The sequence below is a fragment of the Ursus americanus genome, chromosome 5, assembly GCF_024610735.1.
Source record: "Ursus americanus isolate L20-20 chromosome 5, mUrsAme1.1.p, whole genome shotgun sequence".
NCBI lineage: Eukaryota > Metazoa > Chordata > Mammalia > Carnivora > Ursidae > Ursus > Ursus americanus.
In genome coordinates, this window is record NC_142131.1 from 41294991 (window position 1) to 41511699 (window position 216709).

General features: G+C 36.3%; 2 protein-coding genes, 1 non-coding gene and 3 pseudogenes across 7 annotated transcripts; 4 read left to right on the forward strand and 2 right to left on the reverse strand.

Annotated features, from left to right (window-relative positions):
- Window positions 1-1382: 1382 nt before the first annotated feature.
- On the reverse strand, window positions 1383-152853 carry NDUFAF2 (NADH:ubiquinone oxidoreductase complex assembly factor 2). The gene is made up of 4 exons (XM_045794298.2): window positions 152633-152853; window positions 65268-65357; window positions 47134-47174; window positions 1383-5283 (listed from the first exon to the last, which is right to left on the reverse strand). The coding sequence occupies exons 1-4, from the start codon at window positions 152757-152759 to the stop codon at window positions 5032-5034; spliced, it is 510 nt and encodes a 169-aa protein (XP_045650254.1). The 5' UTR covers window positions 152760-152853; the 3' UTR covers window positions 1383-5031.
- Window positions 13579-21432, forward strand: LOC123790604 (bublin coiled-coil protein pseudogene; annotated as a pseudogene).
- Window positions 58571-58737, forward strand: LOC123790632 (small nucleolar RNA SNORA23). The gene has a single exon (XR_006779157.1). It is a non-coding gene; the product is annotated as a small nucleolar RNA SNORA23 (small nucleolar RNA).
- LOC123790500 (PRELI domain-containing protein 1, mitochondrial pseudogene) lies at window positions 76521-77955 on the reverse strand (annotated as a pseudogene).
- Window positions 152854-152933: 80 nt separating the features above from the next.
- ERCC8 (ERCC excision repair 8, CSA ubiquitin ligase complex subunit) lies at window positions 152934-203203 on the forward strand. 5 transcript variants are annotated; one of them, XM_045794299.2, is made up of 12 exons: window positions 152934-153067; window positions 164055-164150; window positions 169013-169114; window positions 172720-172843; window positions 182843-182924; window positions 183964-184032; window positions 185236-185302; window positions 186955-187055; window positions 188306-188430; window positions 192342-192539; window positions 196900-196980; window positions 202733-203203. In XM_045794299.2, exons 1-12 carry the CDS (start codon window positions 152991-152993, stop codon window positions 202799-202801), a joined length of 1191 nt encoding a protein of 396 aa, XP_045650255.2. In that variant the 5' UTR covers window positions 152934-152990; the 3' UTR covers window positions 202802-203203. The 5 variants fall into 5 exon arrangements, with proteins under 5 accessions (XP_045650255.2, XP_045650257.2, XP_045650258.2 ...); XM_045794301.2 differs by lacking the exon at window positions 196900-196980; XM_045794302.2 differs by lacking the exon at window positions 192342-192539.
- On the forward strand, window positions 156602-160175 carry LOC123790169 (heterogeneous nuclear ribonucleoprotein A3 pseudogene; annotated as a pseudogene).
- Window positions 203204-216709: the final 13506 nt, after the last annotated feature.

Below are 216709 nucleotides of genomic sequence, written 5' to 3' on the forward strand. Positions count from 1 at the left end.
GGTTTTGAGTTTCATTTCTAGCTGAAAGCCTACTTAAAGAAATTAAGGGCAGTGTTTCTCAACTATGAAAACCTAAGGACTCCTCTGAGAATGCTTATGGACTGGTTTGAACACTACTTAGTACTTTCACTTTAGGTTGTCAGTTCCTACTTGGTCCCAGTGGAATGAACATACTGCAACTCTAGGCACTGAGATAATTCAGTGTTCCGTTCCGTTACTTAAGCGAGCTAGGAGATCTAGTGATCTTTTTATTGTCACTGAACTTTTAATAGTTGAAATTACCATTGAAATTAAAACATATCTTCTATAGATCTGTTGGCCCTCCTGGGTCTGCAGAGTGCAGTTTAAGAAAAATGAGGTTAAGGTAAATGTAAAATGTGTTTGGGTTTCTCCAATCAAACTGCTCATAAAAATAATTTATATACATAAGCCTTGCTTACGGCCACATTTTAGAGTCAAATATTGAAGCAAAAGATATATTCACCATAATTTTCAGTTATCTACTAAAGCTGTGTTCTCCTGTTACAATATAAAGATAGTTATTTAACTGAAATCTGTTTTTCTATAATTTCTTTTAAAGTCTGAACACATGCCAGTTTTGTATTTGACATAATGCCATTTGTTCTTTCTTCAGCTTTAGCTTTTTCCAGCACTTATGGAGCCTTTTTATATATGTGAGATCAGTAGGCTTTATAATGTGTATGTCTATATGTATGTGGGGGAAGAGGGGGGATGTAAATTAGAGTATTGTGTGGGTTGGGATTCTTCAAAAAAATCAATCTTTTCTCACTGCAACAAATAGTACTATTGATGAAAGAATCCCATTTACACTAGCTATAATACTTTTTAAAAATTGCCTTTTATGTTGTTTCTGAAGTTTTGAGAACTAATATAATCAGTTACCTTTTTATGGCTCGTTTTGGGAAAAACACAGGTTGCCTATAACAGACATTTTATCCAAAAAGAAAAAAAAAGTTTGTGTGTCAGAATTTGATTCATACTATGCATGTGGTAAACTTTAGCCTGGTATTACTGTATGAGATACACTTTTTAGTATAGCATTTTTTTACTTTTATTTCTTGAAATTATAGTAAGCAAACGAAGTAAGCTTACCATGCTGTGAGCTGGAAAACCAATGTTGAGATAGATTATAATTAGCAGCTCCTGACCCATTCCTTCTCTCTTTTATACAGAATGTAAAGGAAGGGGGCAGAGGGCACTACACCTCATCTGGTGTTAGGTTAGAGGAAGTCTCATTCCTATTCATGATTGTTTTTATGTTTGCAATTGGTTATAGCATCACTCTGATTTACTTCATATCTGAAGTATATACATACATATATGTGTGTATATTTCTCAAACATATTAAAATAGATTCCATGTTCAAATACCACAGGTTTGGAAAATATAAAATAGAACTTAAGACTGATTCCTATGTGGATTTCTTGGAGTCTTTTAACTTAATTTGACTATTATAGACTCTTCTCGCTTCTGTTTTTTTCCCCAAGGAACACACACACAGTTTGAGAAAGCCTGTTCTATATAAATTCAGGTTACATTTTATTTTATTTTTGTTTTTGTGTTTTATTTTTTGTTTGGTGAGATCAGGTTACATTTTAAATAGAATGGTTAATGAGATAGCATTAAAAAATATAATGGTATTGATTCAAGGCTGATTAATAAGTGACAGCCAGAAATCAGTTAGTACAAGTAGAAATGGAAAAGAATATCAGATAATGGGAAAATTTTTTTCCTCCATTTTTGTTGATTTTCAACTTCACATATCCAAGGCATAGCTAATAGGCTAGATTTGTATGATTAAACCCAACAGCCAACACATTTTCTGTGCTTGAGCAGTCAGAAATCTGCTACATGCATTTATAGCACAGGCATGGGAGGGAAATCAATAACAATTTACCTCTGAGAAAGTACATAAGATATATACGACACTTTACTCTGAAATGAACATTCTTCCTTTTGGAATAAAAAAATTTTGCATAGGTCTGAAGTCTGTCTTGAAGAAATAAAGACATTTTCATTTATTTATTTAAGACATTGTCACTAAAACAAACAAACCTGTAAATGTCCACAATATAACTATTTAAAATATGATATATGGTGGACAAAATAATATTTAATACTTTAATTGTGCTTTGCTGTCTGTCTGGGCATAAAAGCCAAATATAAAAAGGATTGCTTAGAAAGGTAATTTGAATTAGGCCAAAGTTATAGTTCAATTTTTATGTAGGACATTTAACTTTGTTTTGATACCACCTAACAGTGCCACCAGTCATCCAAAAAACGTCAGTCTTGAGGAAAGGAGTGCAATGGATTACTATAAATGTCATTTCTACTTGAAATCACTTTAAAACTGCATGCTCTGGGGGTGTCTGGCTAGTTCAGTCAGTAGAGTGTGCGACTCTTGATCTTGGGGTTGTAAGTCTGAGCCCCACATTGGATGTAGAGATTATTTAAAAATGAAATCTTTTTTTTTTTTTTAAAGTGCATGCTCTACTAATAATGGTGGGCCAGTATCATAATCTTACTTCAGGTATTTTCCCACAAGGACTTTTGGTTAAGATTTTCTTCTGCTGCTTACGTAAAAAAGGTATTTTAATTTATTTTACTTTATTTTTTTATGCCTCATCTATTTAGTATTTTTTTTAAGGTTTTTATTTAAATTCCAGTTAGTTAACATACAGGGTAACATTAGTTTCAGGTGTACACTTTAGTGATTGAGCACTTCCATACATCACCCAGTGCTCATCACAAGTGCCCTTCTTAGGGGCGCCTGGGTGGCACAGCGGTTAAGCGCCTGCCTTCGGCTCAGGGCGTGATCCTGGCGTTCTGGGATCAAGTCCCACATCAGGCTCCTCCGTTATGAGCCTGCTTCTTCCTCTCCCACTCCCCCTGCTTGTGTTCCCTCTCTCGCTGGCTGTCTCTATCTCTGTCAAATAAATAAATAAAATCTTTAAAAAAAAAAAAAGTGCCCTTCTTAATCCCCATCACCTATTTCACCCATCCTCCCACCCACTTCCCCTCTGGTAATCAGCAGTTTGTTCTTTATAGTTAATAAAACAGGTATTTTAAAAAGAAAACATAAAAAAAATGAATGTAAATTCTGTCATATGTTAAGATATTTACAGACTGTAAGGCAAACATTTATAAAAAGATATGTATAGAATACATCTAATAAGCTAATAGGAATTTGGAAGTAGAAATATTCTATCATGTTAGAACATTTGCAGTTTTTCTTATAACCCAGGACTCAAGAACATCTTAATTTACAGTCATTTGTACCTCTTTATACTGCCTGGTGGCTAGTTCCTTTTTCGCCTTTACGGCAAAATGTAATATTACTTTATAATGATAGCATAGTTAACCTCATATTAACAGGTTGCTGGAATGGTAGTATTTTCACCAAGGGGCTTTTCTGTCATTCAATAAGTATGTTATGGTAATTACATCTGATTATTTGTTTTAATATTACATTTTATAAAGTTGTATTTCTCTGTAATTTATTTCTTAAGCAATTAAAATTTTTACCTTCTATCAAGTAAAATTGTTAACCTATGTGTTTTTAGGAATTCACTGTTATAACACATAACTAAGGATTTCCTATAGAGCATTAAAATTTGAATCACTTATTCAGTAACTATTGAGCACCTATATTAATGCCATACACTGTGAGAAGTCTATATTAGCAACAAAAACTTAGTTGTGCACTTCAGGAAAACTATGACCCTTCAAAAATACTTTTGTATAATAATGAGTGTTTTAACATCACCCGTCTATATTTTTCTTCAATATACAAGCCACTGGAATCCCCACTGTCAATGCAATCACTGAGAACTCTCTTTAATTTTTCATTTTCTCAAAGTAATTTTTTTTCATTCTTTTTTGGGGGGGTGGGAGAGGGGACAGAGAGACAGGGAGAGAGAGAATCCCAAGCAGGCTCTGCTTTCCCAACCCTGACTGAGATCATGATCTGAGCCAAAATCAGGAGTTGGACGCTTAACTGACTGAGCCACCCAGGTGCCCCTCCCAAAATAATTTTTAATCTTATGGAACTCCAGTTATTATACCATTTCTGTGTTTACTGTCCTTTCAGACTTTGGTGATGGATTGTCTATGTCTACTGGTCCTAATTCCTCTCATCAAATTCCAGGTCTTCATGGTTTTTTTTCATTTATCAACTACATTTTCTTGGCCTCCACATGTTTTATCCAAGTTCATGTTTTTGATTAATCCTTTAGACTCTTACAGACTGCCTCTCCAGAAATAGTAGTCTTCTCATTTTTTCTTTTTTTATTGAGTACTTTAGGAGAGCTCACTAATTACCCTTACCTTCTATCATGATACACACTGGGGTTCCTAAATGATCATAAGGATCCAAATGTACTAAGCATTTACAGCTACGGGGTACTTCACAAAGGAGCAATCCTAAGAGGGAAAGCCTAAGCAAAGTTATAAACAGAATGATGACTAAAGCAAATGAAGGAGTTAAACCTAAAAGAAGTTGGATTTTGGGGTGCCTGGCTGGCTCAGTTGGTAGAGCATGCAACTCTTGATCTTGGGGTTGTAAATTTGAGCCCCACGTTGGGTGTAGAGATTACTTAATTTTTTTTAATTTAAGATTTTATTTACTTATTTGAGAGAGAGTGAGCGAGCAAAAGAGAAGGAGCAGAAGGAGGGGCAGAGGGAAAGGGAGAAGCTGACTCCCCGCCTAGCAGAGGCCCGACATGGGGCTCAATTCTGGGACTCTGAAATCATGACCTGAGCCAAAGGCAGATGCTTAACCAACTAAGCCACCCAGGCACCCCTAGATTACTTAAAAATCTTAAAAAAAAAAAAAAAAAAAAAAAAAGGTTTCTATAGTTCATAGCCTCAAATTTCTTATCATACTAAAAAGGAATTCTTAAGCTTAATGGAACAGAGAACTTACTGTACAGTCAGAAAATAACAAAGTAATTTTTTACTTCTTTTATTGTTAAAAAAGTTACGTACAAATGAAATACTACCACAGTGCATTCATTGGTTGGGGTTCTTGCCGCCTTGTGGCATCCAGGATCCTGGCTGAAAGGTTTTACCAGTGCTGGTGGGAGCCACGGTGGGTTCTTCCTTTCCAAAGTATGGAGCAGAGGCATGCCCTTTGACCTGAGTTTGAACTGGTGAAGCCAAGAGTTCTTCATTGCTCCCTTTGCTGAGGAGTTTTTCTTTTTCATAAAGATCTTGATTTTTAATTTTAATTTCTTCTCTATTTTTTTCATTCTTTAGTATTTCCTGCATGTATATATAAATGGAAGAAATTATTAAATTTCTAGTTAGAAGAAAACCCAAACTATACATTTCATGAAAGTAAAATAGCTAATAAATACATACACCTGATACTTGCTATGCATTTAAATAATATATAGAATGCACAGGCCAAGTTTTTAAATTTTTTATTAATATCTTATTTATTTATTTATTTTTTAAGATTTTATTTATTTGACAGAAAGAGAGACAGCCAGCAAGAGAGGGAACACAAGCAGGGGGAGTGCGAGAGGAAGAAGCAGGCTCTCAGGGGAGGAGCCCAATGTGGGGCTCTATCCCAGAACGCTGGGATCACGCCCTGAGCCCAAGGCAGACCTTAACGACTGAGCCACCCGGGTGCCTCTTTATTTATTTGACAGAGAGAGGGAGAGAGCACAAGTAGCGGGAGTGGCAGAGGGAGAGGGAGAAGCAAGGTTTCCCACTGAGCAGGGAACTGGAGGTGGGGCTTGATCCCAGGCCCCTGGGATCATGACCTGAGCCGAAGGCAGATGTTTAACCGACCAAGCCACCCAGGCTCCCCTCAGATAGCTTTTTTAAACCTGTCCTGTGGGATGCCTGGGTGGTTCAATCAGTTAAGCATGTGCCTTCAGCTTAGGTCATGATCTCTGGGTCCTGGGACTGAACCCCGCATTGGGCTCTCTGCTCAGGGGAGAGCCTGCTTCTCCTTCTCCCTCTGCCCCTCTTCCCTGCTTATGCTCACTCTCTCAAATAAATAAAATCTTTAAAAAAAAAAGCTATCTGATAATATACCATTGTTATTTGAATTAAATAGCTCTGCTGTCGTATACTGTAATAAGACGTGAAGGACCACAAAATAAAAATATTTACAATTACCCAAGAAGTAAAACAAACTACTTGACATCAAATACTACACAAGAGCATAAGTCACTCTATAAAAGATTTCCTAAGATTCGCAGCTATTTTCTGGTTCAAAGCTAATCATCAGTGATTGTACTGGAGATGAAGTGAAGGGGAGATGGCCTCAGAAAGCTGCTCCTACCAGTCTAATGTTCTGTGAGAATTAAAGCATGGATGCTGCTACCACCCCCTATAGCGCCAGATCCCATCTGTGCCCCTTTCTCCTCTGGAGTGGTGGGTGTGGCGGTGAGGAGGACAGGGATGGAATCAGTTCAGCATGCCCTAGCACCAGTGGCAGAGAGGCACTCTGCTGTTGGAAATGCTTCTTAAATCAGTACAAGCTATTTGTGCAGTATAGTTCTGTCCCTCAAAATTGCTATTCTACCCCTAAGGATCTATAGCCCAAATTACTGTATTTCGTTGAATACAATGGAAACATCGAATTTAAGATTTAAGAAGCATCACTGTAGGGGCACCTGAGTGGCTTAGTCGGCTAAGTGTCTGCCTTCAGCTCAGGTCATGATCTCAGGGTCCTGGGATTAAGCCTGCATTGCATTGGCCTTCCTGCCCTGCAGGGAGCCTGCTTCTCCCTCTCCCGCTCCCCCTGCTTGTGTGCACGCTCTCTCTCTTTCTCTCCCACTCTCTCTCTGTCAAATATTTTTTAAAAATGAAGCATCACTGTTAAATGTACTACTAAAAAAGGGCAAACTCCACATATCCTCATTTCAGAGATGTTAAGATTTGAAAAGATGTGCATCTTAAAAACATGAAATATAGTCATTATATCTTTTATCTTTATTGATTCTTTCTTACTCTTGTCTTAACAATTACTTTTGAATGGGTAGTATTTCTAAATGTTCTTTTTGCTTACCTGTATTTTTAAATTTTTCCTTAACATACATATCATTTATAATATGAAAAAAATTGAATGTTAATGTAACTAGTATCTGACAACACTGACAAAAAGTTCTTCCAAGTTACGTGTTTTAATTTAAACATTTTAAAAATGATTCTTAAAAGCAACATCTGGGTATCTAAATGTATGATGCCACCTTTCTGTTTCTAAAGTGAATTTCAAGTCATAATAGTCCTTTAAGAAGGTAAGCACTGATAATTAAAATCACATTTGAAATAATGGTTTCTACTTAAAAAAGTTTTTTTGGGGGGTATAGTATCATAGAATTAGTTTTAGGCACAAAGGGCCCATCTAATGAAACTTCCTCAAAGCAAACATGTTTTGGAAAGAATATTTATAAATATTCATGTAATTTCTACAACACACCAATTCCCCATGAATAATTTAATAACAGTAACTGATTTTAGGGGCAGCTCTTAAGAGTGAGGAAGGTGATTGTGGTGAGGCTTTCATGCACCCTGTAGAATTCTCAGGTGAAGTGACCATGTATCACAAAGGAAATCTCTGTCAATATGATACTGGAAATAGTGGACTTCGGAAAAAATACTTTTTCATATCTCCATATTCTTCAATACCTTCTATGACCTGCTGTGTCTTCATGGAAGATCTTGAGCAGAATGAAAGCTATGGGACAGGGCTGAACTTCAGCTAGTAACCCACCACAGGTGGCAAACCGCTGCGGAGAGGTGGGTCTGCAGCCTGTTTGGTTTTGGTGTGAGAGGATCAGTCACCTCACATGGCCTGAAGCTGCCACGCCTGCTTTATTTACCTCTGCTCTACTGTTGCAGTCTTGCAGCTGGTGTAAACCTCTAGCTTCTGCATCAAAGACAACTGAGGGCAGAGAGCTGTTTCTTCTTTTGTTCTGTCTTCACGTAATTTCTCTTTAGTCACCATCACTCTGCCAAATCAGTTTCTTTCTTACAATAGCCATTTAGGCAAATAAAAAACCCAATGTGAATATGTTAATTATTTTAACATATGAAAATAGATTAAAAATTTCAGAGTTGAGAAACACGGAGATTATAATTTTTCCTAGAAAAGAATTTCCTTTTTGTCTTTTTTTTTAAAACTAATTGTCACCAGACCCCTCCTAACGGCCTCCAGGAAAATTAAACAGAACATAAATCATGTATGAAAGGAAATCTAGTTTTGTAAATATTTGGAATAGATAAAATGAAAGTAGTTAGGTGGGAAAAAATAGGAATCTGTGGACTTAAATCATTTTGTAACAAAGCCTATTTTACAGTAGGAATTACCATAAAATAAGAGTTTTTCCTTACATTTCCTTTGAACACCACCACCCTAAGTCTCAGTATGTTCATCAATAATAACTGTATGTTTGTGTCAACGCGTGGAGATAAACCAAGAGCAAGCAAGTGGGTCTTCATATAAATGTTTATGTTTAAAACAAATACCCTTTTAGATGCTGCTTTTTTTCCCTGACAATATTCCTCAACATAAAACAATGCATGACTTGGCATCGTACCACAGTTTACTTAATGAATACCACTACTGTTATTTCCAATATTACACATTTTCATTTAAAAAAAAAATAGCACTGTGATGACCATCTACATAGGTCTTTGACTAAAACAGACAATTTCCATGCCAAACTACCTCTTACTAGCTGCGACACCAGAAGGTCACCTAAGTGTTTTTCAGTCTCAGTTTCTTTATCTGAAAATGGGAATAAAGTGACTGTGTATGTATAAATATTTACACCCCAAATACTTATATGTGTACCATTCACATTGTTAGGTCTTCTGAAAGTTTGTGGTTCAGACCATGGGCTCTGAAGCAGGACAACCTGCATACAAATCCCAGTTTGGGCACGCCCTAGCTCCGTACCCTGTCAGTGTCGCTGCACTCTCTGTGTCTCAGTTTCCTCGTGTAAAATGGAGCTAACAATGCTGTCTTCTTCAATGTGCTGTTGTAATGACTGGGGAAGAACTGGCTGCCGGGCCGTGATAAGACAATAGAAGAGGGTACAGGTGAATCTTTAAATAGTGGACTTTAGATAGTGGATAAACAGGTGGATTATTTATTCCATTTCATTAAAAAATAAACATATCGAATTTATATCCATCCCTCTTTTTTACTTCAGAGTAGAAATAAACTTTCTTCAATATTTACACTGTTTAAGTAATTAAAATTTCAACTCACAATTTTGTGACAAACATTGAATCACTATTTGTTGTGAAAACGTAAATAACAGAATCCCCATATTAATGGCTATTCTTAGGAAGAATAAATAGACAAAGTTTGTGATTTTGTTGAACTGAAAAATCTTCAATGTTTAAATGTGCCACAGCCCTTGACAAAGGCAGCAATCATCACCACTTGATTGCGGACAGAGGTGTTAGTAAAACATAATCTACTGGCTTGAGAACAAGATGGAGTAACAGGTACCACATTAGCCTTTCTGCCAAAAACAGTGAGAAAGCTGGATAAAAAGTACTAAACTTTTCGGATATTAAACAACAGGTAGTGCAGTACCGTGATTCCTGAGAGAAGGGAAACAAATGAGATAAGCCCTGAATTGCTTCAGCTTTCTGCCTGGAGACATATTATGGGCTGCTGCATAGGGTGGGTGAATCCAAGCAGAAGTTGTGCTAAAGAGATAGAGACGTTGGTTACAGAGGCCGAGGAAGCCAGAATTTGTGGGGCAGAATACCAGAATACACAGAAAGAAAGTTCTAGAAATCTGCATAGGGGACCACTTGAGTGTTAAGCTGAGTATTAAGTTGTATGAGGGTACGGTGAGTTGCTACAGGGCCAGGAATAGCTGCTAAGCAGCTGTAAACTGAACTGCTGGAGCATGCATGAGAATATAAGACATTCAAGTTCTAATCAGCCAGAGATGCCTCACTGAACACAGTGTATTCAGTATAAAGACTTGAGAAAGATCACTCTTCAGGAGTAAGGATAAACTGGCATGAGAGTAGAGGTAACTCTAGACATGCATTGTCCAATGCAGTAGCCACTAGCCACACGTTTTAAATTAATTACAATAAATTAAAACTTCAGTTCCTCCACTGCACTAGACATATTTCAAGTGTTTAGTAGCTAAATGTGACTAGAAACTCCTCCTGGATACCACTGCTAGATCCACCCTAACAAAACTTAAAAATAAGCCTCCAAAATTTGGACTGATTAACATGTAATTTCATGTCCTCTGAACAAAACTCAACATTTTCAAAAGCAGGACATCAAAACCAAGACTGTAAGCAATATACTATTTCAATGTTCATCATCCAATCAAGAAGTGAAGAGGGAAAGTGTGATCCAAACCCAGTCAACAGAAACAGACCCAAACATGATAGAAATGATGAAATTATTTCATAATAATGTGATAAACACAAGGACTTTATCACAACTACTATAAATATGTTCAAAGACATAAAAGAAAAATGAACATAAAGAGAAAAATAGAATCTAAAAAGAACCAAATGGAACTTATAGAGGTGAAAAATACAATATATGAAGTGAAAAATATAATGGATTTGCCTAACAGCAATTAGACACTGCAGAAGAAAAGAACAATGAATCTGAAAACAAGGCAATGGAAACCACCCAAACTGATGTAAGAGAGAAAAAAAAAAAAGCTTAAAAGCTATTCTAGAGCCTCAGTAAGCTGTGGGACAATATCAAGCAGTCTAACATGTAAGTGGAGTCACAGAGAGGAGACAGGAAGGGGAGGAAATAATGGATAAAAATATTCCAAATAGACAAACATAAATTTACATATCTAAGAAACTAAAAAACGGGGGCGCCTGGGTGGCTCAGTTGGTTAAGCGACTACCTTCAGTTCAGGATCAAGTCCCATTAGCAGGCTCCTGGCTCAGCAAGGAGTCTGCTTCTCCCTTTGGCCCTCTCCCCTCTCAAGCTCTCTCTCACTCTCTCTCTCAAATAAATAAATAAAATCTTAAAAAAAGAAAGAAAGAAAGAAAGAAAGAAACTAAAAAAAAAAAAAACAAAAACAAAAGCAAAAAAAAAAAAAAAAATCCTCCAAGCAGGAGAAATACAAAACCAAAGTACATAAAATCAAATTGCTAAAGGCTAGTGATAAAGAGAACATCTTAAAATCAGCTACAGAAAAAAGATTTATTTACAGAAGAGACAAAAATGAATATTACTGAGTTCTCATCAGAAAGAATGCAAGGTATAAGACAATGGACTGGCTTTAATGTGCTGAAAGATAAGAAAAACAGCTAACTTAATATATAAAATATATTAAAATATATAAAATCCTATATGAAGTGAAAATATCCTTCAAAAATGAAGGCATAATAACATTTTCAGGCAAACAAAGCCTGAATTTATCACAAACCCCTACCATAAGAAACATTAAAGAAAGTACTTCAGGCTGAAGGAACAAGATGAAAACTTGAATCTACGTAACAGAATGAACAGCGACAGAAATGGCCAGAATGGAGGACCTCACTGCACAGAAAAATGCTAGATTTGTGGACACTCTGCTACATGCTTGATGCCCTGGAACTTTAAGTCACCCACTGGACATTCCTTGAGCACATCAGGAGTATCATCATACTGTCCTTGGAAACTGCTTTGGATTTTGAGGCTTATCATGATTGCACCCCCACCAAAAGGCCTTCTTAAGGCTTGAAAAGATATCAGTTATCTTTGATGAGAAGTATAGCCTGAAGGCAATGGGACTGTTGTGATCATATGTAGCCCTCAAATTAATAGCACTAGGCAGGAGGAAGAGGATGCCTCACTCCCTCTCTCCTCCCACCCAACAAAGAGCCTCAGCCCACCAAGCCTTCCATGTCCTACGCCATTGTCCTGGCTTTCCTGGCCTGGGATTTGAAGCAGTAATGTCAACAATGGCCCTTCTCCATCTGAGGCTGACCCCAGTGGAGCTGACAGTCAGAAAGTCATGCATGAGGTCAACCCCATTCTGAGAAGGTCACATCTAAGAGTCCCCAGGAGTGAAGTATTGAAGGATATCATTTTTAACTAAGTTCCAGGAAGAAGAGAAAGAAACCATACTCAAAACAGAGAAAGCATGAGCTATAGCAAAATCTGTTATTTCAGAACTTTCCCTAAATATACTGTTAATGAATGATTATTCTGTGACAATCTTCATTTCGACAGGCAGCAGGGTGTTCAGTTGGAGCAAATTAGTTTAGACTTTTTTATGGAGCCTTGATACTGGGAAAAGAGACAAATTTAGTTGTAAAAAGTACGATGTATTAAATGTTTGAATTTATGTATTTTTCCATGTCATATTATACATTACCATTGTTCGTGAGGGATTACACTGAAGACTTTTTTTTTTTTTAAAGGGAAAGCTCTGGATGTCTTTAAAAAGCTCACCCCTGTTTTTAGCACAGTCAAGTTAATGGTTATTTATTGTGTACAATTTATTAATTCAATGATGAGAACTCAGCCCCAAAAGGTATAGCTCAAGTCCCTTCCAGTGCCACTTCTTGCCTAAGCTCTGCCTAAGAGCCCTTTTGGTAGCTGTAGTACTGTACTCAGTGTTGCAAATTGCTAAGTGTGGTAATGAAAAAAGACTGAATTTTTTAAAAATAATAAGATACAGACTAAAAGCTTAAAAGTAGAATCTACTGATGCTGACTTACAGCTCATTCATAAACCTTAGCCATGATATAATCCCACTTCAATCATACAGTCCCCTATGCAAATTCCAGTACACATGAATTTTTCAAGATTGTGTAGAAATCAGCTCTAATATATAGTTATGCCTGTGGGAGGTGTTAGGTAACAGAACTGAATATTAGAACTATAAACAAGAGGTAAAACAAATGGCAGGATAGGACTAGACATCTCTGTAATGATGCCTTGGGAGAAATTATGGAAACTGAAGCAACACAAACTTGAACCTTGGAACTCTACTGTAGTATCTCAGAGAAGGGAGAGAGCTGACTGCAAGTGCTCACTGATGAAGAGAGCTGCAAGAAAGTTCAGATTACTCAAGTACTGGGGAGAGAAGGGCTGAGAAATATCTAAGTGAGTCAAAAAGGTTACCCAAGGTTTTTCAGGTATCCACATCATTCTGCATCCCTAGGGCCACACTTGGACCAGAGGTGTGGGAATGGACAATTCTGAGTCTATACTATTAAATGGAATTGAATATTTGGATACAGATCTAAACATCTTAAGAATATTATCTGTTTTTACTCATATATCTAGTAAACAAGGGAAGGCAAATACAAATTACAAATTAGCCATTATTAATAATTTAAGATACATAAAATGTCACTAGTATTTTTAAATTTCTTTGTATGTGCCATATGTATAAATAAAAGCAAATAATTATTTCATGATATAATTCAAGATCCTAATCCCCTAACCCTATTTCAACTCAGAATTCTTCAATCAAGGAGTGTTTCAGTAATACTCTCTCTATAAATATATACCATGCTGATGGTGTGATAAGCATGTCAAATATAAAATTCCATAACAACAGATTTCAAAATCATTTGATAATTTTCATATAGATGGATCTGGAAATGGAACAGAGCAAACGGTAAGTCCTTTATTAGGGAATTATAATGTTTGTTTTAAAAGTGCTATAAATCCAGCTAAGAAAAAAGGCAGGCACAATACACATATGCATATCATAACCCAATGCTTCTTTGATGTTCTGGCTCCATGCTTCTCTGGAGTTTAGTATTTATAAATGGTCTCCATTTGGTTTCAGCTACTTGTGAATTCCAAGTATACCATATATAACTACGTTCAAACTTAAGTACAAAACACGTCTCAAGATAAAATCTAAATACAGTTTAAAGTAAATTAAACAGTTCTTTATTGTTAGAAAGTTTATTACATTCAAGAGCAAGCAAAGACGTAGGAGTCAGACTTATGTGTAATGATAAAATTGGCCATGTCACTAGATTTTTTATTTCAAGTCTTCTGTGGGATTAAAACCATGGTCATTTCATAATGATCAAGTTCTACTACGTATGAAAAAAAAAGAAATTGAAATCTTAATTTGAAATTTGAAATTATAATTTGAAATTTAATTTGAATTATAAGTTAGCAATATATTTGTGGCAAAAGTGTCATGTAAATATAACTTTAATAACTACTGGATCTAGGTATATGTTTTTCAAAGTGCACATATGATAAAGATACAATGAAAGTTCTGGTCTTGGAAAGAGATGAACTTTCTAAAATATTTAAATTAATAAGTACATCTCCCCAATTCATATGTTTTTTCACCTCTTGCCACACATGTGCTATATATAATATAAATACATTAGACTTTGACAGCTCCACTAATTTCTTTCCATAATTTATACTATGAATAATTTTTATTTTAATGAATATTAAAAATTTTAAAGTATAAGCACCCTGCCTTTTGTCAATTTAAGAAAAAACATTTTGAAGAATACAAAAGATTTAGTAAATACATTTTAAGTGAAAATTTGGCAGTAAGTATGTTTCAGGTCCCCAAACCATACACATTTGGTTACTATACAGTGGTCTCATCCAGGAAGTAGCCTTTTAGAATATGCCACTTCCTCCCACCCCACAATCAACATAATTATAATGGGAATTTGGTGTACAACTATTTCAAAATATTCCAAGTCAAGTGTCATTTTTATAATATACCACGAAATAATTCAGGCCTAATAAATATGATAGCAATGCCTAAGCTTGAGAATATTGCCAAATTGTTGATCTAAACTACATTTTCTAGTTCTACAAGTTGAACTGCCAGGATGAAATAAAAATTTATTAGATCACCTTTTTTTCAATATATGAAAGAGAGGAAAAAAAAAAAAAAGCAGGGAGGTACATAGGTCACCAAAAGGTACTCTGTACCAGACCCAAGCAAATGCCTGCCAGATTAGTAATAAAAAATGAACTGAATCTTGGCTGGATGGGATCAGAAACCAAATGGGTAAATAAATGACAATGCTTAGGTTAGTATGACAGCACCAGGTTGCTAAGAAATCTATTAGAATGAGACAACAAGCAAGCAAGTTCTCCTGCAGCAGAAGCTGCTCTTGCTATGTGTTCTTGCCAATCACTAGTGTGCCTCTGCCAAATCAATGTCACATTTAATTTATTCACATTCAAATCTATTGCAAACAGACTTTGATCAATTACACTCATGAAAATGCAGACTGAGTTTTGTTGTTTTGACATGCTTTCTTGAACTTCTCTCCTGAATTTTTAAAAAACATTTCTAATTGCAAGAAGTTGATCTCAATGATTTTTGTTATTTAAGGGGACAATTGTTAAGATTTGTTTACATTCCTTGCTGGCTAGGAATTTCTGGCATTGAGTTTTCTGTCTTTGAACTTGAGCCAGATTAATTATTACATCTCAAAATGTTATGAAAAGGAACTAATCACAGAGCTCAAGTCATTAATAGTTTTGCAGGTGGTATTTCTTTTAATAAAATAAATGAACTTCCATCTATATGAAAAAAAGACCTTTGAGCTTAAAGATACAATTACTTAATTGAAAAAGAAATATAGCAGTTAAACATTAATAAAAAAAATTATTAGACTCACTTAACTTTACTCCTATTTAATTGCACTGCCCTGGTGGGAGACAAAGAAAACCTTGCTCCCCTGTGTGAGAAGTGGGGAAGCCCGTTATCCCTGGGAGAGAACGATATCAGGTCCCCATGGCTTGTCAGGCCTGGGTTTCTAGAGTGGGAAAGAAAGGGCAGAGGCTGGAGCCCTGGAGGAAAAAGGAGGCTCCATCTGTGAAGGACTGCTAACACTTACTGAACTGTTATATGCCAGCTGCTGTAGGGAGAATACAGTTCTTCTCTCCTAGATTGAGGGAGGGAAGGAAAGGAGCTGGGAGGAGAATCAAACATGTCATAGCCATGAATGCAGGTTACCTTCCCCAGGACCTAATGCAGGTACTCTCCTTCGATGCAAGGGACAATAAACCTGTAGCCCTGCAAGATATTCATTCATGCATTTTTCATTCTTTCTTTCATTGAATAATATATATGCATGCCTACAATTCAAGAGCCTGGGGATACAGAGAACAAAACCTGGCTTTGGGTCTTAAGGAGCTTCCTTGGGGGCCAAGATGAAAACAAACAAAGGAGGCTCACCTAGGAGTCAAGGTAGGGAAGAGCTGGGTAAACACCAATGGTCAGTTTTGTGGCTAATGCTTACGGGTTCTTTCTTACTTTCTCATTCGCTCATTCATTGGTTCATTTAGATATTGAGAGCTCACTATGTGCCAAGGACATGGAGTGAGAAGACACAATCTTTAGCCCAAACTCAAGGAACTCACAATCTAAGGAAGAGAGATGGGTTAAAAAAATTAATGAAATTACAATATGATAAATTCCACAATCATATTAAGCAAAGAACGTTTTGAGACTGAAAAAGAAAAGCTGGTGTTCCTATTATTATCCACAGACTGGGAAGGAGGGGGTGAGATACGACTTCCCAGAGGGGGTGAGGTCTGAGTCTTAACAACAGGAATGAACCAGAGAACTGAGAACAGAGGAGGCATGCTGGGAAGAGGTGAGTACATGCTCACAGGTTCGGAAGAATAAAGCAGCACCTCAAATTCTGAACAGTGGAAGCAGGTCATATGGCAGGGGTGAGAACATGCTGACTCTTTCAATGCGATATTAGGACATTTAGCTTTTATCCGAAAGCCATGGTGAAATATTTTGACTGTGAAGCAAGAGTAGGATTTCCAGATAAAAGAGGAGAATGCTCAGTTAATTTGAATTTCAAACAAAAAACAAATAATTATTTTGTATACATAGTTCTTATACATCGCATGGTATATACTTACCCTTATAATTATTCATTGTTGGTTTGAAATTTAAATTTAACTAGGTGCCCTGTATTTTTATTTGCAAAATCTGGCAAACACAGCAGGAGACTTATGTGTTTATACCACATTTTTTAAAAAAATGACTCTAGCAACTGTAAAAATTAGATCGGAGGGAGGCGAGACTGGAATAGAGAAATCAGATAGGATGCTACTGCAGAAATAGAAGTGAGACGTCATTAGGGCAGGAACCGAGACAGGTAGTGAGATGGAGGGGAAAAGACAAATTGTTATTATATTCAAAATGAGAAAAGTTTTGGGTCACCAAGGATGTGGAGATGAACCAGACCAGGACGATCCCCAAGTCTCTGATGATGACGGATGACAAGTAATGCCATTAACCATGGGAGGAAACAGGGAAGAAGAGGAATTCTCTTTTAGACACACTGAACTTGAGATGTCTGTAAATCAAACTGTTAGCTCCTTCTTCTCAGCCAAATCTCCAAATACTGAAGTGCTTCAGGATTCACTTCGAGGCCTGCCCCTTTTTCTATACTCTCTGCCTCAATAATCGTTTCCAATCTTATGAGTTTAAATACTGTCTACACATGCTGAAAACGCTCAGATTTATGCTTTTAGGCTTGCCTTCCAAGCTCCAGAATGATATCCTATCCAACTATCTAACTGATGTCTTCGCTTGGATGTCTACTGGACATTTTAAATTAAATACATCCAAGACCAGGGAAGCTCAGAGGACTAGCTCAGGGTCACACAATAAGCCTAGACTTGAGACAGAAGCGTCTGCTTCCACCACATTCTTTCCACTACTCATTACTGCCCTGCACAGTTCTCAGCAAGCCCCACACAGAGCTCCGCATACCACAGGCCTCAGTACAGTGCTGCCTGACTCCGGTGTGGCCTGCACTTCTGGCAGCTTTGCTTTGCTTTACTTCAATTGGGCCTCATCCTGTTCCCTTTCTTCATGTGCTAAGACACAGACAAGCTCCAAGGTGACGCCACACTGTGCACATGTATCTAGAGGGGCATCCAGCTAACTGGTTGGCAGCCATGAAAGTGAACTACCATACTTTCAAAGTAGCCTCCCTGACATACCAAATGCACACCAGTACGCAGGTTCTGGTGAGAGCGAGGGGCTACTGGGATGTCCTCATGCTGGGAAGGAGCCCACTTCAGCCAGCAGCAGCTGAAGGAGCCTCCCTTACACAGTTGTACACATTTAGTAAAACTATTCCCATACTCACCTTCCCTCCTACCTCCACTTAGCACTAAATCTTACCAGTTCTTCCTCCAAAGTGTATCTTGAGCCGTGTGGTTCTCTTCACCTCCCTTGCCAAAAGCATTTCTTGCCTAGATCACAGTCTCCTAATAGGTCCCTTTGGTCCTCTAGGATTCAGTGTCCAGAGCAACCACTGACCTTTCTTACCCCTTCCTGCTAACAACACTTCAATGGGTCCTTAGAACAAAACCTGAACTTGCCCATGGTAGATACGGATATGGAGATACTCTGATCAGTTCCCACTTCAAGGCAAGACTTGCTTCCCAGCTACAGAGAGTGTGCTGAGCAGACAGCCTCCATTGAGTGGCATGTTACGGCTTATTAACAGACATTTGGGCTGTTTCTAGCCTTCCCATATGCCATATTTACTAGTGCTATTACAAACAGCCCTGTAAATTATGATAAATTACTTATTTCACCAGACAATTTTGAGTATATCTCTAGAAGTTACATTGCTAAGGCAGAGGGCAAATGCACATATATTTTGCGGTCTCTAAGCAAATGGGTTTTCCACTGCCCTTTCTACTTCCCCTCTCCCTTCTTTTCCCCACACTCACTGCCTAAAATGATGCCTAGCATGTAATAGATGCTCACTATCTATCTATGGAATGAATACATTTGGTTCTGTATATGCACTTTATTCACTAATGAATAAACACATTAACTCTACAATTTGTAACTGTCTTATAAAGTCAAATCTAAACTTAAATAGCTGGTAATCAAGGATAAATCATATTCCATCATTAATAAAATACATTTTGATTTGAACTGACTTAAAGACCTTCTCTTGATAATGTTGAAAAAGCCTTAATAACTTCAAAAGTGAGAAAATATAGGTACACATTTATTTATACTCTCGGAAGCTTATACTGTTTTTTTAAAACCAAAGTGGGGGCACCAGCTCTCAGTGCGACTATTGTTGTGTTCCCTTGTTACATGGCCCTTGAGGTGCCCTGAGCCAGCAATGTCGCGCCCCAAGGGAACCTGGGCATGATGGTGGAGGTGGGTGCAGAAGGCGAGGATGACAGCTTTGGGGAGGCAGAATATGCTGCCATTAACTCCACGTTGGGCCAGATCAACTCCTGTCTGGATCACCTGAAGAAGAATGACCACCTCCATGACCACCTCCACGTCCGCCTCCAGGAGCTGCTTGAGTTCAACTGGCAGTCACGCTTTGAGTTCCAGTTCGACAAGGCCCCTAGAGATGCCAGTCCCTAGGCTCTTGGAGCCCCCAACTAGCCCCAACCCTGCCTCCCTGGGCTAGGCTCTGACCTGAGCACTCAGCACCTGGCTTAGATATCTTTTCAAGGGCTGGCCTACAGGTCCCGCTGGTGGGTCTGCCTGCATGGGCCACCCTTCTGGTACTCTCTCCTTCCCATGCCCGGGCCAACCCGCACCACTCTGCATCCTCTCCTGTAGTCAGGTGTGGGCCTTCAAACTACCCACCCTGCCTACCTGCCCAATTCCAGGGCACTCGCCACTCTGCCCAGGCCTTGAGCAGCCACATTAAACAGGCCAATGAATGAATGAATGAATGAATGAATGACTAAAACCAATGTGGTAAAGATGACTCAGTTTGTCCTTTTTTTTTTTTAAGATTGATTTATTTATTAGAGAGAGAGAGCAAGCGAGCATGGTGGGGAGAGGGACAAAGGGAGAGGGAGAGAGAGTCCTAAGCAAACTCCCTGCTGAGTGCAGAGCCTGGCGGAGGGCTCAATCTCACGACCCTGAGATCATGACCTGAGCAGAAACCAAGAGTCAGATGCTTAACCAACTGCACCATCCAGGTACCCCTCAGTTTGTCCTTTTGAAAATTAAGAAAAAATTATTTTTCTTTGTGTACCTTTCACTTGTCAACCAGTAAGTATTTGACTTAAAATATATCACTACCCAAATACAAAATTCCTAACTTTGGAAGGGATCAAGGTAAGAAAGCTTAATAATGGATCAGTTATCTTGGACCTAAAACACTTTTTCCCTGCCTAGGATATGATTTAACCACAGTGTAACCTATATGCAATAAAAATACACAGTAGAGTCATAATATATCATCCATAGCTTCTATGACTGACTAATACTTGAAAACAGGCTGCTGGCATTTCAGAGGGGCTGCTGGTGCTGCCTCCCCAAAGAGACAGAGGTACTATGGGAAGGTAGATGGGTGACCCTCAGTCACTTCAAATGGAACCCAGGACTTCACTCCTCCCAACTCCAAAGACAGTCCAAGCACTTCCCTTCTCATTAAGGGACGGGAAAAGGTAGAAGAAATAGGAACGCAGGCTTGGGAAAGTATGGCTAGTGGTAGGGGGTAGAAGGTGACCATGTGGCCAACTAGAATTGCAGCAGTCACATAAAGCATCACCACTACACCAGCAGTAGCAGTAACAACCACTTTACGCAATTGGAGTTAACACCAACAGACAGGACTACCTATACAATTATACTGGCAGGAAAGTGGAATTCCCAGAAGAGTAGTAGTTGATGAAACTAACCGAAATGACATTGAGGGAAGGAGGGACAATAAAATGGAGGAACCACAGTAACATCTTTTCTCCTAAGAGGAAATGAAAAGGCTAGAATATTAATTAGGGTTGTAGAGTGAGTTCTAAAGGTCAGGCAATCAGGTGAGCAAGCAAATGTAAGCTCAAGTGGGCATCTGCGGTCACCTAGGAGCCAGGCTTCCTTTAGGTGCCAGGAGAAAGAGAAGCACAGGGTGCTTCCCAGCAGTGATGGGGTCAGGAAGATGAAGAAACACGGTGGGTGAGAATCTCATGGGAGCTGGTAGGGGAGAGCAGCACAATGATCACTAAGAAATAAGAACAAAGAAAAAAGGAAATCAAGAGCAGAGAAGAAACTTGGCTTCTTAGGGCTCTCAGCAAGAGACGTAGGCTGGAGTCCTTTTACTTTTTCACATAGTCATTCGATACTATGGGGCACCTGCTCTGAGCCAGGCACTGTTCTAGATAAGGCCGGGAACAAAACTTAGTCCCTGCTCTCATGAGGCTTGAATTCGACCAGGAAGAGACAAATGATACACCAACAAATAACATTGCTACTGAATGTGAGCAAACAGATAACTGCCTGCTATTGCTATATCCTTCTCATTTAATCAGCCTGCCCTTTTGGGTTTACTAAGAAACTGGAGACTTGAACTAGTGTGGGAGTATTTGCAAAGGACTAAACAGAACTTTCTTAGCTCCTTTCAAATGTTATTATTTTTTTCTCAAAATGAAAATCGCTTTTCTTTTTTCTACAAAAGTAATACATCTGGAAACAAATACTGAAATTTAAACAGAAATCCATAAAGTTGAAAAATGTAAATCTCTCACAATTTCATATCCAGTGTTAAAAAGCCTGAAGTATATCATTATAGACTCCTCTTTAAACATACAAATGCATTTACAATATGAATATAATGTAGCTCTTTTACAAATGCATGTTTATAATTATGGATAAGGTACAATAAGGTATGTACTATGCATACTGCTCCATAAATTGCTTTCCACTTAATATTTTCCAGACATCTTTCTGTGTAATTATATAATGTAGATATCCTTCTTAATGGCTGCAAAGCAGCTCGTAGCTCCATTGCACAGAGGTAACCTAATTTCTTCACTCAATCCCCTACAGATGGATGTTTAGTGTGCTTCATATTTTAGAACACTACAAACATCCTTGTATAAAATTTTTATGCATTTGCCAATTATTCCTTAGGATATCTTCTCAGAACTAGAATCAAAAGGTTCCCATATATTTGGAAAACTGATCTCTAAAAGTCAACATCACCTTGCACCTGTACCTATGGTGAATGAGAATACCTGTTTTCCCACATGCCAATACAAAAAAAAAAAAAAATCCTTATTCGTCTTATATTTTAAAACTTGTCCCCCTAGTCTTTGGTTTCTCTTTTAACTTTGTCTAGGATTTTGTTTTTATAAAAAAGTAGAAATTTCTTATGCTGTCAAATTTGTCAATTTTTCTCTTATGGGATCTGGCTTAGGTGTCATGTCACAAACTCTTTGACTTATTTGTTCCTTCTTATCCTTCACTTGACAGCCTAAATATTACCTCCACAGAGTAGGTTCCCTAAATGTTCATCTAAAGAAAGCTGTCTTTGTTATTCTTTCTTAGAATCTTTGTTCATTCCCACAGAGCTATTTTCATAACTTGTAATGATCCATTTTTGGTATTTGTAACATGTCTGCCTTTCCCACTAGAGTATAAGCTCCATGAGGTCTACAATGTTCCCTGGGTCAGCTGCCTATTTTCCACCACCCCTCCAACATCTGCCATAGAATGGATACTTCTGGATTATTTTGTGAACCAAATTTTAGTTCCTTCCTTGGCCCTATTGCCAGTTTTCTCTTGAACAGTGTTCCTTCTAAAAGATTAAATGAATAGTAAAGGCTGTCAAACTAACCCTTCACTAAAAAGTAATTTGGAAAATCTCATTCACCCCTTTTCCAAAAGAAATGTGTCAAGATCAGGGATCACTGCACCCAGACTGGTCAGTAAATCTTGGGCTGGGCTTAAATGAACACTGCAGTACGGCTCAAGAACATGCACTATTGCTTTGATGACACCCAAGGGTGCACTCACATACTGTACCTTGAGAGTTTTGATGGTTTCAAAATCTATTATTATTAGTTTACTTTGAAAATGAAGACATGTCATATCACTAATTTAGGATAAAAGGGAGGAGTATTATGATGCCAGAGCACCCAAAAAGTTAGGAACTTGTAACTTAGTTTCTATGGATATCCTCTATGATAGCAATTAATTACTTATTTTTTAAAAAGTGGTACTTAGGCACAAGCTTCAGCAATAGTGACAGTCAATTCCTTGAATAGTATCAGTTAATAAGTATACATACTGAAGGTTTAGGATAGCATGTTTTGCCACCTGCTAGATAAAAGTGTTCACTTCAAAGGTATGAGGGTTGGCCCCTTTTCACTCTCACAATAAAAAGTTCTGTGATACTCAGATTAGATGAGCACCTTTTTTGATAATTCTTAAGAATGACTCTTTCCTTTTAGATGAATACGTCTTTTAATTGTGGCAGGAATTAGGAAAGTTTCTATCTGCGAATTTTTCTCATGAATACCTGTAAATAAGGATTTGAAAATCTAATATACAAATTTAAGTGGAACAAAAGCTGAGTTCTATTTTCATAGTATAGATAAAAACATTTACATTCTACTATAACATTTGACTGTAAATACTTTTGCTTTCTAAATTGAGAGGCAATGTGATGTTTTCTTAGGTGAATCCATGCAATGTACTAAACTTCAATGCATATATCACCGGACTTACTACATGCAAATATTTTTTCAACACACAAATGAATTTTGTTAACAGATACCACTCTAGTGTGATAATATGCCATGGCTTTTATAATTATTGCACTTAAATTACTATGTAATGTAAATTTCTTGGTAAAAATATCCATCTGGTGATGAAAATTTGGAATTCATTCAATAGAAAATCTTATTAGTGAGGTTATTTTCAACAAACACATATGAAATTAAATATTTTTATGATACACTATCTTGTAATTTGGTGACCATAGATAATGTAATTAGTCTAACTTTGTCAGGGGGGACAATTATTGAACTGTTATGCTTATCAGTCCTCACTAAAATAATACCTTATCCCTGTCTAGAAAAGACAGACTGTCAAAACAGATAATTCTAGAAAAGCTAGAAATAGTTTGAGAGAAGAAAGGACAAAAACCTTTATTTTCCTCTTTAATATTTCACCTTATATCTATTCAGAAACATTCAGAAAACATTTAACTTTATTACGGTGTATCAAGAACTTCATACATTAAAGATGAAAAGCAATCAATTATTTAATCTAATGTTTTTCATAATTTAAATACAAATAAAAGAAAAAAGCATGACTTTTTAATAAAAAAAGAAATTTATTTCAAATTATATTAGCCACATGTGGCTGAGAGGCTACTGTCTTAGACTAGAGACAGTCTACATTTGACAGGTCTGGACAATCTAAATCAAAGATAGGGAATATTACTAATTATTTAGAGAAAGTTTAAGTTCAAAGATTTATAAATTATAACAATAAAAATAAAAATTGAGAACCATCATAAAAGAGTAATATGTCCAGAACAGAAATTCTTTGATAATTTGATATTTGAATAAAAATCTTCAGAAACTGGAAACAGAAGTCATTCAAAGATGTAGATACAGAAGAATAAGTATATAAAAGGGTAATGCAAGAAAGTGAAAGTTAATTTATATAAACAGTCTTGCTAGATAAACACAGGAAAAATGTTAATTACCTGATAAATAGAACATGGCAACACTTAATAAATATTTGTTGAACTGAAATGACTTGTGTTGGTAACAAAAAACACGTGTTACCTTAAGGCTACAAATAAAACAGCCTCAAGATTTTAGGTGAATAACACATGAGAGATATTAAATTAAGGAAGTCAAGGCACAATCCCAATAGCCGAAGGTGGGTATTATGGTGGGCTCTTCCTCATTATGTCCTTTGGCACCACCTGTCAGATCACTAGAAACCACTGAGCTGGCATTTTTAATTTCCTTTTTAAAAATTAAATGTTTTCTGATTATAGAGAAATATTTCCTTTATGGAGCAAATTCATAAAATACATAAAAGCATAAAGAAGAAAATCAATTCATCACTCAAAGCATTTATATTTACATTTCCTTCAAGTCTTTTCTTCTTTCTTTTTCCACACACAGACTTCCTTACTTTAAAAAGTAACAGAGTCAGGACAATACGGTATGTTTTATAATTTTCTTTTTTATTTCTATTTTAAAGATTTTATTTATTTATTTGACAGAGAGAGAGAGAGCACAAGCAGGGGAGGGGCAGGCAGAGGGAGAGAGGAGCCCGATGTGGGGCTGGATCCCAGGACTCTAGGATCATGACCTCAGCCCAAGAAAGAGGCTTAAACAACTAAGCCACCCAGCCGCCCCTATAATTTTCTTTTTTAAATTAATTCTCATACAATGTGTTTATAAAAGCTAAGTGTATGAACATGACATTAAGCAAAAAACAGGCTAAGCCAACTGACTAATTAGATCACATTTACATTTTCATTACTAATTGTGATAACCTGTTTGAAGTAAGGTCTCCAAGGGTTAGCTAGGAGCATTTATCAGTAAAAGATAATGTACTTAAATTTTACAAATACATGCAAATTTGTAAGTCTTTTATTTCCCAATAAGAATCTTAACTCCAGGGGCGCCTGGGTGGCACAGAGGTTAAGCGTCTGCCTTCGGCTCAGGGCGTGATCCCGGCGTTATGGGATCGAGCCCCACATCAGGCTCCTCCACTGTGAGCCTGCTTCTTCCTCTCCCACTTCCCCTGCTTGTGTTCCCTCTCTCGCTGGCTGTCTCTCTCTCTGTCAAATAAATAAATAAAATCTTTAAAAAAAAAAAAAAGAATCTTAACTCCAGAAAAATTTTTCTCACATTGGTAGTTGTATTAAAGGCATAGAATCTTACTTAAGTTGAGAAATAATTATCTTGGAAAACAGAAGTACAAATAAAACACCAATTAATGTGTTAATTGTTGTTTCTTGTTTAAGGAAATTCCATATTGTAAAATATGCCAATAATTAGAAAAAAACAATAAAAGATGGATTCAAATTATCATGGCCCAAATAGTAGTACCTAAAAGATTAATCATATTTTTGTGAGTAGAATTTTTTCACTGGGTCATATTCATACTTTTCAGGCAAAGAATTTGAAGATCAAAATTCCTGAACATTCAAAACCCAGTGTATTTTTTTATTAACTTTCCTACTTAGATAAATTTATTTTAAAAGACATCTTTCTTTAAACATTTTTTTTGTTTGAGTGTAGCTGACACACAATGTTACATTAGTTTCAAGTAAAAATCCAGTGAATTTTAAAACAAAAAATATAACTAAAAGCTGTCAAAATATAAGCACTAATTATCATCTGTGATGATTGGTTTTATGTGTCAACTTGGCTAGGCCATAATACCCAGCTATTCAATTAAACACTAACCTAGGTGTTACTGTGAAGGCATTTTGAAAAAGCAGTCAACATCTATGATCCAATGATTCTAAGTAAAGGAGCTATCCTTCATAACCCTCAACTTTTCACCTGAAAGGCCTTAAAAGCAAAACTGAGAGTCCCGTGAGGAAGGAGAAATTCTGTCTCAGGACTGCAGGATCAGTCAAAAAAATCAAAAAATTTCAACCTGCCTGCCTGCCTTACAAATATTCAACTTGCCAGCTCCTATAATCATGTAAGCCAACTCTCTGAAATAAATCTCTTAATTACATCTACATCTATCCTCCTTCCTTCTTCCCTTTCCTTCCTCTCTGCCATCACTTCGACAAAGAAATGCCTCATGCCTTTTTCTGTGATGAATCTCTATCCTCCATATCTCCCTACTATTGCTGTAAAGTCAAATCCATTGTGTTATGCCACTCCAGTCCTGAAATCTGCGCATCTGACCATCTGGAAAGTACCACAGATTTGCACATGTAACAGAGTAAACTCATACATTTCTCTCCCTAGCCAGAGTGTATTCATTAGTCAATGAATCTAGGGATTAGGTTTTTTAAGGAGTAAAAGAAATTTGTTAAGAAGAAGTAAAAAAAAAAAAAACATAGAGGAAGTAAAAGAAAGTTGTTTAAAAAAATCAAACCATGGGGAAAAGGAGGAAAGATATGTGGTCACTGTAAGTGTTAATATAGTTCCTGAGATTTAACAATACCTCTTAGTCTCAACTTCCTAATAGGGCAAAAAGCTAAGCAAATTATGTAACTCTTTTTACTTAATAAAAGGAAACATATTTATTCTTTTAGAGAGGAAAAAGACTTTTTTTCTGGTAGACACTTCTATGAGGAATTTGTTTTCAAGAATTCTTAAATAAGGGGAGGGAGTTAAGATGGCAGAGGAGTAGGGGACCCCTTTTTCAGCCGGTCCCCTGAGTCAAGTTGGACAGTACCAGACCAGCCTGAACATCCACGGAATCAGCCTGAGACGCAGGAAGATACATCTGGATCTCTACAAATGAACATCTCCAGCGCTGAGTATTGAGGTACGAAGCAGGGAGCCGTGAAACCGCGAACAGATATTGGAAGATAAATGGAAGAGGGAGGGAGCCGCCACGTTCGGGCGCCGGGAAGCGGTAGCCACCTGCACGGGGGAGCAGGCGGACTCACGGACCAGCACCCGCAAGAGAGCAGACCGTGACCGACCGTGACGGTGAGCGGGGAGCGCGCGCCACCAGACTTTTCATGGAGCTCCAGTGCGCTCACTGGATCCAGACTGAGACCGGGAGCTCCAGGAGCACACGGGGGTGGCTGGCGGCTGGCGGTATTAGAAACACAAAGGACAGAGATGCGCTGGCCCTGGAAGTGAGGGCTGGGACGCCGGGTGTCAGGCGCACATCCCAGGACGCTGCAGGGTTGAGCAGCACCAACAGAAACAGAGTTAAAGTGGCCAGAACATCAGTGGAGAACGGTTTGCAATCCCTCTGTTCTGAGACAGAGGCTGAGATTCGGCCACAGCTGCTCTGACTCTCAGAAGAGGCACAGCAAACCACCAGGGAAAGACGCCAGAGAACAAAAGCCTGGAAACACCGGCTCACAGTGTGCCCATCCCCCCTCGCAGGGGACACGGAGACTCCACCCAAACAGGGTTGCCTGAGTATCAGCGCGGCAGGCCACTCCCCCAGAAGGCAGACTGAAAAATCAAGAAGCCCACATCCTTAAGATCCCTATAAAACAAGGGCGCACGGCCTGGGTCCCGGTCAACAATTTGGGCTCTGGACAACCCTGCACCCTCTCCTCATCAGAATGACGAGAAGGAGAAATCCCCCCCCAGCAAAGAAAAGACAATGAGTCTGTGGCCTCTGCCACAGAACTAAGGGATATGGATAAAACCAAATTATCAGAAATGGAATTCAGAGTAACAATGGTCAAGATGATGTGTAGACTTGAAAAAAGTATTAACAAAAATGTTAATGAGAATATAGAATCTCTAAGGGCAGAAATGAGAGTGAATCTGGCAGAAATTAAAAATTCTATGAGCCAAATGCAGTCAAAAATGGAGGCTCTGATGGCCAGGGTGAATGAGGCAGAAGAACATATCAGCGAATTGGAGGATGGGTTAGTAGAAGAGAAAGCTAAAATAGAATCTGGACTCAAAAAAATCCACGCTCAATAATGCAGGTTACGGGAGATGACTGACTCAATGAAACGTTCTAATCTCAGAATCATCGGCATCCCCAATGGGATGGAGAAAAACAGAGGTCTAGAAGAAATATTTGAACAAATTATAGCTGAAAACTTCCCTAATCTAGAAAGGGAAACAAACATTCATGTCTGAGAGGCAGAGAGGGCCCCTCCCAAGCTCAACCACGACAAACCTACGCCACGTCACGTCATAGTACAATTCACAAATATTAGATCCAAGGATACAGTATTGAAAGCGGCCAGGGCAAAGAAATTTCTCACGTACCAAGGCAAAGGTATCAGAATTACGTCAAACCTGTCTACACAGACCTGGAATGAGAGAAAGGGGTGGGGTGGGGCATTTTTAAAGCTCTTTCAGAGAAAAACATGCAGCCAAGGATCCTTTATCCAGCAAGGCTGTCATTCAGAATGGATGGAGAAATAAAGACCTTCCAGAATCGCCAGTCATTGACCAATTTCGTAACCACGAAACCAGCCCTACAGGAGATATTAAGGGGGGTTCTATAAAGGTAAAAAGGCCCCAAGAGTGATACAGAACAGAAAGTCACAATCGATAGAAACAAAGACTTTACTGGCAACACGGCATCATTAAAATCATATTTCTCAATATTCAGTCTCAATGTAAATGGCCTAAATGCTCCCATAAAATGACACGGGGTTGCAGATTGGATAAAAAGACATGACCCATCAATTTGCTGTCTACAAGAGACTCATTTTGAACCTAAAGATACATTTAGACTGAAAGTAAAGGGATGGAATACCATCTTTCACGCCAATGGACCTCAAAAGAAAGCTGGGGTAGCAATTCTCATATCAGACAGATTGGATTTTAAACTAAAGACTATAGTTAGAGACACAGAAGGGCACTATACTATTCTTAAAGGATGTATCCAACAAGTGGATATGACAATTATAAATATATATATGCCCCCAACAGGGGAGCAGCAAGATACACAAGCCAAGTCTTAACCAGAATAAAGAGACATATAGATAAAAATACGTTAATAATAGGGGACCTCAACACTCCACTATCAGAAATAGAACACAATGCAAAAAATTGACAAAGAAACAAGGGCTTTGAATGCCATACTTGACGAGTTGGACCTCATAGATATATATAGAACACTACACCCCAGAACCAAAGAATACTCATTCTATTCTAATGCCCATGGAACATTCTCAAGAATAGACCATGTTCTGGGACACAAAACAGGTCTCAACTGATACCAAAAGACTGAAATTATTCCCTGCATATTCTCAGACCACAATGCTCTGAAATTGGACTCAACCGCAAGGAAAAATTTGGAAGAAACTCAAACACTTGGAGACTAAGAACGATCCTGCTCAGGAATGATTCGATAAACCAGGAAATCAAAAATCAATTTAAACAATTTATGGAGACCAATGAGAATGAAAACACAACGGTCCAAAACCTATGGGATACTGCAAAGGCAGTCCTAAGGGGGAAATACATAGCCATCCAAGACTCACTTAAAAGAACAGAAAAATCTAAAATGCAGTTTTTATATTCTCACCTCAAGAAGCTAGAACAGCAACAGAGGGACAGGCCTAATCCACGCACGAGGAAGCAGTTGACCAAGATTAGAGCAGAAATCAATGAATTAGGAACCAGGAGTAGAGTAGAGCATAACGACAGGACTAGAAGCTGGTTCTTTGAGAGAATTAATAAAATTGACAGACCGCTGGCAAGACTTATCCAAAAGAATAGAGAAAGGACCCAAATTAATAAAATTATGAATGAAAAAGGAGAGGTCACAACCAACGCCAATGAAATTGGAAGGATTATTAGAAACTTTTATCAACAGCTTTATGCCAATAAATTAAGCAATCTGGAAGAGATGGAGGACTTCCTGGAAACCCATAAACTACCAAGACTGAAACAGGAAGAAATTGATTTTTTAAACAGGCCAATTAATTATGAAGAGATTGAGTCAGTGATAAACAACCTTCCAAAAAACAAAACTCCAGGCCCGGACAGTTTTCCTGGGGAATTCTACCAAACATTCAAAGAAGAAATAATACCTATTCTCCTAAAGCTATTTCAAAAAATAGAAACAGAAGGAAAGCTACCAAGCTCATTCTCTGAGGCCAATATTACCTTGATCCCCAAACCAGGCAAAGACCCCATCAAAAAGGAGAATTACAGACCGATTTCCCTAATGAATATGGACGCCAAAATCCTCAACAAGATCCTGGCTAATAGAATCCAACAGTACATTAAAAGGATTATCCTTCATGACCAAGTGGGATTCATCCCTGGGATGCAAGGGTGGTTCAACATTTGCAAATCTATCAGTGTCTTAGATTTTATCCAGAAAGAAAAATTCAAAAATCGTATGATTCTCTCAATAGATGCAGAAAAAGCATTAGACAAAATACAGCATCCTTTCCTGATTAAAACCCTTCAGAATGTAGGGATAGAGGGTACATTCCTCAATCTCATAAAAGCCATCTATGAAAAGCCTACAGCAAATATCATTCTCAATGGGGAAAAGCTGGAAGCCTTTCCCTTAAGATCAGGAACACGACAAGGATGCCCACTCTCGCCATTACTATTCAACATTGTACTAGAAGTCCTTGCAACAGCAATCAGACAACAAAAAGGGATAAAAGGTATCCAAATCGGCAAAGAAGAAGTCAAACTGTCTCTCTTCACAGATGACATGATACTCTATGTGGAAAACCCAAAAGAATCCACTCCCAAACTATTAGAAGTTATAGAGCAATTCAGTAATGTGGCGGGATACAAAATCAATGCTCAGAAATCAGTTGCATTTCTATACACAAATAACGAGACCGAAGAAAGAGAAATTAGGGAATCCATCCCATTTACAATAGCACCAAAAACCATACGTTACCTTGGAATTAACTTAACCAGAGACGTAAAGGACCTATACTCTAGAAACTATAAATCACTCTTGAAAGACATTGAGGAAGGCACAAAAAGATGGAAAAATATTCCATGCTCATGGATCGGAAGAATTAACATAGTTAAAATGTCCATGCTCCCCAGAGCAATCTACACTTTCAATGCTATCCTGATCAAAATACCGATGACATTTTTCAAAGAGCTGGAACAAATAGTCCTTAAATTTGTATGGAACCAGAAAGGGCCCCGAATCGCCAAGGAACTGTTGAAAAGGAAAAACAAAGCTGGGGGCATCACAATGCCGGATTTCGAGCTGTACTACAAAGCTGTGACCACAAAGACAGCATGGTACTGGCACAAAAACAGACACATAGACCAATGGAACAGAATAGAGAACCCAGAAATGGACCCTCGGCTCTTTGGGCAACTAATCTTTGATAAAACAGGAAAAAAAACATCTGGTGGAAAAAAGACAGTCTCTTCAATAAATGGTGCTGGGAAAATTGGACAGCTACATGCAAAAGAATGAAACTTGACCACTCTCTCACACCATACACAAAGATAAACTCCAAATGGATGAAAGACCTCGATGTGAGACAGGAATCCATCAAAATCCTAGAGGAGAACATAGGCAGCAACCTCTACGACATTGGCCAAAGCAACCTTTTTCATGACACATCTCCAAAGGCAAGAGAAACAAAAGATAAAATGAACTTGTGGGACTTCATCAAGATAAAAAGCTTCTGCACAACCAAGGAAACAGTCAAAAAAACTAAGAGGCAGCCCACGGAATGGGAGAATATATGTGCAAATGACACTACAGATAAAAGACTGGTATCCACGATCTACAAAGAATTTCTCAAACTCAATACGTGAGAAACAAATAAACAAATCATAAAATGGGCAGAAGATATGAACAGACACTTTTCCAATGAAGACATACAAATGGCTAACAGACACATGAAAAAATGTTCAAAATCATTAGCCATCAGGGAAATTCAAATCAAAACCATACTAAGATACCACCTTACGCCAGTTAGAATGGCAAAAAATGACAAGGCAAGAAACAACAATTGCTAGAGAGGATGTGGAGAAAGGGGATCCCTCCTACGTTGTTGGTGGGAATGCAAGTTGGTACAGCCACTCTGGAAAACAGTGTGGAGGTCCCTTAAAAACTTAAAAATGGAGCTACCCTATGACCCAGCCATTGCACTACTGGGTATTTACCCCAAAGATACAGATGTAGTGAAGAGAAGGGCCATATGCACCCCAATGTTCATAGCAGCAATGTCCACAATAGCTAAATCGTGGAAGGAACCGAGATGCCCTTCAACAGATGACTGGATTAAAAAGTTGTGGTCCATATATACAATGGAATATTACTCAGCTATCAGAAAGAACGAGTTCTCAACATTTGCTGCAACATGGACGGCACTGGAGGAGATAACGCTAAGTGAAATAAGTGAAGCAGAGAAAGACAATTATGATATGATTTCTCTCATCTATGGAACTTAAGAACTAGGAAGATAGGTAGGGGAAGAAAGGGATAAAGAAAGGGGGGGTAATCAGAAGGGGGAATGAAGCATGAGAGACTATGGACCCTGAGAAACAAACTGAGGGCTTCAGAGGGGAGGGGGGTGGGGGAATGGGATAGACTGGTGATGGGTAGTAAGGAGGGCACGTATTGCATGGTGCACTGGGTGTTATACGCAACTAATGAACCATCGAACTTTACATCAGAAACCAGGGATGTACTGTATGGTGACTAACATAATATAATAAAAAAAATTTAAAAAAAAAGAATTCTTAAATAAGAGATATAGAGAAAAATAACCCACACCTTCAGTAATTGCTTTCAAACAGATAGAGAAGTGATTATCTTCCAGCCTTTTCACTTGGTAATCAAAGGCCCAGAACATAAAAGCTAGAACTTAATGAGGGAGGAGCTATATGTCTGATGATCTCACTTGATACATAGGCGGCCAGTATATCCCTTAGATCTTCATTGTTCAATGGTGGTCACTGGCCACATGTGGCTTTGACAGCCTGAAATGTGGCTAGTCTGAATTAAGATATATTCTAAGACAGGGCCCCTGGGTGGCTCAGTCTGTCGAGCACCTGACTCTTGATTTTGGCTCAGGTCATGATCTCAGGGTCCTGGGATTGAGCCCCATGTTGGAGGGGGGGGGGTGCCCGCTCAGCAGGGAGTCTGCTTGTCTCTCTCTGTATGCCACCCCCTCTCGTGCACTCGCTTGCTCGCTCTCTCAAATAAACAAATCTTTAAAATAAGATATGCTGTAAGTGTAAAATAAACACTGGATTTCAAAGATTAGTATTAAAAATATAAAATATCTCATTAACTATATGCATTACATGCTGAAATGATAATATTTTGATATACTGAGTTACATAAAATACACTATTAAAATTAATTTCACTTATTTCTTTTTACCCTTTCTATTGGGTCTCCTAGAAAAGTTAAAATTAAATATGTAGCTAACACATTTCTATTGCACAGTGTGGCCTTAGGTAGTTCTTCCCCAATTTTTCACAACAAGAAACAAGTCGTCAATGGAGGACTAAGAGCATCAATATTGCGGGAACATCTCCATACTGCTCTGGCTCACCAGCTGGGTAGTTCTCTCCCAGAGGATCTTCTTTAGACATAATTTCTTTTGGCCACACTTTTGGAAGGATCAAGATAATCTAAGGCGTACTTCTGCAGAGTGTCAGTTAGTTAGCAGTGTTCCATGTGGAGAGGAGATGCCTGCTTCTAGTCCCTGATGGGCGGCAGTAAAACAGTCATTCTATTATCAAGCTAGAAAAGTACAATCAGGATTCTTACTAGGAAACCAAATCACTGGACTCCTGGATGAGTTAAGCTTCAATTATGCTTAAAGGCCAAGTCAAGCTGTTCTTCAAAAATTAATCTCAGGGCCTCTCAAGTATCCAGGCAAGTACTGAATGACATCCCAGAATTTTATCCCACTAAGATGATTCTGGTCACAAAATTTTCAGGTACATCTGACAGACCTACACACACTCTTTCTCTTTAATATTTCTAAGGAACATATCATTTTGTGCCAACAGGACCAGAGTGCACTCAAGTTACAAAGTCAGTTGGCCTGATGAATTTAATTACTAGGTACTGACCATTTCAATTTTGAGCTCAATTTTGTCCACTACGGACAACAATTTTGGTTTTGATAAATCCAATGCTGAACAAGTGATCCTCAGGAAGAGGAGTGAGATACCGGAGAGAGTGAAATAGGGAAGGAAAGCTGAACCAGAGGTATGTTTTAGATCTGGTCAGTGCTCTGGACACTGGGACCCAGTTCCTGCTGGAACATTTTAAGTGTCATGTTGAATGTGTCTGAACTGTCTCAATGTGCTTGACCTGTCTGCCCAAGGGGCAGAAAGGGAGCATTTATCCATTAGCTCCTGTCCCCCTGGTTCAAGGGTTAGTTACCTGGTGTGGTAATCCTCTCACATTCCCAGATTGATTCCCCACAGGTATCCCATGCTACAGTGTCAAAGTAGAAAGCTAAAGCTACTCAGCAGAGCTATAGTACGGTGATACATATGATAGATGGTAATGCAGCTAGGCTGGAGTAAAGCAAGGCAAGAGGATGTGGGGGAGGGCTCAAGAGGCATGTGATACTAGGTTCTTTTATGCCTGTCCCCTATTGCATTGAGATTAAGAATTTAAATCGCCTTGAACTACAGAGAAAGAGTATTTCTCCAAAAACTCAAGAATATTAAACCGCTCTGAATATTATGGTGGAAAAAATGCATATTATGGTGGAAAAAATGCAGGCTGCTCTCAGGCCATACAAATGGGGAGAAGGAAACAAAGCAGGAAATTATACAATAATTTCTATAAAGCAAACATTCAAAATACCACATTATTCTCAAACACAGATTAATCTTTTAAAAAAGGTAGTTTAAATGAGTGTAGAGCTTAGAAATATTTCTACATAATTTCACATCAAATTAGGATTCTTATGGACTTCAAATAATAACAAGTAGAAAAAATAAAATAACAGTAGCTATCACTTATTTAATGCCTATCTTGAGCTAGGCATGGGCTAAGCATTTTACATATACCAGTTCACTAGGTTAAAAAACTACTCTGAAGATTAGTAATTTTCAACTTTTTGTACTATGACCTTTAGTAAGTATATTAGGGCTCTCAAAAGAAACAGAACCAAAAAGATATGGATGAATGTGTATATATATATATACTTGCATATATATTGTATGTGTATGAATATATGTATATATACGGGGGGATTTGATTAATTTTAAGGAATTGACTCACATAACTGTGGAGGTTAGGAAGTCCAAATCTTCACGGTAGCCTGGCAGTCTGGAGACCCAGGGAAGAGGTGATGTTGCCTGAGTCCAAAAGGAATCTACAGGCAGAATCCACTCTTCCTCAGAGAATGTCAGTCTTTTTTCTCTTACGTTCTTCAATTAATTGGATGAGGCCCAGCCACATTATGGAGAGTAAGCTGCTTTACTCAAAATCCATTGATTTGAATGTTCATAACAGCTAAAAAAAATTCCTTCACAGCAAAATCTAGACTAGTGGTTGACCAAATATCTGGGTGCTGTGGCCTAGTCAACTTGACACATAAAAATTAATCATCAACAGTAAGAAATACATTTTACCTTACACCTTACAACTGACACACAAACATATGCATATGTGTATGTAAAACAAGAATTTCAGAAAACAATACTCACTGTTAGTAAGGTTTTATATGCTGGTATTTCCTATTCCATATTTTTTCTACTTAATTAAAAAGAAAAAATACTTAGAATCCACTAAGTTGATTTCACAGCCCTCTAATGTACCGCATAAATTGAAAAACCCTGCCCTAGATGACACATTCATTTGCTTGTTTTAGAATACTGGTAAAAAAAAAAAAATGCATCCCAGTGGCAACAGAATGTGATATTTGAGAAGGAAATTAAGTATATTTGAATACATAAAACACAATGAACATATGTATATCAGAAAAATTATATAATATGTCTAATTTCTTATTACCATAGCAACGACATACAAATAGCAAATTAGTGTAGTATTTTATCACTGTCATAATAAATATTTGAGAATAAAATCTGGCATACCTAACTGTGACAGTCAACTGGGGCTTGGTATCCTAGAGGGTACATCACCGATACAACCTTCCTAAGCACCAATATTACCCCCATTTAAAGAAACCAAGTTAATCTGATAAAAGTGATCTGTAGCAATTTTGTTTTGACACTTATTTATTCATAAAGATTTTATTTATTTATTTGAGAGAGAGAGACAGAGAGCGCATAAGCAGGGGGAACATCAGGCAGAGAGAGAGGGAGAAGCAGGCTCCCCGCTGAGCAAGGAGCCCAATGTGGGGCTCGATCCCAAGACCCTGGGATCACGACCTGAGCAAAAGGCAGATGCCTAACCAACTGAGCCACCCAGGTGCCCCCCCCTTTTTTAAATTTAGACTGTGAAAAAAATCATTACTTCTCCAGCATGAAAGAATAAGAGGAAAATCACAAGAAACCGTTTTGGTAAGATAACTGGGAAAGAGTGTGGATTTAAAAACAAAACAAAACAAAACAAAACAAAAACCCTGACCTCATTCTAACTCCCTTAACCTTTTTCATTCTGGATGTAAGCCCAGTTTTAAAACCTAAATGGGACTTGTTTTAGTGACTTATGATATGACTCAGGTTAACTATTCAGAACTAATTCTGTATACTTTTTAATCTGCACCTAGAAAGTTCTGATGACCCTCAGAAGAAACTGAGCATAATCATATCTGAAAATAATAAATAATAGCACTTTATTTATATACATCTTAAAAAAACTTTTATGTTCCGCTTCTTAAAAGTTAGATAAAAGATCAAAATAGAAGAAAAAAAATGTGCTAGGGATAAACTAAGCTCAAACTCAGACCTCAGCTTTGTACAGAGACATATAAGAAGCAATCCTTTTAGAATGAGAAAGGTGGGATGCTTGAAATTTGAGATACTTTTTAGGAAGACCTACCTAAAATTAATATTTTGAAAACCAGAAAGATTTACAACACAAACTAATAAAAATTTCTTGTACAATTAGTAAATACCTACAGTTAGAGGGACACAGTAGCTTATGGTTGAGTATAGACTCCAAGGAGCTCAAAATGCTCTAGTGATTCACTTTCATATCCTCCCACATTTTTCTAGAGAAGTGTGGCAAATTTTATCTCATCTCAGCTTTTACAAAGTTAGAGGTCAATATCAAAAAAGGTACGTAGAAAAGACGTCTCTAAGTGTTATGCTATTGTGTTTCAAGTACTTGTTTTACTCTTTCATTATAATAGTTAAGTGAAAACATCAGAATACAAAATAATAAAAGTATACAAATTACAATAATGTAATTACAATAATGTACCAACGTATGAATAACTTGTTAACGTTGAGTTGTGCAACCAGCCATAGGAACTGGGGTAATTTACTATTTCTGTTTTTAAAATTGTTAAAGTGATGTTTTAATCAAAGGGGGGGAAAAAAAACAAGTAAAACCATAACTCCGGCCATGCCAGAATCACCGAAGCACCCAATAATTATACTGGCAGGGATAAACTGCAGAGCTTCTGGTGCTCCTGAATGGGGAGAAGACTGCTGCTTTGCCTGGTCAAATACAGGAACAAATGCATTAGGCATGAGGGAGGTCAAATGACTGGTGTAAATCCATTCAGCAGGAACTTTTCATTGTGGATGGTGGTAAACCCATCCAGACACATCTTCAGGGAGGAAGAAATGCTAGTAGGTGGCTAAAGAATGGGATGTTGATCAAGCTCAAGGATATATCCTTTCTAGTCTTGGAAACCAAATCCCGGAATGACTGCAAAACCGAAGACATAATGCTCCTGTGTAAACTTGTAATAAGATAAAATTTCTGAAGGTAATATGTTTTTTCCTTGCAACCTTAAAGATTAATCAGACTAATTCACTTTTGCAGAAGAAATAAAATACTAAAAACAGAATCTAAACATAATTTAACAGAGTTTTGATATCTAGGACAGGTTGGTATATACAAAAGAGGTCTACAAGGAAATTGTGGTAGCTAATAAGCACATACCAGGTGCTTAATAAGTAATTGAATGAATAATAGAAATTCATAAGCATTAAGGTTTTAATAAGGAATTCCAAAAACTAAGCCACATTGCTTGTTTTCTTTTTAAAGGTTTTATTTATTTATTTGTTTGTTTGTTTGAGAGAGAGAGTGAGAGAGATAACATGGGAAGAGGGGGGAAGGGCAGAAGGAGAGGGAGAAGCAGACTCCCCACTGAGCAGAGAGCGGGATGACTCCATCCCAGGACCCTGGAATCATGATCTGAGCTGAAGGCAGAAGCTTATGATCTGAGACGCAGGCAGAAGTTTTAACCGACTGAGCCACCTAGGCACGCCAACACACTGATTCCTTCTTACGCATATTGCTATGATAACTCCTTAAGTGTTTTTAGTATTTTTAGAATTTCAAGTATTTCAGTTTTCAGTTTATTCTAAATATCTTATTTTTGTATCAGGGACCCAGCATGTTCTCTTAAAATACAGGATTACAAGGTTTCATTGTATTCTTTTTTAATGAAATATTTCAAGTGTATAAATATAATGATATTATATACACCCATATGTCCACCAACCAGCTAAAGAAACAAAACACTACAGCTATAACCAACTTAAGAAATAAAACACCACCGATAAAACACCACAGATATGATCATGATCCAGCTTAAGAAATAAAATACTACAGATATGATCAATAAAACACTCTGTGACCCCTTCCCCAACATTCTCCTTCCCCAGAGGTAGTAACTACCCTCAATTGCTTGTCTATCATTTTCATGCATGTTTTTAAAACTTTTACTACACCTTTATATATCCATAAACAACGGTAGCAGTGATTTCCTACATTTTTTGGCACACGTACCTCTTAAGACTTTTGAAAACTATGTACCCATCTTGCACATTTAAGTTGACACTTAAATAATGGCAAAGGATGTATTTTCCGGTTTATTGCACATTGAATACGTCCTTTAAGTACGTTTTTTGTCAAAACCTTGGAGCAGTTTAACTTATTCAATCTGTGGAAAATATAACCATATAACTTAATTGGCAAAGACCATCCTCATTGTCAAACCCAATCAGCCAAATGTGACATACTCTCTGTCTGAAAAAGTCTAACTTAATTTTTAAATTCAAATAAATGTATTATTATGTGTCCCCATGACAACTTTCTCACTTGTGGATTTTAATTTTAAGAGATAAATGGATAGCTAGCTAGGTAGACAGGGAAACTATAAGGCATGGATCCTTGCCATGAGTTTGTCACCTGGCTAAAATAATGTGTGCCCCCTTCAGTAATTTTACTGAAGCTTTCTCTGCTTTAGTCTCAAGAGACTCTCCCTCAGGAGAAATTCACTCTCCAATAGTCTCTGTTTGGTGCCCTGGAGATTTTTAAACCCCAAGGCAATGCACCAGAGAAAGATTTAGGATGGACAAGGGGTAAGCTTTCCTTTCAAAAGTGGGAGACAGATGATTATGAAAGCCATCAGAAAGGAGAACTGGCAGACCAGAAAGAGATCTCAGGCAGATCATTTTTAGGAAGGACGACATATGGAAAGAGAGAATATGGAAATTAATGTCTTTAAAGCTATCCATACCTGCATATCCCACTGAAAGTCTTTGTGTTTTCAGCGGTAGAGGCATCCCAATTTGAAAGCCACTCCTCAACAGCAGGGGTTGGCAAACCACTATCTACCCACCACCTTTTTTGTGAATAAAGTTACACTGCACACAGCCACACTCGCCTATTCACGTACTGCCCACTGCAACTGCATTCACACTACCACGGCAGAGTTCAATATGAGCGACAACACTGTGTCTCACAAGGCCTGAAACATTCACTTGCTGGTACTCTGGAGAACAACTCTGCTACCTCTCATCTACAGCGCTGTGTATGTGTTTTTTAAGAATCTTCTCTCTAAATCAAAATTACATATTCACATAACTTGTGAGGCCAAATTGTTCTACAAATCTTATTATGAAAAATAGTTCTCTCTCCCCCAAAACAACTACTTTATATGTTTTCACTTGATGTCTATGGTTATGGCACAGGCCAAACAAGGGAGTCACAAAAACGCTTGACAGCTATAAAGGAGACTGCTCCTGATCCCGCCACAATATCCAAATAACATTCGTGTGGTGCCTGGGTGGCTCAGAGGGTTAAGCATCTGCCTTTGGCTCTGGTCATGAGCCCACGGTCCTAGGATTGAGCCCTGCATTGGGCTCCCTGCTCAGCAGGGAGTCTGCTTCTCCCTCTCCCTCTGCCTGCAGCTCCCCCTGCTTGTGCTCTCTCTCTCTGTCAAATAAATAAATAAAACCTTAAAAAAAAAATAACATTAGTATGTTAGTATTTCTTTATTTTTAAATTTAAGCACTGTGTATTAACTTACTATTGAAAATGAGGACTTACCTCATCCTTCTTGAGACTTAATACTCTCAATATAGTTGTATGTCAATATTCACTATTTATATGATTAGGAATAGACACTATAACTAAGTTATCTAGTATACCAGGATTATTTTTCTTTTTTCCTACCTAAGCTTTGTTTTCCTTGGAAATAATAAGTAAATTCTGTGTATTTTCCAGGTACTTATGTATAATTCAACCTCACTTGTTAAGTTCAGTAAGTATATGTTCATTCAACCACCCTTATTTTCAGATTGGTACCTCTTCCCTCAAATTTGTCTGGATATTGCTTTTCCTTTTACATATATAAACTCCCAGTTCTCAGTTGGGTAGAGAAGTTGCTGGGTTTTCAAACTTTCACAAAGAGAATTGAACAGCATCCTTCTCTTTTCTTCAGGAGACTTAACCCTGAGATTGTACTATTATTTAATATACGGTTCATATTCAAACTTTACTAATTACCCCAATACTGTCCTTTATAGCTAAGTACCCCACCCGCCCCAATCCAGGGTCACATATTACATTTAGTTGTTACGTTGATCAGTCTGTCTTTGTTGTTCATAACACTGACATGACCTGAAATGTGTTCCAATTTAGGTTTTCCGGTTCTTTCCTCATGATTAGATAGATTGTGCATTTTAAGAAATATGACATGAATATTGTCTGATTCTCAGTGCATTATACGACGGGGTACACACGATGTCAAGTTGCTCTACTTGATACAAGTTTTGACCACTTGGTTAAGGTGGTATCCACTGGATTTATCTACTATAAACGTACGTTTCTCCCCGCTTTGTAATTAATACGTATTCTGTAGGGAGATACCTTGAGATCATGTAAATATCCTGTTTCCCAACAAAATCTGCCCCAATGGTTTTGGTACACACTAATGATTATTCCCTGAAGAAGCTATTACAATGATCACTGAAAAATGGTGATTTTTCCAACTCTACTATTTCGCCTACAATTTATTGGTTAGCATCTAATTGCTTCTTAAACAGATTTTCAACCGAGTTATGTTTTTAGCACCAGCCTCAACTCCACTTTTAGAATTTCCTGGCACTGCCAATTACTGAGCATTCAATGGGGTCTGTGATGTAAACCAGGTTGCTTCTGGGCTTTCTTCTCTGCCAGATTAGAAGACATTCTCAATTTTGCTAAATCTGTTACCACCTGTTCATCTGCTTTCCAGCTTCCAAAACAATGTTGCTGTTTTTGCCTCTTTAATTACTTTAACCTTGTAGGTTTATGATTTTTAAAATAAATCCCTTTGCTGTCGTTTTCATTAGGCTTGAAAAGGTAAGTAAATTCATAGTTTAACTTGCTAACTTTGCTTTAAGGTCCGTTAATCTTTCCTTGCTTTCAAACTCTATAGAAATGGTATCATATTGTATGAAATCTTCTGTAACTTGCTCTTTTGGCTTGACATCATGTTTCTGAGATTTATCCCCACTGATACACACAGCTCTAGTTCATTCATCTTTAATGAATGATGCCGTAACCCAGCAAACCGGCATGCTGCAATCTTCTCACCCATTTCCACTGTATAACCAGAAGTGATAGTGTGAGGTTTGAGGTAGGGGACTGTTTTTCCACAAGAACATACACCCCATCTTTGTAATTTAAGGTAGCAGGAAAGTGAGGTTCCATATGCAAAAATATCCATTTTAAGACATTTCAATTCTGTAACTTACAAAATGAACATAATAATACTGGGCACTGAGAACTCAATCCGTAGTTGTCAGTTACTTGGAGACAATGGTGAAATGGACCTCAAGAACTCAGAAATAAGATTCCTCGCTGAAAGTGAAACTGTAAGGCCAGAACAGAGATGTGAAAAGAATAAGTGAAAGAACAGCTGCAGGGCCAGCAACATTTGATCATAATATAACTACTGTATGAGCCAAAGAAACAGTATGTCAGTCAGAATGGGGAAGCAAGGAAAAAAAGACAATTATAGAGACAAACGCTGGTAATTCGTACAGTGTGTCCCTGGCAGCCTCAACCAACATGTGCAATTTTTTCTACTTCAAATCATAAGGTTATTCCTAGGATTCAGACAGATGTTGGGAACTGTGGCCAATTCTATTTAAATATTTCCATTCCTATGGGTCAGATTATCCCTATTTGGGGATGGACACAACAGGCAGTTTTAGGCCTGATGCAATTAAACATTTATTTTACTTAACTCCCCTTATCCTAATACCATACTCACCAGAGTATGGTAACCTGTTTTTTTTCCCTCTGCCGACTGAATTTCTATTGTAAATTAATATACTGAAATTCTGGCAACTAATTCAAACTCACATGTCATTTAGTCATTGTGATATCTTTTAGAGCCAAATCACCTTGGACGTGGACAAAAGCGAGTTTGGAGCTTCCAGCTCAGGTCTTAGAACACGGTCAAGTAAACAAGTTACTGTGAAGTATTATCCTATGCCATCCCAACCTTCTGTTTACAGCATCACCATTTCCAACTCCATTTTCTACTGGTTTCTAGAATTTCCTCTTCCTTTTTCATGGAGCACATGTATTAAAAATGAAGTAGATGAGGTCTATCATTATAGCTTTATTCTACTGTCTGTAAACCTATTGCTGAGTCATGTATTTTTGTCAATACTTGGCAGTATATTTACTTTTTAAAATGAAAAACTTTTTGTTTCCTACTCTTTCGTCAGTATGAAAGGAGAAGCAATATTTAAAATATTTGCTATACGTGATTTCTAATGGAATATAGTCACCACTAGGAAAAGTTTACCTCATTAATTTTATGACATGTTAATTCAACTTGTACCACACTGATGAACAGGTGCTGTACTATATTGGCAACCTGCAGTAAAATGTGGATTTCTAGGATAGCAGGACAGCCAGCGTTCACCTTCAAATTATGTTCAGTTTTACAGGGTCATTTTCTGGTTGGCTTTCGGAAATTCAAACTCTGTCCTGGAAACCATGTAATATACTGACATAGCACTGAGATTTCCAATTCTGTCAACAAAAGCCTATCTAATAATGAATCAGGCTCTGTGTTAGGTGCCTTGTGACATACAAACAAATGAGACATAATCCTTGTGCCATATAGCTCACAATACAGTCAGAAAGACAGATGAACAAAACAAAGAGTGATAATACTGAACTCAGAGGGCTGTACAGCTGTACAAGGCAGTATAGTTATATCCAGAAAGGAGTGCTTAACTCGATGAGACAAAAAGTTGAGAAAACAGCTGAGGAAAGCATGAAAGGATTTTAAAGGGAATTCAGCAGGAGCAGAAGCGTGCCAGCTAATGAGGGAGGGGAAAGACAGTAAACCTGAGAAACAGCAAGAAGTTCTTCGGAGAGGAAAGTGGGTACACCAAGTGTAAGGGGGAAAGTAAGAAAGCTGGGCTGGGCACGTATCAGGAGGCCTCGCATGGTCTGCCAAACAATGAGACCTTTCGGCTACAGTTTCCCAAGAAGTGTGCCTAAAAATTTATTCCTTCAAGCCTTCAAAGAGGCCAAGAAAAAAAATGTGGGGTCATAGGGTAGTTGTGTGTTTGATTTTATAACAAACAGCCAGTTTTTGGATGTGGTTGTATGACTTTCACAACAACCAGCACTGCATGAAAGGTATGGTTGCTCTAGTTATAGCTATTGTTAATCTTCTGAATTTTCACTCTTTTCATGGGTGTGCAGTGTAATACATCTCGTTGTGGTTTCCCTGACAACTAGACATGGGGAGTGTCTTTTCACATGCTTAGTGATCATTCTTGTATCTTATGAAGTGACTGTTCAAGATTTTTACTCAATTTTTATTAGCCTTGTTTTTTTTTTTTCTTTTAAATCATTGAGTTGAGGTGTTTATATAGTCTGGATACGAGTTCTTTGTCAAATGTATGGATTGTGATTATTTTCTCCTTGTTCATTGCTTTCCTAATGTTCTTTGGATAAGCTTAGTTTTTAATTTTGATTAAGTTTAATTCATCAATGTTTCTCCCTTCTGGATAGTGCTTTCTATGTCCTGCCTACCTCAAAGTTGTGAAGATATTCCACTATGTTTTCTTCTAGAAGAATTCTAAGTTTTAGCTTTTATGTTTAGTCTGTGCTCCACCTTACATTAATACTGGTACATGATATCGGGTAGGCATCAAGGTTTATTTTTTTCCCTCATGGATATTAAGTTAAGATCTAGCACCATTTGTTGAAAAGACTTTTCATTTCTAATTGTGCTCCTTTGGTGCTACTGTCAAAAGCCAATTGGCTGTATAATGTCTACTTCTGGATCCTCTATTCTTTTCCATTTACTTATTTATATATCCCTATGCCAGTACCACACTGTCTTGATTACTATAGTAATTACTGTAGAGTAAGTCTTAATGCCAGTAGAAGTCCTCTAATTTTTATCTCCCCTTTCATGATTGCTTTCAGCTACTTTAGGGCCTTTGCATTTTCAAATACATTTTAGAATTCATATACACCTTGATTTCTACAAGTCTGATGGGATTTTAATAGGATTTTTATTTGGTTGACTCTCTACATCAGTGGTTCATAAAATATGGACCAGTAGCATCAGCATTAGCAAGGAACTTGTTATAAATGAAAACATTCAGGCCTTACCCTAGACCTAGTGGATCAAAAACTCTAGGGCTTGGACCCTGCAATCTGTGTTTTAACAAGTCTTCCTGCTGGTGCTGATGCACGGTAAAGTGTAAGACTTTCTGCTGCAGATCAATTTGGAAGAATTAACATCTCAGCAATATTAAATATTCCTACCCACGAACAGATATTTCTCTCCATTAATTTAGGTCTTCTTCAATTTCTCTCACCAGCATTCTGTAGTTTTAAGTGTACATGCCTTGCATATATTTTGCTTAATTTATATCAGGGTATTTTATGTTCTGATGCTACTGTAAATGGCATTTTAAGCATTACTGGCTGGCCTTTAGCCATTGTGTAAAGGTGAAAGGGACAAAAGTCTCTTTGGGGTGGGAGTTCACTAAGAGACTTTGGAAAAAAGTAGAGAGCTTGAATGATTGGTAACATCTTGAAAACTAGTTTTAACAGGCATGTAAGATTAGGAGGTTGTTTCTAATGAACTGATATAGGCATTACGCAAAAGCAACTGTGAAGATCACAAAAAGAGGGACAACCATATCAATGTTTCCATGGAAGAAGGCTTTTAAAGTTGTAAGAATAGAAGAAACTTCTTTAGTCCTGAGAATAGGAGCTCTTATTATGGTCAAGAGAAGGGGACTTCAGAAAGCTCCTCGATGATTCCTACCACCACTGAGGATGCTTCTGAATCTTGGATCACAATGACTTTTCTTCCTTTTAATTCCAAGTTCACTGATATTAGAAAGAAGGATCTGACAAGAGTAGGGCAGGGCCAAAGTGGAAGCAACATACAAAGCTAGAAATGGGCTTAGAGATGCACTCATTCAGACCCTGGCCTGACAAACGTTGATGGGGTCAGTACAGGAGAAATGGAGCATAAGTATGCCAATTTATGGGCATCACGAATTCTGCCCTGCAGTACCCTATCTCTCAACAAGTGGGGCCTGAGTGTTGGAGCCCATTTCTGTCGTCATCAGGGTTGTAGTAGTGATGGAAGAGGGGAGAGAAAACAAGAGGGAAGTCCTACATAGAAGAAAAGGAATAGGCAGTACACTAATGAATTTGGAAATTTTCCTCTTACGAAATACATTTACTTCTTACAAAATAATTTTAGAACACTTTATGCTATTGTTTTAAAATAAAAATTATGAAATATGTTTTAAAAATATAAACACACCACAGCATTGCTATACTTTTTATTCTGCATACTACCAAAACTATGTTTTAAAGTTTAAAATAAAAATTCAATTATTAATTACTGAGTGTTATATGTTACATGCTAATTGTATATTTCAAAGTTTCTTCAGATACTTGACAGAGTTAAATGTATATAAAATTATAAAATTTTTTGTTTGCTATAAAGTTAAGGGCAAAATAAGCAGATCATGATTTGAACAGGACCATGACGTTCAGTGTTTCTCAGACTTTTCCACCAAGCACCCATACCAGAACATAGTTCCCAGGAACCAGCAAAATGTCTTGATGCAAACTGTTCTAAGTCTGAACTTTCTAAAATGTATTTTTGTTTTGTATTGCATTTTTCTTATTTCATTTAAAAATTCATATGAATTTCATGTTATACTCCACAACTTGTGCATTTATTTTATTATAAAGCTGTTTTAAATTGTTTTCTGTGGAGTAAAATTAACACTCTGGGAAGATGCATAATATCTATTCCAAGGCTTTATGTAAACTTCTAATTCAGAAACACAGCATTATAAAAACATGCTATTTGAATATTTTCATTCTGTATTCTTACCTCCATAGTAGGTGGAGTCTTTCTTGTTTTTCTAATCCAAGCTAGAAAGAAAAATGACACTTAAATGTAAGTTTTTGATCATTTGCACAAATACTGTATTCATTCATGCGTGAAACAAATATTTATTAGCACCTGTTACATGCTGTTTAAGGCACTGGGCATATAAGAAGGAACTAAACATGAATTTCCTCCTTTCCTGAAACACTTATACTAGTGAAGGGGAACAGAAAACAAACACACAAACATACGATGTCAGGTCGTGATGTTATAAAAAAAAAATACAATAGCATAGGGAGTTTGTTAAAGAGGGGACAGTCCATATCTAAAATCAGACCTCATAATCGTCTGAATTCAACTGAGTGCCTGATGCTTTATAGCAATAGAAAGGAAGTGGGGCAGGTGCCTCTAGGGAAGTGTATCACAATCACACGGAAGACATACAGTACATCATGTAGGAGAGTAGAATCAGATTTTCTGGGTTCAAATCCCAGTTCCATCACTTACTAGCTGTGTCACTTGGGGGAAGCTACTTAATTTTCTAAAAATCAGATTTCCTATCTGTAAAATATAAATTATAAAAGCATCTACATTGTAGCGTTGTCATGAAAGTTAAATGATATCTATAAATTCTTAGCTCAGAGTCTGGCATACAGTAAGCATTAAGTCTAAGTTAATACTGGGGTGCCTGGCAAGAGAAACAAAAGATAAAATGAATTTATGGGACTTCATCAAGATTAAAAGTTTCTGCACAGCCAAGGAAACAGTCAGAAAAACTAAGAGGCAGCCCACGGAATGGGAGAAGATATTTGCAAATGACACTACAGATAAAGGACTGGTATCCAAGATCTACAAAGAACTTCTCAAACTCAATACACGAGAAACAAATAAACAAATCATAAAATGGGCAGAAGATATGAACAGACACTTTTCCAATGAAGACATACAAATGGCTAACAGACACATGAAAAAATGTTCAAAATCATTAGCCATCAAGGAAATTCAAATCAAAACCACACTGAGATACCACCTTACGCCAGTTAGAATGGCAAAAATAGACAAGGCAAGAAACAACAATTGTTGGAGAGGATGTGGAGAAAGGGGATCCCTCCTACATTGTTGGTGGGAATGCAAGTTGGTACAGCCACTCTGGAAAACAGTGTGGAGGTCCCTTAAAAAGTTAAAAATTGAGCTACCCTATGATCCAGCCATTGCACTACTGGGTATTTACCCCAAAGATACAGACGTAGTGAAGAGAAGGGCCATATGCACCCCAATGTTCATAGCAGCAATGTCCACAATAGCTAAATCGTGGAAGGAACCGAGATGCCCTTCAACAGATGACTGGATTAAGAAGTTGTGGTCCATATATACAATGGAATATTACTCAGCTATCAGAAAGAACGAGTTCTCAACATTTGCTACAACATGGACGGCACTGGAGGAGATAATTCTAAGTGAAATAAGTCAAGCAGAGAAAGACAACTATCATATGATTTCTCTCATCTATAGAACATAAGAACTAGGATGATCAGTAGGGGAAGAAAGGGATAAAGAAAGGGGGGGTAATCAGAAGGGGGAATGAAACATGAGAGACTATGGACTCTGAGAAACAAACTGAGGACTTTAGAGGGGAGGGGGGTGGGGGAATGGGATAGACCAGTGATGGGTAGTAAGGAGGGCACGTATTGCATGGTGCACTGGGTGTTATACACAACTAATGAATCATCGAGGCTTACATCGGAAACCGGGGATGTACTGTATGGTGACTAACATAATATAATAAAAAAATCATTAAAATAAAAAAAAAATACTGGGGCGCCTGGGTGGCACAGCGGTTAAGCGTCTGACTTCGGCTCAGGGCGTGATCCCAGCGTTCTGGGATCGAGCCCCACATCAAGCTCCTCCGCTATGAGCCTGCTTCTTCCTCTCCCACTCCCCCTGCTTGTGTTCCCTCTCTCGCTGGCTCTCTCTATCTCTGTCGAATAAATAAATAAAATCTTAAAAAAAAATTCTAAGTTAATACTATCATTATCACTATTATTCCATTAACCTATATTTTTTTATAACAAACTCAAAAACACTAAGATCGATAATTTCTTCCTGGCCTATGGGGACGGATCGAAAACTGTGAGAAAATATACTTTAGGAATTTGGTCTTTAAAAAGTAGAAAACTGTTTGATCACTTTCATTTAGATTTAGTTTTCATTACAAAATTGTGAGGTATCCTTATTTAATAGAGAAATTATAGGGGCGCCTGGGTGGCACAGCGGTTAAGCGTCTGCCTTCGGCTCAGGGCGTGATCCCGGCGTTATGGGATTGAGCCCCACATCAGGCTCCTCCACTGTGAGCCTGCTTCTTCCTCTCCCACTCCCCCTGCTTGTGTTCCCTCTCTCGCTGGCTGTCTCTATCTCTGTCAAATAAATAAATAAAATCTTTAAAAAAAATAGAGAAATTATAACTTTCTCAAATTTATACATTAAGTAGTACTGGTGGCATGTGAGTCCAGATTTGACCCTGTCTCTAGCTCCAAAAGCTATCCATGTCCTACTAAGCAGCCTCTCAAATTTCAGTAAGCAACAAGCAAAGAACACAAAACTAGGAGGAATAGGTCATCACCTTAATTACATGTCAGAAAAATAAGAATTACTGGCCCCATTTTACAGATTGGGAAACTGAAGTTCAGAAAGATTAAGCAATCTGCCTAAACTCACATAATTGGTGGGTAACAGCCTGGGAATCAAGCCCTTGTTCAACTGGCTCTAAAACCTGAGCTCTGTCTGCTCACCAGCTCCCTTCTCCTTGGACCAGCTCCATCAGCCTGCCTTCTGTCATTCAAGTCATAGCACCAGGAACTGTCCTCATGACAAGCCCAGTACTGAATGGCTGTTGGGGTACAGACAGCAACATTCAACTGCAGGCCTTGCACTGATACCATAAATGTATTTTTAATATAGTCCCAGCATTTTAACCTTCTCTACTCCTACTTTTGAGTTTCTCCCCCTACTGTTCTTCTCTGCATTCTCTTTCTCCTTAGCTTCCACTCCTATGTGGTCCATTTCTAGCCACAACTTGTACAGATTTTATATTCCCTGATAGGCTTGTAAGGTTGTCAGGGGCAAGAAGCATCCATGGGATATTTATGTTTCTACCACCTAAATGCCTCCAAACAACAGGTACTTAATACAGCTGTTGAATGAATATGTCCACCATAAAATACTTCTATATGAATATTTGTTGTAATGGAACTTTTGCCTGTGTTAGAAAATCCAGCTTAGGAACAGTAAGACTCCTCTGTGCAATCAAGGAAATAAGTGCTTTATGGAATTTTCAACTGCCTCTTTATGGTCAAAATAAGTTACTTAACTTTATTTATGGATTTTTTTTTCCTAGGACAGACGCTTCTTTTAAAATAATTCAACATGACCCATATACCTCTAAAAGGTTTTAAGCAGTAAATCTTTAGTTTTAAATTAGATTGGAAAGTTAATTCAGAAAAATCAACTGCTAGGGCGTGGTCGGCAAACTATACAGCCTGCAAGCCAAATTCAACCCACGGCTTGTTTTTTACATTTTTAAATGGTTGAAAAAAAATATCAAATGAAGAACAATATTTCATGACACATGAAAATTATATACAATTCAAATTTCAGTGTCAGTAAATAAGGTTTTATTGGAACACAGCCACACTCATTTGTTTACGTATTATCTATAGCTGCTTTCATGCTACCTCAGCAGAGTTGAGTAGCTGTAACAAAAACAGTAGACCCCACAAAGCCCAACATATTTATCACCTGGCTCTTAAAAGAAAGTTTGCCAACCCCTGTACTAGGCCTACCATTAAGTAAAGCCTTGTAGCAATAACTATCTGTCTTGATTCAAAAACACTTTCATATTATCTAAAATAAAAATCATTATTAACTATTACACTTTTTACTAATGAATATCATGTATTTGAGAGTTTGTGAACACCTACTGTTGGCATGAGATCATGCTGAAGAAGTGTAATGGCACAATGCATGCTTACTATTACCATGAGAAAAACAACTTACAACAATAATCTGTCTTATGGATGAGTCTATAAAACATCATTTTCAGGTTTTGGGTAAGGTTAGAAAAATACTTCAATAGAATCTCAATAATTTTTAAAAATCCCAATGTAAATAAATAGATTGAATAACTCTGATATGTGTTTTCTAAAGTTTACTAGTTTTGTATAAGTTTATAAAATTCATGCACGGAAGAATGCCATATAACTCAGATAATGTATTAAGAACTGCCTAGAATAGTCACCCTTATGGGACACACTATTCTCTCAGGAAAGATACAGAACTTCCTTAGTTTGTTTAAATGGCTCGAGGAAAAAGATCTTTGTTTTATCTAGATAAATAAATGCAATTGCTGAGATAAATTTGTATAATGCTACAATAACCAGATACTTGAAATGTTCTTGAGATGATGGCTGATGCCCATTTACTGCTATGTATCCAATAAAGGCTACAGCTGGAAATATTCAATGTGATCACTCATTTATATAATCTTCCCTAACTTTCCAGTTACTGTATGCAACAAAGGAAATATCCTGCTGAAGGCTGGCAAAGGTTAGGAAGAGGAAGGAATAAAAATAAGCATTAATATCAAATCATTACATTTCTTTTTTTTATCCCATAACAATCTGGAACTGAACCTCTATCCAATTATAAATTATATAATGATTTTGCCATTGCTAATTATATCTGTATGGCGGATTCTGTATCAGTCTTCATTATAATGTAATCATTGTTTGAGTAGAATTTAGCAAGATAACTGGACAGTTTATGCCATAAGATCCTAGCATTCTTTCATCAATGTTCATTTGCATTCTCATCAGTATGCATGAGATTTTCATTGAACTTTAATACTCTTATTGGAACATAACACACTATAATAAGCATAAAAGTGAGCATGCAAATTAAAGCTCCCATTAATCACTAAAAGAGACTAGAAGAAGCAAGCAGGAAAATATTTCATGAAGCATACACTCTTCAAATTTCCATAAGCACTGGAAATGGCTAGCACACTTTCAGAAGAGGTACCAATTGGGGTTAAGTTAAATGAGACATTTATCGCTAGGGTCAGTAAGGTGACCATTCGGAACAAAAATTACAGAAAGCTTGTCAACAGACTGCATCCAAAAGATATTACATTAGAGATATGTGTTGTTTACTTCACTCAAGAAAATATGACCCTATAATAAAGCCTCATCTCCTAAAAAATGATCTTTGCCAGTTCTGGGTGTGTACACATTATAAAAAACTATAAAAATAAGAATCCATATTTTTTAACTGTGAAAATTCTTCAAATGATATATTATGAAATGAGTCACTTTCTGATTACTTACCCTTGGGCATATCTTAATGATATTGTTAGTTTAGTTGGCATATTTGAGTTAAATATTTTGTGATGCTCATGATGATTACTGTTCTTTTTTCTTAATCTACTTTATTGAGATATAATTTATAAACAATACAGTGAAACCATTATAAGTGTGCAATTCCATAAATTCTGAAAAATGTATACAACCTTCTAACCAGCACCACAATCAGTATAGAGAACACTTCCATCATTCCCATAGGTTGCCTAATGTCTGACCACATGCAAACACCCACCCTAATCCATCCACAGCCCCTAATTAGTGCTACACTTTCTGTCACTGTTGATTAGTTCTGCCTTACCTACAATTTCATATAAATGGAATTTTACAGTACGTACTCTTTTGCATCTAACTTACTTTACTCAACATAATGTTGTTAAAGTTCATCCATGTAACTGTGTCTGGAGAACAGACTCTTAAGGTAGGCTCCACAACCCCCATCTCTTGATGTCTACACCTTTGTGTGGGCTCTTCCCCTTGAGTGAAGGCAGGCCCTGTGACTTACTTCTAACTATGATAAAGGTGATGGGATGTCTATGAGTGCATAATTATGTTAGGTAGGATTACAGCATCCATTTTGCTGGAGCCTCTCCCTTGCTGGCTGTAAGGGGGAAAGTGGCCATGTTGGAGGATCCTATGTGGCAAGAAACTGCCAGTGACCTCTCAGAGCTTAGGGTGACCTCTGGCCAGCATGAAGTGAAAAACTAAAGCCTCACAGTCCTACAATTGCAAAGAAATGAATGCTGCAGATAACCACACATGTGGGAAAGTGGATCCTTCCACACTCACACTTCCAGATGAGAAAGCAGCCCTGGCCAACACCTTGATTGCAGCCTGTGAGACCCTAAGTAGAGAACCCACCTAGACTGTGCCTGGATTTGTGACCACAGGAACTGGGAGATGATAAATATGTAGTGTTTTAAACTAAGTGTGTGGTAATACAGATACGGAGCAATGAAAAACAAGTACAATGAGCATAGCAGCAGTTCATTCTTTTTATTGCTGCATAGTATTCCACTGTATAGAAAAATGACAGTGTGTTTATCCACTCACTTTTTGTTGGGTGTTTGGGCAGCTTTTAATTTTGGGCTTTTATGAATAAAGCTGCTATGAAAACTTTGGGTACGCGTGTTTGGGTAGACCTATGTTTTTATATCTCTGGGTTAATATCCAACAGAATTTCTGGATTATAGGGTATGTGTATGTTTAAATTTATAAAGAATTAATAAAATGTTTTCCAAAGTAGTTGTACCATACCATTTACACTTCAGCCTAACATTTATGAAAGTTTCAGGTACTTTACATCCTCATTAACACTTTATATCATCATTTTTTTAAATTCTAACCAGTCAGTGTTATGTAGTGGCATTTCACTATGGTTTTAATTTGCATCCCTTGGTAACTACTGACATTACATATCTTCTTTTCAAATTCTGATGTTTGTCCTATTATTAGATTGTAAGAGTTCTTTACTCTGTTCTTTACTCTGGATATAAGCTCTATGTCAGATATGTATTGTAAATTTCCTCCTCATCTTTCTTTTCATTTGCTAAATGTTATCTATTAAAAAGGGGAATTTAAAAAATTTTGGTAAAGTCCAATTTATCATATTTTTTCTTTTACATGTGGTGTCCTACCTAATTCTTTGACTCTCTCTTAATAGAAAGATTTTGTCCAATGTTTTCTTCTAGAAGTTTTAACTTTCACATTTAGGTCTGTGATCAATTTCAAGTTAAGTTTTTAGAGACGATGTGAGGTAAAGATCGAAGTTTGGTTTTTTCATACCGATATCCAACTACTTAACACTAGTTGTTAAAAAGAATTTCCTTTTCCTATTGAAAACTCAACTGACCATATAAGGGTAGGAATACTTCTGGAACTCTCAGCTTGATTCCATTAATTTTATATGTATCCTTATAGGGGTATTAAATTGTTTTGGAAAATGTAGCTTTTTAACGTTAAATCCTCCAACCTTGATCTTCTTTTTAAAAAGTGTTTTAGACAGTATGGAGGTTCCTCAAAAAGTTAAGAATAGAGCTACCCTACAATCCAGCAATTGCACTGCTAGGTATTTACCAAAAGGATACAGAAATACTGATTCAAAAGGACACATGCACCCCACTGTTTATAGCAGCATTATCAACAATAGCCTAATTATGGAAAGAGCCCAAATGTCCTTCGACTGATGAATGGATAGAGAAGATGTGGTGTATATATATATATATATATATATATATATATATATAGAGAGAGAGAGAGAGAGAGAGAGAGAGAGTGGAATATTACTCAGCCATAAAAAAATAATGAAGTTTTGACATTTGCCACAGTATGGATGGAGCTAGAGAGTATTACACTAAGTGAAATAAGTCAGTCAGAGAAAAACAAATACTATATGATTTCACTCATATGTGAAATTTAAGAAACAAACAAAGAAAAAAAAGAGAGAGATAAACCAAGAAACAAACTCTTAACTACAGAGAATAAATTGATGGCTCCTGGAGGGGAGGTGGGCAGGGGGATGGGTCAAATAGCTGATGGGGATTAAGGACTGCTCTTGCTGTGATGAGCACTAGATGTTGTATGTAAGTGGTGAATCATTAAATTCGACACATGAAACTAATATTATACTGTATGTTAACTAACTGGAATTTAAATAAAAACTTGAAAAGAAAAAAAGAAGTGTTTTAGGTCCTTAGATTCTTTACATTTTAATATAAAATTTAGGATAAGTGTATTAATTTTAAAAAGGAAAAGCCCGCTAGTATTTTGACTGGGGATACACTAAATCTATAGGCAAAATAACATCTTTTAAATATTGAATTCTGAACCATGAAAATTATCTATCTCTCCATATATTTAGGTTTCCTTTAATTTTTCTTAGGATTGTTTACATTTTTCAATGTACAGGTTGTAGAGACATATTTTTCTAAATTTATCCCTAAATACTTCATATTTTGAACAATTATGTCCTCTGTGAAGAGAGTTTTACTTTATCTCATCTGTATTCATTTTATTTCTTTTTCTTTCCTTATTCTACTTACTTGAATTTTCTAGAATATGATATAAAACTGGTGAGAGGATATCCTTTTGTTCCCTATTTTAGGGGGAAAGTGTTCTTTCACCATTGAATGAAGTTACATGTAAGTTTGTTTTTTTTCTTCCCCTCTTAATGCCCTTTATTAGGTCAAGGAATTCTCTATTCCAAGTGTGTAAATAGTTTTTAATTATGAACGTATGATGAATTTTGTCAAATATTTTTTCTGTACCAATTGGAATTAGCTTATGGTTTTTCTCCTTTGTTAAAAGTTGAATATAAATGCAAATGAAATTCACAATGAGATACCATCTCATACCTATTAGGATGGTTATTATCAAAAAGACAAAGGATAACGAGTGTTGGTGAGGACATGGAGAAAAGGGAATCCTTACATACTGTTGGTGGGAATGTAAATTGATACAGCCAGCATGGAAAACAGTATGGAGGAACCTCAAAAAATTAAAAAGTAGAACTACCATGTGATCTAGCAATCCCTCTTCTGGGTATATATTCAAAGGAAATGAAATCACCATCTTGAAGCGATATCTGTGCTCCCATGTTCTCTACAGTATTATTGACAATAGCCAAGATATGGAAACAATGTTAAGTGTCCACTCACAGATGAATTGTAAATATATAATGGAATATCATGCAATCTTAAGAAGAAGAAAATCCTGCTATTTGTGACAATATCAGATGAACCTAAAGATACGGTAAATGAAATACATAAGACGCAGAAAGAAAAATACCGCATGATATCATTTTTATGTGGAATGAAAAAAAGTTGAATTCATAGAAGCACAGAGTAGAATGGTGGTTACCAAGGGTGGGATGTGGGGGACATGGGGAGATGCTGATCTTTAAATGTTAAACCAACCTGTATTATTGCAATAAATTCTACATGGTCATGGTATATTGCCCTTTTTATATATTGCTGGATGCAGTTAGCTAATTAATATTTTGCTAATGATTTCTATGGTTATATGGGATATTGGTTTACAGTACTCTTCTCTTTATTATCTCTGAGAGGAGTTAATATCAGGGTAAACCTGGCTTCACACAGTAAGTACATAAGTATTCCCTCCTCTGACATTTTTGGTAATAGAAATGGCCCATCCAGGTGAATGAAATGAAAAAAAAATGTATTCTGCAATTTCTCACTGTAATATTCTATAACTATCAACTACGGTAAATTGTTTGATACACACAGTTGTTGGGACACCTGGGTAGCTCACCCAGTTAAGCGTCCAACTCTTGATTTCAGCTCAGGTCTTGATCTCACGGTTGTGAGCGCAAGCCCCGTGTTGGGCTCCATGCTGGGCATGGAACCTACTTAAAACAAAACAAAACAGAACAAAACAGAACAAAAAACAAGATATATATAGTTGTCTTCTTCTTCTTTTTTTTTTTTTAAGATTTTACTTATTTTATTTGACACAGTGAGAGAGAGAGATTGAACACAGACAGGGGGAATGGCAGGCAGAGGGAGAGGGAGAAGCAGGCTTCCTGCTGAGCTAAGAGTTCAAAACGAGGCTCAGTCCCAGGACCCTGGGATCATGACCTGAGCCGACGGCAGATGCTTAACCAACTGAAGCTATCCAGGTGCCCCTATATAGTTGTCTTCTATATCATTCTGACAATTTCTACCTTTTACATGGAGTTTTTAAACCATTTGTGTTTACCACAATTATTTACATAATTAGGTTAAAACCTACAAATATTTGTATAGCCATATTCTCAACATTATTCAATAGCCAACAGGTGGAAACAACCCAAATGTCCATTGATGGATGAATAGATAAACAAAATATGGTAAATACAGGAAAAGGCATATTATTTATCTGGAAAGAAGAATGGAATTCTGATATATGATATAGCCTGAATAAACCTTGAAGACATCATGTTAAGTGAAATAACCCAGATACAAAACAGTAAATGCTGTATGATTCCACTTATATGAGAGACCTAGAATACTCAAATTCACAGGTACAGAAAATAGAATAGTGGTTGTCAGGCACTGTGGTGGGGTGGGGGAGGGAATGGGAAGTTACTGTTTCATGGTAAGGAGTTTCAGTTTAGGAAGATGGAAAAAGTTCTGGGAGTGGTATTGGTATTGTACAACAGTCCAAATGTGCCTAATGCCATTGAGCTGGCACTTAAAAATGGAGCTTTTTATGTTATGTATCTTTTATTACAATAAAAAATGAGAGATAATAAAATCAATGTAATCAACTATATTAAAAGAATGAAGGACAATAACCATAAAAATCAACTAAATGCAGGGGAAAAAATGACAAAATCCAACATCATTCATGATACAAATTCCCAGCAATCTTGGAAAAAAAGAGAGCTCTCTTGATCTGATGGAGGTGACCGCATAAAAACCTGCAGCTAACATCAAATTTACTGGTGAGAAACTGAATGCTTTCCCAATATTGACAACAAGGTAAGACTGTTCACTTTCACTATTTCTAATCACCTATGTCATGGAGGTCCTTGCTAGACAGGAAAGCAAGAAAGAAAAAAAAAAAAACACCTACTGGAATAGAGGGAACAGAAGAACAAACATTGTTTATGTAGACAACCTCCCCAAATTTACAGTAAACTAAAGTTTATAAGTGAGCTTAGCAAAGTTGTATAAAGTACATGATACAAAAATCAACTGTATTTTTTTAAATACCTGAATTTTTTTTAAAAGATTTTATTTATTTATTTGACAGAGAGAGAGAGACAGCAAGAGAGGGAACACAAGCAGGGGGAGAGGGAGAGGGAGAAGCAGACTCCCCACTGAGCAGGCTGCCTGACGTGGGGCTCAATCCCAGGACCCTGAGATCATGACCTGAGCCGAAGGCAGATGCTTAATGACTGAGCCACCAAGATGCCCCAAAAATCAATTGTATTTTTACATATTACCAATGAATACTTTGAAATTGAAATAATAAACAATTAGCAGTAGCCCCTAAAAATTAACAAACATTTAGGAATAGCTGCTGTAATGTGTGCAGCTTTCATCTGTGTCTGATAGCAGTGTCTGTCTATGCTTTGCATTCAGATCTTGCTATCCCCATAAACATGCAGCCGAAGAGTAAGCTGGAATCATAAGGCAGTGTTATTTTATTTGAAGTAAGTTGATTACCTATGTGCTTTCATGAATAAATGCTAAGTTTTCTAGAACTAAAAAAGAAACAGGTTATTTTTTAAAAAGCTTTATTTATTTATTTAAGAGATGACTGGGGGTGGGGAGAGTAGGGGCAGAGGGAGAGTGAATCCTCAAGCAGACTCCCTGCTGAGAGAGGAGCCCCATGCCATCCCACAAACCTGAGATTATGACCTGAGCTGAAATCAAGAGCTGGACACTTAATGGACTGAGACACCCAGGTGACCCAACACTTAGGTTTTAATTTAATACAATATATGCCAGATCTGTAAGCTAAAAACTACAGATAAAAAAAATGAAGGATAGACCTAAGGAAAAGGAGAGAATATGTTGTGTTCATAGAAAACTCAATTCCATTTCAAACTGCTCTATAAATTCAATGCATTCCCAATGAAAATCCTGGAGGGATTTTTTGGTAGTAATTGATAAGGTGATACTAAAAATCATATATAATGACAAAGGACCCAAACTAATTAAAACAATTTTAAAAAAGAGATTGGAGGATTCAAATGACCTATTTCAAGACTTACTAAAAAGTGTGTGTGGCGTTGGGAAAAGGACAGACAGATCCATGGACAGAATAGAGAATACATAGCCCACACCTATATAGCCAAATGATGTTTGACAAAGGTGCAAAAACTGTGAGAAAAGGATGGTCATTTCAGAAATAGTGCTGAGAGAGTAGTCAAAACCATAAAGACAGAAAGTATAACGACGGTTGTCAGGGGCCAGGGAAGGGTAAGGAAGAATGGAGAATTATTGTTTAATGGTACAGAGTTTGTTTTACAAGATGAAAAGAGTTAAGGGAATAGATGGTAGCAATGGCTACACAATAAAGTCAATGTATTTAATACCACTGACCTGTGCACTTAAAAATGGTTAAGATGGTAAATTTTATGCTATGTGTATTTTAACACAATAAAAAATAGTACTGGAAAAAAACAGGATATCCAAATAAATGAAACTGACACCTACACCACACAAAAAATAGATTCAAAATGGATCACAGATATAAATCTAAAACCCCAAACTATTAAATTTCTAGGAGAAATCACAGAAGAAAAAATTCATGACAAAAATTCCTTACAATACCAAAATCGTGATACATAAAAGAAAAAAATGATAAATTGTACTTCATTAAAATTACAAATGTGTGCTCTCCAAGAGGCACTGTCAAAAGAATGGAAAACAAGCCACAGACTGGAACAAAAATATCTGCAAATCACATATATAGTAAAGGAATTGTATTGAACATAAATAAAGAACCCTCAAAAATAAACAAGTTAGAAAAAACCCAACCAAATAAAAAATTTCTGGGCAAAATGATAAGACACTATGGTAAAGAAGATATACAAATGGCAAATAAGGTCATGCAAAAATGATTAGCATTGCTAGGCACTAGAGAAACAAAAATTAAAACCACAATGAAGCACTATAACACACCTATCACAATGGATCAGATCAAGTGACAATGACAGCACCAAAGGCTAGTGAAGATGAGGAGCAACTATCACTCTCCATGCAGTGCTAATGGGAAAGCTAAATGGGATAGCCGTGTTAAGAAACAGTTTAGCAGTTTAAGTTGAATCTATTCTTGCCACCTGACCTAGAAATGCTACTTCAAGGTAGTTACCTGAAAGTAGTGAAAGTTTATGTTCAAATATTTATTTATACCTGAATAGAAATACGAATTTATATAGAGGCTCCAGTTATAAAGGCTATAAAGTGTAAACAACCTAAGTGTCTTGCAGCTGGTGAATGGACAAACTGATATATCAATATGATAAAATTCTACTCAGCAATAGAAAAGGAATAAACTGCTGATTCATGCAAACACACAAATGAATTTCAAATGCATTAAATGAATTGAAAGAAAGCTGCCTTCTGCTTCCAGGCAAGATGGAGCAACAGGGACAAATTACATGAAACAATAATTTTCAAGACAGTGGACATCAAGTGATGAAATATAGTGATCCCTTCAGAATGTTAAAAAAAAAAAAAAAGCCTCACTTATTGCTTTGAGAGTTTCTAGGCTGTGGCATGGGGAGGGGATCCTGCTAAAATCACCATACTACTTATGTTATGGAGATGGAGCTGGGAGTCTAGGGAGACCAAGGTGACTAATACTCACGGACAGACTATCAGACACAAACACAGCTACACAGAGAGAAAACTGTGGAGATTGGCAGGAGGCTGCTATCGGGTATTCAGCAAAGCACTAATGAGTTAATGCGAGTAAGAAACTCTTAAGACCAGGAAAAGAACCACCCAAAAGGATCAGAAGGAACAGTCCTCACGTTTTACACGGGGTCAACAGTAATGTTAATTTCCACCACCCAGAGTGGAAAACGTCATGACTGATGGGGCAGAGGAGAGTGATCAGCAATGACTTGCATCAGCAGTGCAGAATTATTAGTTCTAGATTAAACTCTGTTCCAGTCCCAACTAACGAACCTTAAAAGAAGTCCCTGGAAGGATCAAACTGTTTCCAAGTAACTTAACTGTGTCTCAGAACAAAGCTCAACAATATAGATAGGAATATAAAAATATCCAGTATCCAACTAGGCAAAAACTTTAAATGTCTGACATCCAATCAGAAATTGTGAAGCCAACAAAGAAGCAGGAAAATACTTTGCATATTGAGGAGAAAAAAATCAACTAACAAAACCAACTAAAAACAGACACAGATGGTAGAATTAGCAGATAAGAACATTAAAACAGTTATAACTGTACTCCATATGTTCAAAAAGCTAGAGGACAGATTGAACAGGTTAGGTAGAGACATGGAAGATATAAAATAGACCCATATCAAACTTGTTCAGATGAAAGCTACAATGTCTGAAATGAAGTATACCCTGGATGGACTGGTAGGAATTTGACAGTGTAAAAGAAAACATTAGTGAACTTGAAGATACAGCAAGAGGAACCATACAGAATGAAACCCAAAGAAAATAAACCACAAATGAACAGAGTGTTTGTGAACTATGAGACAACTTCAAATAGCCTAAAATTGTAAAGGGAGTCCCCAAAAGGAAGGACAGAAAGGGACACAGAGGAAAGTATTTGAAGAAATAATGGGCAGAATATTTCTAAAATTGACTGAAACTACAAATCCGTAGGTCTAAGAAGCTCATGAAACTTCAAGCACAGGAGACTATATGATGGTACATCATGATCAAATTTCTGAAAACCAGTTAAAAAAAGAATAACTTTAAAATAGCCACAAGAAAAAAATACGCATTAAATACAAAGGGACAAAGAAAAGCATGACACTAGATTTCTACACAGAAACCATGTAAAGTATCTTTAAACTACTAAAAGGAAAAGAAAAAAAACTATCAACCTCGAATATTATAGCCAGAGGAGTATCTTTATATTTCAGACAGGGGTGCCTGGGTGGCTTAGTCAGTTAGGTGTCTGACTCTTGATTTTGGCTCAGATCAGGATCTCAGGATTACGAGACTGCAGCCTGTTTGGGCTCTACCTGGGCGTGGAGCCTGCTTAAGATTCTCTCTCTCCCTCTCCTTCTGCTGCCCCACCAAATATAAACATAGATATATATATATCTGACATATCAAAGCTGAACGAGTTCAATGTCAGCAGACTCACATTTAAAGAAATGTTAAAGGAAGTCTTAGACACTAAAGGAAAATGATCACAGATGGAAATCTGGATCTACAAAAAGGAATGAAGAGCATTAGAAATGGTAACAATATGAATAAATATGTCATATTTTTCTTATTGATTAAATCTCTCTAAATCCTAGTTCACTATTTAAATAAAAATAACAATGCAATGTGTAGTGTATAACAAGTAGGACTAAAATATATTACAATAACAGAAATGTTAGAAGGAAGAAATGGCAGTACATCTTTGTAAGGTTCTTGTATCTATATGAAATGGAAACATCACATAAAGACTTTGATATGTTGAAGATGTAGTCTATAAAACCAAAAACAGCCACTCAGTGGAGACACAGCTTATAACTGACAATAGGAAATTAAACTGAATCATAAACAATCCTTAATACTAATGTATCAGTTTGCTAGGGCTACCATAACAAAGTAAAGTGCCGAACATTCAGTGGCTTAAATAACAGAAATTCATTTTTTCACAATTCTGGAAGGTAGAAGTCTAAGATCAAGGTGTTGGCAAGGTCCGTTTCTTCTAAGGTTTCTCACCTCAGATTGTAGATGGCTGTCTTCCCCCTGTGTCTTCCCATGTTCTTCCCTCTGTGTATGTCTGTGTCCTAATCTCCTCTTCTTATAAGAACACCAGTCATTGGATTAAGACCCATCCTAATAACCTTATTTTAACTTGATTACCTCTTTAAAGACTCTATCTCCAAATACAGTCTCCAAATACAGTCTGAGGTGCTCGGGTTAAGACTTCAACATAGATTTTGGGGGAACACAATTCAGCCATAAAAGCTAGGAATGAGAGAGGTGACATCACTTCAGATTCTAAGGATATTAAAAGGACAACAAGGAAATATTATGGTCAGTGTTATGAAAAAAAATTTGGAAACTTAGATGAAATGGACAGACTCTTTGAAAGAAACATGCTACTCAAAGATCACTTAAGAAGATATAGATAACCTGAGTATTCTAAATCTGATAAAGAAATTTTATTTGTAGTTGAAAACTCCAGGCCCAGATGGCTTCGGTAGTAAAGTTTACCAAATATTTTTAAAAAATAATTATAACTCTACATAAAGTTTTGCAAGATATTGAAGAAGGAATATATTCAAACTCATTTCATGAGATCAGCTTACACTGACATGAAACCCAAGCAAAGACATTACAAGAAAGTTACTAACCAATATACCTCAAAATAAAAATATTAAACAAAATTTTAAATAAACCAATCAACAATGTATAAAAAGAGTAATACATCAGGAACAAGGCAAGAACATCCATTTTCATCTCTTCTAATCAACAGTATACTGGAAGTTCTAGTCCGCGCAAACAGGTTAAGATTTAAAATAATTAAAGGTATCCAGGTTGGAAAGAAGAAAATGCCTTTATTCACAGACTACATGACCTAAGTAAAAAAAAATCTGATGAAGTTGACAAACAAGCCACTATAATTAACAACTGAGCTTAGCCAATTCATAGCATATAAGATCAATATACAAATACCTATTGCATATTTAAATTGTAGTAATAAACAATCGAAAATTAATACTGAAAAATTATCATATACAACTGCATCAAAAATATGAAATACCTATGAAGAATTCTTTTTTTTTTTTAAAGATTTTATTTATTTATTTTGACAGAGAGAGACAGCCAGTGAGAGAAGGAACACAAGCAGGGGGAGTGGGACTCAATCCCAGAACGCTGGGATCACGCCCTGAGCCGAAGGTAGATGCTTAACGACTGTGCCACCCAGGCGCCCCACTTATGAAGAATTCTGACAAAAGATGTGCCACATCTGTATGATGAATACTACAAACTTCCATAAGAGAACTTAAGAAGGCCTAAATTAAATGAAGAGAAATATAATGTCCAGGGGTCAGAAGATATTTATTGTTAAGATGTCAGTTCTTGCAAAGTGATATATATGTTCAACACAATCGCACCAAAAATCCCGGGAGATATTTTTGTAAAAATTAAGAAGATCATTCTAAAATCCATTTACAAATGCTGGATTTCATGTATTCAATATATATTTACTGAGCACTTAGTATGTGACAGGTGCTAGGCAAAGAACTGGTGAGGAAAAGGGAAATTTCTTACAAGGATATGGGATAGCAACTAGCATTCAAAGGCAGATAGGCATCTGAACTTCATTTAGAAAGAAATGGAACAGAGAACTGGAAACTTCCTGGAAGCCTAGGATATATTCTGTCTCACTATATCCTTCTTTTTGCAAACTGGTTTCCATTTTCTTCTTAGTAAATCAGCTTTTTCTGCAACAAAGTTTAGATAGTTGATTGAAGATAACTACCCACAATTACAAGTTGAGGTTCCAGCCGTGTTAAAAGACTGACTGCTACTGTTTTATCTCACTTTGAACTCTTACCTTAATTCCAAAGTCCTGATAGGGATCAGGTGTCCATCCTCTTCTTAACAGGGGTCAGTTACCAGGGTCATTTTAAGTTGAGCAAATATTCCAGATGGTAACAGCAAGTATTATCCACAATTTGTACAAAAGTAAACTAAGACCGAGAAGTATGAATTTACTTTCCCAAGTTCATGTGGGTAGTGAGTGCCAGAAACAATATTTAAACTCTGGAGGTGTACAACTGCACAGTTAGCACAGGACAGTGAGTGCCTCCTTCAATCCTGTATTGTAGGAGATTCGCTTTGCTCACCCTAGTACCAGCTCTGCTAATGTTTACAAGTTCCTTTCACTGTACACATGTTCCTGTACTAGAGTGTGACACCTTCACAACTTTCAAAGAAATGCAATGTTAAAAAATTTCATAGATTAAAATTACCAAAGTTTTTGTAAGAAGAATAAACATCTAATTTTGTATAAATAATTTGCCTTCCAGAAGATACTACTAAAAACACAAACTTACCTTCCCATTCTGTTGGGATATCTCCAACTTCATAGTCTACTTCTCTTTTATTAGCTGCTTCTACAATTCTTTTCTCTCGAATAGTTTGTCCTGTAACACAAAAGTGATTATTTTATTTTTAAATAAACTCATGACACAGCAGTTACCACAACTAATATTTTCTCTTTGGATATTGCACATCTCCTCATATGGTCAAAGACTTATCAGGAAAAAGAATAGTTTTGATTAGAATTATGTACGTTAGAAAAAACAAATTCTAAACTTACTACAAAAATTTTAAATTTCCTGTCATAATACGCAAAATTAATTTTGGTAGAAAAAAATCTAGATGCTGTGTTTTAAAAAAAAGCAACCAATTAAACTTAGAGCACCAAAGGCCAAAAAAATTAATAAAATAACCAAAAACCCCCCATTTTAATAATCAACAGTGTTCAAGTCCTTCAAATTCTGCAAGTATGAGTATTAGAAGTTCCAGTGGCTGCTGCTACTGCCCAAGGGAATTGCTATTCATGGCCCCTACTAAGTATGCAATGAATCACAAGAGCCTGCTGCCACCCTGTCCGCACATTACATTGGCAAACCAAGGTAACTAAATCATGGGTTGGATTCTGTGACCCATCTGAGTGACTACTTCTCACTGGATCTAAAGGAAGAGGGCAAAAGCTGGTGAGTTATGGGTACCATGCTTCAGGTGTGAGATCAACACTGGTTCAGGATGGTAGCAATGTAGAAACATGACAGCAAAGGTAGCAATAAAGAAAAAGGTGTAGACTGGCTGGGGATGGGATGAAAATGCAATAGGCTTACTTAATAATAAAAATTTGATTAGCATGTATTTTAAGTTCATATAAAAGACATGAAACTATTTGGTATTTTCTTCTGTTTCCGCAAAGTCTCAATTATATCTTTCAAAGCAGTTTTGTCAAAATGGTGGTTTCAAAACATGTTCCTTTGTCATTGAGCCTTTAGCCTGGGGAAACCAGGTAAGCTTGCTACTTCCCAAAAGTTAGCAAGTGTGCCTGCCTACTCGGGAATGGTAGCTGAAATAAGGATGACAGTGATGAGTAACTATGAGAGGAGGAGCAGGGTTTAACAATGATCACACCAGCCAGAGAGAGAAATTTAGGCCTTACAAAATACTACTCTTCCCACTCCTGGACCAACCTTCGCCATGCTAAATAGACTGAGTGACATAATTAAGCAAAATGACCTTGTTGCAAATCTCTCTCCCACACTACCTGAAATTCTACCAACTAAAAGTTCTTTCAACTGCCAACCAAGGAAATTCCTGGGGGTAACTATGCAATAGAAAGGAAGCCAAAAAAGGCAGCCTAAGAAGAATGAGTGACTGGTTTTATTTTCTTTGCCTTAGTAATAATAAGTGAAAGGTTGGGATTTCACAGGCAAGCCATCAACAGGTAATAACTCTGAAGTATGGGGTTAAGGAAATTCTGCATTTCATTATGGACTCACTGAATCAAGCTAATTTAATCCTAACACAGAGTTTCCCCAAGTTTTAAAAAGAGGAGTTACCTTTTGCTTACCTTATCCAATAAATTTACAGTAGGTTAAGGTATTAGTAAAGTCCCTAAGTTGTAGGGACGAGTCAGGGTAAATGGAGCCTATAACAATGACAACTGCATTATTCTCATAGTAGAGGCTCAAAATATGTATGCGGGTCTTTACTAAAATGCTACTTATATCCACATATATAAACTCATCATAATAACAAAAGTTACTATAAAGTTAGCATATACTAAACTATGTTTACATGAAAATTTTATAAATGTTTGCAAGAATCAAAATACCTATGCCTTCATATAGTTCTTTTCTAAATACCAAGATGTACTTCCTTTTAGCAATAACAAGTACAGAAATGAAAACTATAATCTAAAACACAAAATGCTAACAAATGGGTTCTGAAAGTAGGTGTGTGTTCTCTGAGCTTTTTAACGTACATAAAAAAATTGAGACATGGGAAGAGGATAGAAAGATCTATCAGTCCCAGTAGCACCACTGAAGGCATATATATTACAGTTGTATTTAAATGTCTGTGACACAAAAATTAACATCTTATTCCTACCATTAGGTCTATAAACTTAATTTAAGGTCCCCCAAGATTTTTAAAAATCAAAAATCGTATCTATTTGTGTGTAAATGAAAAGATAGAAAGAGAAATACATGAGTTAGTTTAACTAATTCCTTAACAATTCCTAAAAAAATCTTGTTTATAGATAGATGACATCAAACATGTATAAGAAGAGGATACATACAGAATAAGGCCATTAGTTTACTGAATAAATTTTTTATAATTAGGTGTAAGTTCCTCTCCCCAAATAAATTGTTTTAAAACTACTCCATTCTTTTTTAATAAGTTCTACTTGTATAATTTTTAAGAACTGGGAATGAAGTCTATTCCTCCCAATGACTAAGAAATTATGCACAAACTGTACACTTACTCATAGTAATATGCTTTCATACAATAGTTGTAAAGACAATCCTATTTATCACAGCAAAAAATTTCCATCCTTGCAAACAGAGCAAATTTAAGTACGTGAACAGGTGTCAAAAATTTAGTGTCTCATTTACATTTAAAAATTATTTTGATAACAAAAACATTACTCTAATCTACGTATAGGCTTAATAAGTCCTAATACAACAGTAAACAATTGACATTAGTATTCCCAATGAGTATTATTATGTAAAGTAATGCATAGTATTTTTACTTAATAGTAAAACAACATTAGATTTAATTAAAATAGTGAAAACAGAAAGTCTGAATTCAAGTAGATCATAATGGTCAATGGCATATAGATTTAAAAATGACAGAAGTAACCACATTATTTTACAAACTTAAAAAAATTTAATGCTACTGCTATGGATTTAAAGGTAATTGCCCTAGGATAGCAGATTTCCTATTCCTCTGTTTAGAAAAATATAAAACCTATTTAGTTAAAACAAAAGAAAAAAAGGGGAGGTCCCCAGGTATTAGGGAAATGACAGGCTTAGGTAAAAGACAGATTTCATCTGTTGCCCCTTCTGGAAGAGGGTATGGGAACCCTGGACACAGATAGGGCAAGAAGGATCTAGAGCAGAGGGTCCTAAATGTCAGACATTCAATTTTCATTCAATCCAGCTTTGTGTTTTTTTCACACTTTATAGTATTATATTCTTAATAATTTCTTTAATTTGGCTTGTCTTTCTCTTTCAATATTTACTTTTACTTTACCCTAAAAATACCATGAAATGCTTCACTTATATACAACAGTTGACCCCTGAACAAGGTGCGGGGGGTAGAGTCACCAACCCCTCCATGTAGTCGAAAACCCACCTAATGTTAACTCTACTGGAATTAAAATGAAATAAAAAATAATTAAAAAAAAAGAAAATCCACCTAATACTTTTGGCAAACTACTAATAGCTTACCGTAAAAACTTAACTATTAATAGTCTACTGTTGACTAGAAGGCTTATGGATAACATAAACAGTCGATTAACACACATCTTATATACTATATGTATTCTATATTGTATTCTTACAATAAGGTGAGCCAAAAAAGAGAAAATGTTATTAAGAAAATCATAAAGAAGAAAAAAGACACCTATAGTATTGTATTTATTTATTGAAAAAAAATTCATATATAAGTGGACTTGCAAAGTTCAAACCCATGCTGTTCAAGTATCAACAGTAGTTGTATTTTTTTGTTTAAACATATATAATTTAGATATATTTCTTACAATTTTGATGGGTGTCTTTGTATCACCTCAAGTCATCTTGCAGACCACACCTGGGAAACCACACTGCTCTACAGAGACAGGCCCAGCAACATACATGGTGATACAGGGCACAGAAGCCAACATAACCAATAAGAAATTCCTGTGGATGGGAAATGGCTGATAAGTACCAAGTCTTTCCTGGAGAAACATCATGTCTTTTCCTAGTTCTACTTGCAGCCAGAGAAATGGCTAACTCTAGGCCTACAGCAGAGTGGGTTCAAGATGAGTCTGAAACATCTTACTATGCCAGAAAGTAACAGAATTCTCAAAAAAATAAATAAAAGAGGGGCTTGTCACAGGACTTAAGAGCCAGCTTACAGGGGTTGATATTTGCTAAACCTGGGATAAATCTGAGCACCAAAATAAGGAATTACAGACCAGCTATTCTCAAATTGTTACAGGGAACTCTGTGGGGTGCCTATGACCCTTTTAAAGGGACTGTGAGGCCAACACTATTTTAATAATAATACTAAGAATGTTATCTGCCTTTTTCCCTTCCATTCTTTCATGAATGTGCAGTGGAGTTTTCCAGAGGCTACATGTGATATAGCAACAGACTGAATAAGGAAGCAGATATGAAAAATTCTAGCTGTCTTTTATTAAGCTAGACATCAGGAAGATTTGTAAAACATAAAGCAATGCTACCCTTTTCTCTAAATGTTTCTGTTTGGGAAAATATAGTTATTTCTGATCAAAAATGCATTCTTTATGTAAAAAACAAAAATATTTTCTTTATGTAATAATTTACTAATTTCATTTTTATCTTTTTAAAGATTTACTTATTTTTTAGAGACAGAGAGAGAGAGAGAGTGAGAGGAGGGGCAGGGGTAGGGAATCTTCAAGCAGATTCCCTGCTGTGAGTGGAGCCCGATAAGGAGCTCGATCTCACAACCCGTGAGATCATGACCTGAGCTGAAAGCACAAGTCAGACGTTCAACAACTGAGCCACCGAGGCGCCCTGTACTAGTTTCATTTTTAAAGAATTAATAAACACTTAAAATTTGGTTTTAGTTTCAATATGATAAAAATAAATACATATCTCATAAACAAAGCTCTTTCAATAATTGTGAAAAGTTTAAAGAGATCCTGAAACCAAAATGCTTGAGAACTAAATATGCCATTAGAAAAAAAAAAGGAATCCATAAAGCCAAACCACTAAAAGATAGAGATAAATAGATGGATAAATAAACTGGGGAGATAAAAGGGCTCTTGCTCACCACAGTACTGAACAGTAACTATGGAAGAAAGTGTCAGAGCTGAAATACCATCATTTTGTAATCATGATGTTAAAAGACCAGTTCTGGTAAGAATCAGTAATGGAAGGGGATTTTTTTTTGTTTTTATTTAGAAGTAATTTCCCTCTCCTCTGTATATAGGGTGTTCTTACACATTTGAAAGGTGAATAAGGCTTACATATTAACAAGACAGTTGGGTTAGGAATTACAAAATTTCTAACTTGGCACCTATAAATACTGCCTTCCTGTGGTCTTAGTGACCCTTTAGTAAGACCCTTGACAGGTACCAGTCACAGGCAGGTGACACCAATGGTCCTGAAGAAGGAGACAGCAGATTTAGGCATCTTCCTTCTCTAGGTCACTGCTCCTTTCCTAACCCAGGGAAGGTATTTGGGCAGCCTTTAATCTTTAAATTTTGGTGCTTCAGAACTCATAAGGTTATCTATCACACTAGAGGAGGGATTTTCTTCTATTATTACCAAATCAAAGGTGGAGGCCTACATTGGTTGTGACCCATAAGCACATATAATCCTTGGTGATATTTCCCACCAGCTGCTTACTTCCAGCCCAATTTTTCCCACTGGTGGGACAGCCTGAGGGGAGATGAATGCATTTGGAGGTGACACTGGGGTAGAAAAAGAGGTTGGGTTGACTGACGTGACACATCTCTGAGATAGCTCTCCCCCTATAAATAAGCAAGACTGACCCTGACAGGGGTCCCTGGCTTGGAGAAATGGTGGTAGGATGGCCAAAATTAAGATCCTTTCTGAGTGCAACCAGGTGATAATCCTAAATCAGCTTGTCTGGTGATATAGAAACAACTGAATTTTGCATACGAAAGGAGGCTTAGAAGTGTTGGTGCATAACATGAAAGTGAGGGCTATGGAAAGCCAAGAACCACACACTCCACCGGTTAGATTAGGGGACTTTTAACCTTGTTATGCTGAAGCACTATAAATTAAAAAAAAAAAAACATTAATTAAGAGTACTAAAATAAGAATTCTTATACTGAAAGCCATTTTCACATATGACTTAAAAGATAATCTGACTGAAGTTACTCAGATGTAACATCTATTAAGAGCCTGCTATGTACCAGGCAGTGTTTAGGTATCTTCCATATATTAGTTCTTGTCTTTAAAACATCTTTTACAGATGAGGAAAAAAAGGCATAGGATGATTAGCTTATCCAAATGTACATAGCTAATTAAAGTAGTAGAGCCAGCATTTGAACCTAAGCATTTTTACTGACTTCCACCCTCAAGCATTTGCCATTTAAGATTTTAAATATTAGCATTTACAAAGTTTGCATACAGTATCATTACCAGATATCCAATTAAAAACTAACATTTTATTCATAATCATAAGCTATTATTTTCCCATAGTGATCAATAAGGCATTTCTGCTTAAAAATGTGATGATTCTATAATCTGACATATTCTACATATATTTATGTGAGTATGGATGACTATGTCAGCAGGTCTCAGCAGGTAACACTTCTTTTAAAGCAATTAAAGAGGCCTTCCAGATAAGCTTTCAGAATTTGTAAGACGGCCAACTAGTTCAATGGATTACCTAAAATCTTATTAGCTTCTTCACACTTACAGGTTTCCCAAAAGGAATCTCTGCTTCTATCTTAGAAAATCCAAAAGTAACTCTTTAAATCTGACTTCATTCATTTTTTAAAAGCCATAAATACAATTTGCAAAACTGAAGTCTGAAAGTACATGTGAAGAATATCATAATTTAAAAAAAAAAGATGAACATACTGCAAATTTGTGCCTGTGGTTTCCACTTGGACAATAAACTCTTATTTATTGTTTATTTTTCAAATTCCACAGTAATCTTATATGCAAACAAAAACTTAAAGTTTTAAAAAATGTTATGTTATTTAGCCAACAAATACATATTGAATAGTCTATTATATTAATCCAAGAAGATTTATAGTAAAACATGACGTAGGTTTTCTGAATGCATTGCCAAATCAAGCACGGGGGTCCTAGAAATGTCTAGTATTTTATTGCATTTACTTCCTTTCTATTACTATAGAAGTCAAACATTTTTGTGTAAAAATCATTTATTTTCCAAATGGCAAGGAATTTTTGACCCTCAGAAAAAGGACAGCCGTAATTACACTTGCTTCCCCACCCCCAAAAGGAGGTAAACATTAAAATGAAGAATTCAAATGATAGATTCATGACTATTTAGTACATGTAATATAATGTGCTCACTCTGAAGAAATAAAAGAGAAGCAGCCATTTCAGGTTTTGATTGACGTGCAGGCACTTTAGTGAATAAAGTACTTTCTTCAAGTAACACATTCTACAATTCTTTATAAGGCTAAATTACCTCCAGTGTATAAAGTATATTTATAATTGAGAATAACACAAGAAAACTAACATTCAGTGATCCTGCTATAACTATGTCTGAATTCTGACATAGGAGTTAAAATGTCTTAAATATGCATACAAAGAGAAGGAATAAGAGGGGGCGCCAAAATTTTTTTTAGCTAAATTAAATAGGCTTTAAGATAAATCATAGAGCAATTCCAGGTTTTAAAAGGGCTATTTTCAAAAAAGATTTTATTTATTTATTTGATAGAGAGAGCAGGAGCAGGGAGGAGGGGCAGAAGGAGAGAGAGAAGAAGAATCCCCACTGAGCAGAGAGCCAGATGCGGGACTCAATCCCAGGATCCCAGAGATCATGATCTGAGCTGAAGGCAGAGGCTAAATCAACTGAGCCACCCAGGCGCCCCTTAAAAAGGCTATTTTACAGTGAGGAAATTTATGACTGAAAGATCTTCATTTTATTTTTAGTGACAATCACTATCTAAAGCAAGCAAATTTGAATCTGGTACATCCTTAATATAAAAAGGCATAATATCTTCCCCTATCAAAATTAGCACACACTCATAGTCTAATATAAACAAATTTAATCAAGTATTTGATTTTTGCCTTGAGAGTCTAACTTGAACAACTGGGGCTATCAATAGAGTGGTGAAGAGAGAAACTGAAGGAATAAACAAACAGTGGCAAATATTACTAGATTTAGAGAATTAGAAAATTATGCCACTTGTAAAGCTTGGGCCTGGCCCAAACTTTATTTTTCAGGTTTGAAATGTAGAAGATATGGCTGATTATTTTATTGATTTCTGGATCCAAAGAGTTTTATAGAAATTGAGTAATACTTGGTCATTTTACCAAAGATCATAAAAGAGTCGAGGACTGCTCTATTAGCTACCCTTACTAATTCGCAGAATAAATGACAGTTTTAAATATGAATAATTTAGTGAAAATAAATAGAGTACATTTTGTGGTACATTAGTCTTAATTTTAAAATATATGTATTTATTTATTAATCCACGAAATTACTAATACCCTTCATTAATCTATTTAATTTAGTTACCATCAGGCACTACTTATCATTAATGAATAGAAATCTATTTTGATATAGAAAGAAAGCACATAATCATCTAATGAACTGTGATATGCATCAGCTTAAAAGGAACTATTCCAGTATTTGTGAACTAGATCCTGAGTATAATACTGGGCTCAGCTGGTAAAAGGCTGAGGTGTCAATAATTTTCAAACTCGTCTTTAAAAATATCTTCAATAGAGGTTGAATTATGAAACTGCTCAAAGCAGAGCTTCTATAGTTGAGGCAGGGGTCCACAACACCACTCACCTTTTGCTCCCTCCCCTTCCCTGGAGGCAACTCCTCACACTCTGCAGAGCCAACAAGCCCCATGAATATCACGGATTCAGACCAAGTATCACACTTTTGAGACTGTGAAATGCATTCAAGCACATGTATTGGTTCCCTAAACAAAATCAAGATCTGGTGAATGACAGAAAGAGCATCATGTATTTTGCTTCTCCTTACCTTTCACAGAGTTCATTAAGCAATCGGTCACAAACTCCTGAGTAATCAGGGGGAAGACAATGCAGGATTTTCCCGGCAATTCCACAGTCCAAGGAAATCTAAGGCCTACTTCAGATGTGGAGCTATGATTTAAGGCTGGAGCATGACTTAAGGCCTGCTTCCAGTGTTTGGACAAGACGAGTTCAGTGAGAAATCATTCTTTCACTTGGGAGCAAGAAGTCTTTAGGAAGACATAAAAAAAAGTCTGTAGAGCAAAGAGGGAGAAACTGTTGGATTCACAAGTCCTCAAGGAGGCAGGCCTTCACTGGCGAGGCACTGGCAACACTTCCTTCAGCCCCTCAAATCTAGAGGTTCCAGTGAGGGGGAAGAATTTGGGGTAGTCCAAGGCCAACCCGAGCAATGAAAACACAGACAGGAAAGGAAAGAAATTCTAGTAAGAGCAATTTATTTATAGTATCCCATTATTTTATTCATTAGTAATAACTTTCTCTACAATAAAACTTTACCTTGGCTAATAACCAATAAAACTGGATAACATAAATTTTACCTATGTTCCCTACTCTAGTTCACTGACAGAAAGCAAGGCTAATAAATCATGACTTCACCAAAAGGAGGCCTGTAGAGGTATGAAAAGTAAAGTTTGGTCACATTTTGCTTGTGTAGGTTGCAATAAAGAGTGTTATCCTGCTATTTTTCCCTACTTATTTCTTATTTTCCATTGATGTTCAAAAAGGTTAAGGCCACAAATAGTGAAGATCTGCAAAATGGTTAATATTACTTTAAGATAGGTGTCTCTAAATACATTGTGCACAAACATAGACTACATCTACTTGGTAATGCATATCATGATACTTACCTACAAAAGAATCAAATAATCAGTCTTTAAATTTTTTTATTCTTCGTAATAAATAATAAAGCTTAACATTTTTCCTACTTCTCGCTCCTTCTTTATGATTCCAGGGTCCAGAGATCATCTATTTTAGTTTAATTTAGCAAAATAACATTATGTTAATGTAGTTTATTAATTTTATCTGACTCATTTAGGAGATGAACACAATCATATTTATTGAGCAACAATTATGTATATGGTACCTATTAGACACTGTTTATTTTCTTGTTTAATTCTCACAACAATCTTTATTTTTTTAGTTGAGTAAACTAAAGCTCAAAGAAAATATTATGGATGAGAAAAGGTGTGTTTTCAGTTCTATATCTAATTTTTACACAGAAATTAAAGAAAATGTATTAATACAGTCACCTCCTCTGCCACAAAACCTGATGTGTCAACATCATCCACATATAATCAAATTCATATTGCCTCCCTTCTTTTTTTCCTGCCTCCCTATCAATCCAGTTTAAAACCACTTTGCAGATACTTTCCAAATCCTCCCTTTGTTTTGAGAACTGAGAGCAACCTAACTATTGTATGACAACAGCACCACCTTTTGGCTGCAAGGGGATTGGGATAATCTAAAATAGCACCTGCTTCCTTGCCCTTTAGAAAGACTAACACATAATTTGAGTTCTCCTTATCTTCTGCCTTTTATTTACACCTATTGGAAAAAAATTTCAGCTAAGTCCACTTGAAAACAATTCTTTTCCTCGTAAGTACATCTTTTTTCTCCATCTCTCCTTTTAAAAACCTGTAAAGTTATTGCATCTCTCTTGATTCCATTGCTAACAAGTATGTGTTTTTGCTAATGTGCGGCAATTCAGATGAACTGTGGATTAAAAGGAATGTGAATTATTCTGGAAATTGAACTACCATTCATAACACAATTTCAATGGAAAAATGTGTTGAATTTAAACAAGCTGCTCACATGGAACTTTCGGAATTCAAGTAATTTGTAGGTTGGAAACTTGTTATAACACTAAAACATGTAAAAGCATTAAGTCTTTCAGTGTGGCGTCCAAGGCAAATAAAGGAATAAGATTGTAACACAAAGCAATACAGCATATATTCCACCCCCCTCAGAGTCGATAAACATCTTGTTCTGTGGAATTTGAATCTACACAGAGTGGAACACTCAAATATTTGTTGATAATAATGATGAAGTTCATTGCTATTTTGCAGTGGCTCATTTAAGTTACACCAGTGATACAGGAAGGAACAGCTTCCATTATTTTGTCTTTTATCTCTATGATGGAAACTACCAGGATAACATTTATAACTCTCATCACTTAATGAGCTCTAATCATGAACTTTTGTTTGAAGCAATGCTCTACTTGGATGTCCTTACACTTCTGTGACAGTCTTCCTGTAATATGTCCTAAGTATCTAATCCTTGAAGTCCTATCTTTATGGTAAGCCCTGCGAATTCCCATCTGAGGAAATTTTGTGCTGAAACAGGAGGAACATGTAAGATTGCTCAAGCAAATTGGTCATTATGAAGTCACTTTTGTTGCTGGTACCAATCAAGTAGCAACATGTTTTTGTCCCTTGGTCTGTGCCCTGCATCTCAGTTCTAGAAACTGTTCCTGAAATTCTAATTTGAGTCCAGGTTTTTTAGGCAGAAAAAGACTGCCACTGCCCATAAATACTGTAACCAAAAGTGTTCTCACTGGCCTAGACAGAGCCTATTCTTGATAGAAAGACAGACCCTATTCCCTTACACTGAGACCTGTCTGTGGCCTAATCCTGATGTCCAATGTCCAGGTGTATGACCTCCTCCTTACTGTTAGCTATATTCCAGCCTTGCAAATCACCTGCCCAGCACTATTTTATTGGCTCCCCAAGACTTTGGAAACCTATGGTGTTGGCTGCTGCATCAGTAATTATGACATCCATCTCTCCCTATCCCCCACTGCTTTTCCCTTCAAATCTCTCAAATCCTTTGATAGTGCTATCATTTTGCTCATTTCCTAATTCAAAAACCTCAGTTGCTTTTATAATATGAATATCCTTAACACTACGTTTTTATGGTTAGGTTGACAAATATTGTATTTTTTACCACTATGGAAATTTAGTCTGGAAGTTGACTTTTACTAATAAAGTACAAGGTGTAAAGCACAGAGGGATTTGAGCCAGGTGGAGAGGCGTCCTACCATACCAGGGCCTGGGCTAGCTACACAAACTGCTGCTGTCGCTACTGTTTGGTGGCTGCCTTGCTGGCAAGGTCCTTGGCCTTCTCTGTAGCTGCCAGTGCCTTCTCTTTTGTTGTCTCCCTGGCTGTCTCAACAAGGGTTTTGGAAGGGGCCTCCCCTTGCAGCTTGGTCAAGATGTACTCAAAGCCCTTCACAGTCTTGGTCAAATGCTTTGGAACAGGGTGAGGCCAAATTCCTGGACAGCTCTAGAGACACCAAACAAGCTAGAGAAGACCCGGGCTTCCCAAAGGATTTCGGTCTAGCCCCTCTTCTCAGAGTTCAGACAGTAAACACATTGTTTCTCCACCACCATCAGCTAGGCATGGTTGATGTTCCAGGTGAAGGTGGTCATGGTCTGGTTCTGTGGGTCCACAACAGAATCCTCTAGGATGTACACTACACTGACTGAGTCGTTGGGCCCTCGCAGGGCACCCTGTTGGTCTCGGTCAGAAGATCCCAGGACAAGGGCTTCTGGTCAGGGGTCAACTCCCTGTGCACCATGTCTTCCGTCAAGACATGGCTGCTGTAGGGATTTGGGCACCGCTGCCAGGAGGCAGCAAACACTTGGTCTCAAGAACTCCAGAGCACACTCTGTCCCGGGAAATACTTTACCACCAGCAAGGCAGCTCGGCATCCGCGCAGCAGCATGGGGGTGCGGAGGCCGGGCAGGGGCTTGGGGCAAGCCCACCAGGCCCACAGCTCACTCCCCTCCATGCAGCAAGCAAGCAGCTGCCACCGCCCTAAGGCATTATCTGCCACAATTGAAAATGTTTAGAACTATTTTTGAAAAACATCAATTGATTTTACTACTAGATCCCTCCCCAACAATGCCAACCTTTTAACAACAAAAATATACTAATTTTCCTCTGATTTGTTCCTTTTATTTTAATGTTTACACCACCACGCTCATCCAGGCTCCTCTTATTTCATGCTTATATTAACTGAAAATCCTTTCTAACCATACTGTACTCTGGTGTCTATTCTTTATTGTTCAGATAGGGAACCATTCACTATTTCACTCCTTTTGATCCTGTTCTGTCCATTGAGCTTGGTGGGGGGAGGCTATTACCCCTCTATCTAGAGGTAGGATTGTGAACTAAATTTGGCCATAGTATTACAAACCTTTAGCCACAAGAACTATTTCAGGGATGGGCACATGATACCAGCTGGGCCAATCAGCATTTCCTTAGATATTGTGCTGCAGGTCCAGGAAAGACTCTTAACCTCTATGATCATGACTTATAAAGACCAAACAGACCTGAAACTTCTGGGGCCATCTATCTAACATTGTGGAGAAAACCTATCTATGAATGAAGTTAATTTGGAGGAAGATAGAGTCATGTGATAGAGAAAACATAGTCTCATGATATTGAGCACTTGAATCTAGTTCAATTTCTGTTCAGTTATATTTTCTGAAATATTCTATAAGGGTAGGCTAAGCTGTGGTAGCAAATGGACGCTAAAAATAAAGTAGCTTAAATAAGAAGTATATCTCTTTCTTATGTAACTGTCCCAGGTGGATGTTCAGGTAGGCCAGCTCTGCCCACACAGTCATTTAAGGATTCAGAGTGACGGCTCTCCAGCCATCTTCAACACATGATTTCCAAGGTTTCCTTAAGCACTGCCATTTCATTCAGCCAGAAAGAAGAAAGAGCACTGAGAAACAAAGGGAGATCGTTACTGGTGAGGCCAGGAAGTGACTCACTTCACTTCCAGTGACAATGCACTAGAGAAAATGCGGTCATGTAGCCACACATAATTTTAAAGGAAACTGGTAAATGCAGTCTACCTGTGTGTCCAGGAAGAAGGAGGTAGTGGATTTTGGTGGAAAGCTAGTGGTCTTTACAAATATATTCCTGGATAAATCTAAATCAACAAAGACACTGAATACCAGGTCATATCATATCGGCCTCAGAAAGACGGATACTGAATTAAAAACCTGGTAAAATATTATTACCCATATTTTAGTGCTATCATAAAAAAAATCCTACAAAGAAACATAACAGATCTATCAAAAGATGTTGTGAAGGATACTTGTTCATTACATTGCATAAAGTCTAATAAAAACCATGGGAAAAGTCACATCAAATATCAGTACTAAGAATAATAGAAAAATAACAAATATCATTTTTCTCTTCTAGGACTAAGAAAGATTAGCAACGCTGACCCAGTGTTACCGAGGGGGCAAGAAAATTAACAGATTCTTATACTGTTGGGAATGTAAATTAGCCAGTATGAATTGTGTTACCAAGTGTTTCCTTTTCTGAACTACTGAAAAGTTAGAATGTGGCCAAAAATGATCTCTAGTGGGGTATTTACATGAGATTTTGTACCTTCTTTATTGGTTGATTCTTTTTAATAAGAAATGTGTATTTTTTTCAGAATAAAAGTAAAACGAGGTTATGTTTATTTTTAGAAGACAAAAAATGGTCATATTCTTTCAAAATAGTTGTTGAGATGACTCATCTCATAGCCATGGTGAAGCTCTGACCAGAGGGCTGTCCCTTTTTGAGTCAGTTGCTACGAAGATCAGAGACCCATTTGCAGTCCACTCTGAGAAAATGTGCAGGTAACTGAAGTTTACATTATAGCCTCATATCTGGCTCTACTTTTCCCTCACCCTGATTTTACTTTCTCCCTTCAGTGCAACTTTATATCTCTATCTTTGAGTTTTCAATCTCATATCTCTTCCAGAAGAAGGAAGAGAATGATTTTATGACACAGTTCTATTGTATCACAACTCAATCACTCTTCCTACACAAACCTTACAATTCCACAATGCGTGTATTTTTCCTAAAAAGGAAATCCAAATTCTTCACCTTAGTGTTGACTCATTTTCAAAAATACAAAATTTTAAAACACATTTAAAAAATACAATAAATATTTATTTATATAACCACATACATACACACATACACTAAGTTCCTAGGTCTAACATTGTTTTATACATGGGAGAAAGAGAAAGAAGGCTCAAGTTACTCACAGTCTGGTTCAAGGGTCCCAGTATTTTCTTTTCAGGATGACTCACATCAGAAAACCTAATGGCCTCAGGTTCCCAGAGGTGTACCAAGACGTATGCTATGTACTATTTGCAGCATGATAGCAACAACTATGTCTCTGATCTGAGACATAATGGTGGGCTCAGGGATCAGATGGTTAAGAATACAGATTCTCTATAATACAGAGAGATAAGTATAAGAGAGAAAATGCTATCTGCTATGATACCACACAGGAAAAAATAAGGAACCTAGAATTGTGGAGTATGTAGAAATGGGAAACTTTCTGTACGAGATATTCATTAAATAGGAGTTAGGCAGACAAAGGAGGAGGGAAACAGAGATTTCAGGGACTATTCCAGAAAATGGAAAACTACAAAGACAAATGGATTTTACAAAGGGAAGATGGTGAAAATATTTCTGGGTACTTGAATAGATGCTAATTTAAACAGGATGTCATCTTTTTGACACCACTGAAAAATCAGCTAATCCAAAGGACAGCATTTTTAGATATATGAAGCTGATTTCTTTGAAAAGCAAAATACTTCCTGTCTGACCATTTTAATAAAAATAATTCAGGGTTTTTTTTTTTTCTGCTTTAGTAAATTAAACACCCTTTGTGTACTCACTTTATCTTTGGATCTCATGCTAATTACAAATAAGTAACATAGTATACTGTACTTTACCATAAGTAGGTCCTACTGGGATTAGCTTTTTGACTTTTAAATGATCCCACCACAGCACAATAACTCAGTTATTTCTTATTGCCAGTCAGTGTTACTGCTTCTAACTACTGTCTATCAGCTTTTTTCTAACATTTTATGTAGAAAATTATAAGGGAAATTGGCAGAGGAAGCTTTGAGCTTCCTACATTGAGCTTGCTACATCCCTAACCTATTTTTGCACACTATACCAAGTCAGTAGCTCTGGTCTGAGGATAGCTGTATTATGTACAACACTCAAAGTGCATAAATTTTTTGATTTACTTTTTTCACACTACCTTGAAGAGATTTTGTTGGGTTTTGTTTCAGTCAATTCCCAGGCAAATTTTCCTGACTTCTTAAGCTGTCATAAGCCTTACTCAAGGGGCGCCTGGGTGGCATGGCGGTTAAGCGTCTGCCTTCGGCTCAGGGCGTGATCCCGGCGTTATGGGATCGAGTCCCACATCAGGCTCCTCCACTATGAGCCTGCTTCTTCCTCTCCCACTCCCCCTGCTTGTGTTCCCTCTCTCGCTGGCTGTCTCTATCTCTGTCAAATAAATAAATAAAATCTTTAAAAAAAAATAAAAAATAAAAAAAATAAGCCTTACTCAAGGCCTATCATTTGGGGCACAGTGAAGTAGAAAAAGGTCAACTGGTACAAGTTTTCAAATTTAGACTTTTGCTATAATCTCTGAATGACACTAGACATTTAATCATAATTCTCTCTTTACCAAACTTTAATTTAAAATGTACTACTCTACCTTACACCCAGTAGGATAGCTCCTATTAAAAAAAAAACCCAAAAAACCCAAACCAGCCAAGTTTGGCAAGATGTTTACACATTAGAACACTTGTAGCACTGTTGGTAGGAATGTAGAATGGTGCCGCTGCTATGGAAAACAATATTGTGGTCTTCAAAATAATTAAAAACAGAATTATTACATGATAAGGAATTACATTTTTTGGCATAAAACCAGAAAAACTGAAGGGTCTCAAAGAAACATTAGTACACCCATGTTCACATCAGCATTACTCACAACATTCAAAAGGTAAAAATGACCCGAATGTCCACTGACAGATAAATGGATAAACAAAAAGTGGCACATAGATACAACGGAATATTATTTAGACTTAAACAGGAAGGAAATTCTGACACACTTAACAACATGGAAGAACCTTGGGATGTAATGCTAAGTGAAATAAGTCAGTCAAAGAAAGACAAAAAGACAGATACTGTATGATTCCACTTACATGAGTTACCCACAGAAGTCAAATTCATAGATTTAGGAAATAAAATAGTGGCTGCCAGGGTCTGAGGGAGGATAGGGGAACCAAAAGTTGCTGAGTTTCAATTTTCCAAGATGAAAAGAGTTCTGGGGATTGAGGTGCACAGTAAGGTGAATGTACTTAATTCTACTTTCATGTATCTTTAAAAAAATGGTTAAGATGGTAAATTTATGTTATGTGTCATTTACTATATATATATATTTCCATATATACAAAATTTATAGATTTTGTAAACTTGGGAGATCCCACCATAAATTTTTTTTTACGATGTTATTTATTTATTTTACAGAGGGAGAGAGAGAGAGAGAGAGAGAGTGCTGTATGGGGGGAGGAGCAGAGGGCCAGAGAGCAGAGATGGAGGGAGAGGGACAAGCAGGCTCCGCACTGAGCATGGAGCCTGACATAGGGCTCCATCTTATGACTCTGAGATTGTGACCTGAGCCAAAATCAAGAGTCTGACACTTAACCAACTGAGCTACCCAAGTGCTCTCTCCTTAACACTCTTAAAATTATTCTTTCACCACTCATTCGAAGACATTATGCATTAGGTTAAAAAATGTCCTCATAAAATGTTGTGGAACTAGACAAGGGTGAGGAGTGCACAAAAATGTGAATGTACTGAATGCCAATATATAGTATACTTTAAATTGGTTGATTTTATGTTCTGTGATTTTTACCTCAATTAACAACAACAACAAAATCCTCATATACATTTGTCATTTAAAGATCCCCACAGCCAAGGTCTACAGCATGAAGAATTGTGGCTAGTCTCAGCCACTGACTGCATTAAAACCTCACACAAGTCTCACAACATAAGGAGGAATAAAATACTACAGCAATTCCTTAAATGGGGTGCTGCTAGAAAAGTACTTTATGGTCACAGTAAGGCAGGAGATAATGTAACAGATATACTTTACCACAACCAGCACCATAGACTGAAACGATACATAAAACGCAACAAGCCTCTGATTCAGGGCTCCTCTAACCTGGCAAACGATTCACTTACCAGTCCTGCAAGATCAAAGAGATTAAAGAGATAGTGGAATCAGACCTTGGAAAGCCCAAGAATGTCAAGACAAGGTACTTGGACTTTTTCCTTGGCACGAGAGGGAGTCACTGGCAAGTTTCATAAAGCAGGACACTAACAGGTTCAAGTAAATATTTTAAAAGAAACACTTTGGTGACCACTTTAAGGATGAACTGGAAGACAAGAATCTAATACCAGACTACACAATAATCCAGAGAGAAGTTTATAAGTTAGAATAGGCCAAACTTTGGGATCAAAGAGATACAGGGTTTAAGGAATGGTTCTAGGGGCTCTTTTAAAATTATTCCTTTTAATCTCCACTTTGAAGCCTAATATTATTTTTCACATTTTATAGAAGAAGAAACAGAGGCTTGTCCCAAAATAAGCTGGGGTCAAGGTCACACAATTAGTTGGCAGAGAAACTGGAATTTTAATTTCGGTCTATATGACATCAAAGCCTGTGCATGTACATTTTCTACTACCCTGTGGTATCAACCAATATATAACCAAAATAGTTAAACAGCTTTATGTAACAAAAATGTAAGTCTGGGTGAGGTCTAGGCTAGATGAGGGATGGGCACTTGTGATGAGTCCTGGGTGTTGTAGGTTAGTGATGAATTACTGACTACTACTCCAGAAACCAATTTTACACTGTATGTTAACTAACAAAATTTAAATTAAAAAAATATATAAGTTTGGGTATATTGAATACTTCTCATCAACAGCACAGTTAGCCCTCATGGAAGATAAAAATTCATGTTTTATTCCTTAAATAACTTTTTAGTACTTAATGAGATCCTAAATTACATGCACTAAAACCAATTTTTACCTGGAAGTAATTTTTTTGAAAAAATATGGTCTTATTAAAGGATACCCTTTACATCAAGTAAGGCTGAGCTTATAAAAAAATTACTATGTCCTCTTGTAATCTATTTATACCATTTTTAATAAAAGGTTACATGAATATACTGACTCAAATAGCATATAATTAGAGGCCGTAATTCACAGGGATATATTTGATCTTTTAAAGTTGCACATGAAAATACTTTCTGTATATATATATATATAACAAAGAATACAAAACTCTGATATAAATACAAAATACTTAATTTGGGAGATTAACGTACATTGGTTTTTAATATACCTTGGCTTCCACAGAGAGATGATAGGGACGGATGGATTTACCATGTATGTTGTATCAAAAACAACTTGCGACACAACCACAAAGCCTGACAAAACAGCCTCAATTGTGAGTGTTCTTCTGCTACCATTCACCTTTCAAATCACCCATTTTAATGTGCTGTGGTCAAACTTTGGTGTTCTTACAGTCTCAAAAATATTTTGCACTGCCTGACTGCTTCTAGCAAAAAGAGGAGAATAATCTCTAAATCACAAAGAAGAATGAGGAATGACACTTCACTTTATAATCTGATCAATAACAATAATAATAAAAACCAAAGGGAAAAATTCTTATTGAGGGGTTAGGATTAAGATCAACTTTGCTGAGACTGGGAAATACGGTGATCAGCCCAGGAATAAGGGTTTCAAGAGAGTTAGTTGCCTAGGAGATAGCTTTTGACAACTCTAACCTCTCAGTGCAAATTATTAAGCATTACCATTACCCCATCCTTAGGCAAACTTGCTTATTCAACAAAAACCTTAATTTTATAATTCTAATGTCTCATTCTTCACTTCACATAAAAACAAAAACTATCCATGCCTTTGAAACTATTCGAGGTAACCTATCTGATTAAAGAGCATCCACATTTTAAACTCACTCTCCTTTTCAAAAAGTTTAATCTGAGTAAGCACCAACCCCAGGATACAAAAATAATTTGACAACTGAGTTATTTGCCAAGAAATGATATGAATATTTATGTGTTTCTTTCTTGATTTAAAATGGATAAACAAGCAAACATATCTCCTCAGTGAAAGCCTTACCCAAACGTAATTTTAATACTCTCCAAACTGCAAAAAGAAGGAAGAGCCAAGGGAATGCATTTTTTTGGGGGGGAGATGAATTTTTAAACTTTGTTCCAGTATATATTCGCACTTAAAAAAATTAGACACTGGGTCTTATTCAGAGACACACTTAAATTTGTGATATGAAAGAGAAATGAATACATTTGTCAAAAATAAGAAGGCAATTCTAAAGGGGAAAAATATGATAAGAAACAAGACTCTTGATTTTTTTCATTTCATGTTTAATAAATTGCTCTGGGAGTAAACTTTCTTTGTTCTTTTACTCTATCTGCCATGAAGTAAGGACGATAAAATCATTGACACAGGGCTAGAAAGACTTCCCTTCCACCATAGTGACAGTATATACCCTGAGATGAGGGCCACTTAAGCTAATTCCAGGCATTCACAGCATCACCCAAACACCCCATTTTACCTCTTTTATTTTTCCCAGTTTTAAATATCTCAGGTGGTGGACTTTTCGCTGTCTATATGAAATATTTCTATAACTTTGTATTAATTTAGTAATTAGGAAAAAATTAAAAGGTAAAAAAAAAAAGAATAAAATGCTGACATCCAAAGTATAAACATTGGTAATAATTTCCCCAGATTTGCACTACTACAGTTGCAGAAATATTTATTTAAGTTAATACATCTGACTCCAAAAGATTACTTACAGGGAAGCCATATCCTATTCATAAATGGCTTTTGGTTGGGCCATTTTGAATTTATTACCAATATTCAGGCCCGAAAGAAAATTATTTCCACAGAATACACAGAATTGGGATAGGATACAGGAATAATGTTAAAAAATAAAAAAGGCCATATGTTTCAATAGAAAAGATACCTTCAAAAGGAAAATGTGAACTCTCAGACAAAAAAGTATCCAAATTGTTGGTGATCAGAATCACTATCCTAAAAAGTAAAAAAGCTCTACAACGATTCTTGTAAGGTTATCTTAGGGCCAATCTAACTTCTATCAATTCAATTTTTCTGAACACAATAATGGAAGTCAAATTAAACCTAAAGCATTCCATGAAAATATTTCAAGGAATGCCTTGGGAGGGACAAGGTTCCAGAGAAACCCCTTCCTTTTTCCATCAAACCCTGCAATTCAAACTAAAGAGCCTCGTTTTTAGTTTTTTGCCACTGCTACTATCACATGAGTTTTTTTTCTGTTTTTTTTTTTTTTTAGATTTATTTATTTTAGAGAGAGAGAGAAAGAGTGCAAACAGGGGGTGGGGCAGAGGGAGAGAGAATCCTGAAGCAGACTCCCAGGTGAGCACGGAGCTCTAAGACGCAGGGCTTTATTCCAGGACTCTGAAATCATGACCTGAGCCGAAATCAAGAGCTGGCCACTCAACTGACTGAGCCACCCAGGCCCCCCTCACATGAGATTTTGTGTGAAGAAATGACCTGGAGCTAAAAGATAGAAAATCCTTCATCTAAAATTGTGTTTGTAGGAAGACAGAGAAATAAAATATTAAACCTCATGAAGAAAGAAGCTACTACATTAAGGTGCCTGCCTTTTGAATACCAAGTGGTTAAAATCTAGAAAAGGACTCTAATCATAGCAAAGCATACATCATTGTAAAAGGTCAAATAACACATAAGCTTACCACATTAGACATATCTGCATCCAAGCTTCTGAAACGGGATGGTACGCCTGATGAGGCAAGGTCATCTCATCTAAAAGCCTATCCAACTCATTCTTCATAACAGGGAAATCTAGAAGTTTCATGGCTCAATTCATCTGCATTGGGGGTAGAAAGGCAGATTTAAGGTGAACTCAGCAAAGTAGAACTCAAGGACAGATGGTAGGAAGAGAGAGATTGCCAGAAGGTCTTGTGTTTCAGATAGGAAAGGGTTACGTAGGAGGTATATTTCATCAAGTCTCACAATAAAATAGATCCCGTTGTGGAAAGATAGCCTCATGGAACAGATGAACAAATCTTCTGGAATAAAACTGCAAGCCAGTTTTGCTGCCCTGTAGGGCAGGGATCTACTCAGAATACATCCTGCCCAGTGGCAGAGCAGCAAGTTTAAAAGATCGGTAGTTTTCAGTAGTTTGACAAAGTTATCCCAAATGCTAAAAAAACTGTAAAAATTGTAACCAGAAGTAGTCACACCAGTTTAGAGCACTCATTTTCATACCTGAACTTGGGTTTTTTAAAAAGCACACTGATACAATGAAAAACAACTGGAGAAAAGTAACCAGGATGATAGGAAATTTAGAAACTACACCTACTTCAGAATACTTGGAAGAACCTGAGAGTTAATTCACTGATTGGAAGACTCTGGAAGGAAATTAGAGTCATATCATTATTCAAAGAGACAGTACATAGAATCCTTTTATAAAATGAGTAATATATTTGTAATGTAACTAGTATAGACTTTTAGAAGGCTGTCACTTTGTCCTTCAACTTTTTTTTTTGGTAGCTTCAACAATGTCTACTATGGCAATTTACACATAGCAGTTGTTCTACATATTTTCTTGATTAATTCATATCAACCCCCAAATGTAACTGTTTTTAAAGTTGATTTCTACTTGCTGGGTTTTTCTTAAAGCAGAATTCACCAGCATATTTTTAAAAACAAAATATTCTTCCTATCTCTCCCTCTCTGTCTCTCTATCTGGCACATTCATATGGTACAAACACAAAGCATAAAATGGTATATAGTGAAAAATCTCCCTCCCATGCCTATGTCCTATCTGCTGAGTTCCCATCCCTGCCCACACATACGACTGGCAACCCTTCTTTATTAGTCTATCCTGTGCAGAAATTATTATGCACAAAGAAGTCCATACAAATGTATGTATGTATATTATACACATACACACAGACATTTAATCCCACCCTTGTTTTTCCACAAATAGCTTACTCTACAAACTGTTCCACAATTTTCCTTAGCTTTAGTAATACATATTAGATTTTTTCCTATTATTACATAAAGCAAATTCTCATTATTTTTTACACATCCACCTATTGTGTATATGTACCACCATTCCATAACTAGTCCTCTAATGATGAGCACTTGGAGTTAAAAGAAATTTAAATCACTATCATGTAATTATTTGTTTATAAAAGACTAACAAATTTCAAACAAATGGCTAAAATAGTTCTATCAAGGGTACTGGGCTCATTTGGGGTATCAAGAATAATAGTTAAGTCTAAAAGTGCCAATACAGGGGAACCTGGGTGGTTCAGTTGGTTAAGCCCAACTCTTGGTTTCGGGTCATGATCTCAGGGTCATGGGATCAAGCCCCCTGTCAGGCTCCATGCCCAGTGCACAGTCTGCTTGAGATTCTCTATCTTCCTCTCCCTCTGCCCTTTCCCCCCAGTGCTTGCTCTCTTTCTCTCTGTCCTACCCCACCCAGTGCTCATCCTTCCCCCCCACAGCACTCGCTTATTCTCTCTCTCTCTCCCTCAAATGAATAAATAAAATCTTTCCAAAAAAAGCCCAAATACATTTCCAAAAAAAGATTTCAGCACATTAGTGACAAATCTACTTGCTCATACCTGGATTTTTAATTGAGTTTATTATGGATAATTTTACCCATGTAATTTACTCGTCTGGTATGTCAGGAAAATTGTTAGGCTTCAAGAAGCATATATGGTTTGCCCATGGCTGCCACAGGGATTTTAATTTTGATTCATGGCATGTGTAAAAAAAATCACTGGAAAGCAGAGGGAAAATAATTACCAAGTAGCCTTTAAAATCGTCACTTCCTTCTAGCAAACATTGTGAACAAATGTCTGGAAGGAATTTCCTCTAATAACTAAAAGCAATGATTCTTTCCTCATTAGTAGAAGATAATCTGAATTTCTCCTCACAGATATATAAAGACTTAACCATTACAAATGATGTTTATTAATCTGGTTGGATAAACTAAAATGAGCTTATAATTCATAATTCATTAGTTTATGTAACTAAAAGAGTCATACATTTAAGTCTCCACCAAGTTTTAAATCTGGCATTATCTTATTCTGGGTCCAGTACATTTCCTGCAATGAGTTAAACTATTAATATTTCTTACCTACAGTCTATTTAGGATGAGAATTTCATATACAAAGACTGGGAATCTTTGTATACTAAAATTCGTGAAAAAAATTGGGAAAGGTGAAAACGGTCTACAAGGACCTCAAATAGCCATTAGTGCTTTTATTGGCAATATTTCAACTTGTGGGTAAGAAATATCCAAAGAGACAATTTAAATCTACTTCTAATTAAAGAGAGATAAAAATACTAGTAAAAGGAGAATATATTTAAACAGAGACATAAGAATACCATTTAATGATTATTTTTCATATTTCTGAAACTTAGGCTATAATCTTATTCTTTTAAGATTTAAAAAAATGTAAATTTTTAAATATCCATTTAGGTGTTATTTTTTAATATCAGGTTTTTTTTTATTTAAAATTTTATTTATTTATTTGAGAGAGAGAGAATGAGAGAGGAAGAGAGCACAAGAAGTGGGAGGATCAGAGGGTCAGACTCCACACTGAGCAAGGAGCCCGATGCAGGATTTGATCCTGGGACTCCGGATCATGACCTGAGCCAAAGGCAGTCACTTAACAAACTGAGCCACCCAGGAACCCAGAATATCCGTTCTTCATAAAACACCATGTTACTTTAAATTACATTTTTTTAGTCCTCTTACAAAAGTGTTAATCTTTATAAACGATCTATGCTTTAGACAGAATTTTGAAACTTAAACAATCATTTATTTTCAGCCATGCTCTATAATGTCAGAGCAAAATTGTGACAAACTGAATATTCTATGGAGAATTCAGATGGGAAGACTTTTAGAAATTTCATTTACTTTAAAACTCACTTCAGATCTTATCTTTAATACAAATGAGATATAAAAGTGGTAGTAATAGTCTATGTTAACTAACTGGAATTTAAATCAAAACATGAAAAAAATGGGGTGCCTGGATGGCTCAGTCATTAAGCTTCTGCCTTCGGCTCAGGGCGTGATCCCGGCATTCTGGGATCGAGCCCCACATCAGGCTCCTCTGCTAGGAGCCTGCTTCTTCCTCTCCCACTCCCCCTGCTTGTGTTCCCTCTCTCGCTGGCTGTCTCTGTCAAATAAATAAATAAGATCTTTAAAAAAAATGAAAAAAATAAAACCTTTGTTTTATATATTATACAACATTAATAAACACATGCATTTAGATCTTGAATCACTTTTGTACTCAATAATTTTTGCCTTCAGGTTTGTGTGAGTATACACATACACCCATAATAGTTTTGTATTAATCATTTTTATAAACGTTCATATAGAATATCATTGATAACTGCTTTTATTTTAGCATTGATGTACAATATTGATTTCTATGTCTTTTTTGAATGATACAGAACATCCAATGTTGAAAAAGTGATTTAAATTATTTAAATACAGTATTACTAACAGGCGCCTGGGTGGCTTGATCAATTTAGCAGCCGACTCTTGGTTTCAGCTCAGGTCATGGTCTCGGGGTCCTGAGATCGAGCCTTGTGTCAAGCTCTGTGCACAGTGGGGAGTCTTCTTGGGGATTCTCTTTTTCCCTCTCCCTCTCCCTCTGCCTTCCCGCTTCCCATCTCATGCATGCACTGTCTCACTAAAATAAATAAGTAAATCCTTAAAAATAAATTAATAGACACAGTATTACTAATTTAAAAAGTGGTAGTGATAGTTAACATACCTTGCTAACTATTAAAACCTAAGCCTGGTAATTATCTATAACCTTTCCATACAGAATATCCTTATTTATATTTTAGTCTTCCTCATATATGCAAATTTAATAAAAACTAACATGTTTGTTCATGAAGAATATGTCTGGGGACCTTAAAAAATAAGTGTGTTCAAGGTTATTTGATAATAAATATTTGGGTGATACTGAATTCTGTCTACTATGGATGAGTATGATGTGGTTCTGCCCTGAGGACTTCACAGTTTAGTGGATGAAACAAGTATGTCAAAATAAGCTGTAGTGTATAAGTTTATGGAAGAATGTTCAGGAATACTAACTCTCTTGGTTTCCTAGGGCTGCCAAAACAAAGTACCACAAACTGGGTAGCTTAAAACAACAGACATTTATTCTCGCACAGTTCTGGAGGCTAGAAGTCCAAAATCAAGGTGTAGGCAGGGGGCCATGCTCCCTTGGATGACTCCAGGGGACACCCTATCTTTGCCTGTTCTAGTGGTGCTGGCAATCCTTGGCATTCCTGGGCTTGTAACTGCATCACTCTGATCTCTACCTTCATCTTCTTGTGGCCTTCTTCCCTGTGTGTGACTCTGTGTGTCCTTTCCTTTTCTTATAAAGACACTAGTCACTGGATTTAGGGCCTATTCTAATCCAATAGGACCCTATCCTAACTAATCATATATGCAAAGATCCTACCTCCAAAAGGTTCTGAGAATTGGGGCAGACATGAACTTTTGGGAGATACTACTCAACTAACTACAACGACCATGTATGAAGAAAAAAAAGCAAAAAAAAAAAAAAAGTAAAACAAAACTTGTCAGACTGTATAAACTTCAATTGAAATGTTTTACAATTTGTGTTTCATCATTAAAGCCAGAGGAAGAGCTCAACTTGGCTACTTTCTAAATGTTCTTGAAGTATTCATTTAGGGGTTGTACAAATCCTCAGTTCAACAACGAATCTGAAATGATTTAATAGAAATCCTCAGAGTCCAAAAGAGTTATTGTGTTCTGATCTATATCAGAGGCTCTTTGAAATTTCACCCATGTACTATTAAAAATAACAAAATAAACTAAAGAGGACTGTTCCATCACTCCTGCTAGCAGTGGCATATCTCACCAGAATTAAGGGCAAGGTTAGTTTTCTCTCTGATGAGACATCAATGAGATGCTCTTTTCTTTTTATTAAATAGAGTTATTCATACTTGTGAAAAAGAACAGAAATACAGCTATAATCACTAAAACCAAAGACCTGTTATCCCATCACCTGAGGGCTTCTTAAAAGACACCAGAGGTCTCCCAAATCACAGTCTGACAATTAATGATCTGAGTTAATTGGCAAAACAGAGATTAAAAAGACATCTTTATTTACAGTGTTTACCAAACAGTATTTCTGTGGCATAAAAAGATAAAATGATTCACCAGCACTTGGTTTAAAATTTGGCCTTAATTCCTAATTTCTAGGAAGTAGATATATTTGTTTCAGTTTTAGGATTAAAAAAATATTTATGTCATAGCATTCACAGTTTCCAGTTCTTTTTGAGAAGAACTTTTATGTATTTGTTTTGTGTGCTTTATAAAATGTCTGATAGATGTTATACCTTCTTCAAAAACCTGATTCTTCAGAAAATGATTTCTATAATATGTTTGCTACAGATATGGTCTCTTCTCATCTCTTCTTCAACAGTAGCTTAAATAATGCAAGTACAAATGCCACTTCTTTAAATATCTGATGGGTCCTCAGCACCCTGGCATGTGGTAGCTTTGTCCCCAAGCCTTTTTTTTTTTTTCTGGCCTGTCAGCTGTGAGAAACAGTTTTCTACCAATTACTGTCACAATATGAATAAATTCAAAACTGAAAATATAAGCACTGAATATTTTCAGTACATTTATCCCCAAACTACATTAAAATAGGGATTTAGCATGTAAACAAGGAATTTAGTAAGTAATAAAGAAGCATCACACTGTACTTTGTCATCTATAAATAAAAACACAATATAGGAAGATAAAGAAAAAAGTATTCATGCATAGAAGAGAAATGGGCAAACGACAGCAAGCATATGAAATGAAAAGAAAAAAAAAAGTTACATCTGCAACGAGAGTACCAATTAAGATATATGAGTCCCCAAAACAATGCTACAGAGTTGTTGCTGAGTTTTTCCCTTTCAAAAGATTAATTTTGACTTAATAACAAATATTTTTAAAAGGTTTATATAGTAGTCCTCTCTTTGTCCAACACCAGTTTCCTTTAGGATGTGGCTCTAAATACACATTAGGCCAGCAGCTGGTTGCTAACATGACTTTGGTTTGAAGTATATTAAGAACATGTGATAAGAATGAGCAATGTTCTTTCTCTTTTTAAATTTAATTTAATTTAATTAATTTATTTATTTGAGAGACAGAGTGCAAGAGTGAGAGAGCACAACGGAGTGAGGGGCAGAGGGAGAAGCGGACTCCCCACTGAGCAGGGAGCCCAGTACGGGCTCAATCCCGGCACTCCAGGATCAGACCTGAGCTGAATTAAGGCTGACGCTTAACTGACTGAGCCACCCAGGCACCCCAGAAGGAGCAATGTTCTTAGGTAATTACTGTAAATACAACCTCGAGTACATAAGAGGTTCTTACCCGAAACTGGTTCTGTGCCAAAATTCTTCTTTTTGTCGGGAAAGGGAATGATACAAATTCTAAATTTACAGGTATGACCAATAAACACACAGTGTGAATTGCCTATGTATATAGAATCCCTGCGGTCTGTCATCAACCTCGTTTGGCCAGAACTCTGCTCTCTGAATCACGATCAGTTTTGACACCGTGCTGATGATACTTAATTATTTCTAGGACATATTCTTTTAAACTCATTTCCAGAATAGGCATTAAGTTGCCCTGTGTGTACTGTCACTCAAACTTTTCAAATGCCTTTTTTATACTTTATTCTTAATGGTCTGTGTACATTATTGAGTGCAGTTTAACAAACACACAGAATGGGAAGATCTGGGCCTAAAAGTCTTAGTTTCTGTCACTCATGACACCTGCCTTCCTTCCTCCCTCCTCTGCCTCACTTTCCCTTTCCCTCCCGCTTATCGCCCATATTCATTCAGTCACCGAGTCACTTCTTTCCAATGCCCCTCCCAAGTGTGCATTTCTTACAGCCCACTACCACCCCTCACTTCAGATCAGCAAGCACTATGTGCCTGTATTATCGCAGGAGCAGGACTTTCTATATCATCGACTTCATCCAACTTCATCTGCACTCCAATCCATCACTGCCAGGCCAATTTCCCTAAAATATCCTTTTATTCATGTCATAACTCTTTCAGAACTATTCAAAGGCTTCCCATTACCTATGAAAGCATTTCCCAAATCATGGTTCCTAGAATACTAGAGTTTCACAAGATTTTAACATGTTTCAGGGTTTTTTTTTAAAGGAAGAGGGCGGATTCTCTTGTCAAATGTAGCTTAACAGAAAAAGTGGTTTCTATACAGTAAGATTTTTCAGATCTATTAATATGTTAAATACACGTTACACATATCCAAGGGTGGGAAAGCACACATTTCTTTTTTTTTTTTTTAAGATTTTATGTATTTTTTTGAGAGAGCGAGGGAGAGCATAAGCTGAGGGAGAGGCAGATGGAGAGGGAGAGGCAGACTTCCAGCTGATCAGGAAGCCCAGAGCGGGGCTTGATCCCAGGACCCTGGGATTATGACCTGACCTGAAGGCAGATGCTTAACTGAGTTGTGTCAACCCAGGCACCCCGGGAAAGTACACATTTCCTAAATCCATTTCACTGCAGAACCCTTTTACCACAAAACACCTTGTACCCTCTCTAAGAAAACTATGATGGTTTTAAAAAGCACAAATTCTTCAGTTTGCTCTTTATGATTTTCTAAAGTCTGACCTCAAACTATTTCTAAACTTACCTCTAACTTTTGTATGACTTGCCACCTTCAACTAGACTCTACACTGGCTGTACCCCAAGCAAGTTATGTTTATGCATCACTTTGTCCTCCTTGTCTACAAAAATTCTGTCAACCTATTCACAGCCAAATTCTGGTTCCTTCAAAAGCTCTCCTTAACAATTCAAGAGCACAATAATCTCTTCCTCTTCTGAACTACTCTACTAATGCCTCATCTAATGCTTGAACACAGATGTTTCAAAGACTTGCCTTTGAATTTAATTTTTGTTTGTGATTTCTTCTCCCTTACTAGACAGCAAGTCCTTGAAGGAAAAGTATATACCCTACAGCACTCGCAGTTTTGCAATGAACCAGGGTCTCAAAAATACTTGCCAAAGAGACAAAAAATTTTTTTTTAGGATAGTGTGCTTTTTACCCTCCAGATGTCTCCACCTTTCTGCCCTCTGCCCCAGAAAGCTGACCTCTATCAATTACATAAACAGGTTCCTTGTTCTCTGGCTTCCAGTGGGATTCAGATAATAATAGGGAATATCAATAAGAGGAGAAGAAGAAGGAGGAGGATGAGGAGAAGGAGGAGGAAAAGGAGGAGGAGGAGGAGGAGGAGGAGGAGGAGGAGAAGGAGGTCAGAGAACTTATTTTGCTGGCTAACTCCCTGCAAAGTTAAATGGGCTGACTGTCTCCCTTAGCCCGAGGTCACAACTTGAGGTCTCAGAAACCACTTCCTCTCCTCACACTTTCAGGCTTGGAGGTGGGAGATACTGCTGTCAGACTTCCAGTATTGGACTTGTGGTTTCCTACACCCTGTGGTTTCCCTCTGAGACCCTGCCCACAGAGTCACATAGTACTTTATTACCTAATTTGAATATACCATCTGCTTCTGACCTTAATCCTAACAGATACAGATGGTAGATAAAACTCACTCAGCTGTTTTAAAAATACTTACTAGTCTCAAAATATTAAGAATAAGCAGTGGAATTGTTTTGAGAATCTAAAACTAAAAACAAGCAGTAGTCTACAATGAGTCTTGGATTATGATCCATTTGAGAGAAGAAGCCATGACTTACTCATCTTTCCATCTACCCCTGTGCCTGGAAAAGTCAAATGCACACTATCTGCAATAAACAACTAAATGAATCTAATCGTCTGTGGCAGACACCGTTACTGCTCACCAAATATGCATGAACTCCTCTATACTTCCCAGGATCCCTTGCAATTAGGTGGTGGTCACATGACTGGCTTCTGGTTGGTGGCATATGGGTGGAAATGATATATGCCTCTTCCAGGTCTCGCCCTTAAAATTATCCCAAGTGACACCAGCCCTTTTATCCCCCTTGTCAACCTTGAAGATTTTTTCTAAGTGATAAAAATATAAATGAGAGTTACCTGATTCAAGAAATCAACATTCATAACAAGCCACTAAGTTTTGTGTTTATTAATTACCTATTACAGAATCTAAGTATCTCCTACAGATAACAATTTTGCATTTTAAATAATACCTCTGATTTTTAACACCTATTTAGATAGTATAGCTCTCTTATGAAAAATTTCAGTATTTCAAGATATAGTAAAGACTAATGAGCTCTAGACTCTACAAGGAATGAAAATATATGCCTTAACAATAGCATTATTGACTAACAGAAAAAAAACAACTAAAGGCATTTTTAAAATTTATTTAGCATTAAGTAAACCTAAGAATAAGATGACAATAAAATGAGGTGATGATGATCTGAGGAGTTCTACCTCCAGACAAGATGCCAGGAGAAGGGCCATGTCTTGGGCCTCTTGCTATGGCAGTGAGGACAAGAAGAGAAGGGGTGTTCTGTGGTTGAAAAAACAAGGCATAATGAATGGTGTGTCCAGAAATTTGGGCCATTTTTAGATCTTCTGAGTATTTTATGTCCCCTCTTGCCCACGCTTTTTTAGACTTTCACTTCTCTTCAAAAAGTAAGAGCAAAAGAAAGGAATACAGTTGTCATACTCTGTCATCCACTAAAAATATACTGTCTTCTCAAGCAGTGGGTTAAGCTTTTGAAATTTTTTAAGATTTGTCTAGTTATTTGAGGTGGGGGTAGAGGGACAGGAGAGTCTGAAGCAGACTCTGGCTGAGCACATAGCCCAACATGGGGCTCAATCTCACAACCCTGAGATCAAAACCTGAGCCGAAACCAAGAGTCAGATATTTAACCAACTGTGCCACCCCAAGCTTTTGAAATTTTTATGCTTCAAATATTTTTAGCCTTTTTTGTGGATATTTAATACTGATATTTATACTATCGTCTATTATTAAATAAGAAAATATTTGATACCTACAAATATTTACCTATTTAAGAAAAATCAAATATATACACATACATAAATTCCTGCACAAAGGTAGACAGCCATTTTTGTATTATTTTAGAGTTTTAAAAATCCCATCTCTCCTTTGGAGATTTAGTCTTTTCAGTATTATGTTGTACTGATTTGAGCAAGATCCTTGGCTTCTTGTTCCATTCATAGTTTAAATATGCCATTTTGTTGGAACTTGTTTCCAAATACCTTAGACATTATTATGTACATAGTGTGTCACAAAATTGGTATGTGTTTAATGACTATGTAGGAACACATCAGGCCCCCTATCTTGCTGCCATCACATTTCTTTTTTTTTTTTGTACTGGCCCTTTCAAAACTCTAGCTGTAGTGCTCCTTATAAGAGAGTTTCTATCTCTTCCTCATCAGGATCATTAAAAGATACGGTGTCAGCACTGTTTGGTGTTGTTCTGTTGATCTTTCCATTCCCCTTGAAACAAACACCTATTTTTCCTGAGGAGTTTCTGAAGTTTCTACTACAAATGTATAGGGTAGAATACACATGTAACTCACCAAACACTACTTTCCTTGGCTATCATAAACTCTAAAAATATAAATTGAAAACTCTCAAGTTTCTACTTTACTAATAAATTTTCTCTTTGATGATCAGGATTAGGCCATGAACAGGAGAAGGCTCACTCTCCTTTTGCTTTAACAAATGAGAACACCAGCCACTGCTTTATAACATGAAATAGGTGTCTGTATGTTTGTGTATATGTACATGTATTTAGGTATAGTTTTTCCCTACATTAAATATAAAAACTTTTTCTGTCTAATCCCTCCCTATTCCTTTTTTGCAAGAAATTATAACTCCTTCTAAGTGGTCTTCTTAGCATAGCTCTGATATAAATCTGCTCTGACTTTTAAAAATATATACGAACCCAAACATTTCCCAAGAAAGAACGAACTCGGGACACCTGGGTTGCTCAGTCAGTTAAACATCCCAGGGTCCTAAGATCGAGCCCTGCGTTGGACTCCTTGCTCGGCAGGGAGTCTGCTTCTCCCTCTGTCTGCTGCTCCCCCTGCTTGTGTTCTCTCTCTCTCTGACAAATAAATAAATAAAATCTTGAAGGAAGGAAGGAAGGAAGGAAGGAAGGAAGGAAGGAAGGAAGGAAAGAAAGAAAGAAAGAAAGAAAGAAAGAAAGAAAGAAAGAAAGAACTCTATCTAACAAGGGTTTAAGATAATCATGGCCAGAACATGAATTTCTGTTGAACAAATATGGAAATAAATGTATTTGTATGTATAAAGAAATTTTCCCTACTTATCATACAAGAAGTGTCCTACCTAGTTCTAGGTTTACTAATTACAGGTCTCAATAAATGAAAATGTAAACAATTTTATGAAAAAAACTAAATCAATATCACAAAGTGGGTATTATATGGAGTAATAAAAAACAGCTTTAAATCATGAGGGGTTATATATATTAAAGCTCCTACTTGAAATGGTGCTTTTAATATTTGCCACATTACAATAACTTAATTATATATTGGCATAGAAAGATGGCATTAAAAAATCTATGTAACTATTTTCACACAGTATAACCAGTAAGGTGAAAAAAGAAAGCCTATATAAACCTAATTTCTCACAAGTTACCTACGTGAAAACATAATGGCAATTGGATGGATCCTGAGTGGCAAAGAACCTGCCACCCATGTCCATGATTGTCACATGAGCTGAAGTGGCTAATAAGCATGATGGAGATTGTAAAGGGGCCAAAATAAAACTAAGTTTAAAAGAGCAGCCAAAGGAACTAACCAGAAGAGCTGATGGTGATATGATAGGGCAGTCAGGGAAAGGAGCTAAGGAGACAGAAAAATGGTAATACCTTAGGCAAAGAATAGTTGTAACTAAAGATGAAAGGGCTTTTGATAGAAGCAGGTTCAGGGAAAATCTTAATGTTCTAGTTTAAAATAAAAAGGTTATATTATGTAAATTGCTTGGCCTTTTGCTACAAGAGACCTCATCAGTTATCTGGGAATTAGAAGTAATCCTCAAATATAATTAAAAGTATTGAAGAAAAAAAGGAAAAGAAAGAATGGGAAAACAGAAGAAAATAACTGTTAAACTATCTAGATGTCATATAATATTCTTTACTTCTGAATTTTATCTCTTAGACTTCCAATAAAATAGACTGAGAAACACTTCAAAATTTGAAAATGCTAAGAAAGGAAACAGTTAAGGTAAAAAAATTAACTGGAAAACATAATCAATGATTTTACACATAAAAAATCTAAATTAAGAAGTTGGTGTCTTAAGAAGAAAAGTGGTCCAAACTAAATAGTAAGATTTCATAAAAGATCTAAGGGCTGAGGTCTCTTATTGATATCAGAACTTGGAAGAGTTTGATTGCAGGTTTCAGTTTCTAAACCAAAATATGAATCTCTGACAGTAGAAACGCAGTACATACTCAGATCACATGAAAATGGTAAGAATGAGTAAGACAGAGAATGGGAAAATGGAATAGAAAGGTGAAACAGAATTGTCTACTCTGTATAAAACAACTGCAGACTTAGTTTGAAGAGCTGATAAAGTTCCCTACTTGTCATTTCCATTCCTCCTATATTCTCAAAACTTTGTCAGAAGTCTTTTGGGTTAATCAAAACACTCTTGCTAACTACCTATCAATAACAGTATGCATATCCCTTAAGATTCCTATATATGCCACATTACTAAAGCAAACTCCAAAGACCCTCATGCTTGTCCTACATTAAAAACTGGAAATACCATCTGGCTCTTTGCACTTGTGAAGAATGAATAATCTTTGGGATTCACCATTTAAAGGCATGATCTCTGTCAAGCAGGGCTTAATCAGGATCACACTTTCCCCTTTCTCTAGAGACCAGCTGCTAATGCAGTCTACATTGATGATCACTCAGGCTTTTGCTGGGTCACCATAGCTCCCAGCTCTCATGAAGAATATATAATGTCAGAAAACCAGATATACTATAAACATTACCTTCTGGATGGGCGGCTGTGAAAAGAAGATTCGCCTGGCTGATAGCAAAGGGACATTTCAACATTAGGATTCTAAAATGGAGAGACTGGTTGAGACTAGGGATGAACTTTGTTTACACTTTAAATCTGAAAATGGGAATACAGTTTTGTCTAGTTGTAACAAACAGCTTGGCAAATGACAAACAGCTTTCGTCTTGTCTGAACTCTGTTCATTGGTGCACACCACATACTAAGGTGAAAACACCTGCCCAGTAAAACATCAGCAATATTACTTCAAAAAATTTCAGAGGACAGACCTAAAATATGTATATGAGTTCAGATCCAGAAACAGTGCAGAGAAGCCAGCAATGATCTGACAAATATAACTGTTCCTTCATCATAGTGATGTGTAATAAAAGAAAAATGCATGCTTAAAACCCAAAGAGAAACAGTATCAAAAAAAGAGTATGACCTTTCAGGTAATACCTTTTAAATGTAGTGAACGCCTATCTGCCCTGACAAAGATAAACCAACGGCACAGATAATCCAACATACCTGGCAACCAAAATACCTTGTACATTTGGTTTTGAAAGCAAGTATTTACCCAGACTGCCCTCCAACAGTGTGCCAGGCCTTGTGTTACTAAAGTTTTGGGGATCAGAGTAGATGAAGACATATACTTAAACATATATTAAAACAAAGCATGGCAAATTGCTAAAAAGTGGTCTGTAAAGTTCTATAAGAGCACATTGTTCCATTGTTCCAAAGTGCCCGGATTCACAAACTGAACCTCAGGGAGAGAGATGAAAGATGGATTAAAACAGTGAAGAAAGAATTAAAAACAGAAGAATCAATTGAATAACTACTTAAAAAGTATTTGTAGCCCAAAATTCCCTCCTTGCCTCAGCTCAGTAGATGGTGGCCATGTCTATTCTCACACCAGCAGAAGTCTGGGGTTTTAGTCCCTGGAGAGGTCTCCAAACTGCAGGATGCCAGGTATATGCCCTAAATCTAACAATAACCCTAACTTACCACTGAGCCCTAACCCTTAACCCTAACTCTAATCCTAACCCTAAAACTAACCCTCTGCAGAGGTCATTGAACTGCAGGATACCAGATACTTATCCTATTCCTGGCCCTGGCCCTAACTCTACCCCTAACTCTAGCCCTAACCTTAGATCTGAGGTTGGGGGGGGGGGAAGATGTGGCATATATATGGAATGGAATATTACTCAGCCAACAAAAAGAATTAAATCTTGCCATTTGCAGTGACATGGATAGAGCTAGAGAATATTATGCTAAGTGAAATAAGTCAGGGAAAGACAAATAGCATAAGATTTCACTCATATGTGGAATGTAAGAAACCAAACAAACAAGCAAAGGGGAAAAAAAAAGGAGAGGCAAATCAAGAAACAGACTTTTAACCTTAGAGAACAAACTGATGGTTACCAGAGGGGAGGTGGGTGGGAGGATGGGTGAAATAGGTGATGGGGGTGAAACTGTGATGAGCACTGAGTGATATGTGGAAGCACTGAATCATTATATTGTACACCTGAAACTAGTATCACATTGTATATTAACTAACGTAAAAACTAACTTAAAAAAAAATCAGTCAAAGGTACTAGAGCCAGTAAGGCTGTGGAGAAGAGGAAACTCACATTGCTGGTGAGAATGTGAAGTGTTAAGACCTTTTTGGTAAGTACTCTGATAATATTTATTAATAAAAATTGCACATATCCTTTGCCACAACAATGACATTTCTGGGAACATACCTTAGAGATGCAGAAGCATGAGTAGGAAAACATATTTGTACAGGATGTTTACTGGAGCATTTTTAGTAGTAGTAAAAAAATTGCTAGCAACTCAAATGCCATCAGTGTATTTGTCAAAGGTTAAACAAGCTGTGGTATATCCATATTACAGAAATATACGCAGCTATTTAAAGAACTGCATTAGGTCTATATCTTCTGACTAAGTGATGGTCTTCATTTACTGTTAAGTAAGAAACACAAGTGCCAGGGAAAGGTAAATATATCAATGCCATTTTTGTAAAAACAAAACAAAACAAAACAACACAACACCCCATGCAATCTGGGTCATGCTGTATAAAGGGGAATTAAGTAGAACTCTGTAATATTCACTCCCTCACTTCACGCAGCTGTTTTTTTCAAATGGCACATCCTCAGAGAGATCCTTTTGGAACTTACTAAACTGTCACCCTACCCCCATTCTGTAACATTCCAGCCCCTTACCCGGCTTTATGGTTTTTCATATTTCTACATGACATTATATTGCATATTCATTTATTTACTGTCTTTATCTCTCGCTAAAATGCAAACTCCATACAGGTGGAAAGGGAGCTCTGCGTTATTTACTATTGTGTCCCTACTGCCTAAAATAGTCTCTGATCCATAGATATCAGTCAATAAATATTTGTTGAATAAATAAAGAATAAATTACATCTCATGTATAAAAACTGAAAATACACCTGGGCAGGGGCAAAACACCAAAACAGCAAATGAAAATATTGATTTGACTGGGTGATGGAAATGACAGCAACTTAAAACAAAACAAACAAACAAAAAGGTTCCTTTTAATCAGAGGTAATTTGTTAAGCTCCTATATTTTGGAATACTGGGAAGAGTGAGTCCTCAAATGGGGAAGGCAGGGAGAGAGAGGAAGAAAGAAAGGGAAGTCCAAACTGTATATACCCTAGCTATGCTATAAAGAAAAAGCACAAATGAGAAAATAGTTTTTCCAAATACCTATAAACTTCATAGGCTGGATGCAGTGGTACTTCTCCCACAAAATAGTTCTGCTTTGGTTTGTAAACGAATGCACAAGAAATGAAAATATACTTAAATGGTAGATTCTGGTAACAAACAGAGTAAAACAATTGCAAGTGATGTTGGAAAAGGCAAGCATCATAGACTCCTAGCAGAATAAGAACATTCTAACCTGAAGATGCTGATTTGACACCTAACTCAAATTCTTTAACTCTGAACCAGATATATATACTGTTTTTTTTTCCAAACTAGAACAGTTTAGAGGATAGATATATTAGATGTTCTCAAATATAATTACATACAACAAAACTAATTGGAATCAGTTTCTATGTTTTTATACTCTTAAAAAAATCTAGTATGTTAAAAAAATAAAGACTAACAATCACATATATATTTCCTGGGTAATAGCCTCATTTTTTCTATTTAAACTGTATAATCTTAAACAATGTAATTTTTTTTCTCAGGAAGGGCACTGTTTTTACATGCAGTTGTGCAAATATTAATTTTCAAATAAAGCCATCTGAGGGCATCCTGTTAAGGTTAAAGCACACACCATCCACAGAGACAAAGAATTCTGCAAGAACAATGAACACATTCTTAATCCTTTAGTTCACCCACAATCCATGAATATTTTAAAATCAGGTACAATATGAAATCTCTGCACGATAAGCATTAAACAAAAGAAATGACTTTTTGTCAATTTTGTTAAAAAAAACACTTTAAAATGAGAATAAAATAATTTTCGTGAAAAGGCAACTTGTTATCTGTGATTGTTACTTGGTTATCTATTCAAGAAATTTTTTAATACTGAAAATAATGAGTTGGTATTCTCAAAAAGTGAATTGTGGGTTACTTGCAAGAACATGAAATGATTTTTCAATCTTGTAGAAAACAAGCTCGTATTGTGTTCCTATAATACTCATCTTCCATCTTGAGAGGCTCTTATGAAAATAACCTACACAATAAAACCTACAACTTCACAAACTACCTTTTTTTTTCTTGTTTAAATAGTAAAGATGAATAAACTGACTTTTAGGCCCATATCACAGTTTCTACATATGACTAAACACATATTTAGATATCAAACGTAGACGTATTTAGTTAAAATCAATTAAGCTGAGAAGTCCTTCCCTTCTGGCTGTCTATATTTTTCTTTAATCCTGGTCAATGTAAACCCTTATTACCAGTAATTTGCCACTATAACGCTGAGGAAAAATGCTAGCCTCACGATTTTTGTCATTTTCCCCCCTCTTCCCCTGCAGGCTGCTACTGTTGATGGCCTTTATGGAAATATAAATTCAATCAGCAGCTGCAAATTTCATGAGACGTCCATCTTCATGCTGAATTTCTAACTGAGTGTCAAAACAATCTGTGGATTTCTCCCTGATGAAACACACATTGAATTGTAAATTTCTGCAATTTCCTCATGTTTGAATTTCAGCTGCAGTAAAATAGTGCTAGCCTAGATACACTGCCTATCACGCTGAAACGAGTAATTTTCTCTTCTTATCCCCTTCATGCCATTTAAGGAGTTAAATTTTTTAAACCCATGAAAGAAAATATTTCCCCCAAATTAAACAATTACATTTTCAACACAAGTATAAGAAAGGATATAAAAACCATCAATATATTTGATATGTTTTTAAAACACTTTTTTCTCTGAGAGACTTGTTCTATAGGGTTATCAGATTTATTTATTTATTTATTTATTTATTTATTTATTTATTTATTTATTCTGTATTTGGTGATGCTAAGAGCTTTGATAAAATTAATATTTCTATATATAATGTCAAGATAGTACAAAAATGAAATGCAGCCACAAAATCATTACTAGTAACTCAAGTTTAATGAGATAAATTTTCATTAAATATTGCCAACAGTAAAAATATTAAAACAAAGAATTACGGCAGCTAGACTAAGCATTCTTCTTAAAACATACTTACAACTGAGTTAATTTTTTCACCAAAGAATCATCTTTTACTGAATAGCTAAATAGAACTGCTTTTAAATAAAGCACTATTATGAAGCCTACAGTAATTTTACAACTAAATGAGCAAAAATATTGTGTTAAAAAGGATACTTTAAGAAACTCACTAAGTGACTTACATTCTTGTTCTTAGAAACATCTTTCCATTAATGTTACTAAGAAAAATAATTCCTAACATTCTTTAAAAATTCACCAAGACACTGCACTAAGCAAGCCTTACAGATGGTCTGTAAAACAAGTCATGAAATGACAATCATTCATTCATTCAGCAAATATTTATTGAATATCTCCTCTGTGTCAGGTAGTTTTTACTAGCCCATGGGGAAACAAAAATATACAGAACACAGTCCTTTACCTCAGGAACATAGTCTAGTTGAGAGCGAAGAAAATAATTTATTAAAAGTTAGTGAAGTAAGTGCTATAAATGGACACATTAAGGGAGAACAATTTTAGGAGAGCATTGAGAGAGACTACGATCTCAAGAGCAGTGTGGAAGTTTTCCAGAAGAGTCCTAGTTTCTAAGGACATATAGAGGTCAGCCAGGAGAGAGGTAGAAGGAAGACACATTCCAGCCAGAGGGCAGAATATAATAAAAAAAACATGGAAGCATGAAACAGCATAGTGTCTTTGGAAAATTGTTAATAACTGGGGATGAAGAACAGGGCTGATATGTGATTTGGTACAACAGGTAGGCTGAGTAAGGTTATGAAGAGCTATGAATGCCATGTTAAAATATTTATTTAAACATTATGCAGAAGGCAGTAGGGGGTCTCTGAAAGATTTTTAAGCATGGATAGAACAATAATAAATGGTATGTCCCAATGGGATATAAAAGTTAAAGTATAATCATTACCAATACAGACTCCTGGAGACAGACTCAGTTCTAATCCAGCTCTGCCATTTGTTAGCCATGTGATTTGGGGCACATTACTTTCTCTATGTCTCAATTACCTCATCAGTAAAACAGTGTTAATGATACTTTATACCACAGTGTTAGCAGGAGAATTAAGTGCCTTCTAAATATTAGAAACTATTATTATTATTACTACCATCATCATCATCATTTTATAGTCTGGTAGGGTCTTTATGCCTAACTCTAATATGCATAAGTCCTAAAGCAAATAACCTAATCAAAATCACCTGGAGCACTGGCACAAACCATACAAAATATTTTCACTTAGAAACATTTACTGAGTACTCATTATGTATAGACATGCCAAAAAAAAAAAAAAAAAGCTTTAAAAAAAACCCCCTGGGGGGCGCCTGGGTGGCACAGCGGTTAAGCATCTGCCTTAGGCTCAGGGCGTGATCCCGGCGTTCTGGGATCGAGCCCCACATCAGGCTCCTCCGCTATGAGCCTGCTTCTTCCTCTCCTACTCTCCCTGCTTGTGTTCCCTCTCTCGCTGGCTGTCTCTATCTCTGTCAAATAAATAAATAAAATCTTTAAAAAAAAAAAAAACCCACTGGAGGAGAAAGTTAAAATAATCTCAAAAGAGATTTCTTAAAAATTATTAATATAGAGAGGAAATCAACACCTTAAATTCAAAGACATTAAGATTTACTAAAATTTCATCAATATTAAAACAATTCAAACAATTCTTATAACATGTAGTCTAAGTTGATGTTCAAGAGCTTTGTTTCTGCTGTAGACATATAGAAATGAACATGTAAAAATATAGAAACATATAATACATTGCTAATTTTTTTTCCCTGGAAACAGACACATCAAAGCCAGAGCCCTAAGCTTGAGCCAAGACAATGGCGATACATAGGGTTTCAGAGCCATCTCTAGGCTCTAAGACCTGAGGCCTTGGAAGTATAGTTTTAAAATCCCTCATCTGGGAGAAAACACACCTTTAGCTGGTGATCACCTGAATAAAACTCACAAAAGAAATGAGCTACTAGTGAAAAAGTAACTAGAAAAACTGTGCCCCATAAACCTTGCAAAGGAGCAAAGAAGGTAGTCATTAGTTTAAGGACTAGAATGGGATAGGAGAAACGTCACCAGTAAAAAATAAAAAACTCTAGAGAAGTATCCCATGTATGTGAGGTTTTCAAATTTATACAATTTACATGATGTGAACATCATACATTTAAAAATAAGATAAAATCTGGCTGGAGCTCTGAAATCTTTAAGGATCCAGAAGATGTAAGTGTAAATAGCCCTAGAAGAATAATCATGCACTACATTGGACTTCCATGGAAGAACTAATCCCTACCAAAGATAAGCTCATAATAAAAAAATACAACTTCAAGAAGCCACCATGAGGGGAGAGTTTTAGCTGATGCAATAAACAAATCAGCTTCCAAAAACCACAAATACAGTAATCTGAAAATGACTAAAACTACAAGAATGTATAGAATGATTACAGATTTAAAAAAGGAGAAAGAGAAACAACAATGAAAAAACTGGTCATATGACAAATGAATGAAAATATTTTTAAAAGGACCAAAGAGAAACTCAATAAATAAATAGTCATTGAAGAAAAAAAGAAAACCTCAAGAGATATGGAGAAGTCAACCTGTATCTCTGACAGACATTCCAGAAGGAAATGATAGAAAGAAGGGGGAAGTTACAATATTTAAAAAGATAATAGCAGATAGTCTCCCAAAACTGATGAGCCACAGGAACCCTTTCCCAGATCCAGGAAGGACAAAAATCAGGATAACTAAAAAGAAATCTATAGCTACATAAACTGTAATGAAAACACAGAAATCAATGACAAAAAAAGGATCTTAAAAAACAACCAGCAAAAAAAGAGCACGTTGCTTACAAAGAAAATGAGATTGAAGGTAAATTTCTCATAATAAACAGCTAATGCTAGAAACAACAGAATAATACTTTCAAAGAGGTGAAGGAATAGATATATTAACCAAGAATTCAATACCCAGATAAATCATCACTAACATCTGAGAGCAAAATAAAGACATTTTAAGAAAAATGAAATTTTCAGAATTTATCTTCCAGAAATTCCCAGCAAAGGTCTGTTAAAGGAAGAAAATTGGACAAAAAGGAGAGTGAATGCAAAAATAAATTACGTGAAAAGATATTGGTAAACATATTGGTAAAGCTAAATAAGCACAGAATCTTAATAGTAACTGAAAACTGAATAATTAGGATGGTTTGATGGTTATTTTATATGTCAACTTGGCTAGGCCATGGTGCCCAGATATTTGGTGAAATTATCCTGGATGTTTTTATGAAGGTATTTTTTGGATGAGATTAACACTTAAATTGGTGGACTTTGAGCAAAGCATACTTCCAACATTTGAGTGGGCCTCGTCCAATCAGTTGAAGGCCATAACAGAATATTGACTAACTTCAACAAAGCAAGAAGGAATTCGGTCAGGAGACTGCTTTGGTCTCAAACTACAAATCTTTCCTGGATCTCTTGCCTGCTGCCTTCCTCTAAGGAATTTGGGTTTACCAAGCCTCCATAACTGTGTGAACCAGTTTCTTAAAATAGATCTCTCTCTCCCGTTGGTTCTATTTCTCTGAAAACCCTAATACATAGGACACTTAAAAATAAAGGGAAAATAAAATGATAGAGAATAAAAAGAAGGTGCAGAAGAAGATGGTATTTAAAGGTGAAATTTTACGGTGTTTATTTTGTTTTTAACGAAGCTCAATAGAGATACTACCCTCAAACTTCGCTAAGTCAAACGCACATGTTAAGCACCTAATAGTAATACTGAGAAAGAGAAACAGAATGTATAATGCCCAAAACAGTAAAGGGAGAAAGGCTGGAGGAGGGGTATACTCTAAAAGTTTATCAGTCAGAACTGGTAGAGAAAGAAGATAAAGGTATGATTAAGAGAAAACATGAATAAAGTGATAGAAATAAAACCAAATATATCATAAAATATAGAATAATAATAAAAAGATTACACTCATCTCTTAAAAGACTGAATACTCTCAGAATGTTTTAAAAATCCACTTATATGCCATACATTAAGAGATACACTTAAAACATTACAACACAGAAAGTAAATAAAGAGATAAAGATATCAGTCAAACATTAACCAAAGTAAAGTTGGTATAGCAGTATTAATACAAACAAAAGCATTAATAGATTTTAAAAGGGCTATTATTTTATGATAAAAGGAAAAATTTATGTAAAATGTAAAAGAATCCTGAAGCTGAACACACCTAACAACATAGACCCACTATACATAAAGCAGAAATTAACAGAATTACAAGTAGAAACCTACTAATATTGAATAAAATTGGGACATCTTAACATACTTCTCTCAGAATCTACTAAAGAAACAAATATCCATGAAGATTTGGAAGTTATGTACAGTATATTTAACAAGTTTGATCCTGTAAATACGATCTTGCAGAGAACTACAGACCCACAACTAGGTTCTCTTCAAGCACATAAGGAATCTTAATAAAAACAAACCATTTGCTAGGCTACAAAGACACTCTCAACAAATACCAAAGAGTGTATGCCCCATGAATGTACTCTAACCATGGTGCCTGTGATAGGCAGAACAATGGGCTTTCAAAGATGTTCAGGTACTAGTCTTTAGAAATTGTGTTACCTTACATGGCAAAAGGACTTTGCAGATGTGACTAAATTAAGGGCCTTTAGGAGATTGTGCTGGTTTGCCTGGTAGACCCAATGTAATCACAAAAGGAGGGAGACAGAAGGATCAGGGAAGATATAAGGAAAGAGACAGATTTTTGAGGGTTTTTTCCCCTAAGTTTTTATTTAAATTCTAGTTAGTTAACATACAGTGTAATATTAGTCTCGGGTATACAATTTAGTGATTCAACACATCCATACAACGCCTGGTGCGCATCACAAGTCTACTCCTTAATCTCCATCACCTATTTAAGCCATCCTTCCACCTACCTCCCTTCTGGTAACCATAAGTTTGCTCTCTATAGTTAAGAGTCTATTTCTTGGTTTGTCTCTTTCTTTCTTTCCCCTATGATCATTTGTTTTGTTTCTTAAATTCCACATATGAGTGAAATCATGTGGTATTTCTCTTTCTCTGACTTATTTCACTTAACATGATGCTCTCTAGCTCCATTCATGTCATTGCAAATGGCAAGACTTCAATCTTTTTCATGGCCGAGCAATATTCCATTGCATATATATACTACATCTTCTTTATCCATGCATCGGTCGATGGACGCTTGGGCTCTTTCCATAATTTAGCTATTGTTGATATGCTGCTATAAACATCAGGGTGCATGTAGCCCTTCGAATCAGTATTTTTGTATCCTTTGGCTAAATCTCCATCACAGGGTAGTTCTATTTTTAACTTTTTAAGGAATCTCCATACTGTTTTCCAAAGTGGCTGCATCAGTTTGCATTCCCACCAACAGTATAAAAGGGTTCCCCTCTCTCCCCATCCTCACCAACACCTGTTGTTTCCTGTGTTGTCAATTTTAGCCATTCTGACTGGTGTTAAGTGATTGTAGTTTTGATTTGTATTTCCCCAATGGTGAGTGATGTTGAACATCATTTCCTGTGTCTGTTGGCCATCTGTAGGTAGAAGCAGAGGTTTGAGAGTAAAAGAGACTTGAAGATGGAAGGAGTCACAAGCCAAGAAACACAAGTGGTCACTAGAAGCTAGAATAAAAGAGGAAAACAGATTCTCTCCTAGATCATCCAAAAGGAACACAGCCTTGCTAATATCCTGATTTTAGCCCAGAGACAATAATTCTGGACTTGACACTCAGAACTATAAGATAATAAATTTGTGTTCTTTTAAGTCACTAAATTTGTGGTAATTTATTAAAAGAGATAGAGGAAACTAACACTTGCCGTAAAATTAGAAATGAGAAATTTGCAATAAAAGGAATACCAAACCAAGTTTCCTAATACACTTAGGAATTTTTTTTAAAAAGCTCAAAATAATTCATGGGTCAAAGAAGAATTCACAATGGAAATTATAAGGTACCAAGTATTGAGAGAAGTATCCTAAATTATTGTTTATAGGAAAAAATACACCCCAAATGTATCAGGAAACAAGACTAAAAGTTAATTATCTAATATTTAATTGAAGAAATTGTAAAAATAACACCAATAGGGGGGGAAAAGAGAAAGCAAAATATATGAAATAATAAGAGGAGAATTAATGTTTAATGAAATAAGAAGAAACTATAAAATTAAAAGCTGGGTCTTTTAAAAGAATTATAGACAAATTTCTTATTAATTGGTTAAATTTGAAGATATTTATTTATTTATTTGAGAGAGAGAGAGAGCTTGAGCGAGTGCAAGCAGAGGGAGAGGGACAAGCAGACTCTGCATTGAGCACGATGCAGGGCTCAATCTCCCGACCCTGAGATCATGACCCAAGCTTAACCTACCTAAGCCACCCAGGTACCGCACTGGTTGAGTTTTAAAAGGCTAGTATAAATAAACAATATTAAAAATCTACAAATACATGTAAAAAGTATCAGAATATTATGAACAATTTTATGTCAACAAATGTGAAAACTTAAGCCAAACAATTTTACAACATACCGAAATTATTTTTAAAATGGATCAAAGGAGAACTAGAAATACTAAATAGAAGCTGCAACTATCAAAGAAATTGAATTCATAGTCAAAAATCTTCTTGTAAAAAGATCACTGAGTGCAGAAAGTCTAACAAGTACATTTTCCAGGATGCACAGGGATAGACAACCCATCTTACAATCTATTCAAGAAACCAGAGAAGAGGGAAAATGCCTCCGTTCTTTTTAAGAGCCTAGCATAATCTGATACCAAAATCAGAGGGGCCAGTTCAAGAAAGGAAAGAGAAAGCCAACCTCATTTCATATATGTAAAAATCATTTATTAAAAAAAAAAAAGTGGGTGTCTGTACCCTCTCTGATATTTTCCTTACTCTCTTGAAATCTAAGGCAGACTTTTTATTTAGAAGTTATGTTTTATTCAGCACTACTGAATTTTTGTAGCAGGAGACTTTTTGAGGTTTTAGTCTGCCTTGTCGCTGGAAAAAGAATCTTTCTAAGAGACTTTAAAGTTTTCTTAATTTGTTATAAACCTACTGAAGTGTATATAGCACCTTTAAAGAATATTTCTTGCTACTCTGCTTGTTAAGAAGAAAAATGTTGGTCGTTCAGTAGGAACTAGGTACACCTTCACCATCAACCCTCCAAGGAAAGAAAAGGAAGAGTAAGATGGGGTAAGGGAGAAAGTGTAGGTAGGAAAAAGGTGGAGGAGAAGGGAGGAAAATAGAATAGCAGCTAATATTTATGTAGCTCATACTCTGTACCAGAAATTCTCTTAAACACTAACAAATTTACTTACTGGAACTCCAAAATAACACTATGAGGATAGGTACTATCATTATCCCCAATACACAGAGAAAGAAACAAGTGAAAGAGATAAATTACAATCACTGCAATTTTCTTTGTGGGATAAGATAACTAAGTGGACTCAGAACAGCAGTGAAAAATAAATCCCTATGAATGAAAGGTAATATTTTCATCAATCATCTTTTCTACCTTAAAGATCATGTAGTATAATCTCCCTACTCTATGGATGAAAAAATGGAGATTTTTAAAAGGAAAGAGAATTACACATGCAAAGTAACAGAACCCTAAACTCACCGAGTCAGGACAAGAAAACCAATCTTCAGACTCTTTTCATTTGTACTGATACTTTCTTTGGATAAAACTTGGTGATGAGGGGCGCCTGGGTGGCTCAGTCATTAAGTGTCTGCCTTCGGCTCAGGGCGTGATCCCGGCGTTATGGGATCAAGCCCCACATCAGGCTCCTCTGCTGTGAGCCTGCTTCTTCCTCTCCCACTCCCCCTGCTTGTGTTCCCTCTCTCGCTGGCTGTCTCTATCTCTGTCAAATAAATAAAAAATCTTTAAAAAAACAAAACAAAACAAAACTTGGTGATGAACTAGGGGTGCCTGGCTGGCTTAGTTGGTGGAGCATTCAACTCTTGATCTCAGGATTGTGGGTTTGAGTACCACATTGGGTGTAGAGATTCCTTAAAAATAAAAAATATATATACATTTAAAAAAGTCTTAGTGATGAACTAAAACGATCTTTACAGTGTACTGCTCATGATATTCTAACCACACAAAATGAGATACATAATAGTGTCATTAAACACGATAGATAAACAGCATGTAGTTTGTTGAAGTTCCTTTTATCTTCTTTATTTTACTTATTCCAAGTAAAAGGTCTTCAAGTATTCAAAAAGGCACTGGAAATTATGTCATACAGTGATTCCTAGGCCTGTCTGATGATTGGTACCACCAGGGAAGATTTATAAAATGCAGGTTCTTAGGCCATCCATAAATCTGTAGAATCACAATCTCTAGGACACAACTCATGTTTTTGATGTCATTGTTTTTAAGGTTTGTTACTCTGAGCAATCATTTAGAGAACTTCTACTAAGAAGAACAGAGGCTGTTAGAGGATATTAAAATTTTTTAAAAAACCTATAAGCTAGCTTTTATTGCAAATAAAATTTATGAAAACTACAAGCTAGTTTTTTTACTATAAATGCATAAATATACCTCATGTTCTGGGAAGCAACTGCAATTGGAAGAATAAAAATACATTTTACTGCCATTTGTGTAGCTTAAATTTAGAGCACTTATGTTGAATCCTGATTTATTAACAAAACAATTAACAGGGTTTGATGAATTTAATCCTGTGGTATGTTGGTAAACGTTTATCAACTGCCTCTCTGAGTGCAATTCCATGAACATTGACTGGATTATAGTTTTTGAATCTTGAAAGAATATTTCCTCGATTTTTGTGCTATTCACAATATAATGACTATAGACACAATGTGCATTAATATTTTCTCCATCACTTTAAGTACAATCAATAAAATAATATATCAAGCCCTGATTTGTAGCATTTGCCAATTTCTGTGCTATAAATACTCCACCATGACCCAGTTCAACCCACTAACATGATATCACTGAAAACGTACTTAGGAAGAGACGTACAGTAGCCCACGACTGTATAGGAGGTATCTCAACCATGTTGATACAACAGGCATAAATAACATCAAGAGCATAGAAAATAGTAAAATGTAGTCAATTAATGAGGAAGTAATGAATTTTGAGTATTTGAGTATTTGTTTTTAATATAACTTGATTGTAAGTTTACATGATTTAATTTTAAATAATGTCTGTGTTGAACAACCAGCATACAAAATTCCTGAAATGTTAAAATCTGCTCTCATAAGCCAGTGAAGGCTTGCTCCAGCACACTCCTGAAAAATCTGTAAATACTGTGGCTGTTTCTGAAATTCCACATAAAATCACACTTCTATTTTAGTCCAAGAAATTCTAGTTATTTGATTTAGCAAAGGTCAATTCATAACAAATTACCAGTATGCCCAAAGAAAACCCAAATCAATAATCTATTTGATTATATTTTAATTCAAAGTATCTATAAAGATTTTTAATATACACTGTGTTTATACAGAAAGGACTCCCATGCTTAACTCTCTAGGTATGAGGTTTTTATTTTGCCCCAAAACACACTGTCAACATAACATTATTATGAATTTGACTATTCCAAAATAATTTTATTAGGACATAATCAATTGTTATCGAACCTACTATTTATTGTAGGCTATCTCATGCTAACCCCACCTTATTGAAAAGTAAAAAAGGAAGAGCTACAGATAGAGAAAAGTAAGATACTGATCATCTGTGGCAAATTCTGAGTGTCTAAGCAACAAAACGGGAATAGAGGGGAGAAAATAAGGGCTTCCTCTGGGACAATCCTGATTCTTATTAAGAGTGGCCAGGCACTCAGGGGCTAGACATTCCTGATACGTCAGAGATGTACTAAGAGGTACAGGCTACCAGGGCACAAGCAACCTAACCAACCTTTTAAACAACATACAACTAAGAGCCCTTGCTTGTCACTCTTTTCCTTTCCAACACAGCACTGGCCCCTAAACTCAAATGCCCTTATTATAATCTGGGCTCAAAAGTCACTTTTTCATATCTAAAACTATAGGCTTCAGCCCTGTTAGGTGACATTTAGATGATTAAAAAACAAAGTAGCATTTGATTTGGCTTTGGTGTAAGAAATGTCTCAGAGACTCCTATCATGATAGCTGGGGAAACCATGGTAACTGTTCAAGCATTTATCTCCACCATAAGAAACACAACACACATCAAGACAAAATGTATCAGTGTGGCAGAATTCGAAATGAGCCAAAAAAGAACAAAGCTTCAAATTCCCTCCTGACAGCTAATCCATAGTTTTCCCACCACATAGTTATTTGTTACTAGCTTTCATGCTACTTGGCTGCCACCTATCAGAAATGTCATTATATGATTTCAATATGCATGCAACTACAGCAATCATCCAACAGGATTTTGTTGAAATTAGTTCTATTTCCCCCAAAAGATAGTTAAGTAATTTCAGCCTTTTGCCTCTCCAACTTGCATAACATCTCACTCTCTACTTCTGCTGCCTTTTGTCTTTTTCTACTTTTTAAAAAGATTTTATTTATGTATTTATTTGAGGGAGAGAGAAAGTAAGAGACATAGTTGAGCACCTGCGAGGGGAGGGGCAGAGAAGGAGGGGCACAGCAAGGGGGAGAAGCAGAGCTGAGAGGGACAGAGAAATCTCAAGCAGACTCTATGCTGACAGCAGAGCAGGCTTGGGGCTAGATCCCACAACCCTAAAATCATGACCTGAGCCAAAACCAACAGTTGGACACTTGACCTACTGAGCCACCAGGCACCCCTGTCTTTTTCTACTTCTATGTAAAAAGAGAACCTTACTGAACCCCAAAGGTGAATTGTTTTTACCTCTGTATGAATCATTAAAAAGATACTATTAACAATATATTTAATTATTAAAATATAATCCACAATTATTGTAGTTGTTTAATCCCTTCAGATTTTAAATCATCCTTTAAAATAAAGTTTGGAAATTTATAGCACTGATTGCTAGTCTGACATGTAGAATTTGCTAGGCAGTAATGTGGAAAGATTTCCAAGTACTTGAGAAGGCAAAAAAATATTTAAACAATCATCTTGTTTCTGTGACTCTCCTGTTAAATATAGAAATACAAGAAATTGGGTATTATATTTAGTAACATTTTAAAGTCATTAAAAATTAAAAGTATCAGGCAAGTGCATATTGGTTCAGTCAGACAATTTTTTTTAATGCTACCATTAGTATTTACATACATTGAGTTCACACCTAAGCATATCCACTTAGAATAAAGTCAGAAAATCTCATAAAAAGCAGCCTTGTTTGGGGTGTCTGGGTGGCTCAGTTGGTTAAGTGCCTGCCTTCAGCTCAGGTCATGACCCCAGGATCCTGAGATCAAGCCCCACGGTAGACTCCCTACTTAGCTCTCTCAAATAAATAAATAAAATCTTTTTTAAAAAATCAGCTTTGCTTGTGATATAGTTCTTTTATTTCAATTTGGTTTCAATAGGTAATGAACAAGAAACTTGAGGACAAAGAATATGCATTCTTATTTAATACCTATATCATGGGTGTTCAATAAATATCAAACATACGCAAAAAAAGTTCTCTTCTCCCTGCAGATGGCTAGAGTTTAGCATTATCCTAAAACTGATAAAACCTATTGTCTGTTATATGGGTAATTAACAGTAATAGGAAGTTTATCAGCTTCGGCATTTCCAAAATAGCCTCAATTAAGAATGACAGCTGTGCCAAAGTAAAAATTGAGAAATGACTTACAATCAAATTCAACAATCTCCATTTGGAAGTGTCCCAAATTCAGGTGTATAAAACAGAATACCTATAAAGATGCTTAGTACATGACATATATATATATATATATATATATATATATATATATATATATATATATATATATATATATATAAATTATACAAACAGCATAGAAACTTCTCTGTATATTTTCAAATTTCTAGTTTTATTTTCTCTAAACTACTCCTGTGAATACTGATTTTACCCTCATGAATTCCTAATTCTACAAAAGGAAGAGATAAACTCAGGAATGATCAAGACCAAAGATACCTTGGCTGGGTGATATACAAGCAACGGTCGATAGAATATATGACTACACAAGTATATTCAATGTCATTGTATTCACAGCAATGAATTTAAAAACTGGCTTTATTCAGAATCTTCAAATATCCAAGCAGATTTATAACAGAAAAGAATAACTAATTAGAAATAAATCCATTAGCTTGAATATAATCCAAGTATACAAGGCACATAGCATTATATCAATATATCAACAAAGGGAACTCTTAAAATAACTTATTTTAAGACAGTTGAAAGAAATTATTATAAAGGGAAACATTTCTTTTTATGTATCTTTGAACAAAAGACATTAAACAAAATTAAAATCCAAAAAAAAGACTGTTCTTCCATAAATTAAGTGTTTGAAAAAAATCTAATTAAGCTTATGGGTTTCAAATGAACAAAATTACACTAACATACTTTAATGCATCAGCTGTTTTCTGGGGTTGATTAAATATAAAAAGCTACCTAGCAAATTTCAATACTTTCCTCAACCTCTCTGTTTGAATGTTTGCAACATTACAACCAATTTTTATTTGTTTATGTGGGTTAATAACTTCCCAATATGAAGAAGATGTTTTTCTTACAAGGTAACCGAACTGGTGAAGAAGCTTCTAACTGAAACTGCCCTGTCACACTATTTACATGATTGTTACTCAGAGAGTTCAAGGAAAATACAAATTTGGTTAAAGCAAATTACTGTTATGACTTTCAAAACACTTAATTGAATATGTCAAAGTGAATTAAGCCAGATTATAGGTGAAGTTTTTATGTAAAAAATAAGTATGACTAAGTTTGACTATTTTTTTCAATTACTATGTCCCATTTCTTTTTATGTTTTATATTATGTTTTTCTGAAAACTAAGATACACATTCTACTTTGAAAAGATTAAAAATTCCATTAAATAAAAATGGTAAATTAAAACTGCTTAAAATGTAATTAAAATGATTTATCAAGGTAGACAAATACAGATGGCAAATGTATTCTACAATTTAGGTCTATTCAACACGCAATATTAATATATATTATTATTTGTGTCTATATTCAATATTGAAGTCCTGGTACTAAACAGAATTTGGAAGTTATAGTCTTATTTGTACACTAATAGAAAAATAGAAAGTACTAAAGAAAAAAATCTGAGAACAAATTTTAACTGTGAATTTACATATGCATATTAAAACTTAATTTCAGCTAATTTGCCGAGAATTAGATTAAGCACATGATTTAGATAATAGCTATATCTATAATATGTCTGTTGGGGAGGGACAACAAAATTTGTTTAATTTCAGACATGTAGGACAGGTTGAAATTGAGAGGTCTGTGGGATGTCCAAATGTAGAGATCCTGAATAGGCAGATGGATATAGTGGTTTGAAGCTTGAGAGAGAGAGGTTGGGTGGCAGATACAAGTTTGGAAATCATCATCATATATAGTAATTGATTCCATAAAAGCAGGTGAGCTCAAGAAAGAATTCCGGGGGAACAGTAGGATATAAGAGCTGGCAGATAACAAGGAATAGCTTCAGAAACCAAAAGAAAAATAGTCAGAATGGTAAAATGAGAACCAGCAAGGAAGACTGTGATTAAGCCTTTAAAGAAGTTAATCAAGCTAGAGTGGAAAGTATCCAATGGATTTGGAAAACAGAATACCAGAAATCATCTTACAAAGAGTGATTTCAGTTGATTAATGGAGCTAAAGTGAAATTGCTAGGGTAGGTAAGAAAGTTAAGATCTAAGGCAAGGATTCCTCATTTATTAAAAAAAAAAATACTGAGCACCAATTTAATATGCCAGGCACTAAGCTAGGATATATTGAGATGGTAGGCACTGTGGGGATATACTGATGAGAAGACAGCTCTCCTAGCATTTACAGTCTGCTAGAGAACACTAGTCATGACTAGTTCAGTCAAGAATTTTAACCACATGAAGTAGAAACCTTTGCTCAGTTTAAACCAGAAAGAAAATGTTAGATAGTTCACGGAATTGCTGGGAAGCCAAAAAGAGGCTCAGAAACTCTGTAATGAGGGAGGAAACCATGGAAAGTAATGCCACAGAACTAGCCCAGTGAAGACCTCAGGACTGCCACCAGCAAGCATTAACTACAACAATTGGCAGTACCTATCTCACTGGTACCAAACAACAGATGGCACCTCCACCCTGAATGGTCTACTGCTGCCTACCCCCCAAAAGTCCCATCCCACCATGACCACTGCCAACAAGAATTCGCTGCTGCCTCCATTTGTTTGTAACACTAACTCATGCATTCACAAATGGGGAAAATACTTCGTACTGGTTGAGTCATGATCATACATCCATAGTCCAGCTACAAGGGAAGCTGGAGAGGTGAGTATATAGCTCTCCTACCGTGAAAGGGCTCTGCCTCTTGGCAAGATTTAGAAAGTCTTAGAAAGACCTAGAAAGAATTAGCCAAACACAAGAGGTTCATGTGAAGAACAGCTATATCAGAAAGTAAAAACACATACTGAAGCAAGTAACTAACGCTAGCTTGAACAAGATGGAAGCTTATTTTTCTCTCACATGAAGTAAACATGGAAGCCAGGAGTCCAGGGCTGATAATGGTAATAAAGTGCAGTCATAAGGAATCCAGGTCCTTTCTATGCAGCTGCTCTTTGGTCCTCAGTGCCGTTTCATGAAGCAGTATGGCTACTCAAGGGGCCAGTCAGCACGTTCACATGCTCATCAGCAGAAAAAGAAAGGGGGAGGGGCAAAGAACAGCATGCATCTTCCCTTTAATGCTATTTTACATAGGTCATACTCAATATACATCCCATTTCCCAAGACTTAATCATAAGGCCAAACCTAGCTGTAAAGGAAAAGAGAGAAGGAAAAGTTGTTTGCTTATGACAACATGCCTGGTTAAAAATGAGAGTTCTTGCTCTAAGAAAGAAGGGATCAGTGTATACAGGAAGGTAAAGGACAGAATCAACCACCAAGAAAAGCAACCACTATAATAAAATAGGTGATAACAATGAAGAGTGGCGAGGAAGTACAAAAAAGATACAGCATGAGATTCTAACCTGGTGTAGAAAGTAAGGAAGGTCTTGGGGAAGATGTATTTGAACAGAAAGTAAACAATGAGTAGTTAGCTAGATGGAAAACTTAGAAGTAGAAAGGACAGAAGGAGAAGGGGAAGGCAGTTAGAGGCACAGGAAATGTGTGTAAAGGCCTGGCATGATACACAGAGAAGGACTGGAAGAATCTCGAGTGGATGAACACCAGAGAGCAAGGGGAAGAGTGGAGTGAGATAATGCTCGTCAGGGAGGCAAGGCCCTGATCCTATGGCATGCCTCTTAAACTGAGCAGCTTGGAATAATCCTAAGGGTGGTATGAAGCCCCTGGTTAAAGCAACACAGCAATATAATCATATTTGAAGCTTGGAAATATCAGTAAGACTGCAGTGTCGAGCCTACATTAGAGAAGAACGAGGTTGGAGGTAGAAAATCAAGAGGCAACTATAGTTTATGAAAAAAGTGACAGAGGGCTAGACTAGGGTACAGGTATTAAGGATAAAACTGGAAGTGAAGCATGAGAGACTACGGACTCTGAGAAACAAACTGAGGGCTTCAGAGGGGAGGGGGTTGGGGGAGTGGGATAGGCTGGTGATGGGTAGTAAGGAGGGCACGTACTGCATGGTGCACTGGGTGTTACACACAACTAATGAATCATCGAACTTTACATCAAAAACCAGAGATGTACTGTATGGTGAATAACATAATATAATAAAAAAATAATATTATAAAAAAACCTGGAAGGATTGAAGAGCTACTCAGAAAATATAATTGACAGGCTTGGTAACTGAAGGGATATTGGGAGTAAGGAAGAAGAGTTAGGCCTGATTCTTGGGTTTCTTACTTGGACATCTAGGTCTGGGATAGGCTTCACTTACTAAGGCAGTAAACATGAAAAAAGAAGCAGAGGGGGTTTTCTCATTGCTTTTTGGGTTTTTGTTTTTGTTTTGAGAAAGGGAATAATTAGTTTCAGTTTTAACATGGGAAGTCTGAGGTTCCATGAAGCATCTGTTTGGAGTTGTTCAAAAAGCTGTTATCTCTAAGCATCTATAATCAGAAAATAGGAGAAATGGACCCAATATGTTTTAGAGCAATGGAGCACTAAAGCCATGGGAGTGAATGCCACAGCTTGAAGAAGATGTACAATAAGACTAGTAGATAGTTGAGAACGGAGCTCCAATTAGCTCAATCATTTATGAGACGGGAAAAGAAAAACTAACAGATGTTTTATGCCACTTTCCCAAAAATTTGTTTTACCAGGTCTGGGGTATGACTTAGGAATCTTGGAACTTAAAGCTCCCTAACCAATATTGATATAATGGGTCCAGAGTTTTCAGATAATCATTGCTGTAGATCTGTTTATTCCAAAAAAAATTAATCTCTATGGGCAGGGGAAAAGGATTCTTTGGCTAAATTAGTCGAGGGGATGATACACACACACACACACTGTCCGCTATACACCCTCTTCCTTCTTGGAGATTCCCGGTGCACAATGGAAAATGGGAGGTGTTGGAGAGGGAGAAGCCAAGCAGGCAGCCTGATGCGGGGCTCGATCCCAGGATGCTGGGATCGTGATCTGAGCTGAAGGCAGACACCCGAAGACTGAGCCACTTAGGCGCCCCTTGAGGGCATTATTCTAAGTGAAATAAGTCAGACAGAGAGAGACAAATACTGCATGATCCCACTTGTATGTGGAATCTAAAAAAGCTGAACACATAGAAACAGAATAGTAGTTGTCAGGGAGTAGGGGATGGGGGAAATGTTGTTTAAAGGGTACTAATTTCTAGTTACAAAATGAATAAGTTCTGGGAGCCTAATGTACCACATGGTGACTACAGTTAACAATACTGTAGTACATGCTTGAAAAATGCTAAGACAATAGATCTTAAACGTTCTCACCACATACAAAAATAAAAAGGTAATTATGTGAGGTGATGGGTGTTAACTAACCCTATTGTGGTAATGATTTCCTAATATATATGGGTATCAAATCATCATGTTGTACATATTAAACTTACACAATGTTGTATGTCAGTTATATCACAGTCGAAGTAAGGGAAACATTAGAATGCCATGAAAGAACATATACCTTTTATATCTTTTTTATCACAGTATCCCAGCACTTGGAATAATACCTGGCACATAGTAGATCCTCCATAATTATTTGTGACTCAAGCAAACAAACACTTAGTGGTTGAGCTAAGATTCAAACCCAGGTCTGACTGGCTACCCATCCTTAGAATTTGTCAACTGTCATACAGCTTGTGAGGACAGGGTTGAATCTCACTTAGTTTTGTATCCTCCATATTCACTGCTGTATGTAAAATATGTTAGCAACACATACTCATTGAATAAAATAACATTTTAGATTTCAAACTAAAAGTTCTTAGGTACTAGAATAACAAAAAACAGTACATGAGTATCTGTAGGTACAGAACCAATTCATGCCATTCCTTCTTCCTAGAATACTTCCACAACCCCACTCTCCTTTCTCTATTTAAAAAAAAAAATTTCTGGGGTGCCTGGGTGGCACAGTGGTTAAGCGTCTGCCTTCGGCTCAGGGCGTGATCCCGCCATTGTGGGATCGAGCCCCACATCAGGCTCCTCTGCTGTGAGCCTGCTTCTTCCTCTCCCACTCCCCCTGCTTGTGTTCCCTCTCTCGCTGGCTGTCTCTATCTCTTTCAAATAAATAAATAAAATCTTTAAAAAAAAATTTCTATTTTGCTTTCAAGAACCAGACCTTGTTTTTCTTTTTCGGTCTTTCTCAGCACTAAAATAAATGGTTCATACAACTTCTGAACTCTCATAGCACTTTCTTCTTACCCTTACCGTATGACCGATTTTTCCTGAAAGACTGTGAGCCTTAGCAGGAACCGGACTCCAACTTTTTTTTTTCCTTCTTTCCTTTCTTCCTTTTTTCCCTTTCTCTCCCCCTCTCTTTCCACTTCTTCCTTCCCTTCCTTTCCTTACTTTTTTAGGTGATTAAGGAGAGACGTTTAAAATGTTTTTAAAACATAAACATTTGTAGTCTTGGGATTAAAATAAATTTTAATCCTTTAAATGATGTGACTATGCCTTAAATGTTATCTAATTACATTTCCCCAAGAAAACTATCCACAGGGGTAGACTATGATCAATTAGAGCACTCCCAATGAAGCTGAGAAACCAATAACAATTTAACAGGAGAATTTCTAAGATTGAGAGATTCCCCGATACTTCAAATACGAGATTTAAATGTATTCACCCTCCCACAAAGTATACAAATGTGTGTATTTTCTTATTAAAACAGCTAAAAAACATTGAAGACCTGGAATCTTTTAGTTCTCATGTTTAACACTCTCAAGAGTGCTCTTTTACTTCTTATGTGATATTCCGATGGAGTTCACAATCACAGTTTTTGAAATACTCCATATATTGAGTGGTCTACAGCATCCATTATATCAAAGACTTCATACCATAAGAAAACATCAGTTTCCATTTTAAAGTATTATTCTTTACAATGGGTAGAATACAATGTCATTGGAATGTAGTTCTCTAACTTACTGATTTGATAAACAGGAATTCATGTTTGTTATAGGAAGGTCATGAGACATACAAAGGTAAAAAGTATATCTGTAAGCCACCATGGGAAAAGAGAAAAAATAAAAATAATAAAGACACAAAAACAGTGAGCACAGGAACAATAATAGAGATGCAAACAGCCTAATATACCTCAAAAGGGCTACGAGGGCACAAATATTTTTTCTCTTATCTGGGGAGAGGGGTAGAAGCAGAGGGAGAGAGAAAATCCTAAGTAGGCTCCATGTCCAGCATGGAGCCCAATGTGGGGCTCAGTCTCACAACCCTGAGATCATGACCTGAGCCAGACGCTTAACCAACTGAGCTACCCAGGCACCCCAGCACAAATATTATACAGGATAGAAAAATGATGGTCATTACTGTAATATAACCATCATATAATCTCTTCAAGAAAACAAGAAAGGGTACAGGGTATCAGAGATTTTTGTTATAAGTGTAGACATTTCAAAGAAACCCAGTAATCTACAATAATATTTTTTCTGGGTTCAGCATAGCTAAAGTTTCAGTATATTGCTATGTCTTTTTTACACTGTAATGAAAATTAGTCATTTTAATCTATCCATGCTGCTCCAAGGATATAACCCTTCATTTGAAGGCTAGGTCCTTGTTTAATTTATTGCACCTAAAAACTACCTGGTCCAAAAATAGAAAGGGGTTTTTGTGGTTTTCTTTTTGTTTTTGCTAATTTTTTGGAGTATGAATAAAGAAATCTTTCTGTCATTTCAGCAACAAAATCTATTTGACGTATACTCCTAGTTCTTTAAATAAAGAGTTAAAAACTTTAGAGATAGTGTATTCCAAAGGCCTCCGTAGCCAGTTTTCTAAAGTACAGAATGATCAATAAAAATCAGCCTATAACTGTACCTTCCAAACATCAATTGGAAAGAGTCTGCATTCAATGGAATGCCAAATAGTACTGGCAGACATTTACTCTTATAGAAAGAGAATGCTATGTTTGCATTGTTCTGTTAATAGCATACTAACAAGTATGTTCCCTGTAGGGTCACTAATGGACAGAAAAAAATACACAATAAAGCAGTGAATAGTGGACAGCCATTCACGCTCTATTGGTCTACAGTTACTAGAGAGAAGAAAGAGTAAGTCCTATAATCTTCGGCAGCTATAAAAAAGAATACTCTCTTGTTAAAGCTCAAGAGAATATGAAGAGGAAATAAAAGAGAAAAAAGTCAGACAGATTATGCTGTCAATTTTAGTTGTCATAATGTGCTTCAGAGATAAAACATTCCTCTGAATGGCAATTGAACAGATGGAAATTTTCATTTTTGGTTAACTGGATGGAAGAATTGGACCAGTACCTAAAATGACATTGAAATGAAGCTCAAACCCCCTCCCACAAGAAAGAAACAGATGCATCACTCCAGATACAAAATAAATTATTGAACAGTGCATATATTATATTGGCATCATTGTATCCAACTGTACATCTGCACAATGTTTTAGTCTCCTGGTGAGAGAACAGACATTTCTGAAAGGGAAAATAGGCAACTATTGAAGTGAATCAGATAAGTATACCATTTGGGTAAGAAAAGCCAAACAACACTTCACTGAATTTGAAGTTATTCATGCTGAGATGAAAAGAGAACCATAAATTATACTGATTCCAATGCCCTTGAACTTATACATTGATTTAAATGTGGTAGATTCTGAAATATAAAACCACATTTTCAAGATTTTTGTAATCTTAAATAAGAGTGAATAAAAAAATATGACTACTTAAGACTCTAAAGGAGTTAGGGTTGAATACCTTCTTTGCTTGAGCTGACAGAGAAGTGAGTGATATATTAAACTAAAACTACATTCCTCATCTTACGCTATGATTGGAGAGGACTCACACAATAGGTAACTAAAAGGAAACCGATTTGATAACTTAAAGTTAATAATTGATCTTATGAGTTGTGAACTAAGTAAATGGGGCTGAGATGAATTCCTTTTTTAAAATAAGTTCAAGCCACTTGCTGACAATATGGTCCTGGTGGGTACTTCGCCACCACTTTCCTAGCCAGCTCTAGCTCACTGTTAAGAGCTGATCTGTGCTGAAGCTTAAAACAACCTGTACTTCCACCTCCAGTCTTCCTATTAACCCTTTCAGCTCTTTCCTAACTCACTAAACCCTTAGTCTAGCTGCAGAGAAAATATGAAGATACCAGCCCTAATGAGTTGGTAAACAAGAAGGGTTTGTATTGTTTTGTTTTTAAGCCATAATCTTGGTTTGCATTGGGCCAGTAACACTCTGTGGTATAAGGCGACCATATAAGATGTGAGTAGGAAGACGATGCCTGAGCACGTCAGCAGAATAAATTCTGACGTTAGTAACTAACAGAGAAATATCTTTTACATAAAAAGATTTTATAGTTAAATAATAGAAATTCTGACTTTTTATTTATTAAGTCATTCATCACAACGTAATGAGATTTTAGTAAATATCTAAAGTGATAGACTATATTATCTGACATGACTTCCAGTCAAACTATATTTAATAAGGATTCACTATCTTGAAGACCAACTGAATTATGTCTCACAAGACTATTAGGACAGCACAGGTGGGAAATCTATGTTCAGTGCAACCCTACAAAATATTAATGGAGAGTGGATATCATGGGCACAATGAATTACTAGTCCGTACTGGTGCAGTCTTCACAATGGTATTCCCTTCAGAAATAAAGTTGCACAGGGAAGTCATTCTTTGCATTCTCCCTACCATTTTTAAACACAGGCAAATGTGAAACAGAGCTCATTAAAGATACGGAAAGACAAATATAACCTAAAAGCAAAAGTATAAGGAGGTTGGGCCCATCTGGACTTATTAGACAGAGAAAAGCCTTGAGGGGAAGAGCTGGGAATGTGGGATAGGAGAAATAGTTAGAAGGTAATTGGGAAAGGGGAACTCGAGTTGGCTCCCTCCCTGGGGTGTTTCTGCCAAGGAAGAAGAATAAGAATAGAACCTTCAGGAATAGTATCATGTGGTGGCTGGATGCCCAAAGAGAGTCTGTTGCTAGAAAAAGGCCATGGTATAATATGGTAATGATTCACAGGAAAATAAGAGAAAGAAGTGGACCAGAAATCATATTTTGTCCCTCTGACTCATTCTGATGCTCTCTCTTATTTAAACATAAGCTGCTCTATGGTTTCCAGCCACTGTATTACCCACTCTCTGCTGGTGGTATTTCTCATTGTCATTCAGTAATCATTTCTATATTAGTAGGAGTATAGATTTAATTTAATAGGTAACCTAAAACAAAAGATTTCACAAAACATTTTATGTATTCAGGTGTTTCATCTCCAATGGTCACTAGTCATGTGTATAAAGGAGGCTGAGGGACCATCACCAAGGAGGCAGGTGAAAATTTCTCATCTATAAGACAAGAAAGCAGGTAGGAGTTCCAGGTCTTCTTAAGTGAGGACAGAAAGAGAGTCAAAAAAGATAACTTGAAGGAAGCAGTGTGTTTTCATTTCAGGTTAAGTCCATCTTACTTGTATTTTTTAAAAGTAGGTTCTATGCCCAACATGGGGCTTGAACTCATGACCCTGAGATCAAGAGTCACAGATAAGCCAACCAGGCATTCCCCCCCCCCTTTTTTTAAAGTACACTGCATTTCATTGTCATCTGACATAGTTAAGATTCTGACTTTGATATCTGTATGTTTTCTTACCAAACACAACATCAGCAAAACACTTATTGACTTTAATCATGAAATAAGCTAATTTATGAATAAAGCATTTCTTCAATGGTTTAGAAAGTGTTGAAAGATAACCTTAGACAGTACATGTGGAAACTGGCAAGTCAGATGGGAGGCTGGATTCACCTCCCTAAGTGTAAAGCCTCAAATGGGGCAGAGAAAAGCTGAATTGCTATTAATGAAACCATATGTGGCAAATGAACACTAAATCTACTCAGCCCTCGTTGAAAAGGACCACTAGAGACTAAAGCATTTTAATCCCTTTGTTCATCTTTTTTGTTGAGCAGATGATTAGCACACTTTCAAGGCTGACACATTACATACTCTGTTAAGCACTGGATCCTTCAACACTATCAAGATTTTATTACACTCTTAGTAATCATTTATAACAATTTTAATATTTTCTTCTATCATGTTGTCTTCTAACATTTAAAATTTTTCCTATCAAAATAATTATGCAACTGCCAGCCAAAAAAGAAAAACAATTCTTTCAATCTGGAATTCTAAACATTGTTAGCTTTTCTGATTTGTAAAAGGCAAAAAGAAAAACCAAACCCCACACATTACAACAAAACAAAACAGGACATCTAATTTTTTGAGTACTTTCTCTGAATAGTTTCAAAGTAAAGTTACTTTGACTCCACAGGAAACATTTCCCAAATTGCACTGTATATGAAGATGCTGATGCTGGTAGCATTATTTCTGTGTACTAGTCTAACTTTTTTAAAAAAATAGAGGTGAAATTCACGTTAGATAAACTTACTTTAAAAGTGCACAATCCAACGACATTTAGTACATTTGAAATGTTGTGCAACTGCCCCCTCTATCTACTTTCAAAATACTTCATCGCCCTAAAGAAAAACCCCATAACAATTATTCACTTGCTGTCCTCTCTTCTCCCTAGCCCCAGCAATCTTCTTTCAATGGATTTGCCTATTCTGGTTATTTCAAATAAATGGAATCATACAATATGTGACCCTTCATGTCTGACTTCTTTTATATAGGGTAATATTAATATGTTCACAGGTTCATCCATGTTGTTGGAAGTATCAGGACTTCATCCCTTTTTACGGCTGAGTAATATTTCATTGCGTGATTATACCACCATTTGTTTTTCCATTCCTCTGCTGATGAACATTTGGGTTGTTTTCACCTTTTAGTTACTGTGAATAGTGCTATTAACATTCATGTACAAATATTTGTTTGAGTACCTGTATCAATTCTCTTGGATATATACTTTAGGAAGAGAATTGTTGGGTCATATGATAATTTTATGTTTAGCTTTTGAGGAACCACAAAACTCTTTTTTTTTAATTTTTTAATTAACATATATTATATTATTCGCTTCAGGGGTACAGGTCTGTGATGAGGAATCACTAAACTCTTTTCCAGAGCAGCTGCACATTCCCACCAGCAACGCAGGAGGGTTCCAATTCTCCATATCTTTGCCATCACTGTTTCGTTGTTTTGATTATAGCCATTCTAGTGGGTGTGAAGTGGTAGCTCATCGTTTTGATTTGCACTTCTCCAATGACTAATGATGTTAGGCATCCATTCATGTGCTTGTTAGTCATTTGTAAATCTTCTCTGGAGGAATGTCTATTCAAATCCTTTGTCTGTTTTAAACTTCAGTTATTATGTTTTTGTCATCTGTTTTGGATACTAGACCCTTATTAGATATGTGACTTACAAATATTTTCTCCCAATTTGTAGGTTGCCTTTTCACTTTGATAATATCTCTTGATAAACAAAGTTTATAATTTTGATGAAGTCCAATTTATTTTTTTTCCTTTTGTAAACTGTGCTGTTGGTGGCATATTTAAGAATCCACTGCCAAATCCAACATCATGAAGATTTATCCCTGTTTTCTCCTAGGAATTTTATAGTTTTAGCTCCTATATGAAGATGGCTGATCCTTTTTGAGTTAATTTTTGTATGTGGTGGGAAGTGGGAGTCCAACTGCATTTTTTGCATGCGGATAGCTAATTGTCTCAGGACCCTTTGTTGAAGAGACTCCTATTTCCCCCACTGAATCATTTTAGCACCCTGTTGCAAACCAATTGGCCAAAAGATGTATGAGTTTATTTCTGAACTCCCAGTTCTGTTTCATTGTTCTGCAGTTATCCATTTAAACTGTATATTTTTCTAAGTGCTAAAAGCATGAGTACAAAAGAGTTTGGGTAAGAAACACTACTCTAAGATCTTTAGTTTGATCTAATGTTTCCCACTAGACTAGTGACATGCTTTTCAATAGCAACCACATTATCACTGGGAACAGAAGGGTGGTAAAAGAATAAAAAAGTAACAAGAAGAAGGCACAGACTTCTACTTCTAGGAGATCTGTATTACTTGTTAGCAATACTTAATAAACTGGCCAAATGACCAAGAAGCCAGTTTACCACATCCACATAGGCCTCTACAATCATTGCTAGTAACCTCACAGATGCAAAGACTGCCAAGATTTCATCAGAAATTGTAGATGGGCGCCTGCGTGGCTCAGTTGGTTAAGTGTCTGACTCTTGATTTTGGCTCAGGTTATGATCTCAGGGTCATGGGATGGAGACCTGTATCGGGTTCTACACTCAGTGTGGAGTCTGCTTGTCCCTCTCTCTCTCTCTGCTCCTCTCCTTGCTCTCTCTCTCTCTCTGTCTCAAATAAATAAATAAATAAATAAAATCTTTAAAACAAAAAAGAAAGTGTTTGAACACTTGGTGTTTGCTGCAAACGACACTCATGTTCTCTGATTTATTAATTCAGGAAATAGTGCATGAAAATGAACAGATGAAAGAAGGGAAAGGGGAGAATACCATTTTATGTTAGTTACAAAGACGTTTTTTGAAGCTACTTGTAAGATTCATTTTCAATATAGTTTTAAAAAGAAAAGTCTTAGGAATTACTTTTTATTCCCACATTATAACAAAAATAGTAAATTATTCTTTTCCTTGTTCGAGTTTATTCTCAATAATCTTCTAGCAGCTGAAATATAACCTAGCTAGCCCTCATCTACCAAGTTCACTGTTCTCAACAATGAACACCATTAATGGATTTATTTACAACTACCTAGTACAGAGACATTAAAAGGGAGGCAAGGGTCATAAATTTTATAAGTGTGATATGATCATGAAAATATCCATCATCTTTACTTTTAAGAGGGAGGGGGCAGCCTCTTTAGTGCCAAAAATGCCATTAGAATTAGATGCTGCTTCAAATTTACTCATGAGATATCAGGCGTCTGCTTCTTTCCTCATATCAGCCAGAGAAGCTGAACACTTAACAGCAGAAGAATTAGTCATCTGGCTGAAAGCTGTCAGCCCTTCTATTAGGTACTATGAGAATAGTATCAGGAAAAGCTCTGCCCCAGAGTGTCCCAAGATCTAATAATCTCATTTCCTTACATGAGAGGCTCTCTGGGGTTACGGGGAATATCTACTGAAGGGTGTATATAAGAAAATCTTCTGCTATCTAATAAATCACAAGGTAGATGATGAGGGTCATGTAAGAGGGAAATCTGACTTATTTCACCAACCTCTTTTTAGTGGTATGCTACTTAGCACATCTTCCTCTCTTTTTTTTCTTCATGTCTCAAAAGGGAAGTACCAATGGCACATAACACTGAGCTGAAAAAAAAAGTCCAGAGTAGCTGGGAAGATCAAATTAAAGGAATGAAGGGAGCAAGGGAGGGATGGGAGAAGGAAGAGGGTAATACAGAAAGTGGAAGGGCTGCTATCTAAACTAACCAAGCCTGCTTAACTCACAGATCAGTCACTTGGAGCAGTGATTCCCAAACTTTAATGTGAATCTCAGGTGAATGGCCTGTGAACTTTGTGAAAATGGAGATTCTGACACAGTAGGTTGGGGATGGGGCCTGAGACCCCGCAAGGACATACAGAAGATTGTATCTGTCAAAGAGAAAGGTGATTGTCAGGATGACACCACCAGGACTCTCAACAAAACTGAAAAGTCTACCTTGAACATCCTCCTTCCTTTTCCCAAATGCCTCCTTAATTTTATGGCTCTTCATTCCTTCTGTATGTAACAAGTCTTCCACCTCATACAAGTAAGCCTCACAAGCAAGAGAGGAAGCTCTCCTCTGCCCTTAACCTTCTAAATCAACTCTCAATCTTAACTGCACTTTGATAATGTTATCCTTAATGGTTAAAGCACTCTAAAGTGACAATTAGCAGTAGCTTTACTCTTTCAAAGGGATACTTATATTTTAAAAGATTATCTTATCAGCCTACATTAATGTCTACTGAGGTCTACACAGCCTGCCATGTGGAAAATATTTTTGAGATCCTCTGTTTCTTACCCATCTGTGGTAACATGCCATTATTTCCACTCAACTTCAATCCATCTACTAGCATTTTACTTTTTATTTAAAAAAATTTTTTTAAAGATTTTATTTATTTATTTGAGAGAGAGAGAGCAAGAGTGGAGGGAGCGGCAGAGGGAGAGGGAGAAGCAGATTCCCTGCTGAGCACAGAGACAAACCCGTGCTCAATCCCAGGACCCTGCAATTATGACCTGAGTCGAAGTCCAACACTGAACCAACTGCATCACCCAGGTGCCCCTAGCATTTTAAATTCATAGAATCTACATTAAGAACATGTAGCCTTAAAGCCACCAATTCCACTTCTTCTGCCATGATAAGTGGCTTTGTACTTCATGGTATACTGAAAACATAAGGTGATACAGTGTATTCAAATACTTGAAATTTTAAATCACAAATATCTGTATACTGAAAATCTTATCTTAACAATAAATTATCTAGCCAAAAGAGTAAATTAAGGGACTTATGAAGGTTTGTTAGGTCATGCTACGGGAAGGAAGACAGAGAATGGTATAACCTGTTATGTGGAATACTACTAGAAGGAGAGAAAAACGGGATCTTTGCAGAGAGAAAGGAAGATCACAGAGATTAGGTTTGAGTCACAGGATCCTTCGACTTGGAGGGAGCACATGACTCAAACCTCTGTTACATTTTTACGTTTACTCATTAATAGCCAAAGCCTTTGTGAAATCTCTGATTTTCAACATTCAGGTCTATTCATAGGACAAAAATATATTTTCAGCATATTGAGAGAAAATAAAATTTTATAAGTCTAGTCCACATATTTTTTTAAGATTTTTTATTTATTCATTTGACAGAGAGACAGCTAGCGAGAGAGGGAACACAAGCAGAGGGAGTGGGAGAGGAAGAAGCAGGCTCCCAGCGGAGGAGCCTGATGCGGGGCTCGATCCCAGAACGCCAGGATCACGCCCTGAGCCGAAGGCAGACGCTTAATGACTGAGCCACCCAGGCGCCCCTAGTCCACATATTTATTAAACAAAAGGAACATGTTTTTAAAGGTCACCAAGCTATTAAAAGTTCCAAAACAGCAATGATTTCTTACTGCTATAACAATTTATTTGGAGGGTTCACATATCTTATTTCATTATTCTCAGAAAACAGATATCATATAAGAATAATTCTTCAAAATAATACACACTAGAAATTTTAAAAAATGATCATTTAAATTTTTTGTTCCTTATCAGTTTCTTAAAGAACACAGTTAAATGTTAATGATTACAATTGCCCTTATTAAAATTAAAGCTTTAGATTTGTTGGTTTATTTATTCATTCATTCAAGTTTATAGTTGCTCAAAATGTTCCTGAATATCTTTTTTGACAAATTAAGCAGTAGTACACATTTAATTCTTCTGGCTCCAAACCTGACCCAGACTCATTCCTGAGACGCAGAGAGTTAAAAAATTTGACTATTTTATATTCCTAAAAAAGAAAAGATACAGATGGATGCCATTTACTGACTGAAAGTCACATTAAGTACTTGGTTGCCAATAATTTAGCAGGACACTTGGCAGGTGGCCAGAAAATAAACCTTTCTCCAAGATGCTAATACCTAATTTAGAGGCTGTTATTTTAGACATTTTCAAAATTTTGTTCCTGCATAAGCATGCAATTAAAAAATATAAGGAGGAAGGAATCCAAGCACAATAAAGGTTAGAATGGAAAAGGAGATCCTGAAAAGATTTTATTTACTAATGGGTATAAAATGGTGCCCATTAAAATAATTCAAAAAAGGAAAAATAAAATCTTATTAGTTTTAAATAATTGTGCTTAATTCTTTTTTTTTTAATGATTTTATTTATTTATTTGTCAGAGAGAGACAGAGACAGAGAGCAAGCACAAGCAGGCAGAGTGGTAGGCAGAGGGAGAAGCAGGCCCCCGGCGTAGCAAGGAGCCCAATGCAGGACTTGATCCCAGGACCCTGGAATCATGACCTGAGCCGAAGGCAGTGCATAACCAACTGACACACTCAGGAGTCCCAATAATTGTGCTTAATTTTTTCATTTTCTAATTAAACTCTAATGTCATATCAACAGGGTATCAAGATTTATCATCAAGTTTATGAATCAAAAGTAAGTTAGTCAAACAGAGCTCAATTAAGTTTTTTAACACCAATGTTGGCAGCAACATACAGAATTTGAACTAGACAAGTGGTTATAGAGCTGACAAAAATCCGACACTGGCTTTGACCCATTTTCCTTTCTTACAGCTTAACCAATTGTTTTCACAGTATTTCTAATGTTTCAGTTATTCCCCTCATTTGGCTATTCTGTCTAAATGAAAACATCTTAGTGAAGTCATACACGATTATAGAAATACCACACAACAGGGCCATATACACTTTTTGACGAGTTTCAAAAGAGATTGATTGGAAACCATACCGCAATCACCAATCCTTTGTGCTGATGAACACGTGCCACACAGTTATAACACAGACTGGGCTACTATTGTTGGTATGTGTCAATGCTTCCATCACAAAACCTTGCTGCTTTCATGGTTTCGTGAACTAGCTATAAAGTTTGATTTGGTTCTGATAAATAGAAGATTATTTTCAAAAGAAAGACAGATAAAAAGCTATAAATCTGCAGACATGTGGAGTGTGTGCAAATGTGTATTTACAATATAAATTTATATATATTTATATTTCACATATAAATATATGTTTTATAAATACATATATATTTATATATACATGATGGCACTAAAGAAAGTTTAATTGGTATAGAGAGTAAAATATTTTTGTGTGGTGCATACTAATAAAAAGTTAGCATACTATAAAATCAGTTTAAAAGATCATTTTTGTTAAACTATATTGGAAAAATGCAGCCTGAGTTCTTAGGAGCTGTGGGACAGTAACAATCTATCTCAGACCCCAGTTGCTTCATCTATAAATGAATAAAAGTAGCCATTCAAAAGACCCTCCGTTTACAATTCATATCTGGAAGGAAATACCTGTGTCTTAAAGTTAGACACACATACACACACAGAGACAAACAAGGTTAAAAATTTAAATGATTTTGGGGCGCCTGGGTGGCTCAGTCATTAAGCGTCTGCCGTCGGCTCAGGGCGTGATCCCGGCGTTATGGGATCGAGCCCCGCATCAGGCTCCTCCACTGGGAGCCTGCTTCTTCCTCTCCTACTCCCCCTACTTGTGCTCCCTCTCTCTCTGGCTGTCTCTCTCTCTGTCAAATAAATTAAAAAAAAAAAAAAATCTTTAAAATAAATTAAATGATTTAATGATTTATCTTTCTTATTCAAGTGGCTCATGTGGTTTTTGATGATATAATAAAATCAGAATAAAAACATTTTAACTCCAATTTTCTACCAGAGTAACTTTCAGTGTTTAACAAAGAAATGAAAGAAAATCCAGGAATTATTTAACTTAAAAATACTTTTTAACATAAATTATGCTAGATTATTTTCACTTTATTTATTTATTTTAATGTTAGATTTTTTTTGTTAAGTTGCTCTTTGGAAAACTACAAATGCAAAGTCAATGCTTTCATGTGAAAAACTTAGAGATCAAGCAAGAGAATCTAAGATTCAGCAGGGGAAAAAACACCTATGTAAGAGTCATGAAGGAAAAATATAAGGTGTCACCAATAAAAATGAGCTTAGAGATAAGTATGCTATTTTACCAGCAACCACTCTTTTGTATAGATGGTTGAATGGTCAAAATAAGTTATGAGGGACATAGATGCCTACTAATGATATTTTCTAAATATCATTTGTTTGGCATTATTCCATAATTCATATAATTAACAAACTACAATTACCTGAGAAAGTCTGCTTAATAAAAGCATATCTGCATCTGTGTAAGTTTTACTAAGATTTGAACTGTTTTGCATGTATTTCAGCTTTGATAAAACTTGGTTATTTTTAAACGTTACATTAAGGTGTACAAAAAATATAAATACCCCATTTCTACACTGAGTATCTTCTCAAAGGCTCATAATCTTACTTTTGACCATCAGTGACAATATAGGCTAATCTCCAATATTTTGGGGAAAGTATTTTCAATTTTAAAAATGCCTTATTTTATTAAATTATACTATTTTATTTATTGTGATCTCGATCATTAACTAAAATACTTGAAATATTTTATTCCATAATTTGTGAAAATGATAATTCTAAAAAATAAAGTCTATTAATTTTAAAAACACACATACAGCTAGCACATAGACAATGTTCAATAACTATTAAAAAGAAGGATGAAAGTGGCAGAAAGAGGTCCTAGTTTTGATGCACTGTCCATTTCTCCTCCTCATAAACCATCTGCCTCCCTAGATACAGCACACAGGCTTAGAACAATATATCTGATTCCTTAAAAAACAGAAACGAAAAGAAAAAAAAAAAGAGAGAGGCATTGCTGGGAACAGTCACTAAATGTAGGTTCATTTCGGATGCCAAAAGGGAGGCCTCAGAAATAACATCTTAAAAAAAGAAAATCAAATTTCAGCGGTAAAATGACAAGGAAATCTTTTAGATTTAAAGTGAAACCATCTCGAGGGCTTTTCTATTTTCAAAGGGACTACTTTTCTCTTCATTCTTCTGCTGCTTAAGAGAGAGAAGCACTGCAAGAAAGGAAATGAGAGAAGGTAAGCCAAGGTCTACCCCAGTGGAGTCTATTTCCTTCAATTTAACAGACACTAACGAAATATCTAGTATATGTTAGGTACCAACATAAGTGTTGAGGATAACCCCCCCTTTCATTCAAAGCAAAAGCTAATCTACATAGCTACGTCTGACCGGTGTGCTCCTGCTGCAGATATCCACTTGGCTAACTTCCTCACCCCCTCCAATCAAGTCTTTGTTCAGTAATTACCTTCTCAAGGGACGCCTGGGTGGCTCAGATGGTTAAGTGTCAGTCTTTGGCTTGGGTCATGATCTTGGGGTCCTGGGATCAAGCCCAATGAAGGGCTCTCTGCTCAGTGGGGACTCTGCTTTGCCCTCTTCCTCTGTGGTATCTCTTGCACTCTCTCTCTCAAATAAATAAAAAATATAATTTAAAAAAAAAAAAAAAGGTTACCTTCTCAATGAAAGTACCCTAACCATTTCATTTAAAATTTCAACCCACTCCCTACCTCCAGTACTCCTGATTCCTTGACTCTAATTTACTTTTTCTTTTTCCCTAGGCACTTACCACACTGGAACAATTATGTAGTTTGCTTATTATATATGTTTTTGTCATCTGATGCCCTTAACTACAATGTAAAACCAATTAAGGACATGGACTTTTTAGTATTCTATTTATTGATACATCTCTAATGCCTAGAACTGTGCCTGCCACACAGTAGGTATTCAGTAACTGTCAGTCTAATGGATAAACTCGCTTTCCTGAACACCTGCTACAATCTGGACACTGTCCAGAACAACAAAGAGTTACAATAAGTACGCTGACTATACTTTCAAAAATCTTGCCAATGAGTGGAAAGCAAATTGCAGAAGTATTTAAGTTCCAGAGTTCCTCACTGATTATATATTTATTAACAGAGTTACTGCAGTTTCTAGTATATGTAGGAAAGCAATAGTTTCAATATAAATAAAAATACTATATAAACTTATAATATTGGTTCACTTTTAAATATCTACTCAATATTTTAATTTCTACTCACTTTCCAAGGTAGCCTTTTTACTTATATGTCGATTTCTATAATTTTCCAATGCTTACAAATTCAGCATTAATTGAATGCAAAGTGAAATTGCAAATCTTGAAACAGATAGCTTCATGAAGTCTATGAAAGTAACGTAAAATCACAAAAAAAACTTCTAATTGAGGTAGCTGAGATAGACGAATAAGGACTAACACATGAAAGGTGATTCAAAATGGTGATTAATGAATATTAAACAAAGATTAATAAAAATCCTTAGGAAATTTGATTAAGACCTCAAATTTTGCAAAAAGAATACTTTTCTTAATCCTGCTGAGAGAGACATATGTGACATGAAGGAAATCATAATGTGCTATTAGAATTTTGTCAGAAAAACCTTGTTAAAAAATCAGTATTTGATGAATTATCAATTCCATTAATTAGCTTACAGTTGAAATTACATAGTAAATTTTGCAGAAGATTTTAGGTTTCATTTTTCAACATAAAGGGCTAATCAAAATTTTCCCTGATTCATAACCACACACACACACCACCACCATCACAATAGCTCCTTTTGTACAACACTTCATTCTTAAACAGGTCTCTTCAAGTGGTCTCTTTTGAGTGCCTTCTGTCCTCCTTAAGGGTGAAAAGAAAATAAAGAGAAAGATGGAAAACATATGGAGAGAAGGAGAGAAAATATTTTTCGGAGAAAATACCTAAAGGGAAGACTGGATCAAGATCTATTTAATAAGATATGCTTTTAGGAACTCACTGATAATAATACAATAATAGTAGGGGACTTTGACACCCCACTTACATCAATGGACAGATCATCTAAGCAAAAAAATCAACAAGGAAACAATGGCTTTGAATGACACACTAGACCACACAGACTTAACAGATATATTCAGAACATTTCATCCCAAAGCATCATAATACATTCTTTTCAAGTGCACATGGGACATTCGCCAGAACAGATCACATACTAGGTCACAAATCAGGCCTCAACAAGTACAAAATGATTGAGATTATAGCATGCACATTTTCTGACCACACTGCTATGAAACTTTTAGTCATCCACAAGAAAAAATTTGGAAAGATCATAGTTACATGAAGGTTAAAGAACATGCTACTACAGAATGAATGGGTCAACCAGAAAATTAAAGAAGAAATAAAAAATACATGGAAACAAATGAAAATGAAAACATGATGGTCCAAAACCTTTGGGATGCAGCAAAAGCAGTCCTAAGAGGGAACAGCATAGCAATACAGGCCTACCTCAAGAAGCAAAAAATATCTCAAATAAACAACCTAACCTTACACCTAAAGGAGCTATAAAAATTAGAACAAACAAAGCCGAAAGTCAGCAGACTAACGGAAGTAATAAAGATTGGAACAGAAATAAATGATACAGAAACTAAAAAAATGTAGAACAGATAAATATAACCAGGAGCTGGTTCTTGGAAAAAATTAATGTAATTAATAAACCCCTAGCCAGACTAATCAAAAAGAAAGACCTATATAAATAAGATCACAAATGAGAGAGGAAAAATAACAACCAACACCAATGAAATACAAACAATTATAAAGGAATATTATGAAAAATTATATACCAATAAATTGGACAATCTGGAAGAAAATGGATAAATTCCTAGAAACATAGAAAGTAGCAAAACTGAAACAGGAAGAAATAGACAACTTGAACACCGATAACCAGCAAAGAAACTGAATCAATAATCAAAAATCTCCCAACAAACAAAGTCCAGGGCCAGATGGCTTCACAGGAGAATTCTACCAAAAATGTAAAGAAGAGTTAATACCTATTCTTCTCAAACTATTCCAAAAAATATAAGTGGAAGGAAACCATCTAAACTCACTCTATGAGGCCAGCATTACCCTGATTCCAAAACCAAAGACTCCACTAAAAATAGAGAACTACAAGCCAATATCCCCGATGAACATAGATGTAAAAATTCTCAACAAAATACTAGCAAATCAAATCCAACAGTATATTAAAGGAATCATTCACCACAATCAAGTGGGATTTATTCCTGGGTTGCAAGGGTGGTTCAATATTTGCAAATCAATCAACATGATATACCACATTAATAAAAGAAGGATAGGAACCATATGATCCTCTCAATACATGAAGAAAAAGCATTTGACAAAATACAACATCAATTCATGATAAAAACCCGCAACAAAGTAGGGATAGAGGGAACATACCTCAACATCATGAAGGCCATATATGAAAAACCCATAGCTAATATCATCTTCACTGGGGAAAAACTAAGGGCTTTGCCTCTATGGTCAGGAACAAGACAGGGATGTCCACTCTCACCACTATTATTTAATACTGTACTGGAAGTCCTAGCCTCAGCAATCAGAAAACGTAAAGAAATAAAACACATCCAAATCAGCAAGGAAGAAGTTAAACTTTCACTCTTTGCAGACGACAATATACTCCATGTAGAAAACCCGAAAGACTCCACCAAAAAATTGCTAGAACTAATACACGAATTCAATAAGGTTGCAGGATACAAAATCAATGTACATAAATCTGCCACATTTCTATACACCAATAATGAAGCAGCAGAATGAGAGAGGAATCAATTCCATTTACAACTGCACCAAAACCAGTAAGATACCTAGAAATAAGCCTAACCAAAGAGGTAAAATATCTGTACTGTGAAAACCATAAAACACTTATGAAAGAAATTGAAGATGACACAAAGAAATGGAAAAACAACCCATGCTCATGGATTAGGAGAACAAATATTGTTAGAATGTCTATACCACCCAAAGCAATTTATACATTTAATGCAATCCTTATCAAAATAACACCAGCATTTTCCACAGAGCTAGAACAAACAATCCTAAAAATTTGTATGGAACCACAAAAGATCCTGACTAGCCAAAACAACCTTGAAAAAGAAAAGCAAAGCTGGAGGCATCATGATTCCCGACTTCAAGTTATATTACAAAGTGGTAGTGACCAAGACGGTATGGTACTGGCAGAAAAACAGACATATAGATCAATGGAACAGATTAGAAAACCCAGAAATGAACCCACATCTCTATGGTCAACTAATCTTCAACAAAGTGGGAAAGAATATCCAATGGAGAAAAGACAGTCTCTTTAACAAATGGTGTTGGAAAAACTGGACAGCAACATGCAAAAGAATGAAACTGGACTACTTTCTCATACCATACACAAAAATAAATTCAAAATGGATGAAAGACCTAAATGTGGGAGAGGAAGCCACCAAAATCCTAGAGGAGAACACAGACGGCAACCTCTTTGACATTGGCTGTAGCAGCATCTTACTAGATACATCTCCAGAAGCAAAGGAAACAAAAGCAAAAATGCACTATTGGAACTGCATCAAGATAAGAAGCTTCTGCACAGGGAAGGAAACAATCAACAAAACTAAAAGGAAAGCTTCGGAACAGGAAAAGATATTTGCAAATGACATATCTGATAAAGGATTTATATCCAAAAATCTATAAAGCACTTAGCAAACAACACCCCCCAAAAAAATAATAATAATCCAGTTAAGAAATGTGTTGGCGAGATGAGTAGACATTTTCCTAAGAAGACATCCAGATGGGTAACAAACACATGAAATGTTGCTCAACATCTCTCCCCACCGGGGAAATATAAATCAAAACTACAATGAGATACTACCTCACATCTGTCAGAATGGCTACAATTAACAACACAGGAAACAACAGATGTTAGCGAGGATGCAGAGAAAAGGGAACCCTCTTACACTGCTGGTGGGACTGCGAACTAGTTCAGCCACTCTGGAAAACAATATGGAGGTTCCTCAAAAAGGTAAAAATAGAACTACCTTACAATACAGCAATTGCACTACTAGATATTTAGCCAAAGGATGCAAAAACACTAATTTGAAGGAATATATGCACCCTGATGTCTATAGCAGTATTATCAACAATAGCCAAATTATGGAGAGAGCCCAAATGTCCATCTACCGGTGAATGGATAAAGAAGGTGTGGTGTATATATACAATGGAATATTACTCAGCCATAAAAAAGAATGAAATCTTGACATTTGCAACAATATGCATGGACCTAGAGAGCATTATGCTAAGTGAAGTAAGTCCACCAGAGAAAGACAAATACCATATGCTCTCACTCATATGTGGAATTTAAGAAACAAAACAGAAGAATGTAGGGGAAGGGAAGGAAAAATAAAATAAGATAAAAACAGAGAGGGAGACAAACCATAAGAGACTCCTAACTACAGAAAAAACTGAGGGCTGCTGGAAGGGAGGTGGGTGGGGGGATGGTCTAAATGGGTGATGGTTACGGAAGGCACTTACTGTGTTGAGCACTATGTTTTATATGTAAGTGATGAATCACCAAATTCTACTTCTGAAACCAGTATTACACTATCTGTTAACTAACTGGAATTTAAATAAAAGCTTGAAAAAAAGAGTTATGCTTTTATGCTTTTAATAAACAAAGCACAGAAAATAAATAACTTTAAATGATATACTCAGCTGAGGGGGGAAAAGTTTAATTAGAATCTCTGCAAAGGGTGCAATTTGTCATTTGGACCACAAGATGGAGGCCCCTTGAAGGCAACAAAGACGAAAGGAAATAGCTTCTTCTGTGTTAAAATTACAAAACTAATTTTAAAAAATTATATATATTCCTAAGTCATATTTTAAAAATGGAAATTTATTCTAACAATGATATAATGAAGTCTGTACTATGATTCTGAAGATAATTCTCTATCCAATCCCACTCAATTGTCAACTCTCAAAAGCAAGCATGTCAACTCAATTTTGTAATTCTTGTAGAGAAACACTTAGAAAGTTTTAAAATAGCAGCTGAAATGAATTGCTGAACTGAGTAGTACTCTAAGAGGGGGAGGCCTAAGTAAGAAAAGTTAACAGTTCCATCTGATTTACACTGACACAGAGAAACTAGGTTTTGCACAAATATGTTAATACAAATGGAGTTCATCACTAACCTTGACAAATCAACAAAAGATGTATTATTTTTCTTATTTGTTATAATTCTTCCACAAGTACAGTGAATCATGACAAGGGCCAGGAATAGTGCCTAATACACAGTATTTAATACTAATAATCATTATTGCCATTACCATTCTCAATGTAAAGCAATTACAAAAACTTCAAAGCAAAAGAGGACAGTGATTCTTTTCTCTTACATATTTTCAGCCTGACTTAGAAACAGGTATAATATAGTCTAGTCACTCTTTCATTATTGGTTTCCGTTTTGGCTAAAAAAAGAAAAGAAAAGAAAAAAATCCTGCATTTCCCTGGCAGGGAAAGACAGAATTCAAGATTAAGGATGCTTATGTTCATTTTAAAGCCAGTATAAAGGACTGACATGTAGGACTGTGACATTGCATCCTCCTGTTCTTCTTGTAGATGAAAGTATGACACAGATGCGGTTCTACTGGTATGAGACAGGAATGCAATCAAGAACTACAGGGAAAATGTTGGTATTCTCTGTTCACTAAAAAACAATTCAGTGTTCAAGTACATGAATGCAGACATATGCAAATGTAGGGAATTCGGTAAGCAACTGAAATAATCTCAGAAGAAAACACAATTTAGGAGTGAAATATTAAAATGGAGATCAGAAAATTAAAAATCTACCTTCAGACCACCTTAAGACAACCTATATAAAAAGTTTGTAATTATTATTTTATATTCAACAAGGTATTTTAAAGTAAGTTCAACTTCTTCTAGATATCCCTAAAGAAAAAGCTTATTTTAGTTAATATCATAAAATATTTTAGGGTATTCTATCGATTTGATGATGTCCATGGTAATGATTACATTGTGATCTCTGACAAGTCAAGACAGAATATTGCTTACTATTCTAAAAATTATATGTATTATTTTTAAATTTTTGGTCACTTCTTCAAAATATAATTGCCTTTTATAACATTGTTCATTACTGACTAGGAAAAATCCATAGAGTCATTTTAAAATTTTTGTCTTTTTGTTTTTTTTAAAGATTTTATTTATTTATTTGACAGAGAGAGACAGCCAGCGAGAGAGGGAACACAAGCAGGGGGAGTGGGAGAGGAAGAAGCAGGCTCCCAGCAGAGGAGCCTGATGCGGGGCTCGATCCCAGAATGCTGGGATCATGCCCTGAGCCAAAGGCAGATGCTTAATGACCGAGCCACCCAGGCGCCCCTTAAAATTTTTGTCTTAAGAGTCAGCAGTTTATAAAGCAGTAATACAGGGTTTATTTAGAGGAAAAAATATAAATCCAATTATTTAATTAATTAATTTATTTATTAAGATTATTTATTTATCTATGGGGGGAGTGGGGGAGAAGAAAAGGAGAGGGACGAGCAGAGCCAGACACAGGGCTCCATCCCAGGACCCTGAGATCGTGACCTGAGCTGAAACCAAGAGTTAGATGCTTAACGCACTGAGCCACCCAGGTGCTCTTAAATCCAATTATTTTAGAGAAACGATGCTTTCTTCAAATCAGCTCAAAGAAAAATGTTTAATAAACTGGCACCATACAATTATTTTAAACAATGCTGCCACCTGCTGGAAAAATCTGAAATGTTTTCGTTATTTCCCAAATGTTAAACTATCACATTAAAGACCTGTATCATGATCTTCCCATTACCTTCTAAATCAAGACACACCTTATTTAATAATTCTGACCATGTGATTTGTCTGGTTCTTAATAACAACATCTTAATCAAGTACTAATTCATTATAGATTTTAATATATTTAAATACTAAATACAAACAGGTTGAGGCAACATATCAAAAACAAAGCAACTCTGTAATTATATGTAACAGTAGATGATGCAGGTTTTGGATTATCAGATGATGATATATTTACCCTTAAGGTAAAAAAATAAGGCTGGGTATCTTAACAGAAGTTTAAGGCTAGCAATAAAACTAAGTTTGGAAGGTCACTGACTAAGCTAAGTTCAATTGGAACCACATTAGAAAAGTTATGGAAAAGATATTCTTATTTCTAATGAGAGCATTTTAGATCGCGAAGAATAATTTGGCCATTCATCATAAATAAAAAACATACATCCTTTAATCACGTGTTGTAAGATTTGTGGTTTTTAAAATTTTCCTTTGTTTTTGTTTTTATAATTCTGGATTCACAAATACCTCAATTCATTGAACAGCTGTTTTGTGAGTAACTACTCTGTACCCAGGAACATATGCATGAAGCTTATTTAAGTATTCAGAAATGAAACAATCACTTCACCTTGAAAAAGAGAATAACAATCCCTAGTTATATACGTGCTGTAAGGACATGAAATAGAGTTGGCACTTGACAAATGGTAGTTACCATTAATGTGACCATTACTAAAATGACTGGAGGCTATGCTAAATTAAGAACAAAATGGAGGAGGGGCGTCCCGGTGGCTCAGTCATTAAGCGTCTGCCTTCGGCTCAGGGCGTGATACTGGCGGTATGGGATTGAGCCCCACATCAGGCTCCTCCGCTGGGAGCCTGCTTCTTCCTCTCCCACTCCCCCTGCTTGTGTTGCCTCTCTCACTGGCTGTCTCTCTCTCCGTCAAATAAATAAATAAAATCTTAAAAAAAAAAAAAAAAAGAACAAAATGGAGGAAAAAACTTCAGTTTAAAATAGCCATTGATTGGGGCACCTGGCTGGTTTAGTCCGTGGAGTGTGCCATTCTTGATCTTGGGGTTGTACGTTTGAGTCCCACGTTGGGTGTAGAGGTTACTTAAAAATAAAATCTTTAAAAAAATAATAAAATAGCCATTGATTTATGTTTTCCTCATTTATCTTTCAAAATATAAGCGGAGGATAAAGCTACACTGGAAAATAGCTAAAGGTATCATCAAAAGCCAGAAACTGAGGCAAATCAATCTGAAATATATAAAACAGGTATGTTTTGCATGAAGCAGTGCTGAAAAAATATTTGTTACATGTGAAATTAATGAATGGTACAGGATGAGCTGGAAGACAAATTTAGGAATGCTGACTGGCTTATGAACTAGCAGACATACATGCCACACTGGAAGAATATGGGTTTTCCCAAAAAGAAGTTCTGAGAGAACCCCAAGCTTAAGCAACAGGCCTGAGAGCACAGGGCAAAAAAAATGGTTCAAAAAAAAAAAAAAAAAAAAGTAAGCAGCAGGCCTGAGATCAAAGTCAAAGGTCAAAAAGAAAATCTGACCTGATATTGGCTTTCTTAAGATTTCTACTTACAGAGGTTAAAAGTGAAGCATCTTGAGTAATGAGTAGAGTTCTCCCAGGAAAAATTGAGCAGAGCCCTATGGGAAGCCACAGACATATAGCATTCATACAGGTATCCCTTGGTACAATCACTTTCAAGTAAAATGAGGGATATGTTGCAAAAGTCATCTAAGGAGGGTAATCAGGAATAAGAAAACATAACCAACAGAAAGCATAAAAAATGAGATGACTAAAGTAAGACTAAATAAACCACTTACTACAACAAATATAAATGGATTCATGCCATCATTAAAAAGAAAAAGTTACTTTTTTTCAACATCCACTCCCAAAAAAGCATGGGTCTGTGTGAAAAGGGGGGAAAATCAACATAAAAAGAGAACTTACAAATTTCAAGAGACTTAAAAACATATTAGCAATTATAATAAAGGCTTTGTTTGGAGCTAAATTTATACAAACTGTAAAAATAAGTCAACAAATCAATTAACAAGACCAAGGACAATCAAGGATATATGACAAAAAGGATATTTGATGATGTTAAGGAATTGTTGATTTTTATATGAGATGATGATTACTGTCAAATTTAAAAAGAGGAGCCTTGTGTTTCAGAGACATATACTAAGATATTTAGAAGTAAACTGACATCATATTTAGTATTTGCTTCAACATAAGAGGAACGATGAGTGGAGCCAGGGAGAAAATAAAATTTAGCCATGAGTTGATATCTCTGAAAGTGAATGATGGGTACATGGAGGTTTGTTTTACCATTCTCTCTACCTTTTTTTTTTTTTTAAGATTTTAATTATTTATTTGAAAGAGAGAACATGCGAGCGAAAGAGCACAAACATGGGTAACAGGAGAGGGAGGAGAAGGAGAAGCAGGCTCCCAGCTGAGCAGGGAGTCCATGGGATGATGGATCCCAGAACCCTGACATCATGACCTGAACTGAAGGCAGATGCTCAACCTACTGAGGCACCCAGGCGCCCCCTACCTTTATTTTTAAAGATTTTATTTATTTATTTATTTATTTATTTATTTATTTATTTATTTGAGAGAGCCGAGAGCCTGAACACGCACAGGGGGAGGGGCAGAAAGGGAGGGAGAAAGAGAAAATCCCAAGAAGATACCCCACTGAGCCCGGAGTCTGACACAGGGCTGGACCTCATGACCCTGCGGTCACAGACCCTAAGCCAAAACCAAACCAAGAGTCCCACATTCAACTAACTGAGCCACCCAGGCGCCCCTCATTTTCTCTACTTTGTGTGTCTGGAAATACTTCTTAACTCAATTGTTAAAAATAAATAAAAGGATAAATAAAACAGAAGTGATTCTCTGGTTAGAACAAAAGGTAAAATCGAACTACTATAACATTCTTTTTTAAAAAAGGAAGTACATAGAAATGATACAAAATACCCTTCAATTTTAAATAAAATTCAATTTTAGATCATCAAACCTCAATTTAAAATTATTACTTTTAAAGTTTGGTCTATACCTCCCCTGATTTGGCTTCTCAAAAGTGATGAGAACTTCCTATTTAAAGGACTTTTTTTTTTTTAACCAAAAGCTTGAAATATAAAATTGAGGAAATGTTATTATAAATAATGTGTTTGACACATTAATACTGATAATCCAAATACATGTGAGTCTATACATACCCATATTAATTAGAAAGTATACAAGATATAATCTGGCAGTAAATGCTTTCATGAAAACTTTAGCACAAAGTTTTCTTTGCTTATAATTCTCACAAATGTACAAATAATGCTTCATCAAAAAACTGAGAACAAAATGAAAAAAATCCTTTAGAATGTAAGATTTTCTATTAAAATGTTGAACTTGAATAGATTTATTTCATAATTATTAAGATGCAATAATTTGAAAACCACTGCTAGTAGCCTAGTATAAACAATTCACTATGCAAAAAGCCCTAGTGAGGGTTATACAGTTTTTTAAAATGTATTCCAAAAGTAAATCTATCTACCATGTTTGATGAAACATTTATCCTGGCTTCAAAAAAAAGGCATCACTGTTATCTACTGGTCCGTTGCTACCCCTGCCTTGCCCCCAACCAATTCTGTTTTAGAAACAACTGAAGCTCAGTATCACGAAAAGTAACAACTCCTAAGTAGCTACATTAGATCAATTTTTAATTTATTTTTTTCCGAGTGCTGAAAATTAAATAACTATTATCTGACTAAGCTCCCTGTTAAAAATCATATAAGCTTTCAGGTTTGAGTTCTAATAGCATAAATATCTACTCTTCCTAGAAAATTATTGATCTAAAGATTAGATTATAGGGGCGCCTGGGTGGCACAGCGGTTAAAGCGTCTGCCTTCGGCTCAGGGCGTGATCCCGGCATTCCGGGATCGAGCCCCACGTCGGGCTCCTCCTCTGTGAGCCTGCTTCTTCCTCTCCCAATCCCCCTGCTGTGTTCCCTCTCTCGCTGGCTGTCTCTATCTCTGTCAAATAAATAAATAAAATCTTTAAAAAAAAAAAAAAGATTAGATTATAAAAAAATGTCACTTTCAGGATGGACTCAAAGGTCATCAATGTCAGCCAGGTAGTGTAGATATATTCCTCCTTGAATGGGAAGCCCCTGAAATGACAGGGTTCCTGTATATCTGCCTCTAAATCTCATTTTACGATTACTCTCTCCCTACTTGAATTTAAATATCCTTACAGTTTTAGGGATCAGCTCTATAAAGGTGGCTTCCAAGTCTGCATTTTAAACACTAACATCTTTGGAACTACAGATCTGAGTATATAATCACCTGATTTTACAGTTGTCTTATTATAACAAATTCCACTGACTCTTTTACCAACCCACCCTAAAGCCTACTTCTCTATTCACATATGTCCCTCTTAAGCCTTTATTTGCATGCATCTGTACATCACCATCCACAGGCACTGCAGAATTAAAACAAAATCATCTTTGGCCTCTCATCTTTTCTTTCCCCTTCCACCAGTCTACGTAATTATCAAGTTCAAAAGTTTTGCTAAATCAAAACTTTTCTTTCCATTCCCATCACTTGAGTCTCTTAAGATCTCTTTCCAGAATCACAATCTAGCAATGCTCCTACCAAATAGTATTTCAGCTCCTCCCTCTCCCCTCTAGCTCACCTTCTACAGGGCTTCCGGAGTCATTTCTTTAATAGCTCTGATCATGTCACAAGCTTTTCAATGGCTACCTACCAGCCAGAGAATAAAGTGCGAACTTCAGACTTACAGTATTCAAGGCCATCTAGTATCTGACCCTGTCTATCCCCTCAGTAAAACAGCTTTACCAGCATGGGACTACCTTCTACTCTCTGTGTTATTTCCTATCCCTTCCTAGCTCTGACTGGGAATGCTCTTCAGCCACTCTTCTGAAATTGTATTTATCATTCAAGGTGCTAATCAAATGTGTCCAGATCCTTATCTCCCTAAATCCTCTCAATTACAATTAAACACGAGGCACTCTCTTTCTTCTTCAAAAAAGGTGAACATCTCCCCTCTGACCTAAGTTCTCATTTAAAGGGCCGCATAGATGAACCTAATCCTTTTCTATACAACAATCTTACAAATTTCTGAAGCTGCTCCTAAATCTTCTCTTTACATGAAATTTCCTCAAAATTCACAGCTAATAGTCATAGACATAATTTCTAGAAATTTTCATCTTCATAACTACTCCTGTCTGGACACTCTAGACCTTCAATCACCTCTCCTAAAGTGTGGTGTCCAGAGCCAAACACAATACACCAAACCTTGTTTTTTGGAAATTATGCACAATATTCACCTTCCTTCCCAAATTTGGACATTCACAATGTCTATTAGGAAATTAACAATTCAAAATAGTCTTTCAGTAATAAACTTGTTAGTTTTAACTGGGTGCAGATGTTTAATAAATGTGCAAAAGATAAAGATGAAAATAATAAAACAAGGTTCAAAGAGGTTCTAGTCAGAATTAAGTATACAGGAATTTACTTTAGACAGGAAGGGAACTCATTTTGAAATATGAGGTAAATGGAACCAGATGGATAAAAACTCGGAGATAGTACAAATAAATAGGGTACAATATCGAAGGAAATTTCTAGACAAAGTTTATTTGGGGAATCTTTTACTAAGCAATCTTCCATAGAGCAAGCAAACTTTCAATAATAATATGTTGATTAACATCTTTTTATTAAAAATGCCAAATAATGCTATCTTCACAATCTTCTCATCCTGAGATACCAATATTTTTTTTTTTAAGTTAAAATTTCAACAGTCAATCCTAAGCTTAAATTCAGCTGGCTGGACAATACTCCAGAGATTTATTTTAAATTGCATAAGTATCTTTGCTCTCGTTAAATAATATCCTATGTGGAAACTATAGTAGTTCTTTAATGACTGGTGCCACACTAATTAACTGAATTAAAAGAAAAAGTCATTTCCTCTAAAGAGTTCTTAAATACTCTTCAATGGTGGTGTTAAATGCTCAACAATTCATTCAATTCAAAGAAAACTCGAAGAGACCTCTAAAGAATGATCTTTCATACCAAGGAAATAAGAAAGTTCAACGACTCATTTTTGGAGAACTTGCATTAAAACAAACTAAAGATATTTCCCCTATATATAGTGGAAGGCTTAGGAAATGTGTAACAGTATTTACAGAATGTAATATGTGTCTGTGCCATAGGCTTTCAATTTTTCTAAGAACTGAGCAACACAGATATGTTAAATAGCAGCATACAATGATTCTCCTACATCATTAATAAAAGCCTAATTTTCTCACAGCCAAGAGTACATGAATTCCACATATCAAGCTGATAGAAGTATAAATTTATAATCACTTTGGAAAACAATTTGGTATTATAATAAGGTTAAAGATCAACATATCCTTTGACTCACAAATTACGTTGCTTTGAATACACATGATTTTGTTAATTTAAATCTTTCTTCAATCACATTGTATTTTCATTGAAATGATACCATGAAGTTGATCCAAAATTATTTTTAATGGTCAAAAGATTTAAACATATATTTCTTTTTTTTAAGATTTTATTAATTTTTTTGACAGAGAGACAGAGAGAGAGCACAAGTAGGCAAAGCAGCAGGCAAAGGGAGAGGGAGAAACAGGCTCCCAGCAGAGCAGAGAGCCCTGCAGGGCTCGATCCCAGGTCCCTGGAATCATGACCTGAGCCAAAGGCAGACGCTCAACTGACGGAGCCACCCAGGCCCCCCTGAACAGATATTTCACCAAAGACCTATGGATGGCAAATAAACATGTAAGAAGATTCTCAACATTCTCAGTCATTAGGAAAATGAAAATCAAAACCACAATGAGACACCACTGTACAACTAATAGAACGGCTAAAACAATAATAAAAAAATAACAACAAAAACCTGACAATACCAAGAGCTGATAACGATGTGTAACCAGAATTTTCTTAACATTGCTGGCAGGAATGCAAAGTGGTATCGCCAATTTGGAAAGAAGTGGGGTAGTTTCTTATAAAGTTCTATACATATGCACACAACCCAGCAATCTCACTCCTAGGTATTTACCCAAGAGAAATGTAAAAAGATTCGCACAAAATCCTGCATGGGAATGTTTATAGAAGCTTTCTTCACAATCACCAAAAACTAGAAACAACCTAAAGTTCTTCAGCTAGTGAATGGATAAACTGCCGTAAACCCATAAATGAACTACTACTTAGCAATAAAAAGGAACAACTACTGACACATGGATGAATCTTAACTGCATTATGCTGCGTGAAATAAGCTGTATTTGAAAGACTACATCTTCATAATTTCATTTATATGATACCTTGGAAAAAGCAAAATTGTAGGGACCTAAAACAGATCAGTGGTTGCCAACAACTGGTTATGAGGTAAGGGAATGAACTACTAAGGAGCAGAGGGAATTTTGGGAGTGATAGAACCATTCTGTATCTTGATTGTGTGATAGTTACAGGACTACGCATTTTTTTAAAATCATAAAACCATACACCAAAAAGGATAAGTGTTACTGTATGTAAATTATACTTCAATAAGAAAAAGCCAACTGACATTTTGCATATTTTTTAATGCTACTGACAACTTATGGAAAAGAAAACATCATTCCTTCTGGATGCAATTTGTGAAGAAACACTATCAACATGCTAGGTTCTTTGTGGACTTTTTAAAAAAGAGACATATTCCCTGACCCTGACAGAGATTAGAAGCTCATTTAAACGGGAAACAAGTCTTAGATACTAAGTTACAGAAAAAGGCTAGGTAAACAATTTTGAGTGATAAATCACTCAATCCACCTTACATGTGCTCTAAGGAAGAAAGGAATAATTCTCTTTGACTAGACCTACCGGAAATGAATGGATCACAATATTTAAAGATCTTAGTGCTTCTCAATAATTGTTATTATTATCATCTCTAACTTCCAAGTGAGGAGGCTGAGACTCGGGAAGACAAATATTTTGTCAGTTTTCCCTCAGCTATTAGGTGTCAGAGCTGAAATTCTAATCCAAGCCCTCTGATCACAAAGCCTGAGATCTTTTGCATCGTGATGATGGAGCAACAATCGAAGAGGTTGTAATTGCTGGTACGTGATATGATTTCACCCGACAGGAACGCCCCCTAACTCCCCAAACTCCACTACTTTGCATGAATCCTAGGAAACACCACGATTAGAGCAATGAATAATCTTAAAGTGAGCTCCCCGGGGTTTTGGAGTGCGAATTCGTGGGAAAGGTAACATAAAACCTCGTGAGGATCTCTTCTCCACAGTGTGCACAGCCCTACTTCTGACAGTTGGACGAAGGTGACGCGTGCGGCCAGCGCCAGAGCTACTGAAAAAGGTAAACACCAAGAAAAGAGGGAAGCGGCGGCGCTCAAGATGCACCTCTTCAATTACACAACGCCGCCTGGTCGCAAGGAGGGCACAGGAGGAGGAAAAGCTACTACCCTGCCCTCCTGAGGCCCTCTGGGAAAAGACCTCCGTGGACTTGTCCCTGTCTGTGTCGCCCAATGGCCAGGACCAGCGCCGGGGCGTCTTCGGCGGGTGGGCTCTCGACCCCGGGAGTAGGGAGCTGCGTGTGCTGTGCAGTGCTCGCGCGGGTCGCGCTGGTGGCACCTCACCTAGGCGCTGCAACCCCGGGACGGCAGGCACACTGTGGGCCGGGCCGCGGCGCCAAGTGCTCAACTCAGAGTGAAGGGGCGGCAGGGTGAACGGATTTGGGCTGTCCCCCCAGGTGACATCACAGCTGTCGCACGCTGTGTTAGTTTACGAGACGCTCTAACGTTCCCCTTATTTAGTGACCGCGCAACCGCCGCGCTCGCTGTCATCTCACCTCTCCAGTTCTTGTATTCCGGGATATAGTAGTATTTGTTCCCAAACTGGTCTGTGCCTACTTGCTGCTTCGCTTCCTTTGACAGCGCTCTCCATAAGGCGCGGAACAATTCCTGAGACCAACCCATGCTGTCTGCCGGGATTTAAGCACGAATCGCAGTCGGATCCGCCACGGCCGAAACTCTCACGCTCTCCAGCCGCGGACCCCGCCCACCCACTACTCACGCCCTTCCAGTAACGGCGCTCACCATTGGTCGGACGGCATCTTGCTTTACCAATGGGAGACTCCACTGTTACAGCCCGGCTTCCGAGCTCTGTCATGGCGGCGTTCAGTTTTCTGGCCGGTGTGAAGGAACGAGATGTTAGGGTTTTTTTTAGCGAGACAAGCGGGTTTGGACGATCCTCTTCGCCTCCGGAGAGCGGAGTCCACACGGAGGTAAAGAAAACCTTACTGTTTTTCTCAAGCCATTTAAAATCTGGACCAGTGTGTTAGCCTTGCCTCCCACTTCCCGCCTCATCGTTTATTTCCACCAAATTCGACTTTAATTTCTTCTGCTCTGTGGCTTACGAAAATAAGATGCCTTCTGCATGCCTGTAGGCTGGTGGGTGCGCACGCGGATTCTGGGGAAGATCCTGTCCTTTTACCTTACGCCTTCTCCCTCACATTACATTTCCTCCCCACTCCCCCAAGGAGTTCTTACTACTCTCCAAGGATTCCTTCATCATTCAGTCGACATATTTACTGAGCTCCCCCTGTTTGCCAGGCATTGTAAGGGTAGAGCGTAGGCCAGGAATTGACCAAAGTTTAGCATGTCTAGAGCAGACAAGGGGGCAATTGACAAGAGATAAACCTGGAGATGTAGCCCGGGGCTAGGTGAGGAAGAGTCTTGTGTGCTGGATGAAGAGATATGAAGATGAGAATAAGGTGATAACTATTGGATTTTGTCATCTGCTTGGAGAGTGGATTGAAGTTGAGAGGAAGAGTGAAAGTCAAGTTAAAGGTAACTGTTCCCCTTGTCCAGAAGAGAGCAGATGGAAGCCTGGGAAATGGTGGTTGGGTCGAAAAGAGTGAAGATATTTTAAAAAATATTTAAGAAATAGATTCAACAAGCTGTGTAAATTGGTTGAATATAGTGAATGATTAAAAGAGAGGAGTCAACAATGATTCCCAGATACCTGCTTTGTATCAAGCAGAGTGAATGTAACTGGCCCATACTGACATTTTCCATATTACTTACTTTTTTGTTTTTAATATTTTATCTACCCATTTGAGAGAGAGAGAGAGAGCAGGAGCAGGGGGCAGGGACAGGTGGAGAGGGACAAGCAGACTCCCTGGTGAGCGGGAAGCCCTACCATGGGCTGGATCCCAGGACCCTGAGATAATGACCTGAGCCGAAGTCAGAGGCTTAACTGACTGAGCCACCCAGGCGCCTCTTCCCATATTGCTTTCAAAGAACCTGTGAAGATTTTCACTGGGAGAGAGGAGGACAAAGTTGAATGTACATATTTGATGCTCAGAAGAAATTGAGATATCTTTAACGTGAGATGGTACTTGAAGTGAGGTGGAGATGAGATCATCCAGGCATTAGAGTAAGAAAAGCAGTTCAATGACCAAAAATCTGAGAAACATCAACATTTAAAGTTAGGCAGAAGAGACTACAAATGAACTGTTGGAGTAAAACCAGGGCAAGGAAGTGTCTCAAACTGAAAGAAGACTGTTTAAGGAGGAAGCCCTCATATGTGTCATTTGCTGACCCTAGCCCCCTTCTTTGCTCTCAGTGATTCTCCCTCCCATTCCCCCTCTCTGCTTATCTGTTCAATTTATTACTACTGAAATTGTATTGTGTACATATTTTCTTATTAGTATATTGTCTTTTAACCCCTGTGAGAAAAAGAGACATGAGAAAAGAGGCCTAGAAGAGTTTCTATTAAGTGAATGGCACGCATTCAAGAAATGTGAGGAATAAAGGAAGAATTAAAAGTGTGCATCATATTTAACCAACAGGGTGATCACTGATGGCCTTGGGAAAAGCATTTTCAGGAGTATCATGGGAATAAAAGTAAGATTTCAGTGAGTTGGCGAATGACAGAGAGGAAAAGAAGTAGAAACTGCCAACACTGATGGCTTTTTAAAGAAACTTAAGGGAAAAGCAGAATACAGTTGCTTATTGAAAAATTGATGGATATAATTTTTTCTAATATCCCAAAAGAAGAACTTACCTGCTGCATTAGTTATCAGTGGATAGGTAACAGAGTGCCCCAAGCATAAGTTATCAATGAATGGATCACAAAGTACCCCCCCCAAACTTAGCAGCTTAAAACAACAAAAGATTTATTATCTCACAAATTCTAGGCGTCAGGAATCTGTGTGTGTCTTAGCTGGGTCTTCTCGTTCAGAGTCTCTCAGAAGGCTGCAATGAAGATACTGGCTGGAACTGTAGTCATTTCAAGACTTGACTCTGGAAGGATCCACTTCCAAGCTCACTCAAGACAGGGTTTAGTTCTTCCCTGACTTTGATCCAGAGGTCTCCCTCAGTTCCAGTTATTTCTCACATAGGCCTCTCAAATCACAACGTGACAACTGGCTTCCATCAAAGCAAGAAACTAAGATACCAAGAGAGGACAAGCAAGATGGAAGCCAGACTCCTCATAATTTGATCTCAGAAATGGTATCTCATCAGTTTTGCTGTATTCTGTTCATGAGAAGTGAGACGTTGGGTCTAGCTCACACTCAGAGACTCAAGGAAAGGAAATTACCTGCAGGTGTGAATACTAGGAGGCGGAGACAATGGAACTCATCTCCTAGACTCCCTACCACAACTAAAAACAGACAAAAATAATAAATTATTGTAATGCATGGTAATAATCTTTTGCGTGTTTTTGGAAAGCAATTTATGTGATATTTTGTGTTCTAAAATGTATCAGATTTGCATTAAGTATTATGCTTTTAGAATGGGCAAATATGTTTCAGATACTGCATGTAATTCTAACTAAATAAGTAAACATTAATTTTTTTAACCACATTTTGATCAGTTTTATACATGATTGGGGTTGCATCTACTGTTGTCCCCCTGTCCCCACCCCCAGTCAGTGCAGAGTTGACAGTAATTCTTTTTTTTTTTTTTTAAGATTTTATTTATTTATTTGACAGAGATAGAGACAGCCAGCGAGAGAGGGAACACAAGCAGGGGGAGTGGGAGAGGAAGAAGCAGGCTCCTAGCGGAGGAGCCTGATGTGGGGCTCGATCCCAGAACGCCGGGATCACACCCTGAGCCGAAGGCAGACGCTTAACCGCTGTGCCACCCAGGCGCCCCTTAATTCCTATTCAGCTCAGTGATCCACTCTAATAAAAGCATACAGACGTATCCAGCAGTTTTTATTTCAGTGGTTGCAAAAACTCAAAATGTATGTTTATCAAAATTAGTCTGTCTCCTCTGATAATTTGGCTTGTTTCTACCAAGTAGTTCTGCAATTCTTCCATTAGGATTAGTAAATTAAACATTGGAAAGTGAATGAACTTGACTGTTAGGCCTTTAATTTTAGTGAAAATAGCTGTACTTTTTTTGAAAAGAAGCAGCATTATTTTTTCTCTTGTAAGTTCAGAAGTCTTATGATGTCAGTAATAATTTAAATCATGTGAGCTAGTGAGGGTCTAAAATGCTGGGTTTCTCCAGAGTCTTTTAATTCCAAATAGTCCTTGGTCTGAGGAAGCAACTAACTACTGCTCTTTGTTAAAATTCCATGACCTAAACCTCTTCATTAGAAGAAGTAAAGGTTTGAAATAGTGAATGTCTCCTAATAAGATCACCAGATTAATCCATCTGTGAATGGACTTCATTTCCTGTGTAAAACATGCTGATTCCAGGGTGCCTGGGTGGCTCAGTCTTTGAGTGTCTGCCTTCGGCTCAGGTCGTGATCCCAGCATTCTGGGATTGAGCCCCACATCGGGCTCCCTGCTCAGCGGGAAGCCTGCTTCTCCCTCTCCCACTCCCCCTGCTTGTGTTCCCTCTCTCGCTGCCTCTCTCTCTGTCAAATAAATAAATAAAATCTTTAAAAAAAAAAAAAAGGCACACATGCTGGTTCCCCTAGTATACTTAATACTTGTCCCTAAAAACCTATAGTCTGCTCTTCCTCTTGGTCCCATATTGAACTTGAGTTAGAAGAGGCAAATCTGGTCTCAAAATGGCGGGCCATGATCCAAAGAAAACAGCAGTTGACAAAACTGTTTACTGGTGGTTTGAGCTTTGAAACTACAGATGATAGTTTAAAAGAACATTTTGAAAAATAGGGTACACTTACAGATTGTGTGGTGATAAGAGACCCCCAAACAAAATGTTCCAGGGGTTTTCGTTTTGTGACTTACTCTTGTGTTGAAGAGGTAGATGCAGCAATGTGTGCCCGACCACACAAGGTTGATGGGCGTGTAGTGGAACCAAAGAGAGCTATTTCTAGAGAGGATTCTATAAAGCCTGGTGCCCATCTAACAGTGAAGAATATTTTTGTTGGCAATATTAAAAAAGATACAGAAGAATATAATTTGAGAGACTACTTTGAAAAGTATGGCAAGATTAAAACCGCAGAAGTTATGGAAGACAGGCAGAGTGGAAAAAAGAGGATTTGCTTTTGTAATTTTTGATGATCATGATACAGTTGATGAAATTGTTGTTCAGAAATATCACACTATTAATGGGCATAATTGTGAAGTGAAAAAGGCCCTTTCTAAGCAAGAAATGCAGTCTCCTGGATCACAAAGAGGTGGAGGTAGATCTGGCAACTTCATGGGTCGTGGAGGAGACTTTGGAGGTGGTGGTAACTTTGGCCATGGTGGAAACTTTGGTGGAAGAGAAGGCTATGGTGGTGGAGGTGGTGGCAGCAGAGGTACTTATGGAGGAGGTGATGGTGGATATAATGGATTTGGAGGTGATGGTGGCAACTATGGTGATGATCCTGGTTATATTAGTAGAGGAGGCTATGGTGGTGGTAGACCAGGATATGGAAACCAAGGAGGTGGATATGGTGGTGGTGATGGAGGATATGATGGTTACAACGAAGGAGGAAATTTTGGAGGTAACTATGGTGGTGGTGGGAACTATAACAATTTTGGAAATTATGGTGGACAACAGCAATCAAATTATGGACCCATGAAGGGGGGCAGTTTTGGTGGAAGAATCTCAGGCATTCCCTATGGTGGTGATTATGGATCTGGTGGGGGAAGTGGTGGATATGGTAGCAGAAATTTCTAAAAAAAAAAATTCAGAAGAAAAGGGCTACAGTTCTTAGCAGGAGAGAGAACGAGGAGTTGTCAGGAAAGCTGCAGTTTACTTTGAGATAGTTGTCCTAAATGCGTTAGAGGAACTGTAAAAATCTGCCCAGAAGGAACGATGATCCATAGCCAGAAAAGTTACTGCAGCTTACACAGAAAACCCTTCTTGTTCAGTACTGTCATAGCAACAGTTTGCAAAAAATGCAGCTATTGATTAATGCAATGTAGTGTCAATTAGATGTACATTCCTGAGGTCTTTTATCTGTTGTAGCTTTTTCTTTTTCTTTTCATTACATCAGGTATATTGCCCTGTAAATTGTGATAGTGGTACCAGGAATAAAAAAATTAAGGAATTTTTAACTTAAAAAAAACCCTATAGTCTAATAATCCCATGCACATCTCTCCTACCAGTTGCTTTATATGCTTACCAAAAATCAATATTTGTCCCTAATCCTGATAATGCCAGTTTTAGTATTCTGATTATGCCATTTTAATAAGAGCTAATGAAATACGACATCAAAAAGAATTGTTATTCTTACAAACACTAAATGGACCACTTTTGAAATAATCCAAACAAATCACTTAAAATAAAATGCTGTTCAATGAGGTATGATTGAGAAAATCATATTATGAAAGAATGGAAGAAAATATAAAAAGAACAGTTTTTTTTCAACTTTGCCATAAAGGAATCACATAGAGCGATTTGGAAAAAATACTTTGGAGAAAGTATTCATGCCAAAGTTCCAACCCCAGAGATTCTGATTTAGTTGGTCCAGGACACTGGGATTTCTTTAAAGCTCCTTAGGTGATTATAATGTAGAGCCAGGATTAACAACTATTGCTTGAGAAGGATTCCTTATTCAATTGCTTTGCATGTCTGAGATTCCATATTAATTTGTTTGGCATATGCCTTAAATGTTTACTCAACTAAAATAACAAGTAAATGAATAAAACATATATATTTTAATTTTAATTTATTTATTGAAAGAGTATGCACACACTTGCAAGCAAGGGAGGGGCAGAAGGAGAGGGAGAGAATCTTAAGCAGGGTCTATGCCCAGTGCAGAGCTTGACGCAGATCATGACCCGAGTCAAAACGAAGAGTGAGTCACCCCAGCTCCCCAAATAAAACATATTTTTGAAAGTCATAGAATACATATAGTTATGGTATGGTTTGTAAAAACAAAAAAGATGATGTGGCACTCTGTTCAGCAAATTTAACTCTACTTCAAACAACTGGCATATGAATATTCAGACAGTCCTTTCTTTTCATAGTATTATAAGTCTATAAAACTAATTGTGCCAGCCAAAATCTATGGAAAGTAGTTTTAATAATCAGTAGAGAAAATTACCATTGTTCTGTGATATTTAAAATTTCTTTGTCAAACAATAAACTTTGTTATGACTGTCAGTCATAAATATACAAGAAATGAAAAAATAGTAAAGCTAATATTAGTACACTGTAATGTAAGACATTTGAAACAATGAGAACTACAGTTACATCTTTGTTTAAATAAAACCCAACTGAAATCACTGGTCTTCTCATTGTATAACTTCTAATGCAAGCTGAGTATCTCTTCTATATCTTGGCTAATTATTATTCTTCTAAGTCCGAATCAGATTCCAACGTTTTGTCCTTTGCACGTCAGTGTTGTGAAATATCTTTGAGACTTTTTTAATGTGAAGTTTTTGCCAGTGTCATTTCCTCTCAGACATCTTCAGCCTTCTCATTACAACCACTTCTCCTCATGTATTTGGATAAGTTCACTCACCTGCATTGATTTCCTCAGTCTGTCTCTAGAGATTCTCAAATGGCCACAGTGTCAACATTTCCACAGTCAGCTATTTCTTCTATAACTCCATTTACATTCCATTTGAGTTTTATTTCCGGCATTATCGCTTAGCATATTTTTGGTGTACTTCCATTTTGTTGGTCAGTTCCCTCTTTTAATTATCAATTTTTCTAAAATTTCATATGGGTTTATCTCAGAAGCACAGAACTTTGCAGGCTCTGTGTAAACTGAATAACAAATGCACAGTAACCAGTCATTTACAGACTTTGAAAGAAGTCATGTAAATTGGTCACGAATTATGATGTGCATGTTATTTTTGTAGTGATTTGTGGACCAAAAAGCTAGTAGCCAACTTTGTGCTTTATGCTATTAGTCATAGTTAATATACCATGGTAACTGAATTTTGAACCATATTATTGGGGGATCTGGTATTTAACTAAATCATGATAACTTGCATTCTATGCTTAGTTTGCAAACTTCAAAGTGAGGACTGCTTATATATTTAAGTTAAAGTGTTTAAGGTAGTGTTTCTTTTTAAAGATTCCCCTCATTAAATGACGTCTTTGCTTAACTAAACAACTACACAGTCCTATTTTATTTAAAGATGTCTGCTCTAATTCGCCCCAGGTTCTTCCTTGTCAGTGATTAAGGGCAAAAGCATGAACACTGATATTGCAAAGTTTACAGTTCTTACCCCACTTTTTTTTTTTTTACAACTTCCTTGAGGTGTAAGTGACATACAATAAACTGCACATTAAACAGTTGGATGGGTTTTGACATACATACATGCTTTTGAAACCATCACCATCAAAATAACAAATATCCATAAGCCAAAAATTTCATCCTAACTCTTTGTAATGCTTCTTTTCTTTCTTTCCCTGCTTCATGCTGTTTTACTCCAGGAAACCATTCCTCTGTTTTCTGTCAGCATAGATTACTTGCATATTCCAGAACTTTATATAAATCATGCTTTGTCTGGCTCTTTTCATTCAGCATAATTATTTTGAAATTTCTCCTTTTGATTCTTTTTTACTGCTGAGGAATATTCTATTCTATGGATCTATCACAGTTTATCCATTCACTTGTTGATGGACATTTAAATGTTTCCAATTTTAGGCAATTACATATAAAGCTGCTGTGAATGTTCATGTGCGAGTTTTTGTGTGGATATATGCTTTTATTTCTCTTGGCTGAATGCCTAACAGTGTAATGACTAGAGCCTGTGTTTCACTTTTTAGAAACTTGTAGTTTTCTAGAAGCTTTAAATTCCCACCAATGGTGGATGAGAGTAGTTGCTCCACATTTTTGTTTCCCCTTTCCTGCTTTTTGGGGGATTATTTGAACATTATTTAATATTCCATTTTAATTTCTCTCTTGTGACATCTCGTTATGATTGTTTTTGGTGGTTGCTCTAGGAATTATAAAATACCCACTTAACTTTTCATTCTCTGGTTAGAAGCAATATTTTACTGCTTCATTTGGCATATAGAAACTTCATCACTCTTTATCCTCCAGCCATTTATGTTATCTCACGTATTACATTTACATACATTGTAAACCCCATCAGATAATGTTAATACATTTTGTTTTCATCTATCAAGCATACTTGAATTGTCAATTATATTTGCCTAGATATTTATCATTTCTTTGGCTCTGTCTTTAATCCTGATATCCCAAGTTTTCTTCTTAATCATTTCCCTTCTGTCTGAAGGACTTTATCTCTTTTAGAGCATGAACCAAAATTTCTCACATGCACATGCATGTACTTAACATGTACCAAAATTTCAGACTCCCAGAAGGAAAGCAGGTATTCATCACAAAGCATCTTCTTGGCTCCACACAGCCTAGGCACAGTGAACTGTTCTTATCCAGGAATGATGGGAACCCTCCTGAAATCACAGAAGCAGACAAAGGCCTATCTTGCAAGTAGGGCTTTCTAAGGATAGCAGTCTTTGGCCTGCTATGTTAACTCTTTTTTTGCACACCTTGCCTCCTTCCACACACACCCTGCCCTTGTTTACCTAGCATATTACCCTCCTACTTTCCTTCATTTAACCCCTCTACATTCCCTAAAAATTCAGTCCTAAAGTCTTTAGGTTGGATAGAGGTAGGCTTCCATATACAACCTGGGATTAGATTGGCTTAGAGTGATATTGCAGACCCTGAGCAGGTTGAGGAGGTAGTCTAATTGTGGGGACTGACAAGCCCAGGTGATGGGGTGTTAAGGGAGGCAGAAATCAAAGCCCAAGTCTGGTGAGCAATTTTCTTGTTGGGGATGGGGATGGTATTGGTGATGGGAGATTGGTTACATACAGTGGTATTGATCAAATAAGCATTAATGATAATGGGAGCTACATTTCTCACTGTTCAGAGAAAGGAACTCAAGAAGGGTTGATTATGTTTGTCCGTGTTTCTATGATTTTTTTACCGGTTATAAGCAGCACAGATTACTCTTATTATTTGAAAAATCATCAAATGGGGTGCCTGGGTGGCTCAGTCAGTCAAGCATCTGACTCTTGATTTTGGTTCAGGTCAGGATCTCGGGGTTGAGAGATCCAGCCCTGTGTTGAGGCTTAAGATTCTCTCTTTCTCCCTCTGCACACCCCCCCCCCCCGCTCATGCATGCTCTCTCTCTGTCTCAAAAAAATGAAGTAAAATAAAATAAAAATTAAAAATAAAAAAATATTTTAAGAAATGGGAATTTCACTGGAAAATGTGAAAAATTATTTTCTGGTGAAATAGTGAAGCTCAGAGATGGCAGAACAGCATAATGGTCTGGAGAGAAAGTGTCAGAGTTCAGATCCAAGTTGAGCCAATTATTAGATGTATGACCTTGGGCAAATTACTTATGTCTTAGTTTTATAATCAGAAAGAGCAGTTACTAATATAACCTACCACCTAGGAAATCCATCACGTCAGATTGCCACTTATTAAATTTATTATTACCACTAATCACAGTGTCAGCAAATGGTAGGCTCTTAATATTAGCTGTTACTGTTGTTGATCAAGGTCAGAAAAGCAGTAAGTATTAGACTGGAGTTTTGAATCTAAGGCTAAACTGTTCCAGAAGACAAAGGCCTATGTGTATCTTTAAATCAAACATTTGATACGTTAAAATGATTACCAAAATGTTTATAATTGTTAATGCTGCTACTGTGAAGATATAAAAGTATCAGTTTGTATCTTTTCTAGCACTGTGCATTGTTATTTTTTAAAAATAAAACTGGCAAATAGGCTAAAAATTTTCATATAGATAGCATCATGTTGGTCAGTAATGAATTTAGAAATCATTCTAGTTAAATTAATATAAATGCTCTTTAACATCCAACAGACTAAGCAGATTCTAATAGTTAACATTCACTGGGCACTTACTGTCATTGTAATGAGCACTTTTCATGTATTAACTCATTTAATCTTAATATCCATTCCAGAATAATGATGGTTTACAGTTATGCAATGTCAGAAATTTCATTCATCTTAATTTGTAAGAGTACTTGTTAGTCATCTTTTTATAGATATTTAATTGGCTTTTCAAAAATGTGCTTAACTGTTGAATTGAACATACTCATTAATTTTCTACCTAAGGTGTTTAAGAACACTCCCGGAAATTTTTTTAAAAAATACTGTAATTTAAGCTTTCGTCCACTAGGTGTCCTCAGTTAAGTTTAAGATATCAGAATTTATGGGGCCTGGGTGGCGCAGTCGTTAAGCGTCGGCCTTTGGCTCAGGGCGTGATCCCAGCATTGTGGGATCGATACCCACATCAGGCTTCTCTGCTAGGAGCCTGCTTTTTCCTCTCCCACTCCCCCTGCTTGTGTTCCCTCTCTAGCTGGCTGTCTCTGTCAAATAAATAAATAAAATCTTAAAAAAAAAAAAAGATATCAGAATTTAACTTTTTGTTCATGAAAATTTATTTCAGTCTCTAAATATCTTAATAAAAACGTAATGAAGTTTAAGATAATGCTTCAGAGAAATTCTTTACATGTAATTGTTAGTACTGTTGGTATTTTTCAAATGTGTGGTAGATTTAAGCATTACTTGCAATTTTTGTTCTACCTGTAATTTTGGTGAAATAAGGATGTTTTTAATGCTTAAATTACTTTATTTTTTTTTTGTTTTGTGTTTTTAAGATTTTATTTATTTATGTGACAGAGAGACAGCCAGCGAGAGAGGGAACATAGCAGGGGAGAGGGAGAGGAAGAAGCAGGCTCCCAGCCGAGGAGCCCGATGTGGGACTCGATCCCGGAACGCCGGGATCACGCCCTGAGCCGAAGGCAGACACTTAACGACTGCGCTACCCAGGCGCCCCTGTTGTTGTTTAGTTTTATCTTACTTTTAACCCTTTTCCATTTTTAATTTTTTTCAAGGGTTTTGGGACTGGAGTTAAACAAAGACAGAGATGTTGAAAGGATCCATGGCAGCGGAGTTAACACCCTTGACATTGAACCTGTTGAAGCAAGATAGTAAGTTTATTACACTTAAGCAGTCTTTTTTTTTTTTTTTTTCAGAATGAGATGCAGTAAAATCTTGCTTTCAAATTACTTATGTAAAGGTTCATAAAAAGTAGTAAAATTTCTAAATTGTAGCATTTTAAATCTGACATTACTAATTTAGATACATACAGAACATCACACCCTTACAATGTTGCCAGGTAAACATTTCCAAACTACTTTATATAAACATATTTATTGTAACAGACATTGAACTTCTTTGGATACAGAGGGCTTTTAAGTGCTGGGCTGTGTGCTTTAGGTCCTATTTTAAAACAGAGTTGCTACTCTGAAGAGTCTAATGGGAAAACAAATAGAATATAAAAAGTAGAAAGTATATGTTGGAGAATTAAGCTTGAAGAAATCCAACCTTTATTTGAACTCCTCCCGGGCTTTATCACGTAGCTGCTAAGTGACCTTGAGCAATTGACCTAACCTTTTTAATTCTCAGTTGCCTTAGCTATACAATGCTAACAATAACAGCTACCTAACAAGTTTGTTGTAATTTAATTGAGATTATATGTGTAACATGATTAGCATAGGACCTGGCATATCATAGATCGTTGCCCCCCACTCCTGTTAATCAAAAGCATTGTCATCTATACTTTCACTCCTTTCAGTCCATTCTCCATACAACAGCTGGAGTGTTTTGAAAAATGCAAATATGAACATGCCATCCACCCGCTTAAAACATATTGATCCCATATTACTCTTATAAGAAAGTTCAAAAGGCTTCATGTGGTCTGTAATTAGACCAAGTATAAGAGTAACTAAAGTTTGTTGTATCATGTGTGTTTAGCATTGCCCCATAGTTTTTATATTACAATGAAGTGGTATGATTATTTACATTAAAATAAACCAGACAGGTTTGATGGAATTCTGTTTTTAATTTTCAGCCACTGTCATAGTTCCACCTAGTAGTCTATGGGAAACATGTACAGTGAACACATTCTAACTTAAGCACATGATTAAATCTAAAAGATGATCAGCGATAATTCTTTTCTTTGTTCTAAACTTTTCCAGATGCAACGTAGCACCTCCCATTCAAGTTCAGCTTTGGGCCATTTACTTTTAAAATAATGACATGAATAAAAAGGTATAGCTGATTTCTTTTGGTCATGGGTGCTGGTGGAAAAGATATTCAGTACTGCTTCTCCAGCCAGCCATTTGGAATAGAGATCGTTTGTCTAACCTGTGAAGTACATGAAGCCAGTAGGCTACCAGTTGTCAGAGTCAATGAGAAATATGAGAAATTACAGATTATATGTGCATAAAATATGTGTGAGAAATACAGGCTGAGGAGTCTTTTTGCAGAGCGTATTGAGAAAAGTCAAGATTCTCACTACAGTGGTTTTCCCCTTTGCATGGTGAAATCTGTTAACTATTTCATTTGTTTGTCAAGACTTGTATTTTGCATTAAGTCCTTTGGGCAGCAAAGAGAGTAATAATAAACAAAATGTATATTTAATGGAAAATTTAAATATCGATGTTTTTCTTAAGAAAATTAGTGCACATATAATTTGCCAAAATACTTCTTAATATTTACCAACCACCATGAGAGTTGTAGTGGTATCACTGAAACCAGAACAGAAACCAGAATATACACATCTGGTAAAGAAGCATTTATTTCCAAAGTTAGGAGTTATTTTAAGAAGTCTCCCTGAAAATAATGTTTTAACAAGTGCAATTGCATAAAGTTCATTTGCATATCATTCTGTGAAGCTTGATTTTTTTTTGCTATCTTCTAGATTCTTCTAAGTTACTGTTCATCATTAATACCAGGTTTTCTTGTCCATATAAAACATGAAGCTATATCTCTTACTGTGATTACTCTATGAGTGGAATAATAACCTCACAGTTAAATAATATCATTGTCCACAGATCCTTCAAATACAGAATCATTTAATTCCAATAGTGGCTCAATTGTTTCAACCAATTAATAGAATCCAAGGAAAGCTTTTGGAAATCATTCTAGCAAAGATGAAACATTTGACATTTTTATAAATACAATTTAAATTGAGTTAAAATGGTCACCTTTGAATACAATTTTTTGTTTTTGCATTGAGAATACATGTAGTGCCATGGTAAAATAAATAAATAAATAAAATATTTCACAAAATTCAAATAGGAAGCAAAAATATTTTCAGAACTGGCTTTGGTATACATGTAACTCATAGTTGTGTCCAAACAAGCTGCAAAATTCTGTCAATGGATATAAAAATTGTAGTTGTTAAAATTTATAAATATTTTCCTATATAAACACTTAGTTAACTACAAAAGTTTTGTGCTAAGCACTTTAGCATGGCATTACTTGCTGTCTTTTTTTACTAGCCATCATCAGTCAGATTTTTAGAACTGTTTCAGCAAAGAACTTTGAAGATCTACTTTTAAATAAAACTTATTATTCTACAAATTGGTATTGAATTTTTCTTAGAACAAGTCTATAAATGAGTGCTTCTATGACATGCTGCCTGTTCATGAACTCTTTGTAACTGGTTAACAACAAGATAAGGAGCTTGTACCAGAATGTAAGTTTAGTACATCACTAAGCACCCAAGTTATTTTTCATACTTTTCTCAGTGAAGAAAGAATTGTGTTCATGTGTGACACAAGCTCCTTATCTTGCACTTTAAATAACAAAGAAACTAAAGAGGGCAATATAAAAAAATAAATGTATAATACTTAGAACAAGTATGAGTGATCAAATATCCCCACAAACCACAAAATGTGGATGAGTGGGAACAAATCACTGACAATTAAAAGATCTGTGTAGTATCAGCATCTGTATCAGAAGAGACATTGAAAACCAGTGGAGCATCTAGTAGACCTGATAACTCCAAAATAAACAACGTTACTTGAAAGTTCAGCAAGCTAATTTGACTATAGTGGATGACACTGGGAGAGGATGACATACTCCCAATTATTAAGGGGTTCACAGTAAGACTGGAAGGGGCTGGAGCAGTCTGGGCCCTATGATCTCTCCAGCTAATCAACTTAAGATCTCCTAAAGGGCAAAACCCTAGAATGAAGAGAAACTGCTTGAATAGAATCCAAATTGAGCAGTATAGAGACAACTGAAACAAAGGGAAAAGATGGCCCAGATAAAAATTGAGGAGGTAAACAGAACCAAGAAATCTCTGAAAGTGAGGTGCTATGTACTGAATATCTTATTAAAAAAAAAGAAAAGAAAAGGAAGATATTCTAGAGATACAAAATTTAAATATTATTCTAAACCAAGACTCCTTTCTAAAAGTTTGAGAAAAGTAATTTCATATAAATATGAGCAAAATAATAAGATTAAAATCAAAGTCCATTCAAAATTAATATAAAAAAGAGACTAAGTAATGACCCTTTAGACAATGTAGTTTCAGAAAGATATGCCTATGAAATAGTTGAGAACTCTAACCTAATATTTTAAAACTAGTTAAAAGTCATTTTAAAAAGATACAAGATCAGAAAAAAATAACATAAGTTAGAATTAAGAAAACTCAGAAATGAGATGAACAAACTCAAGAAAACATTAGAAATAAAAGGCAGGTGTTTCAGAAATGAAGACTAAAGCATAAGAAACACAAGCAAATGAATACAAGAGGTAATACCTTAGAAATAGAAGGTAGGAAAGGAGGATATTTTTAAAAATCAAGGAGAAATTGAGAAAGATAAAAAATTCAAGAGATGAGAACATATGTGGAAGATAGGCAAAGAAGATCCAGCATACATTTAATAGGACTTCCCAGAGAAGAAACCCAAAGGAGGAGAACAGAGTCAATATTAAAGATATAATCCAAGAAAATTTTCCTAAAAAAAATAAGATCTAAAACTACATATAAGGGAAAGAAAATCCTGTTTTAACTAAACTGCTTTGGGGCTTTATTTCCAAAGAAATGAAGTTTCTTATCTCAGATATTCAGGGAAATAAAATGTGAGTCAAGGGTTGTATATCCAGCCAGACTGATTTTCAAGTACAAAAGAACTGACAAATTGTCAGTAACATACAAGAATACAGGGACTGTTGCTCTTCTTAGCCCTTTCTTTGGAATTTACCAAAGAGTAAAATCAGAGAATCATAATGAGTAGAGAGACAGCAACATGAGGTTTGATTATGAGCAATAAGATTAACAAATAGCAATTCTTCATTTAGATATATAAATTCATAGATCTGTCTGTCTTTCTTGATAGATTGTGGACTCTGGAAAGACAGAAACTATGCCTGTCTTGTTCACAGTTACATTAGTAGAGTGCCTAACATATTTCAGGTGCCCAAAGTTGAATAAAGTGAGTAAATGTGTTTTTAATACTAAATCTAACATTTATTAATCCTTTCTTTTTTGCGAGGCAGTATAAAACTCACTTGCATATATAATTTTTATCTTTACATCATCTTTATGACTTAGATGAAAATGTACCCTTCTTCACAAATGTTTGAAGGCTTAGGTGAAGGAACTTGCCCAGAGTCAGATAGCTAGCATTAGTAACAGCTGGTCTGTCTGATTCCATTTTCATTTATCACAGTTTTAATTAGGACATTAAGAATGACTTCATAATATTTTACTTTCTAAATAAAGATAGATCTTTTGCCGTCTTGTTTCTACTGTCCTTTTTGGAATTACAAAGGTAAACTTTAAATGGTCACAGATTGAATCTTTCTATATTAATTCCACAAATATTAGATTGAGGAATTTTACTTTATTAAAAACCTATATTAATGAAGATTTACTCTGTATTTGTGGGCATAATACATTTGGGTGTTTGTGGATCAGTAAATTTTCAGAAATATATAATAAATAAATGAAGTACATAAAATGATAAATTAATGTGAACTTTTTTATTATTAGCATGTTATCAGGTGGTTCAGATGGTGTGATTGTACTTTATGATCTTGAGAACTCCAGCAGACAACCTTATTACACATGTAAAGCAGTGTGTTCCGTTGGCAGGTGTGTATTAAAAATGTAATTCATGAATTTAAACATTTTAGTACTTTTTGCATCAAATGGAAAACATAAAAATAGTAGTCATATGATCGTCTCAAGCTAATTGTTCAAATGTCACATTTCACATGGATATCCTTTGACGTTTTCTTGAAAATAAAAACCTTTGATTACGTCCTTTTTGTTGTGCATTTACCTAGCACACCGTGGTAACTAATCAAAGTTTTTAGTACCACTTAGCATAAGATTTATTTATTTATAAGTCTTTCAACTAATTCTAAACACAAATTATATTTTCCAACTGATATTAATAGAACAAAAAGATGAATGGCTAGAAGCAGTAAATATACGGGCAGTCCCTCACCAAACATACACACCTACACACAACTATCTTTTCTTTCTCCTTACTCAAAGCTGCCTAACTTAACATACCTCTCTTTGTCTTAAGTCTCCTGACTATTCTTTACTGGCTTTCCAGTCTCGTGAGAATTATTTTTAAGTGTCTAGAAATACGTTTTATGACTGTTGTAATTTGTTCATAATGGCTACTTAATTTTTCTTTGTCACCTGTATCTGATCCAATATTGAGCACAGCTTTGAGTTAACAGGGAGAAAGGGTGTTGGGAAAATGCTTTCAAGAGGAAAAACTTCATGAACATTAATGTCCACAATCATTCTGTATTAAAGCTGTTCCCAAAGCACTAGAATGGGTACATAATCCATGGAGTATTTGGGAGGAGATTTGCAGTTGTTTCTTGGCTCTGATGTTTCACTTTGGAAATAAAGATTTGGGACGCTGTTTCTCTGAATCTCAGATGATTTTGTTTTAGAGATAATTATACCTGTCCTGTCATTCTTGTAAGGTTTCTGTGAGTCTTAGATGAAATATTGTCTTTTAAAAAGCATGTTAAAAACTTAAGCTACTCTGTAAAGCAATTTAATTATAAGGACACTTGGTACAAAACAAGATAACACCTCTAATAGTCTGAAACTTGGTTTCTAAGAGGCTTACACCATTTTATACTCTCACTCCACTTGTACCAACAAAAACCCTAAATGCTAAAATGTAAGATAGTCATATTAATTCATTTAATTCATTTTCTCTTCTTTTATCTTAGCTAACATTTTAACATTGTTTAATTTGTTACATAACAAAATAGTATTTTCATATATACCACATGCTATCTAATGTTATTCCCGAGGAACTGTGATCTACTTTTCTGGTAGTTAAAGTCAAGTAAATGCTTAGTGTGTCAGTCTTTTATTTTACCATAACATTCTTCTTGGATTCACTCTTTGTCTTTAAAAGCATAACTCTGAATGTAATTGGGTGTACAGTGAGCATGTTTGCAAAATGAGTTAAAGTAGCATTTTTTATGTCGGAAGACTTTATAATCTAACTTTACAAAATAATTTCACTAAAAATTTTTATTAAGTTAATGTGGCTTAGAGTGTTTGCTAATATTTATTTTTACTTTACTTAATGCATATGTTCTCAAGCACCAAAAAGATTCCCTTTCTGTACCAAATTTCTCATTAAATATGAATGAGAATAACAGGTCATACCTGGTAAGACAATAATATAACATTTTGTTCTATTCTTAAATTTAAATTTAAAATATAAATGAGCTTTTCTTTTTAATCACTACATTAAAGATTTGTTTTACTGTAACTGGAAAATCTTGGTATCCATGAAGGTTCTTAGGAGCACATAGGAATCAGTTCTCCTTATTTTAAGCAGAAATTTATTGGTAAGATATTTAGTATCTCGTATAACTGTTGGGAAGGTAAGAGAATCAAATGTGGGAAATGAGCAGAAGGTGAGAGAAACTAAGGCAAAGACAACAGTTGGGGTTCATACCACAGGAACAATTTAGTTTGGGTTCTACTTGTCACCAGCACAGACTCTCAACTCCATGACTATGAATAATTGTTAAATATCCCTGAGTTTTGCATCACTAGCTGGAGTTTTAGAGTCCCAGACAGGTTTGGGGAAGCTTAGACCATACGTCCATGCCCTTACTGCCAAGGGAAAGGGAAAGAGAATGTCTGGAGTCCCTGGCTTTCTGTAACAAGAGGCAATAAAGGGAGATGTCCCCCAAATAGGAGGAGTTTGGATCCACTTAAAAAAAAATTCCAAGTATCCACTCCACAACCAAAAATCAAGTATCCACTACACAACCAAATTGTAATCATCCCTTTCCCAAGAGGTGATAGATCCTCAGTCTACTTAATTACCACATCCAGCTCCAGTTCAAGATAATGTCCATTTTCCACTAGTTTTACATGATCATTTATCAAATTATGCAACCTGTGGACTCAGTTTGTTGTTAATCTATATAAAATAATGGAGGCAAGAGAGAGGAAAGAATAGGGAAATCAGTATATATATATATATATATATATATATATATATATATATATATATATATCATATATGACATAGAAAGGAATTATGGGTAGACACTATAGTCCTTTTCTGCAGCTCTCTCAATGCCAGAACTAACACTTTAAGGCTTTCCTTCATGTTCTCATTCATTCAGGTGCTTAAGGTCCTTCATCCTGTATTGATCTAAACCTTCACCTTAAGGAATCAGAATTCATGATGGTCCTGTCTGTGTAGGATTGCAGTGGTCTTCTGTTAACTTCTGGTTGTTTATTTTGTTATGGAAAATTTCCAGCATAATCAAGAGAGTATAGTGAACTATGTACCCATCATGCAGCTTCAGCAACCATCAGTCATAACCAATCTTGTTTCATCTCTAACCCCACCCACAGAGGATTATTTTGAAGCAAATCCCAGAAGCATATTATTTCATTCATTATTGTTTATATCTCTAAAAATAGCAATTTTATTATCTCACACAGTAATTCCTGATATTAAATATCCACTTGGTGTTCAGATTTCCGTCATCTTCTCATAAGGGTTACTTAACAGCCAGTTTGTGTGAATTAAAATTTAGTAAAGTGACATATATACCATATGTATCACCAGTTCAGGGCATATACTGCTTCCTTTAGGACAGCGTATCACCCTCACAAGGTGGTGTATTATAGCTGATATCATTACTGAGTCTTCAACAGATCATGCTGCTGTAGGTGATGGGTTACATAAGAGTGGTGCCTTGGACATCTACTGATTAATTGCACTTTTTTGTCATTGAGTAAGTTCCTTGATCAGAAGCAATATTGCGTGGGATACCATGGAACTATGTGAGGCATTCAACAATTCTAAGAATGATAATACTGATAAAATGGTATTTGGGAAAAGCATATCCAAAACCAGAATGGGTATCTTCCAGTATGGAAAAATCACTGCCCCTCTCCATGGAGAGGTTTAGTGTAGCTGTCTAATTGCTCCAAGCTCAAATACAGAAATAGGAAGTCTTCCATTTAATGAGCCTTAGTAGGAAGCATGCCTCCACATTACACTACAGAAGCCTGAAACTAGAGGTACCTGGAAATTCTCCTCTGGACAGGGGGGATGCAGGCCTGTGATCTAGGTTTGGCCGTTTATATTGTCCTACTTGAGACTGCTACGTGTTAATATAGTATCGGTTTTGAAACTCACGTAAGCCAAGTATTTCTAAATTTTGAATGCTGTTTTGTAGAAACCATCCTGATGTTCACAAGTACAGTGTGGAGACTGTACAGTGGTATCCTCATGACACTGGCATGTTCACATCAAGCTCATTTGATAAAACTCTGAAAGTGTGGGATACAAATACATTACAAGTAAGTATATTAAAACCTTTCCAGATAGCTCTAGAAGATGAAGGAGAATTGAACCCTAAACCATTTTAGTGTGATTATTGCTAAGATGTTTTGTATGTGGTGGTTGAGGAGAGTTTGAGTCCCCGTTGCTGACTACCCTGTGACATTAGGCAAGTGTCTGCACCTCTGTGTGTTCCAGTTTCCTCACCTGTGAATGGGGGTAGTGACTGTATCTTATAGAATGGTTGTAAATATGTTGATATATGTAAAGTACCTAGAACAGTGGTTAGCGTATAGTGAATGCTCAAAAGACATTCGTTATTATCATCTTTATTATTTGAAAATTATTGTCTAGTGATCTAAGGAAGAAAATTGGATTTACCTTCTATTGACTTAAAACCTTAGAGGAAAAGAAAATTACTAATATTGCTTAGTAAAGGTAGACACTAAATAATAAAGGTAGATAATAAAAGTGGCACCAGGGTGGCTCAGTCAGTTAAGCAGCTACTTTTGGCTCAGGTCGTGATCCCGGGGTCCTGGGATCGAGCCCTACTTCAGGCTTCCTGCTCAGCAGGGAGCCTGCTTCTCCCTCTACCTCTGCCTGCTGCTCCACCTGCTTATGCTCTCTCTCTGTCAAATAAATAAATAAAATCTTTAGAAAACAGAAAATAAAAAATATTTTTTATGATATTTGGTTAAATTTATATTTCTAGTGCTAATCTTTTCCCTGAGCTCTAGTCGCATATGTCTCTACCTGTCTCCTGAACCTCTCTTACTTGAATATAGGGTAATCTCCTCATATATAACATGTTCCAAACTGAACATGATCACTTCTCACTTCCATTCTTTAAACTCTTCCATATTTTCTTTTCCTTCTCTCACCAACACTGTACATCTAGACTACTACTAAAAACTCGTGATATTCCTGCATTACTTTGCTTCCCATATTTTCCATGGTAAGTTCTACCCCAGATTAAACTTATTATAAAGTGGTTTCATTGTGTCTCTACCCAAAATCTGTACGGACTTCCATTCTCTAAATTCAGTCTGGTGTTCTAAATTCCCCCAACCTCAACCCCTATTCCCTCAACCTTAGCTTCTGCAACTCTTTTCCACCTAAATTATTTGCGGTCTCTAAATTGATCTCCTTTTGTCTTCTGATCACATCTTGATTGTATTATAGTCCCTTCTTCAAGTTCCTTTCCCTATGCAACTTTTTTCATCTCTTAATTGTCCAAATTTTGTACCTTTAACCAACTTCTCCATATTTTGTTTCCCCCTGCCCCCACCAGTCCCTCATAACCACCACTTTATTCTGTTTCTATGAGTTTGACTTTTGTAGATTTCACATATAAATGATATATAATAGTTATCATTCTCTGACTTATTTCACTTAGCATAAATGGCAAAATATCCTCCTTTCTTGTGGCTGCATAATAGTCCATTGTACAAAAATACCATATCTTCTTTGTCTCTGCATACACTCATGGACACTTAGGTTGTTTTCATGACTTGGTTATAATAAATATAAAATAAATAAATATAATAAATAATGGTGCAGTGAATATGGGGGTGAAGATATCTCTTCAAGATAGTGACTGCGTTTCCCTTGGATATATATTCAGAAGTGGAATTGCTGGATCATAAGATAGTTCTGTTTTTAATTTTTTGAGAAACCTCTGTACTAGTTTCCACAGTGGCTGTACCAATTCACATTCCCACCAACAGTGCACAAGGATTCTCTTTTCTCCATATCCTCACCAACACTTATTATCTCTTGTCTTTTTGGTATTAGCCATTCTAACAAGTGTGAGGTGATAGCTCACTGTGGTTCTGATTTACATTTCCCTGACGATTAGTGAGAGTACTTTTTCACGTACCTGTTGGCCATTTGTATGTCTTCTTTGGAAAAATGCCTTTTCACTTTCTCTGCCCATTTTTAAATTGGATTGTTCATGGTTTCTTGGCTCTTGAGTTGTATGAGTTGTTTATATATTTTGGATATTAACCCCATATCAGACACATGATTTGCAAATTTTTCTCCCATTCAGCAGGTTGTCTTTTTATCTTATTGACGGTTTCCTTTGCTGTGCAGAAGCTTTTTAGTTTGATGTATGGTTCCACTTGTTTATGTTTCCTTTGTTGCCTTTGTTTTTGGTGTCAAGTCCAAAAAACCATCACCCAGAGACCGGTAACAGGGAGCTTACTGCTTTTGTTTTCTTCTAGGAGTTTTATGGTTTCAGGTCTTACATTCAAGTCTTTAATCTAGTTTTTAGGACTTATTTGGAGCCTAACTCACGACCCTGAGATCAAGAGTTCAGCATTTAACCAACTTAGCCACCTAGGCACTCCTCAAGTCTTTAATCTATTTTGTAATTTATTTTTGTTTATGGCATAAGAAAGTGGTCCAGTTTCATTCTTTTACCTGTTGCTGTCTGATTTTTCTAGTAACCATTTCATGAAGAGACTATCCTTTCCCCATTTGATATTCTGGGCTCTCTATTCCGTTCTGTTATCAGTGTGTTTGTTTTTATGCCAATACCCTATTTTGATTACTGTAATTTTGTAAAATAGCTTGAAATCAGGAAATATGATACCTATAGCTTTTTTTCTTCTCCCTTAAGATTGCTTTAGCTATTTGGGAGTTTGTGATTCCATATGAATTTTAAGAATTTTTTTTTTCTGTTTCTGTAAAAATGCCACTGGAATTTTGATAGCACTTGCACTGAATCTGCAGATTGCTTTCAGTAGTACGGACATTTTAACAGTGTTAACACTTGCAATCTGCGAGCATAGAATATCCTTTCATTTATTGTGTTTTCAATTTCTTTCATCAATATCTGATAGTTTACAGTGTACATATCTTTTACCTACTTGGTTAAATCTAGGTATACTATTCTTTTTGGTGCAGCTGTAAGTGGGATTATTTTGGTGTATAGAAACACAACAGATTTTTATATATTTGATTTTATATCCTTCAGCTTTATTGAATTTATTAGTTCAAAGAGGTTTTTGGTGAGTTTGGGGTTTTCTATACATATTATCATGTCATCTGCAAATAGAGACAATTCAAATTCTTCCTTTCCAATTTTTATGCTTTTTTTCCTTGTTTCATTTCCCTGGCTAGAACGACGTCTTCTTCTTCTTCTTCTTCTTCTTCTTCTTCTGCTTCTGCTTCTGCTTCTGCTTCTGCTTCTTCTAAGTTTTATTTATTTATTTGAGAGAGAGAGAGCATGAGCAGGAGGGGCAGAGGGAGAGGAAGGGAGAGAATCTTCAAGCAGACTCCACGCTGAGCGTGGACACTGACATGGGCTCAGTTTCATGACCCTGAGATCATGACCTGAACTGAAACCTAGAGTTGGAAGCTTAACCGACTGTGCCACCCAGGTGCCCCCTGGCTAGGACTTCTGATGTCAAGTTGAGTAGAAGTGAGGTTTGGGCATCCTTGTCTTGTTCCTGATCTTATAAATTATATTAAAAAAAATAGAAAATTAAAAGACTGAAAGCCCTATAGAGAACTAGACAGCCGAACATGTTTTTTAAAGATTTTATTTATTTGTTTGGGAGAGAGACAGAAAAAGAGAGCAGGGGACAAGCAGAGGGAGAAGGACAAGCAGACTCCACGCTGAGCACAGAGCCCAACACGGGACTCCATCCCAGGACCCTGATATCAGGACCTGAGCAGAAATCAAGAGTTAGGTGCTCAACCAACTGAACCACCCAGGTGCCCATAGGCAAAACACTTGCTTAGACACTTCATAAAAGAGGATATCTAAGTACCCAATAAATAAATACATTCAATTTTATTAATTGAGCACCTGGATATTTTAATTAAATCTACATTGGTTACCTCTCTATATCCTCCAGAATGGCTAAAATTAGAGGGTCTGATAACAATAACAAGTGTAACTGTTGCTGATGAGATTACAGTTGGTATACATATTTGGTATCAACTGAGGCCAAATATGTGGGTTTCTTGTTACCCAGAAGAAACATTTTTGAGTATATAAATGCATACATATGTGCACCAAGCGACATTTACAAGAATGTTCATAGCAGCACTATTCATGATAACCAAAAACTGGAAAAATTCCAAATGTCTATTAACAGTCAAATGAAATCTGACACATTTTACATTGGAATACTATCCAGCAATGCCAAGGGAACACTCACTTCTATATCAATAAAATGTATGAATTTTTTTTTTTTTAAGATTTTATTTATTTATTCGACAGAGATAGAGACAGCCAGCGAGAGAAGGAACACAAGCAGGGGGAGTGGGAGAGAAAGAAGCAGGCTCATAGCAGAAGAGCCTGACGTGGGGCTCGATCCCATATCGCCGGGATCACGCCCTGAGCCGAAGGCAGACGCTTAACCGCTGTGCCACCCAGGCGCCCCTAAAATGTATGAATTTTACATAATATTGAGAAAATAACCAGACACACAAGAGTACTTAATATATAATTCCTATTCAAAAATGGCAAAACTAATCTAAAGTGATAGAGGTCAGTATGGTGGTTACCTTTCTTGGTGAGGGTTAAAAGGGAATATAGGGAGCCTTTTGGGGGTGTTAGTAATATAATGTTTGTAATGTTCTATGTTACAATGCAGGTAGTGGTTACTTTGTCAAAATTCATTGAGCTGTAACTTATCTGTATACTTTTCTGTATGTTTGTTACTTACACTTCAATTGAAAGTGTGGTTTAAAAGTAATAAGCCATACATTTGCATTTTCTTTCATTAACATTGACTTCTTTTTAAAACTCTGAGAAAAGATATCTTGATTTCAATTTTTCTTTAGAACGTAAATGTTTTTGCCAATTCAAAATAGTGTTTCATGGGGGCACCTGGCTGGCTCAGTCGGTAGAACATGCAACTTTTGATCTTGGGGTTGTGAGTTCGATACTCAGGTTGGGTGGAGAGATTACTTAAAAAAATAGTATTTCATGGGGTGCCTGGGTGGCTCAGTCATTAAGCGTCTGCCTTTGGCTCAGAACGTGATCCCCTTATCAGGCTCCCTGCTCTGCTGGGACCCTGCTTCTTCCTTTCCCACTCCCACTCCCCCTGCTTGTGTTCCCTCTCTCGCTGTCTGTCTGTCTGTCAAATAAATAAATAAAATCTTTTTTAAAAAATAGTATTTCATGAGTTCATATCTCATGTCTATCTGAAATAGACAAAGCATTTTATTGATAAGAACTTTGAAAGTATTCAATAAGAAATAATTTCATGCCCATCTGCTAGGTACAAAGAAGAATAAGGAAGGCATGATATTGTCCTTTTCCACATCCTCTATCCCTGTCACTAATTTTTCCTATTAATGTACATATTATATATCTGTCATACTTTTACTTCATCTGAGTTTTCCATAAGTGTGTTTTAAAGCTTGAGCATATGATATGGCTTAAAGGAGTATCTTCACTAGAGACTTCTCTGTTATACGTTAGGGTAAAGAACAACTTTTTCTTATTCTGAGTTTTCTTAGAAATTTGCATAATGGAACATAAATCAGAAAATACAGATGTTGGTATCCAGGCCATGTTCTTTAGAAATGAGTAAAATTCTTTAATATATTCCGTAGTATGTATTCAATTTCTGTTACATGTTAAAGCTGGGGATTCAGTGGCAATCAAAATAAACATTGTCCCTGCCCTGTGGCAAGGAGCTTCGGTTTAGCAAGGAAAACAAATGATTAAACAAGAAATAACAGTGAAGTCCAAAAGGACTATAACTGTAAGTGTACAGTGTTTTAGCAGGGTCACCTAATCTATGGAGAATCAGGGAAAGCTTTCTAGAGCAAGTGATTTCTGGCTCTGGCTTTTGGCTGAGATGAAGGATGATGAGTAGAAATTGGCCAAGTCCATAAAAGAAGGATGAGAGTTCTAGTCAGAGGAAACAATGTGAGAAAACTCTTTGGGGTAACAGTGAATGTGACGTTTTACAAACTGAAAGAGGCTCACAATGGCTAGAGTGCCAAAGGACAGTAGCCAGATACAAAGCCAAAAAGGTAAGCAGTGTCTGTATCATGAGAGGCCGTGTTACTTTTATTAAGTAGGTTGAATATTTTCCTGGGAGAAAAAGTAAGCTTTTGAAGAGTCTAAGTGGTGGCCAAAAATGAAAACATCAAATTGTCATTTTAGATGAAACAGTCTGGATATGTTGCCAATAGTTTGGAAGGTAGTAGCAAGAGGAGAGTCAAAGAGTCCAGGGAGGAAATTCCAGTAATTCAGGCAGAAGTCCGTAAATCCTGGCTTGACTTGAGTAATGGCAACAGGATAAATAGATATGAGAGGATTATAGAGAATTGACAGGAGTTGCAAGTTGATTAGCTATCAGGAATAGTGAAATATCAAGGATTTCAGGGAAATGCAAATCAAAACCACAGTGGGATAACCATTTCATACCTTTCAGGATTGCTGTAATCAAAAAGACAATAACAGGTGTTGAGTAGGATGTGGATAAACTGGAACCCTCATAAATCACTGGTGGGAATGTAAAATGGTACAGCCGTTTTTGGAAAACAGTTTCTGAAAAGGTTAAACGTAGGTTTAGCATATGACCTAGCAATCCCACTCCTGTGTATATACCCAAAGCGAAGTGAAAACATAACTTCACACAAAATTTGTACACAAATGTTCATAGTGGCATTATTCAAAATGACCAAAAAGTGAAAACAAATAAAATGTTCATCAACTGACGAATGGGTAGCCATCAAATGGAATATTATTCAGCAATAGAAAGAAGTGAAGTACTGATACATGCTAGTGTGGATGAACCTTGAAAACATCATTCTAAATGAAATGAAAAAAGAAAACATTACGTTAAATGAAAGATTGCATAAGACCACAAATTGTATAATTCCATTTCTGAAACATCAAGAAATGGGCTAATTTATGGAAACAGAAAGTAGATTAGTGGTTTCCTAGGGGAGAGGGTAGGGGAAAATGGGGAGTGTTTGCTGATGGGAATGGGGTTTCTTTTTGGGGTGATAAAAATATTCTAAAATTGATTTTGGTGATGATTGCACAATTCTATGAATATACTAAAAACCATTAAAGTACCTACTTCGAATGAGTGAATTGTATGGTATGTCAACTATAGCTCAATAAAGGTATTTAAAAAGAGCAAGAATAGGGGCGCCGGGGTGGCTCAGTCGTTAAGCGTCTTCCTTTGGCTCAGGGTCCCAGGGTCCTGGGATTGAGCCCTGCATCGGGCTCCATACTCCGCTGGGAGCCTGCTTCTTCCTCTCCCACTCCCCCTGCTTGTGTTCCCTCTCTCACTGGCTGTCTCTTTCTCTGTCAGATAAATAAATAAAATCTTTTTAAAAATATTAAAATTTAAAAAATGAGCAGGAATTATTTTCAAGTTCTCTATGTTGGGCAGTTGGGTAGAGTATATTGTTATTTACTAAGAGAAAGATTAAGGGGGGTATTGAGTTCAATTTTGGATTTGTTGAATTTGAAGGATTCACAGTAAATCCAAATGAAGATAATCTAGGAAGTGAGCTATCCATATCTGGTATTTAAGAATGTGGTCTACACAGAAAATACAGACTTGTGTCACTACCATATAGGTGGCAGTTGAAGAGAAGAGTGCTTAGAGCAAAACCTTGAGGAAGACCAAGATTAAGAAGACAGGAAAAGGAAAAACAAAGCCTGCAAAAGACAATGAGGAGTAGTAGCCAGAGAGAGTAAAAGGAAAATTGAGTATGTGATATAATGGAAACCAGTGAAAGAGATTGTTTTAAGGAAGATGGAGTAATCTGCTGTGTTGAATGTTACTGACAGTTTAGGTAAGATGAGGTCTCTACTTGGTGGTGGCAGGTATCAGTGATCTGGAAAGAGTAGTATGAATGGGAGTAGTGGAGATAAAAATAAGATTGTGGTGAGTTGAGAAATATGTGGGAGATAAGAAATTAGAGTCAAAATTTGGATTCAAAGAGGAAGAAGGAAGATTAATTAGGGATATGGTATGCAAGGTTTTTGTTCCTTGTCTTGGGGAGAGGGTTGCTGTTAAAGATGAAAGAAATATGAACATTTTTTAATGCTGATGGGAATGAGCTAGTAGGGAGGGAGAATTTTTAGATATCCTGGAGATAGAGGAGATAATGTGTAGCGTGAGATTTTTAACAGTGTTGAGGGGGATCTGAACACAGGCAGGGGTATTAACTTTAAATATGAGGAAGGACGAATTTCCGTAACAGGAACAAAGAAGGAAGAAAGGTAAATGGAAGCAAATGTATTTGTAGGTTTGTTGATAAGACATTCAAGGAATACTCATTGAATTACTTCCTGTTTTCTCTTTGTAGTAAAAAATCAGATCACCTGTTATGACTCAGTGGTGGTGTTTGTGCAGAGTGGAGAAGTTTGAAATAGCTGTGAATATTGCAGAGAATAGTAGTGTAATAAAATAAGACTGGCAGTCAATACTGAAAGCACAGTTGAGACAAATGATCTTTTAGAGTGATGCTAATTTGACTTACTGTAAGATTCTCTTCTCTTGAGTTAAAGCAGAGGTCAGCTTACTAAGCAGTCCATAGGCCAAGTCTGGGTCCATGGCCTCTTTTTGCAAATAAAATGGTTTTGTTTGTTTGTTTGTTTTTTGTCTATGGCTGCTTTGACACTACAGTGGCAGAAATAAGTAGTTGGAAGTGACAGAAATGAGTGATAGTCCTCAAAGCCCAAAATATTTACAGTCTTACCCATTACAGAAAAAGTTTGCTGACCTCTGGTGTAGATCAGAGTGGATACAGGTGCAGAGAAGGCAGACATTTGGAGTCATCCAGGGTTGAAGTCTTGACAGAGTGAAAGGATTAATCACAAAGGAGTTGAAGAGATGATGACTGAAGTAAAGTATTGAACCTTGGAATCCACGCTGAAGAAGGAAAAAAAGCAAAGACAGGGGGGAACTGATAGGAGTTTCGGGTTTTATTTGGATGTCTTGGAAGTAGTTGGGAAAAACTAAGCTGAAAATGGTAGAAGACTGTGGTCGTACATTACATACATGAAATGTATGATTTTGAAGGAAGAGCAAGGTTAGGTGATGAAAGTACTGGGATATGGTAGCTGAGGCTGAATGGGACCGAGAGGCAGAGAACTGGCTAGATCACCTGTGTACATGATGAAATTCCCCAGACTGGAGTTGAGAGGAAGATGGTGAGCCAGGTGGTTGTCTTTTCTTCATCCCTCGAATTTATTAGAGAAACGTTCTTTCTCTCACAAAAGGGACAGAGTGCAATAAATAACATAGTATTTTTTTTTTTTTAAGATTTTATTTATTGGAGCACCTGGGTGGCTCAGTCGTTGAGCGTCTGCCTTTGGCTCAGGACGTGATCCCGGCGTTCTGGGATCAAGCCCTGCATCCGGCTCCTCTGCTGGGAGCCTGCTTCTTCCTCTCCCACTCCCCGTGCTTGTGTTCCGTCTCGCTGGCTGACTCTCTCTCTCTCTCTCTGTGTCAAATAAATAAATCTTAAAAAAAATAAAGATTTTGGGGGCGCCTGGGTGGCACAGCGGTTAAGCGTCTGCCTTCGGCTCAGGGCGTGATCCCGGCGTTACGGGATCAAGCCCTACATCAGGCTCCTCCTATGAGCCTGCTTCTTCCTCTCCCACTCCCCCTGCCTGTGTTCCCTCTCTCGCTGGCTGTCTCTATCTCTGTCAAATAAATAAATAAAATCTTTAAAAAAAAATAAAGATTTTATTTATTCATGAGGAGAGGGAGAGGCAGAGGGAGAAACAGGCTCCCTCCAGAGCAGGGAGCCCAATGTGTGACTGGATTCCAGGACTCTGGGCTCACGACCTGAGCCAAAAGCAGACACTTAACTGACTGAGCCACCCAGGCACCCCAGTAACATAGGATTTAAAATTAACAGGTTTTTGAGGGTATCACAATTCTATGTGTAAGTCAGATAAATTGCTAACAGTCATTTAAAAATTGGTAACAGTGTGGAAATAAGTAAATAGAATGTTTACTGCTTTTGTGATTATAATTAGAACTTACACTTTTCAAATGTCTTTTGATTATCAGACCGCAGATGTATTTAATTTTGAAGAAACTGTTTATAGTCATCATATGTCTCCAGTTGCCACCAAGCACTGTTTGGTAGCAGGTTTGTACCTGTACTCTTTTGCTTCTCAACATATTGAAACTTGCTCCCTTTTAATACCTAGTTAGTTTTGATATAGACATTTTAACCCAGATGAATATCACAATTCTTAAAAAAATTAAAAGCTCAAGTGTATGGTATATTTACATTTAGTTTATTGGTATGGTGCAAGTTGGGCACTGTGCTAGTGGCTAGGATTCAAAGATTAAGAAAGCACATTTCTATTCCCTAAGGAGTTAATTTTCAATGACCAAAGTTTCAAAGATTTTATTTACATGAACAAAATTGGGCAACTTTTTCAATTCAACACAATAAAAAAATGGAATTTATTTCTTTTTCTCTAAGATTGTGTTACTCAAATTAAACATCCATTTTTATGAAAGCACCTACAGCAAGAATTTTCATGTGTGAGGAAGAAAAAATGTTTTTCTGGTATCAGGTCCCTATGATTCCATTATTTTTTTGGCACTGCATGAATGTCTTCACCTGCAGATACCAGTCAGCTGCATCATCTGTAGAGAAGAGCTGGGCACTAACTTGTCCTCAAGGTCCACTCAGTCTGTGTCCAGTGTCTGGAGGTATATCATTAATATGCAAAGGCTGAGGTAGTAAGTAAAATGATTTGATATAATAAAATAGCATAGAATTATGCATACACATTGCAGCAATGTAGATTTTCTGGTTTTGATATTGTGGTATAGTTACCTAACATAACAATGGTTGGGACAACATGGGTGAAAGTTACACAGGGTCTCTCTGACCTATCTTTGCAACTTTCTGTGAATCTATAATTATTTCAAAACTAAACATTAAGAACATAACGCAGTAATAGAGCTCTCTTAGTACTAAGGTATAACTGCAATTACATTTTCTAATTATAAACATTAAAAATGATTTGAAGTGTATTTTTGGCATACATTTTTTTATATTTCTGTGTGGATGCAGAGAAGATACCATGATTCATAATGGTAGTTTCTCGTTTCCCTTTGGTGATGATTTATAATAAAATTATCTTAAACCATTTTTGTTTTTGTTTTTACAGTTGGTACTAGAGGGCCCAAAGTACAACTTTGTGACTTAAAGTCTGGATCCTGTTCCCACATTTTACAGGGTATTTTTTTTTTATTTGAAACAACAACTACTTTGAGTAAACCATTCAATAAAAAGAAACATTACTAACAATGTGTTCTTTGTAACTGACATGACTGATGTATTTTGTGCTAGTTGTTAAAAGTCAACAGGGAAATAAAGATCCTTCTGTGCATTATTCTTATAAAACTGAACTATTGAGGAGACATTTATATAAACAATAGCCATAGGGTAAACTCAAAGGATATGGAAAGTCTAGCTGAAAAACTTATCTTATTTCTACATTAAAAAAAAAATTATTTATGAACTTAGGTTGGTACATTTGTCTTATGAGCATTGTTTAGGCTTGTTCTAAGTAAACATTCTTAATATTTAGGTGCTTTTTTATTCCTGAATGCAAATATTTTAGAAAAAGCTATTAAAATAATATTTTGGTTAAAATATATTAATTTGAATATTTTTGCTACTTTGTCATCAGTATTAGACTATATCAATTCTAACCAATGGAAAGATGGCTTATAATTCAGAAATTTACATTTTTATTCATCCATGAGAAACACATAATGTATCAAGAGAACTTGGTGAGATGGATAGCATCTGTTTTACATTGTCATGAATCTTTGGTAATGTAAGTCAGGTAGATGAAAATATCTACTTTGAATAATGCACTTAGGCAAAAGTGGATTAAAATGCTGAAGTCAGTTGTCCTATGAATGTATCACCTGTGCTTTCTAGAAAAAAAATTTTTATCTAAATGCTTTCTGCATTCATGAATTTAAAAAAAAAATTTCTATTATAACTTTCTGAAAGTTAGAAACCATTTTTATTCTTTAGATGTTTAACTTATATGGTTTGTTGCAGTGGTTTTTTGGTTTTTTTTTGTTTTTTTTTTTTTTAGTAGATATAAGTACCAAGCGTAAGCTATATTACTTAATAGTGGATTCACTTTTTAATCTAACAGCTGTGTTAAAAAAGAAAGACTCAACTTGCTCTTTCCAATGCAAAACCTGGCCATTAATAATGAGATAACATAGTGTGAGAAATGCCCCACAGACTTCACATTAATATTTAAACATAGATTATTATAAATGTGAAAAAGTGATGATCATATCAATTTTTTAAATATTTAGTCTTCATTTTCTTCAAAATCAGACATATTTAATTATACTGTATCTTCTGATTTTTCAAGTATTTTACAAGACTTTTCATACAGTTATATTTGCAGGTCACAGACAAGAAATACTGGCAGTTTCCTGGTCGCCACGTTGTGAATATGTCTTGGCCACTGCAAGGTAACATGCAAATTACTTGGTTTTGAAGTTAGTAATTAGTGATAAAAATTCTGGAAACACTATTTTTATAAGATGCATATTTAGTTATTAATTAGGCTCTTTAAATAATTGAGTTACAGTTTTTAAGTCCTATCACTACATATCTTGAAGGTGCTCACCTTTTGAAATAGAGAAAACAAGAGAATCTCTGTAGCAATGCAAATCCGCTAGTACTACCTGTAAAAAAACTGTGTTGTCATTTTTTTCTACCTAAGTAGAAAAAGTAGATTTAATTTTAAAACAGTAACATTTCAGTTCATTTTCATAAATACAGATTTATTTTGAATCTGATTCAACATGTACTCATTGATTCAATTTACTAAAATTTAATGACTGCCTACCATGAGCCAAGCAGTTTAGTCCCCAGAGAAGCTTCCATTAATAGTTTACAGAATGTGATATTGAGATCTGTGCTTTCTGAAGTAGAACAAGTCTAGAATGTACCCGTAAGAAGGCTGCCTAAAGAGGTGTGAAGGTGAAAAGCTAGGTGCTGGTTTTGGGTCCACGATAGGGCAAATATATACTGTTCATGCCTAACTTGGTTTTCCTCAAACCATGGGGAAGCTAAGAGGCTTTCAGTTTTCAGAGTACTGCAGGAATTTGAGTAAATATGAGAATGGACCTAGTAATCAGTGTTAGGAATCAGGTAAGTCCAAATCTTATCTGTTTCAGAAAGTACTTAAATCCTCAGACTCATCCCATTATAGACTTTTTCCCCAGCTGGAAAGAAAGAAAACCATTTTGAAAATGGGAAATGGCTAGCTTTTTGCTTGCTGTTCTAATTGGCTAGGTTTGATGGTGATCTGTGAAAAGAATCAAGACCACAGGAAGAGATAAGCCCTGTATCTGAAAAAAAAAAAGATTTATAAGTTAGAAATAGGCTTATAAAATGCATTGTATTTCTCTTTCTAATTAAAGGAGCCTGGATAAACCCAATTTGTTAAAATATTCTTGAAGTCTTTTTTGAGAACATGATAGCATTAAACTGATTTATATTTTCTTTAGGAGTAGTTGATTTGAAGTTGTTATGTGATCATAGTTTTTTGCCTTTATTCTTTTCACTTACTTGATATAAAATAAAAAGTGTCATTGCTAAGAAACATTAAAGTTAGTTCTTGTATATCCTGCAAAGATTGATTTGAGTATAGGAAACCAAATATAAATATATTGTCCATATTATTCACCTTAATTTTTTCATATAAAAAAAAAACAACAAATTCATGCCAAATGAATTCTTAAAGTAAAATTAGCTGCTTGATTGTCCAGAAAACATTTGAATAACAAACAACAGAAAGGATGTAGTAACAAACTTGCTAAGGGACAAGCTCCAAAACTATCTGGTTTTGGCAGAGGAACCATTAAAAATAAGCATAATTCTGTCCGTGTGATCTAAAAAAGGTTACCTTTTTTTTTCCTTGCTATTTTTTCACTGCTTTTTGCTACTATTGACTTTGAATATTTGATGAAAAGGCAAAAGTTCAACAAACCAAAAGTACGAATATATTTGCACTAACATACTGAGACTTCTGTGTGCCATAATACTGGAAAGGTAGGTGAAGAGTATAGTCATTGTCCTAGCTATGTATGTCAGTGTAACATTTATTTCTTCTTAGTGCTGACAGTAGAGTAAAATTATGGGATGTGAGAAGAGCATCAGGATGTTTAATTACTCTTGATCAGCATAATGGAAAAAAGTCACAAGCTGTTGAATCAGGTAATGAAGAACACATTAATATAGAAATATGCCAATGATAGTATTTTTTATATTGAAGAATTTTAACTGAAACCAAGTACTTAATGTATAGAGACAAGCTGCAAATTTTATGATTTAAAAAACGGCATTCACAATAAATTTATTTCTAAAAGTACATATCTAAATTATGGTTGTCATTCTTCAAGATAGAAGTACGACATTTCATCTATCCCTAAATTTTCAAATGCAGAAACTTTTCTGAATTAATTTGTTACTTTTTTTTTCCTCCAATGAGGTCAGCTAATACAAATTTATTGCCACTTAGGAAACTATAATAAATTGAAGGAATAGTAACATTTTGTGGCCATTGTATGAAAATAGAATTTGCAAATTGTGTTAAATATATCAGCTGCTATCCAGGTGATAATGTACACCTCAAGTGCGTTTTTCCAATAGAATTTAATTTTTTTTTTTAAGATTTTATTTACTTACTTAAGAGAGAGAGTGCGCATGCATGCGTGTACAAGCAGGCGTTGGGCAGAGGGAGAAGGAGAGAGAGAATCCTAAGCAGACTCCTACCTGAGGCAGGACCCTGAGATCATGACCTGGATGAAATCAAGAGTCAGACATTTAACTAACTGAGCCACCCAGGTGCTCCTAGAATTTAATTTTTGTGTAGGATAAGATTCTGATTTAGAATTAATTGTGGACCAGAAAAATCTAAGGATGAACTATATATAATTTTATGATTGTTTATTAATAATCTTTTTAATAAAATTAGGCTTTTGAGAATTATGCTTTCTCACTTTTGGTCATTTTGAAAGTAATACAAATTTTGCATGAAACTAGAACACTTATTCTGTCCCTTTTGAAGTTTTTTTAAAAATAGTAAATACTAGTATTACTGATTTTTAATAGTCCATGGAATGATTTTTAGATTAAAAATGAAAATAGTATATGAGAAATTTGGAAGGTGTTTAACTTAAAAATTTAGTGTTAGGTATGTATTTGAGTTTGACAGCACAGCTTACTCTCTGAAGAAAATTATATTTGGCAAGATTTCTTTCTCTTTAGTTTTCCTGTTTTTCTCCATTTTTATGGTTCTAATCTATATAGATTATAATATTCAAATAATCCAAATATAATCAACTTGTATATTTTAAAGTAATTCAGATAGTTGTCCTTTAATATGTTTAAATAACTGTATTATCAAGCATTAAGTGTGTGCTGAATACAAGAATAGATTAACTGAATTGTATTTTTCATTGCAGCAAACACTGCTCATAATGGGAAAGTTAATGGCTTATGTTTTACAAGTGATGGGCTTCATCTCCTTACTGTTGGTACGGATAATCGAATGAGGCTCTGGAATAGTTCCAATGGAGAAAACACACTAGTAAGAGATTTTAAATATCTCCAACTTTTTTTTAATCTACACCCAATGTGGGGCTTGAACTCATAACCCTGCGATCAAGAGTCGCATGCTCTACTCATTGAGCCAGCCAGGTGCCCCTCTAATCTTTTGAATATATATTTAAAAAATGGATCTGTGAAATACACTTGGTGTCCTTCTGTAGATTTAACTCTTTTCTTGTCTCTGTATCCCAGTTTTCTTTTTATATTTTTCCATTATGTGAACTAATAACTCTCAACACAGGATAGCCCACCCTACCACGCCCCCACCACACTCTCCCCACTTAGTGGAGAATTATTGCTCTACTGTGCATAATGTGAGTGTGCTGTATTTCTCAGGTATGTTGGAGAAGAATAAAAGATTGAGAAGAACTGATACAAATTAAACATATAAAGATAGTCAAATTCTATACTATATATGACTTGTAAACAAAATCTAAGATGAATGTTATAGTACCAGAACATATTGTAGTTTAATACTGGAGTAAATATGTTTTAGATGTGCTAGAGTCTTATGAGGTATTTAATTTCTAACACTTTTTAAAAATTTATGTTATGGTCCTTACCAGGTGTACTTGTGGTTTAATAACATTCGGAATAAGCTAGTAAGTTTGTAATTTGGTGGTAATATTAATAGCTAATATTTATTAAGTGCTTATGTTTCAGATACTGTGTTAATTAACATACAACATGTGCATATAGGGTCTTATTTAATCATCAAATCAATACTGTGAAGGTAGTTACTGTTATAATACCCATTTTACGCATGAGGAAATGCTCATGCTTAGAGCTTCCAAGTACCCAGCACTCACTTGTAGCAGAATATACTGTGATCATCATTTCATGGAATGAAGGAAAAATAATTTACAACAGTGTGGCATAGTGGTTTTTGATTAGCACAGTCTAGATTTAGTTTCTGATTCTGTAATTTGCTATCCCAAAGACCTTGATCAAAATACTTAATCTTTCTAAATGTTTTCTTTTTGTGTATTAATGCTGACTAGCTCATAGTATTGTTTTGAGTATTACATGAAATAACACATGTTAAACATTAAGCACATTGTCTGATATTTATAGCAAATGTTGGCATTCAGTAAATATACCTGTCATTATTATCATGCTGATCATGGTTGGGCAATAAAATACACTGCCTTGTGATGGAATCTCTGTGTCACTATAGGTATTAATTTAGTGACTAGATGTGTATATTTCCTGGAACAGTAAAAGGGATTCATAAGATAAGGGGTTGGATTTGCCATCATCCTTATCCAAAGTCCCATATCTTCCTCCACTCTCAAAATCTTTTCAAATCCTATACATACCACCTTTAAGACATCATAGCCAAAAGTGGCCTCTCCTCTACAGTACTTTAATAATGATATACATCATGTTATTTATTATACATTGGTAAGCATACATAATCATAAAGTGGGAATCTTAGACAATCAGCTTGTATAACATATGACACATAGCATTAGCGAATGATAGGTCCTTCCTTTCCTTAAACTGTTATTAGAATTTTATTCCAAAGGTACTGAAAAGATCCTGATGATTTTGAGTCCACAAGTGATTTGATCATAGCAGTGATTTACATAGATTAATAGGACTGTAAGTTGCAGGATGGAGTGGGGATGCCTAAGGACGAAGACAAGAGTTAGAGAGGCAGTTCAATATTCATACCTCATTTAATACTTTCTAGTTCATATTTGGGAAAGAATATGGTAGAGTAGAAAGAACTCAGGCCTTATAGCTAGGTCCTCTGATAAATGGGAATAAGGTCATCACAGTCTAGCAGTTCAAAATATTTCTAGCAAGAGCAGAAAATTTCTAGTTGAGATGTATGTTTTTTCTCCATTCCCCCCCCCACTGTCATTCTACAAATAGTTACACATACAAGATCAAAAGATGCAAATATATGGGAATTAATAAATCTAGGGACTTACTGGATAGCTTTAATGTTCTAGGTCTCTCATGTGCATTATTTTATCTGATTTTTCATAGTAACTTTGGTAAATGATCCTATTTCTATTTAATAGATTAGAAAAATGAAACTCAGAGGCTAAGTCATTCATTACTCATAAGAGGCAAGAGTAGAGAAGAAAAAGGTGGGTGGAGAGTGGAGTGGGTTTCTACAAACCAAGTCAACCGAATTTAAGTTTAATATTTTAATGTTTCATTCTACCACTGCTACAGTGGGATAGCTGAATGCATATGCTCATTTCCGTCACATGTTAACCCGAAGGGTGGGTAAGGCAAGTGTAGTGTCCACAGATGATCAGCATATATCCATTTGGGCCTCAGTATTTGTTTGTTTTTATATATATATATATATATATATATATATATATATATATATATATATTTTTTTTTTTTTTTTTTTACGATTTTATTTATTTATTTTAGAGAATGCAAGCAGGGGGAGAGGGAGAGAGAGAGACTGCTGAGCACGGAGCCCAATGTAGGGCTTGATCTCACAACACTGAGATCATGACCTGAGCCAAAATCAAGAGTCGGGCGCTTAGCTGACTGAGCCACCCAGGCGCCCCTGTGTATATATATTTATAAATATACACACACACACTCTCCCAACCTGACCTTTACAAAAAGAGAAAAAGGTAAATCACTGTCTGTCTAAACTCTAGTGTTAGCCATAGTATTGGGAGTGTTGGTGATCTTCCTGCTCATAATTCTCAAATGTTTAGCTACTGGTTTTACACCTGCCCTAAACTACTTAATCTAAATAATCAGCAGGAAGTAAACTTCACTTCCAATTTCTTTTGCCTAAAGCTTCTCAGACTGATGAGCCTTTAGATCACCTAGGGATTTTATTAAAATGAAGATTCTTGTTCAGTAGGATTGGGATAGGACCTGGAATTTTCCTTTTCGAACTGTGGAGGATATGGTGATATTGGGCTTGCATCTTTGGCATACAGGTGCAGAATTTTTATTTTTGTCCTAAATATGTAATTACAGAAAGTTACAGTTGTATACACACTATTTGTGTTCTGTGCTTTTTTTATACTTCGTTTTTATCCTTATTTCCTGCATAATTTTCATAATTATGATTTTAATTACTATATAAACTATAGCATTATTGTAACATTATTAGGGATTTACATCTATTTTTAGTTATTTTCCCATTCTAGATAATGCTGCATTGAATTCCTCTGGGCATATAGCTTTTTGCTGTTTAATTATTTCCCTAAGATAAAATCCCAGGAGTAATTAATTACTAGGTCAAGGAGTAAGAATAACTTTCTTGTGTAATGGGTACAAAGTTTCAGTTTTTCAGGATGAAAAGAGTTCTGGAGACTGAGGATGCTGAAGGCTACACAACAATGTGAATTAATGTCACTTAAGTGTACACTTAAATATGGTTAATATGGCAAATTTTATGCTGTGTGTATTTTACCACAATTAAAAGTGTTTTAAAATAAGAAGAGAATTATTCCCTCCCTCAAAAAAGAATGTATTTTGTTGCATAATAAATCATTTGGCCTTTTAGAAGTAATGACCAAATTACAGTGCCACCAGCATGTTACCTCACTTGTAACAGTATTCACTGTCTCAAGGTTTCTTGAAATGTTTTGCTGAATGGTCTAAAATGATTATTTAAGGTTGTCTTAATTTGCATGTTATTTCTAGCCTGGCTTAAATGTAAACATTTGCTTTTGTGGATTTCTTTACTATTTGTATTTTCCTCTTATGTGAAACATATATTTATGTCATTGGCCCTTGTTTCTTTCTGTTAGGACCTTGATCGCTTTCTTTAGATTTAATACAGCCCTTTCCATAGTATGTTATAGTATTTTAAGTAAATATTTCTTCTAGTCTTTGTTGTCTTTTAAATTCAGATTTAAGAAATGAGTAATGTTATGATTTTACATCCTACAGGTAAACTATGGAAAAGTTTGTAATGATAGCAGAAAAGGACTGAAATTCACTGTCTCCTATGGCTGCAGTTCAGAATTTGTTTTTGTACCATATGGTAGCACCATTGCTGTTTATACAGTTTACTCAGGAGAACAGATAACAATGCTTAAGGGACATTATAAAAGTGTTGACTGCTGTGTATTCCAGTCTAATTTCCAGGTGAGAATGATCCTTAAGGGAATTTAAAATGTTCAGGTAACTAGCTTGCCAGACTAGTTATATATAAAAGAGTAAATTTGATTTCAATCTGAGGAATTACACTTGTAATCCACATTTAAGCTAGGGTTTCTTTCTTTCTTTCTTTCGTTCTTTTTTTAAGATTTTATTTATTCATTTGAGAGAGAGAGACAGAGAGAGTACAAGTAGAGGGAAAGGCAGAGGGAGAGGGAGAAACAGACTCCCCCATGAATCGGGAGCCCGACGTGGGGCTCCATCCCAGAACCTGGAGATTGTGACCTGAGCCGAAGGCAGACATTTAACCATCTGAGCCACCCAGGCGCCCTTAGGGTTTCTTTAATAGAGGATTATACAGGATAAAGTTTCAGATAGTAGAGGATATTTGTATGAATCAATACAATACTGTGCAACTTGACTGAGATAAATTCTTTCTTCATATGGGCTCCATTTATTTACCAGATGAAAATCTCTAGCAAATTAAAATAATGTCTTGCAGTCATCTTTTGGGAAAAGATGGAATACATGTGTCTAATCTCAAAATACAGTTTTTGTATCTTGATTTATGTATGTGTGAGTCTGTCTCAGATTTTATTTTCTTTATTTCCTGTCAGTGGCTAATCAGTTTACTTTTGAGTTGATGCAACTTACACGATACCTTAAATACCTATGGCTTTTGTTTGTTTCACATCCTGACCTTTCTCTTTCATTTTACCAACAGAGCAGATTATTTTTTTCAGAGAATATTGGCACAAATTACTTCATGTGTTCCTTTAAATGAGTCTCTAATATAGCAAGACTGTTGGTATTTTCTGTATTTTGTAGGTAAAGAAAATGAGGCTCATGAGAGGTAGATACTGATAGTATGAAAACTATGGATTATTAGAGCTAGGAAGGACTTCATTCACCTGGTGAAGTTCTTAATCATTTATTCATTAATGCTAATTACTTAATTTGCATCTGACACTACAGTAAGATATACAGTACTTATTTTTTAGCCAGCGCACATCTGTATGGTAACAGTCATTATTAAAATATTCAATACATATTTTACTCTCTGCTAAATAGCTGTTGCACCAAGCCCTCTAAGATGCCTCTAGCTTCACCCCCTTTCCTGAGGCCTCCTAGATTACACCTCAACCCAGCACCTAAGAGGGACCATCAGGACCCTGCTCCCACTCTATGGCTGTTACGTCTGCTGATTAGTCAGTACCCTGATGTACTAGTTGTTAAACATTTTTAGTATTACTTCTGGGAGAAGAAGACTAAAACACCAGAGAAGTGACATGCGTTGCCTCAAACCTGCAAGTAGGTATTCACAGAGCATGGTTATCTATTCGAAGAAATTCTTGGAATACTGTACCTCTTCTCCTTATGTAAAGTCAGAGACACAGCCAAGATTTTAAACCAGATATCCTGACTATAAATTACTGCTTTCTACCAAATCAGAATTCCTAACTCGTGTTCCTAGAATAGATTAAAAGTGTGCCAAATACTGATTCCCATCAGCCCCAGGAACAGCCAAGACAAGCCGGTCACAGCCAGAAACCTGGGCCAGTTGCCTCCTGACAAATCCCATTTCTCTAGGTGCTACATACTCAGATTTGAATCACTGTACTACATCAGACAGCTTCCAGCTCTTATCCCATTATATCCATTATGATTTTTGAAAAGGAAAATAGTTCTAAGTCTCAAAAGCGAAATAGGGTTAGTACTTTGCATCCACTTAGCAGAACTCCTTTTCAAATTAAATATTACACAATTCACAATGTGAAAACAAAATTGATAGTTATACTAGTTCTATCATAACTATAAAACTCTAACAAGATATACCTAACATCAAAATAAATAATGATGATACTGGATTATAACACATTGACTAAAATAAGGATCCATGAATTCATTCAGGTATAAGTAAGGAAACTAATAAATTGAAAGTCTAATGAGTGGGATATTTACATAGTCCCAAAGTACCTCCCTACAAAATATTAATTACAAAGGTAAAATGTATAATTTTGCCTTGAAGAAGCCTGGCATACATCACCTCAGTCAAATGATCAAAGTACACGATATTCCTTCAATCCTGGCAAAGATGCATAACTCAATTCAATCATGAGGAAACAAAACTTGAAGGGCTTTCTACACAATAACTGGTATGTGGCTTCAAAACTGTCAAGGGCAGGAAGGCCAAGGGCAGACTGAAGAACAGTTCCAGATTGAAGGAAAGTTAGGAGACATGACAACTAAATGCAGCAATGATTTTAATCTGGACCCTTTTTCTATAAAGGACATTTATTCAGACAATTGGTGAAATTTGAATGGAATCTAAGAATTAGCTGGCAGTAATATATCCTTGTGAATTTTTTTATTTTGTTCAATGCACTGTAATTGTATGAGAGTGTCCTTGTTCAAAGGAAATATACACTCAACCATTCAAGAGTGATAAGACTCATATTGTCAACTTAGTCTCTTATGTTGAGATTTTTTGTTAAATTTCCCAAATGAATACCTAAATTTATCCCAAAATCTTTAATACTCAATTCAAATCCCTCCATTTACCTTAAGTCCTTATTAGTCATTCTAGTTTAAGTGCTGTCTCTTGTAAGCTCTCTTTCTTGAACATCTACAGAATTTCCTTTGTCTCCATCATTGTGGCTGTACTTAACCACAAATTGCCTTGTAAGCTTATCTGACTAAGTTATCTTGGAGATGTGTGTGTGTGTCTATATTGTCGTAGAAAATTCAATTGCTCAAGGGCACTGAACATTTGAAAATACCTTTGCATCATCCACAGTTAGTGTAACTATATATTCAAGATTAAATGATACAGTCTGTACAATTTTGTTCCCTTCAGGAAGTTTGATATAACTAAATCAAATTTAGTATTTTAACATCTATATTTCCTATAAATAACTTTATAATCTTAATTTCTCTTTATTTAGAACCTTTATTTTTTTTTTTAGAAAAATACTAATTGTACCATACTTCAAATTTTGTGAGATGAACAGAATTAACAGTAAATAATTGCATAGCAGAGCAGGAAAAAACTTCACTATTAGAAATGTTTGGGGGCGCCTGGTGGCTCAGTCGGTTAAGCGTCCGACTCTTCATCTCAGCTCAGGTCTTGATCTCAGGATTGTGAGTTCAAGCCCCATGTTGAACATGTTGAAAAACAAAATGTTTATGCAGAAATACAGAAATAAATCTGTGTGGAAAAAAACCACTTAGTTGCTCATAGTTTTACAGCCGCTTATCATTTTGGTGTGTTTTCTTTTTAGACTTTTTTCTTTTACATAGATTTTTCTTTTTTTTAATTGACCTCATGTTTTACATCTTGCTTTTTTCCTTCACATGATGACTCTGTGGTTCATAGCCTTCTCTTTTCTCTTGACATTGAGTATTTTCCCATGTTATTAAAAATTCTTAAAAAATGAATTTAATGATTATATGACTCCCATACAATGAGTGCAACATAAATTTATACACAAATCATTACCCTACTTTTGGACAATTATTTCCATATTTTGTTATTTTAAATATAATACTGCTGATATATTTGAATCTCATACGTCTTTGTCAAGACTTCTTAGAAACGCATACAAAAACTTTTGACATGTATCAAGTTTCTATTCTGCATAGATATACCAATTTATATCCTCTTTATATGAGAGTATCTATTTCACTGCTTCATAGGAATGTTTTTAGTACTAGGCAATATAACATATTCCTTAAGTTTTGGGGATGGAAATAAACATTGTTCAGCCGTGTGTAAACAGCATATTCATAAAGACATTGACATAGACTGTGCATCAGCCCAAGCTTCCCCTTATTAAATAAACTTCTCACTAAGCATGGCATATGGATCTAAAAGCTCTTCTGTTGAATAACAGCCTGTTAGACAGCTGTGAGCTACATAATATTTTTTGTGAAGTTCTGGCCTATTTTAGCTAGAACTCATATGGGTTTTTTATTGATGTCTTTCTTAAAACTCAGTTATTGACAGAGAAGGACAGACTCTTGATTCCATCTTTTTTTTTCCTAGTCTGACACTTGAAATAAATGGATACTGTGATTGATTAAAAAAATCACTAGGCGGTTGAATCTTTTTGTAAAATTTCCAGGTTAGCAAGCTCTAGCATATCCTAATGATATTTTAAAATATAAAACAAAGCTTTATTGCATCTTAAGCAAACAAAAGACATCTGCTCAGTTTCTTTGGGGAGTAGAAATAGAATTAATCTAATTGCTCTAACCTAAGAATTAGTCCTTTAAATGATGTATTCATTTCAGATTGGCACCAGCTTTAAACTGACCCAAAATCACATCTTTATTTTCTATGTTATAGGAACTTTATAGTGGTAGCAGAGACTGCAATATACTTGCTTGGGTACCATCCTTATATGAACCAGTTCCTGATGAGGAGGAGGTAAATGTTATTTACACAAATTATACAGTGACTTTCAAATCATAAAGAAAATAGTTTTATTATTTTACTTCATATGAGAGAGACCTTTTTTTAAAGATTTCTTCATTTGAGAGAGAGAGCACAAGTGGGGTGGGGCAGGGGGAGGCAGAGGGAGAGGGAGAATCGGACTCCCCACTGAGCAGGGAGCCTGATGCAGGGCTTGATACCAGGACCTAGAGATCATGACTTAAGCAGAAGGCAGACGGTTAACCATCTGAGCCGCCCAGGTGCTCCATGACAGAGACTGGCTGTTTTCAGATTGTGAAAATAGTTTGCCTGTTATGACACATTTGAAAATCCAGAAAAATACTGAAAGAACAACTTAAACTTCTAAAGTTGAATTACTATTAACACTTTTGTTTACTCCATTCTTGTTTTTTCCTATGCATATATGTTTGTTTAAACATAGTTAATATGCTTGGACACACAACTTGGCATCCTACTTTACTAACTTAATAATAAACCTTCTTCCCTGTCATTAATAACTATTTGTAAATTTGTTTTTAATAACATAGCATGCTGTCAATTATATATCACAGTTTACTTAAATATTTACCTATTGGAGACATTTTTTGATCACTATAAACAAAATAAGGTAACTGTTTATAAATTATTTATATTTCTGATTGCTTATTTGAATAGATTCCTAGAAGTATATTTTATCTCCTGAGTTATCACATATGACATTTTTAAGGTTTTTTATTCACACACTCAAATTTTACCAATTTACAGTCCTCTATCAGCAGTCTGTTAGTGCCTATCTTAGACATAAATTGATACAAATATGACCTATGGCCATGGGAATAAAGAGCCTTAAAAATGTGGTAAACAAAGATGAATAAGACATGCCCCCTGGTCTTAAGTAGTGGCCTCTGTATTTTTTTACTTCTGTGTTACACTGTCTAAAGGTGCTGTCTTTCCCACCAAATATTATTTTACTAAGCACTGTTAATCATCCATATTTATCTTAATTTCTAGGATATAAAAAGTCAAATGTCTAAAAACCAATATTTATGTATATAATTTTTTAAAGTTGGAAATATAAATAATGCAGTTAGAAACACCTTGAGTTAATCTTACTCAGGTCTTGGTGTAAAAATAAAGCATCTTACATGGAGATGAAAAGTATTGGTAAAGCAAGTTTAATATTCTAAAAACATTTTTCACATATTTAGTTCCTTTGTGAAAACATGACTGTCCAAAACCACATGGAAATGAGTTTTTGTAGGGGTGGTTGATACCATTTAGCAGCTATTGACAGAATCTATTTCATACCTAGATTTGCAACTGCTGTGGTTTACTGCAGTGTAAAGCCTGTGACTTATTTTTCTTTTGTCCCTAATCCAAATAAAAGAGAGAAAACACATAATGGTAAATCTTCAAGCAGATGGCCAATGGCTGTATGAATATTTTCAGATTTCATCACATATGTAATTTGGTTTATTATGGCTGTGATTAGTTTTGGTGTACAGCTGCTTTAAATGACAGAATATTCTGTAGAAGCTCAGTATGGTCAAATACTTTGGCTCAGCCATTTATTTTGCATTATTTAATAACTGTGTCCTGCTGTTTAGGAATTACTCTATGCAATAAATCCAAGTTAAAACATTATAAAAACAAAAACAAAAAAACCAAAAAGGACCCCTCGAGGCTATGTTAGGAAGTATAACAATCACTTACCAAATGAAAACAATAAAAATAAATTAAAAGTAAATCTATGACTTACATATGGAGAAAGGATATTAGAGGAAAACTAAATTGCTTAATTTATAAAGATAGTCTGTGACTCTGATGTTTTATTTATTTCTTACAATGTAGTTATAGTGATAGTTTGAACTCCTCATCTAGAAGAATTTTTGCATATGGGAAACTAAATGGAACAAGTAGAAAAGCAAATAGAGATACACAGAAAACAAGTTATCTTTATATTTAAGTTTTAGAGCTATAAAACCTTATCTTTTAAAATGTACCGTTTATATGCTTTAAGATAGCCATCATTCTCATAAAATGGTATGGGCTAAAATTATTTTCACAAAATTTTAGTTTGAAAGATATCTTTGAATGTAGGTAGAACATGAATGAGATCATGTTATAGATCCAAGAGGAGAAGTCTGTCTGCACCAGACCCTACTCCTTACATGTATATTTATTATTTAACTCATATTTAGAAGTTTTTTAGGGGCGCCTGGGTGGCTCAGTCAGTTAAGCCTGTGGCTTAGGTTATGATCCTGGGTTCCTGGGATTGAACCCCACGTCAGGCTCCCTGCTCAGCGGGAAGTCTGCTTCTCCCTCTCCTTTTGCCCTACTCGTGCTCTCGCTCGCTCTCCCTCTCTCTTAAATAAGTAAATAAAATCTTGAAAAAAAAAGTGCTTTTATCTCAGCTATCAAATAAGTGATGCTGCAGTTTCCCAGAAGTGTGCAGGAACACATTTCAAAACAAAACACACACATACATGCACACACATTCAGTCTTCAGTTTCAGGTAAACTAAATAATAATCATACTGGTAACTGGGTTTGAATTCCTGTTCTGCCATCCATTGTGAACTGAGGACAAGTTTATGGTATCTCCAAATACCAGAATCGTCAAGCAAAATTGTTCTTTAGTTTCCCTTCAAATCTACCCTTGAGATGAGATTTACTTCCCCATCAACCAAGATATAATCCCTTAGTGGTATTTCTTTGATAGCCAAGATAAAGGGGGAATTTAGTCCTACTGTAAGAAATTGAAAGGCACTGGATGATAGGGACAGGTTTTATGTTCTTTAAGCATAAATCTATATATTTAATTGGCAGGCTGTTTTATTATATTCTGAAGACTCTGCCTTCCTTTTGCCCTCTTTTCTTAAAACTTGGTCATGGTCAAGGCAAGCCTATATAACTCCTAATCACTTTTTCCTTCCTGAGACCTATAGGGCAGCTACATTATAGTTTAAATCTGACCTCTCACCAAGAATCTTACTTTATTTTGATAGTCACACAATACATAGCTGTTGTATTTACCACTTGGTAGATATGTGCAGTTGACCCTTTAATGAGGGTGCTGGCATCCACCCCCATGCAATCAGAAATCCTTATGTAACTTTCAACTCCTCCATAACTTAACCACTAATAGCCTACTATTGACAGGAAGATTTACCCGTAACATAAACAATTAACATATATTCTGTATATGTACTATATACTGTATTTTTACAATAAAGTAAGCTAGAGAAAAGAAAATGTTATTAAGAAAAGCATAAGGAAGGGAAAATACATTTACAATACCGTACTGTATTTATCAAAAAAAAATCTGCATTTAAGTGGATCCACGAAGTTCAAAGCCATGTTGTTCAGGGTCAGCTGTAATCATTTGCTGACACAGACAGCCCTATTTTGTTCCTGTAGAGACTTCCCAGTAATTAACAGTAAGGAATTTAGAATATATCAAGATATATATGTGGTAGATGTTAAGGGTTGGTGTTGTTCTTCCTTCCCATTATTTGGGCCTCGACTAGATCCATTCTAAATCATGCTTCTCTATCTCCATAACATTTACAACTGTCTCTCAATAGAACAGACAGCCTGGTGAGGTTCAAGCATAGAAAGGATGTCCACTAAGAAGAGATGTTATAGAGAAAATTTAAGTGATAGATGGTAGTTCCTCTTTATCTGTGGGTCTCAAATGGTAATATGGCTACCACATCTATATACAGCATTCTTACAGTAGCTTTTAATTACAAGTGTTTTTTTGTGACTTTTTAGCAATAAAATATAACTGTAATAATCGTACTATAATGCATTTATAGTGTTATCCTTTATTACTATAAACAGTAAAATTTATAGTATTTGTGTATTAGTATAGTATTTATCAAAATTTATCAATAGTTCATTTCAATTTTCACATAATTATTTTGGTTTCTTTGCTCACTGTAGCAACAATAATTTACAACAAAATATAATTTTTCTTCTTTTTTAAGTGTTCAGATGAAATTTTAATGTTTAATAGGTTACATATTGGGCTTCCATAGTGTAGTTAGGAGGCATGACCTTTGTGTGGCTTATCCACACTCAGGGACATTTTTGGGAGATATCTAAGGCAGAGTTAAAGGCTTCTAAAGAAGAGTAGGGGAGTAGGAATCACCTAACCCCCAAGGACAATACATCTTTTTTTTTTTTTTTTAATTTTAATTCCAGTATAGTTAACATAGAGTGTTATGTTAGTTTCAGGTGTACAATATAGTCACTCAGCAACAATTCTGTACAGTGAACATTTGGATGAAAAATAAATAGACTTTGCTGTGGTACAGTCATTGATTGCAAATCAGTGGACTGATGATAGAAATAAGTGAATAATTAGCTGAGGTTTGGTAATAGTTTTTTATCTAGACATTTGAGATGTAATGAAATTTTGTTTCTACCACTAAGTCATGATAGCCAACATTAAGTTTAATAATGGTGCCAATAGCGGGCATTCGGTTTAGTAATAGATTCTGATCTATAGCTTTAATAGCCATAAGGAATACTTAAATTAATATGTCCTTTCCAACTATCCTGGATGATATTGGGGAATTTACTGGAAGTTCACACTTTCTCTACTGTTGTCATTGTTTAAATTTTAAGATTCTACGTCATCATATTAAAAAGGCAGTGAACATGCTTAGACAACAGGGGTTCCTCTTAACATAAAACATTGCTGAATGTTGTAAAAGGCAGTATATAAGGTAATATATAAGTGGTCTTGGTGCTAATACACTGTTGGATTTGGGGTCTGAACACACTTGTAGCATATGTAAAAACTGCTCAATAAGAAGCAAACCTGACTCAGAATGACCAGATACTCAAAAAAATGAGACCATCTTAAAGCCCTTTAGTCACTTGCCAGAGAATAAGAAGGTAGCCATACAAAAAGCTTCCTCAGAAAGTGAATTGATTGGAAATGCCACAAATAATTAAAATTCCTCTAGTTGTTGATTACTTTTATTAGGTAGGGCTCTAAAATTGTAAGAATATTGTGATGTTTTGTTATTTTAAATAAACACCATCCAAGTGCATGTTATCTTTCAAAGAAATCTCCCTGGAAAACCTTGAGCTAATGACAAACATGTTACCATTTTTGACATATTTTTCATGTACTTGGGAACTGCTTTACCAGCCATGAAAAAATAAATAAGTAAACCTCACTACTTAATAACTCACAGTAGTTTTGGGACCAAAAATGGTGTTATTCAGTTTGATGAATACCTTATCCCCGATATATGGATATTTGTGTATTTATAGTCAGGTCCGTCCAAACAATAAAAAGTTGCCAACATTAGTATCTTGGGCTGTCAGGTCAGACTATAAACCTGAGTCCAGTCTTAGCCACATGGATGTTAATGTGCAGCCTTCTCCAGGTAATTCCAAAGAGTTGCATTTCTGCATCATGATCAGAATGGCAATAGCTGATCAGTGTGTGTGTGTGTGTGTGTGCGCGCGCATAGATGCATTTATGTATGTGTTTTTGAAGGAAACAGGTAATTGGATAAATTCTGGCTTGTCTATTTAAAAGGAAGTTACATTATCTTACACTGTATGTGGGGTGTTTGTTACATTACTTTTGTTTTGAATTAGCAATTATATTACTTTCACAATAATGTAATTGCTCTTCATTTGATAGATTTCATAACTATTTTGTGAACCTAAAATTATGAGGTGAAATAATCAAATTTTCCTTTTTTTCTCCCTTTTTTTAGCCTACAACCAAGTCACAATTAAATCCAGCATTTGAAGACGCGTGGAGCAGCAGTGATGAGGAAGGATGATTCTCAATCCTGAGTACCTTTGTGTCTCTATTGATGAAACTTTTAAAATGGGACTGTTTTTTGTTGTTATTGTTTTCTTCCTATGTGATGACAGCTAAATTAGCCCTGAATTTGGGTGATTTTTTTCACCCATGTTTTAAAATGAGGGTAGTATTTGCATGAAATCCTGAAGCAGACTTTTATATAGTTTATTTAATCAAAAGTGTCTCCTTGATCCCAGTTGTTGTGGCCTGGGGCATCCCCTATTGTTATAGTACTCTCTCTATACTGAAAGCTCTATATTGAGACAGGTCCTGGCAACAGCCCCCGCCCACCCGGCCCCCTCATGTGGACCCTGAGCACATTGTGTGAACTGTAAGATGCAGTCTCAGAGGATGAGTGAGTAAAGGTTATCAGCACTGACTTTCTCAGACTGTTAGCATCCAATTTTTAAATTCTTTTTTATTCATGCATTCAGTTTTTGCAATGATTTCATTTAGCCGACCATTATCTAGCTTTAATTAAATATTTTTGGACACAGTCCAAAAAGTGTGTATCACAGAAGGTTTTAACATGAGGAAAATGCCATGTTTTCTTTATTTTAATATGTCAGAGGGTAGCTTGTACTCATGCTTGAACTCCTTTTCTATGAATCTTGTTAAGATGTGACCAAGTCCTGTTTCATTCATTAAAGCAGAAAATGCCCTGGCAGGAAACATGAAGTGTTGCCACAAAATTTCTATTTTATTGTCTACTCTTCTTGTATAATAACCCACAAATGATTATCATGAAGCTAATCTTAACTCCCTTTCTTTCTGATTCTTATCAGTAGGAGCCTAGGAAAAGAGGTTTTTGTAGCTTGAACAAGTGTATAGTCGTTGAGTTTTTAAGTGTGTGTTAGGCCTCATATCAGACCTTTCTGGCCAAATGTTTAACATATGTTTACTTTATAGTTGATTTTCTTAAGCTCTGACCAATACACTGTCACTTCTTCCCCCTTGTCTTGGTGAGGATGCTTATGATCTTTGAGAATGCTATTGAAACTGGAATTTTTTTTTAATTTAAAAAGAAGACTTCCTCTAAGCTGCAAATAACTATATTGCTTCTTTCTAGTTATATAAACATACATGCTGATTGTAAATAATTCAAACAACATTAAAACTTACAAAAGAATATAATGGTCACCTGGAATCATACCACCCTAAGGTAATAACTACTATTATTTTGGTGGCCATTCTTCCATGCATCTTTTTATGACATAATTTTACATAATGGGGTGTTTGGCTTGCTGTTGCTCTCATGGAAATTCCTCTCCTCCCACATCAGCACCTCCCTCCCCATCCCAACAATCCACAGTATTAACCACATATGCAACAATGCATGTAATTAACCAAGTATAGTGTTCCTTCACATTACAATCCTATATGGACCTACATAGACATAGATGGAGAAATATTTTTATTTTGCAAAAATTGGATATATACAGTTCTGTCTTGATTTTATTTTCCAGTTATAGCTCATAGAAATCTCTGTCATTTGGTATAAATAAGTATGTTGTCTCTGTTTTTATTTTCTGTATTCTTGATACTCTAGCCTTTGGAGTCTTGATCTTGGTGATACTGCCCCTCCTAGGACTAGCTAATTCCTAGAGATAACAGAGGACTCCCTTGGGAGCATGCCTTTGATACACAAACCAACCAATCCAGATTCCATACCCCCAATCCTCATACACCAAGGCAATATTCTCCCTGCCCTAACTCACTCCAGGGCTACTCCTATGTGCCAGAGTCTACTGAAATTATTCAAACTACCCAGTGCTAAACTTACTCCGTGTACTTACCCTTCCTCATTCATTCCTTCCCATGAAAACTCCAGTAAAGGCTCTGAGCCATGCTGTGCCCTTCCCTTTGAGAGGAGGACTCCTGACCATCCCTGGTCCTTCCCCTGTGGCCCTAAATAGCATGATATGCCATGTCTTCTGTTTTTAAGGATTTGTGAGTATAAGCTTCTTCCTTCATGGCAATCATTTCTGTGTCTACATGTCTTACCATACCTGATGAGCACAAATCCCAGGGGAAAATCTTAACACAGATGGCACAGCAGTCTGGGTGGTTTGACACCAAATGGAAATGATATGTCCTTACACTTCTGTATCCTTAACAGTCAGTGGCCACTGCCTGAAAGAGCACCCCTGATTTTAATACACTTGCTGCTTGGTGGCTACTGCAGTGTGTTGTTTGTTGTTGTTGTTGTTGTTGTTGTTGGGTATTGCCTTGATTTCCTGATCTAAAGGGGGCACTCAACATATTTCCCCACATTGGTGGACCACCCAGAGTCCAGGACAGAACCCATGGGGGTGTATAGGTAATTGGTTACATCTTGAAACGGTTCCTCCGAAGAGGATGAGGAGTGACTACCCTCCTAGTGCCGTGGGAGTTGACACTGACTGGAGAGCACTGAGAAGCCGTGAGGCCATCTCAGTCATGGAGATGAAAGTACCTAGTGTCTAGAACATTAAAAGATGTGTCTGCTTGCTACTGTCTCAAATGACTCATTCCCCAAACCACTGGGGTGGAAGAGGTCCCATCTCTAGAGAGAGTGGCACAGTGTTTAATGGAAAAGGGGAGGAAGGGAAAGGAGCATCTGGTTCATTTCCATTCTCCACCGAAAACCCTGAAGAGGTAATCCAGTTAATTTTTAAAAATGCAGAACACCTAAGCAGCTGTCTTAAGAGTTGCTGCTTATCAGCATGCAAAGGGTCTTATGCTCAAAACAAAAAACATGTGAAAGATAAAGCTGTTGCCACTATTGCTTTCCAAAACATGGACTGTAGCTCCTCTAAGGTTGATTGGGACATCCTAGACAAGGGAGCTGCTGCTCACAGCAGACACCACCCAGGACCTCCAGGAGCTTATCAGACAAACATGTAAAAGATTAAAAAAGAAAAAGGTTAGCTGCCTAGAAATACAAACCCTTCTAAAAGATTCTGCTTTTTAAAAGGTAGGACTGTGAGGAAGCGAGTGAATATTCTGTGGACTGGGCCATTCCAGGGAGAGATTGCCTAGAGTCTTCAGGACTGTGCTTTTCCTCTTATCAACCAGAAAAAGAAAGTAAAGACTGAGCCTTCAGGGGCAAAAGCCTGAAACAGGGAGGAAACAAAGGAAAAAAGACTGCCATTATCGGTAGGCACAAGCCCAGGGGAAAAAAACAGGGACTTGAAATCTTAGACACTTAGCAAATACCACTCTAGCAAACACAAAAACACAAACACACAAAAAAAATTCTGGTCCTTGATTACTTACTGATTTAAAAACAATAACAGGGGTACCTGGGTGGCTTAGTTGGTTAAGCATCTGCCTTCAGCTCAGGTCATGATCCCAGGGTCCTGGGATCGAGCCCCATGTCAGGCTTCCTGCTCAGCAGGAGCCTGCTTCTTCCTCTCCCTGCCTCTCCCCCTGCTTGCACTCTCTCTCTGTCAAATAAATAAATAAAATCTTAAAAAAAAAACAAAAACAAAAAAAAGCAGGCCCTTAGATACAGGGGGAGAAAGTAAAAAGTAAATAATATATACATATATAACAATAATATATGTATATATCTAATACATATGTTAAAGTTTTATAATCCAATTAGAAATCTGAAATTTATATATTAAAATTAATATAATAAAGACTATATAACAAAAATATAAAGAAGGCATCTTATGGTGGGTTACTATAAACATTAATGCTGGGGTCCCATCCATTGGCCTCCCCATACCCAATATCAAATAGTAGGATTACTGATTCTGTTCAAACAACTGGTAAATATTTTGCTCTTGTCGATTTGGCTAATGTGTTCTGTTTAGTATCTATTTCAGTAGCCTCTCAGCTGCAGTTTGCTGCCACCTCACAGGGATGCAAGGAGTCTTTCCCAGGCTCCACATCAGGTACCGCTAAGCTTTGCCATCACATACAACCTGTAGACCAGATCTCAATTGCATCCGCCTTTTTCCAGGAGCACAGGTATGACATTACTTGACAACATCCTCTTCCAAGGAGACTCGTTTGAAATACTCATTTGGGATATACAGTTCCAACATCTTTTAGTACTTTTGGGTTTCTGTTATCAACATATTCTTTATTTATGAATTTTACTTCCAAATTAAAATCAACAGGGACTCCCATTAGTGCCCTCAACAACTCCACTAAAGAGATTTTGGCAACCTCTTGTCATGCATCCTGGTGTCTCTGGACCTTAAGTTGCCCAAGGGCTTCTGATGCAAGAAGCTGCCCCTCTCAGCCCTGTACTATATATACCCCATTAAGACAAGAAATAAAATAGATGCAGTGTTCTCCGGAAAATAGAGGCTCTCACAGACCCTGAGCCTGTGACCTTTCATATCCAGCAGCCTATTAAGTTTTAAGTCATGAAAACAGCCCACCAGAATCTCAGTATAACTACCAAGGCCTCTTTACGGTAGGATAGAGCCAAATCTGGGCTCTCTGGTATATCCCACCTGCAGGAGGAGGTGGCTCTCTCTATCCTCGGTCCTTTGTCAGATGGCATGGTTCTGGAGAATGTCAGCCCTCCCCTAGATCACTTGGCTGCCTGGGAAGACACTTGGGATTAACTGAATGAATAGCAATGGGAGTACCTACAGTATGCAAATGGCACTGCTAGCCGTCATACATGATGGAGCTCAGTGAAATGTTGCTGCTTTCCGTCTCTTAGCCAAGATGTCCCTAATAAAGGACAGGACCCAAGAAACAACACATTTGGCCAGACTTCATGCAGTCATCTTAGTACTCGAAGCCCTGGCCAATAAGTAGCTTCATCTTTACATTTACAAACTGCTGGGCCATTGTCTAAAAATTGTCCCTTTCGGGGAGAAACAAACAAGCAAACTCTGGGACTCTCTTTCCTCACAGATACCCAAAATCTAAATCAAAATTACACATCTATATCTGTATTAAGGTCACAATACAGTACCTTGCCCGGACACTCCATATTACTTTCAGAGTTACAGACATTACTTATAATAAGCAAGACATGCATTTTACTTAACAAAATACACAATGCTAGCCTTTTGGGAAAGGTATTCAAGAGAACTTTTGTATCCCTCTTAGGTCCCAAATAGCTGGCTTAATTGATAGATATAATGGTCTTTTCAAATAACTCCTTTTCGAGTTCCATTCAGGTAAATGGGCCCCTGAAGGGTCTCTATCTTGCTTGCTCCAGGCCTTATCCTCTCTTAATTCAAGGCCCTTTGGCCAAATTACACCTTACACCAACTTAGAAAACTTTTCCATTGCCCTTTCCTGTTTTTAAAGGGAGAAGTATCTTGCCGCCATGTATATAAACATTATTTATTTATGAGGCCCTTTTTATAATGTTTTTGCCTGTCTTTATAAATTGTTTATCATTCCCCTATCCCAGAAGGGCTGGAGGCCATATCAAGGGCACATACTCTTCTGGGACCCATTATCCAGATTGTCCATACATCAGACGGCTGTTCGTCTAATATGTGACTCATTTGAGCCTAAACTTCCACCAAAAAACAAAAACCCTATGAGGTATAGCCACATATCTTTCTGTTGACTGTTGGTCTTATTACCACTGGTCTGCATGATTTCATTAATTTACAATCTGGAGACCCAAACCCTCTAAATAAGCCATTGTTGCAAATGCTGAGACCCACATCACCTCAAGTGGGTACCTCTTTGGAAAGGATACCCCAGTTCCACATACTAGATGACATTGCCCCAGTCCAAGACCTCACTCTTAGGAGATGAGCCCACAGGTACCTATGGGCTGCCTCTCCTAAGGCAGAAATTGGACACAGGACATTTTTGCTTTTCTTCCTTTGATAGTAGGGATCCCATTATGGGTCTGAGCTTACTGTCTGCTTAGCCCATGATCCAGCTACAGTCTTTGTTCCCTGCCAAAAGGCACACTCCTACCCTCTCATGCCCATAGGGAAATCTGGTTGAGTTTACTACTATCTTCCATTCTAAATATTAATGGAGATTATTGCTTTCTCCTTCGGCACCTGCCTCATATTAGTAAAATCCTTCAACACTCTGGGGAGAGAACCAGGTACTTCCCAAGACTTTGCCTCCTCTCATTTTGCTCTCCCACCATGACCACCACAACCATTCTTTTCTTCTTGGCTACATTGTATCACTTATCTTTACAAACACTTTACTAACATACCATTTCATACCCTGCAACAAGTTAACTGCTGGACCCACCACCTTGATATATATAGAGAGATGGATACATATATATCTCATACTTTTAACATACTTTACAACTCCACCCCAAGAATTTCAGATCTATTTTCTTGGCTAATGGCATCTTATGCCATACTCTCCACTAGCATTGCCTCGAAGTTCCTTGATATGTTGCAGTTGTATTAATTACATTTTCTTATTTTCTGTATTCTTGATACTCTGGCATTTGTGGCTTTCATCCTAGCAACACTGCCCCTTCCAGGACTAACTAATTTCCAGAGATAGCAAATGATTCCCCTGAGAGTGAGTCTTTGATATACAAACCCATCAATCCAGAGTCCACACACCCACAACCATCTCCTTTATCAAACTCAGTTTGATCAAACTCACACCAATACAGTATTTCTACTGCCCTAAATCACCGCAGGGCTAGACCCCAGACAACCAGGGACCACCCCAATAGCCCAGAGACCAAAATTATTCAAACTGTCCAATCCTAACTTTATTCAGTGTACCTACGTGCTTCATCCATTCCTTGCCACAGAACTCCAGCAAAGGCTCTGGGCCTTGCCCTGTCCTCCCTCTCTGCCTCCTGACTAGCCATGGTCCTTCCCCATGTAGCCCTGCCTCCTGGTTGTGGGGATCTGTGGGTATAAACTTTCTTCTTCATGACAATCGTTTCTCTGTCTTTGTGTCTTAGAACAAATCCCAGGTACAAAACTGAACACACTAAGTCATTTTTATTAACTGCCCAATACTCCCATCTTGTGAATGTACCACAATTTCTTTAGCCAGTCCCCTCTTCAGGACGACATGTACAGTAGCAAAGATTATGAACAACCCATTCTCCTTAGGTGATATATTTGGATTATACCTGTAGTCATTAAATATCTTCTTTTCCTCTGGCAGAAGAAATGGTCATCTTGCTGGGTGTAGGATTCTTGGGTAATAGGCTTTTTCTTACTTAGTATGTAACCAGATGTCCACTTTCTTCTGGATTCTGTTCTTGCAAATGAGAACTCCAAAACCACTTTGATTTTTTCCCCTTTTTTGGGACCTTATTCTTTATAGCTAGAAGCTTGTCATCTGTGAGATTTTTTTCCCTCCTTATCCTTAGAGTTCCATAATTTTAGGAAAATATCTGATAAATCAGTCTTTCCCCACCTTCTCCATCACTTCCTGGGCCTTTTATGAGCTTTTTTCAGTTTGAAGCTTCAGGTCTTTTTCTTAGCTCAGGGATATTTTCTTTTAGTATTTGTTTGGCTTTTCCTCTTTTTTTCCTTCTCTATATTACCAAATAATTGCATGTAAGGTTGACTTTGATCTCTCCTTCATAGTCTTATCTTTTCCTTCCTGCTTGCCTTTTAAAAAAAAAAAAATCCTAGAACAGTAGCTAGCACAGAGTAGGTGCTCAGTAAATACTTGTTTTGTTATTTCTGTTGTATTGGAGATTTTGCCCTTGATCTTTGAAGTCACTAATTCAGGCCTGACTATAATCATTGAAAGAGGCTTTTTAATTATTGTTTTATTCTCTTCTCCACTTTAAACCTTTGTTTTGTTCTCTTTCTAAACATTTGCAGATTATATTAGAAAACTGAAAGCTCCATGGAGGCTTCCATTTGAAACTTTTGTTTCATTTAATTGATGTTTGTTCTGCCTTATTGACAATTTATATCAATGAACCTATTACAAAGGTAGTTAGACTTCTCTCCGCGGCCTTTTACATTTTACAAATTGTTCTTCCCCCCCTCTTCTGGCTAATAGTATGTGTCTTTTGGTCCTGTGAGGTGCTTGTACCAGACCACGGATCAAAGAAAATTTAAGCCAGTTGTTTACTTCCCCTCAAATTGATCCCATTTTTCATCGAAGTCACTCCTGATACACCCATGAAATGCCTAGTTTTAAAAAACAGAAATAAATGCACATCCTTTATTGACAGAGCCCTAAAGCTGTGTTTAATAGCAATCCTGAAAATAGCATCATAGATAAGTTTTTAACTTTCTATTAAGCCTTTTCTTTATAATTAATTAAGGAAGCAGGAATGGGGGAAAAAAAAGAAATCTTCCTTTCAAGTGAAACAACTTTTCTGTTCAGTTTATACTAAAATGCTCCGTTATTTAAGCTAAATAAAAACATTTAAAGAAAGCTCTGGAGACAAACCCTTTAACTGTAACAGTTGTATTAACAGATAAAAATAAGTTCAAAATGAAGAAACGGATACAAAGATGTAAAGCCTACTATTGGTGAGGCACCAGAAAACAAAACCTTTAGCTCTGTTACTTAAAATCTAAGTGGGACAATGATCGATGATCAAAAAAGTCTGTCTCAACAAGCTAATCTCATTTATCTTTGAAAGAAAAGTTACTGTCTCATATTGGAAAGAAAAACCTCAAATTAGATATTAAGCTTATGGCTGCATAGCTCCAATGCAGAAATATTTCATCATTGTTCATTTATATACTAACACTTGGTTATCTCTATAAAAATGATAAAACTACTAAAGATTAGAAAAGCTAAAGACCTTTGAGTTATAATTTTTATAAACAAATATATTGATTACTTTTGTCTTTTTAAATGTAATTTTTTTTCTCTATATTCAGATGCTATATACTGAACCTGAATTTTAAAAAGTTTTGAGTATCATTAGAGCAGTAAACTTAAAAATCAGCCAAACCATGCCAGAAATGAAACTGGCAAAAAGCCTGGCCTATTTGGGATTTTGTCTTTCAAAAAGTATAACAGGGAGAGCTAATTACAGAAAGGAAAATAATCACTTTGCTTTGTATTATGATGAAGTTTCTAGGTATCTGAAGATTAATTCCAGTGCTAGGATAGGATTGGTTCTTCTTTTTTTTTTTAAAGATTTTATTTATTTATTCGACAGAGATAGAGACAGCCAGCGAGAGAGGGAACACAAGCAGGGGGAGTGGGAGAGGAAGAAGCAGGCTCACAGCAGAAGAGCCTGATGTGGGGCTCGATCCCATAACGCCGGGATCACGCCCTGAGCCGAAGGCAGACGCTTAACCGCTGTGCCACCCAGGCGCCCCAGGATTGGTTCTTCTGTTTTAACTCTGGAAAAATACTAAATTCAGGAGACCATAACAAAGCTCAATCATGAACATGGCTTTTCATCTTTGCAAAGAAATATGTACAGTCCTGTGCTGCCTAGAGTCATGGTATTAAACCTTGGTGCCTAGAATTTATTACGAGTCATTTATTGTAATACAAGCTTGTCTGTCTCATTAGCTGTATCAGCAACATCCTCACATACAGAAGGTGTAATTGTTTTGCTGCCATCTAGATTTTTATTTTCTGCTTTTTAAAAAATTAGACAAAAGGGGCGCCTGGGTGGCACAGCGGTTAAACGTCTGCCTTCGGCTCAGGGCGTGATCCCCGCGTTGTGGGATCGAGCCCCACATCAGGCTCCTCCGCTATGAGCCTGCTTCTTCCTCTCCCACTCCCCCTGCTTGTGTTCCCTCTCTCGCTGGCTGTCTCTATCTCTGTCGAATAAATAAATAAAATCTTTAAAAAAAAAAATTGGACAAAAAATACAAAAAAAGAGGCACCTGGGTGGCTCAGTCAGTTAAGTGTCTGCCTTCAGCTCAGGACATGATCTCAGGGTCCTGGGATCGAGCCCCTAGTCTGACTCCCTCTCAGTGGGAAGTCTGCTTCTCCCTCTCCCCCCACTTGTGCTCTCTGTCTCTCAAATAAATAAATAAATAAATAAATAAAATAAAAATGAAAAAGAGAAAAAAAAAAAAACAAGGGAAATAATAAGACAAACAACTGTATTGTGACCCTTTTTATTTCTCCATGCGTAAGAGTCTGCAAATGGCCTATATGCTTCTGACTAACCACTTCTGTTTATCCTCACAAGGGTACTTGTAAACTTTGTTGCTAGTAGGTTAGTAAGGGCTCTCCCAAGGCTTTTTAAGAAATAAAATGTCACAATCCTAACCTGGTTTGTTATTTTGTCACTAAAAACACAAGGGAGTGATGTTTAAAACCAGGTTCCTCAAGCTTATATTTTTATGCCCTCACAGTCTGTCAGTGGTTATTGCGTAGGGCTGGTAGCCTTAGGCCTGGCCACTGGCTTGTTTCCTTGACATTGGTAGTCAGCTCTTGAAGGCAACAAACAATTGGCTCAAGTGATTGGTGCAAGCCATTTCTCATTTGTTCATCTCATTCTTGGTGGCAAGAGTTAGCAACATCACTAACTTAGGGTGTCTTAACACCTTCCTGTTGAAACAGCAGCAGGACTGGAGAGCTACTCCTTCCCAAGGGGCTCACGCTCAAATCCAGCTGCTCTTCACCCTGTACAGTGACATCATTCACTGTCATTTGAATTTTTCTATTTTCTATATAACTATACTGTTGTGCTAAAATGAGGAATAATCCTAAGTCTTTGATAATTGAGTTATTAATTTTTTGTACCATTTTAGTGTTATCTATATTATATATGCAAAATTTTGTTAGAGTTTCAGTAAGAACTGTGGGGGAAAAAAGATATTCCAAATGACTCAGTGATGATTACTATGAACATTAAAGAATGGTAAGATTATCAAAAGTAACTGTGACAGTTTCATAAAGAAATAAATAATAATAAATGGACTGGAAATCAGAAGACCAGGTCCTTAATCTTAGCTTTATTACCAAGTAAACATATGAGTTTGAATAATATTTTTACTTCCTTTTTCTCATTAGTTAAAAAAGAGACAGGAAATTGGAATAGAAAATTGTTAAATTCATTCCTGCTCCAAAATCACACATTGTAATATGTAGAAAGCATTTGAAAATGGTATTTACTGTATGAAATGTGTAAGTAAAGGGTTATATTCAAGATTAAGTGAAGTTCATTGAAGGCAAAGGTGGAATGTCTTCATATAAAAGTTTTATGAATTAGGTCATACTGAATGAACATTGAGATTCTAATGGAATGAATGAACATGCTGTTTTGCCTACACTAAAACTAGTTTCCATCTACATTATGATTGAAATACCACTGATTAGCTGTTAGATTAAGCAAGTTCCTTAGCCTTCCTAAGTTTCTTCATTTGTGGAAAGGGAATATAATACACCTTGCAGAGCTGTAAGGCTAAATGAAATAAAGTCCTGATGTATAAGAGTTGTTGAGCTAATGAAACTCATTACTTAAAATCTCAAGATTATTGGGCTCTGAGCTCTTGTCAAAATTCTCTCAAATTTCACCTCCTCAGAACATGGTCTGCTTGTTTATTTTGTCCTTCTCTCCCTTCTAGAACGTATACTCCATGAGGTCAGGAATTTTATCTGTTTTGCTTATTGCTCTAATCCTCAGCACCTAGAGCACTGCTTGACAAATAGAAGATGCAAAAAAGGTATATATATTTATTGAATTAATTAGCAAACAACACTATTAGTAATCACCTAACTACCAAATAACAATTCCACTACAATCTGTAAATGATAAAGTGCTTAACTGATTGTGTTATTCTTATAACTTACTATGTATGAAATTTTAAGTATTATTAAATATTAGTTAATAGCTTGGGCATTACATTAATCTTGCATTCTTTTTACAGAGTGGCAGAGAGTCCTATTCTCAAGGTTTCTATTGGCCTGTACACCCAACACAGATCGTCCCTGAATCTATTAGACAGCTGCTATATACAGCAGACTTGCTTTGTGAATCTCTATAGCTGAACAAAATTAGAGGAGCTTTATGAAGCCTTGAGTTCACATTTCTTTATGTGGTCCCTTCCAACTATAGCCCATTCCCACCTGATAATATTATGGTTAGATGGAACTTCTCCATTGCCTGTGGCTCTAAAGTTCTGGGCCTTCTCTTGTGTCCCCTCATTGTGGAAAAATGACAGATACATCTCATCTAGGAATTTTACATGTTTCAGGTCATTAATTATCTTTATGCCCAGGAAGAATGCAAGAAAGGCAAGATGAAGGCTTACAGTCTCACATGATTACAAAGGTCAGGAGAATATGGTAAATGAGTGAAGGAGTGGGAGTAACAAAGATCAAATATGAGAGTTATAATCATATCCTTTATTTTTATTGCACTTCGGTATAAGTTTGTAACATAAACATATATTGGAGATTAAATTTTCTGATGTAAAATTTAAATACCCAATTAGATGATATTTTGGTTATTATATTTTTCTTGTCGGATCCATTATTTTGTTATCTTGAACCAGAGAAATGTGACATTTTTCTTCTGTATCATCTGGGAGCAATATTAATTTTCTTCAAACTAATAATGTAAGTTTTTCACAGATAGGGTCTTTTTTTTTAATTTAAATTCAAGTTAGTTAACATTTAATGTAGTATTGGTTTCAGGAGTAGAAGTTAGTGATTCATCATTTGCATATAACACCCAATGCTCATCCCAACAAGTGCCCTCCTTAATGCCCATCACCCATTTAGCACATCTCTCTTCCCGCTTCCCTTCCCCAACCCTCAGTTTGTTCTCTATAGTTAAGAGTCTCTTATGCTTTGCCTCCCTCTTATGTCATTTTTCCTTCCCTTCTCACAGATAGGATTTTCTAAAACATAGATCTTGTTCAGCTTTTTTGCATATTTAAAATGTCTGCGTTATTTATTGAATTCAGTTCATGGTTACTTTTTATTTTATTTTATTTTATTTTATTTTTTAAAGATTTTATTTATTTATTCGACAGAGATAGAGACAGCCAGCGAGAGAGGGAACACAAGCAGGGGGAGTGGGAGAGGAAGAAGCAGGCTCATAGCAGAGGAGCCCGATGTGGGGCTCGATCCCACAGCGCGGGGATCACGCCCTGAGCCGAAGGCAGACGCTTAACCGCTGTGCCACCCAGGGGCCCCTCATGGTTACTTTTTAGAGCTACACTTCAGAACACTAACTTTCTTTTTTTTTTTTTTTTTTTTGATTTTTATGTACATCAGTATTAGCTGAAAAAAGGCAAACTGATACAAGTTTGTTCATTTTTATAAATTTTGAAATCAAATAACTTTTAGAATCAATTCTTAGGTCCACAAGGGATAATCATCACTTAAATTTCTGAAAAATGATTTCTGCATATGAAAGTAGGCCGGATTTTTCCTGGTTAAGTCAGTTTCCCAAAGGCACAATTTGGTTAGAAATAAGATAAATAAAATGAATGATTTGTTTGTGTAAGTGGTTATGAACACACTTGTAGAGAAATAGTGTATAATGTCAACCAAAGGCCCAGTCTTTGACTAAATCTTCATTAATGAGTTTAGCTGACACTTTTCTTAGATAACACAAACCAATTTCTTACAAACACCCACCTCCCCCACCCCACAAAACACCTTCAGTCTCACATATCTATTGTACCTACAGTCCCTCAGGAAAACACTGATGTGTGTCCCATGCTTCAAACCATGGTAGTACATCCACTTCACAGGATTCATGGCTACATTCAAGACATGTTCTCTTTTTCTAATTTAAATGTGACCCCCCACACTGAATTATGAAATACATGTATGTTGTGTGCAAACTGCCAGCATTGGTCTAAGTTTATAAAGCAAGTGCGAGGTGAGCACTGACCTGCTGGAGCACCACCTGCATCCCTGTGCCTAGTGCTCTCAGCACAAAAACAGTTTCCTGAAAGGCCCATTACCAGTGTGATACTCAGAAGCTAGTCAAACACTTCAAACCTTCCAGACATCACAAACAACTATAGCTAATAGGGTGGTATTTATATCTTTTATATCTGTACTC

Coding starts and splice junctions, on each gene's coding strand:
- NDUFAF2 (XM_045794298.2), bottom strand. CDS start 152,759: ATGGGTTGGTCTCAGGAATTGTTCCGCGCCTTATGGAGAGCGCTGTCA. Junction 47,175..65,267: donor TATCCCAACAGAATGGGAAG/GTAAGTTTGTGT, acceptor TTTTCTTTCTAG/CTTGGATTAGAAAAACAAGA. Junction 5,284..47,133: donor AGACTCCACCTACTATGGAG/GTAAGAATACAG, acceptor ATATACATGCAG/GAAATACTAAAGAATGAAAA.
- ERCC8 (XM_045794299.2), top strand. CDS start 152,991: ATGTTAGGGTTTTTTTTAGCGAGACAAGCGGGTTTGGACGATCCTCTT. Junction 182,925..183,963: donor CAAGCACTGTTTGGTAGCAG/GTTTGTACCTGT, acceptor TTGTTTTTACAG/TTGGTACTAGAGGGCCCAAA. Junction 196,981..202,732: donor CAGTTCCTGATGAGGAGGAG/GTAAATGTTATT, acceptor CCCTTTTTTTAG/CCTACAACCAAGTCACAATT.